The 288,358-nt window shown below is 43.2% G+C and overlaps 1 protein-coding gene and 2 long non-coding RNA genes across 5 annotated transcripts; 1 reads left to right on the top strand and 2 right to left on the bottom strand.

Moving 5' to 3' along the window:
- The first annotated feature begins 82,566 nt into the window (after positions 1-82,566).
- Positions 82,567-282,933, top strand: FUT8 (fucosyltransferase 8). Of its 3 annotated transcripts, none has more exons than XM_053257103.1 (10): positions 82,567-82,704; positions 141,090-141,522; positions 162,271-162,386; positions 162,497-162,662; positions 187,409-187,523; positions 201,080-201,317; positions 252,152-252,398; positions 268,013-268,189; positions 270,619-270,769; positions 281,456-282,933. In XM_053257103.1, the coding sequence occupies exons 2-10, from the start codon at positions 141,320-141,322 to the stop codon at positions 281,771-281,773; spliced, it is 1,731 nt and encodes a 576-aa protein (XP_053113078.1). In that variant the 5' UTR covers positions 82,567-82,704; positions 141,090-141,319; the 3' UTR covers positions 281,774-282,933. The 3 variants fall into 3 exon arrangements, with proteins under 3 accessions (XP_053113078.1, XP_053113084.1, XP_053113092.1); XM_053257109.1 differs by lacking the exon at positions 82,567-82,704 and adding an exon at positions 129,830-129,848; XM_053257117.1 differs by lacking the exons at positions 82,567-82,704; positions 141,090-141,522; positions 162,271-162,386; positions 162,497-162,662 and adding an exon at positions 163,417-163,545.
- LOC128327841 (uncharacterized) lies at positions 112,838-116,986 on the bottom strand. The gene is made up of 3 exons (XR_008308830.1): positions 114,903-116,986; positions 114,275-114,508; positions 112,838-114,159 (listed from the first exon to the last, which is right to left on the bottom strand). It is a non-coding gene; the product is annotated as an uncharacterized LOC128327841 (long non-coding RNA).
- LOC128327848 (uncharacterized) lies at positions 245,939-272,374 on the bottom strand. The gene is made up of 5 exons (XR_008308833.1): positions 272,121-272,374; positions 271,124-271,204; positions 267,302-267,393; positions 254,577-254,638; positions 245,939-246,048 (listed from the first exon to the last, which is right to left on the bottom strand). It is a non-coding gene; the product is annotated as an uncharacterized LOC128327848 (long non-coding RNA).
- Positions 282,934-288,358: the final 5,425 nt, after the last annotated feature.

Raw genomic sequence — 288,358 nt, 5'->3', positions numbered from 1 at the left:
CGCAGCTGTCGAATCAGCCGGAGCTGATAGAAAGCACTCCTGGCCATGGCCTCCACCTGAGATACCAGGGTGAGGCCTGGGTCCAGGAGTACTCCCAAGCTACGCACCTGCTCCTTCTGGGGGAGTGTAACCCCATCCAGCACAGGAAGGTCTAACTCACCCCTCAGATTCTGAGCCCCCACAATGAGCATCTCCGTCTTGCTTGGATTCAGCTTCAATTTGTTCTCCCTCATCCAGCCCATTACTGCCTGTAGGCAGGCATTTAGAGAATGAGTGCCATTTCCTGGGGATGAAAAGGAGAAATAGATTTGGGTGTCATCAGCATACTGATAACACCCAGCACCAAATCTCCTGATGACCTCACCCAGCGGTTTCATGTAGATGTTAAAAAGCATTGGTGACAGAATGGAGCCCTGAGGGACTCCATATAACAGCTCCCGTTTTGAGGAGCAACTGTCACCAAGCTCCACCATCTGGAATCTGCCTGAGAGATAGGAACGGAACCACTGCAAAGCAGTGCCCCCTATCCCCAACTCCCCCAGGCGATCCAGAAGGATACCATGGTCGATGGTATTGAACGCCGCCGAGAGATCCAGAAGAACGAGCAGAGTCACACTCCCTCTGTCGATTCCCCGGTAAAGGTCATCCATCAGGCCGACCAAGGCTGTCTCAACCCCATAGCCAGCACTAAAGCCAGTCTGAAAAGGGTCTAGATAATCAGTTTCCTCCAAGACTGCCTGGAGCTGGTCAGCCACCACCCTCTCAATCACCTTGCCCAACCAAGGGAGATTGGAGATTGGCCCGTAGCTGTCCATCGCTAAGGGGTCCAGGGAAGGCTTCTTTAAGAGAGGTCTAATCATTGCCTCCTTCAGGCAGGGGGGCACCCTACCCTCCCTCAGCGATGCATTTATGATATTAATTAGGCCATCTCCAACAATCTCCCTGCTAGATAGAAGCAGCCAAGTCGGGCAAGGATCCAGAGAACAGGTGGTAGGCCGCACCGCCCCAAGCAGCTTGTCCACAGTCTCAGGAGTCACAGATTGAAACTGATCCAATCTAATACTGCAAGAAGGATCGCTGGACACCTCCTCCATAGACCTTGCAGAAATAGTGGAGTCCAAGTCAGCCCGAATACAGGAGATCTTATTCGCAAAGAACCCATTAAAGGCATCACAGCAGAGCAACCCCGGGGAATGATTGGAAGTAGAAGGAGGAGAAACCAAACTCCTCACAACCCGGGATAGCTCCGCCGAGCGTGAACCTGCAGCTGCAATGCGCGCAGACCAGAATCTCTTTTTTGCTGCGCGCACTGCCACCACATAAGCCTTCAAATGGGTCACGTGCTGAATCCTGTCAGATTCGAACCGCGTTCTCCTCCACTTGTGCTCTAGTTGCCTACCCAACCGCTTCAGCCCCCTCAGCTCCTCAGTATACTAAGAGGCCCTTTTTGCAGCAGGTCAGAAGGGACGCTTAGGAGCAATCATGCCTACTGCCCTGTTGAGTTCCCTGTTCCAGGTTCCCACCAGGGCATCGACAGAATCACCGGCCGCACCAATGTCAAAATCCTCCAAGGCCTTTTGAGATCCCACAGCAGCCTTTTCAGACGGACCATCCTAATAGGTCTACCACCCCTGCAGGGGTGGATTGCGGCTGTGAGACCAACCTTAACCAGGTAGTGGTCCGTCCATGACAATGGGGAAACCACTGGATTCCCCACCCACGGAACACCCCCCTGATCTGAACAGAAGACCAAATCGAGTGCATGGCCGGCAACGTGAGTCGGTTCAGAAACTATTTGAGATAGGCCCATAGTTGTCATGGCTGCTATGAACTCCTGAGCCGCACCAGACAAGCCAGCCCCAAAGTGGATATTGAAGTCCCCCAGCACCAAAAGTCTAGGAGACTCCAACACCAACTCCGCGACCAGCTCCGTCAGCTCAGTTAGGGAGTCAGTTGGGCAGCGGGGTGGACGGTACACCAACAGAATCCCCAATCTATCCCTAGATCCCAGCCTCAAAAATATGCACTCAATATAAGTCAACTGTCTCACAGGGGCCCTGGTAAGGGAAATAGTATTCTTATGGACCACAGCCACTCCACCCCCCCCCGCCCACTTCCCCTGGCCTGTTCCACGACAGAGTAACCTGGTGGGAGAAGCTGAGCCCACACTGGACCACTCGCCTCCCCCAACCAGGTCTCTGTTATACATGCCAGGTCAGCTCCCTCATCCACGATCAGATCGTGGACAATTTCGGTCTTATTCTGAACTGACCTGGCATTGCAAAGGAGCAAGGCCAGATTCTGTGGGTCGTTGGAGCTGCTCCCCAAGGCCGAAGAGTTGACAGAACAGTTGGAAGTGGAAACAGTTATTAAATTACTGACTTCCCTTCCCCTGTAACGGCCAACTGCTCTGCCAGCGCCAATTCTTCTATTCCCTACCACTACAGTAATAACCGCCCCTGAACTGCTAGGCACACCCCCAGCACAATCCCCCCCAAGAGAGCCCAAACACATGTCTGCAAGAGGCCTGGCCCAACCCAACCCCCCAGCCCTCAGTCCCACCCCCGAAGGCCCGGCCCCAAGGACAGGCCCCCTTTGGCGGCCGGCTTTGGCGGCCGCCTACAGGCGGCCTGACGGCCATGCCAACGGCTACGCCTATGGCGAGCCTCCTTGCTTTTGAGCCTGCAAGCCCCAGAAGCCACTCCTCACACAAGCAGCTCCCAGGACAGGCGGCAGGTGATGGAGCTTCAGCAATCTTCAGCAAGCTGGGAGGTTGGCAACCAGCCAGCTGGAACTTGGCAGCCAACAAGCAGGCTGCACTCCGTCTGAACTGGAATGTCCACAGGAGGCAAAGGGGCTAGATGGTAGGTCCCAGCAAGGTAGATGGAATAACCCTGCTCCCCTGTTACCTTAACGGTAACACACTCATCCATGCAAAATCTGGCTGTTTAAACAAGGCAATGGACTTTCTTCCACTCAAGATTTATATCGTGTTCTTCCTCCAAGGAGCCCAGAGCGGTGTACTACATACTTAAGTTTCTCCTCACAACAACCCTGTGAAGTAGGTTAGACTGTTAGAGAAGTGACTGGCCCAGAGTCACCCAGCTAGTCTCATGGCTGAATGGGGATTTGAACTCGGGTCTCCCCAGTCCTAGTCCAGCACTCTAACCACTACACCAGCAGGGATTCGAACTGGCAGCCTTCTGCTTGTTAGTCAAGTATTTCCCCACTGTGCCACTTAAGGTGGTCTAAAGCATGGATTCTCAACACTGGGTCCTCAGATGTTACTGGACTTCAACTCCCATAATTCCCAACCAAAGGCCACTGGGGCTGGGTTATTATGGGAGCTGAAGTCCAATAACATCTGGGGACCCAACGTTGAGAATCCCTGGTCTAAACAACTATTATCCAGGGCAATCACAGGGGAGAAGCATCTGAAACATTATTAAGGAGTGCTTAACACCACTTAAACTGTGGCAAAGAATTTGGGGGGTTGTCTTCCTGGTAACTAATGCCGCCAGACACACTCATCCATGCAAAATCTGGCTGTTTAAACAAGGCAATGGACTTTCTTGTACTCAACATTATACTTGTACAGATATAGCTTCTTTTCATCATTGGGGCCATGGCTCTCTAAAACATGGGGTGTGTTTAAAATAACCAAGACGCTCTATATTAATTTCTTTCAGGATGAAGTCAAATTTTAGCTTATTGGAAGAGCTAATTGTGAATTTGTGAATTTTTGTAATCATAGAATTGCTAGACTATTCAGTGTAGAGTTAACAACTAACTTTATTGATTAAAGGCTCATTTGCATATCGGCTAGGTAAGGTTTCCTTTATAATTATGTTTGATATTCAAGCTTCATAACTTAATCTCTCTGACTTGTGTTGATGTAGCAACAGGAAGGAAAAACAGCTCACATGCTAATACTTGCACTTCTAAGAACATGAAAAAGAAAGTCCCTTCAAAATGAAATGTGGCGGTGTCAGTGACAACTTATTTCAGCCATACTTCTAAGAAGGTAGGATTAGAGTTGAAGAACGGAAGGACAAAGGGAAGTTTACTTATCACAGGAGCAATACAATCTATTCCCAACTTAAGCATGTTTTCTCAGACATAGTCCCACTAACTTGGGTGGAACTCACCCCACTTAGTAAGTATAAATAAACAAACAAATATATCTATCCAACCATCAAAGGTGGCTGACCTGAGACTCTCCAGCTGCTGCTGAACTACAACCCCATCATCTCCAGTTTTAGTCCAACATCAGCTAGCGAGCCTCAGGCTGGCCACCCCTGATGCATAGGATTGGCAGCCTTAGGCAGCTTGGTGTAAGTCAGGGATCCTCAACGTTGGGCCCCCAGATGTTTGTGGACTTCAACTCCCATAATCCCAAGCCCCAGTGGCCTTTGGTTGGGGATTATGGGAATTGAAGTCCAATAACATCTGGGGGCCCAACGTTGAGGATCCCTGGTGTAAGTTATCTCTGGTGACGCTCTACTACCCTGTTTCCCCGAAAGTAAGACCTACCCCGAAAGTAAGACCTAGCAGTAATTTCTGATGTACCACTAATTGCCCTAGTGCATTTTTGGGGCTAAAATTAATATAAGACACTGTCTTATTTTCGGGGAAACACGGTAAGCATCTGCTCCAAGGTTCTCAACAAGAGTATTCTGAGGAACTTCAAGAGACCATTCAGTAAAACTACCTCTTGAAATTTTCCTCAAGACTGTGAGGCTGTTCCCACCAGCAGCCCTGCCCGGGATAATCTCAGGGTTCGGGGGGGGGGGAGTAAGTGCAATCTTGCCTCCTCCCTGCCCTGCTCACAGATTGTGTGAATGACCTTTGTTTGTCTTTAGGAACCATTTTGCACAGTCTTTGCTCTAGTGACTTTAGAGGTGACATTGTCTGACTCTGGCTTAAAATTTCCTGCCAGGCCAGGGGCCAATAACTGCTCAGCTCCCATCCTGCCACAGGATCTGACACTGAAGGAAGGACAAAACAAAGTGGCCTTCACCTTGGATGGTGACACTTCTACACCTTTGTCCCCCACCCCCCGCCAATGTCTCATTTAAAAAACACTCCCTTTCAAAGAAATTATTTTTATTCCACTACTACTAAATGTTTGTCTCGGTAAGAAAGCGTTACAGTACTTTTGGAAGATACTTAGGCTTTTAAGTCTAAAAGATCTCTTGTTGCCCATTTAATACCAGGCAGTATTCCAGAAAATAAAGGAATTTTTCCTTTGCTGAGGTATCTTAGGTGCAACTTAATAAAGGGGAAATTCATATTACTTTGACCCTGGGTCTGTCTATATTGAATAGTTCATGAAAATAATCTAAGGCATGCAAGCAGCATAATGTATGAGGGAAAACATAGGCAGTCCTGCTTGGTTGCCAGGTTTGCAGAGTGTCCCCCTCCCCAGTGATGCCTGCAGCTGTGACTCTTGGCCTGCTTGCTTCTCCACCAGGCCCTTTGCTCCTTTCCCACTGATTGCCCCAAGCAGCACTCCAGTTATATCCAGGCTCAGACTGACTCACTGAGCAGCTGGGCATTTTCCCAGTGCACCCTCACCTGGTGCGCCCTGCTGCACTCGCTGGGCTCTCCCCGTGCCAGCTGCCCAGCTCCCCTTTCCCCCTCTCCCTGTCCGGAGACCCCCACCTCCTCTCCTTCCGATTGGTCGTGAGAAGTAGGCTCAGACTGCCCTTAGGGCAACGGGGCACATTTCCAGTGTACCCCACCCACCCCACCCCACCTGGTGCACCCCACCCCACCTGGTGTGCCCCACTCCACCCCTGCGCCCCAACTCCCACCTTGAACTACCCATTCTGCTCAAAACCTGGCCCCTCCCCACAAACATTCCACCACCCTCTCAATGCCCCCAGTCTGGCCCTGGTTATATCCCACAGCAGTGGAGGTCTGGAGGAGGTTGCTGGGTGAAGGACCAGTGGAAGACCATAGTGGGAGGCACACCAGTGGCTACATCCCACCCCCCTCATAATATTAGATGTTGGGGCCAACGGCTGAAGTTGACTGGCAAGAGATTGAGGAGAGGCAAGAGGAAGTGCCATTGTCATAGCAAGGCTGTTGGTGACCAATGTCCAAGCTTTTTAGCCGGCTGCCGCTGTGCTATCCCCACAGGCATCCAATAACCTCGGCTCACCTGCTGCTGCCTGCCACTGCTACAGGTTGGCTGCCCGCCTAGCCTCCATGGCCCTTGCCAAATGCTGCTGCTGCTACTACCTTTCTGTACGATTATGTAATATGCCAGATTCGATACACCCTGAGCTAATTTTATGTGCTCATGTTGCAGTTCTATTATGCTACCCCGCATTTTGAAAGCAACGGAGAACCATCTATCTTTCCATAGCCTTTAGAGTACAGGGAGAAGTGCCCTGAGTGTTTTTGTCTCAGTGCCTCAGGGCATTTAAACATAACTGCAATGCTCATTGCCACAGAGCAGTTTCCATGAGCAGGCTGAGTGTGCTCCACAGAGGGAATTCTTGCCCAGGGAAGTTAAGCAGCAATATTGTTTGAATTTGTTCTTCACATTTTACATTGCACAAATTTTATTTTATTTTATTTTAACATATTTTTATACCGCTCAAAACTTACGTCTCTGAGTGGTTTACAACAAAAAATAACAAAAAAGTTAAAACATTAGTTAAAACAGATAAATGACAACAGAGAAATTAAAACATTGGTTAAAACAAATGACAGCAAAAAGTTAAAACATACAATTTAAAAACGTATTTTTTTAAAAAAATAATAATGTTAAAACGATTAAAATGGTATTTAATTAAAAGCCTGGGTGAACAGATGTGTCTTTAAAGATTTTTTTTTAAATTGTCAGGGATGGGGAGGCACTTATTTCAGCAGGGAGCAGCAGCGGAGAAGGTCCGTGCCACCAGACGAGGCAGTAGCAACTGCAGACGGACCTCTCCTGATTATTTCGATGGGTGGTGGGGTTCATGATGAAGAAGACGTTATCTTAAATACCCAGGGCCCGAGCTGTTTAGGGCTTTATAGGTTATAACCAGTATTTTGGTAGGTTATAACCAGTATAACTAGTATTTTGCCCGGAAACTTATCGGCAGCCTGTGTAGCTCTTTCAATACGGGAGTAATATGGTCTCTCTAAGATGAACCAGAGATTAACCTTGCTGCTGCATTCTGAACCAGCTGTAGTTTCCAGACTACATACGAAGGCAGGCCCATATACAGCACATTGCAGTAATCCATTCTGTTGGTTACCAGCATATGTACCACTGTTCTGAGGTCATTTATCCCAAGAAATGAACACAGCTGGCGTATCAGCCGAAGCTGATAGAAGGCACCACCTCAACCAGGAACACCAGGGAGTCGCTTGGATCCAGAAACACCTCCAGACTGTAGCCCTCCAGCTGTTTTTGGACTAGAATTCCCATCATCCCCAGCCACAATGGCCAATAGTTGGGTATGATGGGATTTGTAGTTCAGCATCTTCAGGAGGGCCAACGTTTTACAGCCTTGGGATAGAGAATAGACCCTTCATGTGATCTGCTGCATGCATTAATATGAAGAGGCATTCAATCCTACCATATTTTAGGGGCATGCATGGAACCGTCTGGTCTGGTTTGGTTCGAGTCTGGGCTGGACCCGAACTAGACTGGGCCAGTTTGGTTTGGCACTCCCTTAAACCCCGCCGCCAGTTTGGTTCAGTCCGGGGGTGGGGTTCCATGAACATTTTTTAAAATGAACACACACACACACTTATTTATATTTATTTATATTTATATATTACTTACCCCCTTCGGGAGAGTTGTTGGAGGTGCCGGGTGTGTGTGTGTTTCCGCCAAGGTTCCCCCTCCCCCTGCCAGCCTCCATTCATGCCTACTGGCTGTAGGCTCAGCGCTCCTCCAATTGAAGGCCCAAACAGGGTGAAGAGCTGGCCAAAAGTGAAGCCGGCGGGGTCGGACTGAACAGGGGATGGTTTGGTTTGACCCTAAACGGTCAAACTGAACGAGTTCGACATCGAACACGTTCAATGTCAAACCGGTTTGCACATCCCTGCCATATATAGTATGTATCTGTTATGATTCTTTGAAAGGAAGAACTAAGAATTAGCATCCAAATGGCAGTTCTTGCTTCTGACATGGGATATCTCAAGATGGGCAATTGTTCTTTAGGAAGAAGGAAAGGATCGATGTGGTATCTTAATTATTTGGCTAGTAATGCAGGAGCTGTGCTGACAGATTAACATTAGAGAACCAGAAAGCAGCCGAAAGCCAATTTCTTTTTGGAAATCTGGGTGTCTAACGATAGCCTCCTAAATCCTTAATTAGGCTCCATGGTGCCTCGACAAATCACATCGTTTATACTTAATTAGGAGACTCACAATGCAGGTTTAAAAGACTAATTACCTGGATTTAAATTTTTTGCCCCAAATGTATTTTCATTGTTTCTTCTAATTTATTAGAGAAGAGAGGAGGCCCAGAGGCAGAACTGCCACTGATGACAGTCAGGTAAGCTGAATGCTGCTCTGCTTGTGGAGGAATGCTTCCCAGATTTGGCCCAAATCACAAAAGGAAACAAAGAGCACGTCAGGCTTTTCGCACTACCCCTCAGGCAACTGACAGTTTGGGGAAAGAATGAAAGCAGTTTGCTTGGGGTGCTGAGGCACTGAAAACATCATGAGGGTACAGCTCAGAGAGAGAACATCGAAGCCTTCTGAAGAGAAAGAGGGAAAACCATTTATCATTGTTAAGCTGGCATCCCCATTTCTCTCTCTTTTTAAACATGCATCTTGCTCTCCTCATCCATCTGGGTGTCTCCTGTTCCTTCAGGGCCCTCTCTTTGAAGATGTATTAAAAGAACCAGAGCTCCCCATTGCACTTTTGCTATGCCCAAGTAATATATCATTGGATGATGGCCTTCAGTGCTCCCAGGGGACTGGAGAGCTTTTATTTCCTCAGTGTTTGTGTATTTGATTGTGCCCATTTGTGAAGAGGAAAAAGAGATTTAAAAAATGACCCATCTCCTTGTGCTTGAGCCCAGCTCTCTGCAGACTCTTCAGGAAAAGATTCCTCTTTTCTTTTCTTTTTTACAGTCTGTATTGCTCAGCTGATTCATTCCTCTTCCTAAGTATTGAAAAGCTGGAAAAGAGTTGCAACACGTTTGGAAAAACATACAAGCTATTTTCCCAGTGGGGGTCATTTTTTCCTTCTAGCAAGCATGTCAGCACTTCTTTAAGATGTATTTTAGGGGTGGCCAGCCTGAGGGTATACAGCTGCTGTTAGACTACAATTCCCATCACTCCCAGCTGCACATGATTGATTGATGTATTGGTTGATAACAAGTCTAGCCCTGTTGAAGTGTTGAGAATTGCTACATTTTTCTCCCCCTCTCATAATATTCAGAGGCGTATCTAGGGAAAACAGCGCCGAGGGCAAGCACTGAAATTGAGCCCCCTGTCCAAACATCTGACACCCATCTTTCAGATAACTTTACTATAATATCAGCTGAAAAATACAAGTCAAGCTCGTTAATCTTTTAATATTTCAAAAACTATTTAGCAGTGGACATAGCCAGACCAAAACATGCTGGAAAACTACAAATTTCAGTATGCTGGGGCTCATGAAATACCCAAATACTATGTGAAGGTGTGTTTGGAAAACTAAACAGAAGTGCCTGTCTAATTCTCTACTATGCATTGTAGCATCACTATTATATAAGTTTTAAAAAGAAATGGAGAATTTGACTTTTCCCAGATACTCTGCAAATAATTAATGGATATGCAGAGTAAACTGTGTCACTGCTTAGAATATATTCTAGTATTTCAGAAAGACAGTTAAAATGAGAGACAGAGAACAAGAAACTCCCAGTGGGCCTTAATACTAAGGATTTCACACTGATTCAAAGACAAACTCACCATTAATAGCCATATTAGCAAGACATCACATTTAACTCACTTATCACAAGAAGCAAAGTAAGATCAAATGAATACAATCCTAGCTCATAAGCTTCAGCTCAGTATTCACAAGCCCTGATTCTCTGTACTTAGTGCCAAACTTAATATGTGTACAGTGACATATTATTTTTATTTTTTATATATTTTTTCACCTGTAGCACCTTCGGGGGGCTTCCTAAAGGCTGGGGGGTATGCAAAGGTTCTCCCTCCCCCCACTGGCCTCTAGGGCCTCGCAGGGACCATTTGAGCATGTGTCATGGCCATTTTTAAAAATAATTTTTTTTAAAAAAATGGCCGCTAAAAACAAAATGGCCGCTTCACATTCTCAAATGGCCTCTGTGAGGCCTGGCCTGGCCTAGGGCCTCACAGAGGCCATTTGAGCATGTGCGGTGGCCATTGTGTTTTTGGTGGCCATTTTATATATTTTTTAATTTTAGAAAATGGCGCCCCCCCTTCAAGTGGCACCCGGGGCACGTGCCCTGCCTGCCGTACCATAGATACGCCCCTAATAATATTAGAGCTTGGGGCCCATGGCTGAAATTGATTGGCAAGAGATTGAAGAGAGGCAAGAGGAAGTACTATTGGCATAGCAAGGCTGGCGGCGGCCCATGCCCAAGTTTTTTGGCAGGCTGCCACTGATCCACCCCCACAGCCGGGCATCCACTAGACGCAGTTCACTTGCTGCTGCCACAGGGCACTTTCCATACTGCAAGCTTGAGCGAGGGAGGAAGTGGTATAAAATCCTACACTAACCCTAGCTGGCTTCAAAATGATAAACTGATTGGCTTTGAGGGGAAAGGAGGATGGGAGGAAACAACCCCTAAATGAGCTGGCAAACTGGGGAGGGAGATTGCTGGCAAAGTTGGGGAGTTGTGGATGGTGTGGTGGTGGTGGGAGAGAAGAGAACAAGAGAGAGAGAAAGAGAGAAGAGGAGTAGGTAACTGTTTTCCTTCTCCTCCTCTTTTGTTTTTAAGTGTCTGTGACTTTGCGCAAGAGAGGCTCCCTCTGTACCTCCCTGGCTGCCACATACTTCTCCTGAAAAAGATATCCACCTTGGAACCATCGACTGCCCCTTCAGCAGGGTTCATGGCTGGGCTCAGGCTGAAGGAGGAGGCAGCTCAGCAGTGGTTGGGTCGCATCCAGAGAGTGTTGGGGAGGAGGTGGAGGAAGAGTGTGAGAGGAGACACACACACATACACACCACAAGGAGGGAGAGGGAGACAGCAGAGGTCAAGAAAAACAAAGCAAGCCTGCAAAGAAACAGCTAGGATGTTCTCACCCATATACAACGATGTAAGCCTGAAATGTCAGGATAAGGTCTGATTCAGGCTCTTGGTGTGCGGATGTTTCCATATTCAAGACAGTGTCAAAGCCCAGATCATACGAATGCACATCAAGCCTATGCGTTGTGAAGCAAAATTAAGCTGTCATCTGGATCCTGGAAAGCACCCAGGTCTCTTCAGGTTAATGTTCATGGAGGCAGCTTTGGGGACAGCCACCGCTCTTCTAGAGCTAGGTGCTTCTTTTCAGTGTTGGCCTTGGTGGTTTTTTCATGGAGCCCAACATGCGAGGGCCTACCAGAGCAACTCCCATGCTTGAGCTGGGAGCAGTTGTCTCTAAAGTGGTAGCGTGCCTGTTTTGCATGCAGAAGGTCCCAGGCTCATTCCCTAACACCTCCTGGAAGTTGTTCACACGGGGCTTTTAAAGCCCTTTAACTTGCATCTGCTCCAGAATGGAGGGAGGTGCATTCACATATCGGCCAGCTTTACCCCAAAGCCCTTGGAAGTTATCGGGGAGCAGTTCACACACAGTTTGGGTTTTTCACTGCATGTTAGAGCATAGCCCGATTATATCCAGGGTTAAAAAAAACTTCACTATTTGTGTTGGTTTTTTGAGACAACTTCGGATTCGCAATAAAGCCTCCCCGGTAAAGCCTGCTGTGTGTAAAAGTCCCTGGTATGACTGGTAAAGATTAATCTGAAGCTCTGGCTGCCAGCCAGTACAGACAATACTAAACTAATTAGACCAGTGGTCTGACTTAGGGTAAGGCATTTCATCTGTTCAGTCCAGAGACACCCACTGAAGTCCTTCTGTTTGATCTGTGTTTTTCAGCTTTAGCAGGGTGATGGAAGCAGCTGCCTTCATAAAGTCAGGAAGTGTGGGTCAGTGGGAAAGGGAAGTAAAAGGAGGATGCACTTCATCCTTTTTACCTGTCCCTGTTCTTAGCTCTCTGTGTACATTATTTTGTAGGTCTACACTTAAAAGTTGAAAAGTAATATTTTAAATTAAAAGAACATTGCATTCTATCTATCTATCTATCTATCTATCTATCTATCTATCTATCTATCTATCTATCTATCTATCTATAAGGTGGGCATAAAATAAAAGGTAAAATAATCCAAGAAAACTGGGCTGTACTTCCAGAGTTTTATAGAGTAATAAGAACTAAGATGGACCTTTCCCCCGCAAAATACCTGTCGACTATCACTTTCTCTAAGTTTCGATGGATATTTACGAGAGTAAGGGTTAACTCCTTTCCATCTGCACTTCTAGCTGGGAGGTTTCACGGTGTGCCTTCAGAAAAACGACGCTGTAGTTGTGGGTCAGGAGATACAGAAACTGTTGCACACATTCTTCTCCATTGTAAATTCCATTTATATCCTAGGGAACGTCTTATTGCTCCTTTAATATGTAAACTGGTAGATCAATCCGATGATAATCTTGTAAAACATCTGCTTTCAGATAAAGATGCTTCAATCTCTGTTTCTGTAGCTATGTTTAGTTATATTGCTTTTAAGAGGTATAATGGGACATCATCCTAATTCTAAACTCTGTGTGTGTGTGTGTTCTGTTTGGTCAATGACTGTAACTAAAATTACAATTACAATTACAAAAGGTAAAATAAGAGCAAATGAACACAATAAAAATCCAAACAATATCAAAATACATGTAAATAAATTGGATACATCCAGTTACAAATTCCAGAGGGATTTTAAACTTAACTTTCAGAATCCTCCCCCCAACAAAATAGGTTTTCTTCCAGGCATTTTCTTTTGACGCTGATCGTAGCAGCTAAAAATTGAGCAGTTTTTAGAAAACCTCAGCTTAATAGAGGATGTCAGTTTGGAAAGCCTGTGGTGTTCTACATGATGGTATGGACAAATAAAAATGTGTTTCACTAGATCTATGCTGCTTGTTCTATGGGACCAGATAGTGATAAAACAAAGGGTACGTGTACATGTTTGCTGAATGTGCCCTCAGACTGTTTTCTTTTTGACAAACTGGTGTGGCAGCACTGAGCTGTCATATCACATACATCTTCTGCTTTCATTTGGGTGGTGGAAAGTAATCAAGAGCAGTCAAGCAGCATGAGAAGTGTTCAAATTGACAATCTGCCCACTTTCATGGCACTAGTGTGCTGGAATGGAACTGCATCAAAGCCAGCTCTGGTGGAGAGCAAAACAAGTGTTGTGCTGAATGTTCACAAGTCAACTTTTTGACTGTGAAAATAAGCCCTTTGTACCACTCCAAATGTTTCCTGAACCCCAACCCCTTGCCTGCCTTTTCTGGTGCCTTTTGCAGCCCTGATTGGCTGTGCTTTCAGCCGTACCTTTTCCCAGGCTGCACACTTTTCTTGCTGGCTCTGTGATCTCAGCCAATCAGGGATCATGCAACCCGTGTGATTACATTGTTATACTGGAGTCAACACCGACTCAGCGGCACACTTTACTTACTTTACTGTTTAGCTAATATCATGGAGCCAATTTAAAGTTAGGGCAATTGTAGCTGGGCCACAGCATTATAGACTTGCCACTTACTAATATGGACAGTCATAAATACTTGGTTGGCATTATTACAGTGCATTTTGAGGGTGAAAAGCACTTCATATATATTCTCTTGTAATTCTTATTGTAAGAATTACAGGATAATATAAGTGAAGTGCTTTGAACACTCAAAAAGTGCAATACAAATGCCAAGTGTTATGATTGCTTCTGAGTGAACACTCTGAGGATGGCCCTGTGAGGTCTCTTCCTGGAAAACAGGATTGCCAACTGACTGTGCTTTGGGTGACTCAGAAGTTAAGCACATGAAATCCACCACCTTGTTTTGGCACTGGCATGGAGCCAGGGAGCAAACTCCTGACTGGGATTTTTGCTCTGACTTGCTGGGTGCTAGAACCTGGATTCCTCTGCTACAAGAGCTCTACCACCAGACATGGCAACAGCTGCTTATCTGTCCCTGTGGTACACACAGGTATCTACAAATCCACTTGCTGGCTCACCAGTGACAATTGAGCAGGACACCCAGCACCACACAGATCAACTCACCAAAGATCCCACTTTAATCTACTTTCCAGTAGGCTTGTGAGATCACCCGGCATTCTCTGTGTGTGTGTCTGTGCTTTTCTGTCTGTGTCTCCCCACCATCAACTTCACAATGCCTGGACCAATATGAAACAAATCGGGTACAGTTGTAGGGATACATAGGGACACCTCAACAGAGTAGTTTGTGATGATGTCATTCACCCCAATCCAAGATGGCGGATCTGTAAACACAAGTGGGCTAACTTGTGAACCGCCTAACCAATTTGGACCAAATTTGCTACAGCTGTAGGGACACATAGGGATGCCCTAAAGGCATGGTGTGTGATGATGTCATCCACTCCAATTCAAGATGGCTGCCATGTGAACCTCTGAGGTGCAAGCGGGCTAATTTGTGGACTGCCTAATCCATTTGAACCAAATTGGGTACAGTTGCAGTGAGTGACACACAGGGATACCTCAATGGCATAGCCTGTGATGATGTAATCCACCCTGATTGAAGATGGCGGACACGTAAACCTTTGATGCGCAAGGGGCTAAATTGTGAACCGCCTAACTGATCGTAACCAAATTTGCTTCAGTTGTAGGGGTACCTGGGGAAATCTCAATGGCATAGTTTGTGGTGGTGTCATCTGCCCCAATCCAAGATGGTGCACATGTGAATGTTTGAGGTACAAGTGGGCTAACTTGTGGACTGTCTAATTGATTTGAACCAAATTAGGTACAGTTGTAGTGAGTGACATACAGGGACACCTTGATGGCATAGTGTCTGATGATGTCATCCATCCTGATTCAAGATGGCAGACGCATAAACCTTTGAGGTGCAAGTGGGCTAACTTATGGACCACTTAACCAATTTGAACCACATTTGCTACAGCTGTAGGGGCACATGGGGAAACCTCAATGTTGTAGTTTGTGATGCTGTCAACCACCCCAATCCAAGATGGCATACGTGTGAATTTTTGAGGTGCAAATGCACTAACTTGAGGACTGTCTAACTGATTTGGACTAAATTTGGTGCAGTTGTAGTGAGTGACACACAGGGACACCTCAATGGTGTAGTTTGTAATGATGTCATCCACCCTGATCCAAGATGGCAGACACGTGAACATTTGAGGTGCAAGAGATCTAGCTTGAGGACCTCAGTTTGAACCAAGTTGTAGAGTCCAGTTGTAGAGACAGAGAAAGGAAAGCAGGCTGATTAGTTCTTACTAGAACAACTTGTTGAGAAAGTCATAACCAGCAGGGATCTTTTCTGAGCAGTAGGAGAGGATCCCACCATTTCTTACAGTCTCCATATCCCAGTGTAAATGACAGAAGACTCACTTCTCTCCTAAGACTTCTGCCTGTGTGCTAGAAAAGGATCTGAGAGGATTGGTGGTGACCACACATAATGGCTGGCTAGTGAATTCAGCCTAGATTTGTGGATCCCTGGACAATGAAATTGTTTTCTCTCTCCCTACTTTCTCCTTTCAGGAGGATGGGAGGAAGATGTCAAAGAAAGAACAAGGATGATGGTTCTTAAACCAGATGTTCTCTCAGTGTGGACATCTATCACCCCTGTATGTGAAGGAAGATGAGGAGGAGGAGGAAGAGTATAGCCCCAGCTGTGAATGCAGGGCCCCAGAGCTTGTGCCTCACTCTGCCATGCTTGCAGAGATCTCTCTGTGCAGCTCCTTCCCTTGGCTGCTTGCCTTCTCTGCTCTGCAGCCTACAAACCTCTGACAGCCTACAGGGGCTGCATGAGGCTAGCCAAGGTGAGCCTAACAGCACTTTTCCAAAGTTCCCTCCAGATGATTGGTGGTAGGTGGGCAGGCAGACACATGAGATGGTGGCACTCCCCTGACTGGATCCCCTGTAGCCCCTGGGCCTGGGATAGGAGATTTGTCTGTGCTTCCTTCTCAACATCCCTGTTTTTGCCCTTTATATCTTATGCAATAAATGTGCATTTTGTACTCTGATACTCATGTTGATTACAAAACACAACATAAGAAGCGCTCTTAGGTACTGTCAGTCATGGAACTTCTACAGGCAGACATTACATGTCAACTGCAGATTCTACTGAGTCCTAGAAGTGGCATAATCTCTCTCACATTCCAACAAAGGTGGCAGGGGATGTCTGGAGGCTTTAAAAAAATGATTGTTGCTATAGGGCTGCCTTCTCCTGCATGTGCAGTCTCATCTGCTCTGATTGTCATTGGAAGTCCTGCTGCTAGTGCCTTTGCCATCAGAAGTACAGTGGGAGGCTCCTAGCAACGGCACCTTTGTGGTGGCGGCACCAACCTTGTGGAGTCCCTCTCCCTTTGGAGGCTCACTTGGCCCCTACATTATGCTCAGGGGCCAAGCTAAAACATGGATAGACTTTTCTGTGTATTGCTTGTTGAGTGGTTTCTGTGATTATGTACTTTAAAAATATCACTTTATTGTAAGCTGCTTTAGGTATTACAGTGGCGGAGCCTGCTCACCTCGCCCCCTGTGTCTGACTTCAGACGCCAGATGCGGGGGGGGGGGGGCGTGGCCTGGCTCCCGAACTGACCTGTGAGGCTTCGTTTGGGAGGGAGGGAGTCTGCGCAGGGCTGGCCGTTTAACTGCTGAAGGGGCCGTGTGGCCCCTTTGGGAGCTAGAGGGGCCCCGTGCGGCCCCTTTGGGAGCTAGACTTGGGCTGGCACTACGTAAGGAAGAGCCGCTCCTGGCCGCGCCATGAACGCAGTGGCCCTTTAACTCCTGAACGGGGGCCATGAACCAGCACCCCTGCGTCTGATGTCAGACGCGGGGGGCATGTCGGGGCCGCGAAGCACGGCACCTGACTGGGCATGGCCCAGGTTCTTTGAACCCGTTGGCCTAATGGTGGCTCTGCCCCTGAGGTATTAAATATTGTTTTATTGTAAGCTCATCTCCTTCTGATGAGAAAGATGAGATAGAAATGTTAAAAAATAAATGCTGTTCACATGTGACAGGCACCTGTAAACACAACTCTCCCCCTCTCTCTCTTACTTTTTTTCTTAATAAATAAATTGTTGAGAAAGCAGCTGTTGTTCTTCAGTGGAACTACATGTCGAGCCAAAGGCTTTCAACAGGTAAATAGCCTATTGTGTGTTGGAGTGCTTTTTGATACTGCCCAGCAAACTCGCACTAACCCACAGAGGGACAGCAAACTATCAAGCGATGGAAATTTTCCCAAGATATCACATTAGCCGTTAACACCTGTGCCAATGCTATTATGTCATGCCACGGGGGCGGGGGGGGGGGGGAGAGAAAGTAAGCTGCTCCCAGCAGTACTCTGTTAACATGATTCCATCCCTCTCTTCCCCCCCTGCTTTCTGCACCTACATTGTGTTTTACAACAGTAGCAGAAGCTCACATGCTTGTACAGGTCTTGTTTTGGCACTGGAGGAAAGAACACTTGGTACCCTTGTGGATCAGTGGATAATTCATAGCCTGTTCCCCCTGAGTGTCAAGCGCATGCCAAACATAGCAGTTGCTATCATCATTTGTACTGCAAAACAAACTGCAACTGGGTACTCAAGATAACAAGGTAGATAATATATTATTTAATATTATCTTGTCTGGCTAGTTTTTTAGCATGAGCAGAATATATTCTTCTTTCAGGCAGTGCCCAGGTTAAGATCTGTTGTAGCATTTTGCTAGCAAACAGATCTTCCATTAGCAAAACTTGTGAGTCACCAAATCGAATGTAGTTTACTACCTACATACAGTGGCTTGTTTGGTGCTTGTTCTTGCAGTCCCAGGAGGCAGCAAAAACAGGAGGGTTATTGAGCCCCTGGTGGACCATAATACAGGCATGGTGAAATGCATCTAGTCTGGCAGATCACTCATTGCATAGGCCTGGATTAATCCCTCTGGATAACGGGTGCAGCATCTAGAAGCCTTATTAGGCATTTTAAATTACATATAGACTATACTTTACCAAACCTCCTCCTCATATAACAATGGACTGTGTCATATTTGCAGTTCATTTGTAACCTAAAACAGTATAGCATTTTCAGCCCATAAACACTGCTAATGGGAAATAATGAGAGATGAGATATTGGACAGAAGCAGCCAGCTAACAGTTTTTGTTTGTTTGGGTCTGTAGTATTGGGCTGGAGAGACCAGGATATAAGCATTTCAAATAAATAGCAGCTTTTAATAGGCGCAGGCTGTACAGTAAGAACATGCACGCATAAGAAAAATCCTGCTGGATGAGGCCACGGCTCATCCAGTCCAGCATCCTGCTTCACAAGATGCATCCAGGAAGCCTGCATGTGTAGGAAAAGAGGGCAACTGCACCCTCCTGTTAGTGTTCCCTGGTCTTCATGGGCATGCTACTTCTGATCCTGATGGACATGTACAGGTGAAACTCGGAAAATTAGAATATCGTGCAAAAGTCCATAAATTTCAGTAATGCAAATTAAAAGGTGAAACTGATATATGAGACAGACGCATTACATGCAAAGCGAGATAAGTCAAGCCTTAATTTGTTATAATTGTGATGATCATGGCGTACAGCTCATGAAAACCCCAAATCCACAATCCCAGAAAATTAGAATATTACATGGAACCAAGAAGACAAGGATTGTAGAATAGAACAATATCGGACCTCTGAAAAGTATAAGCATGCATATGTATTCAGTACTTGGTTTGGGCCCCTTTTGCAGCAATTACTGCCTCAATGCGGCGTGGCATGGATGCTATCAGCCTGTGGCACTGATGAGGTGTTATGGAAGACCAGGATGCTTCATTAGCGGCCTTCAGCTCTTCTGCATTGTTTGGTCTCATGTCTCTCATCCTTCTCTCAGCAATGCCCCATAGATTCTCTATGGGGTCAGGTCAGGCGAGTTTGCTGGCCAATCAAGCACAGTACACTGTATACTTTTCAGAGGTCCGATATTGTTCTATTCTACAATCCTTGTCTTCTTGGTTCCATGTAATATTCTAATTTTCTGGGATTGTGGATTTGGGGTTTTCATGAGCTGTACGCCATGATCATCACAATTATAACAAATTAAGGCTTGACTTATCTCGCTTTGCATGTAATGCGTCTGTCTCATATATCAGTTTCACCTTTTAATTTGCATTACTGAAATTTATGGACTTTTGCACGATACTCTAATTTTCCGAGTTTCACCTGTATAACTATGAGGGCTGGTAGCCATTGAAAGCCCTCTCCCTCATGCATTGGTCTGATCCCTTTAAAAAACCATCTAGGATGGTGGCCATCACCACATCCAGTGGCAGCAAATTCAGCAGCATAAACTTTAAAAGTCCCCAGCCATTCTTAACTGTCACCTGTTCTCGAAGCAGGAGATAATAACATGGAAAGCCTGCCCTGGCTTTAGAAGTGATTAGTCACGACACTGATGAGGAACTTGACCCTTCATCACCCAGACAAGTGGCCACATCTCATGCTAATTAATTTGTGCCTGCAACCAGATTATTGCAAGTGCAATTATTTCTATATGAAATTAAAACAGAAGCTTCAGGAGCAAGGACTACCCTTTTTAAAATGATCCCTGGGTCCAGAGACAAAGTGAGGCCACTGCCAGAGGCAGAGAGAGTGCCACAGAGCAGTGAGTACAGGCCCTCGGCCGCCCGTGTCACCCCACCTGTCTGCTGCTGGATCTTGCTGCTGCTGCTGCTCCTCTTTGCTGCCACTCCTCCTAGATCTTTGGTGTTGCTGGCCCCACATTCTGCCTCATCATCAGCCTCAACCTCAGGCTTTCTTCCTTCCCCCCTTTCTCCTCCTGGTGCTGCCCTTCTTCTCTCTTTCCCCTCACTGGCATTCCCCTCCCAGGCTGTGCTTTGCCTAACTGCTGTAGGGGAAGAATGGCAGTTCAACTCCCATTAGCCGAGCAAAACCAGTTTGGTGAGAAAGCAGCCAAGCAAGAGGTCTGGAGACAGTTCTTTAGGTTTGAAGAACAATAAGGATTTATTTAGAAGTTACAAAAGGATAGGAAAGCTGAGCTTAAGGCTGAAAGGGAAGAGAGACAAAAACAAACAGCCATCTCTGTAGAGACAAAATGGAGACTGAGACTGGGAGAACAGAAAGGGGAGGAGTCCAGCATTTTTATCCATGACCCTAAAATCCCCCAGTGGTCACTATGAGACATTGCAGCTGAGAGCTGATGCTGCCAGGGTCCTAGCTCCAACAACCGTTATACCCAGCCTTGTCCACCAATCCCTCGGCAAGCACCACGGCCACTGCTCCCAGCAGCAGGGACAGGCTTGCTATCTCCCCAGCACCACTTCACGCATCTGATCCCACAGAAGAGTTCTTTCCTTGTATCTCCCTTCCCAGAACAAAAAATGGGGTAGATGAAGGCGGCGGACAACTGTAGTACTGGGGAGATAGCAAGCAATCAGTGGGCAAACACAGTGGTGGCCCAAGGCCTCTGTATACCTGGAGTAGGGTGCCAAATGGCTCTCTCCTTGTGTGCATCCTCCTTTTTTTTTTAAAGCAAGGGGCAGAAGGACATCTTGCTATCTTGCTGCTGTCCCAATAAACTGCAATCTGAGGTGACTGCCTCACCTCGCATCGTGGCATGGCCACCTCTGAGCAAGCAAGCCTACGCCTGCTGGTGGTGCAGCAGTGGGGCTACCACTACTGCCAACAGAGGGTCTGACAAGTGAGGCCAGGTGCAGCAGGCAGGCAGAGCACACCCTGGGAGGGGGATGTCAGTGAAGGGCAAGAAGGAAGAGGGATGATGCCATGGGGTGAGGTGAGGGGAGCATGCACTCCAGGAGAGTGAACTGAGGGGGGGGGAGAAGAAGGGTGGCGCCAGCTGGTTCCAGGGCAGGACTGGTGAGGCAGCACTTTGCACCTTGCCTCCAGTGATGAAAGGCTGTAAGCTGCCACTGCCTAGATCAACAGGATTGTCCAACCCAAGGAGTAATGCTGATTGGCTTGAGTGCTAGAAAGGAATAACTGGAACTTGAATGATTTAAGAAAAATAAAATGAAGGTCAAGCACTGAAGTGTGGTATAAGAGATAATGTTCACCACTCCTACAGGTATACTTCTGCATATAAACTGTATCTGGAAATATCTGTAACCTAAATGGGAAAAAAGAGAGTTTTCCACTGATGACTAATCACAGATGGAGTCTCAATAAGGCTGAAAGATACTTGATGCCACTGCATTTACAAGCACTGTAGAGAAAAATGCTTACTCTGGCACTATTAGATGGAGGAAGACTTGTATGAGAAACCAAGAAAAAGAGTTCAGTTGTATATCTACAGCATCAAAATATTGAAAACTGTGTACTTACTGCAATAACGATCTGATAAGCCTTGGGTTTGAATTAAAGGATTTCTAAGTGAAACTAGAGGGTCTCCTTTATTAGAATGAAACTATATAGGCCACCATAATTATCTCCACAAATTATTTGTGATAGGAGGATGTTAGCACTTCGCTTCTATAAGAATATGGAAGATGTCTAGACTGGAAAAGAGTTCTCGATGTATATGTCACACTGGAAAAGGAAGTTTTTCAGCTGTAATAGATGCTGTGAATTATTGCTGAAGCAGTATCTCATGAGCCGTGTTTCAAAAAGGCCACCAAAAGCAGGTATCTATGAGGTCGAAATGAGAAGCCCCAGCATTAATCAGCAATAATGACAGAAGGTTAGATATTATTCTTTCCCAAAGAGACAGTTATGTAGATCAGGGGCAAATATCTGCCAATTGAGATGATGATGATGTTGGCTAATTACCCTTCATTCAGTGAAGGCTCTGTCCAGTAAAGGCTTGTCACAGTTCATTTTATATTAACTTGCCTTCACCTGGTCAGGGCAACTGTGGAAGGAACTTTGCTTCAGTTAATCTGACACCATTTCAGATTAGAGCTGCAGGCATCCCCATAGTGTATTTTCTGGTTTGTCAGTCAACTGCTGCCCAATACCCTTGAACATTTCAACCGTGAAGCATATACTACATAGGAAATAGAGATCAACACCAGGATTCAGTAGAAGATTTTCCTGTGCGTACCTTATCAAAACAAATGGTAGCCGCCGGTTCCTGCTCTTAAGCAGCTCCATCCATTTTGATTGAGTTTTCACAGGAAAACTCAAAACTTCTGGATTGAGCCCTAAATTCCACAACCTTGGGATATCCATTGCCACACTCAGCTCTCAGTGCTGATGAGTGATCTGGCATGAAATAAAATGTAGATTCTGGTCCTGAATGTTAAGAAAAGCTCTGAAGGCTGAGGGAGTTTTACTCTGTTTTTCAAAAAAGTAAAAAACCAAAATAAAACATTGATTTCAGGGTTTGAAATATATTTGAAGTTTCCAAATGCCTTCAAAATAACCAGTTGGACTTTTAATAGAATTAATGCAAATGTGTTTATAATGGAAAAGCCAGAAGACATTGATCCCATTCAAACAACCATTTTACTACAAATTCAAGTTCACACAGTTATTACTTTTTAGCAGCTGACAAATCATAACGTTTTCTGTATCTCTTGGTAGGATGATCCAAAGAACAAAGCGCTAGTATAAGGGAATTCACTCCAGAGTTAATTTGGTTGTCTGTATGGCTCAATTTTCTAGAACGGATGCGGCTTTTGAACATTGGCTGTCTGTGTTTCAAGGTGTCTTATGTAATATATCCCAATGCACAATATTACTTTTGTCAGAGATCTGGAATACCTTGAAGATTTTGGTTAAGGCGAGTCTATAATAATAGCCACAGGAATACTATAGTTACATTTTAGCTGCAATCCAAAGCAAATATTATAACACAACATCCCCCTGTGAACTGCTTTGTTTAGAAAAGCTTGAGTGAATGGGAAAATAAAACTCAGATATCAAGCCCAATCCCATAATCTCACTATGATAAAGCTACTATACCACTGCTGCTCCAGGGAAATTTAAGCCCTGTTCATAAATTATAGTGTACCTACATCCAGATGTCTAAACAAATGTACATGTTTTTGTATGAATGACTGCACCTGCATTCATTTTAAAAGTAAACCTGGGTACAGGTCCCTCAAATATACGGTACAGACAGGAAGTGTACTGTTGAAACTGTTTTCAAATAATATGTGAATAATAACCTGTGTATAGATCTGTACCTGTGTACACTGTACACAGTTAGTATGACTGTGAATACAATGCATATACAGGGCTTTAGTTATGATCCTATACAGTCCTAGGCTGCATTCGGACGTAACGCGAAATCAGAGTTAAATGGGGCAGAGTTTGGAACTCCATTATATCCAAATGCATGCAACCGCAGTTTCGAGGCAAAAGTGATCTGTGGTTTGCCTTGCCAAACTTCACTTTGAATGTTTGGTTTGCACAAAGATTCACTGCTGAAACCAGAAGTTTAGCTGCAGCAGCATTACATCCGAATATGGATAGTGCCATAACTGCAGTTCCATGGAGTTTTTGGAACAACAATCATAGAGACAGCAACACAGGACCAGCCCAGGATCGCGCCCATTCCATGCCTGTGGTGCCTGTCACTGGTCACCTCTCTGAGCACTTGCCCCAGCCCTCCTGTCTGAGATCCAACAAAACATCTGGGAATCCCTGTTACAGGCAACAGGGTGGAGGAAGCTGACTCAGCCTCTGGCAAGTCTACCTGCTTCAGCATTGCACAGGGTTGAAGCTGTCAGCCTCTTTATGAAGCCAGCAAGGAAGCAGCAGGCATAGCCTGAATGGTAGGGGTGCTGGTGCTGGCGGGGGTTAGTGGTTACCAGCTGTGAGTGGGAGGTTGAGCAGGGATATAACTCCAGCTGTCCTTTACCTCTCAGGAAGTATATGGCTGGAGAAAAGACAGACCAGAGCTTAACTGTTCCCTGCCCAAGTCAACTGTGAAGGTAAAGCACAGCCATTTCTCTCTCCCTTTTTGCACCAGGAAGAGCCAAACTGCCTGGGGCCCCTATCAGAGCTAGAGTGGCAGAACCTCTGGCTTCCTGCTGATACTTAAGCTAGGCAGCACTTAATGGTTTTTCTTCTTTCTTTATTAAATTGATGGGATTCGCTAGGTTTTGTGTGGAGGAAAAGCAAAGTGCTCCTGACTAGGACTGTGCATAGAACTGGGTTTTCTAGTTTGGTTTGAATCTGAACTGAATTCAAACTAAACCTACCCAGTTCAGTCTAATTCTGGTTGAATGAGACCTGGTCCAGTTTGACCACTGGACTGGTCTGAACCAAACCCACAAATCTTAAAGAGAATTCCCCTTTAAGTAACAAAGCAGGGGTGCTTCTCAGCGGTGGCCACAGGAAGGGGTGGGAGGTGGTGGGGTGGTGAGGGATCCTCTCACCCCACCAGCCTCCCTGAGAGTAGCCCGGGGTGCTGGCGGCCCCGGCTACTCTGGGGGAGGCCAGCAGGGGTGAGGGAGCCTCTGCTTACCACTGACCCCGCCATGGCTGCTGATCCTATTTGTGAATACTACTGACTCTCTTCCCACCCCCGAACTTAGGGAAGCCCCCTGCCCCTTTACTGGTAAAGGGAAATCTTCACCAGATTCCCCTTTACCAGTAGATCCCCGAAAAGATCCAAATTGGTCCACTTTGAACCGGGGCTGGTCTGGTTTGAACTCAGATAACCCACTTTGCAGGGGTGAGTCCAGTTCGGACAGGCCGAACCGGTCTGGTTCTATTCAAATTGAGCCAGCTCGCATATCCCTACACCTGACCAATGAAAGAGGTCCCAACATGTTGCCTGACTCCAACGAATACTGAAGGATCATCTCCATGCTCTGGCTATTCTGTGCCTTGAGCTTGACATGTCCTTGTAACAGTGATTGTCTGAGGAGAGCAAGTTTTGGGTCCCCCCCCCCTTTTTTGCAAGGAAGAGGGAGAAGGGACATGTGGACAAAGACCCTGTTGTATATACTTCTGAAAGGTGCAGGGAGGAAAATAATGGGAAGTCCACATTTCCTTGGGAGGAAAATAATGGGAAGTCCACAAACAAACAAATGTCTTTTCTCTGGTAGCTGCAGGCCTCACTTATGGTTTGTACGGCTCCAGGAAGGCAGCATCCAGCATCTTTTGAGTATTGGATGACTGTGGAGACACAAGAAAAACATGGATATAATGAAACATAATGACTAATGGCTGCAACAGTCATTATCTGTGGCAGAGTGCTTCCATCTTGGTGGCTTTTCATTCTGAGTGCATAAGCCAGGCTTCTGTTGGATGCCCCCCATTGGGGACGCCGCCCCCCCCCCAAATTAGGCCCAGAGATACCAACCCAGAATTATATGGAATTCAGGCCTGTGTCTGATTCCATTTTATAAGAGTTCAATTAAATGCCTGAACTCAAGGTGAACTGACACCCAGGTCTCTTGCCTGCCTCGTGTACTGCTCTGTGAAAGAGGAGGCAATCCAGCATTGTATTGTGAAATGGGCACTCACAGAAACACAAGGGCTAGGCCTGAGCTAATCAATATGCTAAAATGTAACTCACTATCAGATAATGTCTGTGGAAGAGGCCAGGGGCTGATCTCCCCTTTCCTGTTGCAAGAAGTCTATGTTAATCTTTGTCAATGATTGCTCTGCTATGCCCAAAGGGGATTACTCAGTTGATGTCTATAGAAATTCCACCCTAGGAGAACACCTGTAGATTTCGTCCTTTTACTAACACCTTCTGGGACCAGGCCCAAATCTGGGGACAAGAGAAGAGGCCCATTTGCAGCTCAGAGATGCAGATTTGCTTTGGGCAATGTCCCCTCCTCAAGATAGCAGCTAACTGAAGATGGGATTAAGTATCTCCCTGGACTGGGCTAATATCCTGACTAATTAAAAGACATTATACATAAGGTAACAGCATTGTCACCTTTCTGGGGACCCAAGAAGGGTGAGGATTTTTCAGATAGACTCTGTGAGGATCAAAGGAAGATACAACTATCAAGAATGAGGCTTACTGGACAGAGAACGAGCGATCTTGTGCCTACAAGCAAGATCTGCTCATGAGCAATCCAAGGGTTTGCTGCTAAGCTGCGGGGCAACAAGCAGGAACTCTGTCCATGGTCAGGAACTGTCTGTGACTTCCACTGCGCAGTGAGAAGTCAAGACTTCCCCAGCCATGGTACCTTCACTCTCTGCCTCGCTCTGAGCAAACTGTCTGCTTGACCAGCCTGCCTGACCACCAGAAGCCAGACCACCGCTCCCAAGTTGCTGTTCCCAGCTACAGCCTCTCTCCTTCAGCTGAAAGATCCACCATTCTCAAGCCACTTAACCACTATGAGTGGTTAACTTGGCTGGCACAGTAGCATGATTTGTTCACCAGAAAAAGTGGCTGTGCTACCGACTGCCTTTCTCAGCATGTTTTGGCAGCTCACCTGGATTTGTGGTAACACCCTGTCATGACACTGGCCTCTCCACGGCTGTTCTCTTGTCTTACCTCTCCCTCTCACCTCCCCCAGGCAGGGTCTCGGAGTTTTTGAGGGGAGGGGGTTTGGTTCACCCAAGTCCTACTCCTCCAGGCTCCTTGGGGTCACTGTGGCAGTCTCTTTCTGGAGGCCTCATCACTGGCCGAGCCTGCCTTAAATAATAATAATAATAATAATAATAATAATAATTATTATTATAATTATAATTATTATTATTATTATTATTATTTTACATTTCTATCCCGCTCTTCCTCCAAGGAGCCCAGAGCGGTGTACTACATACTTGAGTTTATCTTTCACAACAACCCTGTGAAGTAGGTTAGGCTGAGAGAGAAGTGACTGGCCCAGAGTCACCCAGCTAGTTTCATGGCTGAATGGGGATTTGAACTCGGGTCTCCCCGGTCTTAGTCCAGCACTCTAACCACTATACCACACTATCCCTCCTGGCAACTGATGTATCCCACACATCCGCTAATTGGACCTCTGCCCTGCCATATCAGGCTGCTCTCACCCTTATCCCATTCAGCTGTGCCCCTGCCTGCTGCTGCCTCCTCCCTCCCTTGCCCCTGCCTTTCCCCTGGCCCCCTTTCCCCAGGCTGCCTTTCCCCTGGCCCCTCCTTGGTCTTGCAGCGTCTCGGCTGGCTGCTTGTCGGGGTGCTCTGTTTGACCGACCACCCCGCCTGGGGCCTCTCTGGTCTTGGCTGCCAACAGAACATGGGAGCCAGGAAGGCTGGCAGGGGCCCCTACCGGACACCAGCCGGCATGTTTACTGCAAACAGTAGTAAACTGCTTACTCATTTACCCTGTTTTATGATCCCTGCTAAATGAGCAGAGGCACCTTTTAAAGTGATGATTCTCTGTTTTTAGCAGGGAAAGAGAATCTGTCCCAATCCAACCCCAGCTCAGCAACCCTTCAGTGGTTTTTGCTGGTGTCCATCTTTTGTTTCTTTTTAGATTGTGAACCCTTTTAGGACAAGGAACCATCTTACTTACTTACACACTTATTTCCTATGTGAACAGCTTTTAAAACTTTGGTTGAACAGCCGTATATAAATATTCATGGTAGTAGCAGTTTATACTGCTACAATTTCTTGAGCAAGGTACGCTTGTTAAGCCAGTACCCAGTTTTTCCTGCAGGTAGGAGGGGAAGGAGGAGACTCTCTGGGACCATGGGTGTTCGACTGGTTGGGTATTTAGGGGCTGAATGGAAGATATTCAGGAGACCTAATATGGGACATGGGCTCCTCCTTCCTGCTGGGTCCTTTCTTACCTGGGGTGCCTTGTCTCTGCTGTTGGGGTTTGTGAATATTTAGCAAAGCAACAAGGAAGCTACCACTCCAGTTACAGAGTGCAGAGTTTAGTTGTTGCAGCTATTTAAGTAACATGCATGGAGATCACTGTAGGGTCTAAACTAAATTGATTTATTGGTGAAATACATTTGAGATAGGAAAGACCTATCCTATCTATCAGCTACATAATGAAAAGGTAGGGAGAGAGAGAGAGATGTTTCCATCTTCTCTCTAGGAGGGAAGGAAAAGGACTGACTCACTACAGAAAGTACCTGAGGAGTCAAAGCAGGGGTCATAGAGCAGAGGCAAGCAGGGGCAGGCAAGGAGACCCTCACTAGCTACCTCTGCTCCCAATGCCCCTAGTGATCATTAGGTTAGTTGGTGCGAAAAGTTGATGCACTGGACCTCCAACATCTGCAGCCCCAGTTCTAGGAGTAAAGCTAAGCCTCCTGGTGGGAGCTTAACTCTGGAGCCTTGAAGCAGAGTACTCAAAGGAGATCTTAAAACACAAATGCTATCCAGTGACTCCAGTGGGAATGTTGCAAAGAATGCCCTTCTTTTGCATAAGTAATATTGTGCAAGTGTTGAGACCAAGACCAACTTTTGAGTGAACATATAGTTCGGACAAAATCCTACCCCCCCCCCACCCGCTTATCATTCTCTGACCTTTTTCTCTCTGTGTGTAGGCAGTATTCTGCCACCATAGGGGTTATGCCAACAGTGTACAGCTGGCAGCATAGTATGCCTATACCAGCACAAATCCACTTGTAAAGTTCCTCTGTGTTACTGTATCAGAAGCTTCCTACTTGAATTAATAACGGTGACCACATAGCTGTCTACTTGGAAAGGTCAAGTGCTTAATTAAGACAAAAAGAACATTAGTCTTTCAGAAAATGCCAGTATCAATTGTGGGGTAGTTTGTTCTCTGGAGAGTGATTGTGTCTCTTCACTGAGACTACTCTGCACCTGAATTTCAGTATAGTGTATCACCTGAGGGCTGATTCATATGTCACATTTTCTTTTAAGATACTTCCTGAGAGGAAGTATTGGTATCTAAAGTCAATTGCAGGTTGGACTATTGATCAGTAAGGTTCTTTGCATAGTTGAGAGTAAGCCACATTTGATGCAGTTAGACTTTCTTATGAGCAAGCATGTACATTCTTATTATTATTAAAAATGTTTATACACTGCTTTCCAACAGATTCTCAAAATGGTCTACATAGCAAAGTTATAAGAAAATGGCTCTCTGTCCCCAAAGAGCTCACAACAAAACACAAGTTAGACACCAGCAATAGCTACTTGTTCTCTGAAAGAGACAGGGACGCTGTGCTGAGGATGAATAGGGACAGTTACTCTCTCCCTGTAAATATAAGAGAACCACCAGTTTAAAAGGCAAGTCTTTGCACAGTTAGCAGGAAGTTGTACTGTGTAGTGCAGGACTGGACTATAAGGCTATTGAAATATTCTTATTTTCTTGATGTAGATAGTAATCTAGAAAGAGTTCTTATGAAACTGATTTTTCAATTTTTTTTGACATCACGAGCTTGCAACAATCTCAACTGCGCAGGTGCGCCTCGCAGTTTGTTAGAGACACTGGCCCAAACGGATGGGACCAGCGTTGCTCCAGTCTCTCTGATGCTGTGATGCAATATCCCCCGCAAGAATCAATGGAATAAACCACTATGTAGAAGAGCTGGTTGGCAGATCATGCAGCTTCATGCCTTTGACAGAATGGGCTCTAGTTTATAAAAGCTTATGCTACAATTAGTCTTAAAGATGCCACGAGAAGACTTTTGGCTGTTTTCACTGTGACTGGCTAACATGATACACCTCTGGCATTTGTCACTTGAAACTGTGTTATCCATTATTTTATTCGTGACTTTTGATACCTTTAAAAACAGAGCAAGTGGCTCATGTCTCTGTCTTTGGATCTCTGACTGTGCCAGTTACTGAAAGACGGGGAGATATGATCACTGCATTCAGATCTTAGAAGTGCACTTGGCTTTTCTAGTCAGGAATTCAGTACTTTGGCTATATATATTATTAAACATGATAACATGTTTCAAGTACCTTTGCTCACCTTGATGTGGCCAGGCTAAAGTTAAATATTAGATTATCTATAAATATATCATTATCTTAGGTGTACCCATGGCTAATCCCGTGTGTGGCAGCTCTCGTGAGAGTTCATGAGCAGAAGCACTGTAGTAATTGGGCAGTGGAGATTCCATATGCAGATAAGGAGGAGGAGCCTGTGAGAGCAGAAGCACCATGGTGATTGGGCAGTGGGGATTCCATATGCAGATAGGGAGGAGGAGCCTGTGATGCTTAAGGTCAGTTGGAATGCAACTGTTACTGGTTGGAAGACGTTCTTGATTGTAGCTAACAGATCTTGTTAACAGATCTGTTCATCTTGTTTCCTCATCTAATTCACACAACGGCAGCCTCCTTCTCCAGCTTCTCATCTCGCGAGAGCTGCCATGCACAGGAGGTTGCTGGTTCAAATCCCAGCTGCTACCTATATTGGGCAGCTCTGTGGTCGCCAGGAGTCGACACCGACTCAGCGGCACACTTTACTTTAGAGGAGAGCTGGTCTTGTGCTAGCAAGCATGATGTCCCCTTAGCAAGCAGGGTCTGCCCTGGTTGCATATGAATGGGAGACTAGAAGTGTGAGCACTGCAAGATATTCCCCACAGGGGATGGAGCCGCTCTGGGAAGAGCAGAAGGTTCCAAGTTCCCTCCCAGGCCTCTCCCAGATAGGGCTGAGAGAGATTCCTGCCTGCAACCTTGGAGAAGCCGCTGCCAGTCTGTGTAGACAATAGTGAGCTAGATGGACCAATGGTCTGATTTGGTATATGGCAGCTTCCTATGTTCCTATGTATCCAGTTTGCCACCATTTCAGGCAGTGAGCTGGAGGAAAGAGCAGCTGCACCGAGCATGCTAATGAGAGCAGCCACCGCACTTGTGCAGGACTCTCTGGGATGCGGGAGGGAGAAGTTCTCGCACTCCCAGCTTTTGTCTTCTCTCTTTGTCTTCTCTCTTCCACTTGTGTGGGCACTCGATGAAGGCAAAAAGAACAATGCTCATCTGCCAGGGAAGACAGTCAAGCTCCTGCCTTCCCCGCAGACCTCCCCAGCAGTGGCATGAAGTTGTGAGAATGACCTCAGTGTGTCCAGTAAGGAGCTTGAAGAGCCAATGATCTGACACTGCATAAGGCAGCTACCGATAAGAAGAAGAGCAGCACTGGGTTTGGAGCTCCCTGTGTGGTCCTTTAGATCTCAGCTCATGTCATTTACATATGTGCAGGAACAGAGTTCTTCATTGTGACTGTTCACAGCTTGAATACTTGATGTATGAAAGGTGTTAGGAGAGTCATGTAAACTAAATATGTCAATGCAGGTTGAAAGAGTTCTGAGAGCTGCTAGCTAATTGCTACTTCTCTCTGTTATGGCACTGTGCTGAGAAGCCTCCAACATACAATCATATCTGTTTACTTTTGAACTAATGTAAGTCAGCTGGAAAATGGAGGAAAGCATCTTTGGCAATTGCAGGTAACAGACATTTCTCATTTAGATGCATCCATAATGTTATTTCACAACAAATTGCTTGTCAAGTTCCCTTCACCATAATTAAGCTAAGCTAGTCAGACAAAGTTAGTGTTATTTTTCAAAGAGCCGTTGCTGGTTGCCAACTCCTTGACTTAATTTTGCAGGACTGTTAATCACAGTTGCCTCTGGCTTCTCCCAGAAGGAGTTTAACCCTGCTTGTCAAAACCTCTAAATTGTTCAGCTTTTTTTCTTCTGAAGACATGATGCTGCTTATCCTTCCTAATAGATTTTTCCTTCATACCTTCTCTTTCTTTGACCAGGAAGAGTTGGTGGAATATCTTGATCAATAGTTCAAAGGAATTCATTGGAAATGCCTACTACAGAAGCTTTCCAACTGCGTTACCCTTTAAAGGATAATGATGTGATCAGTGGGATCTTTCACTTCTCATAGAGGGAGCTTAAAACAAGAGCCTTTGTTGAAGCAGTTATTTAATTTGTCTGTGCTCTTTTTGCTTCCTACTGTTGCAGCCACACAATGCATTTCTCTGTTCCTGCCAGTCTATGTAGGTGGGTTGAATATAATTACCCATACTGGAATTTGGCCAGGACACTGGTTTGAACATTCCTATTTCCACAAAATGTACAGAGAAAGCTTGAATAAGTAAAGGCTGTCAGGGACTCACTTTCATGGTTTATTCAAAACAGCCCCACCAACAGTAAACCTTCCATGTCACCAAGATGCTGCATTGACTGAGATGAAAAGGTGCTGTCTCCTGAATTGCCAAGATGATTTTCAGCTTTAAAGTTCAACACGTGGTTTGCTCCGTATACCATCTATTTTATGCCACTTATAAGACTTGATGTGATCAGCTCTAAAGCTGGCTCTTTTCTTAACAGCTCAGTCTCTAGAAAATAGGGTAATTTTCTGAAGAACAGTTTGTTACCATCCTTGGTATGTTGGTTAGCCATGGTTGGTTAGAGTCCCCATTTGCTACTGTTCTTGAGATAAAAAGCAGAAGGCTGGAAAGAGATGAATTGATGTATCTTATACTTCAGTCTTAAATTAGTTCACGTGGAAATAAGCCTCTTTGGTTTCACTGGAATTTATTTTTATGTAAGCATGGTTAAGATCACAGCCAACATGAGCAATAGGGAGACTCTAGTGTGTTTACATTTTGTCATAGGTCAATTTGGTTAAAAAATTCAGGTACTTTCATTTAAGTATCTACAGTTGAGATAATTTAATATAGATTAGTTACTTATTAACATCTTAAAGCCACCCTGTCATAGTCAAAAATAATAATAATTCAGGTACCTCTCATGCACATTAGCAGACAGTGTACCTGCTGATCTATTTATGGAGTCTCTCCTACTGGTAAAGGAGAATAAAATCAAGATACCTACATCAATCATTCTTTTGCTTGGGGGGCAACAGGCCTGTTCACATGCTATGTCTGCATCCATACAATCTGCATACAGTATACACAAGTATAGGTCTGTAGAATAATTCATATGGCAATCCCCTGCTAACTGGGCAAAGAGGCACCTTTTACCATGGTGATTCTCTTTATTTAGCAGGGGGAGAGTAACTGGCCCTATCCACCCCCCAGCACAGTACCTCCAGTGACTGTTGCTGGTGTCTATCTTGTGTTTTTTTTTAAGAATGTGAGCCCTTTGGGGACAGGGAGCCATCTTATTTATTTATTATTTCTCTGTGTAAACCGCCCTGAGCCATTTTTGGAAAGGCGGTATAGAAATCGAATGATGATGATGATGATGATGATGATGATGATGATGATGATTTGCATCCACACAAGCAGAAAAGCAAGGCAAGTTTGCACTCTCCTCATCCTAACATGGTTAAGAGCAGGGTACAAAAGCTGGGCTACCCTGCTTGGAGCAATCTGGGTTGGAGGGATTTTCATGAGTTCACACAATCATGCAAACCAAAGTAGAATACCTGCAACCCTGATGTTGATGACTGTGTGAACAGGCCTGTAATGTTGAACTTGGGTACAGCAGTATACCTCATATCTAAGTATGCATTTGAGGGACCTGTATCCAGGTTCACTTTAAAATGAATGCAGTCATTCACACAAAAATATGTTCAAGTATACAGCATAATGTCTGAATAGGAATCAGGGTGACAGGATACAAGGGTCTGAACTTAGGTGCTGTAACACATAGCCTTTTGCTTGCTTGCTTGCTTATTTATTTATTTATTTTCTCAAATTTAGGATCTCCACTGGCACCCTCCCATGAACAGAGAAATTTGATTGTAATCTCCCCCTTGTTTAAAATGCCATTTGAGACTTGGCAGGGGTATGTAGCATTTGAGCTTAAGCAAAAGCACCCAGCTGCACATGTGGACATCTGGGTTTCAGTCTTTGTGCAGGTCTGTTGAAATAAATTGGCCTTCCTTCCATGTAATGTGTTTAGGATTAGAATGCCAGACTTTAAATATACCTCCTTTGCATCTGCTGGAAGAAGAAATTGACTCAGTAATTTTAAATCATTTGTGATTTCAGTGTTATGCTGGTGGTTTTTATATAGACATTAATCTGACTCCCCACCCCTCCACTCCATTCATTGTGTCAGTGCCAGTAGTCTTGCAGTGGCTAACCATACAATGTGTCATAAAAATCAAATATGCCAATAACCTCAGGACATGGTTCCCTCTCATTGTGGCTAATGAAACAGCTGGACGAAGGACAGCAAAACTGAATCAGAACAGCTTGGTTGAAATAGCAGTTGAACCAGAAGAGATGGAGGGGGCAGAAGAAAGGGTCTGGGTTTTTTTTTAGTGCTTTTATCTTATAAAATATTCAGAATACAATGGTTGAATGGACGTCATAGCACCAAGTTTACCTTCAGAAATGATGCTTTTTGCCTTGTGCTCAGTTTTCAAGAAAAGTGTTGTTGTTGTTGTTGTTGTTTTGCTTTAACAGATAATGTAACAGAACAGTACAGGAAAATCACTTTTCACCATCTGCTACACAGTGTCTGAAGAAGGCAGGTCTGGGTCCTGGGCTCCCAAGTGGCTCAAGGGGATTTCTCTCATCTGATTCTGAGAGCTGCCGGTCCCCTTCCCCCTTCCCCCAGCAATTCTCAGCAAGGGTATCTGTAGCCCTAGTATTTTATCCCAAAGAGCTGTGCAAAAAGCTCTGTCCTTCAAGCACTGATGCAAACGTGGCCAGCAAATGAGTGTAACGAAGGGGCAAGATAGGCAACCAACAGCACTATTCAAGCTGGCCCTGTAGTAAAGGTTAAAGGTTGTGCCATCCAGTTGGTGTCAAGTCCTGGCGACCATAGAGTCATGTGGTTTTCTTTGGTAGAATACAGGAGGGGTTTACCATTGCCATCTCCCTCATAGGAGGCAATTAACAGACCACTTCTGAAGAAGTCTACCTTGGATCCCTCAGAACTGAGTAACTATAGGCCTGTCTCCAACCTTCCGTGGTTGGGCAAGGTAATTGAGAGGGTGGTGGCCTCCCAGCTCCAGACAGTCTTGGAGGAAACTGACTATCTTGACCCATTTCAAACTGGCTTCCGGGCTGGCTATGGCTTGACTTGAGTTCCACCAACTCCTCCCTCACCTTTTAATGTCTTTACATATAAAACTTGCCATTTGATAGTTACCTCCATAACAGCCTATTTATTCTACTTTAAAGTCTTACCACTGAACTTTCAGGTTATGGTTTCAGATTACTGAGATGTGCAGCTTTCTCACTACTGTACTGTGGTATCTTGTGTTGCCACACCTCACATCCTTTCGTCTTAGTTATTACTTTGAGCTCCTTTCACTTCAACCTTCTCTATAGCATTTATCTTCTACCATTTCTGGCTTACACCCTTGACAGAATTCTTACTTGGACATGTGATTCAGCTAATTTCTTTTCCGAATGATTGCAGATTTATATCTTTTGTTTATTTGACATATTTGTATACCACCCAAAACTTACGTCTCTGGGTGGTTTACAATAAAACAATGCAAACAAAACAAAAAGGTCAAAGAATTACAATAATTTAAAATTTAAAACAATGTTAAAAACTATTAAATTTTTAGATTCCAGATAAAGACTCTTCTTGTCACTTTCTAAGGAAAGTCTAGCTATAATATGAAATTGGGTCTGTGCCAGCGCATTGGCCTTTGCCACTTGAGGGAGAAAGCAATGTTCCAGCTCTTTCCCTTTACTGCCCCAAACTCCACCCCTCTTTGCCCTTGCTACTGGCCTCAGTTTCTGGGGTGTACCCCTGCTTTGCTTGCCATGAGGCAGCATGAAGCGTGGCTCCAGGAGTGCTGGTGGCATGCTTTATGCTCCCTTGTACTGGTATGCAAATAGCAAGTGTGGTGTTTTTGGTTAATCCATTCCTTGATCCAGGCCAGCTTTTGAATGGGGCTTTAGACTACTCCAGTCCTGAAGTAGAGGCCGGGCAACAAACAGCCAGCAGCAAGAGCACAGAAAAGCAGTCTGTACTTGCCTCTCTGTGCACACTATCTATTTCATTAAACTGTTAATGTTCCTGATTCCACTCCACTGCATTGCCCTTGCATACCAAAACTCTTTCCCTTGGATTCTACAGCAAGCAGTGGTGGTGTACCTCAGAAGCAGAGCCTAGCAGCAAGGATGGGCAGAGCCTGGGCCAATGAGGAAGGGGTGGAGGAGGAGGAGGAAAGTTCAGAGGGGTGGCAGCAGTGCAGATGTAATGGGGTGGCGGCAGGAGGCAGGTGGGTGGCATGGGGGCCAGGGTGCTCACACTCACCACCTGATGCAGTCACCTCATGTGCCCTCATGATAGAACTTCCCCTGAATTTGATCCTTACAACCACTAAAAACTCAGCTGTCTTCTCTGCCTCAGGTGGGCAAGTCTTCATTCAAGACCCATTGTGTGTGGTGTGGATGTATTTTGCAGTTGTTGATTAGCCATGATTCCTGATATCCAAGGAAGTTTTGACATGCTGAGATATCAGAACTTGTTTCTGAACCGTAACGTATGATGTGATATCAAAGTTTACGCTCTGAAATGAGTGTGATCTATTCGCAATAAAATTCTTATTTTGTTACTGTATCTGCAACAAATGGTAATTAGTTTCCCTAATACATGATTTTAAAATGCTTGCTGATGTTAACAGGATTGTGTGATTTTTATAGATAAATAAGCACTCCCTGCGAAAAGAGCCAGCTAGAAAAGTAAGGAGAAATATATTCATAATAAAGAATGGAATTGATTGATGTGTATGAGAATCTCTCTATCAGCAAGAGAGAAATTGGAACAATCCTTTTATGTCTTTGATTGAAAAGAAAAGTGATTCAGAAATCATGGAGGCAAATAGTTTGTTACTGAGTAGCTTATAAGAGCAAGGAACCAAGAAAAAACTCCTCCCTAATGGATATGAGGAATTATCTTCAGCTTAAAATCAAATCCAACAGAGTGAAGATGAATTTCTTCCAACACCTTTAGATCACTGAGTCTCAGGCATAAGCTTTGCTGGCTCAACCTACACAATTGTCTGTTTAATGTTTATTAGCAGATAAGCACTGATGCAGTAGTACAATGTCATGGGGCACAATCCAGAGAAAGTCAAATCTGTTTAAGACTTCAGTCTGTGCAAACTTACTTTGGAGTAAGCCTAGCTGATCTCAGTGGAACCTCCTGCTGAGTAAACATGCATGGGATTGACTGCATGTTCTACTGAAGAATGAAGAGCCTAGCATTCTCTGGAATGTGACCATGACCTGTAGCATTGTGCAGATATTTCAGACTGATCTAAGATAGCATGTTGGTTCAGCAGTGTGGGTGTCAGACCCAGCTCCTGCCAAGTAACGCTGCGTGTGCTGAGTTTGCTCAGACAAGAACAAATGTTATCTAGAAGTCAGGCCTTATTTGCATGACCTGCTTTAACGGGTCCCATTCAAGAAGGGACTCTTTACTAGTCTGGTAGGTTACCATTGAGTCCTTATTTTGGTCAGAGTGGTGGTGGTGCATAGCATAGACTGAATTCTCCCCAGCCCCATTATCCCTTAAGCTCCAAGTCAGGAGGGTAACTATCTCTTAAGGGACCTGTGTTCAAGAGTTGAGCTGTGTCCCCCTTTTCTTTTGAAGTGCCGAATTTTTGTGGGGGACTTTTTCAAGCCCTGGCTCCACCACTGCCACAGCCCGCATGCTCACCTGTCCTGCCGTCTGGCCCTGCCATTTGCTGCCATACTTGCTACTGCTGCTTCCACCCACCTGCCCACTCGCCTTACCTGCCAGCCTCTCCAAAGCCCCCACTAAATGCTAGTGCCGGCCACCTGCCTTTGCCCTTTTTCCAGCTGGCCACACTATATAATGATGTCATTGCCTGACACACTGGTTGGTGGCAGCATTATATCGTATAGGCCAGCTGGCCCTGGGGCAAAGGCAGGTGGCCAGTGCTGATGGTTCCTGGGGGCTATGGAGCAGGTGGCAAGTGGGCTGGTTGGCAGGTAGGTGGCAGAGGTGAATGATGGGGCCTGTGGTGCCACCCCTCAGCATCTGAAATGTTCTGCAGAGAGATCCCTACTACTAGTTCTTCTCAAAGAAGTGAATTCTGTTTTTACCTTTGCTAGGTTACAAACATTCCCTTCTGCCTACTTGGGTCCAAGTGGGTTCAGCATAGAAACTTGTTAGTATATATAAGCTGCATTACGTTTAGTTCAAAGAAAGGTATGATAAGGCAGACAACAATAAACTTGATCAATAATCACTTGAATCCTCAGGAGATGGAGCCATAGCTCAGTGATAAGAGCATCTGCTTTGCATGCAGAGGGTCCCAGGTTCAATTTCTGACATCTCCAGGGAGGGCTGGTAAACAGTGGTGTAGGGAGGCCTGTAGCCAGCCTCAGAATTTTGGGGGCGGGATTGCAGATGTCAGGGGAGGCAGGTTATAACATGTTCAGTGAAAACAGTCAGCGAGGCTGGGGAGGACAGAGAATTTTTTGGTGTGGCAGGTACACACCATGTCCCCAGCAGGCTGTCGGCCTGGTTAGGTGTCCCATGTTCAGGCCACCCACCCCACAACCCGACGGCACCCCTTATGTCTTGCTGCACATGCACGATGGCAACCTCCTTGACAGAACAGCTCAGGGTAGGATGCCTTGACCCCACCATTCAGCTGGCTGCACACATGCATAGAGGCCATTTGAATAGTCAGCAAGGCAGCCAAGAGGTGTGTGGGCAACTTAGCTGGCTGCTGTGCATGCACAGTAGCCCACTGAGCAATGGAGGAAGGGCTTCCTTCCCTGCGGTGTTCTGTCAAGGAGGCTGCTGCCGCCACATGGAGGCAGGGGCACCACCAGGTGCCTGCAGTGGTGGTGGGGGAGAAGGGGTGCCACACGGTGGCCCCAGAAAGAGCCTGGAGGCAGCCCCACTGGCAGCTGTGCACAGGTTCTTCAAACCTGTGCACACAATTACTGCTCTGGCCCTGCTGGAAAAGACTCCTGTCTGAAATCATGGAGAGGTGCTGCCAGTCAGAGTGGAAAATACTGAGCAAGATGGTCCAGCTGCCAGACAGCGTAGACCAGGGATCCTCAACGCTGGGCCCCCAGATGTTCTTGGACTTCAACTCCCATAATCCCCAGGCCCAGTGGCCTTTGGCTGGGGATTATGGGAGTTGAAGTCCAAGAACATCTGGGGGCCCAACGTTGAGGATCCCTGGTGTAGACAATAGTGAGCTACATGGAGCAATGGTCTGTCTCAATAAAAGGCAGATTTCTATGTTCCAGTTCATTATCCATTTTTGAAACAACTGTCAAAAGTTAGATCCTTCACATTTTATAAGGCAGCCTAGGTACTGCAGTAACCCACTGGAACCTGCAGATATGAAACAATATGCATATATGAAACGTAATATGCATATCCCCCAAACTTGGATACAGTCACCAACGTGGACTATAATGGTCTGCCATGGCTCCTCTGTGTGTGCCTACAGCAAACCTAGAGTTTTGTGTCTTCATGTTTACCTGAATATTGCAACAGACGCTGGTGGAATACAGGTGCACTCAGGCAACTGCTCAGTGTGAAAGGGCTCAGCAGCATCTCACTCAATGACATATTAATAATATTTTGAGTCATCCATGTCTGAGTGAGTGTTGGGACTGCCAATTTCAGCAGACTGTTTTTCCAAGCTCTAGATAAAATAGCAGCAATACAGGTACAGTCTATTCTTCAGGAGGAAAACATGGTTTCCCACAGTTACAATTATGTGCCACCCCCATAGCCTTGACATTTGATAAAATGCTGGAAACCTTTCCCCTTCCTCTCTCTCGATCTTTCCAGATGCTGTCCTTTTCCTCAGGCAGGCTGCACAGCCTTCACTAATTTGTTCAGAAGATGCTAGCCTAGCACGTACTCCTAAAATAGGTGAATCAGTGATTCTCCACTCTGATGTCAGGAAATGCAGTCACTAGGAAGCAATGGTTCATGCCTTAGTGACTACTGAGTGACTATCTCACATGATGATGATGATTTAAATGAGAATGAAATTGCACTAGCATCATGACTGCCTATTGGATTGTAATGGACTTGCCAAGCTTTGAATGAAAATATTCCAGTACTTGAGTGGGACAGGGGCACACAGGGGTGTGAGAGAAATCCTCACAGCAGTCAGTGCCCTATTTAGCGGCTTCTGTGCCACAACACACTGCTCTTTCCTCTCTAAAGGACCCATACACATGCACTCTGCAATCTCACACAAAGCAGCATGTAATGGTGTACTGGGACAGTGTACTTGGTGCCTCTGTCTGTTTCCATTGGCTACACAGTTTAGGCAAGCACACAGAGAAAGTGATGCTGCTGACTTTTCCTTTAAAAACTCTGGTACCTTAGTCACAGCTCTGGCTTTGACTTAAACAAACTAGCAACTGGCTCAGAGGTTAAAAACAAACAGCTGGGCCATTTCCCCTTCTCTGATTGGCTGGTGGAGGTAGCTGTTGCCCATGACATCACTGTGACAACTGAAAGCTTCAATGGAACAGCACCAGCGATGCAATGTGTAGGGTTCTGAAGGGAAGACAAGCGAACGGAGTTGTCAGCCTCTATGCCACAGAAGAGATCCTGTGTCTTTTGATAGTTGCATAACAGACAGCTGCCATATTGACCCAAATAGAAGATGACTCTGAATATAAGACAACCCTCTTTAAAAAGAGAGGTTAAATATTATATATGTAATGCAATGTGAATTACCTGAATTATTTTGTGTGTGTGTGTGTGTGATGTAATGTAAATTATACCTGAATTTAAGGACTGCCCAATCTCTAACATCAAAGAATTTGGGGGGAAACTAATCTAATTTTTAATTAGATTAATTGAATTAATTTCACCTAAATTTATTTTTAAACTTTTAATTTTAAATTAACTTTAACCTAAATTAATTTTAATTTTAACCTAAATTTAATTTAATTTAATTTAATTTAATTTAATTTAACCTAAATTCAAGTAAATATGGTAAGTAACAGGCATGATGACTCTTATGTCTCCCTCCGATGCTTGGTATTACTTCACTTGTTACATATAAACCTGTCATGGAATATGCAAAGGGTTAGGTGTCTGTCTGAAATAAGAAGGTTGGCAGCCCCCAAGAGGAACAGCAGGAAGCACTGGTCTTGCTGTGGGCTTTCCTTGTACTCTGCATGGCACTGAGCATGTGGAAGGTCCTCTGAACCTGTTGAGAGCAAGTTGGGGGAGAGCCTGAGAGAGAGAGAACCAAACAAAAGTCAGTAGCTGCAACACACGGGACCTATTTGCATGTAACAGCAAACTGCAGCTAGATCAACCTGAGATTAATTTTTGTAACCATGAATTGCATCACAGATGTTGGTTCAACCATAGCCCAGGAACCTCTGGTTTCAGGGTCGGGGAGCCACTCCCTCTTCCCGGTCTGCTGAGTCCACATCCCAACAAGCTCCAAAGTGCTTCTATCGCCAGACTGTGGACAAGTCATCAGAACGTCTGCAGGATGGCAGTCATTGGCCACGATCTTCAAGGGGGCATACTGAGCACGATCGTGGCTTTTCAGAATGGACCGCCCACCCTTGGCAGGGAAAGGGCATTTATCTCCTTTTAAATGCATGCATGCAAGCCCTTATATTGACAGCAATTGCATTGCCTCCCTCATAAGAGCCCCACAGCAAAACAGTCCTACACAAGCACAATATCTGGTACCTGGGGGTGTGGGGTGTGGGGATGCTGAGGGGGGCACTATTTTTCTTTTACTTTGGGAAGGGATCATGATGACTTCCCAGGAGGGCAAGGGATCCTGGGGTCTGGTCCATTGTCACCAAGGATGCTCTTCCAATGGCAGAACCTGGCAAAACAATCCAGGAACACCCAAGCACACACTTGCCCCATGCCAGCTTGCCAGCCAGGGATTGGACCTCTTATGAAAGGACCAGTCCACTGGAAGGACCAGAGGCTCCAAGACCTTCAGTCCTCCATCAGACTGCGCTCTCATGAGTTAGGCCATCCAAATCAAGGGGCCCCTGTTCTCTCTGGTAAATAAAACTTGTACACCACGCAACCCTTTGATACTCCCGAGGAGTAGTGGCCGCTCCATGTGTCCGGACGGTAACAGGTGGGCAGACTAGGGAAACTCTGGGACTGGGGGTAGATCTTTACTCTCATTCAAATTGGACCGGCATTTCAGTGTGTGCAGATTAGCTGCCGTGGGGCAGAATTGGAGAGGGGAGCCCCAATTATCAATGATCCCAGGGTTGCCGTACCAGGCAAAAACAAACATGGATGTGTGCCAATGGATGACCAGACTGGCAAATGGCGTGCTTGGCTGGTTCTTTGCAGCAGGCACCAAGACAGGGAAATGTGTTGATGGGGTATCTGTCCCTACAGCTTGCTTGTGTCGAGCAACCAGACTGGGCGGCATCTGCTGTCTGGCCCACATGCGTGTCTCCATGGCCTTTCTCTCTCATGAGATAGTGGTCCTTGGGAGGAGGGGTATCATCACACATTCACAACAATTCTGCCGGATCCCTGTAAACCCCAGGATGGTTCTTCTCATGAGTAATGCATGGGTGTCTCCATGGCCTTTTACTCTCATGAAAGAGTGGTGCGCTCTGGAGCAGCATCCGCCATCATCACACAGAAGGAATCTCTTGTGTGACTGAAGGCAATATGAGCCCTTAAAAGAAGGAGGGCTGCGATGGGGGCTGCTGGAGGCACTTTGCAGGAGAAACTGGGAGGTAAGTGTGGATTCCATGTCCCTTTCCTCCCCTTTGTCCCTATTTGGGGTGGGCAGGCCAGCCAAAGTCTTTGCTGCAGGCTGCCTCCCCGACCCCTCTCCCCTCAGCTGCATGCCTTTCTAACTGCTCCAACACCGAGCAGCTAGGCCAACTCTGCCCCACTGAGTGAGTGAGATTCATCTAGTTGGGCTTTTCCAACTCCTTGTCCCTGAAAAGAAGGAGGGCTGTGCTGGGGCTGCAGCCTCCAGTGTGGCGGTCTTCAGGGGTGGGGCTGAGAGGTTGGGCCAATGTATTATTTTAGACTCCTAAAAGGGAGACTCCTGCTTACTACACTGTTGTTGCCTTGTAATTGACCGAGCCTGGTTCAAGTATGTGTCTTGGGTTATGAAGAGATGGGGAGGACTCTGAGGCAGCTATTCCAGTGGTGGTGGAGGATCAATGAAGATATGGTGCTGGTAGGTCAGTAGGTCATTACTGGGAAAGGAAATCCAGTAATTTAATTACTGTTTTCCCTTCCAGCAGGCCTACCATCTCTTTCTTTGGAGAGCAGTGCCAATAACCCACAGAACCTCACTTTATTACTTTGTAATGTGAAGTCAGCCCAAAATAAGTTCAAGATAATCTATGACTTGATCATGGATGAAGGAGCTGACCTGGTGTACAGTATAGCTATCTGATCGAGAGAGGCTAATGGCCCAGTTTGGTCCCAGCTTCTTCGGATGGGTTATTCCGTGGTGGAGCAGGTGAGAGGATGTGGGCAGGGAGGTGGGGGTGGCTGTGGTCTATAAGAATATTTTATTTATTTGATTTGATTTGATTTGATTTGTATACCGCTCTTCCAAAATGGCCCAGGGAAGTTTACAATTAAAACTCAGGGTGGTTTACAATTAAATACCATCTCCCTTACCAGGATCCCTGTCAGGGAACTTGCCTATATCAAAAGTATAGGGATAGACTGGGACTTCTGTTTGTGTACCTATCACCCCACTGCCCAACGGAGTCCCTAACTGAGCTGACAGACCTGGTTGCGGAGCTGGCATCGGAGTGGCCCAGGTTGTTGTTGCTGGGGAACTTCAATGTCCATTTTGGAACCGGGTTGTTGGGAGAGGCTCAGGAGTTCATAGCAGCCATGATGATTGTCCCAAGTGGTTTCTGAACCAATGCATGATACTAGTCACAGGCTCGATTTGGTCTTGTGCTCTGATTGAGGTGATGTTCCATGGGTTGGAGCTCCTGTCATCTCCCCATTGTCATGGACGGAACACAATCCAGTTAAGGTAGGACTTGCAACCACTACCCACCTGTGCAGGGGTGAAGGACCAATTAGGATGGTCCACCCAAGAAGGTTATTGGATCCAACAGGATTCCAAGAAGCCTTCGAACGGTTTCAAATTAGCTATGCTAGTGATTCTGTCGATGCTCTGGTGTAAATATGGAATAATGAACTCACTGGAGTGGTTGACACAATCACTCCTAAGTGTCCTCTCCGACCTGCCTCAAAATCAGCCCTGTGGCACTTAGAAGAACTATGGGAGTTGAAGTGGCAAGGTAGATGACTAGAGTGCAAGTGGAAGGAGGCTCTGTGTGATATTTGTTCTGGCCGTGCAGGCAGTAAAGAAGCAGTTCTTTTCTGCCTGCATTGCTTCTGCAAGTTCATGTCCAGCTGAGTTATCTATGGTTGTGAAGGGGCTAGTTTATGCCCACTCTCCTTGAATTTGAACTTGGACCTGTCACTCGCTGTGATGACTCTCATATTCATGCCAAACTAGACTCCACAGTTATTGCAGTCTATTGTAGAGGTGTTCAGCAACTCCTCTTATAGGATTGGATTGGATGACTTTTGTTTTGTAACTTCTGAGGAAGTGGACAAACTGCTTCGGACTGTACACCCTACAACCTGTTTTCCTGATCCTTGCCCAACTTGGCTACTTTCATATTGTAATCATATTATCAGAGATGGTTTGGTAAATAGTATAAATGCTTCTCTGAGGGAGGGCAGGATGCCTCCTTGTCTTAAGGAGGCTATTATTAGACCTTATCTGAAGAAACTTTCATCCTTTTCTAATCTTTCATGGTTGGTCAAGATGATAGAGCAGGTGGTGGCCTCTCAGCTTCAGGAGGTTTTGGATGATACAGATTATCTAGACCCATTCCAAACTGGCTTTTGAGTAGGCTATGGGGTTGAAACATCAGGTCAGCCTGATAGATGACCTCCAATTGGCTATTGACAGAGGGAGTGTAACTCTGCTGATCCTTTTGGATCTTTCTGAGGCTTTCGATACTATCTACCATAGTATCCTTCTGGGCCGCTTGAGGAAAGTGGGATTGGGTGGCACTGTTTTGCAGTGGTTCCATTCCTACCTTTCTAGCAAATTCCAGATGGTGTTGCTTGGAGACTGTTACTCTGCAAAGTGAAAGCCAAAGTGTGGAGTTCCACAAGGCTCCGTACTGTTTCCAGTGCTTTTTAACATCTACATGAAACTGCTGGGAGAGATCATCAGGAGGTTTGGTGCAGGGTTTAATTAACATGCTGATCACTCAGATCTATTTCTCCATACCAACTTTATCAGGAAATGGCATAATCCTCATAAATGCCTGCCTGTAGGCTATTATTTATTTATCATATCATATAATGGGCTGAATGAGGGATAACAAACTGAAGTTGAATCTAAATAAGATGGAGGTACTGATTGTGGGTGGTCAAGACCCAAGAGCTGGTTTAGATCTGCCTGTTCTGGAACGGGGTTACACTCCCCCTGGAAGATCAGGTACATAGTCTGGGAGTGCTCCTGGATCCCAAACTCTCCCTGGTTTTTCAGGTTGAAGCAGTGGCCAGGAGCACCTTTTATCAGCTGTGGCTGATATGCCAGCTAATTCCATTTCTGGAGGGAAATAACCTTAAACCAGTGGTACATATGCTGGTAACTTGCTGGCTCGACTACTGTAATGCACTCTATGTGGGGCTGCCTTTATATGTGGTCTGGAAACTACAACTGGTACAGAATGCAGCAACCAGATTGGTCTCTGGGTCAAACCAAAGGGATCATATAACACCAATTTTTAAAGAATTGCACTGGCTGTCAATATATTTCTGAATGAAATACAACGTGCTGGTTATTACCTATAAAGCCCTCAACGGCTTGGGTCCAGGACACTTAAGAGAACACCTTCTCTGTCATGAACCCTATTGCCTATTAAGATAATCCAGTTATGACTGCTGTTGGCTTGTTCGGTGGCAACTCATGACCAGGCCTTCTCTGTGGCTGCCCTGGGACTCTGGAATATGTTTCCTCTTGAAATAAGAGAATATTCTTCTCTGCTTGCTTTTAGGAAGAACCTCAAGGCCTACCTGTTTTCCCAGGCTTTTAACTGAAATTGAAAAAATTTTTTTAATGTCTTTATCTTTTTAGATTGTTTTTACTTTTGGGGTGTGTGTGTGAATTTTAACTGTGTTATATTGTTTTACATTAACTATGCTTTGTATACTGCCTAGAGATGTCTATATCGGGCAGTATAGAAATATGATAAAATAAATAAATAAATAAATAAATAAATAAATAAATAAATAGTTGCTGGGTGGGTCTTCTTATGAGTAACACTAGAGACTGCATGTTTTTACCCAAGGGGAAGGGGCTTGGCCCAACTTCTCCAACACAAATTAGAGCAGAGCCATCCACAAATTTCTGGGTGGCCTTTTAAAGTCAACCCAGAGTATTGCTGCCCTGCCATATGTTATCTTTGTAGCGATCTCATTGGGTTGCCCAGTTTATGGTGCCATCGAAATTGCATGTGCTTGTGAATATACTTTCCTATTGATTCATTTTTGGAGACCAAAGCACATAGTGCCAATCTTTCCTTCCCACTCCCTTTCTCTTCTGAGTGCTAGAGGGGGGAATCAAGACACACTGAAAAGTGGGAATCCCCCAATGTGAATTCTCCCTTTGACAAGTTTAGATGCTTGAGATGGGACAAGGTGACATTCCTGTTTATTTATTGTTTATTTATTATTAAAATGTTTATACCGCCCTTCCAGAAGGCTCAGGGCGGTTTACATTAAAACACCATTAAAATCAATTAACAATTAAAACAGAGATTGTAAAACTACATAAAATAATTAACAATTAAAACATCATAAAACACCAATTAAATAGCCAAACAATTTAAAAACAAATTTAAAAAGCTGAGAAAGCTTGGTTGAAGAGATGTGTTTTCAGAAGTTTCTTAAAAATTGCCAGAGATGGGGAGGCTCGTATCTTAGTAGGGAGTGCATTCCACAATCTTGGGGCAGCAGCTGAGAAGGCCCGTCTCTGTGTAGCCACCAAACGAGTTGGCGGCAGCTGGAGACGGACCTCTTCAAGTGACCTTAATGGGCGGTGGGGCACATAGTGAAGAAGACGTTCTCTTAAATACCCAGGGCCTAAGCCGTTTAGGGCTTTGTAAGTTATAACTAGCACTTTGTATTTTGTCCGGAAACCTATTGGCAGCCAGTGTAGCTCCATCAATAGAGAAGTAACATGGTCTCACCGAGATGATCCAGAGACCAACCTGGCTGCCGCATTCTGAACCAACTGAAGTTTCCGGACTACGTACAAAGGCAGCCCCACGTAGAGCGCATTACAGAAGTCCAGTCTGGAGGTTACCAACAAATGTACCACCGTTTTGAGGTCATTGATCTCGAGAAATGGGTGCAGCTGGCATATCAGCCGAAGCTGATAGAAAGCACCCCTGGCCACCGCCTCAACCTGAGAAACCAGGGAGAGGTGTGAATCCAGAAGTACTCCCAGACTGCGGACCTGTTCCTTTTGGGGAAGTGTGACCCCATCTAGAACAGGTCGATCAAGATCGTCTTTGGAGTTCTGACCCCACACAATAAGTACCTCCGCCTTATCTGGATTCAGCTTCAGTTTATTCTCCCTCATCCAGCCCATTACTGCTTCCAGGCAGGCATTTAGGGAGGCTATGCCAGCTCCTGAAGAGGTTAACATGGAGAAGTAGATCTGGGTGTCATCAGAGTACTGGTAACACCCAGCTCCAAATCCCCTGATGATCTCTCCAAGCGATTTCATGTAGATGTTAAAAAGCATTGGAGAAAGTATGGAGCCTTGAGGGACACCATACTTAAGCTCAGATTTTGAAGAGCAAAATCTCCAATGGACACCATCTGGAATCTGTCTAAGAGGTAGGAGCGGAGCCACTGTAAAACAGTGCCTCCCCCCCCCCAACACTTTCAGACGTTCCAGAAGGATACTATGGTTGATAGTATTGAAAGCTACTGAGAGATTCAAAAGGACCAACAGAGTCACACTTCCTCTCTAAATTCCCAATTGGAGATCATCCATCAGGCTTACCAAGGCAGTATCCACCCCATAGCCCACCTCAAAACCAGTTTGAAATGGGTCCAGATAATCAGTTTCCTCCAAGACCGACTGGAGCTGAGAGTCCACAACCCTCTCAATTACCTTGCCCAACCATGGGAGATTGGAAACAGGCCTATAATTGCTCAACTCTGAGGGATCTAATGCAGGCTTCTTTAGAAGAGGTCTTATAATTGCCTCCTTAAGACAAGGAGGCATTCTGCCCTCCCTCAGAGAAGCATTTCCACCAGGCCTCCTACAACAGCCTCCCTGCTAGATTGAACAAGCCATGTTGGACAAGGGTCCAACTTTTGCTGGGCATTGGCTTGAGAAGTGTGGAGACCAGGGGCGGGGCCAGCGCTTGGAGAGGCATCCATCAAGAAGCACAGCAGGCATGGAAGGGGCATGTTCCTAGGCAAGTCTGAACCACCCTCTCTATTATTTCTGTTCCACAAACAGCACAAAACTGCAGTTATGGTGGTGTCTGCATTCGAACATAGCACTGCTGCCTGCATACCTCAGGTTGGAGCAGTGAAACTTACTACAAACCAAAGGTTCAAATTGGAGTTTGGTGAGGGAAACCACCAGTCGCTTTTGCCACAAACCACAGTCGCTCTGTTCCTGAGCAAGTGACTGAGTGAGAGTGGTGCTACTGGAATGATCTTCCAGTGCCTTGCCTCTGCCTAAGCCTCCCTCCCTCCAGATAGGGAAGAGGGAGTAGTGACTGAGAGAATATCTCCCCCTCCCATGAAGGGAGTTTCAGTGGAATTGTGGGCAGTGACTGTTTTGTTAGATGTAGGAAAGCAAAAGTGCTCATGAATCTTTGGCCAGCAGTAGCAATGGCTAGAGTGGAGTGCATTCACCAGCAAAGAGCTTATCTCCATGAGTGATGGTTACCAGCCCCACCCTTTTCTGAGCGTACTGACCAACCCTGAGCCTCCTGTATGGGAAGCACAGTTGCTGAGGGAGAGAAGAATGGTTAACCAATGCAGTTTTGTCATAACACAGTTATCACTACTGACGGTGAAAGGTGTGGGTGGTGGTGGTGGGGGAGGTAGAGGGAAGAGACCTGGGAAACCTTTGCAGCACTCATACGTTGAGCCATGATCCCTCATCTTGATCGCATACATATTGCCCCGGTAACCTCAGTTGGCGTAGAAGTTGATACTGGCGTGTGGAAGAGGGGCATAGCTATAAAGGGGACAGGTGTTGCAGGGGCCTGGGGCTGCCAGTCACCCCTGCCCCTCCAGTGGGGACTCAGCCCAGATGCTCTCCCTAACAGTTGTGCCAGTCCCCCCCCCCCACTCTCACTGTGGAGTTGGAGAACTGAGCCAGAGCACATAATCAGGCTGTGTCGACTTAGCTGCTCTCTGGCTCTGCAGTGACAGGCAGGGGGTTGGTAAAGGCAGACGGCAGTGGGGAGGGTGGCGATGAAGGCAGGCGGTGGTGGGTGGGGTGCCCATCCTCAAATCTTGCCCCGGGGCCACCTCCAACCTTGCTTGTGGAGTCCTAAGGCAGAGTTCCTGTAAAGATTCTGATGACGTAAGTGGAGGCTGTCTGTTCTTATATGTATTCTGAGGCCAGAGTGTTTGTGCAAAGTGCCCTTTTTGTATAGTTGCCAATCTCATGCATACTGAGAGTACTTATGGAAGCATCTTGGGGGAAGGCTGGTTGAACTCACCTTCCCTGGCACTTACTGTTGCTGGGATCTCGCACCGTACTCCCAGACGATCCACACTGCGTGGCCCAGTGCAGAGCTCTGGATGCCAGTGAAACACCTCACTGGCATAACTGCAGCAATGTGGTTATGGGAGAGGCATATTCCAGAGATATGCCAGCACTGAAGAAGGGGCTTTCGTCAAATTCAGTGCTGTTCAGACTGTATAAGATGCTGTTCAGGCACGTGTAGAAGGCATAGTTGGAGCACAGCATTTTGCCCTGTGCGATTTTTGTCATCAGTGTTATCATGCCCTGTGTCAGCCCATGACACAGGGGTGTAACTATAATAGGGCAAGGGAGACAGTTGTCTGGGGGCCCACTGCCTTGCCTCCCCCCCCCCGAGGCAAATCACATGGCTGACTCCCCCAGCCACACACCCGCCCGGGCTTCTGTCAGTTGTATTCATCCTCCAAAATTGAAGTGAGTGTTAAGACCTGGAGCTATCAGAACAGCTATCAGAACAGCACAGCTAGGTATTGGCCCACCTGTGACAATGGGGAAATCAAAGGAGTCACTATCCACAGAACAGCTCCCTGATCAGAGCAAAAGACCAAATCCAGTGCATGACTAGCAAAATCCATTGGTCAATCCTGAAACCCCTTGGAGTAGGCCCGTAGTTGTCAAGGTCACCATGAACTTCTGAGCTCCATCAGATACATTGGTCCAGAACTTCTAGAACTTCTCTAGTACCATTAAATGACTTGCATCGTCCACAATTTACAAAACCTTTTAAAAAGTAATTTAGGATGATATTCTATTGTGGCACATAGGAGATAGATAGATAGATAGATAGATAGATAGATAGATAGATAGATAGATAGATAGATAGATAGATGTAAAATTTTACTATGCTTTTTGTTACCACTATTAGCCTCATTTAAGATTTCTTTACTTGATGAGCTGAGCTTCAGTGAGGGGGAGCATTTTAAAATCTTATCTCTGGGCCCACTCCAACCATGCTACGCCCCTGCCATGACATTTGGAATGACCTGCTACTTTGTAACTGCTTTTTTATCTCCTCTCTTTCCCCCACTTCCCTCTACAATATTATTAGTTAATTAATTGTTTATTATTCCAGTTCGTTACATGTCCTCTGTAGCTGGGCAGAATTTTTCAATAAATGATCAGAAGAAACCCAGTCGAAAGTGAGATCATTTAGTTGGGCAATTTCCCTTCAATTCTGCAACACTGGAAAAGAAAAACAATGTAGTAGCCTGCTTTTATCTCATTAAAATGTTTCTACTTTTGGCTAATTGCAACAGTTAATGAACCTTCAAGTTAGAACCTTTTATCTTAGATACATTACCGGTTTCTTTCAAAATAACAAGTTGTGTTTTAGTGTTCTCTTGTTGATTGTTCATCCGAAAATGATGAGAAACATCGAAATGGCAAAATTAAAGGGGATCAGAAGCAATTTATGTTGGATTTAAACATGTTGCAAATGGAAATAGCATTCCATTAGCATTTTGAAAAAGATAGTATTACAGATTTCAAAATATAGCAAGGCAAGTAATGAACTGACAACTCATCTACTATATAAATACTATAGAGGACAGGGAATCACTTGATATTTCATATTAAAGTGTTTTGAAGAAGGTGGGTAAATACACAGGTGCTCAGTACATGTACAGTTATCTATTTACACAGTTAATTTTAGAATTCCAGTCTTTGCATTGCTTACATAATTATAAGATTAACAAAAGGTTGCAGGGAGTTGAAACCAAGGGCATGAGCCCCTCAGTATTTGGGGTCACACACAGCTTATCTAGCTAGCTGTAATATAAATTACTACGTTATCAACAGTATCTTCATTATACTGGGGAGGATGGAGTTCACAATTATCTGTTAGGAACCATCCGAGATAACAGGTTTTGCTTTCTATCTCCATTCTCTACTCCAAGATTAATTTATCCATGTTTCTGGGAATTGTTGATTCTGTATAAAAACAATGAATGAATAACTTCAGTTTGGTCAGGCAAAAAACAAATACAAACATTTTTGTCATCATGAGTTCCTGTATTCTAAAGTATTTCTATTTGATAGCTAGCCTACATAAACATTAGACCTGGTACACTGAATTAATGATTCAGCACATATAATATCAACTGAAGATCTGAATTGTGGCTTTAAATGTATTATTGTTATTGACAGAAGAATAGAACTTGCTCAGCATTTTTATAAAGCTGCTCAATTTCCATGTAAGTATAAGCTGCAATTCTTAAAAATCACAGAAAGGTCATTACCTTGCAATTTAGTTTCTAAAAATAAAATATGTCAGCTTGTATTTGCTCTTTTTTATTGATCTTAAAACAGGTTGGGTGATGTCCTCCGAATGGCACACAAGCACTTGCATTAAGAATATTTAGTACATGGCACTTTTTTAAATACCACAGACAGGAAGCAATATAAGACATAGGTTTGGCTTATTTTCGTAAATGACAGTGTTAAGAAAATTAACATTGTTCTTTCAATTTAAGTCACAGTGGTCTTTTGTATAATGCAACAAACCAAGCCAGATAACCAATGAAATACTGAAGTAGCACTTCACTTGTCAATTGCATTCCAGCTGCTTGCTGCCTGACAGTGTGGCCTGTATGCCCCTAGGTGGCACATTTGAACCTGCCTGAGGGTGTGGCTGATTTGCCCCATAGGTCTGGGGCCCATTTGCCCCAGCCCACTTGCAAGAAGACACGAGGCAAGCTAAAAGCCTATTGGCTCAAGGGGGAAAGGAGAGCGGAGCAACCAACACTCTTTGGATATAGGCCAAAGGCTATAGGCTGGAGGGCTATAGGCCACCTCCAGCCTCAAAGGCAGGATGCCTCTGAGTACCAGTTGCAGGGGAGTAACAGCAGGAGAGAGGGCATGCCCTCAACTCCTGCCTGTAGGCTTCCTGTGGTATCTGGTGGGCCACTGTGTGAAACAGGATGTTGGACTAGATGGACCTTGCGCCTGATCCAGCAGGGCTGTTCTTATGTCCTTCCTGCTCAGTCCATTCTCAACAAGTGAGGAGGAAGGACGTGTTTATTGGGGCTTTGAAGTGAAGAAGCTACCCACTCCAGTTACAGAGTAGTTTGCAGAGTTTAGTTGTTGCAGCAACTTAGAAAAGACACATGGAAATTCTTGTGGAACTAAATACTGAGGCTATTCTCATGATGGGTGAAAACCGGACTACAGAAGCCCATCCAGGTTCTTCTCCATCATGAGAACCAGCGGGCTTGGGGGAGATCCCGGTGGTTCTCTGGCAGCTAGCCTACCAAAGTAGCCCTCCCCTTAGCCCAGGTTAGTGGAGCGAGCTCTCCGCTAACCCGGGTTTTTCTGATCATGTGCCACCACGGCACAGCACTGCACCATGATGACACATAAGGAGACCCCTGCCAGGAAGCTGCAAGCAGCCTCCCAGGTTCGAAGATTTCTCCAGGATGCCCTGAGTGCTTGCGCGGGGCATCCTGAAACTTCTGGGGGTCACGCGACCCCTGATCCCTGCCACCCGTCGGCTCCATGACGAAGCCAGCAGTCATGTGGGCGGCCAATCTGGCTGCCCAGCTACGAGCGGCTGCTCGTCTGCGGAGAGTCGGCTAAGCCCACTCTCCCCGCAGAACCTCCTCTGGCGCTTCACACCGATTGTGTGAAGCGCCTCACTAAGTGTTTATTGGTGAAGTACACTTTGGATGGGAAAGACCTAATCCTAATCTATAGAACTACATAATGAATAGGTAGGGAGAGAGAGATATGTTTCCATTGGTTCTCTAAGAGGAAAGGAAGGAATTATGACTCAACACAGGAAATACCTGTAGAGTCATATCAGGAGTCATAGAGCAGAGACAGGTAGAACAGCTAGGGAGACCCTTACTCACTATCTCTACTCCCAGTGCCCCTAGTGGTCATTAGGATAGTTGGTGCAAAAGGTAATGTACTGGAAATCCAACAAGTTAAGCATCATTTTTTAACATGTAGGTCCTTGAGGGCACAAACCACACCTCCCAGGACAGACTAAAGTCAATTTGGGACCGCCAGGGGGTGTGGAGGCCTGGACTTCGCCCCCAAGGTCCAGGGGTAAGAGTGCCCCTGAGAGTGAGTGCCTCTCCTGTCCGCAGTTTGGAGTGGCAGATGGGGGGAGGTTTTGAATGGCTTGATAGGTTCCTCAGGGGGCCGTGGGCTTGCTGGGCAGCATCAGGTCTCTTTTGGGGGCACTTCCCCCAAAAGTATTTGGGTTCTTTCAGGGCCTGGCCCAGCGTTTTTAGCTCTCTTAATCTCCTCTCGTTTAGGCCTAGGCAGGGATTAGACAGGCTTGAAAATCCTTGTACCTTGTGGGCACAGCTCAGGGGTTGGTGCAGCTGGTGTTTTTGTGGCAACAAATTAATATGGGCCCTAAGAAGGCCAAAGACAAAAAAGGTGGCAGGCCCATAAGGCTACTTAGAAGGCCAGCTCCAGAGTCGTCTTCTTCTGAAGATAAACATGATATGGGTACCATAAAAGTCCTCATAGCCCATTTGGAGGCTGTGGAGAAGGAGAAATGTGCACAGCCAGATGGCAAGCACAAGGGTGGGCCCTCAGGAGTTCCACCTGGGCCCCAAATGTTGACTGGGCGGCTAAACAGGCTAGACTCATGCAAACTCTGTCCAACAGATTAGCTGCTTTGGAAGTTAACAAGCCAGGACCCAAGCCTGCTCCAGTGGACTTGACACATGAAAAAGGAGAAATGGTGCCCAAGCCTGACCCAACCTCAGGGGAAGGCCAAGAGCTGCTGGTGCTGGATCTGCTGAGTCATCACAGGGGTTCTGGCCTTGGGGCATGGCCCCATTTGGGTGGTACCTGGCACATTTGGCCAGCTGTCTCCATATGGCATAGGGTGAATGCTTCAGGCTTGGCTGGCTGGCCTGTCGCTAACACTGCAGAGCCTGCAGTACCTGTTCCTTCACAGGAGCACAACCCACCCTGGGATACTTCCCTGGCACTAGGGGATCACCTTATGTCAGCTGTTAAAGAGCGGATTTTGATGGGACAGTTTGTGAATGTTTTTCAGCTCTGTTTCAGAGAACCTGAGCCTGTTCCCAAGGAAGGGGAGCAAAACAGGGATCAGGAAAAGACCAAAAGGAAACCCATTGAACACAACTGGACCAACTGGTTGTCTGCCTTCATGGTTTACAAGGTAGTTGTCCTGCAGGTGCAGCCTGCTAAGGGCCCTGTGTTGGTCAAATACTTTGATATTATGCATAGGAGGTATATGGATTTTGTAAGAAACGCATGGGAGTGCTATGACCAATGGTTCAGGAAGCGTGCAGCCCAAGACCCCACAATTCCCTGGAACAAACAGCGTCAGGAATTGTGGCTTCAGATCATGACTCCATCTAGGCCCATGTAAGGCGACTGTTCTAACAGCATACATATCATTTCTAAGACCCTGCCTGATACTTCACAGGCCACTACACAGGGTGTTCAAAGCCCCCTGCTGTGTTGGGAGTTTAACAACATCGGCAAGTACACACATACGCTATGCAGGTTCCATCACAACTATGGTTTCTGCATGGGGCGGCACGCTGGCAACAATTGCTTGCTCACCAGAGGCTTCAAAGGTGGGTTCAGAGATCAGGCCTCTGCGAACAAGAGAGAGGGCGGGATGCCACCCACCAGTGGCAATGGTAAAGGGTCCCAGCCCAATTAAGCTGCATGTTCTTGCCTGCCTGTTGAGGGATTACCTACACCCAGAGAGGGCTGCATATTTGCTCTCAGGTTTTGGTTTTGGAATTCCATGCACATTCCCAAGAGTTCAAAAGGAGGCCCCGAATCTGAAGACAGTTCAAGGTATGGAGGCAGTGGTTGAGAGGAAGATTCAGAAAGAGGTCAAAATGGGGTGGGTGTTAGGTCCATTTGACTCACTCCCACTGCCCATGCTATGGATCTTGTCCTTGAGTATTGTTCCCAAGATGGTGCTGGGGGAATTCTGTTGAAGGTACACCTCCTTCAATGAGGCAGTCCAGATGGTTTGCTCTTGTGGACGGGGGATATAGTTGGCAAAATGTAACATGGAATCCCCTTTTTGCCTTCTCCTGGTGCACCCCATCGATTTTGATCTGCTCAGTTTTGCATTCCAGGGTATTACATCTACATTCCAGTATTACAGGGCTGCTCAACTTCAGCCCTCCTGCAGATGTTGCTCTACAACTCCCATAATTCCTGGCTATTGGCCACTGTGGCTGGGGATTGTGGGAGTTGTAGTCCAAAAACAGCAGAGGGGCCTAAGTTGAGCAGGCCTGCTATTACATCAGTACTGAAATACTGTGTGCCAGTGTTACATTGACCAGGTGCTACTGATAGTCTGTTCAGTGTCCTGAGCTGCATTCGAGTCATTCAGCTCCATGCTGGAATGGGTGCTTTAGCACAGGGTGGGGCTCAGGTCATCCACCCATTGTCTTGATGACTTCATTTTCACAGGGTGCATCTAGTGCATCCACAGTTCTGGAGATTGACCCCTGTGACCTTGGCCAGCCACCTCATGGCATTCGCCCTCTATTCAAAATAGAGGGTTTGCAGGACTACAAGGGAGACCTCAGGATTTGGTGCATGCTGGAGGGATGGGCACAAGAGCAGCCGGCCCAGCCAGGTATGTGGAGCCTTTGACCCCTGGAGTGCTGGAAAGTCCTATTGAACAGTTCCAGGCCAACTGCTTATCCTCCTATGAGGCTGCACTCATCCAAACTGCCACTGTAGTTGCCTTTTTTTGGTCTTTTAGGGCAAGGGAGCTTTTTACAAAAGGAAGGGGCAGTCCCTCTTCCCATGTGCTTCAATGGAGGAACTTAGCCTTCCAGCTTGGGTCAGTAGTGCTGATCTTGAGATTTTAAAAAACTGATCAAAGGGGTAGGGGGTAGGTTATTCTCCATAGGGCCGAAGGTCCTGCCTGCTGGGGGCTTTGGAATGCTATGCAGCCCTGTGAGGGTCTGCTAAAGGGTGCCTGTTCATTCAAGCTGATGGACGGCCACCCTCCCAATTTCAGTTCTGGGCAATGATTTGGAAGATCCTGTTGGCAGCCAGGGATTCCACAGCCCACCTTTCTCTGCATTCCTTTTACTTAGGTGTAGCCTCTACGCATTCCACCTGGGTTATCCAGCTCCAGCCATTCAGAGGATTGGCCAGTGGTGTTTGAGCATTTGCCAGCATTATGTGTGTTAGATTCCACTGAGTGGTTACTGGCATTCATTTTCTCCTTACAGGGCCTGGGATGCTGATGAAGTGGGCTAGGGTCCTCATCCTTGGGTACTCCCATTGTCTTCTGGGCCCACAAGAAGGCTCTTGGGGCCGAACCAGGAATACAGCTGGAACTTGGGGACTGGGCATCTGTCTCATGGTTCGGTCGGTGGGGTATGTTGTATGCCCAATTCTAGCCTGTTATGCAGGAATACCTGGACACTAATCTACCTCCTGACATTCTAGTTGTGCATCTGGGGGCAGAAATTACCTGGTAGTTCAGTCAGGGATCTCCCTCATTTGCTGGGCTTGGATGGACATTGAGTTAGTCCAACAATGGCTTCCAGGCCAAATAGTTATTTGATCTGACCTGCTTCAGTGCAGGGTCTGAAGCAGGGCTAGCAGACCAGGTAAAATTGTCAGCACACAGAGGAAGGTTAATGTGGACATAGTCCATTTTGTAAATACTCTTTTGTGGGGAGGTCTGGTGCACCCTAATATTGTTTTTTCAGCTTCCAATTTATTTAGGGGTGATAAGGTCCATCTCTTGCCTCAAGGCACTGTGGTCTTTTTAGAGAACCTGCAGAGGGGATTGGCTGCTGTTCTTACATAGGAAGCTGCCATGTATTGAGTCAGACCATTGGTCCATCTAGCTCAGTATGGTCTACACAGAATGACAGTGGCTTCTCCAAGGTTGCAGGCAAGCATCTATCTCAGCCCTATCTTGGAGATGCCAGGGAGGGAACTTGGAACCTAGATGCTCTTCCCAGAATGGCTCCATCCCTTAATGGGAATATCTTGCAGTGCTCACACATGTAGTCTCCCATTCATATGCAACTAGGACAGACTCTGCTTAGCTAAGGAGACCACACATGCTTACTGCCACAAGACCAGTTCTCCTCCAGTTCTTCATGGTTGGTGGGTGGTACAGGGAGTCAAGCTAGGCTAACCCCCACTGTGGCAGGTACAGTGGGGTGGGGATTAACATCATAGGTTTGGTGGGCACCTTTAGGTATATGATTGGCAAGAGAGTGGACTGGTCAACTCTCTAGAGGCTTAGTGGCTCAGGAAAGATCAGGCCTGCTCTACTCTGTCAAGCGACACCTCCTTAAAAGACTTGGCAGCTTCAGGGGTGGGAGTGCTGCTATGGACAGAGACCTGACCTTAGGTCAGCTGAAATGGGCAGCTTCTGCCTTAGGGCAATGGGGCTGCCTGAAGCCAAGGTGCCTCACCTGTGGGAAATCAGGTGAGGCTTGCACTAAAGTGGCAAGCCTTTAGCTATCGCACTGCAGGAGTGGAGAGCCAATTCCTATTTCCGTTCAAATTACCATTTAAGTGATTAAATAAAATTGTAGCCCTTTTCACCATTAACTGGTGTTTCGTGTCTTTTTTGGGGTGTGGGTGCAATGCCTTTTATCAGTACTTACAAGCAAAATGCAAGAAGAGAGAGCTGTTATCGTATTGCAATAATAATTTAAGATCCACCCAACAAGTCTTTGGACTGAGTTGGTTTGCTTGATTGTGTCACACCCTTATTGCTTGTAAGTGTAAATCATGAACCAACAGTTAGTTTTATGTTCATCAGCTCTAATCAACATTGATGACTCATCCAGGGCAATAACATATACACACATCAGCCTTGTTCTCAAACACAAGAAAATGGGAGATAAAAACAGAAAGATAGTCATTTGTAGTTGATCAGTGTGGAGATTTGTAAAACTCTCTTTCTCTAGGCAGCAACTCAAAAAGCAGAACCTGATTAAAATACCTGAAAGAGTTGAATGCAAAATATATGCATGATTTTTTTTGGTTACATCAGATGGATTTTAATGGAAAGGCTAAAAAAGGAATATTGACAATAGATTTTATCAAGAAGCAAACTATACACACATTGATAATGGCTCTGCTCTGCAACTCTGCATGGGTAATATTTACTTAATTTGTTTTAAAAATGTGAACTACAAGCAATCTCAAGTAGCTTACAATAAATGAATTTTTAAAAAAAAGAACAAAAAAAGAAACCAAAGCAGTAAAACACATAAGTAGTGATAGAAGCCCCATTCAGATTTCCCCACCCCCTGGCAAAGCCCTCACACTTAGGGCTCTGAAAGCAGGTAGGAAGTCCTGACTCTAAAGCTGCCACTTACACTCTCTCTCCCTCTCCAGCTGCTCATGCTTACAGTGGTGGTTGTCTACAGAGGGACCCGCTGTAACTATCAGGGAAGGCAGTTCTATGCTCGGCCGCACCATGGAAGTGCCTTGTGTCACAGTTACAGTGGGTCCCTCTGCAGATGACAGCTGCTGTAACCTTAAGTGGCAGGAGAGAGCTAAAAAGCACAAATAAGATCACAAAACACTTGTTGGAACAACAGGAGCCCTATTCAGACAATATGTTGTACAGGTGTTTGGACACATGCACGTTAGTATGAATTACTGTACAAGCATTCAATTTAAAATGTGGATCTGGGTACAGGTGTCCTCAAATGCAGGATACAGATACAACAACAAATATTTATATACCGCTTTTCAACAAAAGTTTCCAAAGCAGTTTACACAAAGAAATAATAAATAAACTAGATGGCTCCCTGTCCCCAAAGGGCTCACAATCTAAAAAGAAACTGGAGGTACTGTGCTGGGGGTGGATAGGGCCAGTTACTTCCCCCTGCTAAATAAAGAGAATCACCACGTTAAAAAAAAGGTGCCTCTTTGCCCAGTTAGCAGGGGTATAGGAAGTGTACTGCTATACATGCATTTAATATAATGTGTGAATAACTACATACTCATACAGATCTATATGTGTATACACATTGTACATTGATTGTATATGCATTGAACATAATGTGTTAACAGGTGTAGGATCTTCTACTTATGCCAAAACACAGGTCGAGAAGGTGCCAGCCACATCTCAAGCAGCAGAACGTTCCACATAGTAGGAGCCACTATGGAGAAGCCCCTCTTGTATGTCATCACCAGCCAAAAGGCAGTGGGACACTCAAGAGACCTCACGTAGAGGGAGGAGATCCTTGAAGTACTTTGTAAGTCATTTAGGGTTTTAAAGATAATGACCAGCACTTTATGAATATGATCAATATTTAGATACCACTTTTCAGCAAAAGTTCACAAAGCAGTTTACATCAATATAAATAAATAAATAAAATGCCTCCCTGTCCCTAAAGGGCTCACAAACTAAAAAAGAAATAAAATGGACACCAGCAACAGCCATGAAGGATGCTGTGCTGGGGATGGATAGGGCCAGTTATTCTCCCCCTGCTAAATAAAGAGAATCATCACTTTAAAGATGTCTCTTTGCTCAGTTAGCAAGGGACACCTTGACTCACGCTCAAACACATACTGATCATCAGTGCAGCTGGAACAGCAATAATGTGGCATGGTCATAGCATCTTAGGTAAAGGTAAAGTGTGCCGTCGAGTTGATGTTGACTCCTGGCAACCACAGAGCCCTGTGGTTTTCTTGGTAGAATACAGGAGGGCTTTACCATTGCCATCTCCAACGCAGTATGAGATTATGCCTTTCAGCATCTTCCTATATCGCTGCTGCCCAATATAGGCATTTCCCATAGTCTTCGAACATAGTTTCCCATAGATTTGAACCGGCAACCTCTGGCTTGATAATCAAGTCATTTCCCACTGCCCCACCACCTAATGGCACAGTGGGGAAATGATTTGACTAGCAAACTAGAGGTTGCCAGTTCGAATCCCCACTGGTATGTTTCCCAGACTATGGGAAATACTTCTATTGGGCAGCAGCGCTACAGGAAGATACTGAAAGGCATCATCTCATACTGTGCGGGAGATGGCAATGGTAAAGCCCTCCTGTATTCTACCAAAGACAACCATATGGTTCTGTGGTAGCCAGGAGACGACACCGACTCAACAGCACACAGCATCTAGTGCCTACTAAAACCTTAGCAACTGCATTTTATTAGCTGAAGTTTCCAAAGTATCTTCTAGGATAGCCCCTTGTAATACACATAGCAGTAATCCAGTCAGAGGTAAGTAAGGCATGGGTAATGTGCATGAGATGGAAACAGATGCAGCTGGCACACCAATCAAACTTGGGCAAAGTACTCTGGGCCACAGCCACCACCTGGGGATCCAGGAATACTCCCAGCCTGTGAATCTGGTCCTCCAAGAGGAGTGCAACCCCATCCAGAGTTCACTGACTCCTACTCTTGCTGATTCAGTAGATCTCCTGACCAGAATAATCTCTGCTCTGCCTGGATTTAACTTCAGCTTGTTAGTTAACAGGCAGTCCTTTGACACCAGACATCAGTTAGACAGAACATCTATGGAGGAGGTCTATGGAGTTCTGAAATTACAAAGATTATGACAGTTATGAAATTATGGAGTTGTGGAGGTCTGAAATTAAATCTGCAATTTAAAAAAACGAACACTAATATCATTGCCATCACAGGCAGTACATCAAATTTGTTATTCATTATTACTATGGATTTACAGCCTAGTTGTGAGAATTGCTTCTTAGGCAAAAAAACAAAAACAAAAAACATTTAGTCTGAAATATTTCCAGTATCAACAGTTTTAATGTAGTATCACAAACTATAGCAACAGGCTATAATGCAGGGACAGTACAACAATGTTTCACACATGTTGAGAGTTATGTCTAATGTGTTCTCTGTGTCAGAACCCAGCCATGCCTGGACCCAAATGAGATTTCCTGACTCCTGCAGGAGCCTCTAGCACCAACCAAGATCCTGAAGTTGACTACAGACCTTGAAGGATAGCTGGAGCTTGCCCCTCCCCTGGATACCAAACACAAAAACAAAGAGAGGACATTCTAAAAACAAATAGAAACAAACTTTAACAATGGGGGTGGGGAATCACGAAAGCAACAAAATATGTTATACCAAATGGTTTTAACAAGTCCTTTCCAACCCTATGTTTCACCTTTCTGCTGCCCATCAAAGCCCTTTTCTGTCCTTTCACCACCAATATAACACAGGAGATTTCAGATCGAACATGACATTATTGTTGCAGGTTCCCCTTGTTAGCTTCCATATTTCTGAAGTCAGGAATCTTAGCCATCCATATAATCTATAGAGATAGTGAGCAGAATAGTTACAACTCTAAATTAATCACTTAAAAAAAACACACAAGTTTTACATACATGACAAGGTGTTTAATTTCACCTGTCATCACCCTGTGGCTTGATAATGCACTCATGTAGAACTATTTTTCAGAAGGCTGGTTTCTATTGGTCAAATTCAGTCATATTCAATTCAATAAATACTATTAACTGAATAGCCATGGCTGTGAACTCCAAAATGCAGAGATTCGGCCATCAGATTTTAGGCGTCCTAACTCCTGTCAGGAAAGTCAATGTATAAGGTGTCTGTCAGGGAAAAGCATGCTGCTCGAGCCTTCTTCAAGTCTACTGTATGTTAGAGTTGCTTGTGATTGTATGCCTCTCCTTCCTGAAGCCTTTCTCTCCAGACTTCTGGGGCTGAAACCAAAATTTCTGCAAAGTGAATGTCAAGGTTCATCCCAAGGAGAAACTGAAATCTGAAGAGAATCAGAGAAATTTTCTGATGCCTTTCTCTACATCTTTTCTTCCTGCCACTGTTAACTCCAGCTCTTGTCTAGGAGTATGTATGTCTACATTACATACACTGAAGCTATTCACACATGCAGGCAAAACCGGACTGAGGAAGCCCAGCCCAGTCTTGCCTGTGCATGTGTACCACCGGGATCAGGCCCGATCCTGGCGTCACCTTGGTAGCAAACCCACCTCTGCAGCCACCGTATAAAACGAGGTTAGGAGAGCGAGATGATCATTTCTCTGATCATCTGCCAGTTGGCAGAATGTGGGGATCCTGGTCAGCGGAGGAAAGGGAGGATCCCCATAGTGTACTGCACACTCATGCAGTGCCTTATGCGTGCTCCCGGGGTGGGGGCAGGGTGAGGCAACCCAACCCCCAAGCTACCAGCAGTAGCTGGTAATCATCTGGGCAGGTGCGCCAGACAACGAAGACAGTGCTCTCAGTCATCTGCAGGGAGATACACTTTTTAAGGCTTCCTCCCTGATAACCTTCTTTCCATTTCTCACTGCTCACTGAGAAAAGGCTCACTGTCTTATATTGAGGAATGCAGGCATCCACGGTTGCCCTGTGGATTCATCTGCCTATATGTGGAGCCATCTACAGTTGTACCATATAAGTGCAGGTTTCACAAATGGAGATATTCAGCATCCTGGTTTAAAAATAAGTGTATAAGCCTCTGGCTCTCATGGTTGCACACTTAAGTTTGAATAACATTTTATTGTTCAATTTATTTGATTTTTATACTGCCTTTCATAATGCATCTCAAGGCGGTTTACAAAAGTTAAAACATAAAAGTTACATTTAAAACCTTAAAATCAGTTAAACATTAAAAACCATAAACCAACACACCAATAGAACCAATTAAAAAAAGATAAACAGAAGCAACAAAGCCGAGAAACCTGGCAACCCCTAAGCGGTAAAAGCCTGAATAAAGAGGCATTTAGCTGTGTGTTTTTTGTTTTTTTTAAACAGCCACAGCTGTTAGAGCAGACACTCACTGGGAGAGCATTCCAGAGCCTGGGGGCAACAACAGAGAAGGCCCTGTCCCATGTGCATGGCAATTTAACCTCTTTTAATAACGGCACATGGAGCAAAAGCCCCTCTGTTGATCTTGTTGGTCAGGCAGGAACCCTTGGGAGCAGGAAGTCCTTCAGGTATCCAGGGCCCAAACATGTGGACACCTATGAAATCTCAAAAGCCACCCCCAAAACCACTGAATTCTGAAAAAATAAGAAGGGTCCAAAATAAAAAAAAAGATATACATTATTGCATAGTTCGCATTATTGCAGGATTTGGGTTTCTTGGGTACTGAGCATATACTAGGGCTGTACAGTCATACCTTCTGTTGGATGTTGTTGAAGGGAATTCTGTCTTGACAGCAGGGAACATCCTGCCAGTAACAACCATCAGAAATCCCCATTGCTGCAGTGCTGGAAGTCTGTGGGCATCCAACATATCTGTCAGACCAGACCTGCCCTGTCCTCTCCACCCCCTCCTTTACCCAGGACTAGGTGGGGGCAGGAGACAGGTTGCATGATGTCTTCCTTGCTCCATAGTTCCCTGTGGCATGGGTAGCCTTGGGATTCATAGGTTTTTCTGAAGCTATAGAAAACAACAATAAATCCCAGAGCCACCTGCAACCACCTGGTCAGGAACCCACAAAGAAATTTTGAGGGAGGGGTGAGATGCATTTTAAAAAGAAGCCACAGAAGGCAGAGTGGCTGGTTGACTGCTCCCTACAGAGTGATGTCACTCAACCTATCTCCTGCCCCACCTAATCTCAAATGAAGGAAGAGTCAGAGGAGAGAGAAGGTTGGGATGGGGGTCCAACAGACGTGTTGGGTCTGACCAGTCCCAACCTGTCACATGACATGACGGGAAAGGCTGAGATGACAGTCTCACTGTTGGGTCAGGTCAGTTTGAGTTGGGATTCAACATTTTTGGCTGTGCATAGGCCCAGCATATACACCCATGTATATGTAGGAAAGTACATGTATATGTATGAAAGTTGGACTTTGAAGAAGCAAGATAGAAAAAGCATTGATGCTTTTGAACTTTGGTGCTGGAGAAGACTTTTAAGGATACCATGGGCAGCCAGGAAAACAAACAAATGGATCATAGAACAAATCAATCCAGAATTTTCACTCAAGGCACAAATAACCAGGCTCAAACGATCATACTTTGGACACATTATGCAAAGATCCAGCTCCCTTGAGAAGTCCATAATGCTGGGGAAAGTTGAAGGAAAGAGAAGAAGAGGACGACCAGCAGCAAGGTGGATGGACTCGATCACAACAACAATGAATGCACCACTGAGAGACCTTAAAGGCCAAGTTGAAGACAAATCATCCTGGAGAGAATCTATGTGGTTGCTAAGAGTCAACACTGACTTGATGGCACTCACTCACTCAATCAGTCAATCAGTAGGACATACCCAAGTATGTCCTACCTACATACTTTAGATGGGTTCTTTCTTTGGATTTGTCCTCTTACTACTAACTCTTCTGACAGTATATGTAAGCTTAGTACCCAGTATTCTTGGTATGTTGCTTGGCATGTCTTGCAGGAGCAGAAGGGCTTATGAGTCTAGCTATGGTATAAAGTCAGGTTTACAGTTCTGCCGCATTGTGCTGCTGCCTCCTTACCATCTCAGTTGAATAGTGACAAGAGCAACACAAGCATGGGAAGGGATGGGGACAGAACGTTTATAGTAATGCACACTAGGGTGGCACTGTATCTTATTTTGGACTTGACTGACAGCACACTTGCCAAAGATGTTGGTCACCACTGTTCACATTTCATCCCAAATGGAGAAAGACTGATGAAAGAAAAAGAATGACGTGAACATTAAGGACAACTTTCACAGGAGAGATGTAAAAAGGTTAGCTTTGTCTAGAATGTGCAGGCTTCTACAAAAAGTATAAACAAGCCTTAGATTTCATTGATAGAAGCTATTTCTCTTGGCATCCATCCTAGGTATTATCTCTCGACCGTTTCCTTCTTCTGTAGGCATAACATTCAATGTGGGTCTTGCAGAACAATCTGTAACAGGAGAGCTGAGTGCTGTTAAGAGGAACAGGTTCTTTCTTGTATGGTAACAGAAGCTAAAGTATTTGGGAGATAGGGCTGCTATTATGTAAGTTTGCCTAAACAAAAGACAAAGAGTTGTATTTAAGAAATAATCTGCCTTTTAAAATTAAACAGGCAACTTGAGTGTTGGCAAGGCCTGATTTTCACATCCCCTAAACCATCTGGAATCAAGATCTGTGACACTTGAGTATCTTTGAAATTTAAGTTCCCAGAATCATGAAATCATTTTAAGCATAGAGATTTCCAGACATAAGATGGTTACTATATTTGTACTTTTTGTTTTGTTTTTCTAACTTGTAGGTTCTGTTATGTCCAAGCTATTAGCTTCTAATCCTGAGGGTCATTTACACCCAGAAGTATGGCTCTACCGTATTCAATGAAGCTTCTCCCAGGGAAGTGTGAATAGGATTGCAGCATTAAGGTGGAATCCTGTCAATATTTTTGCACGGAGAAGCCAAGTTGACTTTAATGGGAATCAAGCGCATATAACATATAACAAACTTTATTTGTTAGCCGGCCCATAACAAATTGTTCTCTGGGTGGCTCACAACAGAGGATTAAAATACAAGTTGTTCTAGTAAGAACTAATCAGCCTTCTTTCCTTTCACTGTCTCTACAACTGGACTAAATTTGGTTCAAATTGAGGTCCACAAGTTAGATTTCTTTCCTCTCAAATATTCATGCATCTGCCATTTGGATTGGGGTGGATGACATCATTACAAACTGCACCATTGAGGTATCCCTGTGTGTCACTCACTACAACTGTACCAAATTTGGTTCAAATTGGTTAGACAGTCCTCAAGTTAGCCTACTTCACCTCAAAGGTTTACGTGTCTGCCATCTTGAATTGGTGGGGAAGACATCATCACACACCATGCCATTTGGGCATCCCTATGTGTCTCTACAGCTGTAGCAAGTTTGGTTCAAAATCAGTTAGGCAGTTCACAAGTTCACTTGTACCTCAAAAGTTTACATGTCTGCCATCTTGGATCGGGGTGCGTGACATCATCACAAACTATGCCATTGTGTCCCTACAACTGTACCCGACTTTGTTCATATTGTTCCAGGTGTTGCAAAGTTGACGGGGTGGGGGACACACAGACGGACACACACACACACAAAATGTCTCATAAGCCTACTGGGAAGTAGGCTAAAAACACATAACACAAATGATGACCAAAAAAAAGAGGTGAAAATAAAATAGAAGATACAATACAGAGCAGCTAATAAACTCATTTTAAATTTAGTTAGAAATCAGATCTAATTAGGCATGTAACTGCAGCCTTTGTGGGGACTTCATACATGCAGTGGGGTACTGAATGTAATGAGTTATGGATAACAACATGTCTCACAAGATTGAGATTACCCTGCTTGCTTGCCTACAGATGTGTAGTGTGCTTACATTCACTGAGAGAGGCAACCTGAGTGCTTTTCTCACATGCAAATGTAATGGGAAAAGGTAGAATTATGTAATTATTGTAGTTTCTCTACTTTAATAAGAGTGCAAAACTGAAATCCCTGCTTTTGTAAATATACTTAGGACCTCTACGATTATGTTTCTAGGCATATGGTTGTTGAACAGAAAAATAAGCTATTGATCACTGAAGAATACGTTGATGTGCTGCAGAAAGTCTTTGAATCAGTCTCTATTAAGCAGGTGCTGAAGACACTTGGCTAACATCCAGACTAAATTACTCATGAGTATTGGAACAAATTAGTCATGACTACCTTGTTCCATTAATTTCAGTGGGATTACTCATGTATAATTTAGTTTGGATGTTAGCCACTGCATAGTCTAATTTTCACATGCATTCTGTTTTATATTAAATATGTATGGCTGTAATGGATGTATACTGTGGAAAATTCTAACAGGAAGCTTAGCTCTGAGTATTCAGAGTCCCCAGCAGGACTGGAGTCAAGAACCTATTTCTCCTTTGCACAATAAGAAGATGCATGTTTAGCGACCAGCTTGCTGGATTCCCATGTAGGATTGGAGTTAAGCATTTGCTTTCCTCCATCCTTCTTGGGACTAATATTAGCTAGAACTCACTGTATCAGCCCTTAAATGCTGCTGCTGGTATACTAACAATTGTCCCAGATCAGATGTCATACAACATGTTATGGCACATTGTAGTAATATCAGTACCATAAGCACATATTTTGCACTAATATTTGAGATCAGAGTGTGGTTTTAAATGTAGAACATGTGGCTACTTCCATTACCTTATTTTCAAATAAACTTTCCCCAAACACATAGAGCAGTTCAATTTATTTGTTAAAGTTATACCTGTTAAAAAGTTAACTGAATTATATTTCAGTTATATCAAATGTAACAGAATTATTTCTGTACTAGCAGAACCCGCACAGAGCAGCTGTGCAACAGTACACTCCTGCTCCAGTCCCCGCTGCCCTCCGTCCGGGCCCCGCTGCCGCACCTCCTCCTTACCGGGGTGGGGGGTCATTTTCTCTCCCTCTGTGTGGCGATGGGCCATTTTCAGCCTGGCCCTGCCACCACCAGGCCTCTTCCTCACCGGGTGGTGGGCTGCCATTTTCAGCTGCACCCACCCATCTCCCCTCCGGGCGATGAGGCTTTGCACACCACCCGGCTCCCTCCTTCCCTGCCAGCCATTTTGGGGCAGCTGTGCCATCACAGTGTTGCCTCCTAAGCCCATTGTCCGGGTGGCGGGCCACCATTTTCGGCTGGGCCTCGCCGCCACTGTGCCTCCTCCTGAGCCCACCAGTGACCTTCTCCGGGTGGCGGGGCTTTGCCCACCACCCGGCTTCCTTCCTCCCTGCCAGCCATTTTCGAGTGGTCTTGCTGCCGCTGCTTCACCTCCTAAGCATGTTGTCTGTCCCGGCGCTGAGCAGCAGCTCCGCCCCCACCTTTTCATTGGTCATGGCTTCAGCAGGGGCGGGGCCTGCCAAACATCCCCACACAGTTCTCTACTCAGTCAGTCATAAGAGAACTAAATATACAGATCACTACAATACATTACTAGGAAGTGCCTGTCAGGAATGCTTTTCAGAGAATCTACACTGAAAAGTAGGTCTACTCTGGAGTAACATGCCTCAAGGGAAAGTGTCCCCCTGCTCTCAGAGTGACATTTCCCTACTTCTCTGTTGTGCCCTCATTGCATGCCAGGGTCTCACCTCCCTCCATCTGCCTTGCTACAGATGGCAGAAGCACATGGGCCACAGAGGTCTGGTGTGCTGAAGCGGCGGGGTGTCTCTCAACCTGCTTGGGCAGCCTGTGCTGCAGCAACTTGAGCTCCTCTTGGGCCACGACTATGTGGACTTGGTGATGTTGTAGCAATGGATTAGCTGCTTGAATTCACAGGAGATGCTGATGGCCAGGCCAAAGACATGTTCTAATATGAAAGAGCCCAACCAGTAGCCATAAACTGGGTATTCCCTGAAGCTGCCACTGTCCAGCTGGGTCTCCAACATCTGTGTGTGCTGTCAATTGGCTCCCCATCATCACTGACTAATGTGCTTCCAGTAGGGATGTGCACGAACTGGTTCAGAGGCCCTTTTACAAACCTCTGAACCAGTTCAAAAGTCTGGCGGTTTGAAGGTGGTGGTGGGGGATAGCTGTAAGTATCAGGGAAGGTGCTTTTACACCCCCACTGGCCACATTTTCCCTGCTGGCACTGTGCTTTAAGATGGTCCTATGGGGCGGCAGCTTGCTGCCCCAGTGCATGGCGGACTGGAAGTACCTGTAAGTGCCCAGTGTGTGCGCGTGTTGCACTTGCGTGCACCAGGCACTTCTGGTCCACCACACACCAGGGCAGCAAGGAGGTATGCTGCAGCCCCACTAGACCATTTTAAAGCACAGTGCCAGTGGGAGAAATGCAGCCGGGGTGGGTAGGTAAGTGCACCCTCCCTGGGCCTTAAAGCTATCCCCCCCGCCTTCGAACTGGAAGTTGGTTCCATGCATATCCCTAGCTTTCACAGCAGCACTTGCTTCTTCAGCTTGCAGAAAACAGAGTGGGGAGTGTGGTGACATCAAACATAGGAAAATTAATGTGTGAACATTCAGGGAAGGGAGCAGAGTGATAGGGCAAGCCCAGAGAGGAAGGGGGTATACACCACTAAAAGCAGCGCATGATGTAATTAAAGCTATTTAAACATCTGAGATTGTTGATTTATGTGCAAATGCCTGACAGTCCCAAATTTCGTTAATCCTTCACTGTCCCAGGAAGTGAGAGGAAGTAGGGATTTCACAGTGTGAGTGACCAAGAAAGCCACAAACGCACACTTAGGCATATACATTAAAGATGTACAAAGCAGCTGAGAATACGATCAAAATAACAATACCAAAAACCCAATATGCTACAGATAAACCAACAAAAGAAGCAGTGAAACAGAGACCAATAAAATCATTACCAATAAGTTAAAATGCCTGGGCAAACAAGAAGGTCTACTTGCTGCTGAAGCTCATCAAAATAGATGAGGTGGGCAATCCTGGCAAGAAATATCCATAGTTGGGCACCACTGCAGAGAAGATCTTATCTCCAGGTCTTCAGGTCCCCCAACTAATAATGGACCTTGGGAGCACCCGGAGAGGATGATCTTAATAAAAGGACATGTTTAATTACCTTCTTGATGGGATTGGCATAGATTGTTCACAGTGGTTTGGAATGAAGTTTATGGGCCAGATCAATCAACGACGATCACCCATTTTGTATGAACATGGTATTCTGTTTGTTTTAAATTACTGCATCTTTTATGGCAATGCTATTTGTTATGCGATTTTCACCAAATGAGTACTGTACAACTTATAAATATGTAATGAAAATCTACCCTGTATTTAGTTTTGCATTTCCATTAACAAATACATTCCCAAGTCTAAACACATAATATACTGTGTGCTGTGAATTGAGTAAAGCCAATTTGTTATACAATTGCCACATTTCCCCTATTTTATTTGTTTGGAAAGGGGAAAAGGCCACTTGATTGAATGACCTTTCTTAAAAGCAAAACCAGAATGCTAAAGTTTGCACATGTCTAGGTGGTGATAATTTCTGGTCCACTCCTCCATTGTTAAACTCATATTAACAAAATCATACTTTTTGGACCCCACTTATCCCCCCATCCCCTTTAGGGTTCTTTCCCACTTTTTCCTCACAGTTGATTATCTAGGATTTGTGATGAGGTTTGTTCTATTGACTTGTGATTTAAATTTATACGATCTGAAAAGAAACCAGAGTATATTGACTTGTGAGATACAACCATACTGTAGTTATGCTTGCAAATTCATATATATTCTATGGCTTTCACTACAGCAAAAGGGAAGCCTGAGAACAACTGCTCTATCTTGTGTGCAGTCAAGTGGGATTGTTCATATGTACAACATTTAGTACTATGTGTATGAAAAGTTTAAACAAGGAACAGAATTGGGCTGACTTTTCAAATGCTTCAGATATGGATGAACAACCCCTTCTGTTTCTGGTTTCCCCTTTCCTGCTTTAAACTAGAGGCAAGCATATTAATAAATGCGAGTGAGAAGTTTGTCTATTTCCATTTTTATAGTCTCTTTCCACACTTATATTTTCCAAAAGTAATGCTCAGAAAATGAAAACAATTTCCTTGCATTTTCCAGTGAGGAGAAACTAGCAGTTGTTTCTTCTTCATACTGATGAGTATCAATTTGGAGATGAATCAATCTAAATAACAATTTTTTAAAACTGTAAAGTTTACTAGAAAAGTAAGTATTTCCTTTACAGAAGATACCACATGCTGAATAATATATGGGAATGAAAGCTAAACAGACTTTTAAAAAGTTAAGCAACAAATGTTACAATGCTTATATTATGGATACTCAGTTGCATTTAAATTAATATGAAAATACACTAAGTGCATTAACTGCGAATTAAGATACTTGGCATCTGTGAGTGAAATACCTACAGCTGCTAGTGGACTGGTGAAGGTTAGTGCTTTAACTTGTGGGGATGCATTTGTGTAGCACCTCAGGGAACTGAGGGCACTAAACACATTGGTACATTATGTGTGCACATATATAAGCCTAACTACCAATGTGTCTATTGAGAAATTTTGAGGATTGCCTAATCTATTTTGCAGTGCTACTCAAATTAAATGAGAATATAGAATGCCCTGTCTGACTCAGTTGTTTGGCAAAACTGCTCCCTGTTTGTTCACTGAGTGGCACAAGTCATTGTCCCTACTTGTGAACTGTGAAAAGAACTTCATGATGCTGCCTTTGGCACATGATATTATAGATCTACATCACATTGTTGTATATTGTAAATCTCCTTTGAGGAGATTGGTAGGGTTGAAATTAATTTCACATGAAAAAATTGCCTTGGGGCTTGCCTGAGCAGATTTTGATGCTTGACATTCCAGTGTGAATATTTGGGGCTTACATTTCAAAACAAAATCTGCATACTGATTTGGAGACCAGAGTTTGGACCTCAAAATCTGCATTTGACTTTCAGGACTGATACCTGTGATTTCAATAAAATAGCAGGGGATAGCTGTGCAGTTGCTGTGAAGCTGCCACTCAGAATGCTCTGTGTTAGTTATATGACCCAAAACCCAAACTGTCCCCTTAGGACAGGCAAGCAGGCAGATTAATCTCTTTTTGTGATACAGTAATCTGCTAGTTTATTATTTATTACATTTATATTCCACACATCCTCCATGGGATTCAAGAGTGGCATAAATTCTTCCTTCTCTTTACTCTCACTACAACAGTGTGATGCAGATTAACTGAGAGATAGTGACTGGCTCAAAGTAACACAGGAAGCTTCCAAAGCATACCAGCCCATACTACTTTCAGATCCATTTGCCAAATTATAGCATTCATGGAAACTGATAAACAATCCAGTTTGCACAGTATGGATCTAACACTGTACCAAAATCTCCAATACTGCGAGCAAAATGCAATGGCAACAATTTTGTTTAATTGTGCTAATGTTTTGGATTGGCTCCAGACATTCATGAGGATGAAACGGTTTAGCTGTTGAACAAATCTGAATATGTAGTCAGATATATACCTTTGGTGGAGTAATCCATTTACTGAAAAACCTGCTCAATTATGAATATCTCTTTTATTTGTGCCGAACTAAATGCCACAGTTATTGCAGAGTTTACTGTAGAGGTGTTCAGCAACACCTCTTGTAGGATAGAATTGGATCACCTTCAGTTTGTTACTCCTGAAGATGTGGACAAATTGCTCTGGACTGTATGTCCCCCAGTGTTCCTTCTAAGGCATGCGCATGCACTCACACATTTTTAAATGTACGCTCAGTTGATTTTAGATCCCACTCAGATTGAATCAGGAAAGCCCCACTCTGAATACACATGTGCACATACTGTCTTGATACTGCCACCCAGAACAAAACTCATTCTGCACATAGGTGAAAAAAATGAGAGAGAACACTGCATCCCACCACCTGCTTTCTTGACCCTTGCCAACTTGGCTTATTTCATCTGGCAGTCACATTATTAGAGATAGTCTGGTAAATATAAACGCTTCTCTGAGGGAGGGCAGGATGCCTTGTTGTTTTAAGGAGGTTATTATTAGACCTTAACTGAAGAAACCTGCATTGGACCCCTCAGAGTTGCCCAATTACAGACCTGTTTCTAATCTTCCTTGGCTGGACAAGGTGATTGCTTCTCAGTTCCAGGCAGTTTTGGATGACACACATTATCTAGACCCATTCCAAACTGGCTTTCGAGTGGGCTATGGGTTGAGACTCCCTTGACATCAGCCTGATGGGTGATCTCCAATTGGCTATCGACAGACAGAGCATGATTCTGCAGATCTTTTTGGATCTCTCGGCAGCTTTCGACACCATTGACCATGGTATGCTGCTGGGTCACTTGGAGGAGGTAGGATTGGGTGGCACTGTTTTACAATGGTTCTGTTCCTACCTCTCTGGCAGATTCCAGATACTTGGAGACTTATTTTGCAAAGCGAGAGCTAACGTGGAGGTTCCATTCTATTACCAATGCTTTTTAACTATGTGAAACTGAGGGGAGAGATCACCAGGAGGTTTGGTCTGGGATGTTATCAATATGCTGATGACACCTAGATCTACCTTTCCATACCAACTTCATCAGGAAATGGCATGACTCCCCTAAATGCCTGCCTGGAGGTGATAATGGGCTGGATGAGGGATAACAGGCTGAAGTTAAATCAAAATAAGATGGAGGTACTGTCTGTAGGGGTCTGGGACCTGAGAAAGGGTCTAGATCTGCTTGTTCTGGATGGGGTTACACTCCCCCTAAAAGATCAGGTTCTTAATCTGGGAGTGCTCCTGGATCCTAAACACTCCCTGGTTTCTCAGGTTGAGGCAGTGGCTAGGAGTGCTTTTTATCAGCTTTGGCCAATACACCAAGTACGTATATTTCTGGAGACAAATGACCTTAAAACAGTGGTACATATGCTGATAAATGTAATGCACTCTACATGGGGCTGCCTTTATATGTAGTTCAGAAACTACAATTGGTACAGAATGTGGCAGCCATATTGTTCTCTGGGTTTACCTGAAGGAACCATATAACACTGATTTTGAAAGAACTGTACTGGCTGCTAATAGGTTTCCACGTGAAATAAAAAGTGCTGGTTATTACCATAAAACTCTCAACGGCTTGGGTCCAGGATATTTAAGAGAGTGCCTTCTCTGTCATGAACCCTGTCCCTATTAATACCATCTGGAGAGGTCCAGTTATGGCTGCCACCGGCTCGTTTGGTGGCAACTTGGGGCCGGGCCTTCTCTGTGGCTGTCCCAGGGGTTTGGAATGCATTCCCTGCTAAAGTAGGAGCATCTCTTTCTCCATTTGCTTTTAGGAGGACCGTGAAGACGTACCTGTTTCCCCAGGCTTTTAATTGAAATCTACATTTTAATGTGTTTTTATTTATTGAGATTTTATCTGTTTTATGAATTTTAACTGTTTTATATTATTTTTTAATTTAATTTGCACCTGGAGATTTCTATATCAGATGGTACAAAAATACAATAAATAAATAAATTTTACATAGGGAAAGTTGCTAGTTTTATCAGTCAATACCTTCCAACTAAGGATGAAAACATGTACTTTCACATGATACTTCCAAACAACTTTATTTCTCATTATAAGGCAATTCCAGGCTCCTTGCCATGAACTTAGTGCCTTTAAATAAGTAGTAACTAAGGACAGAAGCATTTCCCTTCAGGCCACAACATTTCTCCACAGATCCTTTACTATAATTATAGGCAGAACACTTAGTGATGTATATAGCTGAGATTATAAGTTACTTTCAGCCCTTACAAGTCTGCCAAACTTTCAATATTTGGTTTAAACCTCTAAATGCAGCCTCAGGGAGAAGCATCAATTTTATTTCTGAATATTGGGAACAAACCAGAAAGCTTTAAAATGGGACTAGAAAAGAACTATTTATTTATTCATAATATTTGTATACCACCCACCACCGAAGTATCTAGGTGGTTTACAGCAATAAAAACAAAAACACAAAACAATTAAAACACAAAAAGACCAAATTAAAATACCCATTAAAAAACTACCAGATAGCTAAAAAGCTTGGCTGAAGTGATATGTCTTTAGCTGTTGTTTCTTAAAAAGCCAACAGGGATGGAGCAGCTCTAATCTCAGCAGGAAGTGCATTCCACAGTTCTGGGGCAACCACAGAGAAGGCTCGCCTTTGAGTTGTCACCAGACAAGCTGGCGGCACCCTCAGATGAACCTTCCCATAAACATCTTAATAGGCTGTGGGGTTCATAAAAAATAAGGCCTCTTAAATTCCCTGGGTCCAAGCCATTAATAGCTTTACAGGTAACTTTGTATTTTGTCTGGAAACCTATGGGTAGCTAGTGTAGTTCTTTTAAAACTGGAGTGATATGGTCTATTCAGGGTGTCCCAGAGACCAATCTGGCAGCAGCATTTTGCACTAATTGCAGTTTTTCTTCTATGTACAAAGGCAGTCACACGTAGAGTGCATTGCAGTAGTCAAGCCTGGAGGTTACCAGCATGTGCACCACTGTCTTAAGGCCACTAACTTCCAGGAAAGCGTGCACCTAGTGAATCAGCCAAAGCTGACAGAAAGCACTACTGGCCACTGGTTCTACCTGAGGTACTGGAGAGAGGACTGGGACCAGAAGTACTCCAACATTCTGAACCTGTTCCTTCTGGGGGAGTGTAACCCCATCCAGAACTGGCAGATCTATTCCATTTCCTGAACTGCAGCTTCCTACAATGAACACCACCATCTTGTTTGGATTCAGTCTCAGTTTGTTGTATCTCATCCAGTTTGTTATATCTCATCAGTTTGTTATATCCCATCCCATTACTGCCTTGAGGCAGGCATTTAGGAAAGTTATGTCATTGCCTGACTTGCATTACCATTGCCTTCAGTGTACTGAAGCAGACATGGAGAAATATATTTGGGTGTCATCAGTGTACTAAAAACACTGCCAACCTTGAGGTACCAGGTGCATGGCTGCTATGAAGCTTACTGCATAGATTTGGGCAAGTGGCTATCTCTCTGCCCAGCCTAGCTACAGGGTTGTTGGAAGGCTGAAATTCTGCTCTGAGTACTGCAGAGGGTAGGTTACAAATTCAACAAGTAAATAAGGTACCGGTAGCTGGGTGGGCTCCATGTGGCAAAAGCCCAACAGTAGTCTCACTTAACAGAAGGCCCCCATCACTGCAATTCTCCAGATTTTCCTATACATTACAGAAGGCTTGGGAGCAGTACCACCTTTCAGTTAGTCCTGGGAAGATTCAGAGTACCATGAATATTTCCAACTTTCTGAATAGGGAACACCACAGAGTAAGAAATCTGACCCCCTGTAGTCTCCTCACCCTCTAAAGAACTAACAGGGCTCTTGATTGACATGCTGGTGAACTCCATGGCAGCCAGTCAGGTGGATGGGAACTAGAGAGCGGTTACTGGGAATTCTGTGAACATGAAGGGCAGTCTTTGTTGGAGAGAAGTGCGTGCAGAAAGACTTCGTGAGTGGCAATGGAGTTTGTTCCCTCATGGTCGAAGCCAGCATGGAGGTTTCTCTCATGGAATAACCCTGAAGATCCTTAAAAGAAAGGATTGCAGGAAGCTTGATTCTCTGCAGGAATTAGGTGAGTTCAAGGAAAAGGGAATTCAGCACAGGGAACAGTTTGTTAGTCAGATTGCATGTTAGAAACTTATATTTATTTGGTGTGCGTGCTTTTGCATATTCCTGATACTGTCCTATTATTGTTTACCTGTAACATAATTAAAAAAACCCACAAACCTATGCTCATCCTACCTAGAGCATTGCAAAAGACTCTATAAACATTTAAGAGTGCATTAAGACAATCTATTTTTGTAACCTATTAAGTATTTTTGAGTGTATTTAAGAAGCTAGAAGCCTCAGATGGAAGCAGTCTGTAGTAATTGAATAAAACTTTTTTAAAAAGTTCTCTTTATACGAGCCTCTCCAAGTTGGTTTTTAACTCAGGAAAAGGGGAGGGGCGAAGGGGAATTTCTCTCGTACAAACACATCCTCAACGTTCAGCAACTATCAGTTTTCTCACCATGTGTAGGCTTGCATGTGGAAGATTTTTGTACTTGTCCAAGAGCCAAATTAAGAGTTTTTCCCCTCTGGGTTATCCCACCCCAAGCCCAGAGATTTTCTGTAGACAAAAGGGGTGGCGGCGGCAGCATTTTTAACCTACGGATAACACAAGACAGATTTAGGAAAAGCCTAGCCAAGCAGCTCAGCAGGGATGATTTGCATTTCTTTCCCTCAAGTGAGCTGCTCTGAGACAAAGGCTTTAATCTGCTACAATTCCCACAATTCTTTGCTCTTCATATAGGACCTAGAAAGATCACTGATTTTTCAAGTGTGATTGGCATGGGAGCAGCATGAGAGAAGACTGGAGATAACAAAACCTTCCCAGTTACCTACTGGGGTGATTTTATTAGATTTTACCAGTTACCTACTGGGGTGATTTTATTATTGTATCTAGGCTATTTGCCAGATACAATAATAATTAGACAGATGAGGCACTTCCAGTGAGAAAAGCCACAACCCTCTCTCTGCACTGTTCAGAGGAATGGCAGAACAACAGGAAGATGGATTAGGGGTTACAGGTCTATGCTCAGCCCACTAGGGCCCCACCCAAGACTCTGAGGCCTCAGCTGGGGCCCACCCTACCTTAATACTGCCAAGGAGTTTGTCAAGTATATTGTCAAAATCTTTAATATAAAATTGCCAAAAGTACCAGCTGTCAAGCATGCTAAGAGTACCACAGCTATATGCAATTTAAGACAATAAGCCTACAGTATAACATAGCCATGACACTAAGCTATGTTTTTGGTTGCAGCACAAATGGACACACCACAAGCATCCTATGCTTATTTTAGCCCACACATTTCTGTGGGCTGAGACCACTTGTCTGACGAATGCCTGTGCGGAAGCTATTCAGATGTCTTCCCATGTAACTGGTGGCCTGACGTCTCTCTCTTTGCAGTGACATTTAAACATTCTACAATGCTGTTCTTCTTAGCTTATTCAGAGGAACCATATGGAGAAATAAAAGCAGGATAAAAACCTGACTTGGCTAAACTCAATGGGAGTGTATTGCTTTAACTTCTATAGAGATACAATTTCATCTCAAGTGCTAGAAAAGCATTCTTTATCTTTTTGAAACTGTCCTTAAAATGATTTAATCCAAAGCTAAAGCTACCTACTGTACATTATGCAGTGTAACTGAATTTGTCTTCATGATTATGACTAACCTTATACCAGAGATGGCTGCTGCCTCTAAAAAGTGGGGGTGCTACATGGGCCAATGACTCCACTGAACCACTTGTACCACACTTTCCCTGGGCTCCACACATCCAAAGCTCCTCAAACCTGCTTTACTCCAGCTCTACTCATAGATGCCCCTTCTATCAGCCATGACAGCCACATGGAGCTTCCATGTTCAGAGACAGGATACCTCTGAATATCAGATGCTGGGGACAAGCAAGGGAGGAATGCTTCATGCTCTACTCGTAAGCCATCATTAGCAACAGAGTGCTGGACTAGATGGAGGCAGGTGACTTGCCAAAGGCCACCAGCTCGAATAAAAGGCCAGTGGTGAGGTTGAGCCCCAAACACCAAACAACTTGTCTGATCTCACATTGCCACTGCAACATCTATTTTAAAGAAGGCAAACTAGTGAATCTGAGAGCCAATGACTTGCCTGGTGTCACAAACTGAGTACAAGATGCAGCCTCAAGCACCAACCCCATCAATAATTTTGCCTTTTAAAAATGTCTTGTCCTTTGATGCAATGCCATGCCATGGCATGTTCTGGATCGCTTCTCCTGCCCTCTCACTTCCCATGTTTACAGAGACAAAAGAGGGACAAAACCAGGGAGGGGAGCTGGTAAAGCAATGGAGAATCAACTCTGGGAATTCACAGTCTAAAGGTATGCTGCTGGTTACTAGCTTACATGGTTTTTTTGGTTTTTTTTTTAGGGATTAGATACAATTCACAGAGGATAGGTCTATCAACAGCTATTAGCCAGGATAATTAAAAGGAACCACCATGTTCCAAAGCAGGGTACCTCTAAATGCAAGAGGATTTTGGTGTCAAACAAAAGGAACATCATGCTGTTTATTTACTGAGGGTGGGGGTTGCCCCTAAGATAGCAATTTGGTTCTCTGTATGCAATAAATGAAGCAGCACATTGTCTTAGACTCCTCCCATTCATTTTCATATTGTCATATATCACTATGGCAAATAACACAAGGGGTTGGAAGAACCCTTGAAAAGTGTACATGGTACTCCAATCATGCAGCAGGGCTTTGCTATCTTTTCCCTCCTCCTGCAGTCCTTGTACCATCAAAGAAGCTGCTTCTGGGGATCAGGAGATCCTCTGGAGTGGTACAGGGCAAAATAAGTGTGTTTATTGTTTTATGCCTCAGTTGCTACGTAGAGTGACTGCATCATCTCTTTGCTCTGTATTAGCGACTGGGGTATTTCAACACTAATGAACACCACTTGTCTATAACAGCATTTCCAAAGAGGCTGACAAGGCACTCTGACTTTCTACAGATGGGAAGAGGACTAGGAGGAATAGGTTCCAGTTGTCATTCCAGCATCATAGCTCCCTCTTCCTCTATTCCTTCAGCCAGTCATCCCCACACCTTCATATTAACTGTCTCTTACTCTCTCACAAGTTAGGATAAGAGGGAAGGAACTTATTAACACCTTGCTTTAATCTCACTAGAATGGCCTGTAGATCCTAGGCAGCTGGTCCCCCTCACAGACCAGTAGCCTTCAAAGAAAAAAATCATTAAAAGTCTGCAAAGATACCAACAGAGAATTAGGCCCCAATCTTTCCTTGCTCTTGTGCCATCCCCCACTAGTGTCAACTCTTAGCATTGCTCTGCCCAACAGTGTTGTTGAACTATTAGCATTTTTGCCTCACACCAGAAGTTGCCTTGTAGAAAAAAACCAGTTCAGTTAAGAGCACTGCTGCTCTGGGTCAGAGGAAAGGGCCTTTCCTCCAATAAGCTGGCAGAAGCAACTGCTTGGCAGAGGTTATGGAACGCTTGGCTCCAGGATGGAGAGAAAAGCATGATGTTTCAGGTCACCCTTGTCCCCACTCTTCCTTTTGGTGCTTAGAGCTATTAATCATATTAAAGGCTGCAGACAATTCTAACAGGATCAAGAGGATGCAATTGCCCCATTAATCTTAAACAAAGATCATCAACCAAAGCCACAAGTGCAGTCCTAGATGCTTGCCCTGGTTGAAAGGCAGAGCAACAAGGAAAAAGGGGTGGTTGGAGATGGGCTAGCAGTTTACTTGGAAATCCACATGCAGAAAAATGCACTGAAGTTAAAATTGATTAAAATATATTTCAGATAAGAAGCTATCACAGTACTTCCACAAAATACTCTGGTTTACACTCCAGAGGAAGAGCCATTCACAGTTGTGAGCCAGCAACAAAACTCTCTTTCTATGTACCTTAACCTTTTGGAATTGGATGAACAGTTTCGTCAATAGGATGCTCTTGATTAAGTTGGAAGATAATCACGGAACCTAGCAACAGGTGATATCCGAGAAGGTTTCTGAGCAGAGACATTTGAGGTCTAAAGGTTAGTGCATCAGCACTGGCCTTAGACATGTTTTTGTCTGAAACAAAAACTGAAAATGGCCATGGCCTTGCGCTCCACTGAAGCATTTTTAAAGCAACACTGCTTTTCTGAAATCAGCTGCACAAAGTGACTGCTTTATGTGACTTCATGATGAAGTCAGCTCTCAGAACATGTTCTCTACTGTTGGCTTATGTACCTGTAGTGTCCCCTCTTCCTTGGCAAGGCAAGGTTGTTTCAGTATGTGTAGTGCTGCAACTTGTCTCTGCAACAATCTTGTGGGAAGGGAAATAATTAGACCCAGTTAATATTTGCAGGGGTGTGGCAGCCACTTGCCCAGGAGTGAACCACGTCTCTAGGGAAACATCTTGATGAAGGCACCACGTAGTTGGGCCCTGTGATTGGTTTCTTCCTATTGCTGTTTTTCACAACTGTAGGAAAGAGGATGCTGGACTAGATAGGTCTCTGGTCTGGATAGCATGGCTGGATGCCATGGGATCAAAGATGGCATCCAGCCATGCTAGATCAGACCAGAGACCTATCTAGTCCAGCATCCTCTTTCCTACAGTTGTGAAAAACAGCAATAGGAAGAAACCAATCACAGGGCCCAACTACGTGGTGCCTTCATCAAGATGTTTCCCTAGAGACGTGGTTCACTCCTGGGCAAGTGGCTGCCACACCCCTGCAAATATTAACTGGGTCTAATTATTTCCCTTCCCACAAGATTGTTGCAGAGACAAGTTGCAGCACTACACATACTGAAACAACCTTGCCTTGCCAAGGAAGAGGGGACACCACAGGCACATACAAAGCAGCAATTCTTACTTCACATGTAACACCAGGAAACTGAGCTTATTAATAGTGAGAATGAAAGTGTAGTTTCTATTGTTTAAATACGGATGTAAATGATGCTTGCATTTAAAATCACCACTATTTTTCTGAATGAGCGTTCCTAAGCTGTGAAACCTGTTCCCTGCTGGAGTAAGAAGCTATGTTTTATGGCTTTTAGGAAAGTCTTAAAGACACAACTGTTTAATAAGTGACAACATAAAAATGCAGCAAATAAATAGATACACTTGGGAAAGCCTGTAAAACAAATTCTTGCTTTCCCATGAAAATGTATTTGCTTACTTTTTTAAAAGTATGAAGACTGCTTGGTCCCTCATTCCTATCCATTATTTTCGTGTCATCCTTGCAGTTGTGACTTTGGACCGCTAGGTTTAAACAAACAAAACCACCCCAAAATTCAAAAGACAATAAAAGTACAGAAATCCTCGCGTCTTGAGAAGTCGGGCGCCGGTTACTTCATGGCCCGTGTAAGAGTAAACTGACCAGAAAGCTTACTTACGCAACTAGAAGAGAGAGTTGAATGCGCCATCCCACCTTTTTTGCCCTGACCGGACACATTCAGTTTCAGCAACCAAGACGGCGGTGGGCCACCAAACAGCAGCAACTATGCAACACGCATGCGTCTTACCGGCATTTTACCGTCGCTGCCTCCCTCAGTGGAAGACTATCGTTCCGCCCGCACGGGAGTTTCACAGGATCCTCCTCTCATTGGCTGGCTGCCTTCCAACTCACGCTTCGACGCCACACCCTCTTGGCTCCTTTCTCTCCCTTTCAGCCACTGAAGGCCAATGTCTCGCTTGCGCTCCTCCCTAGTCAGCGCGCCCTCGTTTTCTCGCAGTTCCTCTGCTCGGATTACTTTTTCCTCCTCCCCTCAGCCTGTGGTGCGCGTGAGAGCAAGCGCGCGAGTGCGCGCTCTCTTTCCTCCTCTGTCAGTGTCTCGCGCTCCTTCAGTCTGTTGGAGGCTCCGTTAAACGGCGGCGGTGACGGCGGGTTCCTGTTTCCGTCCTTAAACTCAACGCCCCCCCCACCGCCTGCTTCCCTTCTGCCGCCTGCTTCTCCGCGCGCCGGCGCCTCCCCAGACCCGGCACCGCCGACGCTGAGACAGACTGAGGGGTGGCCAGAAACCAAACCAAGCCGAGCCGGCGGGCGGGCGCCACCACTGTCACAGAATCGGGTAAGGCGAGGCGGGATCCGCGGGGGACGCTTCGGGAACTTGAGGGGATGCTGAGCTCGGAGCTGAGGGGAGCTCCTTTCGCCTCTGCCCATACTTGCTTACGGGCCTGGAGCAGCAGTCTCGGGGGAGGCAGGCAGGCAGGCAGGCAAGCGGCGTGGGGGTGGGGGGGACCCCGCTTGGCGGACGAGGGGAGGGAGAAGAGGGACCTTTCTCCACCGACACTCCTGGCTCCTCGTCGGGTTCCTCAGACAGAATCCTCAGGGAGGGGGAGATCATGTCACCCCGAGCAGGGCCTGGGCTCCCCGGGAAGGAAGCGAGGAGGATGCCTCAGGCCGGGCGGCGGGGGAGGTGGCTCGCTAGTAGGGGCAGCATCAGCATCGCCGTTGCTATGTGGGTGCTGGGTAAGAGGAGAGCGGCGGCAGCGAGGCTGATGCGGAGAGGAAAAGGACGGGCACAAGCCAAAGCTCCTCCGAGCATCGTGCACGGAGGAGGCGCCTCGAGAACCACGGCGAGCTGTACGAATGCTGCAGGAGCAGCCAGCCGCCAGTGTGCAGAAGCGGGGAGGCTGTAATATGGAAGATAGGCGGGTGTGGTGATGAAGGGAGGGGGGTTGGCTGTGCAGAAAGGTCCATTAGGGGGAAGAGTGCGGTCGTAGCCTCCGCAACCGCTTCCCCGGGTGGTTCAGAAGTGATGCCTTTAAACTTTACTTCTGAATCGGGTGGTGCCTCTGGGTTCTGGTTGTACATGCTGTTTCAGGATGATATGCTCAGCAAATGATAGTTGTCACAAGGTCTTGCACTTCCATGGGCCCCATTAATAAATATGACCACTTATTTACCATTCAGAGAAATTATTGCTTTGATTTAACTATTATGTATGTGCATGTGTTGGTCAACATGCTAACAAAAACAGTATGGTATATAATTGGTGGTGTTTGTCATTGAGTACTTTTTAAACACTTAGTTGACTTTTTAAAGCTCATGCTTCCCTGTCAGGATGGGTGATACAGAATCAAAACACGTTGAATAATGAAATAATGACTATTCCAATAGCAGCTTCTGTGTGTGATATGCTTTCCAAGTTGTTTGATGAGGATTCCCAGGAAACCATTCAGAAGACATGGAAGTATAGACTGGCAAACTGATGACCTCTAACATACAAGTCATTACACTGTTTCTTTCTACTCTTCCTATCTTGGTGGCCTGTGGACACAATGTCACTTACTTCAAAAGCACATATGATATTATACAACTTCTCTAACTTGCTCTAGGTCTTAAGTCTGCAAATATTTACCTGCATTCTAAACTTGACCATTGACAGTTTAACTGTTGGGAGTGGTCCCTTCAGTAGTTGGCAGTAATACAACGGATCATATGTGTTTGAGGATCAGTTCCTAACCTATTAAAGTTCTTCTATGATTCAATTTGAAGAGTCATCCTTTTAAACAGTCTAAAGCAGGAAAAAGCTGCAAATATTGATCAAGAATGTGTCTTAAAGAGTTTCCTCTTGTAACATTCCAAAACTTCAATGTATTTAGAAATTAAAAGCTAAGAAAGAGGCTCCTAAAGTCTAAGTAGTATATACTTGCAAATCACTTATATGATTCCTTATTAAAACATCCTAGAAATTATTTATAGGAATAAACCTCATAACAATATTTCAGTGGTATTGTAATTTATATAATTTCATTTTTGTACTCTTAAAAATGTACTGATGTGGTGCTGCAGATATATATGTTATGTAAGGCAAAAGAAGAAAAACCTACTTAGATTTCTATCATGTGAACGTTTTATTGTCTAATATTTAATTGCGGAGACCTGTTTCATATGTGTGTTTGAAAATCTATAGAATAAGAAACTAAATGTAACACTTTGTTAATGTAGATTTCTGGGTGCAATGGCCTCTAAGATGCTAAAAGCAGAATCTTCATCTTTGGGCAGATGCTTCTTATAGCCTCTATTAGACTGTTGCTTCAATGAGATGAGGGGAAATACAGTCTTGGCTGCATGATAGGCTAGTATTGACTCAGCTCAGCAGCCGAGTAGGCTGCTTAATAATATCCGGGGAGTAGTAAACAATGTAGAATATTTCTTGATTCTTTAATCTCACTTTAATGGGTTATGTTACGTTAAGTCTACAAACAAGCAGATTAGCATATGTGCAGTAGAATGGAGTAGGCATTTATTCAGTCTGAAAGCAGAGTGTTAAAGCAAATCTATAAAGAGTGACAGTACTGTTCTAAATAGAATAGGTTTTAAAGTTCTGTAGATGTGGACAATACAAATAACTTCCTTCTTAAATTTTCTCCCCCCCCCATAATAACCTGGCAGTATAATTTGGAGATTTGAAAGAATATCTAGTATATATAGCTGGCTATTTATAATGAGAAATGTAATTACAGTGTTAAGTTGGTCTGGAGGGGGAGCTAGTGCCAAAGCAAAACAAAATTTAATTTATGCTAGTATCTTTCAAAGTCTACAGACCGTCTCCAGTTTAATTGTGTTAGAAATATTATCATTTATGTTTGAGAGGAAAATAAGTTAGTTTCATGTTCTACTGTATACTTTTAATACCTGTATACACTTTGAGCTAAATATGTTTATAAAGTTTACAGATGAATGTCTTAACAAATACTGTGTAAATTGTATGCCAGACACATGTCTGTGGATATGTCTTAAAATTATTCTACTTATTTTAAACATTGTGTTAATGACTGGCTTAAAAGTTCTTGGTGTAGATGTGGTTTAGTTGTGTTGATTTTGCAGCCTGATTCTTAACCTGGTTCTTATAGTTTAGTATCATTGAACTCAATGGAACAAACCTGCTTACATTCAAGTTCTTATGGACTAGGTTTATAGCATCGTGATTCATCATTATAAACCTGTTGAAAGAGGTGATACAAGAACCCTGAAGAGGGGGTACCATTTAGGCCTTACTTATTGCTATTTGTTCTTGTTTGCCTCAGATCAGTTTTTTTCCTTCTCTCTCTCTTTTGCTCTCCTGTCAGTGTATGTGTTCATTTGGAGTTGAATCCTTTAGGTATTTCACTGAGGCACAGTGGTATTCTATAATAAAATGTTCATACAGTGGCACGTCTATATTAGTGACTGTGCCACTCCATGTAAGTAGGTTGCAACACTCAGGGTCATCAGCACCTTGTGTGTCATTGCACAACATTGTTCATTTCCTAAATGTTATTGTATGCATTGTGTTGAGCAGTTCCATATTACTTATGGGAATACTTGTTGAAAATGGAGTTGGCAGTAGACTCTCCCTGACTAGCAGCTGCATTGGTGCTGGTTTTGACTGCTCATCAGTATCCAGGACACTTCACAACTACATGCCTGTTAAATGCAGAGAAATGCTGCACCAAAAGTGGAACCAAAATATTGTTAAACAAAAATATGTTGTTAATAATCCAGTCAGTGTTTTTTGGCAAGTAAAGATGTCCCTTTGAAAGGGCATTTGTCAAAGAAATGGAACAGTTGTCAACATTTGGTTCAGCTTAGTACTTGCCATGAGTTGGATTGTAAAAAGAAGAAAAACTTTTTGCATGTAATGCTAACTTCTCAGATCACAGGTGTACCTCAGATCACAGGTGTACTTCAGATCCGGCTATTAAAATAACTATTCTGCTCTCGGCAGAAATACTAGACCAGAGATAGGCAATGTAAGACCTGTGGCTTGTAACCAGCTTGCCAAAGCATTTTCCGGTGGTGCTGGTGCTGTGTGATGACTTGTTCCATGGGGATAGCCTTTCTAGGTTGTATTGGGGGTGGCCCAGTACCTTTGGGTGCCTGAGATGAACAAAAGATGCCACCTCTGTCACCCTCACTGACATCTTCATTGTCCTCTGTCATTGCTGCTCACCTTGGCAGCAGAACACACAAAGTTGTTACGTCATTCTCCCTGTGGTGTGGTTTGAAAAGAAGGTGGAGTGGAAGAAAGTGTAATGAAGAGAGGAGGGTACTAGTAGTGTGATGCTGCTGAGGAAGGTCAGGTGCACTGGGGGAGGCAGGGAGTAACAGACTAGGGATGTGCATGAACCACGGGTATGCGAACTGGTCCATTTGAACTGATCAGCAGGGCTGGTTGGTTCAGTGAACCAACCCGAAGCAGTTTGAAGCGGTTCATGATCTCTGCCCCCTTCTTCATTTGCTCACAGTTCCCTGATACAGTTCCCCAGGATACCAAGCATTATGTGATGCATTCTATCAAGGCTCAATATTGTGTGTTGAGCCAGAGAAGATGATGGCTGCAGAGTAGTTTTATCATGCAGTTGGTTTCTCAGTGCTCAACAGAAAGCAAAGAGCAAAATTTACTTTTATATTTGTATATGCAGCATGGTAAACAGCCTGAAAGCATTTAGGAATATTTTTTTAAAAATTTGTCTAGCTGTAGTAGTGCTATTGCTGAAGCTGATCAGAGATCTTTAAATGCCTTCATTCATGGAATAGTAATAGAACCATCTTATTTATGTATTTTTCTATGTAAATTGCTTTGTAAACTTTGGTTGGAGAGCGGTATATAAATATTTGTTGTCATCGTAGTAGTAGCAGTAGTAGTAATGCTGCTAAAATGTAAGCCTAGAAATACGGGTCACCTTCATGTTGGTGTGATCCTAGTAACTCAAAATTGGAAATGATATATCTTACTGTGCTGTTCTCCAAACTGTGCCATTGTGATACCATAAGTCAGGCTTCCCCAAACTGCGGCCCTCCAGATGTTGCCTAACTACAATTCCCATCACCCCCAGCTACAATGTATTGTGGCTGGGATGATGGGAATTGTAGTTCAGCAACATCTGGAGGGCCACAGTTTGGGGAAGCCTGCCGTAAGTCAAGTCATCCCTCAAGGTTTAGCGAAGCAAATGACCAATAGTCAACGTATTAAAAAAAATTATTATATGACATGGGATTCCTTCTTGTTAGCAAGCTGGCTTACTTCTATCTCTCCAGTAACAAAGGAAGGTAGTTATGGTAGGGGAAGTGGAAATGCATTTAAACTTAAAAGGAATAGGTAGTGCTTTCTTTAATTTTACTGCTAAATTTAGTGACTACATCATGAGGAAGACAGTAAGTAGTGTGTATATATCTTATTTTGATTGTTCTTGATTCTCTCCATTTTGTTATATACCCTGGGTCCTTGGAATGGGTCTGATTAAAAATGTACATAACAGTCTCTTCTGTTGTTCCTTCTGATAGGGATGTGCAAGATGTTTCAACATTGAAATGGGCTGTTTCAGGCTCAAAACAAAACACCCTTTTAATAAAGGGCCTATTTCGAGCTTGGAACAAAACAACCCCATTTTTATTGAAACGTTTCAAGCACCATTTTAGATGCCTATTTTCCCCTTGCGGGTTGGTTTTCTGGCACTGGCTTCCGATTGGCTTGCAATCTCCTTTCTTCTTGGTTGGCTTGTCATCATACAGATCAAATCTTGTCATGGACAATTGTGCCCCCATTGGCAGCGGAGAGGGAGGGGGAACACAAAAGGAGGGAGTTTTGAAATGTATTCAAAGGGACTCGGAGGCAGAGATAGCTTGCCTCTTTTGAAGAAGAAACATATCAGGAGAGGAGGAAGGAATCAAGAAAGGCTCTCTTGCACACTCTCTCATGCCTTGGTGAGCTGTGATGAGCTCCATGTCTTGCTATGAGACGAACTTGTGCGTCATGGTCTTCTCTGCTCTGCAATCTGCATTGCAAGGTGTACTCAGTCAAAATGTGGTTGGAGTTGCTCTAGTTGAGCTTATGGCTATGCGTGCAGCCAAGGTTGTGGCTGTGGCAGTGGTTGCAATGGTAGGAAGTAAGGATTCATAATTGTGTGTGAGAACACAACTTGTGCTAGTGATGTTACCACAGTTCAGGCACTGTGGCTGGTAGTAGATTCTGGGTCAGTGGTTCCTTTTGGGGGGGCCATTTTTTGAGTGTTTGAAATGTATGTTCTGTGTTGGGAGGTTCAGATTTCCTTTTATTGTGCCCTTTTGCAGTGTTTTTCAAGGCAGTGTTGCAAAATGCATTACAAATTGCAATGCAAAACTTGTATGCACACACTCGGAATGCAGCTTGTTCCGGCCATAGGGAACAATGGGGAAACTCGGAAACCTCATTGTTCCCCATGGGTAGCTTTTAGGGACATCAAAGTGGGCATGATGGGTGCTGCTGCCTACCATCCAACCCACAAAAGAAATGGGCAAGTGGGCAATTTTAAACAAATTCTTAACCTTCCTCCACGACCCCCATCTGACCAACCTTCTGACCAGCCATTTTGGCAGCTAGCAAGTAGATCCTCTGCGCCCTCTTGCCTCATCACCAGATGGAGAAACCTCAAGGTCTTTACCTTTTTGAGGATATTTGTTTCTTAGGTAGTAGAGCAGATAATATTGTTTTTAAAAAGAGAAAATAAGAATAGAACTAATTTGTGCCACTATATGTTGGTTCTCTGCTCCCTCATACATACAAAGTTTTGGGAGCTCTTGTGCAACATGTCAACATCTTCTGTTAGTGCAATAACTAGTTCTTCCTTTGTAGAAGTCATTCACTAGCACAACACTAGTCTGGTTGGATAGTTGCTGTGTCTCATGCCTCCAGGCCAATATTCTGAGGATAGTTGCTGTGTCTCATGCCTCCTTGGGAATCAACTTCCATTCAGAAGGGGTTCTGATGTCCTTTTCTGTGAGCTGGAAATGTCTAATTTTCTGAAGCAACGGTTTTCCCCTTTTCTGGGAGAACATTTTAAATGGGTTCTAGTCATTTTAATGTTTGTGGAATGTTGCAAATTATAAATGAATTGGTAGCTTTGATTTGGGGAAAGTATTGGCTCTCTGGGCTTTGTAGTCAAACATTTGTTCATGTAAAGGTGTCATGTTGAAATGTGGTTGAGAATTTAATTTAGGGGAAATCTTGTGTATGCCTTCCTGGAAATAAGTCTCATTGACCTCATTGGGGCTTACTTCCAAGCAAATAAGCATAGGATGAGGCTGCACATACTGTACCTGAGGAAGGCATTTTGTCTTTTTTCCTTTGAAGTACTTGATTTTTATCGTTTGCAATTTGTTTTCCCCCCTCCTTCCCACGCTTAAAAAAACCCCACGGAATCTGGCATTTCTTGACATAAAACATAATGCAGCCAAAGGTTTAGAAACCAGAGATTCATATTCTGGTTTCTTTAAAAGTTATTTTAAATTGCAGCATCCAAGTGCAGCTAGTTTCTGGCTTTGTCTTGATCTCTAGAATATAGTAGTTGGAATGTCAGAGATCAAGGATAGAAACACCACCCTTGGGTCTAAACATTTGCTCAGCAGGGAAATGCTTGACTAACAAGCAGAAGGTTGCCAGTTTGAATCCCCACTGGTATGTTTCCCAGACTATGGGAAACACCTATATTGGGCAGCAGCTATATAGGAAGATGCTGAAAGGTATCATCTCATACTGTGCGGGAGGAGGCAATTGTAAACCCTTCCTGTATTCTGCCAAAGAGAACCACAGGGCTCTGTGGGTACCAAGAGTCGAAATTGACTTAATGGCATACTTTACCCTGGAGTTCAAAATATTTCTTAGACTGTTTCCCATCAAAATCATTGAAAACTTTGCAGATACTATTTTATCTGAACATGAAATACATGAAATTTATACATGAAATTAGGAGGACAGAAGGATTTTAATCTCTGTCTGACCTTAGTAATAGGGATGTGCACGGTCTGGCGGTCCGGCACTGCTGTGGGGGGCTCTTTAAGGGCGGGGGAGGGTGTACTTACCCCCCTGCCGCATTTCCCCCGCTGGCGCCTTCGTTCAGTAAAGCTTTTGGGGCGGCAGGATACCTCCCTGACGCCCCTTCCCCCAGTCGTCATCAAAAGGCTTCACAAAGCCTTTTGCGCGTGCGCACATCGCGCGCACACGTCACATCTCCGTGTCGCGTGCGCATTGCAGTAACGTGATGTGCGCGTGCAACGTGCACACACACAAAAGGCTTTGTGAAGCCTTTTGACGACGACTGGGGGAAGGGGCGGCAGGGAAGTATCCTGCTGCCCCAAAAGCTTTACTGAACGAAGGCACTGGTGGGGGAAGTGCGGTGGGGGGTGGTGTAAGTACACCCTCCCCCACCCTTAAAGAGCCCCCCACAGCAGTTCCGGACCGTCGGACCGCCCTCAAGTCCGGATCGGTTCGGAGGCCTTCAAAATGGCCTCCGGACTGGTCCGGGCTCATTCTTACTTAGTAATAGCCTTGAAAAGGGCTGCTTGTGTTTAAGCATAAAATCCAAATTGAAGGAAGTGCATATGAGCATTTCCTGTGAACATTTTGGTGGAGTCACAAAAAATTAAAGGTTGCAAGGGAAATTGTCACTATTGAAATGACAAAAGACCAAACAATGGCCAGAAACCTTGACTCCAACAAGAGCAGCAAAATCAAAGTGTCATCCTTCTGCATGTATGAAGTTTATGAAAAGGTTCCTGACTGCTACTAGAAGCTGTGGATCCAAAAGGTTGTGGATATGAGTGACCATATGAGTGACCAAAGAGGCTGAAATCCTTTAGTGACCAGGTTGTCTGTCCTCTTGGGTCAAAAAGCATGCTCACCATTACTAACTTAATTTTATTTAACTTTTATTTTTTTTATATGGTACTATTGTGGAAGGTTTTTTGGGACTGGGTGTGAATGATTTTATTCAAGGTTTTGTTTATTTTTAGTGAAAGATTTTTGTTTATGCATGGAGCAGGATGTTGAACACAGAAGATAAGATGAAGTGACACATGATAACCTCTTTGCTTCTGTAACTAGATTTTGCAAACCAAGATGTATGTTTAAAAACACATTACGATTTTTTGAGTTCCAAGGCATCATCATTTTTTAGAAGCCTTTATTTATTCAATTTCAATTTCTATGGGTACTAAGCACATGAAATTCTTCTGGCCTTTCAGGTGTCTATACAGTATGTTTTGACAATGCAGGTTGTCTTTTTTCCTTAGCTGTGAGAGAATTCATCATTTGTTTTCCTATTGGATTAGTTCAACTGTTTGGGTAGATCATTATTACAATATGCCCTCTGAAGATGTGGTGGAGGAGAAGCATGAAGGAACACATAGGGGAGTGGCTTTGCTACCCCCTGCATTTTCTGCTATGAGAAACTTGATTGAAAGGCTGCAGTTTGGGGATCTGGATAGAGCTGTCCTCTATTTCTTATCTTTTGGCCAAAATCTGGTGGTGGTGCATAGATTGAATTTTCCCTTGTCCCAATATCCCTTGGGCTCCAATTCAGCTATGTAACTACCTCTTAAGGGGCCCATTTTCAAGAGTTGTGGTGCTGAATTTTTGAGGGGACTTTTTCAAGCCTCTGCCATAGCACCTCACTCATCCACTCATCCGATTGCCTGCCCCGCCATCTGGGCCTCCTATTTGCTGCCACTAATTGTCACCTGGAGAAGCTCAAGGAGGCAGAGATGTGTGTGTATGAGACCCACAGGGATGTGGTAGAGACATCCCACTCCCATGCTGATGGTGCTTCTGCTGTCATGGAGAATGAGGATCTCAGGGAAGGAGGACATCGGTCTGAGGAAGAGGAAAACACTCCCTTAGCAGGGACCCCTTTCTTGGGTGATGCGCCCATATTCTCTTGCACAGAGGATACTCCTCCAGGGGGTGGGGGCCTCTTAGTAGTGGGTGATTCAGTCATTAGGGGCATAGAGAGATGGGTCTGTGACCCGCATGTAGACCTCATGGTTACTTGCCTGTCTGGTGTGAAGGTTGTGGACGTCACACTGCATCTAGGTAGTCTGTAGGGCAGTGCTGGGGAGGAGTCAGCTGTTGTGGTACACATCGGCACCAACAATGTTGGGAAATGCAGTCAGAAGGTCCTGGAAGCCAAAATTAGGTTATTAGTTAGCATACTGAAGTCTAGGACCCCCAGGGTAGCATTCTTGAGGTGCTACCTGTTCCACGCGCAAGGATAGCAAGACAGGCGGATCTGAGGGGTCTCAATGTGTGGATGAGACAGTGGTGCTGGGAAGAGGAGTTTAGATTTGTTAGGCACTAGGACACATTTTGGGGAAAGTGAATCCTGTACAAAAGGGATGGGCTCCACTTGAACCAAAATTGAACCAGACTCCTGGCATTAAAAATCAAGAAGGTCACAGAGCAGCTTTTAAAATGACGCCTGGGAGATTGCTGGTGGGAACAGGGTGGTATCTGCTTCGCCTGGCGAAATCCCCTAAGGTGTGAGGGTGAACATGTTTTGGATAAACCAGAAGGGGACAGAGTAGAGCCAGGAGTTGAGCAGAAGGAAACACAGGGCAGCTTGCCAAATAGGTCAGATGATGGTAAGGGGGATAGCACACACCAACACCAGGTGAGGGACCAATGCCAGAAGACTCCGAGCTAAGATGGGTGAGCTGGAGTACTTGGTTACTAATGAAAACATAGATATAGTGGGTGTAACAGAAACCTAGTGGAATGGTGTGAACCACGGGGACACAATTATTCCTGGATATAAACTCTATAGAAGGGACAGGGAGGGTAGAGATGGGGGAGGAATGGCGATGTATATCAAAGAAGGGATAGATTCCAATAAGCTAGAAAACCTAGGTGGACCAGAGTCCTCCACAGAATCATTATAGGTAACATTACGAGGACTGAAAGGAAATGTGTTACTAGGGATGTGCTATCGCCCTCCTGATCAAAGTGCTGATAGTGACCTGGAGTTGGAGAAACAAATGAGAGGCATCAAAGAGACACAGGGCAGTAATAATGGGTGACTTCAACTATCCTCACATAGACTGGGTAAATTCATATTCAGGTAATGAAAGAGAGTCCAAATTTCTAGATGTGCTAAATGACTGTGCCTCATGGAACCAACCAGAGGGATGGCGACCTTGGACTTAATCCTGAGTGGTGCCCAGGACCTGGTGCAAAATGTCAGAATTGCAGAACCATTGGGTGGCAGTGACCATAGCGTGATCCAATTCAGAATATATTTGAGTGGAGAATTGTCAAGCAAGTCCAACACAGATGCGATGGACCTCAGAAGAGAAAACTTCTAAAAAATGAAGGGACTGGTAATAAGGAAGTTGAAAGTGAAAGTCAGCAGGGTTAGATCACTCCCGAAAGCATGGAACTTATTAAAAACCACAGTACTAGAAGCACAGTTGAAATGTATACCTAGAAGGAAAAAAGGTACCACCAAGTTCAAGAGGACGCCTGCGTGGCTACCAAGTAGAGTCAGGGAAGCTATAAAAGGGAAAAAGACTTCCTTTAGAAAATGGAAGTCCTGCCCAAATGAAGAGAACAAGAAGGATCATAAACTCTGGCAAAAGAAATGCAAGGACACAATAAGGGATGCAAAGAGAGAGTTTGAGGAGCATTTAGCTAGAAGTGTCAATGGGAGTAACAAAAACATCTTTAAATATATCAGAAGTAGAAAACCTGCCAGGGAGGCGGTTGGACCCGTAGATGATGAGGGTGTGAAAGGGATTATTAAAAAGCATAAGAATATTGCAGAGAAGCTGAATGAGTTCTTTGCATCTGTCTTCATGACCATATACCCTCTCCAGAACTGAGATTTTCAGGTTTAGCAGCTGAAGAACTGGGCCAATTTGAGGAGACAAGGGAAGATAGTCTTGAAAAGTTAAAAAATTAGCAAATCACCAGGGCCAGATGGTATCCACCCAAGAGTTCTGAAGGAACTGAAATGTGAAATTGCCTATCTCCTAGCAAAAATATATAACTTGTCCCTACAATCAGGCTCTGTACCAGAGGACTGGAAAGTAGCCAATGTGACTCGAATTTTAAAGAAGGAATCCAGGGGGGTTCCGGAAAATTACAGGCTGGTCAGCTTAACTTCGGTGCCAGGTAAATTGATGGAAAGCAGACTTAAGGACAAAATTGTTAAGCATATAGAAGAACAGGCGTTGTTGAAGGAGAACCAGCATGGTTTCTGCAATGGCAAGTCTTACCTCACTAACCTTTGGGAGTTCTTTGAGAGTGTCAAAAGACATGTGGATAAAGGTGATCTAGTTGACAAAGTATACTTGGACTTCCAAAAAGCTTTTGATAAAGTTCCCCACCAAAGGCTCTTGAGTAAACTTAGCAGTCATGGAACAAGGGGACAGGTGCATATGTGGATCGGTAACTGGTTGGAAACAGCGAGTAGGAATAAATTGACAGTTTTCACGATGGAGGTAGGTAGGAAGTGGGGTCTCCCAGGGATCGGTACTGGGACCAGTGTTCTTTAATTTGTTCATAAATGATCTAGAAGTTGGAGTGACCAGCAAAGTGGCCAAATTTGCAGATGACACTAAACTATTAGGGTAGTGAAATCCACAATGGATTGTGAGGAACTCCAAAAAGATCTCTCCAACCTGGGGGAGTGGGCAACAAAATGGCAAATGCGGTTCAGTGTAAGCAAGTGTAAAGTGATGCACACTGAGGCAAAAAACAGCAACTTCACATATATGCTGATCGGATCTAAGCTGTTGGTGAATGACCAGGAGAGAGATCTTGGGGTTGTGGTGGACAGCTAATTGAAAGTGTTGTCTCAGTGCACAGCAACTGTGAAAAAAGCTAATTTAATGCTAGGAATGATTAGGAAGGGGATTGAAAATAAAAATGCTAATATTATAATGCCCTTATACAAATCTATGGTGCGGCCACATCTGGAGTACTGCGTACAGCTTTGGTTACCGTATCTTAAGTAGGATTGTAGAACTGGAAAAGGTGCAGAAGAGGGCAACCAAAATGATCAGGGGCCTGGAGCACCTTCCTTATGAGGCTAGGCTACTCTTTTACCTTGGAAAAGAGGTGACTAAGGGGAGACATGATCGAAGTGTATAAAATTATGCATGTTGTGGAGAGGGTGGACAGAGAGAAATTTTTCTCCCTCTTTCACAACACCAGAATCAGGGGTCACCCCATGAAACTGAAGTTTCGTAAATGTAGGACCGACAAGCGGAAGTACTTGTTCACACTGTGCATAATTAATCTATGGAATTCTTTGCCATGGGATGTGGTGATGGCCACGAGCTTGGATGGCTTTAAAAGGGGTTTAGGCAGATTCATGGAGGACAGGTCTATCAATGGCTACTATTCTGATGGCTGTGGGCCATCCTCAGAGGCACGATGCCTCTCAATACCAGTTGCAGGGGAGCAACAACAGGAGAGAGGGCATGCACATACCTCTTGCCTGTGGGCTCCCCAGAGGCATCTGGTGGGCCACTGTGTGAAACAGGATGCTGGACTAGATGGGCTTCGTGCATGATCCAGCAGGGCTGTTCTTATGTTCTAAGTGATAATGATCAAAATTGTAAAATCCCTTTTTAAGCTAAGTTCAAGAGAGAATTCCATGTTAAAGGTTATTATTGTGGCCAACATCCTAACTTTATGTGCGTGTAGTGAAAGGATGCCTGCCTGCAGCAATAGTGTTCCTTTGGGTGCTTTCACATGGGGGTGGGGGAATTTTGCTGATCTCCCCTTCTTCTGGAAGACTGTGAGCAACATGCAGTTATGTCCCTAAGGGCTGAAGGAAGAAGAAACCCGCAAAATCTCCCTCCTCCCGGTGTTTGGGTGCCTGCACTTCAGAAGCAGGGATGTTAATGCTGCAGGTGTGCATCCTTTCCCCCAAAGTATAGGGAAGTCATAATTGAGCATGGGTTATCAGTCTCTGCATGCTCATTCGAGACAGGAACTAATCAAAAACAAGGAAGGCTAGTACTAGTAGGCACTTAAAGTAAAGTGTGCCATCAAGTTGACTCCAGGCACCCACAGAACCCTGTGGTTTTCTTTGGTAGAATACAGGAGTGGTTTACCATTGCCGCCTCCTGCACCATATGAGATGATGCCTTTCAGCATTATCTCATATGAGATGATAGAGAGAGAGCCAGCTTGGTGTAGTGGTTAGAGTGCTGGACTAGGACCGGGGAGACCCGAGTTCAAATCCCCATTCAGCCATGAAAACTAGCTGGGTGACCCTGGGCCAGTCACTTCTCTCTCAGCCTAACCTACTTCACAGGGTTGTTGTGAAAGAGAAACTCAAGTATGTAGTACACCGCTCTGGGCTCCTTGGAGGAAAGCGGGATATAAATGTAGCAATAATAATAATAATAATAATAATATATTGCTGCTGCCCCATATAGGTGTTTTCCATAGTCTGGGAAACATACCAGCGGGGATTCGAATTGGCAACCTTCTGTTTGTTAGTCAAGCATTTCCCCACTGCGCCCCCAGGTCTTTTCTTGTCTTGCTCTGAGAGACAGCGTTGGAAAGTGCTACCTCTTGACTGTGTTTTCAGGCTATTTTGTTCTGTCTTTCCCTTCTCTCTCTACCTCAGTATGCCTGCGTGGGCATATTGCGTACAAAGAGTCATAAAAGATTTAGAATTTAGCAAAATCAAAAATAAATCAGTTGATATATTTGGCTAATTGGACCTTTGATTTCAGTTATTATTTTTTTAATCTCAGTTTGTTTCCAGGCTTTCCTTTTCCTTGCAGTATGGAAGCCTCTCATATGTTGGTGGGTTCTCTTTCTGAGGGCCCACAGTCTGAAGCTAGGGGCAGGAAAGTTTCAAATAAGCCTCCAGGCTCTAAATGCCATGTCCCATCAACAGCTAGCTCAACCACCCTCCCCTCTGGAGGCATCTCCTGGGCTTGCTCTCAAGTTGCACAAAAAGGTGGCTAAGAAGACCAAGCACCTCAAGGATGGTGATCGCTCCCAAAAGTGCTCCAAAACCAAAGTGGCTTCTGCTGGGCTGCGCCTGAGTGAGCTGCTGCTTGTGCAAGCTGTTTGTAAGCAGCATACTCATCTCCACTTGCTGCCTGACTTGCCCAAAAACTCTCCTGCTGCAGCTGTGGTTGTTCAGCTGAGTGCCTCCAGTAACACAGCAACGATGGGTGGCACCATTACTATTGCTGCTTCTGTTGTGGTTGCGGACCCAGAGGGCACCATTTTGGAATCCACTCAGGCAATACTGCCTTTGATATGGGGGAGGGATCTGACTGGTGGAATCGGCGCAGGCAAGGACATAACAGATGTGGTTGGTGCAGGGGTCTACAATAGCCCTACATTGCTTAGCGATAAAGCCCATTAGCAACTGGGAAACATCTGTTGGGAATGGACCAATGGGACCCTGAGGAGGACCTTGATGGGTGCCTCTAGTAGGAGGCACGGTCAGTGAGGTTAACGTAGAGCCCAGTGGTGGATCTTGAGGAGAAACGGGCTTGACAGTAATCAGAGCTGGCAGTGATGGCAAAGCATCAGGGGCTAGCAAACTAGATCCCTGATCAGTTAACGTAGGCCCCACAGCCATTCCACTGGTAGCATTGCTAAGAGATGCAGGGGGAAGATATGGCCTGCCAGTTCCCCCACAGTCAATCCATCACAGCGGAACGAGTGGCTTAGCTACAGGCCAACTGACTGAGTCATCAGAGGATCGATCCAGCTGAATGGGCTCTCCATCCTGAGGTCTTTCTTAAGCTGACATCCATGTTCAGCTGCCCAGTCGTGGATCTGTTTGCATCTCTGCTCAACAGCCAGTTACCACGATTCTTCATTCGGTACTACTGTCATCGAACAGAGCAGATGGATGTTTTCGTATCCCCATGGTCCCCAGGCCTCCTAAATGTCTTCTCGCCACTGACCATCATTCGCTAGGTTGTTTGGAAGGTCCTCTTGGAAAAGGCTGAAATCATCCTAGTGGCTTCTCATTGGCTTTAGAAACCGTAGTTCTCCAACCTCCAAGCATTGTCGGTCCGTCAGCCATGGCCGCTTCCTCTCCACCATGACCTGCTAGTGCAGGGTCCCCTCCTTATTTGTGTGGAGATTGAGCGCTTGGCCTTAGAGCAGAAAGCGTATTCCATTCAGGTTCAAAAATAGAATTTTGGCTTTGAGGTGGTCTTCCACCAACTGGCTCTATCAAGAGTTGCTTTTTCCCATTGGGGACACAGAAAATGTTTCTCACCATCAGCTGCTGGAGTACCAGAGGTCTTGTTCTTTGTACAATTGGCCCTTGACATGGGTCTTCATCCTAGTACCCTGAAGAGGCAGATTTCCGCCTTGGCTTCTGTGTTGGACATAACAGTACGGGGATCATCGATTCTTCACTCCCACATCCAATGTTGCTTCAGGTGGGCCACAAATCTTGTTCCTCTTCCAGTCCACAGGTTATTTATTATTATTTATTTACACAGTCAGACAGGTGTTACTGACTGGTTTGTTTTATCCAGACATCGAGTCCTTCCCAAGGACCTGGGATGGCTGAATTTTATTGTCAATGTTGTTGCTGTTGTTATAGATATCGTCGCAGAATATAGGCTGTTCCCAGTAAGGTTGCTTTTTATAATTGGCTGATGGTGATTTCTGTGGCCCATTATTATTATTATTATTATTATTATTATTATTAATAAACAAATTTGTATACCACCCACTACTGAAATCTCTAGGTGGTTTACAGCATAAAACAAACCAAGAATTTACCAGTTAAAACATAAAACCAGATTAAAGTATCCATTAAAAAATGAACTAACTAAAAAGCTTGGCTGAAGTAATGACTTCAGTTTCCTAAAAGTCAACAGGGATGGAGCAGTTCTAATCTCAGCAGGAAGTGCATTCCACGGTCCCAGGGCAACCACAGAGAAGGCACGCCTTCGAGTTGCCACCAGACGAGCTAGTGACACCCTCAGACAAACTTCCCCTGAAGATCTTAATAGAGGGGAGGGGTTCATAATGAAGGGGAGGGGTTCATAATGAGGGAGGCATTCTCTTAATTACTGTGGGCCCAAGCCGTTAAGAGCTTTATAGGTAATAATAACCAGCTCTTTGAATTTTGCCTCAAAACCTATGGGTAGCCAGTGTAGATCTTATAGAATCAGAATAATATGGTCTCTACGGGATGTCCTGGAGACCAATCTGGTGGCAGAAGCATTCCTCAGCAATCGCAGCTTCCAGATGGTGTACAAAGGCAGCCCCATGTAGAGTGCATTGCAGTAATCAAGCCTGAAGGTTACAAGCATGTGCACAACTGTCTTAAGGTCACTCACTTCCAGGAAAGGGCGCATTGGCGAACCAGCCAAAGATGACAGAAAGCACTCCTGGCCACTGCCTCCACCTGAGGTATTGGAGAGAGGTTTGGGTCCAGAAGTACTCCCAAACTGTGAACCTGTTCCTTCTGGGGGAGTGTAACCCCATCCAGAACTGGCAGATCTATCCCATTTTATGAATTGCAGCTTCCTACTATGAGCGCCTCCATCTTGTTTGGATGCAGTCGCAGTTTATCCCTCATCCAGCCCATTACTGCCTCAAGGCAGGCATTTAGGGAAGTTATGCTATTGCCTGACTTGCATTACCATTGCCTTCAGTGTTCTGAAGCGGAAATGGAGAAATATATTTGGGTGTCATCAGTGTACTGATAACACCCTGCACCAGATCTCCTGATGATCTCTCCCAGTGGTTTCAAGTAGGATGTTAAAAAGCATTGGAGACAAAATGGAGCCCTGAGGGACACCATACAAAAGCTCTCGTTTTGTAGAGCAGCAGTCTCCAAGTAACACTTTTTGAAATCTGCCCAAGAGGTATGAGTGGAACCACTCTAAAGCAGTGCCCCCTACACCTAGTCCCTGTAGGCAATCAGGATGGTATCAAAAGCCACTGAGAGATCCAGAAGGACCAACAGTCACACTCCCTCTGTCAATTCCCCTTTGGAGATCCTCCATCAGGCTGATCAAAGGAGTCGCCACCTCATAACCTGCCTGAAAGCCAGTTTGAAATGGGTCTAGATAATCTGCTTCATCCAAGACTGCCTAGAGTTGAGAGATCCCTTCTTGGGATCTGAACAGGGTTCTTACCACCCTCACAAGGGCTCCCTTTGAACATCTACGGCCCATTTCCTTAAAGCTTCTGTCCTACAGAGTATTATTTTTGGTGCCAATTACCCCTGCACGAAGGGTGTCAGAGAACTACGGCTGGTATGCCAGCTGCAATGCGATCCTATTTGGAGAAGTCGGATCTGACCTCAGTCACTTATGCGTTGGTAACATCCAGATTTGACTACTGCAGTACGCTCTACATGGGGCTACTCTTGAAGACTATTTGGAAGCTTCAGCTGATCCAGAATGCTGCTGCAAGGATGCTTGTGGGCGCAAGTTACTTCATGATATAGCACCCATCCTGCAGCAGCTTCATTGGTTACCCGTCTGCTTCTGGGCTAGATTAAAGGTGCTGGTCTTGATCTTTAAAGCTCTACACAGCTTGGGTCCGGGGTACCTGTCGGACCACATTCGTCCATATGAACCTGCCAGGGCTCCCCATTCATCGTCTCAGGCCCTGCTCATGGCTCCACCACTAACAGAGATTCAGTTGGCGGGGACTAGAGACAGGGCCTTTTCAGTTGCCACCCCTCGGCTTTGGAACACCTTCCTTGAAGAGCTTAGCCACTCTCCCTCCCTCAGTGTTTTTAAAAAACAACCTAAAATACATCTTTTTAAAGAGGCTTTTTAATGCCCCTTCTGTGGTTATGTTTGGTAGGTTCTTTAGTTCTTAGTTTTTATAATTCTCAATTTTTAGCTTTTAGAATTTTTAATCAGCAGTTTAATACTGATTGTGGTTTTTTTAACCTGACTTTTAACTTGTTCACTTAGTTTGGTTAATTTTATTGCTTTTATTATATATTGTGTCTGTTTTATTGTTGTGACCTGCCCCGAGCAGTAGTGTACTGGAGGGGCGGGGTATAAATATTTTAACTTGAAGCTCTGTCCATCCACAAGGAGTTATGTGCTTTTCAGCAAGACTCAGTGATTTTGAAACTTCTCTTTACCTTCTTGGCTAAGGTGAATCCCATCTTTCACAGTTGTCAGGAGGTTCCCCCCCTTCTTTTTGTTGATCACCTTTTCACCCCAAGGAGAAGACTTGGTACACGCTTGATGTGCACAGAGCCTTATGTATCAGGCATACAAAGCTTATGCCAGTCTTATTCACTTTTTGTGTCTTTCCATCTATGCTCCTTGGGTGGCAAGGTTTCCAAAGCAATGTTGGTCCAGTGTATTAAGGCCACTATTACTCTTGTGTACGAAGCCCTTCATCTCCCTGTTCTATCTGGAATAAATGTCCACCCTACATAAAGCACCTCCACTTTGACTGCCTCCTCGGCCAATGTTTCCCTAGCCAAGATTTGTAAAGCGGCCACCTGGGCTTCTATTTCTCCTTTCATTAAGCAGTACAAAATTTCCTCACTGTTCAAGCAGCTCTTGGCTGCACAGTCCTGCAGCAGGTTATGTAGGCCATCTGCTTCCCTCCTGATACACACTGGCTTGGGCATGTCCCATGCTCGAGGATGACCTCCCTATACCTTGGGAAAAAGAAACCTTGGACTTACTGTGTAGAGTTCTTTTTCCAGGTATAGGGAGGTCATCCAGCCCTCCCGTGGATCGCTTCTTTCATGGGATGCCTGTTTGGGCAGAGGGGTAGACTCCCAGGGTGTCTTAGTTTCTTTGCTGTCTTGTTCTTATGACTCTCTGTTTCTTTCTATTATTAACCTGTTTCTTTTTCAAGATGTTTTTTCCAGTCCTGGAATTGGGAATTAAGCACCACCTAGCTGCATACTAGTACTAGCTTTCCTTGTTTTTGACTGGTTCCTGTCTTGAATGAGCACACAGAGGCTGATAACCCATGCTTGAGGATAGCTCCCTATACCTGGAAAAAGAACTCTTCACAGTAAGTCAAATGTTTCTTTCACTGTATGCACACAGTTTGAGTTAGAACGTCAGCTATTACTAATTACTTGTATACCAGTGATTTGAGAACAAAAAAGTTCTCAAATCACATAGAAAAAAAATGAGAAAATCGTTCCATGTTCTAAAAGCACTTTCAATCTAAAAAGGAAACACAAAGGAGACACCAGCAACAGCCACTTGAAAGATGCTATGCTGGGCTGAACAGGAACAATTGTTCTCTCTCTGCCCCGTAAACATGAGAGGCACTGCTTTAAAATGCTCCATCTCTTTACTCAGCCACTTGTTTTTCAAAGAATATAAGTCTCGAGAAACATTTGTTATACAACAAACAGAAATGTTGTCCCTCCTCTCTCTCTGCTTTGCTTGATGAGGAGTTCTGGCAAACTCAAAAGCATGTTTTTCAAAATCTTGTGTCCAGTCATAAGTTCCTCCTCCTTCCAATTTTAAGTTAGTCATATGGAGCAGACGGGGCTATCACACCATGCCATGCTCCCCTCACCCATGGCTTTTGTTTTGCTTCACAGCCAGCCTGATGAAGAGTTATGGAAAACTCAATAGCTTCCTCGCATCCTTACAGCAGCAGATTTCCTTACAGCCGAGGAATCATAAAGTATCATAGTCATAATTGTACATTTGGCTTGCACTCATTTTCTTGTCATTTTGTGCCTCACGCTTTCAGATTCGTTCACTCCTCCTCAGTGCACTAACACTGTGCACAGGTGCATGAAAGTCTCATCTTGCCCCCCCTTCACCTCTTCTAGCACTCACAGGCGTGATCACTGTGGCAGCTATTTGCACGTGTCTTGAAAAATATTTTCTCAGATCCCCCTCCTCTTCTTTTTGTGTTACCCCCCCCTTGTTCTATTCCCAGAATGCAAATCCTTCCCTCTCAGCTCAGCATTTCCTCTGCTCACATAGTCCTTCTCTTGCTAGGATGACGAAGGTAGAAGTGGGGAGGGGTTGCTTCTTTTTCTTTGTGAGAATTTATTGGAGAAAAGGGAAGGGAAGCATCCTCTCCAAGAAGAAATGGAGAACCCCCCTTTCCCCCTCTGTCAGACAGCCATCTCACTTGAAGATGAACTGAGTTCTGCAGATGGCCCCTTCAAACCATTTCTTCCTCAGGCATAGCCAGCCACTGGCCAGCTATTTATCCTCCCCCACCCCCAGTCCTAGTCACTTCTCACCTCAGCAGGGCAGATGCAAGACAGGTAAGCAATGTAGCACAGCATGAGACTAGACTGAACAAGTATTTGAGTGGAGGAAGCAAGAAGGCCAGCTGGCTGGACAGCCAGACACCGGCTTTAGCATTACTCTAAGGCAGGCCTGCTCAACTTTGGCCCCCCAGCTGTTTTTGGATTACAACTCCCATAATCCCCAGTCACAGTGGCCAATAGCCAGGATTATGAGAATTGTAGGCCAACATCTGCAGGAGGGCTGAAGTTGAGCAGGCCTGCTCTAAGGGGTCCTGGGTGCCCACCCAAAATGTTTTGGTGGACTGCATGCAGCCTCCTCCACTAAGCAGTATGTTTTGTACTCCAGAGTTTGAGGCTTAGTATTTTATTTCTGTATAATTAAATGGAGGTAATTCTGGAGAGTGGGAAAGTGGGGTAGAAGGGAGAATGTTTTCTTATTTTTCTCTTCTCTTCTCCTGAAACAGATTTGTATAGTGAAGGAAGAGGACTGTTGTCGTTTCACCATATCAATCCCTCATAAACCTAATCTCTTCAGTACTTACTGTAAGAAGTTAAAAAACCCAAACCAGCCAATTCCCCTTTCTTCCAGTTTGTGTTTTTTCCTGCTTGACTTCTGGTTCTTTTCAATCTTTTTTCCTTCCCCTTGGAAGAAGTAGGAGGTCATGTAGATGGAGAAATCTAGGATTTTAGCATGGTTGTGACTGTGTGACAGTAGTATGATCCTCCTGCCACAAAAGTAAATGAAAAGGCGAAGCCACTCCCCTGTATGAGGGGAGAGCATATTTTTATATCCGCAAGATATTTGATACTTCCATAAGATTGAACAGGGCCAAGTATTGGTTTAAAAAACACATTTTTCCCTTAATTTATACACACTTTTGTGTACCTAGAGAATCTCCTATGTAATAACTACTACTTATTGTTTTTTTCTGGGTCCATTTTGCTTCATATAGGCATGTGACCACCTGAATTCATACTGTTATATATGATAGTGAGCTATAGTCCCCCAGTTCTTCAATGTGGTCTTTGGGCATTCCACATAATGGGCTTTGTGCCTGCACAGAGACCTAAGGCAGAATCTTCCAAAACTTTACTTCAAAGAATCATTTTGACAGTAGCCCAGCCCCTAATACTCCCATCAGTGCATGCTCCACTATCTCCCTAGTCTTTTGCTGCAGTGTGGGAGTGCCTTGAGAGAGACACTTCCATTGTGATTATTATCTGTCTCCACCTTTTTTTTAAAAAAAAAGGAAAGAAGAAGAAAAAATCAAATCCCTTACCCTATTTTGTTTAGTTTACTCTTACTATCCACCCTTTAGTTAAATCCATCTTTTCTTTTGCACTTTAGTTTGACCCACCCCTCCTTTCCCTTGTTTTCTTTCCCCTCATGTTACATGGCAGTGAGGATGATCACCTGAGTTCATATTACTATATATGATAGATTGAGCTCTAACCCAGGACTCAATCTTTGCAGGTTCTCCCTCTGCTTAACTTGCTACTTTGAGGGAACAGTGAAGATGCTACTTGGCTGACATTTGTTAATTTTCAGCTTTGCCAGAGTGTGAATGGTCCTCTGCAGCAAAAGATATTATCAGTACAATCCTAAAGTGAACCTTGACAGTATCCTTTATTTTGAAGGTTGTTTTCACATAAAGTCCCTTTAGCATTGTTGATGCATTGCTCTAACACAGTTGGCTGGAGATGCAATTATAGCTATAACATATACCTATAATTAATATAGTGTATTTCCCATTATAATACCAGGATTCCTATTCTTTTTCCTCCAACAAAAGTGGGCAACATTACTTACTGACTTACAAAGTCTCACTGTAAAGTATGTTTACTCAGAAGTAAGTTCCATTCAGTGCAATACAACAAGAACAACTTTATTACAGCCAACTTTATTACAGTTATAGGCAAATGATATGCTAGGCATCTTCTTGATCGATTCATGGTGTGACTTGGTAACTGTAATAAAGTCACACCATGAATCGATCAAGAAGATGCCTAGCATGTAATTTGCCTATAAATCTTAGAAGGCTAATAGGGCGGAAGTTCCCTGGTTAGTTAAAGATCATATGGGGGTATGGGGGAAAGATTAAAAAATAGTTAAAATATAGTTAAAAGCACTTGCTTGCCCATTTATTTTATGGGTTGTGTAGTAGGTAGCACCCATCATGCGCTATCACACAAACCCATTTTGGTGTCCTTAGGAGCTACTCATGGGGAACAATGGGGTATTTCAAGTTTCCACATTATTCCCTATGGCTGGAACAAGCTGCATTCAGAGTGCACACACAAGTTTTGCATTGCAATTTGCAATGCATTTTGCAACCCTGCCTTAAACACTGCAGAAGCACACAGTAAAAGGGAATCTGAATCTCCCAACATAGAAGAAACTTTTCAAACACAGTCCAAAAATGGCCAAAAAAGAATCACTGACCCAGTATCCACTGCTAGCCACAGTGCCTGCACTGCAGTAACAACATTGGCATAAGCTGCTGTACACACAATTATGACTCCTTACATTCCTAGCATTACAGCAGTGACACAGCCGCACCCTTCGCAGCAAGCAAAACCATAAGCTCAACTGGAGCAACTTCAGTCACATTTTGACTGAGTACACCTTGCAATGCAGATTGCAGAGCAGACCAGAGCAGTGAGCAAAGCACAAGTTAGCCTCAAGACCAGACATCACAGCAATCACAAGAAATACCACACACAGAGCTGCCACTGTTCATTTCTCACCAGAATACTATCTCACAAAAGAAACAGACCACAACTCAAGGAAAGTAGGCACCCAAATTCTGCCTTTGTCAATCTGAGATCCAGAAAAACCAGATAGTTATAGCGCTGCATATTATACTCAATACTGCAAAAACCACAAAATCAAACCTTCCTTGATTCCTTCCTCCTCTCCTGATTCCTTTCTTCTTCAAGAGAAGCATGCTCTCTCTGCCTCCCAGTCCCTTTGAATACATTATGAAACTCATTCCTTTTGTGTCCGCCCTCCCTCCCTCCAGCCAATGGGGGCATCTGATTTGTATGATAACAAGACAACCAAGATTTGATTTGTAAGATAACAAGACAACCAAGAAGCAAGGAGATTGCAAGCCAATCGGGAACCAGTACCAGAAAACTAATCAGCAAGGGAAAAAGTAGCTCCAAAATGGTGTTTGAAACATTTAGACTAAAATGGGGTTATTTTGTTTCGTGCTCAAAACAGGCCATTTTAAAAGAGGGTGTTTTTGTTCTGAGCTCAAAGCAGCCCATTTCGAGGTGAAACATCTTAACATTGAAATGTTTTGCAGATCCCTAGACAGGCTCCAAGAATGCTCCTGATCCAAGGTGCACTGTTTCATATTGTGCTAGTCCCAAACACTGGTCCCCCACTCTTGTAATGGGGTGGGGGAAATAAGATAAGCATTAGAAGTATTAGTGACCAAAGTCATTGGTGCTGGTGGGCAAACAGAGGCGCTCTAACCCCTGGACCTTGGGGACCTGGCCTGTGGCCTCCAAGGTCCTGGGGGGCATCCTGCCACCACCCTGTGCCCATCCTGCTGCTGCCCTGCCCTGCTGTGCCGAACCACAGTTACCTTACTTTACTTTAACTGCTAACGTGTGAGGTGAGCTGAGCAGGCCTCCCCCTGCCTAAAGGCAGCAGTGGTGGTGGCCGGAGTGGCCGCTGGGCCTGCCTGTCTGGCCCAGCCCAGTGGTCCTTGCAAACTGCGAGGCACTCCAGCGCACCTGTACAGAAAGGAGTGCCTCACAGTTTGCAAGGGCATGCAGGCCCAGTGGCTGTTTCAACTTCTGCCACCACCACGGGGCAGGGGGAGTCCTGCTTGCCTCACCCTGCCCCACACATTGGTGGCTAAAGTAAATAAAGTAAGATAACCACGGTTTGGCAGGGTGGGTGTTGTGTGGCGGCAGGAGGCCCCCATGAATGCAGGGGGGCCTCGCAGCAAGGGTGGTCGAGGCACCAGTTTTGCCTAGGTGCGCCCCTGGGCATGCTCTCCTACTCTAGTCTGCAAAAATGCTTCTCTTTTGTAGGTGTTGGGAGTGGTGGGGGATGTCTGTTCATCATCATTCTTCATGGGTTAAAGTGTTCATCTAGAGGGAAATGGTAGGTGTGTGTGAAGCCTAGTCACATACTTTAAATATGTGTTCAATTTATTCCCATTTCCTTTTCTGAAAAAACTTGCTGTATGCCAGGCCCATAGCCAGGGGAAGTCCATGGATGTCCACCCCCCCATACGTTTCTCTCTCCCCACAAAGTTGCTAGTCCACCCCACTCTCAAGTTTCTCTGACCCTCTTGCTGCAATGCAACAACTAGAAACCTGACCTCAATCTCTTCTGCTTCAGTCTCTGTGTAAATTTGCAACTTTTCTAAGGCAGTTTGTTTTACAGATAGGTTACAAATATCTTCCTCTCTGTCCCCTATTGTTTACTGTGGCTGACTAATGGCTGGTAGCTAAAGATTTGGCATTTCTGTCCTCTCTGTGAGACAAAGCATAATAAGCATGCTCTGTCTGAAATTTACCCTCAAAGAACTTTGAGTTCAGATTTCTGGAGGGCATGCAGAGTATTTAGCTTACTTCCTGGGCTGCCTGGCTGGTCACTTGTGGTGGGACACAGAGCCTCGTGCTGCCCAGATCACAGCAAGCAGCCATGCATTTAGAGTGGGTTAAAAGCTTCTAAATATCTGAGAAGCCCATAGCAAGAGATGAGGGCATGCCCTCTCTCTTGCTGTTGCTCCCCTGCAACTGGTATTCAGAGGCATCTTGCCTCCTGAGATTGGAAGTGGCCTATAGCCACCAAACTAATAGCTATTGATAGACTTGTCTTCCATAAATTTGTCTAAGCCCCTTTTAAAGCCATCCAAGCTAGTGGACATAACCACATCCCATGGCAGAGAATTCCGTAGATTAATTATGCACTGTCTGAAAAAGTACTTCCTTTTATTGGTCCTAAATTTCCTGGCCTTCAGTTTCATGTGATGACCCCTGGTTCTAGTCTTGTGAGAGAGGGAAAAACATTTCTCTCTGTCCACTCTGTCTACTCCATTCACAATTTTATACACCTCTATAATGTCTCCCATAGTTGCCTTTTTTCCAGACTAAAAAGCCCCAGATGCTGTAGCCTTGCCTCACAAGGAAAGTGCTCCATTCCCTGATCATCTTAGTTGCCCTCTTCTGCACCTTTTCCAGTTCTACACTGTCCTGCTTAAGATATGGTGACCAGAACTGCACACAGTACTTCAAATGTGGCTGTACCCAGAGGCGTAACTAGGGAAAACGGCGCCCGGGGCAAGCACTGAAATGGCGCCCCCCGCGCCCCCCAACATACTACATTATACTTAGGTTTTTCCTCACAAGCGCCCGCCGCCGCCGCCAAGCCAGGCCACTGACTGGCCGCCAGGTGCCAGCAAAGCAATGGGGGGGGGGCCACAGGTGGCGCGGAAGGGACCACTCATGGGGAAGGGGGCACCGACGCGCTCCCTTGACTGCTGCAGCGCTGCTGCACTGAGCAGGAAACATTTGTATTAACAAAAAATTAAAAAAATTTAAAAAAATTTGGTCATGGCGGCGCCCCCCCACGTGACCAGAAAAGATGGCGCCCGGGGCACGTGCCCCCCTGCCCCCCCTATAGTTACGCCCCTGGCTGTACCTTAGATTTGTGTAAGGGCATTATAATATTGGCATTTTTATTTTCTATCCCCTTCCTAATGATCCCTAGCATGGAATTTGTCCTTTTTTACAGCTGCCACACAGTGAGTTGACACAATGAGCTGTACACCACAACCCCAAGCTCTCTCTCCAGGTCAGTCACTGACATCTCAGACCCCATCAGTGTATATATGAAGCTGGGTTTTATGCCCCAATGTGCACCACTTTACATTTGTTTACATTGAACCGAATTTGCCATTTTGTCTCCCACCCAATCTGGAGGGATCCTTTAGGAGCTCCTCACAATTGGTTTTGGATTACACTACCCTAAATAGTTTAGTGTCATCTGCAAATTTGGCCACTTTACTGTTTGCCCCAACTTCTAGATTACTTCTGAACAAGTTAAAGGGCACTGGTCCCAGTACAGATCCCTGGGGGACCCCACTTCTTGCGTGTCTCTGTTGTGAAAACTGTCCATTTAGTCCTACCCTCTGTTTCTTGTTCTTTAACTAGTAACCAATCCACAACTGAACCTCTCCCCTTTCCCCGTGACTGCTAAGTTTATTCAAGAGTCTTTGGTGTGGGGAACCTTGTCGAAAGCTTTTTGGAAGACCAAGTATTCTATGTCAACCAGTTCACTTTTATCCACATGCCTGTTGATACTCTCAAAGAACTCTAAAAGGTTAGTGAGGCGGACTTGCCCTTGCAGAAGCCATGCTGGCTCTCCTTCAGCCAGGCCTGTTCTTCTATATGTTTTACAATTTTGTTCTTAAGTATGATTCTATCATTTTACCTTGCACAGAAGTTAAGCTAATGGTCCTGACGTTTTCTGGTGTGTGTCCCCCCCCCCCCCCCCCGGATCCCTTTTTGAAAATCGGAGTTACATTAGCTACTTTCCAGTCTTCTAGTACAGAACCTGATTGTAGGGACAAATTTTCTTGGGTGGATGCTGACTGGCCTGGTGCTTTCTACTAATTGTATCCAAGGTGAAATCGATAATCTGAAGCAGTGTTTCTCAAACTTTTTGGAGTCAAGGACCGCTAAATTCTTCGTGCAGAGTTTCAAGGACCGCTACATTCTTCATGCGCAGTTTCCCGGACCAGCAGTTAGTAAAGGGGTTTCAAGTCTGTCTATCTATCTATCTGACTTCTATACTGCCCAAAACTTGCATCTCTGGACAGTTTACAATTAAAATAATATAAGCATTAAAATAATTAAATTTGGAATCTTTTGCAAACATGGAATATTAGGGGTTCTTAACCTTGGGTCCCTCAGTTAAACTCCCATAACCCCCAACAACAATGGCATTTGGCCATTATGGCTGGGGATTATGGGAGTAGAAGTCCACCAACGTCTGGGTACCCAAGGTTGAGAACCCCTGAATCTAAAAGCCTGGGTGAACAAATTTGTCTCCAGTATGTCTTCAGTATGTGCGGGGTGGTGGTGGAGGTGCTTCTGATTACTCAGTGGAGAGGGGATGTTGGGCCATTAGAAAAATTCAAAAGCTACATGGGGCCAATGAAAACAACATACAAGCAAGCCCCACTGATGCAAGAGGGAAACAGTGTTCCCTCTCAAGGCGCCTCGACCACAACATGCAGCTGGGTTTCAATCAACCAACCTTTGGCTGCAAACAATGAGCATGCAAGAACCAGCAGCCCTTCAAGTGGCGCCCACTGCCATACCTTTTCCTCCATGCCCCCGCACCGCATACAGTTTGAAGCTGTAAAGATAGGGAATAAGATAGCTGTAGGAAGATCTCAGCAGCACGTGGAGGCAAGGCACAAGAAGGGTCCCATGCCTCTGTGATACTCTTCCTCTTCCGTGCCATGTGCAAAATTGAGGAAGTGAGTGCCTTGATTTCAGTTGGGGGGGGGGGTTGACTCCCAGTCAGGGACCGGCACTCAACCCTTCGGGGACCGGCAGCGGTCCAGGGACCGGTGGTTGAGAAACACTGATCTGAAGAATAGTATATGAACCAAATTACCTAGTGCTTGATCGGTGGGGGCGTAATCCTTCATTGGAGGTCTTCAAAAAGATGTTGAACAGCCATGTGTTGAGGGTGCTCTAACTCTGGATTTTCTGTGTACAGCACGGAGCAGGAATAGATGGCCTGTAGGACCCTTCTCTGTGACAGCTCAATGCCTCTATGTGCCTGAAACAGGATGCAAAATGCCATTCTCCTTCTGTGCACCCTCCTTTGCTTCCCCCTTCTAAAAGTAGGGGGGGAGAAGAACATTTTGCCAACTTGCTGTTACCCCAATAAGCTACTGCCTGAGGAGACTGTCTCACCTCTTGAAAGAGCCGCTCCAGCCCTTCTCAAGCTCTGTGATTCTGTATTCATTAATATTTATTTTAGGAATTTAAGATGAATACTTTTCTCAAATGAGGCCTGAATAACATTGTGGAACAGTACTGTTAAACTAGCTTCTTTAGCTAGCCAATCTAAAGTCGTTCTGGCTCAAAATGTTTGTGCATCATTGGTTCACATCTAGGTTCCCCACTCTCCATTTTGCAGTTGCTTTTTAAAGTTGTATGCTCTTCTCTTTACTGTAATATTTGCAATATTGCCCACTTTGATATCATTCCTGGATTTTACTTAGATAATGAACATCAGCATTGACGCCCCGAGTATGGTGGTGGTCTATTATTACGCTCCTTTGATACATGATTATTCCAATGAATTACATACATCTTCTAGTTCATTCTGCTGTTAATTCTTTCACAGTAGATTAGAGCCATAATTTGTAGATGTTTACAAATTATTGTTCTAAGATTTTTTCAGGTTCAGACATCAATCAAACTGATAATCCCTTGAAGCTTCTCTCTCTTAATTTTTTTTTTTAATTTAGGCAGTCTTTTGCTTAAAATAAACTGAAAATGAAGAATTGAAAGTCTAGGCAGTCTTTCAGTTCTTAATGTGTTCTCAAACAGGATAATGACCTATTTTAAGATTTGCCCAACTAATGTCTTCAGGACACGTAGATGGATGTTCTGTTAGTGATTTTGTGCTCATTAAGGGAGCAATGCAGGCATGTTTTGTTGGATGAAATACACAAGCTACTCAATATAAATAAGCAGCTGTATTAATAAACAGCTGTACTGAAGTTACACTCAAAATCCAGAGGAAGATGGCAGTGGTATATCTGGACTTCTGGAAGGCTGATACTTTTGCTGTCTTCCTCTAAAGATAAAGACCACACTTCTGCAATTCAGTTTATTTGCAGTTCTGTTGCTTGTTAGAATTTGCTTATGAAGCTATTATGTTAACTAGAAATGAGGGCTAACAAAGATGTCCTTTTTAATTTCAGCAGTAATTAAGCTCAGAGAAACTCTTCAGATACCTTGAATTCTTACTGAGCAGAAAGCACTAGTTCTGTAATGACTGTTCCTTCTCTGAAACTTTATGGTTGGCAAATATCTTCAACTTTTTATGGTTAACCACTTTTAATATTCGTAGTGCGAGTCTTGCTACAAACAATGTTCTTAGAATTTCCCCTTTTATGCTGTTTAATTGTCCCATGTCAATCTTCAGTTGCTACTGCAAATGAAAAAATCTCCATACACTTGCAAAAGAAATCAAACCTTTGCATTTAAGAAAACAAAACTGTAAGTATGGGACAGTGTTTAGTACAGTTAGTGAGTTAAACTTTGGCATGAATTCGGACATATAGTGGATTAAACTTTGGCATGAATTCGGACTTAAAGTGGACATACTCAGCACATGAGTATGACCTGGTGTTCTGGATAAATGGAATACTGTGAAATTCAGCTCTATACATTTTTTTGTGTAGCCTTGAAAATGCTATTCTTGTCTCCATGTTCATGATCTGCAGTTTCCTTCAATGGGGGAAGAATGTAGGATTTCTCATTCTCTCCTGTAAATTCATTCAGATGTCTTGCTGCTTTAATCCAGCCTTGTAGATAGAATGGAAATGTTTACTTAATTCCAGATCAAGTAGACTTTGATTTTTAGGTGTCATTGCATTCTATGCACTGCTTCTCAATATTCACTCTTGCCAGTGGCATGCCCCCTTTGAGTTCTCCTGAATAAGTACTACAGTTTCAAATTTCTCTTCTCTGAATTCTGTAAGTGCACTTTTTGATGTTTTTGCCCATTTGCTCAGTTTTCCCCTCTTGCTTTAACAACTGATTTTCTTGTACCTTTATGGTCTGTCTGTACTCCATGTTTATCTCCCACTTCCCCATGCTTTGGCTTGCCTTTTCACTATTTAATTTGTTTGTTTATTACATTTATATACTCCCTAATGTAAAAACGACAACAACCTCTAGGCAGTTTACAAACCAATTAAATCAAACCCATTAAAAATAGGCATTAAAATGGAACTAATTAATAACAGCCATTAAAACTATCTAGTTAAAAAGGTGTGGCTTTTAAAAGCTTTTTATATTAAAGGCCCAGAAGAGAAGGCAAACCTCATTTTTTGGTTGGGAGCATGTTCCAAAACTTGAGATTGGATACAGAGAAGGCCCGACTCTGCCACCAGATGAGCTGGTGCTAACTACTGGCAGATCTCTCTGGATGACCTTAACAAACAGTGGGGATCATGTAGAAGGCAGCACTCTCTTAAAGAACCTGGACCCAAGCCATTTAGGGCTTCATAGATAATTACCAGCACTTTGTATTTTGCCAGGAGCATGCTGGTTACCAATGCAATGCTTTCAGAACAGGAGTAACATGGTCTTTCCAAGTTGTCCTAGAGACCAACCTGGCTGCCACATTTTGCACTAACTAAAGCTTCTGGGCTAAGTACAAAGGCAGCCCTATGTAGAGTACATTACAGTATGTTACTTCTAGGCAGCCACTTTTTTGCTTGCAGCTTTGATAATGTGGATTCTTCTTTTTCTCCACTTGAAGCAAACTGTTCCTGTGAACATAAGAAAAGTTCTTCTGGATGAGGTCTGTTTTGCTCAACGTTCTGTTCCTCACAGTGGCCAACCAGATGCTTCTGGGAAGCCCATAAGTAGGAGATGAATCTATACCTCTGCAATTGGTAATCCTCGATCTGATCCTGGTTGTATTTACTCAATTTGGTCTGCGCCTGTGCAGTAGCTGCACCGGTAGGACTTTGAAGCTCTGTGTGATGCTTTCATTCCGCCCTGTGCTCATGCCCGTCCATTGGAAAGAACGGCTGGAAAGGCGTTGCCTTCAGTTACTGCTTTAGTTGAATTGGGAGATACTTCCTTTGTTTATTAGAGAGTTTTCATTCGAAGTACCTGTGAGAGAGATTGAACTTATTAGGAGATGGTGACGGAGAGAAGGAATCCTTGGAGGAATCTGAAGGTGAATCAGAATGCTCTGAAACTCCATCTGAGCACTCAACAGATGACAAAGTTCTGAAAAAATCTTCAGACTACCCAAAGGAGGAACATAACAATTCCCTGATTATGGACATGGCAAATACATTGGGTTTGAACCCAAAATGAGCAGCAGAGGAGGTATAGGACTTAGTGTTGAAATTCCTACAAACTGCTATCACAATCTGCAGCCTTACTGATGTTTCTGCTGTTATTGCAAGCCTCTAAACTGGCATGGTGGAAACTGTCCAGTACTGCTTCTATATCCAGGAGATTAACAAATATGTATAAGATAGAGGAGAATTGCACATACCTTTTTAAGCATCCATCTACAAATTTTTTGGTGGTAGATTATGCCTGTTCATCCAGATCCAATAGAAAACATGCTGTTGACAAAGAGGGACAAAAATTAGATTCAACAGGGTGTTTTCCCGATTACAAGATTTCCACTGTTGAAAGTGTTGAAAAGTGCAGTGGTACTAGGCAACAGCTGGAAACCATGAGCATAGCGTTTCTCAATGCATCGTGACAGGGTTTTGGCCGTTCATGTTGCCCACCACTGCAGCGGGTTTTCTGGGCAGGGGCTGTCCATATTCCACTGGAATTACATTCACTCCCCCCCCCATTTTCGGCCAATGGGATCGCAGAGCAGGAATGACATGAGAAAGCCCCCCTCCCCCAATATTTCTGGGCACTTTTGTGCAAACCTGCCACTAGGGGGAGCACTATGGAACAAACTGCAATTCTGCAAAGAAACAGAAAGGGATTTGCACAAGACAACATTTGCAAAAAATAAACAAAAAAATTCATACACAGAGATGGGCTTTAGATAGCAACAAATCCTTGAACTGCAGAATGAGAACTCCACACCACATGACATTGAGAACAGTTAGTAGGCTTGCTGGTGAATGATTCACATTGGGCTTCCTTGCAGTAAACAAGGGGGCGGGTGAAGTCCGTTGCCTTGCAGTAAACAAATGGGATTGCACAGAAGTAAATGATTCAGTTTAATGGACTTCATCTTAAGTGGCTAGATCTGTGCTTGCCCCAAAAGCAGAATGCAAAAGGAAGAAGAGGTGCCGCTGCTGTGCCATGCAAAAGCCGGGCTGGAATGGCAAGGGGGAGAGAACGTGGGAGCACCCTGCCGGGGCCTCACCCTATCTTGGGAGGGTGTACACAGGGCCCCCACCTTGTTCTTCTTTGCCACAAGCCCCAGTGCGCACACACCCACCCACACTGCCAAGCCCATCTAAGAGACCTCTAAGAAGAGAGGCTGCTTTTCTTCCCCCCTCACTTAATGTATGGATTGGGGAAGAGGCAGGCAGGAGGTGGGGCTCTTTCCAGAGGCTAAATACCTCCCCCATTCTGTGGCTCCCCTCTGCCGCAAGCATGTCTCCTTCCTTCCCCCTTCCATCCCTGCCTGCCTGCTCCACTGTCCACACTACACTACGTTGCAATGCACAAACTACGGAACAAGCCTTCTGAAAATGGAAAAATACAGCTACTTACCTTCAAAACATTTACTACATAATAGGGCTGAAACACATCAATAACATTTGAAACAATGCATCAGAAATATGGACGTCACCCTGCTGACAAAGCAGCAACTGCGATGTTGAAACATGAGCCATTTGGAGAGGTACTTAGTGGACATGTTGCCAACCTGTTGTAGGGAGTAATCTAGAAAACGCCCAGGATGTAGATTTTATTCAGCATCTACTTTATCCATGTATATAGCCAGTTACATGGCATGTATATCAAGATACCAGCATGCATTGTGTGAACTGCTAGTATTAAACCAGAAAATTTTGCAACAAAGAGCAAGGAGTTGCAGATTAAATCAGCAGACATGAGGCAGCAGATTAGTCCAGTGAGGCACTTAATGGACTGTGAATCAAAATCTGGCTGGAGCTACTGTACTTTGTTGACATGCATCATGGCTATGTTCTTCAACACTGCAGTATGAAACATGTCAGAAAATAGAGGACCTCCCTTTTGAATGTGAAGGTCTGTTTAGTAAGGGGACAGCTGAAACTCTAGAGAAGCTTAAAAAATCTCAACTGACAGCTAAAATGTTTGCTGTCCTGAATGCAACAAGGCTTTAAAACAGAAACAATCATACATCTCTAACCAACCGTATGGGAGGTACAAACTATTGGGGTTAGTGATTATTTAGCAAAGCACCAAAGAAGCTACCACTCCAGTTAGAGTGCAGGGTTTAGTTGTTGCAGCTATTTAAGTAACACACATGGAGATCACTGTAGAATCTAAACTAAATTGATTTATTGGTGAAGTACATTTGAGATAGGAAAGACCTATCCTATCTATTGGCTACATAATGAATAGACAGGAATAAATAAATAAATAAATAAATAATTCATATTCCTACCTTCTCTCTAGAAGAAAAAGAAGAGGACAGACTCACTACAGGAAGTACCTGAGGAGTCAAGGCAGGGGTCATAGAGCAGAGGCAAATAGGGACAGGTAAGGAGACCCTCACTAGATACATCTGCTCCCAGTGCCCCTAGTGATCATTAGGATAGTTGGTACAAAAGATTGATGCACTGGAACTCCATATCCAACATAAATAGCAATGCAAAAGCAAGACAAAAGAGACTACAGAAAGACAGAGAGAGGAATAATAATTGACCTTACACACCTAAAAGAAAGAATGCATCTTGCAAAAAGCAGGGCAGGATAATAAACAAAGCGTTTGATGTCTCAGAGACTCCCCAACAAACTGTGATATAAGTCACATTAACAGCAAACTACTGCTCAAGGTGGGAACAAATAACATTGGACAATTGGGTACTATGCATCGTACAGAATGGTTGTGCCATAGAATTTTTAATGAGACAATTTTTCAGGGTATAAAATATACCTAACCAACCCCAACTTTATCAGAGATTGTCACAACATAATTTGAAAAGGATGCTATAGAACATGTGCTCCCAAATCAACAGGGAGATTCTATTCAAGGTATTTTTGAACACCAAAAGGGATGGTGGTATCCTCCTGAATATCAGTGACATAGCGTTGTCACTGTTTGCCTTCTTTTTTAACTTCCAACCTTAACTGTAATAGATTAGTAAAATATTTAAAACTCATTGCATAGGTGATTGTATTCTAGGGATGTGCATGAATCGATTTTTGATTTGTACCCAAATAGAATCACCCCTGATTTATTTTGGGTCCAAATCTGCCCCCCCGAATCACACCAGATTTGATTTGTACCAGAATTTTCTGAATCCAAATCGATTCGTGGTAAAAAGGGGGTTTCAGGGGCAAAAGAGTGGGGTGGGTGGTAGTGCCCAATGGGTGGAAGCTACCACCCAAATTTCAAAGAAATTGGGCAAAGAGGTGTTTTTAAAATGTTGGTGAAGTTGGTGCATCTTTAAGCTTCTCCCCATAGGGAATAATGGGGATTTCAGCAGCTTTCGTTATAACTCCCCAGGGGGATGGGCACCAGGGTGGCCCAAAGCAGTTTGTGGTGGGTGGTAGTGCCTAATGGGTGCAAGGAAGCTACCACCTGGATTTCAAAGAAATTGGGGTGTTTTAATCTTTTTTTTTTTAAATGGCATGTCATTGTGGCAGGAAAGGGGTTTTGGGGGCAGAAGAGTGGGTCAGGTAGTAGTGCCCCAATGGGTGCCTGCTACCACCCAGATTTCAAATAAATTGGTGAAATGGGTGATTTTTAATTTTCCCCCTGAAGTTTGCACATCTTTAAGCTTTTCCCCCATAGGGAATAATGGGGAATTTCAGCAGCCCCATAACTCCACTTAGGGGTACCAGGGTGGCCCAGAGTGGGTTGTGGTGTAGTGCACATAGGGTGCCAACTACCCCCAGAATGACAAGCCCATGGGGCACTAGGTTTTGTTGTTTTCAATGTCTGCGGTGTTCTTCTGGGAGTTGATTCTCTGGTAGGAAATGAGAGAATCCTGCCTTCTGTGAGCCAAGACATACTAGATGTGCTATTCGCAACAGGGTCTTTCAATGTTTCTATTTGTAGTTAACAATGGTTATGTCTTCTCCCACATCTAGCTGACAACAGTGGCATGAGGGTGGTATATTCCTTCCCATGCTGTTTTCCTGGTCAAAATTCCCATCCCTGAAGCTACTATCTGCCCCTTGGAGAAAACTTATAAATATCTGTATCTTTGGAATCTCTTTGTTTTGGCCTCATGTTGCAGAAGGGATAAAGTCCTTTTAAGGAGTACTTGACTTGGCCACTAACTGAGAACCTTATTGCAGAGAGGTAAAGAAGCACCTTTTAAAGTGGCATCCCATTATAGTTACCAGGGGGAGAGTAACTGTATCCAACTCCAGCACAACATCCCTCAAGGGATGGTTGCTGGTGTCTACTTCTATGTTTCTTTTTTATTATGATCCCTTTTGGAACAGGGAATCTTTATTGTTTTAAAATGTAAACTATTTTGATAACTTTTGTTGAAAAGCAGTATATTCATATTTGTAGTAGTAACTAGAGTACTATTGTTCCTATTAAATTTCTTAAGGCTGCAATCCTGTGCATACATATACAGGTGAAACTCGAAAAATTAGAATATCGTGCAAAAGTTCATTAATTTCAGTAATGCAAATCAAAAGGTGAAACTGATATATGAGATAGACGCATTACATGCAAAGCGAGATAAGTCAAGCCTTAATTTGTTATAATTGTGATGATCATGGCGTACAGCTCATGAGAACCCCAAATCCACAATCCCAGAAAATTAGAATATTACATGAAACCAATAAAACAAGGATTGTAAATAGAACAATATCGGCCCTCTGAAAAGTATAAGCATGCATATGTATTCAGTACTTGGTTTGGGCCCCTTTTGCAGCAATTACTGCCTCAATGCGGCGTGGCATGGATGCTATCAGCCTGTGGCACTGATGAGGTGTTATGGAAGACCAGGATGCTTCAATAGCGGCCTTCAGCTCTTCTGCATTGTTTGGTCTCATGTCTCTCATCCTTCTCTTGGCAATGCCCCATAGATTCTCTATGGGGTTCAGGTCAGGCGAGTTTGCTGGCCAATCAAGCACAGTAATCCCATGGTCATTGAACCAGGTTTTGGTACTTTTGGCAGTGTGGGCAGGTGCCAAGTCCTGCTGGAAAATGAAGTCAGCATCCCCATACAGCTCGTCTGCGGAAGGAAGCATGAAGTGCTCCAAAATCTTCTGATAGACGGCTGCTTTGACCCTGGACTTAATGAAGCACAGTGGACCAACACCAGCAGATGACATGGCTCCCCAAATCAACACAGACTATGGAAACTTCACACTGGACTTCAAGCATCTTGCATTGTGTGCCTCTCCATTCTTCCTCCAGACTCTGGGTCCTTGGTTTCCAAATGAGATGCAAAAGTTGCTCTCATCAGAAAAGAGGACTTTGGACCACTGAGCAACAGACCAGTTCTTTTTTGCTTGAGCCCAGGTAAGACGCTTCTGACGTTGTTTGTTGTTCAGGAGCGGCTTGACAAGAGGAATACGACATTTGAAGCCCCTGTCCAGGATCCGTCTGTGTGTGGTGGCTCTTGATGCACTAACTCCAGCCTCAGTCCACTCCTTGTGAAAGTCCCCAACACTTTTGAATGGCCTTTTCCTGACAATCCTCTCCAGGCTGCGGTCATCCCTGCTGCTTGTGCACCTTTTTCTTCCACACTTTCCCCTTCCACATAACTTTCTATTAATGTGCTTTGATACAGCACTTTGGGAACATCCAACTTCTTTTGCAATTACCTTTTGAGGCTTTCCCTCCTTATGGAGGGTGTCAATGATGGTTTTCTGCACAACTGTCAAGTCAGCAGTCTTTCCCATGATTGTGTTTCCTAATGAACCAGACTGAGAGACCATTTAAAGGCTCAGGAACCCTTTGCAGGTGTTATGGATTGATTAGCTGATTGGAGTGGGACACCTGGAGCCTAGACTGTTGAACCTTTTCACAATATTCTAATTTTCTGGGATTGTGGATTTGGGGTTCTCATGAGCTGTACGCCATGATAATCACAATTATAACAAATTAAGGCTTGACTTATCTCGCTTTGCATGTAATGCGTCTATCTCATATATCAGTTTCACCTTTTAATTTGCATTACTGAAATTAATGAACTTTTGCACGATATTCTAATTTTTCGAGTTTCACCTGTATGGTAATAAATCACATTAAAAATAGTGGGACTAACTTCTAACCAAACATGCATTACACAGACATGGGAATGCCTGTGTGTTATGGGTGGAGAGTAAAATAACATGTTATTTCACCTGACCCCTTTTGTGTTTTTGGTTAATCCATTTCTCGATCCAGGCCAGCTTTTGAAAGGGCTTTAGTTACTTGTATTCCAGTCCTGGAGTAGAGGTGGGTGTAGCAAACAGCCAGCAGCAAGAGCACTGAAAATCAGACTGCATTTGCCTCTCTGTACATACCTATTACATTAAACATTTAATGTTCCTGATTCCACTCCACTGCTATGTCCTTGCATACCATAACTTGTTCTCTTGGATTCTACAACCCCAAAGTTCATGTGAATTTTCAAAGCTTTTCTTTTGCAGTATTTGTGCTAGATCAGGCATTTTAAAGCTCAGAATTCCTGCTGAACAAGCCTGTCTGTTTTTCAATGAATCGGTGGGAAAATGGCTAAGTTATGAGGAGCAGAAATTGAAAACCACACATGAAACCTCAATATCTTTCCCCCTCCTATATTTTATAATGGGAGATTTTGCTAACTAATAGCAAAGCCCAGACTGACTCAATTTCTTTGAATCTGGAAAAGTCTCATTTGGTAATCTTTCTTCCATATGAGGGCCTTTCATGAGTTTGTTGCTATAAATATATTTTGAATTTCTACAAATTAAGAAAATGACTCTCATTAGGTTCTATGGTTATTGTCAGATAAGCACATGCCCAGTAAGAGCTAGCCACCAGTATTCTATATAATGTTCTTGAGAGAAGGGGAAAACCTCACAGCCTAGCTGACTGGAGGCAGAAGCACATATTGAAACATGTACTCTGTGTGTGTGTGTGTGTGTGTGTGTGTGTGTGTGTGGTGTGTGTGTGTGTGTGTGTGTGTGTGTGTGTTCAGTACAAGGAAAGCGAAAATATTGCTTTAGCATTGGCAGGTGTGATAAAGAGGCAGAAATAAGTGCTTGGGTTTAAAACAGGCTACAACTCTATTTGACCAACATGGTAGTTATAGTAAGTTGCTAAGCCAATGTGGACAGGAGCAAAAATCATTGCTAAATGAGCAATCGCTCAAATACGTTGGTGTAGATGCCTAGCCAAAATGTGCAGGAGGGCACCTCCATATGGGATCCTCCATTTAAAAACAAAGCAATCTAAAACAAAAAACGCAAACCCTTTAATTTACAGGTATAGTTGTGGGTGTGGCAACTCCAACCAAACCCCCCCAAGCCAGGAAATTTAATGTCCTATAATGTTCACATCATGGGGGCATGAGACCTGATGTCCAGTCTGAGATATTGTTCTACCCAACCAATTCATAACCATGGAGACACAATTTGATTAGGTCTTCCATGCTCCATTCTGTTTCCTGTTGTTGGAATATTATTTGCAAATACGGTAGCTCTCAACAGCCAAAAAAGCATGGTTGGTTTGCACAGCACTTAGTTACATGCCTTATCAATGAAGCTTGCAGCTGTTGGTGGATAGTCCCATGCCTTAATGATATTTTATGATGGCACTGCTTAAATGAATGTCTCAACTGGGAGGGGGACATCAAGGCTGCAAGCCAGATGTCTTGAGAGTGTAAATGGGAAATATAATATTTGGAAGCAAATCAGAACCTTTGGGGTTAAAGTAACACTTTATCTTGTATGCGATGTGCAGTTACAAATGTTGTTTACTACAGAGTATAAAAAGATGGATGGCCTGCCAGACTGGGCAGGTGGCCGCACCCAAAGCTTTGCTAGCAATGAAAAAAAGCTTTGTTTGAAACTTTGATACTGGTGTCGATGAAGTATCTAAGAGACGAGTGGATATAGGGGATAATTTCCCTTCTAACACTGTGTAGGCTGGTGGCAACAATAAAAGCTGGGGATTAGTGTTAGAGCAATGTTTGAAAAGAATTTGGTAATGTGCCACTGAGCATATGGTGAATGCTGTTACTTCAGCAGGCAATAAGTACAATCAGCACAATTGTAAAAATGTAAAGCACAATTGTAAAAGTGTAAAAGAACCTTTTAATGATTTTGTAGGGCAGTACAATATCTCAGATTGCACATCAGTTCCCATATCCCCATGGCATGGATATAATGGGCTATCAAATGTCTTTGCTTTCTGGAGTTTGCCACACCCATAACTATTCCCTGTAAATCAAAGGTGGGTGGTGTTTTTTCGTTGTTGCTTTAATTAAATTGTTGAATTGCACTGAAGGTGTCTTGAATACGTGCCATGGTGGTTGTTATGGATCTGTATATTATATATAACAAAAAAGATAAACATTCAAAGGGTATATATGCAGAACTATCCAATCACACAGCTGAGGTCACACAAGCACACATATTGAAAGAGCGAGAAGAAAGAGAGTGGGCATAAAAGGAAAGTTGAGGGGAGAGGGCCTTACTAATCAGTCATTTCCAAAGCACTCAAGGGGAGCTGCTTAGTGTTAGTAAGTAAAGTAATGTGTACTGTGAAGTCGATTTCGACTCCTAGTGCCCACAGAGCCCTGTGGTTTTCTTTGGTAGAATACAGGAGGGGGTTATCAGTGCCGCCTCCTGTGCAGTGTAAGATGATGCCTTTGAGCATCTTCCTATATCGTTGCTGCCCGATATAGATACCACCAGGGATTTGAACCAGCAACCTTCTGCTTGTTAGTCAAGCATTTCCCTGCTGCACCACTTAAAGTGTTATACCCTGTGTGATTGGATGGTTCTGCATTTTTTTTGCTGTAAAGCATTAGTTCTTTCGTATGGGATGTGTGCTGTACTTCAGCCATGGCTGAAGACTGACTGCTGCTCTAGAGCAGGGATGCTCAACATTGGCCCCCAGATGTTATTGGACTTCAACTCCCATAATCTCGAACCAAAGGCTGCTGGGCCAGGGGATTATGGGAGCTGAAGTCTAATAACATCTGGAGACCCAATGTTGAGAACCCCTGATCTAGAGCACAGTTAGTTGGCGGTGGGGCTGTTGTGCTGATTGATTGCATTATATAATCAGTGGTTCTCAAACAGTCTTTAGCTGGGACTACAACACAGCATACAGCCTATGCAAATCAATGGCACGAGTTGAAGACTTGGTAACACATGAGAAACCAGTTTTCTAAAATTGGTTTCAGGGCAGTAATTCAAGTTACACTGAATGCAGTCACATGTAGGGGGATGGGCACTGGCTGTGGGGGAAAATTCTTCTAAAGCACTGTCAAGAACTTTGAGAAGGCCCTTCTATCTGTCAACAGCGCCGACAGGTGAAGAGAGTCTCTGCTTTTTCAGTTGCTGGAATGTTTGGTTGTGTGACTTTAAATATATCTAAAAACCTTCAGTTTAAGATGAGAATTAGAATGCTTACAATTTTCACTCTTGCTCCCAAAAGTGGGAAATTGTAATTAAGGCAGGTCACCTTAACTTCCATGCCATGTAAGCAGTAAAGTGCACAAATGAAACTAACAGGGCCCTCCACTTCTCATCATAGGCCCTGATAATGGCTCTGCCACTAACAGAGATATGCTTGGCAGGGACTAGAGACAGGGCCTCTTAGGTTGTGGCCTCTTGGCTTCAGAACGCGCCCCCAAGAGCTTTGCCATGTCCCCTCCCTCAGTATTTTTTTTAAAAAAATCTAAAAATACATCTTTTTGAAGAGACTTTAAAATGTTTTGTCTGCTTCTTATATCTGGTAGATTATTTAGTTTTTATATTTCTCAATTTTTAGCTTTTAAAATAGCTTTTAATTTGAAGCTTGTAAAAAATTATAATTTTAAATGCCATTTTAGTCTGGTTTTTAACTTGTTTCACTTAACTTGTTTAACTTTATTAGTCTTTTATTTTACATTGTGTTTATTTTATTAATGTTGCGAGTTGCCCCAAGCAGTAGTGTACTGGAGGGGTGCAGTATAAATATTTTAAATATAATAAAATGAATGAATGAATAACAACTTTGTATAGTGTTTCATATTATGCTGACTAAACAAACTATGCTCTGTGCATCCATACTTTGCCTCGACATTTATCTGTGCATCCATACTTTTACCTTGACTCAATGCTGGACTGGGGGGAAATGCATCAAGGCAGAAATTCAACAGGTGCAGCCTGTCCATCACTCGCTAGAGATACACTTGATGAATATCTAAACTAGGGAAACAATGGAAGACCTGTTATGCTTGCCTTTAGTTGCAAACCTGAAATCTTCTTTGGGGTAAACTTTCAAATTGTACCTCATTCATTTTTCTATGAATCTGAACAAAACTTTGTGCAGCTGTTGGCTCCTATTGCCTATTTACTCTTTATCGAATCTCAGGCAGATTGGATTGAATTTTAATACCAATAGAATGTTAGGAGCTTATAATAGTACAACATTGTTTTTACTCCTCTCGCTTTTACAGTCTTTTCCACATATGTATAACCTTTCACATAAGCTACAATGCCATAAATTGTCTTTACATATGTTGCCTCCTTGATCCCAGGCTGCTCCCCAGGGCTCTCCTTGCCTGGGTGTTCGGAGTCTGTTTCCTGTTCCAGTGTCTTTGTAGTGGACGGTTTGTCACTTGTTGTAGTAAGTTTCAACATCACCTTTAATCTGAATCAGAGCTCCTTTAATCTTCAGCTGGAATCATGGGGTAAATTCTGACCCTAGTTGTATAAATGCAGTGTAAACACACAAACCACTGCACTTCCAGCAATGGCTTTTCAGAACATTTCCAACCAACACAGAATTGGGTATTGTTGGATATGGTATGCCCAAGAAGGGTAAGGCTTTACTTCTGTTGTCAACCATACACCATGGTATGATAATGGAAGGAGAGCAAAGCCACACAGTATTTTTCATTACAATGTGGCAGAGTGGGGTTGACAATCTAGACTACCTGGTGAGAATGTACAGCTGCCAATGAAAGACAAACAGGTGGCTTTCGGCACTGTTTTTCAATATGATGATTGTTGCTGCCCTTGCCAGTTTCATTGTCTGGTTGTCTATCCAGGAATCTGAGCTGGGAACAATGGTCTGCAAGGATGAGATGGTGCTTGTTCCTTTTAGTCTTGGATAACAATTCATAGATCCCACATATGATGAAGACTGCTGGATGTCCAGCAAAGTAACTAGAAGATAAAAACAGCATCAACTTGGCAATGCTATCAAGGCAGCTGACAGGAAAACAGAAGATGTCCCCATTGTGGGAGGATGGTTTCTAGATTGCGTTTGATGAGCTACCAGACATGTGGTGACTTTCATTTAGTTGCACTGTGTTCCTTACAGCTGAAGTGTTGAGAACTGAGATTCTAAAGTTTGGATTTTCGTTACTATTGGGTTTGAAATGTTAGTTTTTCTTAGATAGCAACTCATGTTCTCAGTGAGTTATGCATCGGGTGCCATGCTTGGTGTGGGGGTCACCACTGCACTCCCTGAAGTGAAATATACAATTACTGTAGGCTCCGTATCTGATAAGGTTTGGTGAGATCATCTACTTCTACTACTACTACAAATATTTAGATACTGCTCTTCAACAAAATTCTCAAAGTGGTTTACATAGAAAAACAAATACATAAATAAGATGGTCCCCTGTCCCCAAAGGGGGGACAAAAGATTATGTTTATCTAAAAATAAACATAAGGTAGACACCAGCAACAGCCACTGGAGGGATGCTGTGCTGGGGTTGGATAGGGCCAGTTGCTCTCCCCCTGCTAAATATAAGAGAATCACCACTTTAAAAGATGTCTCTTTGCTCAGTTAGCAGGGGTCTAATGTAGTCAGTACGATTGCTCAGCAGTAAGGAGTCCTGCTCATGAATAGGATTTCCTGACTCAGGATGAAGGTTAAGTAGGGATAATGGCTACTTGCCTTGGCTGAGCGTGTGTGCCAGTTGTATATTATTTGCTGCTCTGGTGGTGGAGCACCATGCTGCTCTACCAGCAGAGCAGCAAAAATATATATAATTATTTTTGGAAACACTTTGGAAAGCCAATTGACAGAGTATTCCATGGAAGTGGACGAGGAGGCAGGCAGTAGGGGTGGCCCAGATTTACTTACATTTTTTTCTTATTTACATTTATATGAGACTAAATGCAGCTTATATACTCTTGTGGTGTTAAGCCACTTCCCTCCACAGTAAAGCTGGCAGTCTGGAAAAACTCCTGATGCAGTTTTCTTTGATTGTATTTGGACTGAAGATTACGTGTTTGACTGCTCCTTCAAGAAAGATACTTCTTGCATAAAGAAAACTAGTATGTTTTTGTAAGGAAGATTCTAGGCTAGTCTTCTTATCAATATGCTTGTGCTGGGAGTGTCTCCCCTGAGAAGAGTATTCAGACAGGTTGGTTCCCCTAGGAAAAGCCTCTTTGTGTGATTCTGCTATATGTTTGGATTGACTCTTTCCCCTCTTATTTTGCTTAATAACAAAGCTGCTTATATTTCTAGCCTGTCTCTCTTTCAATGAGCTTGGAGTAGTATATGACCCTCATAGAAACCCTGTCAGTAGGTTAGGATGAGATAATAACTTGTTGAAGGCCACCTGATGAACTTCATCCCTAAGCAGAAGTTTGAACTCTGTCTGCCCTGATGAATGTTTAGTGGTTATATCACAGTTGCCTCTGGAAAACACTTAAGCTTCTGTTTGGGGGGTTTCAAATACTCAGGCTTGAGAGGAAGGGAATTCAAAACCAGAATACAGCTACAGAAAACCTCATGCTTTTTACCATTGCTGTTTCTGACTGATCCAAAGTGGTATGTCAAGGCTGTGCTCGATTGCCTGCCAAGGTACCATTTGTATATATGAAGTGGTAGTCTTCTAAGATACTGTATATAGAAGAAAGATATTTAAAAACAATGGAAAACCCCTGTTTTTAGAGAGGCTTCTTGGTTATTTAGTCTTTGTTTCAGGAAATTTTAAATCTGTAATCTGATTTTAACTAGGTCTAGTTTTTAATTTTGTATTGTTATATCTGTTTTTTTATCTTTGTGAGCCGATGTGAGCAGTATTGTACTGGTGGGATGTTATATATATATTCCAATAAATAATAGAACATAACTATGTAGAGCTTTATAGGTCAAAATCAACAGCTTGAATTGTATCTGAAAGGTAAAGGGGGTGACAGCAAGTTGCCATTTTTTGAGTTTAAAAATGCAGAAGTTGGTAAGTTGCCTTGCATGGAATAGGTGCTGTAATTATAAGCTTGTACTGGTTGATGAAGTGAATCTCTGATGTGGAAGTGAAATCATTGAACATGTGGCATCATTTTCATTTGCTGCATCTTATTCTGGGATAGAACACTGGGTGTTGGTGTATGGAGGCACATGATTGAATATGTGATATCACAGTGGCCCCACGTGGCCAAGCAGCAGAACTGCAAGCTGAATGTGGCTTGATGTAAGATTGTTAAATTCACTGTTGTTAGGTAAGAGCTTCCGGGGGTAGCTGACTGTGGTAGGCTGTGGCAGCAAAAACACTAAAAAGTGTTGTGGCACCCTTAAGACTGGCAAGCTTATTGTTGCAGGAGCTTTTGTGGAATGCAGTTCTCTTGATAAGGTCCATGCATCCTCAGGCCGGTGGAGTGTGAGTGTGTGTGTGTGAGAGAGAGAGTGAGGGGGAGGGTTTTTAAAAACAAAAAAAAACAAACAAACTCAGAGGTATCAAATGGCAGGAAATATAATGGGCTTTGTCTTGTGGCTAATTTAAACGTATGCAAGATGAATATGGTGACAACTTACAATAACTGTAATAGGTGATAACTTATTAGCAATGTGAACTTTGTCTTGGTTAAAACCTGCAGAGATGGTCTCAAGCCTTGTTTAAGTCAAGAGATTCTGACTATAATTTCCCTTTGATTTGTTTTTCTATTGAAGAAATGTCACTTTTATGTCTGTAGCAGAATGTCGTGGAAGAACATTAAAATGCTCTTATATTGGTTTCTGAATTTTGCCAGAGATTAGGAGTATGGTGTACATGATCCCAAGATATGCTCCCCATTGCTTAACTATAGTTCAGTAATCAGCAGTAGAGCATCAGCCTTAGAAACCTATTTCCACATTGTAATTGTTTACCAAAGGAGTAGCTCTTATGTCTGGGAATTAGTTGGGAAATAAATTACTTCCTGCACCTGTTTAGTTTTTGCCTTCTGTATCTTTTTTCTGCATCATGAGTGTGCATGTCAGAGGAACAAATGTGTTTCCTGAAAGATGAGCTCAAGAAGAAACTCAAGAAGTTTATGGTTTCACTATTCCTGTTAAGCAATAAAGTGCTCTAATTTATTGTAGTGAAACAATTTTCAGCTATGGCATAAAGTTAACACTCATGCAGTTCTCATAAGCTGAAATATATAAGGAAAGCAACATTGAAACTGCCAGAAAGACTTGGGGTCTCGAGTAAATATCATTATTTTAGTTGAATCTGTGTATGGCTGTTTTAAAATTAGATTAATTAGATCTTTAAGATGCAGAGGAAGTATTTGTTATGTGTGTCTCATTAAGCAGGTTTTCTAGTATTCTTAAACAGCAGATTTGTAGAGTATTTTGAAAATGAAGTGTAACAATTTTTTAAAATTCAAGTTTAGAAGATAATTGTAATTTTATTGTACCACACCAAACAGTGTAGCTGATTTTAAATCATGTATGACTTTGAGAGTAGGTGGATAAGAAAAATAGGTCAGGTTTGTAAGAGAAAATATTTGAAAATGGCAATAGGGATTTCTCCAAAAACTCATATAGCATTTCAAGCAGTATTACTCAATTTAGCAGCTCACCATTAGATAGTGTGGCAATTTTGGGGGGAAGGGGGGTCCTGCAAGAAGTATGTTCTAAAGATCTATTTAAAGATTCACATTTCCCTGACAGAGCAAGAACGTTTTCCCATTGGTTAAAGTGATTGTGACATTGGTACTGCTCAGCTCCCTGCTCTCTCCTGCAGTGTGTAGAAAGGATTGACTTCCAGGCATGTGTTTGACTTGTTTTGCATTGATTCCTTAACATAACAGAGAGGATTTGTCAAAGGAAATTCAGGAAATCTATCATTTGTAGATCCCTGCTTGATTTGACGTTTCTTTGCTGGCAATGAAGATTACTTAGGAATGGTGATAGAGGATTGAAGATCACAACAAGGTCTGTATTAGAGCTGATTTTACAGCTTTCAAAACCCCCCAATTATCTTCTTATATGGTGTGCCAGTAAAAGGAAAATATTTTTGATCTTTCTTCTTTTTTTAAAAAAGGGAATGACTGTGTGGGGAAGGGATGATCTCCCAGGGAAGTATAAATATTTTGAAAATAAAGGACAAGCATTATACAGGTGAAACTCGGAAAATTAGAATATCGTGCAAAAGTCCATTAATTTCAGTAATGCAAATTAAAAGGTGAAACTGATATATGAGACAGACGCATTACATGCAAAGCGAGATAAGTCAAGCCTTAATTTGTTATAATTGTGATGATCATGGCGTACAGCTCATGAAAACCCCAAATCCACAATCCCAGAAAATTAGAATATTACATGGAACCAAGAAGACAAGGATTGTAGAATAGAATAATATCGGACCTCTGAAAAGTATAAGCATGCATATGTATTCAGTACTTGGTTTGGGCCCCTTTTGCAGCAATTACTGCCTCAATGCGGCGTGGCATGGATGCTATCAGCCTGTGGCACTGATGAGGTGTTATGGAAGACCAGGATGCTTCATTAGCGGCCTTCAGCTCTTCTGCATTGTTTGGTCTCATGTCTCTCATCCTTCTCTTGGCAATGCCCCATAGATTCTCTATGGGGTCAGGTCAGGCGAGTTTGCTGGCCAATCAAGCACAGTACACTGTATACTTTTCAGAGGTCCGATATTGTTCTATTCTACAATCCGTGTCTTCTTGGTTCCATGTAATAATCTAATTTTCTGGGATTGTGGATTTGGGGTTTTCATGAGCTGTACGCCATGATCATCACAATTATAACAAATTAAGGCTTGACTTATCTCGCTTTGCATGTAATGAGTCTGTCTCATATATCAGTTTCACCTTTTAATTTGCATTACTGAAATTAATGGACTTTTGCACGACATTCTAATTTTCCGAGTTTCACCTGTATTTGAATGGTTTAACGTATATCTCTGAGATAAATCGGGTCTGTTCTCATTTCACTTAGGCCTTAGCCTCTAACAGTGGCTACCTCCTTCATTTTGTTTTGTTTTACCTCAAAGCTGTTAGGTTGCACTGCTGCCGTTTCGCTTTCAAAACTCCCCAACCTTGTACCTTATAAGGGGAGGGGGCTGCTGAGTTCCCAGGACTTCTAACAGTTGCATGACAGGCAGGCAATCAATAAATGCAACCTGACCTAGCAAGCAGCACCTCTTTATATTCTGCCTGTACTTCAGCTGTATGACAACCAGAACTTCAGTTTGTGCAGTTCTCAGCTCCAGATGTTTGGAAAAACCCGACCTATTGAGTTTCTGCCTATAATTCAGCTGTTTGACACAGAGCTCCAGGTGTGGTAGAAGCAGGTAAGGTTTCAACTGTAAACATTACGATTCCAAAGAGAGCATTGGTGACATCACTAGACAGAAAAAACAATAATGCTTAAAGGGAAAATACTAGAAGTAGTAACATGTTCACTGTCTTTTAAGGTTGCCAACTTGTCAGCAAAGAGTAATATTAAGGTTTTCATTAATATTTCCACTTCTTAAAACTTCTATATGTAAAACTCATTCCTTGTATGGCAAAGAGATTTCACCAGCCCTGACAGAAGCCCTTCTCAGCTGTTTCTGGGGCTAATGACAAAAAGAGTGGGGAACACCGGCCAGCTGCTGTTTGATCCCTGTCCCTTCTCCTCATAGTTGCTCCCTTAAAAAAAAAAAAAAAAAGCGGGGGGGGGAAAAGAAAAATCAAAGAAAAATATTCATGAAAATAACAATATTGAAGGATAATAAACATAATATAATATACATTATTTGTGCTAACATTAAAATGGTTCTAACACACAAACATGGATTCAATAATCCAAAAAACACTTTGGTTTAAGATGAGAGTTAAGATGCTTGACATTTTCACATGTGCTATTAAAATAATAGAAATTGCAAGTTAAGGTCACCATCTTGACTTTGGCACCATATAAGCTGTGAGACTTTCTACAGTCTGATCTATCTATTTATCTATCTATCTATCTATCAGATTTGTGCACTGCCCCAAACTTTTGTCTTTGGGCAGTTAACAATAGCATAAAACCAGTTAAAAACATATACAAAAAACTTAAACAATTTAACAATTTAAAAATAAACCAGAGATGATGGGGTATGATGATGGTTTTAGAAAGGAGGCTCTATGTACCCATACTTTGCCTTGATCAGAGATGCATCAGGCAGAAATTCATCAGGGGAATCTCTAGGAAGTGATTAGGGAAACTGCACCTGTTAAATGTCTAGATGCATCCCTCCCCAGCCCAATGTCCACCTGAAAGACCAAGGCAAACTGTGGGTGCATGGAGCCTCATTTTAAACTCTCATCTTAAACTGAAGGTTGTTGGAATACTGAATTTCCAGGCATTTAAAAAAAGGAAATTCTGATCTGACACTATGGGGAAGAGCTTACCCAAACCACACGGTGGAACTTCCTGACATTAATCTACAAACCATTTGTAAAACCTTCAACTATGATAGTCATATTCCCCCATCTTAAAAACATAATTAAATTCAGTTAGTGGATTCAGTAATAGTGACTGTGTGATCCCATGTCATGATTATTCAGCAGTGAATGACACAAGAAGCAGCTAATTTGTGTTCACTTTAAATCTGTACTTCATTTTTTCTTTTTCTTAAGCGCATACACAAACATGATGAATAGCAAATGCTTTAACAACTGTGTTCGAAACTACAGATTCTCTTCCCAGAAATTTCCCATACGCCTCACAACTCTCTTGGATCATTTCCATATGGCGATTTTTCTTTGATTAACCACTGAAGGGCAAGAGTGTATTCACATATCGTCCAGCTTTAAGTCGAAGTCCTTGCGAGCTATTGGGGACAGAAGCATTCCATACATCATTCAGGTTTTTCATTGCTCATAATCAAGCTTAGCCCGATTTATGTCTAGGGTTTAAAAAAACCCATTGTTTGTGTTGTTCTTTTAGGCAAATTCAAAATAACTGTAACTCACAGTACTTCACCGTTCTTCATCCCGTGGTAAAGCATGCTGTCTGGGAAAGCTCCTGCTTGATTTAATTTCCTTCAGCAAAATAGTGGTAGGCCTTAAGCCAATCTAACTGAAGTAGTAGGCCTTAACCCTCTTTTACCACATATAATTACTCATACACTGCTTTATGAGCCCCCTAGAGAACAAAAGCCCCCCCCTTCCTGAAACGCAAATTCTTTTAAGGGATGGAAATGTACAGGAGCCCTTATCTTATTTTTCTCCTTCCTTCACTCAGGACATGAGGGCCTTGAGCAGCAGTCCTCCCCACCACCCCACCCTTTCCAGGGCCTGCTATCTGGCTATTGTAGAGCTCTGAGGAGCTGATGTATGAGCTCTTCTGGCCTTGGCTCTTCTTCCTCTTTTAATAAAGTTGTGGCATATTTTAAAGATACTTATTCGTGTCTGTCTCTTTTCTGTCTGTCTAGAAAGTAGTGCATTTTAGAAGTTTTACACAAGTGATGTAGTCTCTGAGCATAGCGTAGATTTCTTCCCTTTAAGCCTGAGGCTCCTGCTTAATGGTTAATGGCTGATAGAATAATGGCTTAGTCAAAGTAGCCTCATTGAGGCATTCCTTAATATGTTCTTTTAATTTCAGTAGAATAACTTAACAAGTAGAAGGTTGCCGGTTCGAATCCTTGCTGGTATGTTTTCCAGACTATGGGAAACACCTATATTGGGCAGCAGTGATATGGGAAGATGCTGATAAGCCATCTCGTACTGCACAGGAGGAGGTAATGGTAAACCCCTCCTGTATTCTACCAAAAAACCCCACAGGGCTCTGTGGACACCAGGAGTAGAAATCAACTTGACGGCACACTTTACCTTTAATGTTCCTCAAGTCAGTCACTGTCTCTTTCTTGCTGTATTCTCTACAGCAAGTAGGAGAGGAGGGATTATTGGCCTTTAAAAGTGCTAACAGATCCTGTGCCCTGCTCTGGCTAATGCTGGATTCTTTGAGAAAAATCTGTGTGCTGGGTGGAGTGCTGGTCAGTTTACCTCACAGGATTTCTACATTATTTTCCACTCACATTTTTAAAAGGACCTTCCCATTATTCACCTTTCCCCCAAGACCATTTTTGAGGCATTGTTTAAACTGTCCCCCCAGCAAGTCCCATTGACTTTGAGTTTTGTTCCTTCTAGGTGTGCACACAGAATTGCAGGTTCAGTTATCAAAATGCTGCTGGAAAAGTTATGTGTACTCCAGTCCTGCACCCTCTTTCTCACAGTGCTAAGCTACATGCTTCCAGAAAGCTCCAAATAAGTATAGCAAGGAAATCCCAGAAACCATTCCTACTCAGTGTCAACAAACTAAAATTGTGATGCAGACTGCTTTTGAACATGGAGGTTCTACACAAGATCCTAACAATTGGTGAATATGGAGGCTTCATTTCTTGTGTATGACCAAGTGCAGTTTGGCTCTGATGTGTAACCTCCATGTTCAAGAGCATTCTACACCAGAATGATGGTTTCTTACTGCTGGGTGGGAATGTTTTTTAGGATTTCCTTGAAGTTTCTTCTTTGGAATTCCTAACATGGGGTCATTGGTCCCAATCTTATACACTTTTACTCAGAAAGCAACCGCCAGAGAAATAAATGGGTTCCCCCTTCTATGGGGAGCTGAAGGGAGAAAAAAAGAGAACCCACATTCTTGTCTAGGATCTCTGCTGGTCCTGATTCCTATGTATGTTTACACAGAAGTAATCTCCAGTTGGATCAATGGACTTACTTTCTAGCAATTTATTCCAAGCTTTGCTGAGGGCCTCTGCTTCCCACTTTTGGTGGAGGTGAAAGAAAGGGGGCAGAGGGGAAAAACAAGTGCCTATGAAAGGAAAAGGGAATGGGAGGAATGCTTTTTTAATTGTACTAGTGCCAGAGTGCTCATAGACTGTCCTTATCAGGCACTTATATTCAGAACTAGGAGGAAGTCACTTGCTAGAAATTGTCAGAACTTGCCCTTCCTATCTTTGGCTTCAGAATTCTCAGTGGGCAAACTCAATTATACTATTAACTAACTTTCCCTTAGTTATGTTCCCTGTTATTATGGGGATTTTGAACAATAATTACTCAAAAATCACTAGACTGATGTTTTTTAAACCAGCAAAAGGCACCAGTCCTATATGGACATGATTTTGGGGGGAATGTTAAAAAGACATCAGACATTTAAAATATACATTATCCTTGGTGAAACAAGGTCACCAAAACTTTGAAACTTCTTTTTGAGAGTTATAAACTTAAATTGCTGTGACTGCCATTTGTCATTTTATAACTGATTTGCACCAAATTTAGAGGGGTGGTGTTTCTTGTCCCCTAGTTGATGTGTGCACAGTTTCAGAGGGATTGGGTTGATACTTTTGACTTTAAGCAATAGAAGGTTCAGGGCTTATAATGGCGGAACACCTCATCTCATCTATACAGGCACAACTGTGCCAGTATAATCTCTCACTGAACAACCTTTCTCTCCTCATAGCATCTACCCAAGCTTTCTTTCACTCCCCCCGCCCCCGTAGATACATAAATTTTCCAGTGTACTCTTTGTTTTGCTCTTGTACAATCCAGAGGGTACCATTTGACCCTTCTGAGGTTTCTTGAAATAATGGTTGTTTCTGGTCAAATTATTATAGGAAACATCACTTTCCATGCTCACTAACCAGGCTTCAAAGAAAGATAGTTGTAATGTCAAAGTGCAGCTGATATTTCTGCTTCTTGTTTACGGGGGCTAGGCCAAATTGGAACAGGAAGCCTTGATTTCACCTGTGTATGAGCAGGGGAGAGAGAGAGAGGCCAAGTGACTTGGAATTGCTTTCTGACAAGAATGGAACAATAAAACCTTTGAGCATGATGGCTAATTTTGTTGTGAAAGGAGATGGATGTGGGACCCTCCCTCAGTTTTCAGACAGATTGGGGGTTGTTAGGTGTAGAGGCTGATGAATTGTTACAATTGCATTCACCCTTCGAAGGAGCTCAGAAAAACAATTTATTTATAAAATTACCCTGCCTTATAACTTAAATCAGGGCAATTTTACACTAGAAAAAGCTTCAGCACTCTTTGAACATCATTAAAAACATGCCTGAAAGGAACACAAGTGGCATTGGGCAATATTTGGATGAGTTAGTCATGACCAAGCACCATTTAAATCAATGAAACTATTCCAAGTTAGTGATGACTAACTTGAATCACAATTTCAATGGGTCTTTGTCATGCCTAACTTAATCTGGATGTTGTCCAGTAAAAATATAAGAATTTTAAGCAGCAGTATAGACCAATTAATCTATTTCTCCTCACAACTTATAAGGTAGATTAGGCTGAGACTTGCTCAAGTGTGCCCAATGACCAAGCAGGGCAGGAATAACCAATGACCAGTCAGGGCTTGAATGTGATCTGCGGTTATCATATTCAAACCAAACACTCTAGCTTTGGCAAACAGAATGTGAATAAAATATTCAGCCAGTGTATTAAACACTTCATCAATTGACTTTTAGCAAACAAATTTAATCTGTTACTGCAAAATGGCATGTTTGGCAACTTTGGTTTTGTTTGTAGAACTGTGCTTCACAGAATACTTTTAATTAGGTCACAATTATTCACTACTTTCTGAAGCTGATATTTACTCATGCCTCTAACCAGTTAGTTTTTCCTTCTGTGTTTTTAGTAGCTTGCAAAGTACAGTATACATCTTCGTTTCAAAACTCAGTTTCTCAGGAAGAAAAATCTCTTTAAATGGTATTGGAATTCCTAAAAGAAAAAAAATTAAGCTTAATCATGAATCTTTAGGCTACAAATACTTGACATTGTCTAGGAAAAATATGTTTATCAGTATAATCTGTTGTTTACAGTTGTCTTCTTGAATTAGAGCCAGCATAGTTGTCTTTATAAGTGCTTCGTGCTGATCTGGGCCCACTGTGGAACATAGGTCCATCTTGCTCAGTATTGTCTACACAGACTGGCAGCGGCTTCTCCAAGGTTGCAGGCAGGAATCTCTCTCTCAGCCCTATCTTGAAGATGCCAGGGAGGAAACTTGGAACCCTCTGCTCTTCCCAGAGTGGCTCCATTCCGAGGGGGAATATCTTACAGTGCTCACACTTCTAGTCTCTCTTTCATATGCAACCAGGGCGGACCCTGCTTAGCTAAGGGGACAAGTCATACTTGCTACCACAAGATCAGCTCTATTCCTCAGAGAAATACTAGCTATCCCTTCTTTATTAATTTATTTAGATTTTGATCCCAAAAAACATTGAGTAGAAGGAAAACAGCTGCTGGTGAAAGAGTTTTACAGTGACAGAGAATTGTGGTACAGTACAATAACATGAGGGAAGAGACAGAGAAAAGTGGGAACTCGGAGGTTGGGTGGGGAAAAGTGGTAAAGAGATGGGGATTTAGAGCGACCTTTGGGGCGGGGAGAGGGATGGATGGATAAAGAGCATGAAAGTAACAGTCTTCTATTCTGAACATGAAAGTTCTATGTCACTAGTATACTGAAATGCTGTTGATGGAAGGAGGATGGATCAAAAAAGGAAACACCTAGTCAGAATTGGAACAGAAATGCCTTTCCATAATTGTTGTCACGTGCTTTACTTTATAGATTATCTATTATATTAATTATCTTAGCTGGTGCGTGTCCTGAGGAATTTGGTGGCAGAACTCTCGCGACACATTGCGAGAGTTCCTGGGCCCGCCCAGCTGCGAGAGTTGAGAGGGGGAAGAAAAAATGGCAGCGGTGTGAGCGGTTCGCAAAACGGCCAGAGGTGGCAGCCTCAGCTCGGCTGACTGCTGGGTGGCGGCGGCAGTGGGACGGCCTGTCCTGTCCAGGCCAGGCTGTCCCAGGTATGGAAGAGGCGGTGGCAGTGGCCCGACCTGGCGGTGGGAGGTGGCGGGGCAGCCTGGCCTGGCCAGGCCGTCCCAGGTATGAGAGGTGGCGGCGTGACCGAGCGGGTATGAGAGGTGGTGGTGGTGGTGGTGGCAGCGGCGGCGTGACCGAGGCGGGATGGCCTGGCCTGGTGGTCCCAAGTATGAGTGGCGGTGGTGGCGGCAGCCCAACCAAGCGGGGGACGGCCTGACCTGGCCGTCCCAGATATGGAAGAGCCGCCGGAGGCAGGAGGCATCAGAGGCCGGGATGAGAGGGAAACCTTTCGGCCCGCCGCTGCCCAGGTAAGAAGAGGGTGGGGGAGGGGACCGGAGGGAGGGGGAGGGGGGCAAGAGAGAGTGGGGCAGGAGGGGGGAGGGGGCAAGAGAGTGGGGCAGGAGGGAGGGGAAGGGGGTGAGAGGGTGGGGCAGGAGGGAGGGGGTGGGGGGCAAGAGAGGGTGGGGCAGGAGGGAGTGCGGCTGGAGTGGAGGAACAGCATGAGGGGGCAAGAGAGAGTGGGGCAGTGGGAGGGGAGGGGTGGGGGCAAGAGAGAGTGGGGCAGGGGTGAAAGGGATGGGGCAAGAGAGAGTGCGGCTGGAGTGGGGGAACAGCACGCCCCCAAAGAGCGCACAGATGCTCTGTGCGGGTTGGCTAGTCTATATTTATTTCTCTAAGGTGTATTCATCATGAATCCCATGTGTGGAAGCTCTTGTGAGAGTTTGTGAGCAGCTGAGGTGACCAGCGAGGGAGAGGAGGGAAAAATGAGAGGGAATACCAGCTGGCCGGTGAATTTACAGAGTTTACTTTAAACAGGGAAGAGAGGCATCGGGGATAAAATCAGAGGGCATCTATGAACAATTGGCCAAGGGCCATGTAAACACAGAGCTCCGAGTACAAATAGCACCCTCCTCCACTATGAAGTTCAAAGGGACATCTCTTCTTTATCAGCAGCCAGAGACTATGCTCTTAAAGACTTTAAACAAACAAACAAACCCAAGCAAAGCCAACTTTTATTTCTAAAGTCAGTCTGCTCTTTACAGGCCGACAATTGAGACACTGGAGGCAGTATGATAAATGCCTGAATCAAAGGGGGGGGAGGGACGGCAAGCAGCGGGAGGGAGGAATGGACGGCCGGTGAGCGGGTGCGGGGAGAGAAGGAAAGGCAGACAAGTCCTCCCCAGGGGAGGCCGAGTGAGGGGGCCTTCCATCACCTGCCAAAGGCTGAGTGCACTTGCACTAGCGCACAGATGCTCTGTTCGGGTTCAGCTTGTTTTTATTAATGGCCCTTGTTATATTATGCACCCTTGAGTCATTACTGTACATATGGGAACTTACTATGCACACCTCCCATTATTTTAAAACATTAATTATGTAATCCTAAAGTGTAATATGAAGAGAAGAGTTACTGAGAGAGCTCCACTGAGTATCTCTACAGAATACTACCGTATGTGTTGGTTCATTTGTTACAAAACAATGTGGAACATGCAAGCTAGCAATATGAAACACATTATGACTCCTTCACTACCACCACCATTCCCTGTGCTCTTGCTTCCTTGATCTTCCTTTCCCATGACATCTCTACTGCACAGGCTTTAGTGCTCTGGAAGTTCATCGCTTGGAAGACCCCCAAGGAATTTCTTGTGAACATGCACACCTTATTTTCACTTGGATGACCTGATACCTTTGCTTCCCCTAGCTGTCCTGATAGGAAGCCTGACAATATCTTCTTTGCTTCTGCTTGCTCTGCTGGGCCCTGAATCCACAAGTGTGGGTATCTGCAGCCATTGGGGTCCCAAAAGTAATGAAATGGGAAGCCAAAGCATACTTAATGGACTGTGCTCAATACATGCAGGAGCTGTTGATTCCTGTGGATCTTCCTTTGTCAGAATCTGCTTCTTGTTCTGATGTATATGAATGCTTCTTTGCAGTAATGTCCTTGGGACCTTGGCCACAGGAGTAAGAGTTGAAATCCTATCAACTGGCAAGTCATACTTCATCTGCTGGGTGTGCATGGGAGCATAGTTTCTACATGTTGCTTCATGAGAGCAAAATGAAGACTACAGACAAATTTGGAAAGTACCATACTTGCTACATCCACCAACTGGTGTTGAGCAGAGTTGGTTGGCTTTCATGTCCCAAACAAACTTGCTCTTTCATATACCTCTATAACTGATTATCCTGCACATCAGCTTTAATACACACAATGTTCCTGTCAAGTATAGTTGCTGGAGAGTAGGCATTCCTCTGCTGAAGTGCTATCGGTGCCAAATGTGGCTTCTGTTGATGTTCTGGCATCCTCACACACATGTTTTAAGGCTGCTATTATGGTTAAGACATTGTTTTTATGTTAACGATAAATTCTATCTTGAAACAAAATTCTATTTTTGTCAAAAACTTTACTTATATGTCAAAAACAAATTGCTTTTATTTTAAAAACTCTTTAAATACTCTTGTGTTAATTTTATTGTTGGTTCAAAACACAGCAGTTTTGTTTGAATATTCCAAACTCTGCCACACATGGATGGAGACCACTGCTGTTATGCTACAGCACTAGCACATTTACTTAGAATTAAGTGTGGTGTAAATGCAGTTTGACTCTCATCAGAGTGAGCATACACATGATCAAGGTGTCAGTTCTGTTTGGCCATATGTTGCAGCATACTGTCTTAATGTGGTTCATCTTGGGCATACTTCTGGAAAAAGGAGTGGGAGAGTAATCAGGAATAGTAGTTATGCTTCTGTGATCTCCAGCTCTTGTGCAAGGGAAATAACTTCACTGAATTTGATAGTTTTTGCTTGTGGTACTCTAATTTTATTTATTTATTTATATTTATTACATTTATTTACTGTCCCATCCAAACGGCTCTGGGTGGTAATTTTAAGAGCACTTCTGCAAGCAGATGATAGCTTCTGTATATAAATGGAATGTTGGGATCCATGAATGACTCTCTCAAGGTTAGTGTTAAGAGAACCTTTGGAACTGCTGCTAAGTTTGAGCAGAGAGGTGAATATATTTAGTTATAAGGGGCATGTTCTGTTTGCAGTTATCCTGCCCTGCAAGTAAGGATAAATCGATATTTACTCCTTTCTGATTTGCTATCAACTGGAATAGAAAACAGCACTGCTGTGAGTGAATACTCTAAATGTATAGTTTTGAGATTTTTGTGTCATTCATATACATATAGTGAATGTAGAGATTTAGTTATTCTTCTGTGAGTTTCTTTAAAAGTGTATGCTATTAGCTGATTTATGGTTCAACACCAAATTTAAATTGTCCCTCAATATATTTTACTATGTTAAATCACAGAATTTAACTTAATTTTGTTTCTTTCCCACAGACTATAAAAACAAAACACCTGTGACATTTAAAAATTGGATTACTCATCCTCAAGGATAACTGTTGTATCCTACAAGGAGATCCTACAAGGATCTGCTGTAGGACAAATGCTGTGAGAAACACAATGTGGTGAATCAAAGCCTCAAACCTTGGCATCTTTGTACTGACTGAGGAGTTACAATGCCTATTTTGTGAACACAAACAATTTAATAGTGGACAGAACATCTGAAAATGCGGCCATGGACTGGCTCCTGGCGTTGGATTATGCTCATCCTTTTTGCTTGGGGGACCTTGCTTTTTTACATAGGTGGACACTTGGTGCGAGACAATGAACATCCAGATCACTCTAGTCGTGAACTATCAAAGATACTTGCAAAACTTGAACGGTTAAAACAGCAAAATGAAGATTTAAGGCGGATGGCAGAGTCTCTCAGGTAAGTTTTAAAAATCCCCCTCTCAAAATGTAGGTATGCTTCTGAAGTTTTTATTCTCTCTATGAGAGCACACAGGGCAAAACCAAATTCATACGAACAATCAGATTGTCAGAGAGGGTCTGGTAAACATCATAAATGCTTCTCTGAGGGAGGGTAGGATGCCTCTTTTTCTTAAGGAGGCTATCATTAGACCATACTTGGAAAAAAACCTACATCGGACACCCCAGGCAATTATAGGCCCATTTCTAATCTCCTGTGGTTGAGCAAGGTGATTGAGAGGGTGGTGGCTGCTCAGCTCCAGGCAGTCCTGAAGGAATCTGATGATCTGGACCCATTTCAAACTGGCTTTTGGGCAGACTATAGGGAGACTGTCTTGGTCGGCTTGATGGATGATCTCCAATTAGGTACTGACAGGGAGTGTGACTCTGCTGATCCTTTTGTATCTCAGGGTAGCGTTTGATGCCGTCGACCATGTAGTTGTTCTGGGTTGTCTGAGCGAGGTGTGGTTAGGTGGCACTGTTCTACCGTGGTTCTGTCCCTACATCTTAGATAGACTCCAGATGGTGTCAGTAGGAGACTGTTGCTCTGCAAAGTGAGAGTTACTGTATGGAGTCCAACAAGGCTCCATACTGTCTCCAGTGCTCTTTAATGTCTACATGAAACCATTGGGAGAGATCATCCGGAGATTTGGTGCAGGGTGTTATCAATATGCTGATGGACCCCCAAATATATTTCTATCCCTATCAACTTCATCAGGAAATGACAAAACATCCCTGAATGCCTGCCTCGAAGAGGTAATGGGCTGGATGAGGGATAACAAACTGAAGTTGAATCCAAATAAGATGGAGTTACTGATTGTGGGCTGGAGCCAAGACTTTAGAGATGGTTTGGATCTGCCTGTTCTGGATGGGTTTACACTTGGGAGTACTCCTGGATCCAAAACTATCTCTGGTTTCTCAGGCTGAGGCAGTGGCCAGGAGAGCTTTTTATCAACTTTGACTGCTAGTCAGCTTTGCCCATTTCTGGAGGCACATGACCTAAAAATGGTAGTGCTTGTGCTAGTGACCTACAGGCCTGATTACTGTAATGCACTCTACATGTGGCTGTACATAGTTCGGAAATGACATCTGGTACAGAATGTGGCAGCCAGGTTGGTCACTGGGGCAACATGAAGGGGTCATTAAACACAGATTCTGAAAGAATTGCACTGGCTGCCAATATGTTTCTGAGCGAAATACAAAGTCCTGGTCATTACCTATAAAGCTCTGAACATCTTAGGTCCAGGGTATTTAAGAGATCGCCTTCTTTGCCATGAAACCTATTAAGATCATCCAGGGAGGTCTGGTTAAGGTTGCCACCGACTCATATGGAGGCGACTCGGGGCGGGCCTTCTTTGTGGCTGCCCTTGTCAAATAAAAGCTTCTCCATCTCTGATTGCTTTTTAAAAAGACCCTTAAGACATACTGTTTTCTCAGGCTTTTAATTAATTTTAAACTGTGTATTTGTTTTTATCCTGTGAAATTATTTTAATTGCTTCACTCTGATTTGTGTTTAATTGTTTTTATTCTGTGAAAGTGTGTTAATTGTTCTTTTTAAATTGTAATTTGGATTATATACACTGCCTAGAGAAGTATTTATCAGGCGGTATATAAATACGATAAATAAATACTGCAATAATTTCTTGGCAACTCATACAGGCACCATATTTGGAGTACACAAATGTGGCTTTGTGTAAAGCACAAAGAAGCACAGTTGGAATGTATACCAAGGAGGAGGAAAGGTACCACCAAGTCCAGGAGGATGCCAGTGTGGCTAACAAGTAGAGTCAGGGAAACTCTAAAAAGGAAGAAGACTTCCTTCAGAAAACGGAAGTCCTCCCCAAATGAAGAAAACAGGAAGGAACGTAAACTCTGGCAAAAGAAGTGCAAGGACACAATAAGGGGGATGCAAAGAGAGTTTGAGGAGCATATAGCTAGAAGTGTTAAGGGGAATAACAAAAACGTCTTTAAATATATCAGAAGTAGAAAACCAGCCAGGGAGGCGGTTGCCCCTTAGATGATGAGGGTGTGAAAGGGATTATTAAGGAGGATAAGGAGATTGCAGAGAAGCTGAATGAGTTCTTCACGGCGGAGGATACTGACCATATACCCTCTCTAGAATTGAGCTTTTCAGGTTTAGCAGTTGAGGAACTGGGTCAAGTTGAGGTGACAAGGGAAGATGTTCTAAACTGTCTTGAAAAACTAAAAATTAACAAATCGCCAGGGCCAGATAGCATCCACCCAAGAGTTCTGAAGGAACTCAAATGTGAAATTGCCATCTCCTAGCAAAAATATATAACTTGTCCCTGCAATTAGGCTCTGTAGTAGTAAGTTTATTTACGGTCCATGACCAAATTAGAACACAGAAAAAGTTAAAATTTTAATAAAAATGTTAAATACAGAGTAACATTATAAAACATTATGATATAAAAAGGGGGGGAATAGGCACATAAATATACATATAAAAAGAGATGTTTAAAAACTAATTTGTTCATTCCTTATCTTTATAGCTGCTACACAGAATCTTGCCATGGACCCAGTGAGTCCCTTATACCAATCTTTTTTTTTTTTTTTTTTAAAGGCAACATAATACTCATCAGAATGACCTGGATATTTTCTAAGATGAGGCTCAATCCAGTTGGAGTGAATAGATTTGTAGAAAGGGCAATAGAGGAAAACATGAGCGATTGTCTCAATGACTCCTGCGCCACAAGGGCATAGGGAATTATCTTATATCTTCCCTCAAAAACCGCAGAGGGCAGAACATTAAACTGAGCTTGCGAAAAAGCTCTCCTGTGACTTAGGACCGACAAGTATGTAAGATAAGCTGCCGGCATAGGGTAATTAAAAAATTATCACAGTTAGTTCCAAGGGAGGCCCCACTTTGTTTCTCTAGGTCTAAAATCCTTTGTTTCAAGATCTTTTTAGCAACATCAGGACCTAGGGAACATAAAAACTGATCTGAAAAGCCACAATTACCCAAGATGGCCTGGACATTCTTGGTCCAAGACGACTGAAATCCATCTTTTAAAACCTATGGGACAAGGCCTAAGCCATGAATATAGATTTTGAGCCAATAATTAATTGTACGTAGCCAAGCCAGGGCCACAATCTTAATTAGTCCTGCTTCCAAACGTGGGGCCACATTCAAGACACAGCGCGGGAGCAGGAAAATGGCTCATAGAAATTTCGACTATACCACCTCAAGCAGTTGTAAATTACCTGTCAAAAAGATCTGAATTGCATACAATACCTGGGCTAAAATTTTGGCTTTAAAAATCTAAGTGTGGCATTATGCACCACTGGTATGAAATTTTTTTAACATTGCTGTAACCATGTTCTGCGCACTTATGGCCACATAATCACAATGGGATCTCTATGAATTACATTCATGAAACAAAAGACCTAGATATTTTAACGTTTTGACCTGTTGGATGCTATTGCCATTAATAACCCATTTATGTTTTTTTGATCTTTTACTAAATACCATCACCTTTGATTTCTAGGTATTAATAGCCAGAGACTCATCAGCGCAAAATTGGAAGAGAGTTCTCAGGGCTCTCCTCATGCTGACCAGTGTGGTAGATATTATAGCCGCGTCATTGGCATACAATAAAATAGAAATAGCTCTCCTGCTAATTTGGGCTGATGAAAGGCGAGATCATCCAAAAGAGGGATTAAAAAGTTGATATAAAAATTAAATAAGGTGCCAAAATGCACCTGTTTAACCCCTTTCTGTACTAAGACAGGGTCCAATAAATGCCCGTCATTATCACACTTAACCCTCAATAATGTATTTTCGTACAGTATACAGATAAGGAAGAGTAACGGGGATCTATGGAGGTTCTTGCAAGTTTATTCCAAAGGCATGTCCTAGAAATTGAATCAAAAGTGGCCTTAAGGTCAACGAAGGCCACATATAATGAAGAGTTTTTAGTGGAGTATTTTTCCATAAGATGAGATAAAACCAAGGCCTGATCCAATGTGGAGCGGCCAGAGTGGAAACTGGCCTGTTCCTCTCTAAGAATGAAGTCCTGTTCATCCCAGTCAATAAGTCTATGGCACAAGTGCCTTGCATACAATTTACTAATTATGCACAATAGACTTATTGGGCGGTAATTGGGGGGATTAGAATGTTGTCCGCCCTTAAAAATTGGTACAATAATGGCCGTGTTCAAATCCTCAGGAATACGTCCCATCCTATCAATATAAGTGAAGAGCTTGGCTAAAACAGGGGCCCACCAATCTATTTCCACCTTCAAAACCTCCGCTTGGAACATATCTTTACTGGAAGCCAATCAGGCTCTGTACCAGAGGACTGGAAAGTAGCCAATGCGACTCCAATTTTCAAAAAGGGATCCCGGGGGGATTTGGTAAATTACAGGCTGGTCAGCTTAACTATGGTGCCGGGTAAATTGATGGAATGCATACTTAAGGACAAAATTGTTAAGCATATATAAAAACAGGCCTTGATATAACTTTTGTTAAAGTTCCCCACCAAAGGATCTTGAGTAAACTTAGCAGTCGTGGAATAAGGGGACAGGTTCATGTGTGGATCGGTAACTTGTTGAAGGACAGGAAAGAGAGTATAGGAATAAACTATTAGGCCCGGGCGCAGAACATCTGTGCCTCTAGTTGAGCCCAGCCATCCCCCTGCATGTCGCCACCTCACCCCGGGGGGCCAGGGCCAGGTTGTCCCACTGCCTCCTCCCTCTGCCTCACCCATCCTCCTCCTGCCGCCCGTTGTCCTCTTGCCCACCTTCTCAGGGCAGCGCTGCCGCCTCCCTCTGCCTCGCCGTTGTCCTCGTCGGGGCAGCGGGGCTTCGCCTGCTGCTCGTCCTCCTCCCGCAGCCCATCATCTTCTCGCCCTTCTCCTCAGGGCGGCAGGGCTTCGCCCACTGCCCCAACAGCCTCCTGGCGCACGCCACATCCCCTCTACAGGAATTAATTATATAGATGGACAATTTTCACAATGGATGATGATGATGATGATTATTATTATTATTACATTTATATCCCGCTCTTCCTCCAAGGAGCCCAGAGCGGTGTACTACATACTTGAGTTTCTCTTTCTCAACAACCCTGTGAAGTAGGTTAGGCTGAGAGAGAAGTGACTGGCCCAGAGTCACCCAGCTAGTTTTATGGCTGAATGGGGATTTGAACTCGGGTCTCCCCGGTCCTAGTCCAGCACTCTAACCACTAAACCACGCTGGCAGGAAGTGGGGCCCCCCAGGGATAGGTGCTCTTTAACATGCTCATAAACTATCTAGAAGTTGTGGTTACCAGTGAAGTGGTCAAATTTGCAGATGACACTTAACTATTTAGGGTAGCAAAATCCACAATGGATTATGAGGAGCTCCAAAAAGATCTCTCAAAAATGAGTGAGTGAGCAACAAAATGGCAAATGCGGTTCAATGTAAGCAAGTGTAAAGTGATGCACATGGGGGGCGGGGGAACACCAACTTCACATATACACTAATTGGATCTGAGCTTTCAGTGACTGACCAGGAGAGAGATCTTGGGGTCGTGGTGGACAGCTCATTGAAAGTGTTGTCTCAGTGCGCAGCAACTGTGAAAAAAGCGAATTCTGTGCTAGGAATCATTAGGAAGGGGGTTGAAAATAAAAACGCTAATATTATAATGCCCTTGTACAAATCTATGGTGCGGCTGCATCTGGAGTACTGCGTACAGCTTTGGTCACCGTATGGTAGAATATTGTAGAACTGGAAAAGGTGCAGAAGAGGGCAACCAAAATGATCAGGGGCCTGGAGCACCTTCCTTATGAGGCTAGGCTACAGCATCTGGGGCTCTTTAGCATGGAAAAGAGGCAATTAAGGGGAGACATGATATGTGTATGTGTATAAAATTATGCATGTTGTGGAGAGAGAGAAATTGTTCTTCCTCTCTAACAACACTAGAACCAGGGGTCACCGCATTAAACCGAAGGCTGGGAAATATGGGACCAACAAGAGGAGTTACTTTTTCACACAGTGCATAATTGATCTGTGGAATTCTTTGCCATGGGATGTGGTGGTGGCCACCAGCTTGGATGGCTTTAAAAGGGGTTTAGACACATTCATGGTGGGCAGGTCTATCAATGGCTACTAGTTTGGTGGCTGTAGGCCATCTCCAGCCTCAGAGGCACGGTACTTCTCAATACCAGTTGCAGGGGAGCAACAGCAATAGAGAGGGCATGCCCTCAGCTCTTGCCTGTGGGCTCCCCAGAGGCATCTGGTGGGCCACTGTGTGAAACAGGATGCTGGACTAGATGGGCCTTGTGCCTTAATCAGCAGGACTGTTCTTATGTTCTTGTGGCTTAGCATCTATTCTGAAATAGACTTATTTCTTTTTTGTCATGTGCTTTTTCAGGGGCAGAAACATAGGGGTGCTGTGGAGGCAATGGTAAACCCCTCCTGTATTCTACTAAAGAAAACCACAGGGCTCTGTGGGTGCCCGGAGTCGAAATCGACTTGACAGCACACTTTACCTTTACTATATTATACCATACTATATATGTCACCTGCTAAATGAGCAAAGTCACCTTCTTAAAGTGGTGATTTTCTTTATTTAGTACGGAGAAAGCAACTGGCCCTATCTAGCCCCAGTACAGCATCACTCCAGTGGCTGTTGCTAGTGTCCATCTTATGTTTCTTTTTTAGTTTGTGAGCCCTTTGGGGACAGGGGGCCTATAGAGTACACGTGTGTGTGTAAACCACTTTGGGAACTTCTGTTTAAAAGCAGTATATAAATATTTGTCAGGAAACCACCTTAAGTGGCACAGCAGGGAAATGCTTGACTAACAAGCAGAAGGTTGCCTGTTTGAATCCCCACTGGTATGTTTCTTAGACTATGGGAAACACCTATATCAGGCAGCAGCAATATAGGAAGATGCTGAAAGGCATCATCTCATACTGTGCAGGAGGAGGTAATGGTAAACCCTTCCTGTATTCTACCAAGAAAACCACAGGGCTCTGTGGGCACCAGGAGTTGAAATCGAGTGGATGGCACACTTTACCTTTAAATATTTGTTATATTCATATATTTGTGACTGTTCATATTTGAAGGCTTGGAGATCGTGAAAATTAATGTAGCCTTATAAAATTTAGTAATAACCGTGAAAAATGAAAGATTGACCCTCTTTTTTTTAATCTTGCTCATACTTGGTACTTTATCTCCCACCAGCAAACAACTTAAGATACACAGTTTGTTTTCCCAACTCACTGGCTTTCCCTTTCTCTCCCTAAAGGAAAGGAATGGCCAGCGATAATAATTTTGCTGGTTCAGTGTTTTATTTTGTTTTGATCACTGTTATACAAAGACCTGTGTCTTTGGGCAGTTTTCCCCAGCTTAATGCCTCAACTACCCTGAGAGAAACTGAGGACAGCATCACAGTTTTTCTTGACTAACACTTGTTTCCACAGTGGTGTGGGAGAGATTCCATTATCTACTTGATACAACTGGTGGATAACTTGAAAGCAGAAAGGGCCACATATTATATAGTTATGGGATAAGATAACATGCTCTCATGTAGACTTGTACCCTGTAGTGATAGTAAGGATTGGAGGGAGGACTAGGCCTCACTCAGAGCAACTGTTGGGAGTATGGGCCTTTTTTTAAAAAGGAAAAAAAAGCTTGAGAAGTCCAAATTAAAAGGACCAATCCAGAGGACTGGGTGGGAATTTCTGGCTCAGCCACCAGCAGATGCTTTGGTTTGTTAGTCTGTCCCAGAAGGTCTCTGAAGAAGCAGTGGGCTGGGCTGCTGGGGACATGAGAAAGCTGCAACCTGTAAGTAATAAGTTAGGACCAAGTCAGTTAAACGTAACAGAGAAGTCATTTTACTTTGCGGATTGCTTGAAATCTGTGTTGCCAGTTTAATGAACTCTTTCTCTCACAAACTGCTATATGAAAAGACATTGCATCTGCTTTTCTTTTAATCTGATAATAAATCCTTGTTGTTGAAGTGTGCTACCCTTCATTTTGGGTCTGTCTTAGTCACACACCTTTGTAGGCCAAGGACTGCTCAGCCTTTTTTGGGAGGGTTTTGCCACTTTCCCCCCACCCCCGGAACCTTATATAGAGTGTGGGTTTTCCCACATCAGAACAAAGTGGGTGGTGACAGCCAACTGTGAATCCTTTACAGACAAGGATTCAACCCCAGTGAACTCTGCCCCCACCCTGTCTCTGGTTGGAGTCATGATATACCTGGATAGCAAACAGAGTAAAAAAGTTAAGGATCAATAAGTTCTTATTGTGCACCCACACCAGACATGTATTAGACTCTGAATATATTGTTAAATGTAGGGGTGTGCACGGAACCGCCAACTGTGGTCCGGCACTGGGGTGGGGGGTAGCTTTAAGAGCAGTGGGAGGGTTTACTTACCCCTCCCGCTGCTTTCCCGCTCTGGCACCATAATGCTAAGAGTAATTGGGGCGGCAGGATACCTCCCTCCCGCCCCTTCCCCGATGTTGCTGGAAAAAACTCCCAGCAGTCCTTTGCGCTAGCGCACGTCACAGAGACCTGACTGGACTGCTGGGAGTTTTTTCCAGCAACATCGGGGAAGGGGCGGTAGGGAGGTATCCTGCCGCCCCAATTACTCTTATCATTACGGTGCCAGAGCGGGAAAGCGGCAGGAGGGGTAAGTAAACCCTCCCGCCGCTCTTAAAGCTACCCCCCCCCACCCGAACAGGACCGCCCAGGTCCAGACCGGTGTGGACCGGTCCGGAGGCTTTTTCAATGACCGGTCCGGGCCCATCCCTAGTTAAATGGGTTGAAGTCAGAGAGAATAGTGAGGTAACCTAGTATACACATGACACCAAATTCTTCAGACTGGAAAAATCCTAGGCAGGGCGGAAGGTGCTCTAAACTTTATCACTGTAGAATGAATGACAGAAATGCTACATGAGATTTATCTATATGTGAATGTGTTGACATTTTGCATACTTAAATCTGGGAGTGCTGAGTAGCAGAGGGGTCATTAAATGTAGCAACTCCTTACCATTGCAGGAAACCTTCAGGGTGGTGCATGTGTGCACCCCCTCCCCCAAGTAGCAGTAGATATCCATCATCTGAAGGCTGAATGGGTTAGGAAGTAATGGTGTTCCATGAGATACACTGGTATGCTGTATGGGATCAACTAGCTGTGTTGGGAGAATGGATTTAAATTAACTGTCCTTCTCCAGGAAAGGGGTCCATATCTACTGCCTCATCTGCTACCTCTGAGGCATGTTTGAGGAACCTGTTGATCTTTTCAAGGGTCAACTTTGCTGTGGCCCTGCAGTCTTCCTCTTCTTCACCAGCTTCTTCCTGATCACTTCAGGACTTGATCAGGACCTCCAGGTATTGTTCTGTGTGCTCCTCAGAGTATGACTCCAGGAGCTCAGCAACTTCAGTCAGCTGGTTATCCTCGAAGCTCTTGCCACCAAGTCATCTGGTAGAAGCCACTATCCTCCCAACTTCTTTCTCCACAGCTGGCACAGTAGTGTTTTCTCTCACAGCCTCCTTCCACAGCTTCCTCCAACAGGCATTCAGGATGCTGCTCCTGAGCTCATCCATGTCCTCCTTGGTGATGGTCAACATGGGCAATGTTGTTGCCCTTCCAGGCTTCCTTCAGGGTCATGTCAGAGTTGCCATCCATCAGGTCAGCAATGTGTTGTTACACCAGGTATAGTAGCTCTTGAAAGCCTAGATGATGCCTTGGTCCATTGGCTGGATGAGCGATGTGGTGTTTGCATGCACGAACACCACTTTCACATTGAGGTGGGCAAGCAGCGGCCCTAGGTTATTGTCCAGCAGCAGCACCTTAAAAGCCAGGTTCTTCTCTCTCAGGTAGCGCACTCATGCATAAAGTAGTTATTGAACCAGGACATGAAGATGGCCTTCGTGTTCACTTCCCAGAACACAGGGAAGTGGTTCATGTTCTTCCCCTTCAGTGCCCATGGATTCAGGGACCTGTAGACCAGCATGGGCTTTTGACTATCGGGCCACCTGAGGCATTGGCACAGACCAGAAGGGTCAGCCTGTCCTTTGCAGCCTTGAATCCTGGAGCCCTTCTCTTCTCCTTGACAATGAAGGTGCGGTTAGGCATTCTCTTCCAGAAGAGTCCAGTCTTGTCCACATTGAAGATCTGGTCAGGCACATAGTCCTTCTCCTCAATCAGGCTCTTTGCTCGGCAGGAAAAGTGGCTGCAGCCTCCTGGTCTGCAGAGGCATTATTCCCAACTAGCTTCACATTGGGAAGGCTGAAGTGATTCTTGAAGTTCTCAAGCCAGCCCTTGCTAACTCCTATATTGAAGGAGCTACACTGGCTGCTGATATGTTTCCGGGCAAAATACAAGGTGCTGGTTATAACCTATAAAGCCCTAAACAGTCTGGGCCCTGGGTATTTAAGAGAACGCCTTCTTCGTCATGAACCCCACCTCCCACTCTGCTGGAGAGGTCTGTCTGCAGCTGCCACCAGCTTGTCTTTGGGTGGTTTACAACAGAATGAAAACAAAGTAAAACATTAGTTAAGACAAAAATAAAAAAATTAACACATTACAACAATTTAAAAATTTTAGAAATATTTTAAAACAGGATTAAAACCATATTAATTATAAGCCTAGGTGAAGAGATGCATCTTTAAAGACTTTTTAAAAGCTGTCAAGAGATGGGGAGGCTCTTATTTCACTAGGGAGCACATTCCAAAGCCTTGGGGCAGCAGCGGAGAAGGCCTGTCCCTGAGTGGCCACCAGACAAGCTGGTGGCAGCTGCAGACAGACCTCTCCAGCAGAGTGGGAGGTGGGGTTCATGACGAAGAAGGCGTTCTCTTAAATACCCAGGGCCCAGACTGTTTAGGGCTTTATAGGTTATAACCAGCACCTTGTATTTTGCCCGGAAACATATCAGCAGCCAGTGTAGCTCCTTCAATATAGGAGTTATATGGTCTCTCCAAGATGACCCAGAGACCATCCCGGCTGCTGCATTCTGGACCAACTGTAGTTTCCGGACTATGTACAAGGGCAGCCCCACAGAGAGCACATTACAGTAATCCAGTCTGGAGGTTACCAGCAGATGTACCACTGTTTTGAGGTCATTCATCTCAAGAAACGGACGCAGCTGGTGTATCAGCTGAAGCTGATAGAAAGCACTTCTGGCCACCGCCTCAACCTGGGAGACCAGGGAGAGGCTCGGATCCAGAAGCACCCCTAGACTGCATACCTGTTCCTTCTGGGGAAGTGTGACCCCATCCAGAACAGGCAGATCAAAATCATCTCTTGAGTTCTGACCCCGCACAATGAGTACCTCCATCTTAGCCGGATTCAGTCTCAGCTTGTTATCCCTCATCCAGCCCATCACTGACTCTAGACAGGCATTTAGGGAGGTTATGTCCTCTTCCAATGATGCTGACATGGAGAAATAGATTTGGGTGTTATCAGCATACTGATAGCACTCTACACCAAATCTCCTGATGATCTCTCCCAGTGGTTTCATGTAGATATTAAACAACATTGGAGACAATATGGAGCCCTGAGGGACACCACACAAGAGTTCAGATTTTGAAGAACAGCAGTCTCCAACCGCAAAGCAGTGCCTCCAACTCCCAACCCCCTCAGATGCTCCAGAAGGATACTATGGTTGATAGTATCAAAAGCTGCCGAGAGATCCAAAAGGACCAACAGAGTCACACTTCCTCTGTCCATTCTGAATTGGAGATCATTCATCAGGCCGACCAAGGTAGTCTCCACCCCATAGCCAGCCCGAAAGCCAGTTTGAAATGGGTCAAGATAATCAATTTCATCTGTCTGGAGCTGGGAGGTGACCACCCTCTCAATTATCTCAATCAAGATCATGTGGGTGCTGAGAGGGACCTTTTTCTATGCCTGGTACTCCATCTAGATGTTCAAGGCCTTCACCATCTTCTCAACGTTGGGGTCTCATGGCATGTATGAAACCTTGACTGGGTCCCACTGGCAACACTGCCTCTGATGGCATCCTCATTCTTCTTGATGCTGCGGATGGTTGATTCATTGACCCCGAACAATCTTCCAACTGCACTGTTGCTTTGGTCCTCCTTCAGGCAGTCCAGGACTTTGATTTTGTACTCCAGGGACATGACATTCCTTGGCCACAATATCTTCCTTTCCCTTGCCTGCATGCTTTAGGCCCATTTTCTGAGCGTGCATTCGCACACGCACCACCTCTCTCTCTCACCTCTGCTTCTCTACCTCTCCCTAAAAAGCAGTGAAGACAGCAGCTATTACAGCCCCCTAGCACATGCAGGTTCTCCCCAGCAGCAGACAATGAAATTCAGGCTCCTCCAGCAGCAGTGAAAGCACAACAGCCATTAGTCTACAGCCCCCAACATATACAGCTCCCAATATTTGTACAGTTTCAAATTTTTCAGTTTCCCTGTGCACAAACTGCACATCTCACCTCCACCTCTCTCAATCTCTCCTTCCTCTGCTCTTCTGTCTCTCTTTCTTCTCCGACTTTCTCTCTGTCTTTACTCCAGCTCTCCTTCACTCTTTCCCACCTCTTGCCCTCGGAAAATCACACCTCTCACCAATGAAATCCCACAAGAATCGTGTATACTCAAGTTGCGGTTGATGAGACCAGTAGCAATTTTCCAGTCGTAGATACTCAAAACCATAATTGGGGAAACTGTGGTTGGCAAGGGATGACTGTACAGGGATAGCTATGGGTGTGGCACCTTCAACAAAATCCCATAAAGCTAGGAAATTCAATGGTTCATGATGTTCATGCCATAGGGGAATGAGACCTGATCATTCTGAGATATTGTACTGCTTTTCAAAATCTTAACCCGAAAGACACAATTTGACTAGCTTCTCCATGCTCCAATCTACTACCTGTGCAGGCTGGTGGCAATAGTAAAAGCTGGGATTAGCGTTGCTGCAGTGTTTGAGAAGGATTTGGTAACATGCCACTGAGCATAGGGTATGTGTTACCTCATCAGGCAACAACTGCAATCAGAACAGCAAAAGAGAACTAATAGAGGAGATTAATGAGATTATTTGGTCTTGACAGAGGCCTTTCTTAGCTTAAAAACAAGAACAGGACACTGAGTAACCATTGTTTACTCCTCCTTTCTCTACCAAGTCATTCCCCCACCAAAATTCTATACAGTTGACAGACTGCTACTGGGCGTGTGCAAATATGACATTATCGTAGAACCTAATGAGAGCCACTTGCTTAATGTGTAGAAATTCAAAACATACGGTACTTATTTTGAAAGGTGGCCATGAAGGTCATTGTATGAAAGACTGACCTTCGTAAGACAACTTTTCTGAAGAAATTGAATCTGGCTAGGCTTCAGTATTAGTTAGCAAAATGTCTCATTGTAAATATAGTGGCTAGGGGTGTGGGGAAGACCCAAATATGATGTGATTTTGAGTGCTATTCCACGGATTGGTTAGAAAAGTGACACCTTTGTTGAGCTGGTGATTCAGATCTTTAAAATGCGTATTCCTAGTACAAAGGTGAAAGCTCTGAGAAACCACAGGAGGTCAGGGAAGGGAGTGGAGTGAAATAATGATTGAATGCTGTTTTACATCTCCACCCATAATATACAGGCACTCCTGTGTCTGTGTAATGAGAGCCACCATTTAAAAAGGTATCTCTTTGCCCGCTAGCAGGGCTACATAGACCATACAAAACTTGGACCTAAAATGAAATCTTTAAGACTTTTCAAAGAAAGATGTTCATTTTAACAAAACTCATATCACAAGGATTTTCTTGTGATATATGGAAAATATGATTGATAAATGTATTGTTATTATATGATAGTGTTCTATGTCATTATGTGAATACTGTTCTAATAAAATAATTTTTTAAACAAAACTTTATTTCTGATCACAATCCAGTGTTTCTCTCTACATGAAAGAACACCCTTTAAAATAAGAGTAGATCTCTGCCTCTCACCAATAGCCTGCACAAGAATCTAAGGGTAAAGTTGTGCTGTCAAGTCGGTGTCGCCTCCTGGCAACCACAGAGCCTTGTGGTTTTCTTTGGTAGAATACAGGAGGAGTTTACCATTGCCATCTCCCACACAGTATGAGAAGATGCCTTTCAGCATCTTCCAATAGAAGATGCTGAAATATATCGCTGCTGTCCAATATAGGTATTTCCTATATTATAGGTCTGGGAAACAAACCAGTGGGGATTCAAACCAGCAACCTTGATGAAACGTTAAATACAAATACATAGGATTACTTAAATGAAAAATGCACATGCAGACAGGATTTCTTGAGTGAAAGTGACTCATATTGGTCAGCAGTTCCAAAATGGAAAATATGTGCAACTGAATTCCTCAGCTTGATACTGCAATCAGTCAAGGACTGAAAAGTTTCCAGTGAGAATTTGGCATAAGAGTGATTTGGTTGATTTTGGTTCAGTTCTATTACTCCCAAGCTCAGAGAGGGTGTCTTATCTTGTACCTCTTAGTGAGTTTATGACTGTGGGGAACTTTGAACTATGGACTCTCCAGCTTAAATTCTTAGCCACTAGGCTACATCTCATTGCTAGCACTTAGATGTAGTAGTTGGTCGACTTCTTTACCACAGTTCAGTACTTAAGAAGAATTGTGTTTTAGGGAATAAGAGGAATGCAGTAGTGTATTGAAAAAACTGCAGTATGTATGGCTTTTCCTCTCTAACTGGGGAATTCTTAAGTCCAGTTGAGCCATGTGCAGTTCCCACCTGCAGTTTTGTCCTTAGTACATGCTGATAATATCACATCACTAGGTAGAACTTGCAGCTCAAAATCCAGGCAGCTACATTCTCAAGGCATAACCTGGTCCACACAAAACTTTGGATCTCTCCATGCTACTCCATGGTGTTGAGGTTGACAGCTTTAAAAAAACCCCAAATGTTTAGATAATATTTCCTTTTTGTATGAAACTTCATTTGATTGAGCTATTCTGTATTACTAGTAATCTTTTCTTACTTGTTTCTGTTGGTGAGGAATGACTTATATCATAAACAGGATTCAGTATTTCTGCTTGCCAGAAGCGAATGCTCTGAAGCTCTGTGGAGGAGACCCCCAGAAATTTGTGTTGCAGTTAAAAGCAGCGGTGGGGTGGGGGTGGGGATCTGGGCTTTTCCACTGCATTGCAAATAAGAGTAAGCTCTACCTTTCTGAAGCCCTTAGGCAAGCAAAAGGTTTGGAAGAGAATTAGTCCTGCAGCATGTGCATGGAGCTTTGGGTAAGAAACACTTTCACTGTTTGTTCTTCTTTAATTCAAATGTTTGCTCAAGTCAGAAAAAATACCCCTGAGAGAAGACTTTGCCTATTATTATTATTATTATTATTATTATTATTATTATTATTATTATTATTATTATTATTATTATTATTATTTTATTTGATTTCTATACCACCCTTCCAAAAATGGCTCAGGGTGGTTCACACAGAGAAATAACAAATAAATAAGATACACCAAATGGCTCCCTGTCCCCAAAAGGCTCACATTCTAACAATGTGAGCCCTTCCTGCAACCCTTTGACAAGCATAAGAGAGGTGGGCATTTTTCTTTCTTAATTTGAATAAGAAATCAAATGAAAGGTATGTGAATAAGACAATAAATACTAGAAGTCTGTCTTATCCAAGGTTCTGTGCACATGAGACAAACCTGCCTCTTTTCCAAACCCTGCTTGAGGGATTGTTTGAGCTGGAGGACTTGGGAGAGAAACAGAGTTTCTTTTTACATTGCTACTATGTGTGGTGCTGAGGGGAGGTTAAAACAGCAGAAGGGATTCCTGCTCAGAGGTACACGCTATTGATATATTACATGTGTGCCTTGTCTGAGTTGTAGCATTATTAGCAACTTTCAAGCAGGGTCGTGACACAAATTAATATCTGCTTTCTTCTGAGTAAACATGTTTAGGAGTGAGTTGTCATGCTGCAAAGCACATTTTGCCTGCTTTGGAGGTCTTGCACATTGCAGAAGATTCTGGGGCACGTATAGGGTGCTCCCTCTGTTTACATAATGCACCATTGCCCACTGAGCGTGTACATAGCATATACCCTGCATTCCTTAGTGTCTACTCAATGCAGAGGAATATTAGTAGGATAAGCAAGCTGTCTTTCAGAAAAGCTTGTGTGCCATTATTGATCTTCTCACTGAAGACTCTCTGATAAGCTTCCAAAAAACTCAGGCTGTGGGAAAAGGTTTGAAAATGAGCTATCTTTGTTTTGGGATCATAGCTCTGTGGTGGAGCACATGCTTTGCATTCAGAAGGACCCAGGTTCCATCCTTGGCATCTCCAGATAGGGCTGGAAAAGATTTCTGTCTGAAACCCTGGAAGAACTACAACCAGTCAGTGTAGACAATACTGAACTGGATGGACTCTGTATAAGGCAGCTTCATATGTTTAATATATGAAACCATGGTAGATTGTATTTTGAGGCAGGCGTGGTATTTAAGATTCAATACTGGGTATTCTTTTACCTTCATAATTTTTTACAATGTGCTATGATGATTAATATTTGACAATTGCCATTATATGGAACTTGTCAAAATTCATCAAGAAAACAAAAAGTGTTCACATTTTTGAGGTAAACATTTCTCATCCAAAATTTAAATTGTAACTTTGGAAATCTTGGCAAACTTTGAATAAGTCCTGGCTAATATGCTAAAGAATTTGAAATCTGACATTTTAATCCTACCAGCAAATATCAGCATCCAATCTTTTTTAAATTACTGCTGGCACATCATACAAGAATTTTAGCAATAATCAGTTATTAGTGATAAGCTTCAGTAAATGACAGATATTCTGACAGACAGGAACCCTAGTCCCTTAATATGCAAACATTCTCAGGCTCTGAGTGAAGGAATCAAGTTCTTGATCTGGAATGTTCTGTTTGGTACACGTGGCACACAAACATGAATTAATAGCATGTGGTGGCAAGCTAGTGGGTGTCTTCACATGTTACACAGAGCCAAGGCTTATAATTCAGGTTTCTTTAACAAACTAAATTGGTAGAGCAGACTATTGCCAAAATTTGGTTTGTTTAGCTGTATCGTGGCTTTAGGACCTGGCCTCTACCAAAACCCCCGGATTTTGTCCCAGCCTGCTTTGCATTGCTCTGCTGCTGGCAGGGCGTCCACTCATGAGCAGCTACTCTGACCATCAGTCCTGATTAGAAAGGTTAGTGTTGACTTCAAGCAGGAGCTCCTTTGGAAACACAAACTTCTATCACTCTCCCCCCTCTGCACAGATGCTGACCAGGCATAGTTGACCATTTGATATCCACTGCAGTGCAGAGTCGATTCTGCTAATTAAACTATTAAGTAGCAATTTTTAAACAACCACCTCCTTCCCGCCCCAGGAATCATTCCACACGGCTTGTCTCTTGAAAAATAGTGAGCAAGATCCAGACAAATGCCTGAAGAAAATATTGTTTCAGTCATGCCTAGACGGCATGACTGGACTCATGCCATCCAGTCCCAGCACAGCATCCCATCAGTAGCTGTTCCTGGTATCTATCATGTTTCTTTTTAGATTGTGACCCCTTTGGGAACAGGGAACCATTATTGTCTGTCTATTAAAAAAAATGCTTAGGCCATACATGGCAAGCCCTGTTCTCTCCCTGCTCTCGCAGTGCTAAACCAATCATGGCACTGCTGAGGTGGTGGTGACGCTCCTAGGGGCCGGAGGAGCAAGCAGTGATGGTGGTGCCTGGTCAGCCCAGCACCAGCAACCACAGCATGGCCAGCCTCCACAGCAGAGAGGGGAGACCGAGGTGGGGATGGTGGCAGAAGCAGTACAAGCTCCTTCTGTGAGTTCTTCTGCCACCCAAATGACAGGTGGAGCTGTTTTCGGCTCATTTCAGGGCTCTGAAATGTGAGAGACATGAGGGCTCTTTGCATATTTGGATGGCAGGAGGGCTCATGGAAGGAGCTTTCACTGCCTCCACTGCCATCCGGGATAGCAGGGGGCAGCTTAAGGCGTGTGCGTGGGGGGTGTCAGCCGGAGAACTAGCGTGCAGATACTCTGCACCAGCCCAGCTAGTTGTTGTTAGTTGCTATTACTATTTTCTTTCTATATAATTCTCTAAGGTGTACCCGTGGCTAATCCTGCGTGTGGCAGCTCTTGTGAGAGTTTGCGAGCAGAAGCACCTGATTCCATATGCAGATAGGGAGGAGGAACCTGTGAGAGCAAAAGCTCCATGGTGGTTGGGCAGTAGGGATTCTATATGCAGATAGGGAGGAGGAGCCTGAGATGGTTAAGGTCAGTTGGAATGCAACTGTTACTGGTCAGATGATGATCTTGATTGTAGAGGAGAGGAAAATCTCTTTCTCTCTCCCTCTCTCCCTCCATATATGTGTGTGTGTGTGTGTGTAGGATAGTGGGCAGAGGTCTGTGAAGAGAAGGGTTTGTGAGGGAAAGAGCCCCTTCAGGAGAAGGAGGCTGCTGTTGTGTGAATTAGATGAGGAAACAAGATGCACAAGATCTGTTAACTCAAGAAGGGAGAGAGAGGAAGATAGACAGAGGGGAAGAGCAAGTGGAGGAGAGAGAAAGAGAGAAAGAAGGAAGGTTGAGGGATGGGCCTGAGCCTGTCTGCAGCCTGAGGGGAACAAGTGGCAATGGTGGCAGCAGTGGCAAGGAAGGACCCAGTCCATCATTGCTGCTGTTTGGGACTACCGAGGCCATTGGCGGAGGAAGGCAAACAGGCAAGAGAAGGGCCTGGGTCTGTCAGCGGCCTGAGGGAAACAAGTGGCTATGGCAGTAGTGGCAGCAAGGAAGGGCCTGGTCAACCGCTGCTACTGCTACTCCTGTGGGGAGGAGCAGGTGCGGGGCTTGGGTGAGGGGGGAGGTCTCTGGGGATAGGGGGCTGCAGCTTGGCTAATAGGCACCACCAGCGCTGCAGCTGCGACCAAGAGGGGTGTGGGATTGGAGTAAAGGGATGGAGGAGTGACCAAGAGGGGTGAGGGAGATGGAAGCAACGGGATGGAGGAGGAGGAACAGGAGTGTGGCTGAGATGAAGGGAGCAATCAAGTACTAGTGTGCAGTTGTTCTGCGCAGGTTAAGCTAGTTACTATTATTTCTGTGTAAACCATATTGAGAGCTTTTCATTCATGCAATGGGAGGGGGGATTTTTATTGATTCTCCTTTCTTTCTACTGCCTCCAATACCCTGTCCCAAAAGTGTCCATGAGTGTTTCTCTAACTCTCAAGGGCATTATTTTTGGCAGCAGCAGAGGGAAGAGCAGTACAGTATTGGTGAAAATCACTCCTCTCCCATTGTGAGTGAAACACTCGTCCCTTTAAGCAGCATTAGTCTGGACCCTGCTTGGAGTACGTGGATTTAGTAAAAAAACAAACAAACCAATCACAAACCCCCAACAAATCTTTTGTTTAATATTCCTCTCTTAATCTCTTTTATACCTTCAGTGATTCCCCCCACCCACACAAGACTAAATGCCTTTGATCAGTTTGCATGGGAGCATTGAGTGAGTGAGATAAGTAAGGAAAAAGAAACTGGGTTGGGTTGGTAGCAGAGACTGGACAAAGTGATTTCATCTGTAGCTAGACAGATGAGAAAGGAGAGAAGTTTATAGAAAGCAGCAGTGAGAGGTGCTTGTTTTCCTGTGCACCCCGCCCCCCCAGGCTGCTCTAGGTTTTCATCTCTGTACATGATAAACCTGCATGAACAGTGCTACTGAAGCAAACTTAGTATAAACTTAAATTATTGGTTTGGGTGTCACACAAAGCCAAGGGAATTACAAACAGAGAATCAGAAAAGAATTTCAAACTTAGGGGTCAAAAAATGGTTTGGTGGCCTGAAATAAAGCTAAGCCTGTTGCTGGTGGTGTGGGTCTGGATAAGTAAGCAGAGGTTGAACAAATTATTTCTAGGTTCCATGTGATGTGTGGACCCGACTGATGAGTTAGCCTCTGGAAAAGCTGTTTTGCATGTGGGTAAAAGCAAAATTTTGGAAATTAAACTTTGCCCCACAAAAGAGACATTGCTGCTTATCATTAATCATGTCTTGTATTTATAGCTGGACATTTTAAGTCATAGATGCTGCATAGCCATTACAAGGCCAAGGATGGCAGTCCTGTGAATACCAGCTTTCATTTTTTTAAAGTGAAGACTGGGATCCGAATAACACTTGCTGCTTATGATAACTATCTGCCTCTTGCAGAAATCCTTTTTTCTTTGCACAAATAGGCTATGGAGCCTTGTGCAAGGAAATACTACTAGTCCAGTATGATTCCTTGTGCATACTTTCTTGATCAAAAGAGACATCTGTTCATATTCCACAGCTAGTCTCTAGTGCATCCAGATCTATGATTATACAAGTAATGATTTCTTTTTCAGTCTTGAGCCTTTGGATTCAGTTCCAAAACTCTAATTAATAGTTATATATATATATGTGTGTGTGTGTGTGTGTGTGTGTGTGTGTGTGTGTGTGTGTATATATGTATATATATATATATATATATATATATATATATATATATATATATATATGAATGATACTAAACAACTGGATGTCTGAACAGTTCTCAGTAATGTACCGAACATATTTTTCACTTGTGTGACAATGCTTGCTACACTGTGACTTACTATTACACAATTTTTAAAAATGGGTAGACATTTAAGTTGGTGCTTTTATATTTCCCAATGTTGTAATGGCAATAAGAGTTATCAATATCACCTGAAGTAAGATAGCTAATAATGTATTGAATTTCTCTATTATTTCTATAGGATACCAGAAGGTCCTATTGATCAGGGTCCTGCTGCAGGAAGATTACATGCTTTAGAAGAACAGCTAATAAAGGCCAAAGAACAGATAGAAAACTATAAACGACAAACAGGAGATGGTATATGAATAGTTTATTTTACGTTAGAATGGATAAACGATACCTCAAATACATTTTCTGTGTAGAGATTCAAATTAATGTTGACACTTCTTTCCCCCCTGTTTTTTTAGTAGGTTTAGGAAAAGACCATGAAATATTGAGGAGGAGGATTGAAAATGGAGCTAAGGAGCTTTGGTTTTTTCTCCAAAGTGAACTGAAGAAACTAAAAAACTTGGAAGGAAGAGAATTCCAAAGGCACATTGATGAACTTTTATCTGACTTGGGTGATCATGAAAGGTACTAGAAAACTATTACTACTGAATGTTTGCTATGCTAAATATTGCTGGCTGGGTAGTGGGGAGTAATATGATTGTCTTGCTTTTTAGGTATTCTTATTTGCATTATTAATGATAGCATTAACCATGACACACTTAAACTCAGACATGAATTAGTTTGTCCCCTGTCTTGCTTCTGGATGGATGTCTATCATTTTTTAGTCTCTGCAGCATTTACTTGCACATGGAGTTTTTTTGCATGCAGATCTGCTCCCACTGGATCTGATGCTATTTAAATGATTTGTCTTCATGATTGTTTTTAATTTAGCATGAACAATCTTGCAGCAATGGTTGTCTTCTCACTAATTCTATATAGTTGTACAGCCAACATTAATTCATTGTGTACATTTTTATTTTACCATACTTTACAAATTCCAGAAGAGTAGCCATATTGCCCTCTTGTAGAAAATGCAATCATGCATGACATCAACCCCCGCACCCAAAGAAAAATGTTTGAGTCCTAATATTTCATGAACTAGAGCCTATTTTATCATTCTTTCCCACTGCATCCATCAGTATGATACAACTCTGTGGAGGCCTGGAGGTTTCTGCACTTGCAGCTTGGAATACTTGTGTATAAGATCAATCCACTGTCTTATAGTTTTAGATGTATTTTATGGTGGTTTTTATTTGATTTTAATGTATGTTTGTTTTGTTTTACTGTTCAGTTTTTCTAAGCCACCCAAAGAACAATTTGTTATGGAGCAGCTATATAAAGATGATGATGATAATCAGGGCTCAGGAAATCTACTAGTCTGTGATGAGTGAAAAATGATGCCTGATGAGTGAAAAATTGTCCTGAGCAGTAGTAATGTACCGACATAGGTCGAGGAACCATCTGACAGGTCAATATTTTGTCTGGTTGGTGAGCTGAGCCAACATTAATTGACCCTTGATATTAATATAATTATAACCTCCACCTTCTTCATTACAAACAGGTTTTTGTCTTTTGTTTTGCATGATTCCCTCCTGAATCACACTAGCTGTTTACATAGATTGCATTTTTTTGTGCCCAGGCACAAATGGTAAACATCATTGTTACTTCTCAGTAATGCAAAACTGTGGAAAGGATTGGATTGGACCCTCTTGTGCTCCTAATGACATAATCAAAGGGCTAACAGTCATTTAACATGCTCTGAACTGGGTTTGTGGCCAGGGGACTAGAATTCTTTTCTGAGTAGAATGGGAAAGGTTTGTTTTTTTATGACCAAGATTTTCAGCTGGAATGGGAGGGCTTTGCTATATATTACAGTGGCCAGCTTTTTAAAATAAGGGTTGTTTCATGCTCTTTCCACACACACACACCTTCAATTAATTTGTATTAGAGAAAAGTGTGTAATTTTGTAACATGGATGCTGGTGCTCTTCTTGAATTATTTCATAACTAAAAGCTGTGAGTGGCCAATCTGCAACATACAGTGTTACAGCATTGGAGGTATGTGGCACTTGTGAACAGGAACAGGAGTGCTAAAGTCATCTGCTACTCCTGCACTGTGTTGATGCCTGCTTTCCAAAAGCTATCCTGAAGGTATGCCTGGGTACAGACAGCCCACGGTAATGAGGGTTTGGCGTGAGCCCCCCTTGTATTCTGAAGGGCGACCGCATTGCCGCTTGCTGCATTGTTCCCAACAGGATCGAGCTGGCCATGGTGAGGTGCTTCTCATCATCAAGATATCGTACCAACCCGGGGGTTGTCGTCGGATCCCCCAGCTTCGGTACCGGATAATTCCAGTGACACACCAGACTCTCCTTCAGGTTCTATGCCTGCAACTCAGGACCTGTCTGTCCCTCTGGATCCTGTGTCTGACAACGATTATAACTCTCAGGACTCTGTATCCTTGGGGTCGTTCTCACTTGATATCTAATCGGATTCTAAACTGGTCTCCCCATCAGAGGCTCTCAAGCTGTACACAGCCTATGTGGCCCGTATGGCTTCAGCCTTTGGGGGTTAATTTGGGTAACCAGCAGAAAAGTGAGCTGGACCCCTTGTTCAGCTTGATTGACTCGGGAGGCCAAGGTGCCTGCTGCCTTGCCCATCAATCCAGCTTTATTAAAGGTTCTGAAAGTCCACTGGAAGAAGCCTAATACGCTATCTCAACCAAATAGGCTTCTAGAGAACTTCTACAGAGTGCAGTTCCAGGATGACACAGACTTTTGACACAGTCTTTTTGAAAAGCCACCCCACTCCAAACTCTATCATTGTGGAGGAGTCCTTACAGAGGACCAGGGGTCATAGTCAGTCGACACTGAGCAATAAAGAAGGCAAGAAATTGGACTCCTTCGGGAAAAGACTATTTGGCTGCAGCCTTACATTTGCATGTGGCCAATTATTAGGCCTATAACACCCAATATAACCACTTTCTGTGGGGGAAAAATGGATTCTTTCCTGGATCTCCTCCCGCAGACAAAAGGGATTCTGCAAAGGCTTTTTTCAAGGAAGCTATTCAAGTGTCTAAGCAAGAACTTTACTTAGCCCAACACTCAGTGGAGTGTGCTGCAAAAGTGATGGCCACATCTGTGGCACTTAGACGCCACGCTTGGCTTCGATCATCCGGCCTGCACTATGAGGCTCGTGCCAGGGTGGAGGACCTGCCCTTTGAGGGCTCTAGCCTCTTCTCTGAACAAACTGATGACATGCTTCAGAAAGTTCCTAAGCTGCAGAGCACTGCATGTTCCAGGTCATACGTTTCGCCGACTTCAACACCACAGAAAACTGCCCGGTGGCCGCCTCATTGGGGTCAGAGGGCCCCAGCCTACCATCAGTCGCTTTTGGAATGGTCCTTTTGGGGCAACAAGTTCCCACTCAGATTCAAGTCGGGAGGCCAGCCCAATAAGTCGGCTTTCCAGAAACAGTGCCCGAGTGTTCCCCAGAAGGAACAATCACTTGGGATGTGCCTGGCTGCTTTTGCGGAAAGTTGGGACTAGGTGACTGTGGACCAGTGGGTCCTTACAGTTATCAGTTTGGGCTATGCCCTGGAGTTTTACAGGTCACGTTCGGTGTCCAGGATTGTGGTGACTCCCTGCACCCTGGAGTTGGATCTGGAGGTTGCCGTTCTCCTGGAAAAGGATGCGATTGAGAGAATCGCCAACCCTGACAGCCCCGGGTTCTATTCCTGGTACTTTCTTGTGCCAAAGCCGGACGGCGGTCAGCGCCCTATTCTAGACCTCAGAACTCTAAACAAACATTTGGCATACAAACGGTTCCAAATGCTTTTGGTACCGACCATTATGGCCATTCTGGACAGAAACATGTGGATGGTCTCACTGGACCTCAAGGATGCATACTATCATGTTTCAATCTGCCTGCAACATCGGTGATTCCTGAGGTTCCAGATAGGGGGGATCCCCTATCAATTTAAGGCCTTGCCCTTTGGCCTCACCACCGCGCCAAAAGCTTTTACAAAGTGCCTGGACCTGGTGGTGGTTGTCCTGCAAGAGCAAGGTATACAGGTGCTGCCATAACTGGACGATTAGCTGATAGTGGCGAGTACCAGATAGGCAGTTCTAGACACCCTCGTTATCTGACTGATACTTTGGAGGACTTTGGTTTCCAGATAAACTTCAAAAAATCTCAACTGGAACCCATTCAATCAATTAAGTTCATTGGGCTGATATTTGACATGACCTTGGAGAAGGTTTTCCTCCCAGTGGGCCACATGGTGACTCTCCAGCACTGGCTGCCGCTGTCTTTGCTGGGTGCCCACAGACCATGTGTTCCATACAATGCCTGTTGGGCCACATAGCATCAAGCATGTATGTCCTCCCTCAAGCATGTCTTCAGATGCTCGTTATTCAAAGATGGTTTTTGGATATGTTCGATCCTCTTCGGGATCTGGGCCATCTAGAACACTCGCCCCCTCCTTGGGTACGGGTGACGGCGCAGTGGTGGATGGAGTTTCGGCACCTAAGTGTTGGTAGTCCTTTCCATACAGCTCAAGTCAGCAGGATTGTTATAATGGATGCATCGGAGCTCAGCTGGGGAGCTCACTTGGACAGGTTTAGTCTGAATGGATATTGGTCCCCCATGGAGCGGACTCGGCACATAAACTGCTTGGAGCTGTTGGCCATTTTCAACACTCTAAAAGTCTTCCTGCCCCTACTAGGGGGTCGTTTGGTGATGATACAGACAGACAATACGACAGCGAAAGCCTTTACCAATCGCCAGGGAGGCATGTCCTCAAGGAGCCTCCTGTTTCTGGCTCTGGACCTGTGGTATTGGTGCCTGGCACACGGGGTATCGCCTCAGGTGGTACATATCCAAGGCATGCTGAATGTTCAGGCAGACGCTTGAGCAGGATGACTGTGGTCTCTCATGAGTGAGAGCTATATCAGGGTGTTCTGAGGGACATATTTGTGAACTGGGGGTTCCAACTCTGGACCTCTTTGCTTCCCAAGACAATACTGTGTGGCCTCTACTGCTCCAGGGGAGGAGAGGGCGAGGGTTCTCTGGGGGATGCCTTTGTCTGGTCTTGGACAGGCCCTCTTCTATATGTGTTCCCTCAGTTTCCTCTCCTTCTGAAGGTCTTGAGCAAACTGAGGGTAAATTGCACCAGGGCAATCCTGGTAGTCCTGTGGTGGTCCCTAGAGGCCTTGGTTTCTGACCCTGAAGCATATGACGCTGGACTGGCGACATTTACCTGTCCTGCCGAACCTGTTGTCTCAGGAACAGGGACGGGTGCTACACCCGGGTGTTCAGTCCCTTCACTTGACTGCATGGCAGGTCCTGCCGATCTCCCTTTGAAACTGAAGAAGGTTTTGGTGGCTGCCAGGAAGCAATCCACAAGAAAGTTGTATGGACTCGCTTCATGTCCTTTGCTTCCCTGAATGGGTTTGATCCATTTAATCTGTCTGTACAAGACATTTGTACCTATCTACTGTCCCTTAAGGAGTCTGAGTGAAACTTGCTTCCTTTGAGGTATATTTGGTTGCCATCGTGGCACGTTCTCCCTCTGATCGGCCTTCTTGGTTTAAAAGTCCAGTGGTTAAAAGTTTCCTGAAGAGTCTGTCAAACTTTTTCCCAGATGATCCACTCATGTTGCTGGCCTGGGACCTATCCGTGGTATTGGCTGGTCTTCTGCGGCTGCCCTTTGAGCATTTGGCATCTATTGATCCTCTGTCTCTTGACCTGGAAGGTCACCTTTTTGGTGGCCATCACCTCTGCCAGGAGGGTGAGTGAACTAAGGGGCCTTCAGGGCTGACCAACCCTACCTGCAGTTCCATAAAGACAAGGCTGTACTCAGGACGGATGTCAAATTCCTTCCAAAGGTGGTGTCCATGTTTTACCACTCGTCCCCATTCACTTTACCTGTGTTCTTTCCAAATCCTTAATCGGATGTGGAGAAACGGCTACATCGTTTGGATGTTTGAAGGGCCCTGTCCTACATTCAGAGATCTGCTGAGTGGAGGAAGTCTCCCTCCTTGTTTGTTCTAAACAATGGGCTGTGTAAAGGGCTCCAAGTCTCTGCCCAATCTATGTCCAGGTGAATAGTCTCCACTATTGAACTTGGTTATCACTAGGCCCATAAGCAGTTGCCTGCTACTGTGAAGGCACATTCTGTTAGGTCTGTGGAGGCCTCTGTGGCCTTTGATTATGCGGTCCCATTGGACCACTATATGTCAGGCAGCTACTTGGGTTTCACCCCATTCATTCATTCAGTATTATGCTATTGATGTTAGAGCACGTAATGATGCTGTATTTGGCAGGACTGTCCTGCAATCTATTTTCAGTTGGTTTCGCTTGTCCTGAAATAAATTCTTTCTGGCTGTTTACATGTTGCCTTTGTTTCTTTCCTCCTCCTTGGGTGCTTGCTTGTTATGCGCCTATATGTGTAGAAGACAGAGACCACATTGAAGAACTACTGGTTACTCACCTGTAATGTTGATTCTTCTAGTAGTGATCTGTACTTCTACATGCCCTCCCATCCTCCCCGCAGGTTTCACTGAAGCTGGACTCTGTGACTGAGGGGATGAGAAGTGGCGCAGCCGCACATAGCAGCTGGGGGTGGAGTTCCCGCCCCAAACAGGAGAAATCGAGCTTGTTAGAATCCATTGAGGTCCCTGCGCAGGCACATAGCCCATATGTGTAGAAGTACAGACCACTAGAAGAACCAACGTTACAGGTGAGTAATCTGTAGTTCTTATATTAGATTCTTATTTGGCTCAGTTTTCAAAAATATTTAGCTGCCGCTGTATTATACACATGAATGTGATTATTTATGGATATTTCATGCATGGATATATAATTCAAAATGGCATATCCTACTACTAGTTACTTCCTTTCCTGTGGGCTACTGAGTAGGTTGCTTGCTTCAAGAAGTATTAATAGGGATATACAGATGATAGAACTCCTTCATGTTGGCCCAATCAGTTTATGGGAAGAAGGTGTATGATCTGAATTTAACTCTGGGATTTATTTTTTAATTCTCTTTTATATACCACCCCATATACAAATGTCTGTAATTTACAGACTAAAACACAAACAACAATTAAAACACTATATCATATAAAACAATTTAAAATAGCCATCAATCAACTTTAAAACGTTAATTAAAAAGCCTGATAAAATAGGTGTGTTTTCAGATGTTGTTTTAAAATAGCCAGAGTTGAGGAGATTTTTATTTTGTTTGAGTTCCAGGGTGGGGAAACCCTGGAGAAGGCCTGATTTTGGGTTGCCCCCAAACAAGCTGATGGTATCTGCAACCGGGCCTCTCCTGATCTTAATAGGCAGCAGGTTCATGAAGAAGAGGGCGCTCTCCTAAATATCCTGGGTCCAAGCCGTTCAGGGCTTTACCACAGGATTATAAACTGCAGCTACTCTGTATCATTTATCTAGCATAGGGATGTGCACAGAACTGGTCTGGCGCTCCTTTCCTGGAGTGCCAAACTGGTTCCATGGACTGGCGTCTGAGCCAGTTTGACTGTCGGGGGGGGGGGGGTCCTTAAGAGGCTAGGAAGGCATTGCCTACCTGCCAGCCCCTGCCCCACTGCTCTTCCACCCCGCTCTTCTCCCACCCCGCTCTTCTCCCAGCAGTGCACTCCAAACGCAGGCGTGAGGGACAGTAGCATCCTTCTCTGAGCCCCATTCTGCATCGTTATTGTTGACTTTTAGCCACATACTCTACAATCCTAAATATGTAAACTCAGAAGCAAGTTCAAATAGCATTTCCCCCCACCTATCACAGTAGCAAGTAGCCCGTGTGTGTCTATACACTGCAGAAGGAAAAGCCACCAATTTGATTTCAAACAGGACAGCAGAAAAAAACAATATGTATGTTATTTATATATGAGTTACTGTTAAAAGCACAAAGCAAATAAATAGTAAGTATTATAAGTAGAAACGTTGAGAAAGAACAGTTTCCCCATATATTTTACTATTTAAGCCATTTTGAGAACTTTGTTGCAAAAACAAGAAACATTTTAATAAGGAAAAAAACTAAACAAACCACACACAGAGACCAGATTAGAGCTATAAGCAACACAACAGCCAGCAAGTAAATCAATCCAAAAAGAATATAAAAGGGTGGTACTAAACATGAACAATGCAAAACAAAATACCACTAAATACACATAGTATGAACTATTTAAATATGAAATATACCAATTTAGTACAATGTAAATAATACATAACCAATACATCACAGTTAGTATATATTACATATTATGACAAGGTTTCGCAATAAGTCCTTGTTTCACTAATGCTTCATCAGAAATCCATTACTTTCAATCATAAAGATCTAAACAGTTTCACAAAGTTAGCGTCTTCACCCTGGTGACTAAGAAGATTCTTTGTTGCTTCCTCCCAAATCATTGCTTAAATTCATCCAGGAAAGTGTGAGTTGTTTCACCAGATCTTTTCAGTTGCTAATTATTTTTCTTGTTTACACAGTCAGACAGGTGTTATTGACTGGTTTGTTTTATCCAGACATCGAGTCCTTCCCAAGGACCTGGGATGCCAGAATTTTATTGTCAATTGTTCTAGATATCGTCGCAGAATATAGGCTGTTCCCAGTAAAGCTGCTTTTTGTAATTGGCTGATGTTGATTTCTGTGGCCCCTATGGTGTTGAGGTGCTCTTCAAGGTATTTTGGAACTGCACCCAGGGTGCCAATTACCACTGGGATTATTTTGGTCTTTTTCTGCCGCAGCCTTTCAATTTCAATTTGTAGATCTTTGTATTTGGTGATTTTTTCTATTTCTTTTTCTTCTATTCTGCTATCCCCTGGTATTGCTGTGTCGATTATTTTGACTTGTTTTTCTTTCTTCTTGACTACAGTGATATCTGGTGTATTGTGTGGCAGATGTTTGTCTGTTTGTAGTTGGAAGTCCCATAATAATTTTACATCTTCATTTTCTTCAACTTCTTCAATTTTATGGTCCCACCAATGTTTGGCTACAGGTAGCTTGTATTTTTTGCAGATGTTCCAGTGTATCATCCCTGCCACTTTGTCATGCCTTTGTTTGTAGTCAGTCTGTGAGATCTTTTTGCAACAGCTGATTAGGTGGTCCACGGTTTCATCTGCTTCTTTACAAAGGCGGCACTTGCTGTTTGTTGCTGATTTTTATACTTTTGTTCTTATTGCATCTTAGTGCCTGTTCTTGTGCAGCCAGTATTAAACCCTCTGTTTCTTTCTTCAAGTTGCCATTCTTAAGCCATTGCCAGGTCTTGGTGATGTCTGATTTTCCACTTATATTGTGCAAATATTGACCATGCAGGGGCTTATTTTTCCATTTTTCTGCTCAGTTCTTGACTTGTTCTTTCTTGTAGGCCTGCTTTGTTTCATTGGTGTTGAATAGTTTCGCATTATTGACCATTTGAAGTGCATCTTCTTCACTGTCCTTGATATATTCTTCAAGGCTTCTTTTCTCCTCCTCTACTGTTTGATGGACTTGCAGCATTCCTCTTCCACCTGAGCTGCGAGGGAGGTATAGTCTATCGACATCACTTTGGGGGTGCAGAGCATGATTGATGGTCATGATTTTCCTGGTCTTACGATCTAGCGTCTCTAGCTCTGCCTGGGTCCAGTCTATTATTCCTGCAGTGTATCTGATAACAGGTATAGCCCAGGTGTTTATGGCTTGTATGGTGTTCCCGCCATTGAATTTGGACTTGAGGATTTTCCTAACTCTCCTGATGTATTCACTTCCCATTTTTCTTTTAACTTCAGTGTGTGCGATGTTATCAGCCTGGAGAATGCCCAAGTATTTGTAAGGTTCTTCCTCTTCCAGGTTCTTGATCTTGCTTCCATTAGGCAGTTCTATTCCTTCTGTTTTTGTTATTTTTCCTCTGTTCATTATTAATGCAGCACACTTGTCTAGTCCAAACTCCATTGCTATATCGCTACTGAATATACGGACAGTGTTTAGCAGTGATTCGATTTCTGACTGGGGCTTTCCATACAACTTCAGATCCTCCATGTACAGCAGATGGTTGATTTGACTTGATGTTTTAGATGTTTGGTATCCGAGGCCTGTTTTGTTTAGTATTTGTGAAAGTGGGGTCATGGCAATTACAAACAACAGAGGGGATAGTGAGTCCCCTTGGAAAATGCGTCTTCTAATGCTAACCTGTCCAAGTGTCTCACCATTGATTGTTAACTGTGTACTCCACATGCTCATTGCTTTTTTAAATAAATATCTGAATGTTTTTGCTGACACCAGTTGTTTCTAAACATTTTAGTATCCATGTGTGAGGCAATGAATCGAAGGCTTTCTTGTAGTCAATCCATGCAACACCTAGATTTGTTTTTCTTCTCTTGCAATTTTCTAAAATGATTTTGTCAATCATCAGCTGGTCTTTTGTGCCTCTGGTGTTGGGGCAATTTCCTTTCTGTTCAACTGGAAGCTGTTGGTTAGTTAATAAGTGTTGCATCACTTCATCTGCTATTATTCCAGTTAATAATTTGAACATGGTTAGCAGGCAGGTGATCGGTCTATAATTACTTGGAACTGCACCTTTTGCTGGGTCTTTCATGATGAGATGAGTTTTCCCAGCTGTTAGCCATTGTTCAATATCACCTCCTTGCAAAATGTGATTGAACTGTTTTGATAGTTGTTTATGAAGGCTTGTTAGGTATTTAAGCCAAAAGCCATGCAGTTCATCGTCGCCTGGAGCAGTCCAATTTTTAATTTTCCTTGCTCTTTCACTTATTAATTCTGGTGTTATTATTGGTTACATTTTCGACCTCTTTCATCCAGCCTGCTTTTTTATTATAATCTATTGGATTGTCCCATAATTTCCCCCAGAATTGCACTGTTTCTTCTTTATTTGGCGTTTCTACGTTTCTTGCAGTTTCTCCTTCTATGCTTTGGTAGAAACGTCTCTGATTCGACTGGAATTGGAGATTCTGCCTGTGTTGTGTAGTTCTGGCTTCATATCTGCTAATCTTCTTTGACACTGCTGTTATTTGCTGCTTTATTATTTCCAGGACTTCTCTAATTTTCCTTGAATCTAGGTGGTATTTTTGGATCAGATACTGTTTGGTGTTTTCATTCTTCAGCTTCTTGTCTTTCATATCTTTCAGTTTACTAGCATCTGATCTAAGCCTGGAGATTTTATTTTCTAATCGAATCTTCCATTTAGGTGATGTACTACTTTCTTTTTTGACAGGTCTATTGATCTTATATCCGAGCTCTTGTGTTGTTATTGTTGCTGCACTGTACATTAGTTGGTTTGTTTCTTGCAAATTATTGATTGTTATTTCTGCAAGTGCAGCATTTATATCTTTTAATACCTGAGCAAGTTGTTTTTTGGCAACTGTTTTTAGAGCTGGAAGTCAAACCCTGGTGGTTGTTTGGTTCATGTGCTCAGTTATTTTTTGCTTTAGTTCTTGTTTAGAACAGTTTTGGCTTATACTTTGAAAATGATTTTAAAAAAAAAGTTTAAATCTCTCTCGCTCATGCTCACGCACACACATGAAACAAGCACATGCACACAAATTGAGATTTTCAAATGAGGTTGGGGCTTCTCTCACATGTGCACACATGCTGGGGAGCGTTGGAGAGAAACAGTGGCTTAAGCAGGGGAAACAAATTGCACACGAACAAAACTTCAGATAAGGGTTGGGTTTTTAAATATTTTAGTTCCATGGAGACTAGTCCATGGCCAGCTTCTGTTCCTTCCAGTACTTCCCATTGCCATTCAACTGTTAGTCCTAGTGGCTTTCTCCGCTGTGCTCTAAAATTGCAAATGCCAGCAGGGCGGGGGAGGAGCACAAAACGCCAGTAGAACTGCAGCTGCTCCTGCAGGGGGAGGACAGGACTTGCAGCAGGAAGGGAAGTTAAGCCCTTTCTGTCTCTGCTATTGTTGAGGAACTGCCTGTTGCTCTGGATACAAATTTACAGGGGGTGCTGCAGCTGAACCATGTGTGTGTGTGCATGCACACACACACATACACACACACCCCCCTACCTGCATCGGCCCCTGCTGCTTTCTCTGTGTTTGCTGGGGCTGCTGTGGGATGGTGAGACAAGGCGGTGCAGGGAACTCCTGGGTGAAACACCTAGAGTTGCTGTTCCTGCAGTCTGGAGGTGTAGTGACTGAGCAGCGGCAGGCTGCTGAGCGGTACAGGACTTGTCCCGGTGTGGGATGATCACCCTGGTCAACCCGCCCTAAAGACGGCCCTGCTTAAAGGCAAGAACCAAATATTTATTGGATGCTAATCCTTAATTATTGCATGTCTGCATATCTGTGCTATATTTTCTGTCTTTCATTTCCCTCTAAAATAATAAAATTCATCATCTTATTCATTTTTGTATTTCTGAAATGGCCAATGCACTAAGGTTGTTAAAAGTGTAACCAAGAGCTTTAGAAAAATTTTGCTTTTATTTTTCACTTCACTTATTAGTTGGTGGATGTGGTTCCAAAGACCAGCTGTGGCATCAATTGCTGAAGTTGTTCATAAAGACTTAGATAGTTTCCTCCCTGAAGAGGAAGCACTAAGCTTTGGAAAACTTCCAGCTACTGATCAAGGAAAAAATATAACAAAGCTATTGTGTTTAAAAGATGTACTTGATAATAGAAGTTTGAGCTAAGGTAGATCTTTGATCACTTCTTCTGAGACAGGACCCCACTCTACTTTGAAGTACATGACTGATGACTGATGGGTGAAACCTGTGTGGAAGCCCATTGCTCAGAGAGATTGTTCACTGGAACAAAATCAACTGTGACCCCATCTCTGCAGCATAATGTGCAACACGAATTGGAACCTGTATTGACTTTGACCAATGATGGTCTAATTACTACTGAAACACTGGCTGGGATTCAGCTCAGGACCTCTTCCTTTTCAACTGAGGCCAACTGACTTGAATTGGCCAATGAAGGCCTGAGTTTTTTTTATCTTGGAATGTTGCTGGCCTTAAAACTCGCACTGGGAAGCGTTGTTATTTATGTTAATAGTTTTCATATATTAGCGTTTCAGGAAACCTGGGTGGCCCAGGAATCGTCCCTGGAGAATTATGTTTTGTTCCCCTTGATAGCAACTAAGGGGAATACAAAAGAGGTAGGCTGATAGGGGGTCTAGCTGTTTTTATAAAAACAACTATTCAGGTTGGAATCCATTGTCTTCCATCTCTTGATCAACTTGTAATGGCAGTTGTGCTTAAATTCAGAAAAGCTAGCTTATTAATAATCAGTGTATACATTCTTCCCTTTATATCAATGAGAACAAATTAAGAGTATCTGGTCTAAGGTGAAGACGTATATAAGAGAATGTCAAAATGCTTTCCCTATGGCTAATGTAATTGTCGCTGGTTATTTTAATGCCAGGATAGAGCCTAATGATCTGAAGCTTTTTGATAAATATCATCAGTGCCCATCTGACACTGAAGTGATTGCTCCCCTCCTACAACAATCATCTAAGGATATGGGTTGCAGTTTTCAGGGATTTACTCACAAGTTGACTTTTGATATAGTGGGTCTTTTTATTCTTAATTGAGCTTCAGAGGAAGATGACCCAGTGGAATATTCCCATTGGGCAGGGAGCAGACCATCACTGATTGACTATATAGCTATCTCTCGATCTTTAATACCTCTGTTGGATAAATTTAAAATAAAAAATCACTTGGAAAGTGATAATCTCCCTAATGCCCTTTATTTGAGAGTCTTTGACTGACATACTATGGGACCCCTTGATATTGATCTTAGGCTAACTGATGAATCTCGCCCCAGGCATCTTAAATGGTCTCCTCAGCTGGATGAATGTGTCTCTAAACATTTAAACTCTGAGCTCTGTATGCAGATTCATACCAGGATAATAGGTTGTGTAGATAATGATTCCTCGCTGGAAAATTATAATAGTTTAATATGGTCTTTTATAAGATTTTAACCAACTAATTCAAAAAATACTAAGCTCCATGCCAGATCTTCCCAAGTCTGGCTTGATCGGGAATGTCATAGGACAAAGATTGATCTTGTTAATTCTTATAACTTATACAGGTGTAACTCTGAGCAGCATACCTCTCAGGAACTAATCGGGGGGGGGGGGGAATCTTATAAAACTTTGCCTGCAACGGGAGAAAAAGGGAGGCTAATAGGCTAAATTGGCAGTGGCTTATTTTCACAGCACAGGCCAAAAACCCATCTATGTTTTGATCTTTAGTAACTTCCTATCTCACTTTCAGACCTTCTCCACCATCTTTTCTTATTTCTGCTGGTGAATGGATTGGTTATTTCTACACTATATATGCTAGGGAGGGATTGGTTTTGGTATCTACACAAATAGAACTGGAGCTGGATCCTAACACACTACCCAAATGGGCTTCAATTATGTGTACAGAAATTGCTATGATAGTTGATCAGTCTAAAACTGGAAAGGTGCCTGGCTCTGATAATCTACTAGTAGAAGCCTTCAAGAATAACTTGGTTTGGTGGCTACCTGTACTAGCCTCTCTTTTTACAACCATTGATCAGATGGCTTCGCCCCCAAATGATTGGGGAATGGCGATTGTTATCCCTATATATAAGAGAGGCAAAAGGCATTTGCCGTCAAATTATTGTCCCATCAGTCTTCTCAATGTTATTGGTAAGATGTACGCATTTCATCTGCTTACCAAACTTCAAGATTAGATGGACAAAGAAAATATATTACCTGATGAGCAGGCAGGTTTCATGGCCAGTTATTCTACTCCTGATCATGCATTAGTTTTACAGCACCTAGCCGGGATATACTCTAATCAATCTCACTCTACTCTTTATGCTGCCTTTATTGATTTTAAATCGGCTTTTGACTCAATATCAAGAGATAAGTTATGGGAGAGGTTAGTAAATTCTACAATTGACAGTCGTTTGCTTCTTTTGATTTATAAACTACATAGGAATTCATATCTGAAAGTCCGCTGTAGCTCTGCTGGAAATCTCACTAAAGAAATCCCCACCTATTGGGGAGTGAGGCAAGGCTGTGTTCTGGCTCCAGCTCTCTTCAATTATTATATCAATCCTATTGTAGATTATATAGCTAATTTGTCCTTCCATCCACCAAAGCTAGCCGATAGGCAGGTTAACATCTTGCTATATGCGGATGCTGCTGCGATTCTTTCTCAGACCCTGTAGGCCTTCACAGAGCGCTTCACTCCTTGGCTCTTTTTTGCCATGAATACGCCCTAGAAATTAATTATAGTAAGATTAAAACCCGAGCTTTTACAAAACATTGAAAGATCTTGAATTGGTCTTTGGATGACCATATGTTGGAACAAGTTAAGACCTTTAAATACCTAGGTGTTGTTTTCCAGGCCTCTACGAGATGTAGTGTACATCTGCAGTATGTCACTCAAAGTGCACGAAAATTGTCAGCAGCTATTCAATCCTATTTTTTCATCAGTGGGGTGCTCAATTTTGTCCCAGCAGTACTTAAATTATTTTTAGCTAAATCCTCCTCTCAGATGTTCTACGGATCACAAATGGGTCCATATGCTAATTTTGCAGCTTTGGAGGTCATTCAGACAAAGTTTTTAAGATCTATTTTGCAGATCCCTAGATGCGTCCCAAACGTGATCCTGAGGCTGAAAGTTGGTATTCCTAGAGTGGAGGCCCAGGTGTGGTTTTCCATTTTAGGTTACTGGCTGAAGTTACATTTCTTTTCTTCAGGCCTTGCTCATCTTACCCTTATGGATAGTTTTAACTCCTGTTGGAAATCGTCAATTTGTTATAAACTTAGCCTTTATGGCTTTAGCTTAGATGTCCTGCTGAAGATGGGATTCAGCCATGCGAGATTGGCACTAAAACAACGGATCTATGATATGGAGGTGCAAACTGATTGGTCTTTAATCCCCAAGGAAGTTTTTTTGGGGGACTACAGCCCTATAACAACAAACCTGCGAGTTATTTAGATAAACTTACAATTGCTAATTACCGCAGGATGTTCATGTTGGCCCGATCTAATGTATTACCTTCGGCTGATTTGGAGGGTAGGTTCAGAAGGATTCCTAAAGAACAGAGACAGTACCTGTGTGATTCTGGAGAGCAGGAATCAATTTTTCACATTTTACTTTACTTTACAGGGACTTTCGTCAATGTTTTATTGCTCCGCTATTGGTCAATTATCCAGGGCATACAGACATATTTTGTTTATTATTTGCTTTCTGATCAGAAGAAGGAGATAACGACTAATGTCACAAAGTTCTGTGTGGTGGCTAGGCAAGTTAGGCATCAGATAGTAGATCAGCTCGTGTAACTTGGGATTTATTTGTTATGCTGAGACACTATACCAAACTACTGTAAGCACTGTTGATTCTTATTTGTACATATGTTTTGAATTCTGGTCTTCGACTGTAAATAAACTTGACTTGTCTTGGTTCCAAAGTCATTTGTGATATAATGTAAAAATGCCTTTAAGGTTTTCCCATTTAGAAAATGCTATTAACCTATTTCCTTCCTTTTTATTACAATAAGATTACAAAAGTGCACATAACGTAATCAAGTATAGCAGCAATTATATATGTAAGTATAACTGGAAAAGAGAAGAGAAAGGGTGGGGGGAGATCCCTTAAACATAGCTTTAACATAATAAGATACAACTTACCTAGAAAAAAGAAGAGAAGAGGGGCCTCCACCTTCTTCTAAGGAGATATATATCTAAATAAATAAATAATATATATGTCTTCTATTAACCTATGAATATAATTTATTTATTGTTAACTCTGTAGGTTTTACTAAACTAATCTAGAATCATGTAGTATCTTATGTAGTTTGATGGTACTACTTTATTTCTGTAATTCCAGTAAAAATACAATGAACTCCTGAGACAAGGGCAATTCAAAAGCACTCCCTCATTGCTTCAGACTTTAATTATAAAAGTCAAAATCAAAACCATTATTAGCTGATTTTAAGAACTTGAGCATAAAGCTGAAAAGAATTGTGAATAGAGATTAAGGCATTTCATAAACTGCCTTGAATTTCTTTGAAATAATAAAATAGTTAAGCAAAAAGCTTGAAGTCCCTATTTGATCAGACATCCAAGTTGACTGTTCAAATTTAGGAGACTCCAAAATGTTTATGTTCAAGAGGAAACTTAAAACTATTTATATATTTGTAAAATGGTTATAGCTGTTTTCAAGGCAAGATTATTAATGTTGGCAAATTGCCTGTTGGAGCAACTTGTCATGTTTTGTACAAAACAAAACAATGAAAATACGTTTTGGCACTTGTGTGGCTTATCATACCTTTCTGTGTTGTAAATTCCAAGCATCATGGTTCAGAGAAGCTTGATTCAACAGAGAACAGTTAGGTAGCTTTTCATTGTGTTCCATCCATCTAGTCATTCATTCATGTTTCCATTCCAAAGGGGCTGATGCAATCTGATATCTTTGTATATGTGATTGTGCTTGGAAGCTTGCATTTTGTATATGATTTCACAACAGGGTCACCAGCCATGCCATGGGGAGGGATGTAGAGTGAAAGCTTCAGTTAGTGATGTACCAGAAAATTATTGTGGCTCAAACGCAATCATTTTGAGATGCTCCAAACATTTCCATCCTTCAAACTGAGAGAACATTGATGGACTGCTGATGCATCATTCTCGCTATATGAACTTTATTTCCCTTTTCTTATTACTTATAAAGACATTTGAACTTTGATGCTCTCTTGAAGCAATATCTTTACTGGCTTATATTCTGTACAGTGAAATGTGGATGGTTCAGCACTGCCTACACTGTTGTGTGCGTCTTAAACACTGCCTACACTGAAAACTGAACAATCGCAGTTGTGTGACACTATGTCCATTATTTTACAAGATGTTTAGTGTTGTGCAACTGTGATTGTGCAATTTTAAGCTGTAGCGAAGCAGGGTTGTTTGCAACAGCGTAGGCAGTCAAAATGTCTGACTGTGCATGGTTTTTGCAGGTGACACTGTGTAAGCCAGGGGTGGCCAAACTGTTGGCCCTCCAGCTGTTGTTGAACTGCAACTCCCATCATCCCCAACCACAGTGGCCAATAGTGAGGGATGGTGGGAGTTGCTGTTTGTTTACCCACCCCTGGTGTAAGCAAACAGGAGACAGGAGGACTGGAGTATAGTGCAGCTATGATTGATTGATTAAGTGCCGTCAAGTTGGTGTCGACTTTTAGCAACCACATAGATAGATTCTCTTCAGGATGATCAACTTGGCCTTTAAGGTCTTTCAGTGATGCATTCATTGTTGTTGTAATCGAGTCCATCCACCTAGCTAATCATAATGTGCCTTAAATATGATAGTTTGAGCCTGGTCATTTGTGGCTTGAGTGAAAATTCTGGATTGATTTGTTCTATGATCCATTTGTTTGCAAGATAGAAAAAGCATTGACACCTTTGAACTATGGTGCTGCAGAAGACTTTTGAGGATACCATGGACAGCCAGAAATACAAAAAACCAGCTTTGGTAGTGCACCCATGAACTAAAAGGTTGAGGTTGGTAGTGTACAAAGGGGGTGAGTCACTTTGAAGGAGAGATTTGGGATGATGAGACCAGTTACATTATCTTCGTTAATCAGAAACAGCAGGAACTTCAGATTAAAAGCAAGAGGGAGAGCGCACTTCTTTTTCTAAAGCTTGCAGAATAGAGAGACAAAAACACAGGGTTGGAAGGAGAGACATAAATCATATAGGACAGGGCTAGATATTTCTCTCTTAATTTTTGCTGGAGCTCCTTAGCTCCAATTAGCCATTTGAAACTAGAAGAAAATAAACATTTTGAAATGGTAACAGTTGTTTGAACGTTTAGCAGCTTGTTTAGAAATGATAAGGTTGCATTTCATCTGGCAGAAAAGCCTTTGTTAAGCAGATAACATATTTCACAGTCTGAACCTATGTATGTTTACTCAGAAGTAAATCCCACTGAGTTCAGTGGAACTTGCTCTGAGATTAGTATGCATAGAATTATAATAGGGTAATATAAGGACTCAGTCTGTTGCTACGAACAAACACATGGAATACAGTGTGGAGGCTTTTAAATGGAGGCCTTTACTCACATTTTTAATGGTACTATGGTCCATTCAAAAAGCCCTAAATGAAGCATTGTATGCTAGAAATCTGACTTTGTCATAAATTCTGAATGAAAAATAAAGCCCAGAATATAGCTTTTCCAAATCCTGTGGCTGGACAGCTTTGAAAAACTGCATCTAAAAAATAAGATTTTAGTGTATGAAAACTCATGTCATTAAAAAGTTAGTCTTTAAGTTGCCATAGGCTTCTTGCTTTTTGAAAAACTTATTCCTCACTTTTTTATTTTTAGTCTTAGGTAGGGAATTAACAAAGGCACTTTCCCCCACCTTCTCCCAAACCATACTTTCTACTCATTTTGAGGTATTGTAATAGGAAATATAAATGTTTAAACAATTTGAGATTGTAATCAAATTACAATCTATATTAATTGTATTATAAATCTACAATTTATTGTATTATAAATCTACAATTTATATTAATATATCTGTGGGGGGTAGGAAGATCAGCCTGAAAAACTAGAGTGGGGGTAGGGGATGTTCACAAGCCATGAAATCACAGATTTTAAAAAGAAAATTAATTGTGCATAGATAAATAGGCTAAATACAAAACCTGAGTTCTGTATAGATAACTCAAACATTATCTAGACCTGCTTATCAAATTATCATTCCATTTCATTAAACTAGCTGCTTTGAATGTTTTTAATATTGTTGCAGTTTTCATGGTTGCACAGATTTCACAACTGACTGGTGGGGGGAAGAAAAATTGGCTACTAAGGTCAGCCAGAATTTGTGAACCCTTGATCTTGGATAATGTCTTAACTTTTACTCCTAAGATCTTCTGTTATTTTACTGGCTTGAGCTGTTGGTCTTTTCAAGGAGAAAAAATAAGTTTTAAAAATGAAATTTGGTTTGTTTTTTCCGGAAAGAGTATGCTTATGAACAATAAATGGTAGTGATATTTGTGGTCGCACCTTAAACATTTTTCTAATTAGAAGTCTGGGAGACTTCATGGAAAACACTTTGAGGAACTTTCTCTCTGGTCTGTTATGTATGAAATAAGTCTGCAGGTAAACAAGACATGCTGCACAGGAGTATGCAAACATACACATCTTGTCAGTGGTGCATGTTTTTAATTGATTGCATTTTAAAATTTAAGCAAAATGAAGTTAGATATTCTCTTGTCCTAAACTAAATAAGATGCGAACTGCTAAAGAGGATGGTTTGTGAGTATATTTCATCACGAGAATAACTGCCATGATGCAAACATTTCGTAAGCTATAGAAGCCAAATATAAGACTGCTGTAATGCTCAAGATTTATTTTTTGTCAGTTTGAGTTCTAACTGGATTAATTTGTTTGCTTGGATGTTCAATAACTGTACATTTTCTTACTTTGACAACTGGAACAAATTAAATTTGCTTTTATCTAGGCTTTGCATTAAAGTTAATGACATGTGAATTATTTATGTCTCTTTTCATTTATGTAAAACTGATACTCCAGGTACTATTGGCAAAATAATATTTTACAAGATGTTTTGTAGATGTGATTGCCTTAAGAGGTAGATTAGGTTTTTGAGTTATTGGAAATACTTGTTAATGTTGCTGACCATATTAGATATTAAATGCAGTAATCATAAAGGGTCTCTACTGAAAATATCAAATTATTTCAATTTCACCTTATATAACTTGAAAGAAAGCACAGTTGGAAATGAAGGGCACAATCCATCCCCACACAGATCAGTTGCTTGTGCATTAGAGGGTTATGCATAAAGAGAGTCCCATTTGTTCCCCACATCCCTGCAAGTGTGATTTCCACTGAGGAGGGACAGGGAGGGCTGGACAGGGAATGAGCCCTGTGTATCTTAAAGACCGCTGGTTTTCATATGAATTTATCTGTCAAAAGGATCTGGAGAGCGTCTGCTGTGTGCTTGGAGAAGTTTGGTTGGTGAGCATGTAAGGCATGGCTCTGGAACTCTCCCTCCTACTACCTCATCCCTTCCAAGCTTTCGGTGTCAGGTGAAAACCAGTCTGTTCTACCTGGTATTTTCAGTTGGTTGAGGCTAAGGAGATTTTTAGATTAGGTGTTTTCCTCCTGCAATTTTATTGTGTATTGTTCTATTAAGTGAGTTCTACTGTTTTGTTTTGTTATTTAGTTGTTATATATGCCACTTGGAGGCTTTTCAGCCAAAAGCAATTTAAAATATAATAAACAAAACATGGTCAACTTGTTTCTAGAAATGACCTGGTATGTAGTAGTAAATTTTATTACGGTCCTTAGACCAGCGACCTGGTATGTTGACCTGGTACATTCTCGAAGGGTGGTAGGAGGGAACAAACAAGGCTCTGTTAAGTCCTAGAGTCAATCCTTCCATGTGCAGGTGGCTGTACCTGCTGGAGATGGATTGTGCCTTAAGGTTATCATTTGGCAAATTTTGGGGTCCTAGACCTATTTAATAGCTTTATTAGAATAAACTGAGATTTTCCGGTAAATGAGTGTATGGATAACATCTAAACTGAAATTATATGTCGTTAAGTTATATGTATTGTCATCTAAGTTGCACATTAAAAGTAACAGATATGAAGCTTGTGGCTAGGGTGTAGCTAGGGGAGAGGGGGCCTGTGTTCTCCCCTCTCTCCGGCAGCCCCTCGGAGTGAAAGAGATAATGAAGAAAGTAAAGGGGGGTGGAGCTTGGGACTCTCAGGAGCTGGGGGCCTGGGTTCTTTGAAACCATTCATTCAATTATAGCTACATCCCAGCAGTGTTCTCTACAATTTTTTCATCTGTGTGCAGAATGAGTTTTGTTCCGGGTGGCAGTATCAAGGCAGTGTGTGCACATGTGCATTCAGAATGAGGCCTTATTGATTCAGCCTTAGCAGGATCTAAAATTAACTGAGCGGACATCAAAAAACGTGTGAGTGCACACATGTGCACATGCCGGCTTAGAAGGAACACTGCATCCTAGGCTTGTGGACTGCTTGAGACCTTCACAAAACTTAGCACTAATGGATTCCTACCAGGCGCATAGCTAGATGGTGGGCTCAGGTAAACTCCTCTCCCAGTGGCCATTCGTGCGTGCCAGCCATGTCCCCTGTGTGTGACATCACATGCAGGGTGCATGGCTTGGCCTACTGGAATGGCCCTTGTGACCCTTTGGAACTCATTTCCCAGCCAGCTTCATTGTCAGCTGCTTGTTTTCTTCATTCCTTGCTTGGAGCAAAGAAAACATGCAGCCGACAACGAGGCTGACCAGAGGTCAGGAGGAAGGGCTGCGTGTTTAATTTGCTCCAAGCAAGGAATGAAGAAAATGAGCAGCTGACAATTGCCCAGAAGGCCAAGCCATGCCCACCCTCCTCTAGTTATGGTTAGTTTATCTCCCTTAAGAAGTTGATAGGGGACATTACAACTGTTCCTCTTGTTAGATCATTTGGCACATTTTGCTGTGGGATACTATGAGCAATTAGTAATATAGGACATGGAAATGATTTGAACAATTCTAGGCATTCTTTGTCAGGAAATTCCAAAGTAGTGTTTTGCAATTGTTTGCCATCTTATGGGATTCCCACCAGCTCTTGTTTCTGTACCTCCTCCTGCATTAACATCCCCAGTCAAGGAAGTATTGATTAGGCATGTGCCTGAAACATTTCGGAAGCCATTGCAAAGGCCTCCGAAACGTTTCGGCGCTGGGGCGGTATTCAGCATTTCGGCACCGGCGGGGGTAGTACTTTAAGGGTGAGGGAGGGTGTACTCACCCCCCCCACCACATTTCCCCCACTGGCGCTCTGTAAACTTTAAGCCCCTTGGGGCGGCAGCGTTCCTCCCTGCCACCCCGTTCCCCCTGTCGGCCAGAAGTGGCCGGAAGTTGCGAGCGTGCGTGCGCCTGTCGTGCGTGCATGTGCGCGCCTGTCTGCTGTGCGCGCATGATGGGCGCACACGCGCTTGCAACTTCCGGCTGATGGGCAGAACGGGGCGGCAGGGAGGAACGCTGCTGCCCCAAGGGGCTTAAAGTTTACAGAGCGCCAGCGGGGGAAATGCCGCGGTGGTGGTGGTGGTGAGTGCCGAAAACCATTTGTGTACATCCCTAATATTGATAGACCCCTGAAATGATTTTCTGGCAGTTTGTTAGTGTGCCTGTGATTCCCAGTTCTCTCTTATTTCTTACTCCTCAAACCAAGAATCCTGCAATAGAGCATGCCCCTTACAAGGGCTTGAACTTAAGAGAAATGCATATCAGGTATTCTTCCACATTTCAACACATAGCAAGGGGTACTTTGTCAAACATTGATTATAGTGCTGCACTGCTATGTTCTGCTCTACCCAGCCAATTTCAAGATGGCTTCTTGAGGGAGGAGAAGTTAACATGTTGGTTTGACCAACTATTATATTTCTGCCAGTACAGTGATTTCTGCCAATAGAGATTTCTCCCCAACTCCCTTTTAGGTGCACCAAATAAATATAACCTAGCTCAGAAATAACAGGCCCATGCCAACCTGGCTTTCCCTGCTCTGCATTCTGCATGAATAAAAGAGCCCTATATTGTTCCCGTAATGCATAGATCAGTATCACCTCTGAATGGTTCAAGGAAGGAAAAAGTGAGAATCTAGACACAATATTACATATTAAATGGTCCACTATGAGCTAACTATGGACATCGAGGCCTAGCTCAGTTAGTCAGGTCCCATAGAATTTCTAAAAGATGTTCAGGCTTAGCCAGCTGTGCCAGAGAATGAAGTTCCATAATTTTGGAACAGCACCTTTAATTGTCCTTTGTCATGCAGATTCAGTGCATTCATACTGTAATTTTTGGTTGATCTTGTGATTTGAAACAGGAGTACATGTTATTAGAGGAGCAGCTCCCCCATGAGGCAAGGTGCTGCCTCATAGCAGTCTCAGGTGGTGAGTGCGCCAAGCAGTGTCGAGTCTGGACACCCTGCCTCCTACCTGCTGCTGCCGCCACTCCTTGTGTGGTTTTCCCCTTGCCCCAGAGCCAGTGCTGACACCATCCTATTTTTCTTGTCAGCCCCACCCTATGCTTGAACATTCCCAGATGCTACCCCTCTTCTCCTTATGCTGGGCTTGCCTTTGGAGTAACCAGTGATGATGAAGTGCGAGCAGCCAGTCTAGTATATTAGTAGCCTAGCATTGTCCCCATCCTTTGTCAAGGATGGACTGAATGGTTTGAGTCTGGTGCTACTTAGGACTAAATGCTTTGTATGTGCTGGTTACCAGTGATGCACCGAGGTCCAAAATCTGCCTGGATCGAGAGGGCTTCAGAGGCCACCCCACTGCAAGGCCCCTCTGCCAAAAGCCCCCACGCCCAATTTTTTCCAAATAAAAGATACCTCGCTCCATCACTGCTCCTGCCTCCTGGGGGCCTCCAAATGATCTGGGGGGCCTCACCAGAGCTGTGCCACCACTGCCCCGTGCCTGCTGCTGTCCCGCTGCACTGATATTTCCTATCTTTACCACCAGGGGCTTGGGGTGAGCCGGCTGGGATGCGGGCCTGCAATTTGAGTATGGAAAGCATTGTGGCACACGACACCTGCGATAATCAAACTGCACATGCATACCGGCCAGTGAGAAGCCCGCATGCAAGCACATGCACCGACACAGTAGAATTTCTGTTAAATCTTTGAGATTTTAAGAGTTTGAAATTAATGTAGATTTTGATATGCTTCCTTCCCCCCGTTTTTGACAGATCAGTCAAGTTGCCCACCTGTGAGTGTATACAGAAAAAATAGGGGCGTTCTTTCATTCCCCCAATCCTCTTGCCATTCTAGCCTATCAAAAGTGCATGTTTTTAGCCCACATCTCAGCTCAGTGTCAGCAAGCTGGTCTCAACATACTTGCAATAGAAGGGAGTTTGGCAAATCCTCCCCCTCCCCCTCCCCCTCCCTTTCTCCTTCTATATAATTGTGTGTGTGTGTATGTTTCTCCCAAATATTATCATAAATACTTTTTGTATTTGCGGGAGTGGAAAATATCAGCTTTGTACATAGTTTGGTGTGTGTGTGCTTACAGTGGGAGACAATGGGTTTTCCCCAACATGCCTTAGCTGCTTAATATTGTAACTTAATTTGCATTTGGGACTGTTGAATATGTTGAGGGGTGCATAATTGCAGGTAGATGAATCTAGTAGTAAAGTGGGAAAATCACTTAAAATTTTTAAAATTTGTGTTCCTATTTGAAGTAATGTTCTACTTTTTTGAGGTTATTTCTGGCTATAAAAAGTTTAGTTTTCCTTTTGTTGCTGATTTTTCTGATTAAGTTTCCCATAAGAGTTTCTGTTGCCTTTTTTTAAAAAACAGGTCAGTAATGACAGATCTGTACTACCTCAGTCAAACAGATGGAGCAGGTGATTGGCGAGAAAAAGAAGCCAAAGATTTGACAGAGTTGGTACAGAGGAGAATAACATATCTTCAGGTAAGAATTCTGCACAGAAAAAGAAATAAATTGAAATTTACAATAAATGGAATTTACTGAAGGAATATTTAATATGGCTAATATAGAGCAATGTGACAAACATAAATTGTCTTTAGAAAAATATAGATGTTTTTGATGAGTAAAGCAACCTCAGGGAATAAAATAATGAAAACATTGCATACAAAATGTGGCTGGATTCCTGTTAAGTGAACTAATATTTAGTAAGCTTTATAAATAGGTTCAGATTAACCAACAACGGGTGATCATTTCATTTTGAAGCTACAGTTTCTATTATCTAGTTATTTAAAATAATTGTGTTTACATATAGTCTACCTTTTTTACTCTGAGTCCTTGTGGTATTGGCTTAAATTAGCCAAAACAAAACACCCCACCATCACAAAAACTGCGACTACTAAATTTACAAAAAGAAAGCTATCTTTCTTTGAATATTTGTTCTTTGGTTTCCCCAATTCTTTAGCTTGGGAAGCAATTGAATGCACATCTGCAGCACAGCCAGTCTCCATAGACCACAAGCTTGTGAGCTTTGAATCTGTGCTAATCCTCCATGCATTTGTGTGACTGAAAGAACTGATATAGGTTCTGTTGTCTACACTGCTCAAAGTGTACTACTGTCCCATGCAAAATATATATTTCAGCAGACATCTTAATGTCTCCTGCTAAAACATCAGGGGGAGAAGTGCTCATTTAGACATTACCAGTGGCAGACTGGGTCTAAAAATATTGGTTGCCAGGAGACAAAGGGGGGGCACCCACAACTATAAGGCTATCATTTACTTTTTATACAAAATAAATAAAATTTTCAAAAATACATAAGTGGAAAAAAGGTACAATTAAAATTTTTGAGAAATAAATGTATATTTTTTAGTAATTACAGTGTACATATATTGTACATATTACTGGCAGTATACAGTACAGATTGTTATAATTGAATTTTTAAATTTTTTAAAAAATTAAATAAATGGTGGATATTTTTTAATAGTTTGCTTGTAGTGAACATCTTACACATTAACAGGTAGTTCAAAAGCATATTTCATGGAGTCCACTATATTAAGAGCAATCGTTTGAGTTCACTAGATGATTGTGCGAATCTGTCAATAATTGCTTCTGCATCCAATTCATCTAACAATTCCTTTTCAATGGATAGCAACATGTATGATTCCAGGTTCTCATCAGACAGTGAATTTCTTAGCCTTGTCTTTATGATCTTTAGCTTTGAAAATGTCCTCTCACATTGGACTTGAGTAACTGATAGTGTGCAGATGACTTTATAAAGTTCATAAAGGTTATCATATGCCTTGTCATGAAGTCTGTTGGATGCCAGAATTTTTAGTACACACGATGGTCAAGTGCTAAAAATTTTACACTTGTTGCAACTGGAATCCATATTCTCACCATCATTAAGCAATAGCTTTAATACATCAAAGTTCGAAGCAAAAGAAAACAATTCCAATATTATTTGATCTTTGCTGATTTGTGGAGACAGCTTAATAATACCTTCCAAAGCTTCATTTTAAAGGCCCTTCTTTGCAATAGTTTTAAACTTTGCTGAGTCCAAGCAGGATAAATCTTTATGCAACTTTTTGTGTTGTACAAAGTGTGAATATGGAACCTGTGGGAGTGAATGATAAGAACATAAGAACAGCCCTGCTGGATCAGGCCCAAGGCCCATCTAGTCCAGCATCCCATTTCACACAGTGGCCCACCAGATGCCACTGGAAGCCACAGGCAGGAGTTGAGGGCATGCCCTCTCTCTTGCTGTTACTCCCCCGCAACTGGTACCCAGAGGCACCCCGCCTTCAGGCTGAAGGTGGCCTACAGCCCTCCGACTAGTAGCCGTCAATAGACCTCTCCTCCATGAAGTTATCCAAACCCTTCTTAAAGCCATCCAGGTTGTTGGCTGTCACCACATCTCGTGGCAGAGAATTCCACAAGTTGATTATGTGTTGTGTGAAAAAGTACTTCCATTTGCTGGTCCTAGATTTCCTGGCAATCAATTTCATGGGATGACCCCTGGTTCTAGTGTTATGTGAGAGGGAGAAGAATTTCTCTCCATCTACTTTCTCCACATCATGCAAGATTTTATAGACCTCTATCATGTCTCCCTGCAGTTGTCTTTTTTCCAAACTAAATAGCCCCAGGTGTTGTAGCCTAGCCTCATAAGAAAGGTGCTCTAGGCCCTTGATCATCTTGGTCGCCTCTATTCCAAGTTAAAGAGCCCCAGATGCTGTAGCTCAAGCCCCCTGATCATTTTGGTTACCCTCTTCTGCACCTTTCCCAGTTCTACAATATCCTTCTTAAGATACTGTGACCAAAGCTGTACATAGTACTCCAGATGTGGCCGTACCATAGATTTGTATAAGGGCATTATAATATTAGCATTTTTATTTTCAATCCCCTTCCTAATGATTCCTAGCATGGAATTAGCCTTTTTCACAGCTGCCACTCAGAGTTGACACTTTCAACGATCTGTCCACCACGACCCCAAGATCCCTCTCCTGGTCAGTCACCAACAGCTCACATCCCATCAGCATATACTTGGGGTTCTTCGTCCCAATGTGCATCACTTTACACTTGCCAACATTGAACCACATTTACCACTTGGTTGCCCATTCATCCAGTTTGGAGAGATCCTTTTGGAGCTCTTCACAATCAGTTATGGATTTCACTACCCGAAAGAATTTGGTATCATCTGCAAATTTGGCCACCTCGCTGCTTAACCCTGCTTCTAGATCATTTATGAATTAATTAAAAAGCACTGATCCCAGTACAGATCCCTGGGGGACCCCACTTCTTACTTCCCTCCATTGCGAAAACTCTCCATTTATACCTACCTTCTGTTTCCTGTCTTTCAATCAGTTAGCAATCCACACATGTACTGGTCCCTTTATCCCATGACCGCTAAGTTTCCCCAGGAGTTGTTGATGAGGAACTTTGTCAAAAGCTTTTTTGGAAGTCCAGGTACAGTATGTCAACTGGATCACCTTGATCCACACACTTGTTGACACTCTCAAAGAACTCCAAAAGGTTGGTCAGGCAAGATTTACCTTTGCGGAACCCATGCTGGTTCACTTCCAGCAGGGCCTGTTGTACTATGTGCTTTACAATTTTATCCTTGAGGATGCTTTCCATCAATTTGCCTGGAACAGATGTTAAGCTAACCAGTCTGTAATTTCCCAGATCACCCCTGGATCCCTTCTTGAAAATCGGTGTTACATTTGCTACTCTCCAGTCCTCTGGTATAGAACCTGATTGCAGGGATAAGTTATATATTTTAGCAAGGAGATCAGCCTTCACCTGATGAAGAGGTGGTGGGCTGAGGGGCAGAAGTCACCCTTATTAAGCCTGATCTGGTGCAAAAGAAGCACTACTTGCCAGGCAGGACTTATAATATCAAGGGATAAGAAGTAGGCTTCAGGCTTCTGAAGAGTAGACTGCACCTATAGAGCCCCAGCCCAGAGCAAATGATCCCAGAGACATCAATGCAGACAGTTTACTGCAAGGGGAGCATGCTGGGCGTAATATTCTTAAATATAAAGTATCCTCGAAAAATGATTTTATTATTATTTTTATTAAAATAGTAATACGACATAAATTTTAGTTGCATACAGTAATAATATTGGAACTTCTATTATATTTTCAAACCACTAAAAGGTCATTAACATTTTTAACATATTGTCTAATGTTTAAGGGGGCCTACTTCATCAGGGGCCCACAGGGCCCACTTGCCATCAGATAAGCTGACACCCTGGCCAGTCCGCCACTGGACATTACCATAGGGACTCCTTATACAGTGGGTATAGGAAAGAATCACCCCCTTTGATAGACCTTAAATTCTGGTTCCCTTACATCCTGAAATGAAAACACAAAGAAAATTCCCTTCACCAGCTGTACTTATCCAATGCAACCTATAACGTCCAACTGAAAAACATCACAATTACAGTCCAGAAAAAGTGTCAGAAATAAAAAACCAAGAATTACTGAGATTGAAAAAGGATCACGCCCCAATGTCAATATTTTGTTGAACCACCTTTTGCTTTAATAACAGCCTTGAGTCTGTTGGGATACTTCTCTATCAACCTTGCACATCTAGACGGAGCAATATTTGCCCACTCCTCCATACAGAACTGTTCAAGTTCGGTCACATTGGATGGTAGGTGTTGGTGGACTGCTATCCTCCCTGGATCTGGTCGGCCCTCCAAACTGGATGGAAGAGCAAGGAGGAAACTGGTAAGAGAGGTTACCAAGAGGCCAATGGCCACTCTGAAGGAGTTAAAGGACTTCATGGCAAAGAGTGGTTGTTCTGTGCATGTGACAACAATTTCACGAGCGCTCCACAGATGTGGCTTGTTCGGGAGGGTCGCAAGGAGAAAGCCACTTCTCAAGAAAGGCCACATTAAAGCTCGTTTGAGCTTTGCCAGAAGGCACCTTGAAGATTCTGATGCCAAATGGAAAAAGGTCTTATGGTCAGATGAGACCAAGATTGAACTATTTGGCCTCAACACCAAACAGTACACCTGGCGTAAATCCAACGCAGCTCACCATCCACAACACACCATACCTACAGTGAAGCATGGAGGTGGCAGCATCCTGTTGTGGGGGTGTTTCTCTGGCTCAAGGACTGGGGCTCTCGTTAGGGTAGAAGGAAAAATGGATGGGGCAAAATACCATCAGATTCTGGAAGAAAACCTGCTACCCTCTGCCAGACAGTTGAGGATGGGCAGAAGATTCACCTTTCAACATGACAACAATCCGAAGCACACAGCAAAATTGACCACACAGTGGCTGAAGGAGAAGAAAGTGAACGTCCTCATGTGGCCCAGTCAGAGCCCAGACCTAAATCCCATAAAAAATCTGTGGGGAGATTTGAAGATAGCAGTCCACCAACACCTACCATCCAATGTGACCGAACTTGAACAGTTCTGTATGGAGGAGTGGGCAAATATTGCTCCGTCTAGATGTGCAAGGTTGATAGAGAAGTATCCCAACAGACTCAAGGCTGTTATTAAAGCAAAAGGTGGTTCAACAAAATATTGACATTAGGGGGTGATCCTTTTTCAATCTCAGTAATTCTTGTTTTTTATTTCTGACACTTTTTCTGGACTGTAATTGTGATGTTTTTCAGTTGGATGTTATAGGTTGCATTGGATAAGTACAGCTGGTGAAGGGAATTTTCTTTGTGTTTTCATTTCAGGATGTAAGGGAACCAGAATTTAAGGTCTATCAAAGGGGGTGATTCTTTCCTATACCCACTGTATGTTCTGTTTGAGAGATTAGTTCTTGGTGTTAGGAAACATATGTATAAGATGACATATGGATAGGCAAATGTGAGTATGCACAACAGGAATCCAGTGGCTTTCTAAAGTAAAAGGGGATACTTGGACAGTTCTTCACTTTTTATGTGGTGTATGTTTCCTAATATGGAAAAGTAATCTTAGAAAATAATGTAGGAAGCAGCCCTTTCATGCTTTCCCCCCTACTCTGAGGTGGTAACTCATGATTTCCCCCTTACTCTGTTGTTACTGTCTGACTTTTCTGAAAACGAGTTCATAGAAAGAGAGCACTGTGTGGCCAAGATTTTATGTCTGCAATAGTCTGAGCCAGGAAAACATTTTACCATTTATTTACATCCCACTTAATGTGGCTTCTGAATTCTGTGAAAACACACAAAATCATCATAAAACTCGGTGAATAGAGATTTAGAGCCAACTATTTCTCCAAGTAGTGGCTCTCTTATTATTCAGCAGGGGAGATTAGTTGTCCCTATTCAGCTCGGTTGTCTCTATTCAGCATCGGTAACCCTTGCTAAATGGGCAAAGAGACAATTTTTTACTGTGGTGATTTTCTTTATTTAGCAGGGGGAGCGTAACTGGCTCTATTCACCTCCAGTACAGTACCTCCAGTGACTGTTGCTGGCATCCAGTGTTTCTTTTTAGATTGTGAGCCCTTTGGGGACAGGGAGCCATCTTTATTTATTTGTTTCTCGCTTTGGAAACATTTGTTGAAAAGCAGTATATAAATATTTGTTGTTGTTGTTGTTGTTGTATAGCATCTTTCCAGTAGCTGTTGCTGGTCTCTCTCTCTCTTTTTAAAGATTGTGAGCCCTTTTGGGACAAGGAATCATTTTTATACCCTTTTGGTGTATAAACTGCACTGAGAACCCTTTTTTTCGGTTGAAAAGGTTTCAAGGTTTCAGTACGTTTAATACTGAATAGAAAGGAAAGGTTGTGCTGTTGTGTTGTTGCCAACTCCTGGTGACTACAGAGCCATGTGGTTTACCATGGCTAACACAACAGGAGGGATTTACCATTGCCTTTTCCCTCGCAGTATGAGATGGTGCTTTTCAGCACCTTCCTATATCACTGCTACCAGATATAGAAGTTTCCCATATTCTGGAAAACACACCAGTGGAGATTTGAACCAACAGCCTCCTGCTCTCTAGGCAGTTTGCTCCCCTGCTGCGCCATTAGGTGGCTAGTTTAATACTGAATATTTATAGTAAATATTCATATATAAAGAGTAGTAATTTTGATCCAGAGAAAATAGAGTAAGTTTGAGCCAGAGAACCACAAGTTGTGTTATATAGGCAGGACAGGTCTTTCCTACCATGTTGTACCCTTCTCCATTTTGTAGATTTCAGTGTCCCCTGAAAAGCCAATCTCTAGTGTCAGGGACATACAGGAATAGTGTGAGATATGGCATGTGGGCTTGGGGAGACTGCTGATGGAAGGGAGAGTTGGCAGAAATTGCTCCATCTTATGTGAGCAGAAGTCTACACGATGCTCCTCTGTATACAACCCAGTATTAAAATCAGTAAAATGTTAAAACAGAAAAGCTGGTACTGTAATGCAAGAATACACATAGCCTCTTTTTTAAAAAACAAATCTATGGACCATTTCATTGCCTGTCCTGATGACATGTTTGATTCAGATCTTGTGTTTCCCCCCAAGACACTTTGAAAGTTGTAAGATTCGCTCATTTAAGGAGATTTTAAATGTCAAGATTGAACTATTGGAATAGGCTTTGGAATAGGCTCCCTGTTGAAATAAGAGCATCTCCTTCTCTGTTTGCTTTTAGGAAGACTCTCAAGATGCACCTGTTTTGTAGGCTTTTAATTGAAATTTTAATAACTTGTTTTATGAGTGGTTTTATTGCGTATTATGGAATTTTAACTGTTTGTACTCTCTGATATTGTGTGATAAATTTTGTACACCACCTAGAGATGTACATATCACGTGGTATAAATATATGATAAATAAATAATGGGGGAAATGGTCTCCTGAAAGAGCTTGTTTTCTGAAATATTGATGCTCAGTAAGTTAAATGGGGCTGCTATGTACATGTGCAAAAGAGGAAAATGTTCTGGTGCTCAAGGTTCAACAGAGATGGTCAGGGTTGCCCTTTGAGGAGAGGTTGAAGGAACTGTGTATGTTTAGCCTGAGAAGACTGAAATGAGATGTGGCACATGACAGCACTCTTCAAATACTTGTTGGGCTGCCATATAAATGAGGGCAAAGGCTTGTTCTCTATTGCCTCAAAAGGCACGACTAGATCTAATGGTGTTAAGTTACAGGAGCATAGATTTTGGTTGAACATTAGGAGAAACTTCTTAATGGCAATGGAACAAATTACTGGAGGTGGACTCTTCCTCACTGGAGGTCTTCAAGCAGAGGTTGGACAGCCATCTGTTCAGGATCTTTAGCTCTGGATTTCTTGCATCAAGGAGGGGGTTGGAATAGATGATGTACAGGACACCCAACTCTATGATTTTTATGAAGATCAGCTATATTTAAATAATCATGGCATATAATAGAAGGAACGCATTTGGATATGAGAGACAACAGCTGAAGACCCGGAAGGGAGCAAGGGGTCTTTTTGAACAGAAAAGGCTGTCAGCTGTTGGTTAATATTGATTAAAATCACTCATGTCTCTGTCTTCAGATTTTTAATATACAGATCTATAATAAACTTCTATCTACTTGTTTCTATTGATGCAACACATTTGGCACCTAATTATAAAAATTCAGAGCAAATAATCGAAAACCAACACCACCCTATCATATGTTTAGAATATTTGCTATTTTTTAGATGCAAGCTATATGGCCTTGGTTTTCCTGTATTCAGGGAAAGTATTTTTCTAAATTTACTATATTTCTAAAGCTCAACTTTCGGTTTTTAAAAATAAGCATTCAATGGCATGGGATTGTGACCATATGCGAACTGGATGTGTTTCCAAATGTGCATAATGGTAGTTGGTAATGATAAACTAACATACTGTTTATTGTAGATGCAAACTACAGAAGGGATTTCTAGTGGTTGGTTGCCTACCCCTACCCCTGCTCCTTGTTGGCAGGACATTCCCTCCATGCTTTTCCCAGCTCTGGAGCAAGAGTGGAAAACACTATGCTTGATGTTGGGCTGCTGCTCTTTGAAGGTTTCCTAGCTGCCACAAACAGTTAGAGACCAAGAAAGCTCTCTGCCTCTCTTTTCTTCTCTAGAGCAGGAAGGAGAGGCTCTCACTTGGTCCTGTACAGCAAAGGTGTTCCATGGGCCATGATATAATGGCTCAATCTATCACAGAGTAGTGATTCTGAGATGGACATTGAGGAGGCAGGACCAGCACTAGCCCCAGCCCTGGGTCATGACACCAGCCTTGAACCTGAGAGAGCCCTGAGGTTGGGCTTCTCTGAGGAAGCACCCTCATGGCCTGGACTCTATGGGGCAGCACTCCTGGGATCTGAGCCCATTACAGAACCAGCCTCTCACACCATCACACTCCCAGATGCCAGCACAGACAAGCTGCTCAGCAGGAGCAGGTATAGCGGAGGAAGAGTGCTGGACTCCAGAAGACTGCCTCTTTAAGGCTTTCCATATCCAAGCATGGAGCCCAGAAGAGTTTTCTGGGCTCAGAAGTAGCTCAGTTTACCTCTAGTGGTGTTGAGTCAACTTGTTCCCTTGGATTGCTCCAAGCTCCTGCAGAGTGACCTTGCACTTGCCTCACCTTGTGGGAAGACAGGATATGCGGCAGTGGCCAAACAACCTTCAGCTTTCCTTGCAACCTTGGAGCTGGAAGAGAAGATGGAGACCACTGTGCACTGCTGGAACAATCCTCACTCACTCCTCAGCTCCAGGTTTGAAAAGAAGGCTTACTAGCTCATCAGAGAACATCACCCTGCTCATGATGGCAAGGTTGAGGACCCAGAATGTGGAAAGCTTTTTTAACACTTAAAAAACTGTTACCCAAAATGTATAATAAACTATACAAAAACAATACTATAAAACAGCTTCAGTATTAACATCTCCAAAATCTAGAAACCTTCAAAACAGTAGCAGCTGTAGTTGCCCTCTAAAGTGGTGACAAAGACATTTTGTTAAAATTTGGAAACTTAAGTGTTCACAGACTCTCAGCTTGAGATGCCAGGTATGAATATGCAACCACTTTTTGCATATAAAGCATACACACTAACAGAACATCACTGTTGGATCAGAGCCAAGGCCTATCTAGTCCAGCATCCTGTTTCACACAGTGGCCCACCAGATGCCTCTGGGAAGCCCATAGGCAAGAGCTCCAACTCTTGCTATATCCACATGTCAGTCTACAACTGACATGTGGGCATTGGCCAGTCTCCAATCTCCCATGGTTGGTAAAAAGATTGAGGGGGTGGTGGCTGACCAACTCCAAGCAGTCTTGGAGGAAACTGATTATCTAGACCCATTTCAAATTGGCTTTAAGACTGGTTATGGGGTTGAGATGGCCTTGGTTGGCCTGACAGATGACCTTTGCCAGAAAATTGACAGAGGGAGTGTGACTCTGCTGGTTTTTTTGGATCTCCTAGTGGCTTTCAGTAGCATCAACCATGGTATCCTTTCTGGATCACCGGAAGGATTTGGGGATAGGAGGCACTGTTTTACAGTGGTTCCATTCCTGCATCTCGGGTAGATTTCAGATAGTGGTACTTAGTGACAGTTGCTCTTCAAAACGGGAGCTGCTGTATGGAGTCCCTCTGGGCTTCATTCTGTCATCAACGCTTTTTAACATCTACATGAAACCACTGGGTGAGGCCATCAGGGGATTTGGTGCTGGGTGGTATAAATATTCTGGCAACACCCAAATCTATTTCTCCTTTTCATCGATATTGGGAAATGACATTATCCCCTTAAATGCCTGCCTACAGGCAGTAATGGGCTGGATGAAGGATAATAAACTGAGGCTGAATCCAAGCAAGATGGGGGTGCTCATTTTTGGGGGTAGTAATCTGCAAGATGGGTTAGAATTTCCTGTTTGGGACAGGTTACACTCCCCCAGAAAAAACAGGTTCACAGATTGGGAGTGGTCTTAGACCCAGGTCTCACCCTAAGGTTGAGTCTGTGGCCAGGAGCACTTTTTACCATCAGCGATTGATTTGACAACTTCACCTGTTCATTGAGGAGAATAACCTGAAAACAGTGCTACACCAGCTGGTAATTTCCAGGATGGACTACTGCAATGCGTTCTCTGTAGGGCTGCCTTCGTGCACTTCACTTGGTTCAAAATGTGGAAACCAAATTGGTCTCTGGGGGACCATATTATGCCAGTTCTTAAACAGTTGCACTGGCTGCCAATATGTTTCTGGGCACTACAAAGTGCTGGTTATTACGTTTCAAGCTCTAAAGGCTTAGGTGTGCATTCCCTGAGGTAGCAGGTTCCCTGAGACAGCACCTTTCTCTACAAGATCACCTTTGCTCATTAACAGGGATGTGCACAAACCATCAGCTGGATGGTTTGGGGGCCGCGGTGGGGTTACCTTTAAGGAGTAGGGAGGGTGCCCTTACCCCCCCCCCCCGCTGCATTTCCTCCGCCAGCGCTGCTGCCAAAATCGCTGGAGAGAGGCTGCTGCGTACCTCCTTTGCAGTCCCAGTGAGCAGTTTTGGCAACATGGCTGGTGGAGGAAACATGGCGGGCGGGGGGAGAGTACCCTCCCTGCTCTTTAACGTTATGCCCCGCTGGACAGGTATGAAAGCCGGACCTCCAAACCAGTTCAGCGATACAGAAAAGGACTGCTGAACTGGTTCGTGCATATCCCTATTCATTAATATCCTCAGGAGGGGTCCCTCTTTGGGTGCCACCAGTTTATATGGTGGCGACCTGGGATCGGGCTGCCTTAGTTGCCACCCCTAGGTTGTGGAACAGGTTCCCCGTGGATATAAGAGGGCTGTCTTCCTTGGAAGCCTTCAGGAGAGCCTTAGACCCATTTTAAGCCTGGCTTTTAATTATATCTAGTTTTAATCTTAATTTTAATTTGATTTAATTTGGTTTAAATTGAAGCCACCCAATAGCACAGTGGGGAAGTAACTTGCTTAAGGAGCAAGTGGTTGCTGGTTTGGATCTCCGCTTGTATTTTTCCCAGGCTATGGGAAACACCTATATTGGGCAGCAGCGATATAAGAAGATGCTGATAGGCATCGTCTCATACTGTGAAGGAGATGGCAATGGCAAAACCCCTCTTGTATTCTGCCAAAGAAAACCCAATGGCTTGTGGTCACCAGGAATCGATACCGACTCGACGGCACAACTTTACAACTTTAATGATATCTAGTTTTAATCTTAATTGTAATTAGATTTAATTTTGTTTAAATGTTTCTTGATTTTAATTGTTTTGTTCTGTGTTTTTTATTTTAATATAAAAAGCCCTGAGCCACTTCAGGAAGAGCTGTATATAAATTGAAATAAATAAATAAATAAATAAATAAAATAATTCCCTCTTTCCTGCTGTTGCTCCTCTGCAACTGGTATTTAGAGGCTTCTTGCCTCTTAGGCTGGAGGGGGCCTATTGACTAGTAGCCATTTATAGACTTCTCCTCCATGAAGTATCTGAACTCTTCTTAAAGCCATCCAGGTTGGTGGCTGTCACCACATCTAGTGGCAGAGAATTCCATGGGTTAATTATGCATTGTGTGAAAAAGTACTTCCTTTTATTGGTCCTAAATTTCTTGGCAATAATCTTCATGGCATGACCCCAAGTTCTAGTGTTACGCAAGAGGGAGAAACATTTTTCTTTATCTACTCTTTCCACACCATTCATAACTTTATAGACCTCTTATCATATTGCCCCCTAGTCATCTTACATTTCTAAACTAAAAAGCCCCAGGTGTTGTAGCCTTACCTCGTAAGGAGGTAATGGCCCCTCAAATCATGTCTTCTTGGAACTAATGGAAACTAGTTGTGTATTTAGAAGCACCACACAAGCCATGAGAATATAGAAGTCAGGAGATATGGGGCCAAAGTCACAGCAAGATGAGAATAGGGACTGAAGATGGACCTAACGGGCAGTGGCAGGAGGATTGTAAAGGCAGTAAGGCATCAGAGGGAGACAAAAGCTGTAGGTGTTCTCTGCAGATGGGGCAGAGAACAGTTTGGTTTGAGAATTTGACCCAGGAAGAGATCTATGTTTAGAACAATCTATCAAAGACTTGATTCTCTTAATGCTGGTTATATTTGTTTTTATATTTATGATTGATATAACATTTTGAATCTCACCCATTTTCCAAAATGCTCAAGGTAGCAAACATCTGGTTATTCACAACAACCCTTTTGAAATAGGCTAAGAACATAAGAAGAGCCCTGCTGGATCAGGCCCAAGGCCCATCTAGTCCAGCATCCTGTTTCACACAGTGGCCCACCAGATGCCACTGGAAGCCTACAGCAGGAGTTGAGGGCATGCCCTTTCTCCTGCTGTTACTCCCCTGCAAGTGGTACTCGGAGACATCCTGCCTTTGAGGCTGGAGGTGGCCTATAGCCCTCTGACAAGTAGCCATTGATAGACCCCTCCTCCAGGCTAGGCTGAGAGATGATGGCTAGTGTAGATGTAGTAGTGAGCTTCATAACTAAATAGGGATTTTAAATAAAGGTCTACCAATCCAAGTCGCACTCTGTTTATTAAGCATACTGTTGATCTTTAAAGTCCATTTGCTCCCCCCACCTTGAAATACCTCTTAGAATCCTTTCAAATTCATTACTTTAATTTATTTTTGGGGGATGTATATTTTTGGTACTCTTGTTAATTTTTAATTTTATTCATACATCTGTTTTATTTGCACACCAGTTATATAAAATTAGTATAGGAAGTAATTTTTTTGCTTAATTTTAATAGACAGGCAGACTTGAAGGGTAGGTGGAGGAAGAAGGTTATAAATGCTCATTGAAGCAAGCTAACGATCTGGAGCATAGCCAATTGAAATGAAGAATATTCCAACACATTCAGAGCAATTTTGGTGGGATGTGAGCTTTGAGATCAAATGTTGTCATTCTGACAGATTCAGAAATAAAATGGTAATGTAAATTCCTAAAGCCTTTTATTTTACATTAGGTTAGTAAAGAATGTGCAATAACATTTTGTATTTACTGCCAGTTATGCTTATAAAAACTTGATGGAGCTGAATCGTGCTTCTTCATTTGCACTGAATTATCAAAATTTCTGTATAACTTATGACAAATCTCAGTTCTGAGAAATATTCTGTTTGTGTTTATATTGTATTCATGTCTACTTTATTGTTCATAGAATCCCAAGGACTGCAGCAAAGCCAAGAAACTGGTCTGCAATATCAACAAAGGTTGTGGTTATGGTTGTCAACTTCATCATGTAGTCTATTGCTTCATGATTGCATATGGCACTCAAAGGACCCTAATTTTGGAGTCGCAGAATTGGCGCTATGCTACTGGTGGCTGGGAGACTGTTTTTAGACCAGTGAGTGAGACATGCACTGACAGATCAGGAAGTAGTACTGGGCACTGGTCAGGTAAGTCTCCATGAGAGATACCATTGTTTTTCTTTAGTTAACAGATTTGTCTTTTAATATGTCTCCTGTGAAATACTAAATGTTCAGTTACAAAGAATATTTAGAGCACAGTGTGCCTTTCCCTTTCTAGAAAGAAGAAAATAAGCAGAGAGTAGGAATAAATGCCCTATAAAGCCCTGAATGGGTTGGGCCAGGGTATTTAAGAGAGCGCTTTCTTCATGAACTCCACCTCCTATTAAGATCATAGGGGGAGGTCTGGTTGCGGTTGCTATCAGCTTCTTTGGTGGCAACCCCAAACCCAAACCTTTCTAGGGTTGCCCCGAGGCTCTGGACAAATGAAATCAGAATCTCCCAATTTCTGGTTGTTTTTAAACAATGTTTAAAAAGCACACCTGTTTATCAGGCTTTTACTTTATGATGTTTAAAAGTTTGATTTATGGTAATTTTAATTTATTCATATGACTCTTAGGTTTTGGTTTGATTAGGTTGTAAACTGCCCTGATATTTGATATAGGGCGGGGTGTGCGCGTATTAGTCATCTTTTTATACCACCTGATATATACATCTCTAGGCGGTGTACAAATTTTAATATTAAAAATCACATATTAAAATACATAAAACACAATTAAAACAATATAAAAAAAGCTATTCAAATTAATTCTAATTAAAAGTTTGCGAGAACAGGAAAGTCTTGAGGGTCTTCCTGAAAACAAACAGAGAAGGAGATGCTCTTATTTCACCAGGGAGCATATTCCAAAGCCCTGGGGCAGCCACAGAGAAAGCCCGGTCCTGAGTCACCACCAGATGAGCTGAGAACAAAAACATATACTGGGTAGTGTATATACCGTGTATAAGAGTCTATTCACACACACAACTTACATAAAACGAGGATAAATTAAACATATATTATGAAACACACAAATTACTAAAGAAATTGCCTGTGTTCTAGACCCCAAAAAAGTGTGGCTGAAGGTCAATTATGCCCATGGTCCTTATACATGTAGATATATATAGTCCTTCCAGATCTTTTCTCTTGCTGGTTCTGTGTTCAAGTTGTTACTCCAAATGTTACTCAAAATTCTTCCAGATCTTTTTCCTTGCAAGTTCTTATTCTAATAGTAGCTCCTTGTACAAATGTTGCTCCTTCTGATAGATGCTCCTTGTCCAAAAAATACCCAACAGGTATCTTAGGTAATTTTTACCTGTTTCCACCTGCTTGAACAGGACTTCATCAGGAGAAGTGAGATTTATTTCTTCCGAAGTGACACTGCACCTACCAGTGGTTTCTAAATTAGAAATCACAATTTAGAAACCACTGGTAGGTGCAGTGTCACTTCGGAAGAAATAAATCTCACTTCTCCTGATGAAGTCCTGTTCAAGCAGGAGGAAACAGGTAAAAATTTGTTTATAACAAATTAAGGCTTGACTTATCTCGCTTTGCATGTAATGCGTCTGTCTCATATATTAGTTTCACCTTTTAATTTGCATTACTGAAATTAATGGACTTTTGCACGATATTCTAATTTTCCGAGTTTCACCTGTATAAGGACCATGGGCATAACTGACCTTCAGCCACACTTTTTGGGGGTTTAGAACACAGGCAATTTCTTTAGTAATTTGTGTGTTTCATAATATTTGTTTAATTTATCCTCGTTTTATGTAAGTTGTGTGTGTGAATAGACTCTTATACACGGTATATATACTACCCAGTATATGTTTTTGTTCTCTGGTCCGTGTATCTTCTATTCTTTCACCAGATGAGCTGGTGGCAACCGTAACCGGACCTCTCCATAAGATCGCAAAAGGCGACAGAATTCATGACAAAGGAGGTTCACTATTAAATAGCGTGACCCAAGCCGTATATGTAAATGTGACAAATGAATGAATGAATAAAAATGGAAATTTTTCACAGTGCAGAGAAGCAAGAAGCAGGCTTCTCCAAATACCTGAACTGAGACTGATACTTTTTAATATGTTCATAAATGATCTGGAGTAAGCAGTGAAATGACCAGGTCTGCAATTGACACCAAATTATTCAAGGTAGTGAAAATCAAAAGTGATTGCAAAGATTCCCAAAAGGACCTCTCAGTGGCAAATGTAACACTGTAACAATGTAAGTGTAAAGTAATGCACGTTGGGTCAGAAAATTCTAATGTTACACAAACACTGATGTGGTCTGAGCTGGTAGTGACTAATGAAGAAAGAGATCTTGTAGAGAATAGCTCAGTGAAATGCTGACTCAGTGTGGGGCAACTTTGAAAAAAGACACATTCCATGCAATGTTTCTTAAGAATCCATAGATCCATGAGTGAGAGCCAGCATGGTGTAGTGTGGTTAGAGTGCTGGACTAGGACCGGGGAGACCCAAGTTCAAATCCCCATTCAGCCATGAAACTAGCTGAGTAACTCTGGGCCAGTCACTTCTCTCTCAGCCTAACCTACTTCACAGGGTTGTTGTGAAAGAGAAACTCAAGTATGTAGTACACCGCTCTGGGCTCCTTGGAGGAAAAGCAGGATATAAATGTAATAATAACAATAACAACAACAACAACAACAACAACAATAATAATAATAATAATAATAATGGGGGAAATCGTAAATAAAACAGCTAATATAATGCCCTTTACAAATCTAAGGTACAGTTGCATTTTGAATTCTGTACAGTTCTGGTAGCCACATCTCAAAAAGAATATTGAAGAGCTGGAAAAGGTGCAGAAGAGGGCAACCAAAATGATCAGGGGTCTGTAGTACCTTCTCTGTGAGGAAAGGCTACAGCATCTGAGGCTTTTAAGTTTAGAATAAAGGCGACTAAGGAGAGGCATTATAGAGGTTTATAAAATTATGCATAGTGTGGAGAGTAGTCACCTGCTTTTTCACAACACTAGAACCAGAGGCTATCCAATGAAACTTATTTGCAGGAAATTTAGGATAGATAAAAGGAAGTACTACTTCACACAGCACTTAATTAATCTATGGAATTCTCTGCAACAAAATATGGTGATAGCCACTAGCTTTGATGGCTTTAAAATTAGACAAAATTTAAAATTAATTAGACAAATTCAATGGAGGAGGAGGTTTGATGATTATATCGTAACTCCAGGTTCAGAATCAGTATGCCTCTAAATACCAGTTGTTGGGGAGCAACTGCAGGAGCGAGAGAGGGGGGTATGTCTTTATCTCCTGCTTGTGGACTTCCAAGAGGCATTTTGACTGGTCACTGTGTTTCAAGTTTCACTGTGGAAAGCAGGATGCAGGGGCCGACACACATTGCTGGTAACACGCTTGATTTGGTCTTTCACTCTGATCAGGGTGGTGTTCTGTGGGTGGGGAATCCTGCAATTTCCCCATTGTCATGGACAGACCACCATGTGGTTAAGGTTGGACTCACAATCACTTCCCAACTTCGCAGGGGCAAGGGACCTATTTGGATGGTCCGCCTGAGAAGGTTATTGGATCCAGTAGGATTTCAAGAAGCCTTGGAGGGATTTAGTGTCCGCTCTGCTAGTGATCCTTTTGATGCACTGGTGGAGAATTGGAACAGCAACTCACTGGGGTAGTAGACATGATTGCTCCTAAGCGTCCTCTCCGACCCGCTTCAAAACTGGCCCCTTGGTATACGGAAGAACTATGGGGGCTGAAGTGGCAAGGTAGACGATGGGAGTGCAAGTGGAGAAAGACTCAGCTTGAATCCGACAGATTGCAACATAGAGCTCATTTGAAGACCTATGCTCAGGCGATACATGTGGCAAAGAAGTGATTCTTTTCTGTCCGTATTGCATTCGCAATTTCACATCCGGCAGAGTTGGGGTTGTGAGAGGGCTAGTATGTGCCTCTTCTCCCTTGAATCAGAATCTGAAACCATCGATTACCCACTGTGATGTGTTTAACGAATTCTTTGTGGGAAAAATCTCGTGTCTGGGAATACACTAAGCCTCACCTATTTTTTCCAATTCCTGTGGGTAGGCTTCCTGCCTGCGCAATTTAGTATGAATCTCGTGTACTTGAGAACGGGGGAGTTGGGCATAAGTAGTATCTGTTTTCATCAGGTAGTGCACACAACATTTCACTAACATTATTCCAACATATAAAATTACGATGCAAATTAAGATAATGAAACAAACTGCCAATATTCTCCCCACCCACCCACCCCGGCTCCCAAATTAGGCAGCCAGGAAGTTAACCAAGACCAGGTTTCTCTTGAGTGATCTGGAGGTACCACCTGCTGAATCATTTGGACATGGTCAAAAGTCTCATCAAAATTATCAGGAATATACACACAGCATTCCTGACCAATAAGGGCACAGACACCCCCTTTAGAAGTTAAAACATAATCCAAGGACAGCCTATTTTGGAGGGTCATTTGCCGGATCTTCTTTTGTTCCCTTGCCAGAGAAAGAGGGCCTCTCCGGTCTTGTTGGCTAGAATCTCCATTACTGCCTGAAGCCTAATAAGAGCACCTCCAACTCTGGCCAATCCTACAGATGGGAGGAAAGACCATCCTATTGCGTCAGCTACCATCAAGGGGGTCCTGCTGTCCACTATATCTTGGGCAACGCTTAAATCCCGCTTATTCTGGATATTTCCTTTGGGACAGTGTTGAGTAACTCTAACAGCAGGCCACAACTGGGCCACATATAATCTTCCAGACCACTTTGGGGGCAAAGCCCTATAGGCTCTATTTCCACACACAAAATAATGTCCTGCCAGAGCAATAAATCCTATGTTACATGATCTGATGTATCAGGATACCTGTTCATAATAGCCTCAGATAGAGTAATCGGAGGGAATTACATCTGGTTTATAGAAGTCACCTATGCTAGCCCCAGTCTTTACAAAGGTGACTTTACAGGAGCTATTTCCCACTGGTTAACCTGTGCCATTATATTGGAAACAAAACTCTGCTCTCTTAGTCTGCACATATAGGAAAGAAGGAGTTTCATCCTGCATATCTGCCCAGGTATTTGGCTTAGTTCCCCATGTAGCATAATCATGGTCAGACAACTCAGTAGCATTTAAAGGGATAGGAACCATGGGCAACCCTCCTTTGGCATGGGTAGGCATATGATGACATACCCTACAATCATTTACAGCTTTGGCTGCCTGATAAGACAATTTAACAATTAAATTTTCTCTGTACATTGAAAAATCAAAGAATAGAAAATTAAACAGTCCCAAATTTTTCAGAGTCATTTTCATTTTGATGGTTATTCTGGACGCATAGTTGCCAGTCCTCCTTCGGATCTGAATTCTCCTGTATTGGTGGGGATACCTTTCTACAATGAGAAGCGTGAATCCAGGTTGCTTTCTCCCTCACACTTGATGGCCGTTGGGGTGACCAAACAGCACTTGGAAAGGACCAGTCCACCTAGGTGCCAGGCAATGCTTGCGCTTGAAATCATTCACTAAGAACCAGTCCCCAGGCTGTAGTGAATGACAGACTTCAGAACTCAGTGGGATATGAGCTTCTTTCATCTGTGAGTGTAAAGATTTGAACACTTTAGTCAAACTTACACAATACTGCACAATTTCATGGTCCAGTTGGGCCAAACTATCCTGTAGTGGTTTCACCGTGGGTTTGATTCCCGCTCTTAAAGGCCTTCCCATTACAATCTCATGAGGTGTCAACCCATGCTTTCTGTTGGGAGTATTTCTGATAGACGGGAGTACATAAGGCAGGGCATCTGGCCATGGCTAACCCATGTCCTTTGTTGTCTTTGCCAGTTTGGTCTTGATATCCAGGTTCCTCTTTCCATATAGGCAGAACTCTGAGGATAAGGGGTGTGAAACTGCAATTAGCACTTAGCCTAGAAACCCCTGCTAACTTGGCAAAGAGGCACATTTTAATGTGGTGATTCTCTTCATTCAGTAGGAGGAGAGTTAACTGGCCCTATCCACTCCCAGCACAGTATCTCCAGTGACTGTTGCTGGTATCTATCTTATGTTTCTTTTTAGACTGTGAACCCTTTGGGGACAGGGTTCCATCTTATTTGTTTATTTCTCTGTGTAAACCACCCTGAGCCATTTTTGGAAGGGCGGTATAGAAATCAAACAAACAAATTTCACCCCAAGAGCTTTACAAACCATCTGGATCAGTGATTCTCAACGTGTGGGTCCCCAGATGTAATTGGACTTCAACTCCCATAATTCCCATCCAAAGGCCACTGAGGCTGGGGATCATGGGAGTTGAAGTCCAATAACATCTGGGGACCCACACGTTGAGAAACCCTGATCTGGATGACCTTATTGGTGAAATGTGTCCCTATATCACAGTCCAGAGAGAGAAGCAGACCAAATTTTGGAATAAAGTCAGTCAGCAATTTCTTTGCTACCATGGTTGCATCAGCCTTTTGGCAGAGGTAGGCTTCAGTCCACCCCGAGTACACACATTACAACCAACATGTACTTGAATCCTTTTGAGGAAGGTAGATTGGCGAAATCCATCTGCAAATTCTGGAAGGGGCCATTGGACCACTGCCTAGATCAGGGGTGCACAACTCAAATGTCCCAGAGGGCTCAAAACAACCATAATGATGTATGTGGGGGCCAAAGTAAATTTTCAGTGCATTGATTATTGCAGTGAAATTAATTATAACAATAAATGTTAAAGCAATTGCTAGTTATTTGTGGGTCCTTCCTTCTCCCCAGGGGCCCTCAATTTTAACCAAGGATAGTGGCCAGAAAATAAGCCTTGTCAGGTGTCAGTAGGCACCTGAATGTTCCAGCCCCACACAAATGCCAAATTATGGGGCTCCTGCTGTTGCTGGCTTCCTGGACCATCAAAAATGTCCCCATGGGGCAGATCTGGCCTCTGGGCCCTATGTTGTGCAGGGCTGGCCTAGATGATGGCTTGGTTTTAGTTGCTTTGGCAGTATTGTAGGCTTGGCAGGTGGCACAGGCGCTGAGCCTCAGTGCTAGCATAGGGGGCAAACCAAAATTTTGTTAGATTACACAAAATCCCCCCTTTGTTCACATGGGACCATTGGTGTGTCACATGAATAAGATGCCGGACCAAGGGACGCAGAGTTACAGATTGGCATCAGGGTGATACAAAGTACCATCGGGGCAAGTGTACAACCTGCTCGCTCCCATAAATATTGTTCACCTAGGGAGGCAGCCTGCTGGATGTAAGATAACTCAGAGAGGGAGGGAAGTTCTAAATGTTGTGCAGCCAATATGATTTGAGATGGAGGGCCCTTCAAGGCGGCAGACCTGGCTGCTTGGTCAGCAGGACCATTTCCTTTCACAACAGGAAAATAGAAGAAGCATGAGTACAACAGCGAACAATAGTAAGAGCAGAAGGGAGGAACATAAGAACAGCCCTGCTGGATCAGGCCCAAGGCCCATCTAGTCCAGCATCCTGTTTCACACAGTGGCTCACCAGATGCCACAGGGAACCTACAGGCAGGAGTTGAGGGCATGCCCTTTCTCTTGCTGTTCCTCCCCTGCAACTGGCATTCGGAGGCATCCTGCTTCTGAGGTTGGAGGTGGCCTATAGCCCTCTCCAGCTGATAGACCTCTCCTCCATCAAGTTATCCAAGCCCCTCTTAAAGCCATCCAGGTTATTGGCTGTCACCACATCTTGTGGCAGAGAATTCCACAAGTTTTTTGCATTGTGTGAAAAGTTACTTCTGTTGTTGGTCCTAAATTTCCTGGCAATCAATTTCATGAGATGACCTCTGGTTCTAGTGTTACGTGTGCGAGAGAAAGGTTTCTCTCTATCCACTTTCTCCACACCATGCATGATTTTATAGATTTCTATCATGTCTCCCCACAGTTGCCTTTTTCTAAACTAAAAAGCCCCAAGCATTGTAGCCTTGCCTCATAAGGAAGGTGCTCGAGGCCCCTGATCATCTTGGTTGCCCTCTTCTGCACCTTTTCCAGTTCTACAATGTCCTTCTTTACATGTGGTAACCAGAATTGTATGCAGTATAATTGTACTGCAATACAATTGTACAGTTGTACACAGTATGCAATACTCCAAGTGTGGCTGCACCATAGTTTTGTACAAGGGCATTATAATATTAGCAGTTTTATTTGCAATCCCCTTCCTAATGATCCCTAGCATGGAATTGGCCTTTTTCACATCTGCTGCACATTGAATCGACCCTTTCAATGACCTGTCTACCACATCCAAGATCCTTCTCCTGGTCAGTCACTGACAGCTCAGATCCCATCAACGTATACTTGAAGTTAGGGTTTTTCATTCCAATGTGCATCACTTTACACTTGCTAACACTGAACTACATTTGCCATTTTGTTGCCCACTCACCCAGTTTGGAGAGAAACTTTTGGAGCTCCTCACAATCCATTTTGGATTTCACTACCCTAAATAGTTTGGTATCATCTGCAAATGTGGCCACCTTGCTGCTTATCCCAACTTCTAGATCATTTATGAATAAATTAAAAAGCACCAGTCCAAGTACAGATCCCTGGGGGACCTCAGTTCTTACTTCCCTCCATTGTGAAACCTCTCCATTTATCACTACCCTCTGTTTCCTGTCCTTCAACCAGTTAGCAATTCACAGATGTACTTGTCCCCTTACCCCGTGACTGATAAGTTTTCTCAAGAGTCTTTGATGAGGAACTTTGTCGAAAGTCCAGGTATACTATGTCAACTGGGTCACCTTCATCCACAGACTTGTTGACAGCCTCAAGAAGTGCTGCAACTAGTGGCGCATGGGAGATGGGTGACCCCAATGAGGTGAGAAAACCTTGCTCTTTTCACAGAGCCCCGAAAGAATGACAGACCCCAAAGGCATAACTTGAGTCAGAATATATCATAGCTCTGACACCAGTAGCACGGTGCAGGCATGGGTCAGTGCCACCAACTCAGTCGGCTGTGTACTAGATAAGGCAGGAAGGGCAAAAGCTTCAGAAACAGCAAATTCAGTAACAGTCGCATAACCGGTACACAGTTTGCCTGGCTGATTTTGGAGGCAGGAGCCATCTACAAACAGCACAAGGTTTGCATTAGCCAAAGGCTGATAAATGAGGTCTGGACAAAGGGTGAGGTGATCCTCAACCACAGCTAATATGTGAGCTCCCCATCATCCAGGATAGAAAGAAGAGAAGCTGGGTTTAAAGGAGAACAATGAGTAATGTGGACATCAGCTGCCAATAATGTGAGCTCATATTTAGTTTGTTGCCCTAGGGGGAAAAATGTTGGTTCTTACCTGCATTGAAGAGAGCAGAAACTGCATGTGGAACAGCAACTATGAGGGCATGGCCCAGCACCAATTCTTGGGCCTTTTCCAACAGTAAAGCAGCAGCAGCAGCAGCATGGAGGCAAGGGGGAAAACCTCAAGCGACTGGATCAAGTTCAGTGCTGTAGTATGCTATTGCTTGGTGACTGGACCCAAAAAGCTGAGTGAGCACTCCAGATGCAAAACCCCTAGACTCATGACAATACAAAGTGAATGGTTTTTCATAATCAGGGTGGCCGAGGGCAGGTCTGGATGCCAACTGAAGTCTGAGCTGCTGTAATTGATCTTCATAAGTATTATCCCATTGCAAAGGGTCTAAAATAGAATCAGAAACTAAATAATATAGGGTTTTGTTAACTCTGCATAATTTGACAACCACCGTCAGCAATAATTTGCTGCCTCTGATACAACTTTGAAGCTGCCTCTTAGTGGTGGGTCAAGGTAGCTGTAGGATGCCTTCTACCCTAGTGGATTTAAGGCACTGTTCAGTGCCAGATGACATGGCTTATGTATTGGACCTGGGGAAGACAGAATTGTAATTTAACTAAGGTGGCTTTATGACCTCTTGCTGCTAAATGACACTGTTTTCTGGTTTCCAAAGCCACGAGCAGATCGTCAGCATACAGAACAAGTATAGATCCCTGAGATAGGTGGAGGGGCTCCAGGTCTTCCCTTAACAGCTGTCCAAACAGGCTTGGTGAATCGCGATATCCCTGAAACAATCTCATGAAGGTTAGCTGTTTTTGTTTATGGGTGAAAGCATACAAGTGCTGGGAGGAGTGATTAACAGGAATTGGAAAAAAATAATGCAGAGCTTAAATCAACAACAGAGAACCACTTTACAGAGGCAGGGATACAAGTCAATACAGCCATAGGGTTAGGGACCACCAGATGCAAGGGAATAACAAAATGATTGATAGCACATAAATCCTGAACAAACCTATATTCTTGTTTCCCATCTGGAGTGAACCTCCCTTCCTTTTTGACAGGTAAAATAGATGTATTACACGGTGAGGTGCAGGGGACATGAACCCCTTGAGCAAGAAGGGAGCTGATGACAGGTTGGATTCCCACCTCAGCTTCAGCTGAGAGGGGATATTGACGAATGGAGGGTAAGGGCTTACCAATTTTTACCTCAGTCTTTACAGTTAGCAGCTTCCCAACCTTGAGGGGATGAGAAGCCCACAAAGAGGCTGGCACATGACACAGCACCTCTGGTTGGCCACCCAGAGGTTCAGCGAGGGGTTCCTCTGTTGCTAGTGCCATAATAAGCTGTGGGGCTGAATCAGTGGGAATATCCACATATACTCCATCTGGAATGTTATCAATAGTTGCCCTTAATTTACATAGCAAGTCCCTTCCCAAGAAATCAATCAGGGTGGTGTCACTCAACAAAAAAGCATGATCACAGGTAAGGGGCCCCACTTGCACAGAAGTGAAATGTGAGACTCCACCCATTCCCACAGCATTTACAACATGTCCAGATGCAGACAGGGCAGCCACATCTTCCATATGCAGGGTAGACAGGGTTACACCTGTATCCACCAACAAAAGTACTTCTTTCCCCCCTACTTCACAAGACACAAAGGGACCAGATTAGTCAACAGTTAGAAAAGTAGCAGAAACAGAAAGTTCATTGTGAAAATCAGGCCCCCAGCACACCTAATCAAACATCACGGGCCATAGTTGTCTAAGGGATTGGCCCGTGGCTGTCCTCTATCCCTCATTCGGCCAGTTATTCCTGAAAGTTGTTGAGCTTGAGAAGGGCGTCTGACTTGTTGCCAAGAAAGATTGGATGCTGGGTAGGGATGAGATGCTGGGCGATTAGGGCATTCCACCTTCCAGTGTCCTGATTGTTTACAATAATGGCAGGTATTGGCATCATCTAGTGACCCTGGGTTGAAATATCATCTCGTGCCTCTGGTTAGGCCTCTCCCACATACTGCAGGTGGCTGCATCAGTTGTATTTGAAGTGCCATTAACTTTTCTTTAGTTTGCCTAACCTTTTCCTTGCCCATATCTTGATCAGCTAAAACTTTTTCCCAAATTTGGGTATAAGCTTCCACAACTTGTAGCATTGTATAAGTTTTCCATCCTATAACTGCATCCTCTAACTGTTGATGGATCACTGGGTGAAGGTTACGGACATAAGTGCCTACTTCTAAACCACAGGTAACATCAGCAGCTAGATCAATACCAGAATAGCGGTGCAGGGCTGAGAAGAAGAGAGCCTGATAATCAGCAGGGTGTTCTTTGCGGCCTTGTTTGGTCTGCTCAATCTTTCCCCAGTCATGATGAGTGGGGGCAACCTGGTTAATAGCTTCTAAAAGTCTAGTATGGTATTGAGCTAGCCTTTAGTGCTGCACAGCAGTCTCATGGCCTGGATCATCTTCAGGCCAGCTGTCCTGAAGACTGTTCAAACTGGTTTGAGTCAGTAGGTTCGCTTTCTGCTCAGGGGTGAGCAGTCCTGATGATAGCATTTCAGTATCCCCCCAAGTAAGATTATAAACTGAAAACGACTGGCTGAGTTTCAGGTGGAATTCCCCTGGGGACTTCCAAAATTTAGGGAAGGTGGAGGCCCAATTCATAACATCCCCAGGGCTCCACGGTACGTGGATCACTGTGACTTGGCCATCTGCTGTAGTTGGTGGGTAAGCTCTCAGTGAGGGTTGCACTGCAGGTGGTTGTTTCGTAGAGTCCGGGGAAAATATTGGTATTAGGAAGTACTTTAATGAGTTTTCCTCTTTGTGGTAACGGAACCACCACTTTCCCATTAGCTTCTTTGCATGGAGACCCCTGGGGCTGATAGATAATTCCCAAATCCAGATTGCCTGGCACAGGGCTTCTTGGGTGATCCCTGTAATGGCAGCGTTGTTAACCATTCCTCTTCACTCCTGTTTTCTTTGCCGGGCGCTTCAGCAGCTAAGGGCATTAAGTGGTGCTGTCTCGAGGCTTCCTCAAGATGTTGGCCCTTCCTCAGGTCACCTGCGCAGGGCCCACTGGAATTGGGCATCTGTGACAGCCACAGTGTTCTGCTGTGGCAGGAGCTGCTGGCGGAGGCAGAAACCATCCTCCTACCAAATCATCTTCTGCATCAGGGTGTATTTTCGAGGCATGCGCAGATTGGAGGGATGGGTATAAAGCAGCTGTATAAGGTGGGGCTGATGCAGGGAGAAACGGATTGCTGGCCGTGGCCCCCGGCCTTCTTGACTGCTTGGACAGCACCTGCCTTGCTGACTCATCATCCCATAAATACCATGCCTCCATCTGGCCCGGGTGATTGTCCTCTAACTTGCTCTGAAGATACATTAATATCTCTCGGTCAAAACTGCCTTCCTTTGGGAATTGCAACTGAGGACTGTCTTTCGTATAAAAGATCCATTAAAAATACTTTTAACTTACCATACCCATAATTTCAACACATAAATGCTACCGATGTGTCACCTGAAGGGCCATTTGGACTGACCTGAACCTCCCATCTCTACTACCCAAACCTAGGTGTCTTTTTCCTGAGACAGACAGGGTAGGGGTGGGGTAGTATGCAGGGCTTCCCCTGCCCAGAGACACAGAAGGTAAGAGACAAGATAGTGGTTTGCCATCCCAACTACCTACCCAGAGTAGAGACAGCATCTTACTGACCTGATCCTGATGCTGGTGCACAGTTGGATCCTCCATGGATGGCGAGAACGGCTCTTAAACTAAAGGGGTGGCTCCCTCCCAAAAGGCAAGCACACACTTGAAACACTGGCAAGGCTTTTTTATACTGTTACAGATAACATATGCAAAAACATAGGATCGTAAAGCCCCCCAATCAAGAGTTTAGAACTCAACTAGTAACCCAATTACAGTAAAGGTCAAACATCAGAGTATGCAAATCATAGGATTGAGAAGACACACTAATCACCAGATATTTTTCTCTGCAAAGCACCAATCAATTCCTAACTCTAGTTTTCCCCATTCACCTTCTGTCAGCATATTAATGTAGGCTTATATCACCCTATGTAGGCCTGCACTAGGCCCAAATAAATTTTTTCTTCCTCAGAGCTCACTATAGCGATAGACTTGATTGCTCATAAACATCCTCTCCGACCCACTTCTAAAGTAGCTCCATGGTATATGGAAGAAGTGGCTAGGAAGATGACTAGAGTGCAGGTGGAGAAGTACTTGGCTTGAATCCGACTGATTACAGCACGGAGCAGAATTGAAGATCTATGCTCTGGCAATATGTGCGGCAATGAAGCAATTCTTTGCTGTGTGTATTGTGTCTGCAGGTTCATATCCAGCAGAATTGTCGAGGATGGCAAGGGAACATATACAGGCCCCTTCTGCTCCAGTTTTGGAACCATCAGTCAGCCGCTGTGAATCTTTTAATGAGTTTTTTGTGGACAAAATCTCTTGTATTCAAGGTGACGTGGATTCCATTATTGGTGCAGTCTTTAGCAGGGGTATCCAGTAACTCCTCTTGTGTGGTTATATTGGGTCAGTTTCAGTTTGTGATTCCTGAGGACATGGACGAACTGCTTGGAAGTGTGCATACTACCACATGTTTTCTTAACCCTTGTCCAACATGGCTTATATTATCAAGCAGGAGATTGTTGGAGAGAGTCTGGTTGAGACCATAAATACTTCTCTGAAAGAAGGTAGGATGCCTTATTATTTAAAGGAGGCAATTATTAGACCTATTTTAAAGAAGCCTTCACTGGATCCTTCAGAGTTGGGAAATTATAGGCCTGTCTCCAATCTCTCTTGGTTGGCCAAGGGGATTTAGAGGGTGGTGGCCTCTCAACTCCAGGCAGTCTTGGATGAAACAGATTATCTAGACACATTTCAAACTGGCTTTTGAGCAGGTTATGGGGTGGAAACTGTTTTGGTCGGCTTGATGGATGATCTCCAAAGGGCAATTGACGGAGTGTGACTGGTGTTTTTGTGTGGTTTTTAAAATTGTTATACCATAGTATCTTTCTAGATCCACTGCGGGGACTGGGTGTAGGGGGGACTACATTGCAGCGGTTCCATTCATACCTCAGGCAGATTTCAGAAGGTGTTACTTGGAGATTGTTGCACTACAAAGTGAGACCTTTTGTATGGTGTCCCTCAGGGCTCCATTTTGTTTTCAGTGCTTTTTAACATCTACATGAAACCACTGGGAGAGATAATCAGTGCAGGTTGTTATCAGTACGTGGATGACACCCAAATCTACTTCACCATGTCAGCTTCATCAGGCAGTGGCATAACTTCCCTAAATGCTTGCCTTGAGGCAGTAATTGGATGGATGAGGGATAACAAACAGACTGAACCCAAACAAGATGGAAGTGCTTACTGTAGAACACCACAGTTCAGGAAATGGGATAGATCTGCCTGATCTGGATGGGGTTACGCTCCCTCAGAAGGAACGTTTGGGAGTACTTCTGAACCCAACCCTCTCCCTGATACCTCAGGTGGAGGCAGTGTTCAGGAGTGTGTGTTATCAGTTTTGACTGGTTTGCCAATTGCACCATTTCCTGGAAGTGAGTGATCTTAAGATAGTGGTGCACATGCTTGTAACCTCCAGACTTGAGTACTGCAATGCACTATAGGTGGGGCTGCCTTTGTACATGGAAGGAAAACTGCAATTGGTGCCAAATGCTGTTGCCATATTGGTCTCCAGGGCATCCTGAAGAGATGTATAGTCAGTAATAAATGGAAAAACTGGATGTAAGAACAGAACTGGATGTAAGAACAGCAGCACCCTGGTGATAACGCTGTTTGGAACTCCTTTTTCAAGTGTTAGTTTATGTATTCTCCCATAAATGTTCATACGGTATTTATTAATAAGAACTTCAAGGTTGTGAAATCTTACTAGGGGGGCTGCAGGTCTTCTCCTATGATGCAATACATGCTATGAAATATGCATCCAATCAAATTAGTGGCATCATCATGATCTACTCACATTAGAACAGATGGATTTTTCTCTAATCCTTAACATAATAATACTCAATGCTATCCACAAAACTGGACTACTGGACTACTGGACTGGACTACTCATTTACAAGATGTTTTGTAATCATCAGTTTGAAGGAATGTGAATCATATTTCTCAACATTAGCCATTCAGGGACTTTCAATATTTTTTGAGGATTGTCATCTATCTATATATTTAATTCTCTTAGCCGGCATGCGTGTCCTGGATTTGGTGGTGGAACTCTCATGACACATTGCGAGAATTCTGGCCTTGGGGGCAAGAGTTGTGGGCAAGAGAAAATGGTGGCGGCTGCGGGCCGCCGCCTGGCCTGAGGAGGTGGTGGCAGGACGGCCGTCCTAGCCTGGGTGAGGAGGAGGAAGTGGCCTCAGCTGGCCTCTGGGAGGCGAAAGTGGCAGGACGGCCTAGCCTGGGCAGGCCGTCCCAGATAAGGAGAAGGCGGTGGCCTCAGCTAGCCACTGGGAGGCAGAGGCAGCGGCAGGTGAGGAGGAGGAGGCAGCCTCAGCTGGCCAGGCTGTCCTGGGTAAGGAGGCAGCAGTGGCCTCAGCTGGCCGCTGGGAAGTGGAGGCAGCGGGATGGCCTGGCCAGGCTGTCCCGTCCCGCGTGAGGAGGAGGTGGAGGAAGAGGCTGAGAGTGTTCCCGGCTGGCGAGAGTAGCTGTTGCCGCTGGGCCGAGGAGAGAAGGAAAGTGACCAAGGGGAAAGCTGTGGTGGGTGGTTAGGAGGCGGCGCCAGTGGTGGGCCTGGCCCGGCCCACACAAAAGCAGCTGTTGCTGGGTTGAGGAGAGAAGTAAAGCAGCAGCTGAGGGGAAAACATGGGGCGAGTGGTTGGTTAGGAGGTGGCAGCGGCAAGCCTGGCTGCTGAAATGAGGTGGCGGCAGGCCCTGCGGGCCCGCTGGGGTCAGGTCAGGAGGCGACGGTTCTTGACTTTGGGCAGGCGGTGAGGAGGTGGAGGGGAGAAGCAGGATTGCTGTGGGGGGGAGTGGGCTGGGTAGACATCAGAGACGCCCAGGGGAAGAGTCAGGGTGAAGGGGGGGAAGAGTCAGGGAGAACTAGGGGTGGATGGTGGGCAAAGCCGCCGTGGGGGTGGGCACGGCTCGCCCCAGCTAGAGCACAGTTGCTCTGTGCAGGGTCAGCTAGTTGAGTATTATTACGTTAAGGAGTAGAGATAAAATGTGAGTAGATCACATTATCACTGTTCTAAATGTGGGTAGATCACATTATGATGATGGCACTAATTTGATTTGTATAGGTGAATGTATGTATATATATATTTTTACAACGTATTTATATTACCATGTTTAGATGATTTCATCACTTTCACTATAGTTCACATTTATATTAATTTTTGTACCTCTTTTCTTATATATTATTGGATCTGTTAGTTTGTATTTTGGATGTATATTGAGTCAGACCACTGGTCCATCTAGCTCAGTATTATCTGCAGTCTGTTCACCATGAACTGAGGCCAGTTGAGATTCAATCGCAGACCAAACTGGGGGTGCTTCAGCCTGTGATTGAACCGAACCAGACCCAGTTTGGGCAAACCGGTTCAGCACGGTTCAGCACGGTGGCCAGGCAGGTGCGGCGAGAGAGGTAATAAACTGCTTACCCAGCCTGTGCAGCTACCCTCCCTGGTGCGGATGCACCCTCCTCCTTTACCAAGCTGCTGGCCCAGCAGCAGCTTGGTTCTGGGTTCCACGCATGTGCAATTGCTATGCAAATGGCCTCTGCCCATGTGCGGAGGCCAGAACAGAGTCCCTGCTGAGCTGGCATCTTGGTAAAAGTGGAGTGGGGGAGTGCACTTGGGGCTGTACCGAAAAGGTGAGCAGTGGCACTGGCAGTTTTGCCGGCCAGGTAAGTAGCTTTTTACCTTTCTCGCCACCACTGCCCACCTACCCCCCGTTGTACTTGGAAAGGGGGATCTTCACTGCATTCCTCTTTACAAGTATATTGGACGCCCGAACTGATTCGATCTAACTGACCGGATGGTCAGTTTGACCGAATTGATTTGGAGCAATGCAGTTCAGTTCAGTTCAGTTTGAATTCGAACCAAACCACATTTTTTGGTTCGTGCACACCCCACGCCAAGGTTGCACAGGATTCTCTATCAGCCCTATCTGGAGATGCCAGGGAGGGAACAATGAACCTTCTTGCTCTTCCCAGAGTGGCCCCATCCTAAGGGGAATCTTGCAGTGCTCACATTGTCTCCAATTCAAATGCAAGCCAGGCCGCACCTTGCTTAGCAAAGAGGACAATTTGTGCTTGCTACCACAAGACAAGCTGATTATGTTCAGAAATGATTCTAAAAATAAAAAATCAAATCTTTTCCCCAGAATATGTTCCAGTGTAAATCAGTGCATTCAGCTAATTTCTGTGTCAGGATTGTTTATGCAAAACTTGGTATCTGTCAGTAATTGAGACGTGTGATATTCAGAATTTCCCTATATATATCTATATATCTATATCTATAATCAAACACATTCTGGTGTGTGGGGGGGGAATAGTTCATTCAGCTAATTTCAGTGGCAGGGATTGTATATGCAAAATTTGGTATGTATAGATCATTGGGAAGTATGACTTTCTTTTGCACATATTCTTCAAAATATTTAATACATACTGTACAACACAAAATATAAACATTGAAAATGGAAAACAAATCCCAAATCAATTTACTCTTAGAGATGTGTATTATGGATCTATAACCTATATATGAATGGATAATTCTTCTCATACTATTTACTAACTCAGCAGCAAAAAGAGATGTACATGAGTCAATCCATTCCATAGTAAGAGCTCATATTGTATAAAAGGTTTCCAAGTCTGGTTAAATATTACCAGTTGTGTGTTACAATTGCTTAGCTGAATATAGGTCTTTCCCTGCCCCCCCTTAATGCTAATATACCAAGTTTTTCACAACCATTCATCAAGTTTTGGTGATTTAAGATTAAGCTATGAGGAGGCAATTATGATCTTAGGTAACGCTAAAAGATTCCACACCAAATCAAATGTTCACAGTGTACAGAATCTGTCAGTTATTCTAAGAGGTTATGCAATGGGTTAAGCTGGAGTAAATAAGCAATTATATGATTTATTTTAACAACATTTCCAAAACTCTCAATCAATGTACAGGCATTTTGAATCATTTGGCCAGGTATTGAGAAAATTACTGTTGAAGTTGTTCTGCTGGGTATGAATTATATGTTATGTCTTTATGTTAAAAGAAAATGGAGTAAGAAAAGAATGTTTAGGGTTTATGGGTCAGACTGAAGGTCCATATAGTCCCATGCTCTGATACTGGCTCATCAGATGAATCTGGCTCACAAACTGGGCATATTAGAGAGAGTTCTCTTTCATTGCTCATGCCATCTGAAAATCAAATGTGTCCAGCCTACAAACATTGCAGCTCAGTTTTTTCCCCATGCCATGTCCTACAGTATCTGTGTGTTGTTGTGTAGAATATAGTTTTCATTCTCCGTCCAGGTATGTGTGTATATGTAGTGTGTGAATAACGGGTGTGCACGGAACGGGTTTTGTGTTCCATTCTGAGCTTGGAATGCAAAATGGTCCAAACATTCCAACCAAAACACCGGGGCAACCCAGTGTTTCAATGGAACGAGCCTGTTCCATTCAGAATGTTCCGAGTGTTCTGGCTTTTTTTTTTAACATATTGAGGGCAGCACTAGAGGTGGGGGCTGTGAGAGGTACCTTTAACATCAAATTAATCCAAACTCTTATCAATGATACTGCAAGGCACCACCACTGTGGTGCTTTATACTGCATCTCATGAAGCAATGGCACATCTCCGGAGCTCACGTGGCCTCTGCGCATGCTCCAGTGAGCTCTGGAGATGCACTGCTGCCATGTGGGATGCAGGCTGGAGCACCATGGTGGTGGTGCCTTGCAGTGCTGACAGTACTCCTGGCAAGAGTTTGGATTAATTTGATGTTTAAAGTACCTCTCGCCACCCCCACCCCCAGCACTACCTTCTCTATGTTAATTTTGTTTTAAAGCCAGAACACTCAGAACCTTCAGAACGGGCTTGTTCCATTACGAGCTCAGAACAGGACCCCCTTTTTAGGGGTGTTCTGTTCCGAGCTCTGAACACTCAAAATGGCTGATTATGAGTCAGAACGTTCCAAGCTTGTAAAGTTCTGCACATCCCTAGTGTGAGTGTGTGTATAGTCTATATGTTTATGGACAGAGCGAGAGTGGAAGAAACGGAGATCATTGTCCAGAGGGCCATATAGAGAGCCTCATGCATGTGTATGATAACAAGGTTCACTGATTGAAGAAATAATGCAAACTATTTTGGAGCTGTTTAGGTATCAGCTTTTAAAGTGATATAAGTAGGAATAACAAGGCATAATGGATATCTCTAAACATAATATACTGGAAACACAAATCTTAGTTACCTTAGTCTCATTATCTTTTTGTCTTGCCTGGTAATGAATAATGTTTTTATTTCTGTGGTGATAAGGCTTGTTGATAAATTAATCTGGAAAGGATGCAATATACTTGCAGACCTAATTGTGGACATGTTTTGCTTCTTGAAATTCTCAACTATTTGAAAAGTAGCTCAGTTACAATTTTAACTAGATAGAAGACTGACCTAAAATTAATTGCCTATTTTGTTATATAAGATTTTGGAGGTCCAAATACTCTAATTTTAGTTAGACATGTACTAACTAACTAGTGAAGAACAAAGACAATGCAAGGAGAAGCAGGTAAATACCTCTTCTAGAACCCATTCTTCTAGCTCCATCCTTCTGCAAAACTTTCCTGTACAACCATAGTCTTTTTATCACTCTCTGAAAGGTGGTACCATATAAGCATCCAATATTGAACCACATAACAGGTGCTGCTTGTTTTTCATGAGGGTTCCGTTCTTGTCTATAGGCGCTAATATGGAAACTGCAAATAATGAAACCTTAACCCTTTGGGAATCTAGGGATTAGGTACACACACACGCACGCATAAATAAGATAAAGTACTCTACCTTGCTCTTCAGGTCTCTGGCAATGCCCCTTAAAACTCCCAATTATAGTAAAAAAAACACAACAAGATGTTTTTTTTAAGAGCCACAAAATGGCTCCATGTTGTCTCCAGACCAGAAATGACAACAGAAGTCATTTATGGTAGCCCTGAAACTGCAGATAGGCAAAAATTGTGTATCTTTGCACTTGTGGATATGGAAACCAGGTCTCCAGGACCTCACTGTGGATATGTGAAATTGTGGTTGCTGGAACCATGGATAACGAGGGCCACTTGTACTTTAAATCAGTTACTGGGTAATTGATTAAAATTTTTCCAAAATTTTGGCTTGAGCTCAAGGCATCTGAGAGATTATAGATTTGGGTTCTTTTCAGGTTCTCTGAAACAACATTCTTTGAACTGGTTTTCAGGTTTGTTTTCAGCGTCAGTACAACTCCCTGAATTAGACTGCAGGATCCTCCAGTTGAAAAGCATCGTCACATGCAAAGGTAGTTAATATAGAGATAAAATTCTGAAGATGACTCGAGTGGGAGGACATACAAAAAGCAACTCTAATGATTCATATTTCCAAAATAACATTTTTCTCTTGTTAGTGATTTGCCATCAAATATTTGTTTCATTTTCTGTTTGTTTCAAATATCCCACTTCTGTCCATCAGATACTCTGTAGGTTTCTAAAAATATTTTTAAAATTCAGTAAAAATTAAACTATTACAGTCATAGATAATAGTACAGGTAATAAACATCAGACAGGAAAAATGTGTGCCGAGTCTTATGACCTACTATGGCTAGAAAAGTTAGAGGTTTCTGGAATTCTTCAAATATTTGATCTCATTCTGCTTGCTCTTTGATTTGCATATTAAGCTGGTGGGCCGGGGGATTCATGGGAAAGCTTGGACACTATTCCCTCTTACAGGAATTCCCAGATGTTGTTGACTACGACTCCCATAATCCCCAAGCAAAAGCCATTGCAGCTGGGGAATCTGGAAGCAATTGTCAACAACATCTGGGAATCCCTGTTAGAGGGAACACTGCTTGGACACCTCAAAGCGATTGCTAGGGGGAGAGAAGTGTTGGTGGGGAGGACAGTGGGTGCAGCCTGAGTAGTTTTGTAGCAGACCACAAACCTTTGTCTCAGAGCAAGCCAACATGAGGGGAATAAACATGCTGAATCATTCCCCCCAGCTTTCTGAGCAATGGCTTCTTCTCAAAATTTCCTGAACTCTTGTTAGGATCAAGGCTGCCACACCCACCCACCCCAAATTATTGACAGAGCTCAAATCCCCCCCCACCAATCTTGGGTGGAATCCCAGGGAAGATCTCCTTTTTCTACTGTAAAAGTATACAAAAACCTTCCACATGCAAACCTACACATGGTGAGAAAACTGGTAGTTGCTGAACATATGAGGCGTGTTGCACCAGAGAAACCCCCTTCAGCCCCCGCTTTCCTGAGTAAAAAATCCAATCAGAGAGGCTTTTTAAAATTACAAAGAAAAAAAAGAAAAAAAACTTTATTCAAATGCAACAGACTGCTTTGGTCTAAGGCTCCTTCAGCTTTTAGTTACAGGTAAAAATACTCAGTGGTTACAAGAATACTTCAAAAAGTACTCCAGATGATATTGGGGCAGCACACTTTCAAAATTGTGGTTACCCAGTTGCAAAGAACATGGATGTAAGAAAATACAAAAGCACCTTTAAATGCTTACAGATAGACCATCCTGGAACAGTATCAGGGATTTACAAAGCACACAAAAGCAATGTAGGCTTCTATAGCAAAATCTGACTAAAGAACTATTCCCTAGGCTAAACTTCCAGAAGCCAAAGTCCTGGCGTCCTTTGTCTTGAACTCACCAATTCCTGGATGAGGATTCAGGTTTCCTGTCCTCCTGTCTTTCAAGGAGCTGCATGGGTCCTTCCATGAGAGAAATCTCCAGGTTAGCTTTTGACTATGAGAGAGCAAAACTCCATTGCTGCTCACTAAGCCTTTCCGCTCATGCTTCCCTCACCTCCAGCCTAGTTTCTTCTAACAAAGAACCCTTCTCTTCCTCCTCATGGCTCTCTTAAGTCCCATCCACCTGGTGTATTGGCTGATCCCTGGAGTTCACCAGCCTGTCAGTAAGGACAGCATTCATTTCTGGTTAGCTCGTTAAGGGAGAGGAGGGACTGATCAGAGGCTGATCACTACAAGTGCAAAAAGGGAACTTCTCCATGCTGCATTACTAGCTCTGATCCTGAAGTCTGTAGTGCTCTACAGAGGTGGTGGCTTTGAGCTGCTCAACCAGCTTCTTACATGTACAGCTGGGGAAGGGAGGAAATCTTCTCCCTGTTGTTGTTTAGCATGGTTCCTTGTTTGCTTGTTGAAGGGGAAATGAAGTCCCCTTTCTGGGGCCAATCCCCCACAACCTTTTATGGTTGATTATTGTGTTTATGAGCTGCCTCTACACTTTATGCCCAAAGCAATGTACAATAAAAACACTAGAGTCCAAATATTTTATTGAGCAGTTATTGCCTTCGGTGTGTGTCACAGGCTAGTAAACGGCTGTTAGTATATGCTCATGCCGTACCTCCCATGCTTTCTTCAGTCAAGTAAACTAACAGACTCTTCTGTCTTCTCTTTCCTCCCCTTGGAGAAAGAAGCTTGTTAGTCCTACGGTGGCATTAGGCAAGATTGTTAAAGTAGCCTGGGGAAAGAGGGGCATTTCAGCTGGAATCACCAAGAATTTCATATCGGGTAGCTCACCAGGCTCTTTGTGTTCTTTTGTGTTCCCTTAGGGCAAAATGGTTTTTCAGATAGTCAGCTACTTACTACTGTCAGGGTTTTTAAGAACAAAAAACAAAACAAAAACAATTTCCAACATTCTGTTCCTATGGGGAGAGCTTTGTATATGAATAGCATTCATTGGAAGGGTTTTTGGCTTCTTTAAAAAATGTTTGCATCCCTAGGAAATCTCCTCACTGTACAGAAGCCTTTTATCTTGTCTGTGATAGCCCTATTTAATTGACCCACAGGTTGTTATGGAGCCACAGAGTTTGCTATCCAAGTGGAGACTTGCAACATGTTGCAATGTATTGTCTTCTGACAGGAGTGTTCCTATTCTGGCCTTAAGCCAGTTTATAACCAGGAGCCAAGTAGTATAGTAGGTATGTCTCAGAATTGGGGGGAAGGTAAAAAAGGACATTTTTCTTTCTTTCCCACTCTCCTAAAACCTGCTCCTGTGAAGGGTTGCTCTTCTTCCCCCCGTCCCAATTACTATAGTGCTTTTGTGCTGGTCAACGACCGTAATAAAGATTATATATATATAGTGCTACTCTTCAAAAGGAGTCCAGGAGCTGAGTAGCAGGAAAAATCTCAACTCCTAGGCTTGAAGTAGATCTGAAGTGGGGTTGAACTTCAGGCAACTTTTACTTCAACCTGCTTGAACAGATGTCTGAAGCACATTGCTTCTCTTTGGATCCATCCAAAGTGAGGCACAGACCTATTTATAGCAGTTAACATGAATCTCTTGTCTACGCTGTGATAGCTATGTAAAACAAAAATCTCCACGACTCCAAGAGTACATTTTCTTAGCATTTATACCACTTGTGGTTCTCCTTTATTGTAATAAGTTGCAATCAGTGACATTAAATAGTAGTTAAATTATTTGTTCCTTTCAAGCAATGTGCTGTTTAAAGTTGTGCATTTATCTTCATACGAATGAATGGAATTGTCCCTTTTGTAAAACTTTAATTAATTTTGATTCATAATTATTTTAATACGTTCAAAGCCTACAATGGATGAAACCTATTATATAGCTACCTAGTGTGAAAATAATTAGAGATTTATCTGTGAATTAAGAGGATTTTTATTTTTAAGCACTATTGTCACTGCCTTTTCTATTTATTTACACTAACCATTTGTGTGTATTTTAGAGACTAATTAAATCACTGCTGTGTTAAAGGAAATAGCATGAATTATAAAAAGGTATTTGACAGTAATCCTCCAGCCTTTAATAAATTAACACCTTTCTGGCAAAGAATCTTGGGACTGTTCATGTAAATTTCATATGATATGTCTATAGCTAAGGCTGGATATGCCTGTGTGTTACAAGGATAATGTTGATATCAGTCTGTTGACCACCTTTTAGATGATATAACAGCTGATGAGACACGTGTTCCTATGAGTATCTAGGAGCATTTCTTAAAGTGGGAATGAAATTAAAACTGTATCAGGGATCTGTTCCCAGGCTTCTGCCAGGGCTTAATCTTTTTCTTGTTTTCCCCAAGTGCTGCAGTTATGTGCGGGAAGGGGTTGCTGAGCACCCATGTCTGACTCCTTCACCACCTCGTCTTCCGGTTCTCACTTCCTCAATAGCTGGCTCCTCTTCTGGGACACCTAGTCTTGCCTTCAGACCTTCCTTCCTCCTTGTCGCTATCCTTGACTACTTTGAAGAGCTTTGCACAATGTCAGCAGTCTCATAAGAACACAAAAAGTTCTTGTAAGAAGTTGAGAGCCCCATGAAATCCCGTCAGGTCTGAAGATTGCTCCTGCTGCATTCTGTGACTCTTCTGCCTGTCTCACACACTTATCTCTAACACAGATGGGTATGGTGGGAACTTCTGGAGTCATCGGGCTAGCCTTGTCCTGGTGAGACAGGGCTCCTTCAGACAAATATGTCTGAAGGTTAATTTTAGAGATTATATTAGGAAAAGGTCAGAAAACCGAAATGTATATTGGTCCTGTATAAATCAGCAGTGCATTCCCATTTTGACTTTTATGCACAGCATTTAGGCACCATATCTTAAAAATAATAATATTGCAACTGTTTATGGCAAAGGGCAGCAAGATAGGTCAAGGTTACTGAACATCCTCAGTTGAAGTAAAAGGTACAAAAATGTGCATTCTTCTACACAGAGAAGTCAGCTAATGGTGAATAGCAATTCATAAGAAACCTTGGATACACATTGTCACAGTGATCTGACAAAATCAGTTTTCTACCCCATTTGTTCTTTAATTCCAGATTGCTGTCCCTCATGGGAAGGGGACATAGTTCAGTGATAAAGCACATGGTTTACATGGAAGGGTCCCTGGTTCCAACCCTGTCATCTCCAAGCATCCTGAAAGGATTGCCCTTGCATTGGTATTGGGTCATGTTGCCTTTCCATTCCTACTTGTTTTCTGCTAGATGTTGCATTGTTCAAGAATATTGTACTACCAGGAGAGCTGGTCTTGTGGTAGCAAGCCTTAGCTATGCAGCATCCACCCTGGTTGCATATGAAAGGGAGACTAGAAGTGTGAGCACTGTAAGATATTCCCCTCAAGGAATGGAGCCACTCTGGGAAGAGCAGAAGGTTCCAAGTTCCCTCCCTGGCTTCTCCAAGATAGGGCTGAGAGAGACTCCAGCCTGCAACCTTGGAGAAGCCACTACCAGTCTGTGTAGACAGCACTGAGCTAGATAGACCAATGGTCTGACTCAGTATATGGTAGCTTCCTATGTTCCTACTTCCTTTTACTTTTATTCTGAGTCTGTTGTCCATAATCAAATAAAAGTTGTCAAATCCTTCAAGAACTTTTCATAGACATAAAGATCTCATTCTAATAGGGCACATCCATTGAGCTAGTATCTGGTAAACATAACAACATTTGCTATCTAAGCTGCCGCCGCCCCCCCCCCCCCCGACCAAAATGATGGACTCCTTTCGCTTTGATCTGTTTATTGATATCATCAAGTGTCGGACTGAACTTTTTTGGACTCTAAAGGCCAGATAGGCTTTTCTGTATCTAATGTTAGATGTTGGATATTATACACATTGATGGATAGGAAAAGCACATAAATACTGACTGACACCCAGATGAACAATGAGGGGGTGCTACAGGGCAGAGATTATTTTTCACTTATCCTCCTTAAGTCTGCCGCTCTCTGTGTCTATTCGTGGAAGTATGTCCCTGAGGCCCCTGCAATTGCCAGGGACATATTTTCAGTAAGCACAGAGGGCTGCAGAGGAAAGGAAGGATTATTGAAAATCTCCCCTCTCCCATTGCACATGAACAGTGTTCGTCTGGATGTCTTCCATTAAATTCTTAAAGTACTTCACATAGGTTTATTGTGTGTATAGATAGCTTAAATATTCTTTTTTATATTCTAATAGAAAGGAGGAATGAGGGTCTTGCAGTTGGTTTTGAAGCTTCTATAGAGTACGTCCCTTGTAGATTAACAATAATTTTTTGTTTACCTCATGAGGCCAATTATTTTTGTAAAATGGAGAAGAGTATCTATGCATATTTAATAGTTAAAAGAAAAATCTTCAGGTAATTTTTATGATGGAAATTTGAAACATCATAAGTACACAGTGAACTGCCTAACAACCATTTTAACTGTGAGATAAACTGAACTTCAAGAGTGAAGGCAGACAATAGTTTATAAGAGGATTGAAACTGGTTTGGCTGAGGCAGTCCACCCTTATTCATTTCTTTTGTACCACTGCTGCCTCTTTATGCAAGTTTTTAATTTGACACATTCCCAAAAAATCTGCAAAGCATGTTTTCTCAAAGATTATTGTTGTATGTGTGCACTTTACAGACAATGATGTTTCTATCATACCATGTCACTTTTGTCTCTCTGAAGACAACTGTTGTTTGTCTCCAGCCCAAGTCACAGGAGAATAGAATTTATATATTTCTGTTCTGCAACAGTGGTGCTCTGAATTGATGATGTTTGGAGAAATGCTGGGAATCTATTTTTAATTTACAGCATAAGTCAAAGGCATTCCTATTAAAGGACAGGGTTGGTAGTAAAACACCCCCCCCCCTTTGGAGGAATACTTGAAACACATACGCTTTGCTGAAAAAAACAAATGTTTAGAATAGTCTGCCAGACAGGGGTAATGAAGCAAAGAATTGAGTGCATTCCAAAAGCAATTATGTTCTACTCTGGTGGAAATCATATGTTATAAGAGATAAGCCTTGGTACAGCAAATACTTTTTTCTCACTTTGATGTACCTGTGTCTTCAGCAGTGGATTAGAGAAACATATTGTGTTTCCTTTTTAAAATTGTAGCGTGCTGTACTTTAAGAATAGGAATACAGGAGAACTTCAGTATACGCAGATTCTATATCCACGGTTTTGCGTATTCATGGGTGTCTAATGGACACCCGATTTCAATATCTGTGGATACTAAAAGGTTAAAACACTTGTATCTGTGGTTCTTAGAGGGCCAGAAGCGATTGCGGAGGTTACTTCCAGCCGTTATTTTGTCCACGGGAGCCATTTTGTGGCTCATTTCAGCCAAAAATTTAAAAAATGTTATTTTGGGGACCGTTTTGGACTTGCTGGATGCCACAAGACCCATGAAACATGGTAGGACACTTTATTTGTCCTATTTTAAGTTTGTTTTGTTTTTAGTCTGGGAAACTAATCCCTGCGTTCCCATAGATTCAATTACTCTTTATCCATGGCTTTGTTGCCCATTGTAATCTGCGGAAATGGAATCCTGATGGACAATAAGGTCCACCTGTACAATAAAACTGAGATGAGCATAATGGTAAGAGTTCTTGTCAGGGATTCTGCTTAATTGTCACGGATACATACAAATTTTTGAAACTTACACATGTGGACAAATTTGTTGGTACCCTTACAGCTCATTGAAAAAGTGTTTTATGCCTCCTGAAAAGCAATTAAATGAAAAGCAATTGTCCCATGTATACCTACATGCCTTTGATATGTCATCGAGTAAAGCAAAGCAAGTGTGAAAAGAAATAAAGTATTGCTTATTCTACAAAGATATTCTAAAGTGGCCTGGATACATTTGTTGTTACCCCTAGAAAAGTTCATGAATAATTGGATTAGAGTGATTTTTGAAATTAGCTGTTTTCTTTCATTAGTATCACACACGTCTCCAATCATGCAATCAGTCATTCAGCCTATTTAAATGGAAAAAGTAGTCACTCTGCTGTTTGGTATCATCCTGCGTCCCACAATGAACATTGACCAGAGAAAGCAAACGAGAGAGTTGTCTGAGGAGATGAGAAAGAAAATTATAGACAAGCATATTAAAGGCAAAGGCTAGAAGACCATCTCCAAGCAGTTTGATGTTCCTGTGACAACAGTTGCAAATATTATTAAGAAGTTCAAGGTCAATGGGACTGTAGCCAACCTCCCTGGATGCGGCCGTAAGAGGAAAATCGACCCCAGAATGGGCAGAAGGATAGTGAGAATGGTAGACAAAAAGCCAAGGACAACTTCCAAAGAGATACAAACTGAACTCCAAGGTTAAGATCCATCAGTGTCTGATCACACCATCTGTCGCTTTTGGAGTGACAGTGGGCTCAATGGAGAAGACCCAGGAGGACTCCACTGTTGAAAGAAAAACATAAAAAAGCCAGACTGGAATTTGCTAAAATGCATATTGACAAGCCACAATGCTTCTGGGAGAATGTCCTTTGGACAGACGAGACAAAACTGGAGCTTTTGGGCAAGTCACATCAGTCACATACCTACTGTAAAACATGGAGGAGGCTGGGTTATGTTTTGGGGCTGTTTTGCTGCATCTGGCATGGGGTGCTTTGAGTCTGTGCAGGGAACAATGAAATCTCAAGACTATCAGAACATTCTGGAGCGAAACATACTACCCAGTGTCAGAAAGCTCTGTCTCAGTTGCAGGTCATGGATCCTCCCACAGGAAAATGACCCAAAACACACAGCTAAAAGCACCCAAGAATGGCTACAGACAAAACATTGGAATATTCTGAAGTGGCCTTTTATGAGCCCTGATTTGAATCCTATCGAACATGTATGGAAATAACTGAAACATGCAGTCTGGAGAAGGCACCCTTCAAACCTGACACAGCTGGAGCAGTTTGCTCAGGAGGAGTGGGCCAAACTACCTGTTGACAGGTGCAGAAGTCTCATTGAGAGCTACAGGAATCGCTTGTTTGCAGTGATTGCCTCTAAAGGTTGTGCAACAAAATATTAGGATAATATTTTTGTCCATGCCATTTTCATTTTTGTTATTATTTGAAATATTCTGTTGCATCAAAACTCCAAAGCAAAGTCTGATTTTTGTTAAATGTGGAATAAACAATGATGGGTGCCAATTACTTTTGTCAGTTTCAAGTTATTTCAGAGACAATTGTGAGTTCTTCTTTTTTCATGGAGGGGGTACCAACACATTTGTCCATGTGTGTATTTTTCTCTAGTTCAGTTTAAAATTAGTTAAACTTTCTTTTGTTCATTATCAATGATCTAGATTTGACATTGTTACGACTGCAGTTCTAGCAACAAACATGTATGAACTTTAAAATGAAAATCTTCACCCATCCTGGGAGATAGGCATTTACCACAAATCTGCCTCTCTTTAGTGAATTTGTAAGCTACATTTGTCCAGTTCTGATTTTCAGTGAAGACCTGATTCTGAGTTTCGAGTTGCTAGTAAGTAAGTTGTCCAGTTTGACCATGGCAACGTCTCTGTTGATGTAACACTCCAGCACGGTGGACAGCACTGTGAACAAATGCAGGGTGTCTGGGGCAAAATAACAGTGTGAATTAGTGCTACTATACTTGTATTGGACTGGTGCACATAGCTGTTATGTGGTACAGAAAGGATGGAAATGGGCTATCATAGTGAACAACTCCCCTATAATGTTCGACGGGGGGGAAATCCAGCTGCCAAGGACCTGGTTACCTCAGCACAAATGTAATTGGCTAAAAGGTGTTAAGATTACTGCATTATAACTGGATAGAACACTGTAGTGCAGAATACTGCCTTGGCTACATGCAAGTGTAGTTGCCATTACAGCAATCCTACATGCATATTTAAGATGCATGTATTAATTCAGAAGTTTAAGAAAAAATTGAACCCCTTCTGTGATTGTAAAACAGTATAATGAATATGTGAATAGGGTTTCAATAGGCAGTAATTCATGATGTAATTTTTTCTAAAATGTATTTTCATGCAGTAAAGGCCTTTTCTACATTTTAATGAGATTAACATCACAATTCCCTCTATTAAAACACTGTTTGATATGTCAGCTAAAGTTTTTTTTTTTTTTAATCGTTTTAGGTATATAACTAGAAATGGAATAAACTGCACCTCTTAAACAACTTGCTAGTGCTGGTGATACAGATATGGTTGGAAAGCTGAGAGTGGGGGTGGAGTATAATAGGCTATGTTTGAGTAAATTTGCAGCTTTTCACTTAGTGAAAGAGTCCACCAAAAGCCTCTTTCTCCTAGAAACTACAGGAAAGAGCCCCTTCATCAGCCAATAAATTAATCCTACCTACCTTCTCCAAAAAATAAAATGAAATTGCATTCGTCAATTCCATACACTGAAACTCCTTCAGAAAGTGCTGAGTCAAAAGATCTAGCAACTAATAGGCTTATTTACACATGCCGAGGGGAAGAAGTATTGTAGGAAACATCTGTGTGGTGGGAGCTCACAACTGGATCACAAGTGTGATCCAATTCAGCATATATGAAAGTGGAGAATTGTCACCGAAGTCCAACACAGGTGCATTGGACTTCAGAAGAGGAAACTTTTAAAAAATGAGGGAACTGGTAAGAAGGAAGTTGAAAGGGAAAGTCAGGAGGGCCAAATCACTCCAGAAAGCATGGAACTTATTTAAATACCACAGTACTAGAAGCACAGTTGGAATGTATACCAAAAAGGAGGAAAAGGACCACCAAGTCCAGGAGGATGCAAATGTGGCTAACAAGCAGAGTCAGAGAAGGTATAAAAGGGAAGAAGACTTCCTTTAGAAAATGGAAGTCCTGCCAAAATGAAGAGAATATGAAGGAGCATAAGCTCTGGCAAAAGAAATGCAAGGAGACAATAAAGGATACCAAGAGAAAGTCTGAGTAGCATATAGCTTGAAGTGTTAAGGGAAATAACAAAAACTTCTTTAAATATATCAGAAGTAGAAAACCAGCCTGGGAGGCAGTTGCCCCTTAGATGATGAGAGAGTGAAAGGGATCATTAAGGAGGATATGGAGGTTGCAGAGAAACTAAATGAGTTCTTTGCATCTGTCTTCATGGCGGAGGATACTGACCATATACCCTCTCCAGAATTGAGCTTTTCAGGTTTTGCAGCTGAAGAACTGGGCCAATTTGAGGTGACAAGGGAAAATGTTCTAAACTGTCTTGAAAAACTAAAAATTAAAATTGCCACGGCTAGATGGCATCCACCCAAGAGTTCTCAAGGATCTGAAATGTGAAATTGCCGATCTCCTAGCAAAAATATATAATTTGTCCCTACAATCCAGCTCTGTGTCAGAGGACTGGAAAGTGTCACATTTGTGACTCCAATTTTCAAAAAAGGATCCAGTGGCCATCCGGGAAATTACAGGCTGGTCAGCTTAACTTTGGTGCTAGGTAAATGGATGGAAAGCATACTCAAGGACAAAATTGTTAAGCATATAGAAGAACAGGCCTTGTTGAAGGAGAACCAGCATGGCTTCTGCAGAGGAAGGTCTTGCCTCACTAAACATTTGGAGTTATTTGAGAGTGTCAGCAGTTATGTAGATAAGGGTGATCTGGTTGACTTGGTATACTTAGACTTCCAAAGAGCTTTTGATAAACTTCCCTATCAAAGGATTTTGAGTAAACTTAGCAGTAATGGAATAACGGGACAGGTTCATGTGTGGATCAGTAACTACTTGAAGAACAGGAAACAGAGTAAAGGAATAAATGGACAGTTTTCACAGTGGAGGGAGGTAAGAAGTGGGGTCCCCCAGGCAACAATACTGGGACCAGTGCTGGTTAACATGTTCATAAATAATCTAGAAGTTGGGGTGACCAGTGAAGTGGCCAAATTTGCAGATGACACTAAACTCTTAGGGTAGTAAAATCCACAACGGATTGTGAGGAGCTCAAAAAAGATCTCTCCAACCTGGGGGAGTGGGCAACAAAATGGCAAATGCGGTTCAATGTAAGCAAGTGTCAAGTGATGCACATTGGGGCAAAAAACCAACTTCACGTATACAGTGATGGGATCTGAGCTGTTGGTGACTGAGCAGGAGAGAGATCTTGGGGTTGTGGTGGACAGCTCGTTGAAAGTGTCAACTCAGTGAGTGGCATCTGTGAAAAAGGCTAATTCCATGCTAGGAATCATTAGGAAGGGGATTGAAAATAAAAATGTTAATATTATAATGCCCTTATACAAATCTATGGTACGGCCACATCTGGAGTACTGTGTACAGCCTTGGTCACAGTATCTTGAGAAGGATATTGTAGAACTGGGAAACGTGCAGAAGAGGGTAACCAAAATGATCAGGGGGCTTTAGCTACAGCATCTTGGGGCTCTTTAACTTGGAATAGAGGCGACTAAGGGGAGACATGATCAAAGTGTATAAAATTATGCATGGAGTGTTGAAGGTAGACAGAGAGAAATTGTTCTCCCTCTCTAACAACACTAGAACCAGGGATCACCTGATCATGAAACTGAAGGTTGGAAAATTTAGGACCGACAAGAGGAGGTACTCGTTCACACAGCACATAATTAATCTATAGAATTCCTTGCCCTCGGATGTGGTGATGTCCACCAGCTTGGATGTCTTTAAAAGGGGCTTAGACGGATTCATGGTGGACAGGTCTATCAATGGCTACTAGTCTAGTGGCTGTGTGCCATATCCAGCCTCAGAGGTACAGTGCTTCTCAATACCAGTTGCAGGGGAGCAATAGGAGGAGAGAGGGCATGAACATACCTCTTGCCTGTGGGCTCTGCAGAGGCATCTGGTGGGCCATTGTGTGAAACAGGATGCTGGACTAGATCGGCCTTGTGCCTATTCCAGCAGGGCTGTTCTTCTGTTCTTAAGGAAAGCTGGGTTCCCAATGGCATCTCTCATTTTGGGCACTTGTGCATAATTCATTGGTAACTATGTGGATAAATTTGGGCATGATTTACCCCATTCTGGTGAATTTGAGGTATTCACAGATTAGCAGATTATGCTAAAAAGAAAGGCAATATCAAAACTTAACGAAGATTAAATCTTTAAACTCATTTTTACTTAACCTCCATGCTTTGAGGCCATCAGAAACAGTAACAAAAGGAGAACTTATTCCGAATGTATAACAGTGACAAAAGGCGAATGTATAACTGTGTACTATTTGAAAGGTCCAGTAGCCCAGTCTTTAGAAATTATTTATTTATTTATTTATTTATTTATTTATTTATTTATCAGAAACATTTAATATACCACCCACTCCGAAGACTCTGGGCGGTGTACAAAAACATGCAAAGCAAGACAGCATTAAAATTACATTCTAAATTAAAAACTAAAGTAACTAACAAAAAAGAAAAAAAACAAAATAGATAAACTACAGGGCAAAAGCCTGGCAAAAAAGAAAAATCTTCAATAGAGATTTAAAAATCAATAAGGAAGGAGCTAAATGAATCTGAAGAGGAAGGGAGTTCCAGAGAAGTGGGGCAGCAACAGAAAAGGCCCTTTCACGGGTCCTAAAGCCCCGAACCTTTTGGAAATCAGGGACCAACAGAAGGGCCATCAGAGAAGATATGACTGGATGTGATGTAACTGGATGGGAGAGGCGGGTCTGTAGATAGACAGGTGCCAAACCCCGCAAGGCTTTGAAGGTCAAAACCAGGACCTTAAATTGAACTCAGAAGCGAATAGGCAACCTGTGCAATGACTGCAGGAGAGGTGTTACCCTGTCATATTTTCTGGCACCCATGAGTAGGCGAGCTGCTGCATTCTGGACCTGTTGTAGCTTTCCGATTGTCCTCAAAAGTAACCCTAGATAGAGAGCATTATAATAATCTAAGTGGGAGATAACAAGGGCATGGGCCACTGTCATTAATGCCTGCCGATCAAGGTATGGATGTAATTGGCGAATCAGATGAAGCTGGACAAAAGCACTTCTGGCCGCAGCCTCCACCTGCTGTTCAAGCAGGAGGCACAAGTCCAAAAGGACCCCCAAATCATGAACAAGCTCCTTTGGGGGCAGCGCCACCCCATCTAGAACAAGGTTCACATCCAGCTGTTGGCCGGTATGAGGGCTGAGTAAAAGTAATTCAGTCTTAGTGGGATTCAGACTAAGCTTATTTTGATTCATCCAGACCTTAACAGCTTCCGGCATTGAGTAAGCACAGAAACTGCATCCCCAGAATGGTCTGGGATAGCAATATGCAGCTGAGTATCATCAACGTATTGATGAAATCTCACCCGAAACTGGGAAATGACCTGACCCAGCAGCTCCATATAGATGTAAAAGAGGACAGGGGCAAGAACTGAACCTTGGGGAACTCCATAAAGGAGTAGCCATGGGTCAGAGCATGCATACCAACAGGACCCGCCTGCTAAGGTAAGAACGGAACCACTGCAGGACAGTGTCCCCGATACCCAACCCACGCAGGCGGTCAAGGATAGCATGATCGATAGTGTCAAAAGCCGCTGAGACCAAGGACCAAGAGAGGGACACTACCCTCGTCAAGGTCCCGAAGAAGGTCATCTACCAGAGCAACCAGTGCTGTTTCTGTGCTATGCCAAGGCCCAAAACCTGTTTGAATTTCTTAGTTCATGGGGTGGACCAAATTTTAGAAGAAGGGTTTGTAGATTTTTTTCCCCTTATGTAGTCACAGAAGACTCATTTAAAAAAAAAAAAAGTATCAGCTTTTCCCCCTCTTAGCATAATGTGAACTACCCCACATCTGTTTCAGTTGCAAGATATAATCAGCATATGTAATTAGGTCTAGAAAAGTGTTTATGTGGATGTTGATTCATCAGTCAAAGGTGCACATAATATCTTCTTCAGCATAGTGAATATGTTCATCTTGGGGTTCTTGTTGGTAAATTAAATACCTATTGATAGCTTTGCTTTAAATGTAAAAAAAAATTTCTTTATATCAAATCTGTCAGGATCAACAATTTTATTTAGTTATTACATGGAATAAAAAGTTCAGAAGTATTGCATCTTTTAACTATTTTGCAAACATGTTAAATCATTCCATTTAGCTAGTCTTTTACATCTGTTCTCCAAAAAATTTATCAGAATCAGGGTTGTAGTTAGGGGAGAGGGGGCCCGTGTTCACCCCTCACCCGTGCAGCCCCTCGGAGTGAGGGAGATAATAAAGAAAATAGGGAGGGGTGGAGCTGGGGGACCTTATCCGCTCAATTATAGCTACACCCCTGATCAGAATATTACTTTGAGCTTCCCAGAGAACAATGCTTATGGGGTGGCTATATACATTATTATTGTTGTTTTATTTTAAAGTACTGGTAAACAATTGTCAATAGACTATATTAGCAAGATGGAAGCAACTCCTACTTGGCTGAATTCCTCACACTGTGATGGTATTCTTAGCACAAAGGTTATGTCTTCATTACTGCATCTTCAGTTTCAGTGTAACAGGAAGCAGCAGATAGCAGACTTGTGCAAAACCGTTCTGATTGGATTTGGAGCCCACTTCAGTGCTTTCAAGGGGCCCCAGTTCAAATAAGCACTTCAAAGGGATTCCGCCCAGCCCCATTCAAAGGAATGTCTTCAAATTCTGCTTAAGGCTTTGGATAGATCTTAACACTCCCCTGACTCCTGGAATGTACTGGACAGGCAGGAGCATTGTCTTTCTTCATTTCCCCCCTGCAGTGGTGAGGGAATAGCAGCTGCAGCGGAGGCTATCCTTAAAAAATAAATTAATTAAAAAATCTAGGAGGTATTTTTGCAGCAGCCCTGAAAAGACTACAGTTCCCAAGAATACCCTGCACCTTGTCTAGGACTGCAGAGGAAGAAGAAAATCTTCTGGGAGGTTTTTTAAAAAGTCAAACCTTGATGCAGCTGCTGCTCCCTCCTGGCTAAGAGCAAAATGAAGTTACAACAGGCAGTGCTTCTCCTTTCCAGGTAAGTATGTGGGAGGGGACTGTGAGTTCAGGGGACCTTGAAGGCTCAAACGTGCAAACAAAATGTGCTCAAATTAGACCCTGTTTGTCCGGCTTCAATTCAAAATGGACATCAGGTTGAATAGTGCTGATCTGCATACTCCTAGGAGACAGGCCTCAAGGTTATATACAGTGTGATGCAGGCATTGTATGGTATGAGCAGAACCTATGCAGATTGTAGTAGTGTGATCTTGTCCTAATGCCACTGCAGTGGCAGCTTAGAAATAGGTTATCTAATAATCCACTGGGTTAGTTGGAAACCTGGTATGCAAATATCCCAGGAAGCATTTTAAGTGTACTGGATTCAAGTTTGCTTAAGGCTTCAAGAAACAATTTCATTAGATACAGTGACCAAAAAGCGTTTAAGTTCATACTCTAGGAGCAACAATTGCATTAATGTTTGTATTAAGAGGAATCCATAGTACAAGAGAACTTGCAGAAGAGAAGTGAAACAAGTAGTATTCTTTTTTTCTTTTAAAATAACTTTTTATTCAGTTTTTCACAACATAAGATACACACACATACAAACAAAAAGAAAAAAGGAAAAAAAGAAAGAAAGAAACACAAAAAAAGACAAGAGGACTTCAATCTCATCGTTAGAACAAGTATCAGTTACAATACCCAAGTCTTGCCTATACTTTAATCGTTCTCCCCCCATTAAACCGCACGAAAGTCAGCTAACAAGTAGTATTCAATTAGTATTCAGTAGTGGTACAGTGATTGCTTCTTGAAAGGAATAAATGTATTGCATGACAGCTAATGAATACTAATTTATTGGAATATATATATATATATTTCCTGGATTGATTATTTTGTGTGTGTGTATGAATGAAATGATTATTTTAAAAAACATTGCTCACTTTGCCACCTCTACAGTGCAAAATTGTCTGCCTTTATAACAATTTCAGTGTTATTTTTTTAAATTACATTAATTAAATCATCACATTCTAATTACCTCTGTTGTTTTTGTAACAAAGTTATTTGTTACTGTAAAGATAAAATGTGCCATCAAGTTGATTTCGACTCCTGGCGCCCACAGAGCCCTGTGATTTTCTTTGGTAGAATACAGGAGGGGTTTACCATTGCTTCCTCCTGCGCAGTATGAGAATAATGCCTTTCAGCATCTTCCTATATCATTGCTACTCAATATAGTACCAGTGGGGATTCGAACTGGCAACCTTCTGCTTGTTAGTCAAGCATTTCCCTGCTGCGCCACTTAAAGTAAAAGAGACCATTTTTTTAAAAAGTTTAGGTATTTGGGGTAAAGTGATTCAGTTACTAAAATGTTATGCTTTTATATTCTCAGTAACAAATCTCTCTTGCTATGACTTGTTACATTATGAGCCCAGTCTCACAATTGAGTGAGAGGGGGCTACTGATGGAGAAATTCCAGGAATTCTGGGTTCATTTAATGAGCAGAGGCCCTCACCGTCCATCAAATTCAAGCTTTTATTGATTACGGCATGCCGGGTGTCTCTCTTCCAAGAGCACACACTCAGGCTTTGGGCAAGAGTCTTTTATACTGTACAGAGTACAGAGCCTATCAGAGGCCAAGGTTTCATGGTATACACACCAATCATACTAGTACAAGCAGAATAAAGATTTGTCATTGGTAGATAAGGCGAACCAATTACAAGGCAGAAACCAGCAATAATGCACCAATCGGCTTTAGTTATGCTTATGCCTAATAAAGCAGGGCAAGCTGTGGTCAGCAGGTGACTATCTCTACTCAGGCAGGGCAGAGTATTGTTTCCAAGAAAAGGGGCCCTTGTAACAGCAGGGTGCAGAAACTTGTGACCTTTAGGACTTCTGTAGGTTACACAACTAGGTGAAAGGGGACAGTGGAATTTTCCTTCATCACTACCAGGTGGGAGGCAGGGAAGTCTGCTTAGATTTACCTTCCCCACAGACAATCCTTGGTCCATACTGAGTGTGCAGATTGTACGCCCACACGGACACCGGTTGCCCCCAGTAGCACGGAGGTTTGGGGGCCGGGACACATTGTCCCAGCCCCCAGAACTCCCATAATCCATTGTGTGTACTGTGGGGATTCCCTGGTGCTGCCCGGGAACCTGCTCTTGTGTTGGTGCCAGGCAGTGCCAACACACAAGCACTTAGCCTGGGTTATGGGCACCCATGCACCCTTAACCCTGATTAAGCAGCTGGCTCCATAAGCGGATTTGCTGCTGCACCACTGCCGGGAGCCGCTTGGCTCCCGGAGGTACACATGTGCAGCCAAGAGCAGGCTTGGCTGCCTTATCCAATCTCAGCTGCGTGTGTGAACAGTCTCCTTGTGTTATAGTTAGTGGTTACCCAATAAACTTCTACTACTATTGCTGACTAGTGGTAGAGGTCTGTAGCTGGATTCAGGTAGATTTAAAAATAAAATAAAAATGGGAAGACTAAGCATAAAAGTAGTTATATTCTAGAACATCAGGTATGATTGCTACTGTCGTCATTGCAACCCATAAGAACGGGTACTGCACCTGCACAGGGACCTCAGGGCCGAGTGGTCTAGCTCCATGAATTACTTCCTGAAAAGGTAGTACTGCATGAGACAGTGTTAAGCGTTCCCAAGTCAGGTTGCACCACAGAGTAAGTGTGCACTTGGTGTGGCTTGGCATTTGCCGCACCTGTATCAATTGCATTAAGCTATAATTGAGGATCTTTCTGCTGGGGAGGGCCTTTTGAACAGTCTTACTGATGATACCTTGGAAAGGGTTAAAAAGACTACCAGAACCTTTGGCATCACATGCCGTTCTCCTGGCAACCAAAGACAGGATACCATCAACGTCCAAGATGTCTTCAGAGTGCCAAATTGGCAGATGTTTCTTTAGCTTCCAGGGAAAGAAGACACCTTAATCAAAGTCCTCCTCCTCCTCCTCCTCCTCCTTCTCCAAGTTTACTTCTAAAACTGAATCTTTGATACTTCCTGTTTTCATTTTCACCATGCTGGTTCATTTTTCCAGTCTGCAAACGGCAGCACCATTATACCTCAAACATCTCAACTTATGTTCAGTACTCCATAAAATTTATGTGTGGGTTAGAACCCAGCTTCAAGTCTGTGCATGTGCTTTGGAAGAAACTACAACAGATTAATGGGTACTTGCCATAATAAGAGAGTCACCTTAAGTGGCGAAGCGGGGAAATGCTTGACCAACAAGCAGAAGGTTGCTGGTTTGAATCCCCGCTGGTACTATATTGGGTAGGGATGTGCATGAATCGATATTTTAATTTTGATTTGTACCCAAATCAAATCACCCCCTGACTTGTTTTGGGTCCGAATGCTCTCCCAAATAATCCCAGATTTGATATGTACCTGAATTATCCAAATCAATTTGGAGCAACAAAAAATGTCCAGGGGGCAAGAGAGTGGGATATATAGGAGTGCCCAATGGGTGGAAGCTACCACCCAGATTTCCAAGAAATTTTATTATTTGTTTATTGATTGATTGATTGTTGAATTTAGACCCAGCCTTTCATTAAGAAAATCCTAAGGCAGCTCACAATAAAATTTAAAAACAAGATTATAAAAAGACACATTAAAATATTGAGCTAAAAAATATAAAAACCTGATTTTAAAAAAGTTAAATTTAACACAAGCTTTAAAACAGTACAAAACACAAGAAGCAGCAGCAGAGACAATCATATAAAAGCCTGGGTAAAAAGCCACATTTGACATACTTTCTAAAAACTGTGACTGAGGAGCAGGGCATTTAGGAGCAACCGTGTCAACACCCCAGGCTGGCTCTCCATTCCAGAGATCAACCAAGGCCTCGACAGGGTCACCAGCTCTGGACACTGGAAACTCCCCGAGGGCTGTCTGGGATCCAAGCACATCCATAAGCCTCTGGGGGCAGACCATCCTAATCGGTCCACCACCCCTGCAGATGGCAGACGGAGCAGTCAAACTAAACTGCACCAGATGATGATCTGTCCGTGACAAGGGAGTTGTCTCAAATTCCCCCATCTCCAGATCATTTATTCCCCGGTCAGCAAAAACCAGATCCAGAGTATGTCCCGCTATTTGGGTAGCTATTTGGGTACCAACTGAGACAGGCCTATGTCTGCCATGGAGGCCCTGAAATCCTGAGCTGCACCCACTAGGGGGGCCTCAGCGTGGACATTGAAATCCCCCAGAACAATAAATTTGGGGGAACCCAAGGCCACTTCCGAGACCACCCCCGCCAGCTCAGATAGGGAGACTGAAGTGCAGCGGGGTGGTTGGTACACCAGCAGAATCCCCAGCCTATCTTGGAGGCCCACTCTCAAGGATAGGCACTCGAAATTCTAAGATTGCCTGACCGGGCACCTGGAAATGGGGAGGATCTCTTGCTAGATGACTGCAATGCCCCGTCCCTAACCCTTGAGGTGGGGCTGTTGCATGATCTGGAAACCTGGAGGACAGAGCTGAGAGAGACCAACCCCGCCCAGCTCATCCAACCAGGTCTCTGTCACACATACCAGGTCAGCATGCTTATTCACAATCAAATAGTGGATGAGAGATGTTTTAACACTGACTGACCTGGCATTCAGCAGCAGCACCCTAATCCTCAAGGAAGTGTTCTCAGAGCTCCCTGGGGTCAGAGGGTTGGGAGAAGAGCTGTAAAAAGGAACAGGTCTCAACTGCCTGGACTGTTTTCCCCTGTAACAGCCTGCCCAACTCCCACCACCATACCTCCCTCTGCCTGCTACCTGTGATATTGCTGCCCTCACTCCATCCCTGCTTTTCTGCTCTCTCAGACACATCCCCTCAGCCTAACCAAACACAGCTCCTCCATTTAGTAAAAATGAGGCCCAGAACTCATGCTCTCTTCAAGCTCTCATGCTGGCTTCTTGATGGCAGAATTAGGAAGGTCTTCTGGGCCCCAGGTTGCTTGCCCCATGGCTGAGAGCCACAAGGACGAGAGCCCTTGTGCTCTTGCCCTTGGGCCAGCCTGCCCTATATAGCAGCAGCAGTCACAGTAGCAGCAACCTGGAGGAGGTCACACACACCTAGAGGAAAGGTGGGGCAGAGGCGAAAACAGCACAGTCAATGCCCCACCCAAGCTGTTCCTTCCTTCCTTCCCCCAAGCCCTTGGGCCAGCCTGCCCTATATAGCAGCAGCAAATTGATTGATTGATTGATTGATTGGTTGATTGATATTGTTAAATTTATATCCCGCCTTTCATTAAAGCAATTCCAAGGCCGTTTACAGCAAAAATTTAAACACAAGATGGTAAAAAAGACAATTAAAATATTAAGTGAAAAAATATTAAACAAATCAGATTAAAAATTTAAAACAAAAGCATAAAAGCAATACAGACTATAAAGAGCAACAGCAGAGAATCAAATAAATGCCTGGGCAAAAAGCCCAGATTTTACACTTTTTCTAAAAGCTGTGATGGAGACCGAGGAGCGAATAGCCACCGGGAGAGCATTCCAGAGTCTGAGGGCAGCAACAGAGAAGGCCATGTCCCACATGCTCGACAACCGAGCCTCCCTCATTGTCGGCACCCGGAGCAGAGCCGTCTCAGATGACCTTGTCAAGCGGGCAGCAACCCTTGGGAGCAGGCGGTTCATCAGGTATCCCGGGCCCAAATTAGGCAAAGGGATGATTTTTAAAGAATTGTTGCAGTTGAAGCTTTTAAGCTTTTTCTCATAGGGAATAATGGGGATTTCAGCAGCCTTATAGCTCCATGCGGGGGGAACCAGGGTGGCCCAGAGAGGGTTATAGTGGGTGGTATTTATTATTTATTTATTTAGCACAGTTTTATACCGCCCTAACCCAAAGTCTCAGGGCAGTTCACAACAAACAAATACTAAAAACAATTTAAAACAAATAATAAACAATCAAAAGTTTAAGAGATTAAAAGTTAAAAAGCTTAAAAGTTAAAAGTTAAAAAGCTAAAAAGCTTGGGTAAAAAGATAAGTCTTTAGACCCCTTTTAAAAACCACTAGAGATGGGGGGACTCTTATTCCCACGGGAAGTGCGTTCCAAAGTCTCGGGGCAACAACAGAGAAGGCCCGTCCCTGGGTGGCCACCAAATGACATGAAGGTAGCCACAGACGAGCCTCCCCTGATGAACGTAGTGGACGATGGGGATCATGCAGAAGAAGACGCTCTCTTAAGTACTGTGGGCCTAAGCTGTTTAGGGCTTTATAGGTTATAACCAGCACTTTGTATTTTGCCCGGAAACCTATCGGCAGCCAGTGCAACTCCTGTAATATAGGAGTAATATGGTCTCTTCGAGATGGTAGTATCTAATGGGTGCAAGGAAGCTACCACCCAGATTTCAAAGGAATTCAATGTTTGTCATTGAATCCACTGTTATTTCCTACCAGAGAATCTACTCTCAGAACACCTCAGAACAACAAAGCCCAGTGCCCAGGCTTGTGGATTTGGGGGTGGTTGGCACCCTATGTGCACTACACCACCACTCGCTCTGGGCCTCCCTGGTGCCCCCCCCAAATGGAGTTATGGGGCTGCTGAAATTCCCCATTATTCCCGATGGAGAAAATGCTTAAACATGAGCAAACTTTAGAAATTCTTTAAAAACTACCCCTTTCGCCAATTTCTTTGAAATCTGGGTGGTAGCAGGCACCCATTGGAGCACTACTACCTGGCCCACTCTTCTGCCCCCGGAACCTTTTTTCTGCCCTGAATCTGCCCCAAAGACATGCCAACTTCAAAAATCTTTTAAAAGTCACCCCTTTGTCCAATTCCTTTGAAATCTGGGTGGTAGCTTCCTTGAACCCATTGGATACTACCACCCACCACAACCCACTCTGGGCTACGCTGGTGCCCCACACATGGAGCTATAAGGCTGCTGAAATCCCCATTATTCCCTATGACAGAAAGCTTAAAGATGTGCCAACTTCAAAAATTCTTTTAAAATCACCCATTTGACCAATTTCTTTGAAATTTGGGTGGTAGCTTGGGCTCAACCACCCAACCCATTGGGCTCAACCACCCAACGCACTTTTGCCACAAAATGGAGTTCCGAATCTCTGAATGTTTCAGGTCAGAATTTGGAGTGATTTGTTTTGTACCCAAAACTCGGCAGTTGAGGACAGGGGTGATTTATTTTATCTACAAATCACCCAAATGACCCAGATTCAGGTACAAATTGTTTTGTACCTGAATTGTTTCGCGCCTCCCTAATATCTGACATTAGTGATATAGGAAGATGCTAAAAGGCATCATCTCATACTGTGCAGGAGGAGGCAATGGCAACCCCCTTCTGTATTCTACCAAAGAAAACCACAGTGGGTGCCAGGAGTCGAAATCTACTTGACGGCACACTTTACCTTGACCATAATAAGAATGGGCTATGCTGTGAAGTTCACCCAACTTCAGGATAGTATTTGCTCACCTAACAGATGTTCTGCTTAAAGAGCTTCAAAGTGGTTCAAACAGTGCTTCAGTTATACACACACACACACACACACACACACACACACACACACACACACCCCGCCCCTCCAGTACACTACTGCTCAGAGCGGCTCACAACATTTATAAAATAGTTACAATGTAAAATCAGACTAATAAAATTAACCAAATTAAGCTAAACAAGGTAAAAATCCAAACTAAAATCACAATCAAAATTACAGATTTTATAATTTCAAATGAAAAAAGTTATTTTAAAAAACTGAAAACTCAGAATTGCTTCAAAAGAGTTCCATCAAGGCTGTGGTGCTTATACACGCTCTCAGATTCTATTAAAGGTATTTCACAATAGCAAAAATTGATGGAGACCTGCACCTCATGTTAGATCTTCAGACAGTGAACAAATGTATAAAGAAGTTTCACATAATCTCTGTACTGGTATTCTACCTCTTCTTGCTCATGGATGTATGGTTTCTTGCTATATATATTTATATTGCTGTTTATATTACCCACAATACCATCCATATCTCTTGCTTTGTGAGCCATGTGTGAGCTCTGTAAGTTATTCCCCTCAGGGGATGAGGCCACTATGGGAAGAGCATCTGTAAGCTTGCATGCAGAACGTTCCAAGTTCCCTCCCTGGCATCTCCAAGATAGGGCTGAGTAAGACTCCTGCCTGCAACCTTGGAAAAGCCACTGCCAGTCTGTGTAGGCAATACTGAGTTAGATGAACCAATGGTCTGAATCTGGATAGGGTAGCTTCCTATGTTTTGCCATAGGTTCCAAACAGTATCAGTCCAGAGTACTTCCCTTCAAGTTTTCAACATCCTCAAGAGTTTTTACAAAATGTATGGCAACAGTAATGATGTTCTCTCTATGTCTAGATTCTCTTATGGACTCAATTGGTTATGAGTGGCATGCATGAAAATACAACCTGCTTGGGATCTAAATTAAACACTCTATCTTATCTTGTTTAATCTTAAGCTGTATGTCAACGAGACAAAGTCTCAACTTAAAACCCAAGCAAATGACTTGGATCATAATGGTTTTGTTAGATTTGTCGAGCATATCTTCCCAGTTACAGAGAACAAGCCATCATTTTTCTCATCAAAATGTTCTGTCTGTTCAGTCTGCCTATCAAATCTTATTAGGCTTCACAGCAGCCACAACTTCTGTAGCACCTTTTCTATTACTTTCATGCTCCCAGATTTGGTTCCTTTCTGAATTCAGGCAAACTTTTATTTACCTACCAGGCTTTTTTTCAGTCCTCACTTGAGTGGACTCAAGCAGACTGTTCAGGGATGTGCCACTTCTCCTTCTTTTGCCATCACCAAAGATGCTTCCATCTAGGGGATAGAATGCACATTGCTGAATCTGTGAGTTTGGGCATCTTGAGTGTAAAGCTCATTTCAACATTCTGGAACTTTTAGTGGTATTCCGAGCACTACAGACCTCTTTGCCATACATGAATCATAGTGCAGGTTGCAACTCACAATATTGTAGCCATGTGCTAGAGTAAGTAGGGAGGTATATGCTCTGGAACTCTATGTGTTCTGGCATGCCCCTTTGGAAATGGTGCATCCAGAATGACACTACACTATTCATGTAGCCAGGGAAACATCCAACAACCTGGTGGACTCCCTCAGCAGAAGAGAAAGTGGTGACTCATGGATGGTGCATCAGTACCCAATACCTTTTGACTATTCAGAATTGGGTTCAACTCATGGTGAATTTCTTCACCACAATAAAAAACCCCAAAGTGCTGCATCTTCTGCAGCAACACAGTCTACAAAAGTCATTGTGATGTGTCCTTTCTCCCATGGATAAAGATAATAATCTACATTTTCTTCTTTTTGACTAATAACTAGAATCCTTCACAGGTAAGGACGTAATATAGAGATTGCATTCTAGTGGCCCGCATGGTGGCCATTGCATGCAGTTCATGCTAGCCCTTGAACTATCTTGGGACTACTTCTACTGCTACTACTAATGTGATGCAGTCATAGAAGGGCGAAAGAAAGGTTGTGCCCTTGCAAGGAGACACTAGAGTAGCTGCCAAAAAGGCATCTTCTGCAGCCGAGTACATTTGGAGGGTGAGGGGGGAGTGATTTTTCACTTCTTTTCCCTCCCTCCCAAAATTATTTTTGACTTTCAGAAATATGTCCCTGCCATATTTCATACCCTGCAGCCCTTATTTTATTTTTATTTTTATTTTATTTTACTGATGATTCCATTATACCACTTTTCAACAACAAAAGTTCTCAAAGCAGTTTACATAGCAAAAGGTATACGAAAATTATTCTCTGTCTTAAAAGGGCTCATATGCTTTAAAGAAAACAAAAACAAAAAGCAGTTACCAGCAACAGCCACTGGAATGATGCTAGGTTGGGATGAATAGGGACAGTTCCTCTCATTCTGCTAAATATAAGAGCCACCATCTTAAAAGATACAACTGCCTCCAAGTGAGTCAGCTTGCTTGTTTTCAAAATTTCTTTTGCAGTCTCTATTCCGTCAGAAAGACAAACTGCTCATCTGTAGCTGACTTCAAGTGGCCATCCATGCAAACACACAACTTGTCTTCCTTCCTTGCTGCAGGCCTAATATAACTTTTAATTTGGTTTGCAGTATTTTTCATGAGGCTGAGAGAGAGATGCAGAATTGTTTCAGTGGGAGCATTCAGATTGAAATGTACCTCATTAAACGAGTCCATTTCTGTGTCAATGCAATCAATTATATTGATAGTGCTTAATAACAACAAAGAGAATATTTAAATTGCAGCTATACACGTTCAAAGCATGATACATTATTTATAGCATCTCCTTCTTGATTTATTTTCGCCTCTTGTGGTAATGTGATATAATGAACACGTTTTATTCCTGAAAGGCCAGTATTTTTCATTATCAGACCAAGAATGAATAAATGATTGTGGAAGCTATTTTTCAGATAATAATTTAGAGTATCTGCTAAGTGAAGAAAACTGAATGGTGCTTGCTGGGCAGTAAATCACCCTTTTTGACTGAGGACTTGTATACCTTTGTACAATAATTACAATGTGTTTACTTTAGTGTAGGGATAACGAGTTGCTATCCCCTTTGCTGATGAAAATGTTTTCACATGTAGCTCTTCAGACCTCTACTTTTCTGATGGATCCAAAGTACAAAGAGGCTGGAGTGAAGTGAAGCGGTTTAGGCAGTGTACAAAAAAACTCAGCATCAAAGTTTTGCTTTAAGTATTGGGGCTGTGCTGTCATGTCAGTTCATTAAGTATGTCCTCTAGTGGGCATTATTGGAGGGAGTTCCACCATTATAGGGAGCCTCCCAGCAGTTTGAACCCGTCATGGCAGAACTCTGTGGACATCCAGCATGTCTGCAGCACAACTGAAGGTGGTTTTTTTTTGGGGGGGGGGTTTGGGGGGGGGAGACTACCAATCCATCCCACTTGCACCATGCAGATAATAAAAGATAGATAGATTTTTTTGAGGGGAGAACACTTTTTAAATGGAAGCTGCTGAAAGTAAAGCAACTGCTTGAGCACTCCCTCCAGAGCAAAGAGGACATCACAGTCTATATCCTGCCTTCGCCTGGTCCCAGATAAAAAAGAGGGCAGGGCAGAGGAGGTCTAACAGACATGTGGAGTCTCCAGCCTAACATGATAGTGGGAGGAGCAGCCAACATAGCTTGTCTCAACAGTTCCACAGTTGGGTAGGGTTGGGATCAGACATTTTGAGTCATGCACAGGCCTAGTAAGTATGGCATAACATCCTCAATTCTGTCTTTTTGCCTAGTGTCCTTTTGCTAGTATGCTGCTTGTATTGCTATTATGTCTCTCATGAGCTGGAAGGCACTCATGTGCCCCCGATGGTCTCACAGAGATTGCTACATCTAAGAATAATCCAGGCAATACTATTGGGTGGCCTTTGGTGTGGTCATTAAGTCTCATTGCATCTCCCAAGGAACCCTGAATCCAGACCTTTCAACTTATTTATATTATTTATATTAGCATTTTTTAAAAATAAGTTCAATAGATTTCTGCCAAGTGTTGTGACAAATTATCTAATTTTCACAATGTTTAACTGGTTCCCAGAATCCAAATTAACAACCCTCCTTTCCTTTAAAGATAAGTTTGGTTGTTTAAGCATATAATACTGGAGATGTGTGAAGAGGTTCGACATCGAACCTGTTCGGTTTGGTGGTCTGGTGTCAAACCGCATCCCCCCTAATTTGGCACTGGACCAAACCCCCATGGTCATTGGTGGTGGGGGTGGGGCTCATGAACAAATGTTTAATTTTGGGGGGTACTTAGAGGTGCTCTTACCTCTGGACTTCGGGGCTGAAGTCCAGGGCCTCCACAGCCCCTGGGGGGCCCCCAAATCATCTTTACTCTGTCCTGGCTGGTGTGGCCACCCAGCGGAGCATGATGATGCTTAAGTTGCAGGGGAGGGGGCCTCCAAAGGCCTTTAGGTCCAGACACCAAAATTAGCTAAGTGCACCTCTGTGGGTACTTATTCCCTCTGAGGGGCTTCTCTGAGGCTGTGGGGGGTCTCCAGAGGTTCCACCTTCCACGCCAGCCTCTGTTATACAGCCAATCGCCCTGTTCGGGCAGTCTTCAGCCCATTTTCGGACTCACCCCCGTCACAGTGACCATTTTGGAGACCTCCCTGAAGCCCCAAGAGCACTCCTCCCCTTCATTACCAAGCTGCTGGCTCGGTTCAGGGGATATACCTGTACAGGAGAATCCAGTGAGGATTCCCTTTTTACAAGGACAGGGGGTACATGTCTGAAGGCCAAGACTGAGGAACCACCGGCTTGGTAATGGAGGAGAGGAGTGCGCTTGGGGTAAGGACCTTATTCCGTCTCTCACCACCCTTGCCCTGCCGCTCCTTATCCCTGGAAGGGTCCCCCACCCCCAACAAAGGGGAATCCTCACCAGATTCCCCTTTACAAGCATATCCCCCAAACTAGTTTGGCCCAGTTCGATTGCTGAACCAGACTGGACCTAATTCAGCCAGAACCAGGCCAAGCCGTTTGTGCCTAATGTGCGGCAGCTGTGAAAAAGGCCAATTCCATGCTAGGGATCATTAGGAAGGGGATTGAAAATAAAACGGCTAATATTATAATGCCCTTATACAAAACTATGGTGCTACAACACTTGGAGTACTGCATACAATTCTGGTCACCACATCTAAAAAAGGACGTTGTAGAAATGGAAAAGGTGCAGAAGAAGGCAACCAAGATGATCAGGGGCCTAGAGCTCCTTTCTTATGAGGCAAGACTACAACACCTGGGGCTTTTTAGTTTATAAAAAAGACGGCTGTGAGGAGACATGATAGAGATCTATCATCATCATGTTTTTTTGCGGTCATAGACCAAAATTTAAAGCATACATAATGATAGAGATCTATAAAATCGTGCATGGTGTGGAGAAAGTAGATAGAGAGAAATTCTTCTCCATCTCCCATAACACTAGAACCAGGAGTCATCCCATGAAATTGATTGCCAGGAAATCTAGGACCAACAAACGGAAGTCCTTTTTTCACACAACGCATAAATCCACTTGTGGAATTCTCTGGCACAAGATGTGGTGACAGCCAACAACCTAGATGGCTTTAAGAAGGGTTTGGATAACTTCATGGAGGAGAGGTCTATCAACGGCTACTAGTCACAGGGCTGTGGGCCACCTCCAGCCTCAAAGGCAGGATGCCTCTGAGTACCAGTTGCGGGGGAGTAACAGCAGGAGAGAGGGCATACCCTCAACTCCTGCCTGTGGCTTCCAGCGGCATCTGGTGGGCCACTCTGCGAAACAGGATGCTGGACTAGATGGGCCTGTTCTTATGTTCTTATGAATCTGGTTTGGACTCGAACCAAACCAGCCACACCGGTTCTGTGCACACCCCTAACCTCAAATAGTGCCACATTCTAGACACGAGAGAAGCAATAGAGGCTTCCAGAAAGGGATGCTGCTGCTCTTGTCCAACTGCCAGGTAAGTTTGAGGAAGAAACAAAGTTATGTGACAGGAAGGAGGTTCTTTGCTTGGGCTGCAATTCATGCTGCAGAGCATCGCTTGGGGTTTACCTTGGATTGAAGATAATCATTAACCAACCACTGGAATTCCAAGTCTGGTAATCACAAACTTTGGCATCACTAAGACTGTGTAACGGTAAAGTGTGCCATCAAGTCAATTTCGACTCCTGGTGCCCAAAAAGCCCTGCTTCTTTATTTTGGTGGAATACAGGAGGGGTATATCATTGTCTCCTCCCACACAGTATGAGATGATGCCTTTCAGCATCTCCTTATATTGCTGCTGTCCTTTATAGGTGTTTCCCAAGGTCTGAGAAACATACCTGGGGGGATTCAAACTGGCAACCTTCTGCTTGTTAGTCAAGCATTTCCCCACTGCGTGATGTTCTTTAAGTCATGTTTGTGTGTGGAGGGAAAGTTTCCATGTGGCTCCTGAAAGGTTTCCCACTGAGGTCGCCTAGAGATTGTCTGGAGAGGTCCATCTCCAGTTGCTGCCAGTTCAGCTGGTGGCCACACAGGGATGGGCCTTCTCGGTTGCTGCCCCGAGACTATGGAATGTGCTCCCTACTGAAATACGATTCTCCCCATCTCTTGACAATTTTTAAAAAGCACTTGAAAATCCCCCTCTTCAGCCAAACTTTTCCAGCTTTTTAAATTTTTGTTTTAATCTACTTTTAATTTTTAGATTACCTAAATTGTTTAAATATTTTTGTGTTTGTTTTAACTTATTTTATGTTATTGTTAACCACCCTGAGATGAAAGTGAGGGCAATGTACAAATTTGACTGATAAATAAATAAATAAATAAAAATAATAAGAATAAAAATTTGGGTATTCTAGCACATGGTATGTCCTAATAAAAATGGATTTTTGTTCTTACCCATGATGTTATTTTGTGATGGGTAAGAACATACTTCTTGATTAGGTTATCTATTTGCTAATCTCAAACAGGCATATTTAACATTCATGAATCATGTGTGATCATCAACTGCAGTCTTGTTCAGACTTTGTAAACTGAATTATGGAGTCTACTCATTGCTTGCCTTTGGCAACTCTGTAAAACCTATTCAAACAATCTTCTTTCATATCACTCTGTACATGGATTGAGTTTTATTTACCCTGCAAAAAAAAAAACCTGTGGTGTGTTTATTTTTTAAAATATAACTCTCTCTTTTCTGAGTTGTAATGTATGTTTGGGTTAGGCTTGCTATTTTAGAGGGCTCTGTTAGAAGAGCTTATTATCTCTTTGTGTTCTAATTTTTCCCCTTGTTTCTCTAAATAGTGATTTGATTATAATTAATGGTTTTGTAATATTTTAATAGTGGCTATTGTTTCTCTTGGGTATAAAGTGCTCTCTTGTTTATATGTATGGAGCATTGTATGCCTACCTTCATGAACTGAAATGTTTGATTAATATGTCATTCTTTTACAGGTGAGGCGAATGATAAAGATGTTCAAGTTATAGAACTACCTATAGTTGACAGTCTACACCCACGACCACCATATTTGCCACTGGCTATTCCAGAAGATCTGGCTGATAGACTAATTCGTGTTCATGGTGATCCTGCAGTGTGGTGGGTTTCGCAATTTGTTAAATATTTGATTCGTCCACAACCTTGGTTAGAAAAGGAAATAGAAGAAGCTACAAGGAAACTTGGCTTTAAACATCCAGTTATTGGGTAAGAATTTTTATTATGCAACTAAAGCAGCAGTCCTATCTGCATTTACTAAATCCCAGTTAAATTAGTAGGTAAACAGAACATTATCCTAAGATTCCATCTAGTCCAGCATTCTGTTTCCAAATACCTCTGAGAAACACATAACTGAAAATGCATTGAGAATAGAGGATGCTGACTTTCTTGCAACTGTATGTGTTACACACTCACAACCAGAACATGAAGGCAGCAGCTCTTGGCTGTTAGTCCCTAGCATCTAGGATTCAGAAGTATACTGCCGTGGATTATACAAGTTCCATTTAGCTGTCATACCTTTGATACTCTTTTCATTCATGAAACTGTCCTGAGCCATTTTTGGAGGGGCGGTATATAAATATAACTAATTAATTAATATTTCTTAATAAATGTGTCTAGTCCTTCTTAAAAGCTCTTTAAGCTAGTGGGTATCACCATATTTTGTGGTAATGAGTTCCACAAGTTATGCATTATGTATGAGGAAGTACTTTCTTTTGCCTCATCCAGAACTTGCTGTTAACCAGTTTCACTTGGTGATCTACTATGTATAACTTTGTGAACTCTTATTGCATATCCCATTGGTCTTTATTTCTAAACTCAAAAGTTCCAAATGCTTTAGCCTTTCCTTGTAAAGGTAAATCATTTTCAATTTTGACTCCTGGCACCCATGGAGCCCTGTGGTTTGCTTTGGTAGAATACAGGAGGGGTTTACCATTGCTTCCTCCTGCAAAGTATGAGATGATGCCTTTCAGCATCTTCCTATATCGCTGCTGGCTGATATAGTGCCAGTGGGGATTCGAACTGGCAACCTTCTGCTTGTTAGTCAAGCATTTCCCCGCTGCGCTACTTAAGGTGAGATTGATCTTGCACCTTTCCTTTTAGGCACAAGATATTGGAAGGATATTTAAAGTCCTTGATCATTTTATTGTTCCTTTTTTCAGGCCCATATCCTAAATACCCCTATATCTAGGTATTTGTGGGGCTCAAGAAATCCTATTGGGGCTGGTTGCTTTGGGACAATATGGGCACTTCCATTTTGTACATATATTCGCTCCTGGACACGTAATATGACTGGAGTCTGATCAGGGTGCAGCCTGCTTTCCCCCATGTCCTTTCAGTGAATAAAGAGTGACAGAAACTCTAACATACCCTCCAGCATTTCACAGATGAAAATAAGCATATGCTTATAATATGCCTGTTCTCTTCTCAAGGATTACTTTGCAAGCCTCTCTCTTTCCATGATTTTATATTGTTGAAAGCTTGCCTGGTTGTTCATTTACCCTGCAATAGCCTATCCCCCACTGATTTAAAACTGATTTAAAGTTGTCCCAAAAGGGCAACTAAGAGACATGCTAGAAAAGTATCATTCTCTTATAAAAGGTATATTTATTAAGGTTCAAAATATACCACAACAGCTGCAGCTGATGAAATAGGGTATAAACTGCATGTGGCCTTAGTGATCATGTATATGCATGCACATGAATGGGCACTAGAGACAGGACGCATTCATTCCCTATTCAGAGGCTTAACTTCTAGAGACCCAGTGTTGGGAGCTGTGTCATAGAGAATAAAACTGTTTTAACAAGACCTCAAAAGGCAAAAATATGGACGAAATGGGGACAGTGATTTTGCAAAGATGGAACCTAGAAAATAGGGACAATTGAAGTGTATGCTCTGAATCTATTATATCTATCTATCTATCTATCTATCTATCTATCTATCTATCTATCTATCTATCTATCATATTCCTATACCACCTGATATGTACATCTCTAGGCGGTGTACAAAATGTAACACATTAAAAATAAAAACAGATTTAAAATCCGTAACACACAATTAAAACACTTCTAAAACACACACACACCCGCCGCCAGTCTCTTCCTGACTTCTTGCCCAGTTCCGCCTTTTCCCTTTCTCCGTAGCCTACAGGGAAGCCTGCTGACTGCTCTCCTGAAGCCCCAGTAATCCCCGTCCCTTGAGTGTGCAGGAGGGCCATGTGCTTTTGTTTTGTTTTGGGACCACAGTGCCACCCAACCTGTCATTTGGGCGGCAGGCAGGCCAACTGAACGAGCTTTTGCTGCCTGTAGTGCTCCCACATTCTGTACACCCCGCCACCACCGCTTTCTGTGCGCCCCCAGCCACCGCTTTCTCTCCCCGCCCACTGACCTGCGGCGTTGCTGTTGAACTCACGCAAGAGTTTCCACGCATGGGATTAGCCACAGGTACACCTTAGTGAAATATATATAAAGAAGATTAATTCCAGTTAAAAGCTTGAGATAATAGGTTCATCTTGAAGGTCTTCCTGAAGATAAAGGAGATGCTCTTATTTCAGCAGGGAGCATATTCCAAAGCCCTGGGGCAGCCACAGAGAGAGCCCAGTCCCAAGTCGCCACCAAACAAGCTGGCAGCAACGATAACCAGATCTCTCCAGAAGATTGTAGTAGGAGGCAGGGTTCATGACAAAGAAGACTTTCCAAGAGGAAAGCTGGTCTAGGAGAGGAGAGCTGGTCTTGTGGTAGCAAGCATGACTTGTCCCCTTAGTTAAGCAGGGTCCGCCCTGGTTGCATATGAATGGGAGACTTGATGTGTGAGCACTGTTAGATATTCCCCTTAGGGGATGGAGCTGCTCTGGGAAGAGCAGAAGATTCCAAGTTCCCTCCCTCGCATCTCCAAGATAGGGCTGAGAGAGATGCCTGCCTGCAATCCTGGAGAAGCCGCTGCCTGTCTGTGTAGACAATATTGAGCTAGATAGACCTATGGTCTGACTCAGTATATGGCAGCTTCCTATGTTCCTAAGGCCCTCTCTTAAATACCCTTGTCCCAGGCCATTAAGGGCTTTATAGGTTATTATTTATTTATTTAATTATTTAATCATATTTTATACTGTCTGATATGTATATCTAGGTGGTGTACAAAATTTAAAATATTTAAAAGTCACAAACTAAAATACATGGCAATAAAAACAATAGAATAAAATTATTAAAACAAGTTTTTAAAAAATTATTAAAATTATTAAAACTAATTCTAATTAGCCTGAGAGAACAGGAGGGTCTTGATAGTCTTTCTGAAAACAGAGAAGGAGATGCTCTTAGTTCAGCAGGAAGCTTATTCCAAATCGCTGGGGCACCCACAGAAAAAGCCCCATCCTGGGTCTAAACCAAATGAGCCTGTGGCAACCATAACCGGACCTCTCCAGAAGATCATAAGAGGCTACAGGGATTATGACAAAGGAGGCACTCTCTCAAATAGCCAGGACCCAAGCCATTAAGGGCTTTATAGGTAACTAGTATGTGTAAGCCTGTTGTAATAACGGGCTCTAGTGGGGGGGGGGTTTTCCCGCTGCCGCCTCACCCACCTTGGGCGCACTCCTTGGGCCGCCACCTTTGGCCGAGGCGGCGGCTCTGCCGCCATCTCGGCCGCACTCTCCGCCTGCCGTTTCTCATGGCGGCGGCCGCCGCCATCGGGGCCACTCGCCCCGCCGCGGCCACCACCTCCTTGGCCCGCACTCCTTTGGCCGAGGCCGCGGCTCCGCCGCCGCCTCGGCCGCACTCTCCGCCCGCCGCTTCTGCTCCTCCCGGTCTCCCGTGGCGGCGAGGACTCCACCTCTGGCCGAGGACTCCACCAGCGGCCGTGTCCAACATGGCCGCCCGTCTCTGGGCAGCCGTATCTTTTTCGCCCGATCTGGGCATGCGCTCCGCTCCGCGCATGCCCAGAACGGGCGAAAAAGACACGGGCAGCACGGCCGCACGTCCAAGGCTTTTATGGTAGAGGATAATCAGCACTTTGTATTTCACCCGGAAACATATTTGCAGCCAGTGCAGTTCTTTTAGAACTGATGAGGTCAGCATGGAAAGTAAATCTGGGTGTCATCAGCATATTGGTAACACCCAGCACCAAACCTCCTGATGATCTCTCCCAGCGGTTTCATGTAGATGTTAAAAAAGCATTTGAGACAGTATGGAGCCCTGTGGGATTCCACACTTTAGTTCTTGCTTTGCAGAATAGCAGTCTCCCAAGTGACACCATCTGGAATCTACCAGAGAGGTAGGAATGGAACCACTGTAAAACAGTGCCACCTTCATCAGGCAGTCCAGAAGGATACCATGGTCGATGGTATCAAAAGCTGTAGAGAGATCCAAAGGATCAGTAAAGTCATACTCCCTCTGTCGATAGCCAATTGGAGATCATCAGTTAGGCTGACCAAGGCAGTCTCAACCCTATAGCCCACACAAAAGCCAGTTTGAAATGGGTCTAGATAATCTGCATCATCCAAAGATGCCTGGAGCTGAGAGGTCACCATCTGCTCAGTCACCTTGCCCAACCATAGAATATTAGAAACAGATCTGTAAGTAGCTAACTCTAAGGGGTCCAATGCAAGTTTCTTCAGAAGTGGTCTTATAATAGTCTCCTTAAGACAAGGAGACATCCTGCTTGCCCTCAGAGAAGCATTTATAATATTTAGGAGACCCTCTCTGATATTATTACCAGATGAGATAAGCCAAGTTGGGCAAGGGTCAGGAGAACAGGTTGTAGGATGCACAGTCCGAGGCAGTTTGTCCACATCCGTAGTCACAAACTGAAAGTGATCCAATCAGTGTTCCTGCTATTTTTTTTCATCTGTGTGTGGAATGAGTATTGTTCTGGATGCCGGTATCAAGGCTGTGTGCGTGTACATGCATTCAGAGTGGGGCCTTTCTGATTCAACCTGAGCAGGATCTAAAGTTAACTAAGCAGACATCAAAAAACCTGTGAGTGCACAGATACACACACATCTTAGGGGGAACTCTGGATCCAATTTAATCTCATGAGAGGATGCTGGACACCTCCACAAAAGACTTTGCAGTAACTGTGGAATCCAGCTGAACCCACATATGAGAGACTTTATTCGCAATAATAGAAAGTCACAGTGAGTGATCGATGGTTCAAAGTTCAAATTCAAGGGGATGGGGGTACGTACTAGCCCCTTCACAACTGTAGACAACTCAGCTGGATGTGAATTTGTGGAAGCAATGTGGGCAGAAAAGATCTGCTTCTTTACTGCCTGCACTAGTGATGTGTGAGTAGGCTTGAAGTTGAGCCGGCTTGAACTGGCCTGGTTTGAGGTCAAGACGAACCTGGGTCGGTCCAGGGCCAGTTCAGGGTTTTGTTTTGTTTTGTTTAAATGCAGACTTACTGCCATTGTGGGGCTTCGTGGGTGCTGCTGCAGCCATAGGGGGTTCTCCTGATGTTCCCCCTCACCCCGCTGGCCTCAACCCCAGTCATTTTCAGCCTGCTTTGGGGCTCTCTGTGGTGCCAACAGCCATTTTGAGGCTACTGTGCATGCCCATTGGCCATCTGCATGGCTGGTCTCTGCAACCACAGCAGCACACCACAAAGCCCCACAATTGTGGTACGTCTGCCTTAAAAAAACAAATTCCGTCCCCACCCAAGCCGGGCCCTAGCCTGCACTGCCAGAGCATAGATCTTCAAATGTGCTGTGTGTTGCAATCTGTTGGGTTCATGCTGAATCTTCCTCCACTTGGACTCCCATATTTCTTCCAGTGGAGGAATCTTTCTCCATGTCAGCTCCCATATGTCTTCTAAGTACTACAGGGCTACTTTTGAAGCAGGTCGTAGAGGAACAATTGTGACTACCACTCCACTGAGTTCGTTATTCCATATTTGCACCATATTTGCTTTGACAGAATCTCTAGCACACTTCTTGGAATCCTATTAGATCCAATAACCTTCTTGTGCGGACCAACCTAATGGGTCCTTCAGCCCTGCAGAGGTGGGTTGTGTCGCGTCGTAACTTAACCAGATGGTGATCTGCCCATGCCAATGGGGAGATGACAGGAGTCCTCACCCACAGAACATCACCCTGTTCCGAGCAAAAGACCAAATTGAGCATGTAGCCAGCATCATGAGTTGGTCTAGAGACCAGTTGGGATAGGTCCATAATGGTCATGGCTGCTATGAACTCCTGAACCGCTCCCAACAACTCAGTCCTGAAATGGACATTGAAGTCCCCCACCAACAACAACTTGGGCCACTCCAGTGCCAACTCCGCAACTAGGTTCATCAGCTCACTTAGGGACTCCATTGGGCAGCAGGGTGATCGATACACCAGCAGAATTCCAAATCTATACTTATTATTATTTTACACAGTCAGACAGGTGTTATTGACTGGTTTCTTTTATCCAGACATCGAGTCCTTCCCAAGGACCTGGGATGCCAGAATTTTATTGTCAATGTTGTTGCTGTTGTAATAGATATCGTCGCAGAATATAGGCTGTTCCCAGTAAAGCTGCTTTTTGTAATTGGCTGATGGTGATTTCTGTGGCCCCTATGGTGTTGAGGTGCTCTTCAAGGTCTTTTGGAACTGCACCCAGGGCGCCAATTACCACTGGGATTATTTTGGTCTTCTTCTGCCACAGCCTTTCAATTTCAATTTGTAGATCTTTGTATTTGGTGATTTTTTCTATTTCTTTTTCTTCTATTCTGCTATCCCCGGTATTGCTATGTCGATTATTTTGACTTGTTTTTCTTTCTTCTTGACTACAGTGATATCTGGTGTATTGTGTGGCAGATGTTTGTCTGTTTGTAGTCGGAAGTCCCATAATATTTTTACATCTTCATTTTCTACCACTTTTTCAATTGTATGGTCCCACCAATGTTTGGCTACAGGTAGCTTGTATTTTTTGCAGATGTTCCAGTGTATCATCCCTGCTACCTTGTCATGCCTTTGTTTGTAGTCAGTCTGTGCGATCTTTTTACAACAGCTGATTAGGTGGTCCACTGTTTCATCTGCTTCTTTACAAAGGCGGCACTTGCTGTTTGTTGTTGAATTTTCTACTTTTGCTCTTATTGCATTTGTTCTTAGTGCCTGTTCTTGTGCAGCCAGTATTAAACCCTCTGTTTCTTTCTTCAAGTTGCCATTCTTAAGCCATTGCCAGGTCTTGGTGATGTCTGATTTTCCACTTATATTGTGCAAATATTGACCATGCAGGGGCTTGTTTTTCCATTTTTCTGCTCGGTTCTTGACTTGTTCTTTCTTGTAGGCCTGCTTTGTTTCATTGGTGTTGAATAGTTTCGCATTATTGACCATTTGAAGTGCATCTTCTTCACTGTCCTTGATATATTCTTCAAGGCCTCTTTTCTCCTCCTCTACTGTTTGATGGACTTGCAGCATTCCTCTTCCACCTGAGCTGCGAGGGAGGTATAGCCTATCGACATCACTGCGGGGGTGCAGAGCATGATTGATGGTCATGATTTTCCTGGTCTTACGATCTAGCATCTCTAGCTCTGCCTGGGTCCAGTCTATTATTCCTGCAGTGTATCTGATAACAAGTATAGCCCAGATGTTTATGGCTTGTATGGTATTCCTGCCATTGAGTTTGGACTTGAGGATTTTTCTAACTCTCCTGATGTATTCACTTTCCAGTTTTCTTTTAACTTCAGTGTGTGCGATGTTATCAGCCTGGAGAATGCCCAAGTATTTGTAAGGTTCTTTCTCTACCAGGTTCTTGATCTTGCTTCCATTGGGCAGTTCTATTCCTTCTGTTTTTGTTGTTTTCCCTCTGTTCATTATTAATGCAGCACACTTGTCTAGTCCAAACTCCACTGCTATATCGCTACTAAATATACGGACAGTGTTTAGCAGTGATTCGATTTCTGACTGGGACTTTCCATACAACTTCAGATCGTCCATGTACAGCAGATGGTTGATTTTACTTGATGTTTTAGATGTTTGGTATCCGAGGCCTGTTTTATTTAGCATTTGTGAAAGTGGGGTCATGGTGATTACAAACAACAGAGGGGATAGTGAGTCCCCTTGTAAAATGCCTCTTCTAATGCTAACCTGTCCAAGTGCCTCGCCATTGATTGTTAACTGTGTACTCCACATGCTCATTGCTTTTTAAATAAATACCTGAATGTTTTTGCTGACACCAGTTGTTTATAAACATTTTAGTATCCATGTGTGAGGCAATGAATCGAAGGCTTTCTTGTAGTCAATCCATGCAACACCTAGATTTGTTTTTCTTCTCTTTCAATTTTCTAAAATGATTTTGTCAATCAGCAGCTGGTCTTTTGTGCCTCTGGTGTTCGGGCAATTTCCTTTCTGTTCAACTGGAAGCTGTTTGTTAGTTAATAAGTGTTGCATCACTTCATCTGCTATTATTCCAGTTAATAATTTGAACATGGTTGGCAGGCAGGTGATCGGTCTATAATTACTTGGAACTGCACCTTTTGCTGGGTCTTTCATGATGAGATGAGTTTTCCCAGTTGTTAGCCATTGTTCAATATCACCTCCTTGCAAAATGTGATTGAACTGTTTTGATAGTTGTTTACGAAGGCTTGTTAGGTGTTTAAGCCAAAAGCCATGCAGTTCATCGTTGCCTGAAGCAGTCCAATTTTTAATTTTCTTTGCTCTTTCACTTATTAATTCTGGTGTTATTATTTGATCTTGCATTTGTTGGTTACATTTTTTTACCTCTTTCATCCGGCTTGCTTTTATATTATAATCTATTGGATTGTCCCATAATTTTCCCCAGAATTGCACTGTCTCTTCTTTATTTGGTGTTTCTATGTTTCTTGCAGTTTCTCCTTCTATGCTTTGGTAGAAACATCTCTGTTTCGACTGGAATTGGAGATTCTGCCTGTGTTGTGTTGTTCTGGCTTCATATCTGCTAATCTTCTTTGACACTGCTGTTATTTGCTGCTTTATTATTTCCAGGACTTCTCTAATTTTCCTTGAATCTAGGTGGTATTTTTGGATCAGATACTGTTTAGTGTTTTCATTCTTCAGCTTCTTGTCTTTCATATCTTTCAATTTACTAGCATCTGATCTAAGCCTGGAGATTTTATTTTCTAATCGAATCTTCCATTTAGGTGATATACTACTTTCTTTTTTGACAGGTCCATTGATCTTATATCCGAGCTCTTGTGTTGTTATTGTTCCTGCACTGTACATTAGTTGGTTTGTTTCTTGCAAATTCTTGGTTGTTATTTCTGCAAGTGCAGCATTGACATCTTTTAATACCTGAGCAAGTTGTTTTTTGGCAACTGTTTTTAGAGCTGGAAGTCAAAGCCTGGTGGTTGTTTGGTTCATGTTTTCAGTTATTTTTGCTTTAGTTCTTGTTGCTTTTCTGTTAAACGGCATTTGGGTTTTTGAGGTGAAGGCAAAGGTGAGGTTGCCTGGTTTTGATTTTGAAACAGTTCAGCAACAGTGGCATCCTCGATTTCCAACACCTCTTCCACCTGCGCCTGAGCAACTGCTTCAGTTGGTGGTAATTCTTCTTCCATGTCTTGAGCCTGTGTTGCTCTTTGCAGTTCTTCCAGCTCAGCTCCTGTGAATACTTTATTTCTTATCATGAATCTTCTCTGGTCTGCTAGCCTTTGTTCTGTTATTTCTGTATCTGGATGCTTCTCTTTCCAAATTTGGTACACTCTTTTTAATAACCTCTTCTAGTTGGACTAGACTTGTAATAGCAGATCATTATTTCCTTGTTGGCATTTTTCGTTTTTTTTTTTTTTCCGGTTAAGCGACGTTTCTTCCAGTAACTTTGCTGTCTTCAGCCCTGGTTGCTCAACTGAAGATCCTGAGTCCTGTAGCCCACTTGCCACCAGATGTCCAGGGACTCCAGCACCTGGCATGGTCCTTGTTGACCCGGGCGACGACCGATCCGGTATTGATTTATTAAAGTTACGTCTCACCATATTGTTGATGGGAGAGGCACTCTTTGTCTGGCTCCTCTGGTGAGACCTGTCCAGTATGGTTGGACCTCTGGCATAGCTTTCACCTTCCTCAGAGCACGCAAGCCCCACAACCACGCCAAGGTATTATTATTTCTTGTTTATACAGTCAGACAGGTGTTATTGACTGGTTTGTTTTATCCAGACATCGAGTCCTTCCCAAGGACCTGGGATGCCAGAATTTTATTGTCCATGGTTATAGATATCGTCGCAGAATATAGGCTGTTCCCAGTAAAGCTGCTTTTTGTAATTGGCTGATGGTGATTTCTGTGGCCCCTATGGTGTTGAGGTGCTCTTCAAGGTCTTTTGGAACTGTACCCAGGGCGCCAATTACCACTGGGATTATTTTGGTCTTCTTCTGCCACAGCCTTTCAATTTCAATTTGTAGATCTTTGTATTTGGTGATTTTTTCTATTTCTTTTTCTTCTATTCTGCTATCCCCGGTATTGCTATGTCGATTATTTTGACTTGTTTTTCTTTCTTCTCGACTACAGTGATATCTGGTGTATTGTGTGGCAGATGTTTGTCTGTTTGTAGTCGGAAGCCCCATAATATTTTTACATCTTCATTTTCTACCACTTTTTCAATTGTATGGTCCCACCAATGTTTGGCTACAGGTAGCTTGTATTTTTTGCAGATGTTCCAGTGTATCATCCCTGCTACCTTGTCATGCCTTTGTTTGTAGTCAGTCTGTGCGATCTTTTTACAACAGCTGATTAGGTGGTCCACTGTTTCATCTGCTTCTTTACAAAGGCGGCACTTGCTGTTTGTTGTTGAATTTTCTACTTTTGCTCTTATTGCATTTGTTCTTAGTGCCTGTTCTTGTGCAGCCAGTGACTTGTTCTTTCTTGTAGGCCTGTTTTGTTTCATTGGTGTTGAATAGTTTTGCGTTCTTGACCATTTGTAGTGCATCTTCTTCACTGTCCCTTATATATTCTTCAAGGCCTCTTTTCTCCTCCTCTACTGTTTGATGGACTTGCAGCATTCCTCTTCCACCTGAGCTGCGAGGGAGGTAGAGCCTATCTACATCACTGCGGGGGTGCAGAGCATGATTGATGGTCATGATTTTCCTGGTCTTACGATCTAGCGTCTCTAGCTCTATTATTCCTGCACTTTATCTAATAACAGGTATAGCCCAGGTGTTTATGGCTTGTATGATGTTCCCGCCATTGAGTTTGGACTTATTATTATTATTAATTTGATTTCTATACCGCCCTTCCAAAAATGTCTCAGGGCAGTTTACACAGAGAAATAATAAATAAATAAGATGGCTCCCTGTCCCCAAAGGGCTCACATTCTAAAAAGAAACACAAGATAGACACCAGCAACAGTCACTAGAGGTACTATGCTGGGGGTGGATAGGGCCAGTTACTCTCCCCCTGCTAAATAAAGGGAATCACCATGTTAAAAGGTGCCTCTTTGCCCAGTTAGCAAGGCAAAATCTAGGTATTTGGTACCTAGACTTAGGTGCACACATTCAATATAGGCCAGTACCCTGACAGAGATCCTGGTAAGGGAGATGGTATTCTTATAGACCATAGGCACTCCACCTCCCTGCCCACATCCTTTCATCTGCTCCACGATGGACCAAACCAGGCCACTAGCTTCTCCCAACTAGATCTCCATGATACATACCAGCTGCTTCATCCATAATCAAATCATGGACAACTTTAGGTTTAGTTTGAACCTATCTGGCATTATAAAGTAATAAGATGAGGTTCTGTTTGTTGTTTGCACTGCTCTCCAAGGTTAAAGAGGTGGTAGGCCTTCTGGAAGGGGAAACAGCAATTAAATTTCTGAATTCCCTTCCCCTGTAATGGCCCGCTGATGTAGCAACGCCATATCTTTGTCAGTTCCCCATACCACTGGAATAGCTGCACCAGAGTTGTTCCCTACCTCCCCATCTCTGGACAACCCAAGACACATACCTGTAGCAGCCTAAATAATTACTAGGCAACAACAGAGTAGTGACAGCAGGAGATTTCCAGGAGTCCAAAACAATAGGTTGGTCTCAGCCACTGTTCCCTCTAAGGTGTGCACACACTCACAAGTTTGGATGTCTGCTCAGTTCATTTTAGATCCCGCTCAGGTTGAATCAGGAAGGACCCATTCTGAATGCAAGTGCACGCACACTGCAGCTTCCTCCTGCAATTCCATATCTAAAATGTGTTGCTTGATCTCACTTCTAGCCCGATCAAAACCCAGCTTAATAATTTCATCCTGGGAGAAGCCATAGTGAGCCAATTTGTTAATGATTACGGACTTCCATTTAAACTTAAAACAATCAGTCATTATAAGCTAGGCCAGGCCCGCACAGGAGAACACTTTTAACCAAAATAAAATAATAGCTCTCCGATAGCAGGTTTCCAGTCTAATTAAACCCACCTCTTGTCTCAATGCAACATTAGGCACGCAATGGGGGACCTGCAAAATGGATCTTAAGAATTTTGATTGAACAGCTTCCAAAGACAAAAAATTACAGACAGGGCCAAGTTGGGCACCATATAATAGTTGAGGGTGAACTTCAGTTACAAATAGTTTTATTGCGGCAGGAATGTAAGAAGCCCCCCTTGAGAAGTGAAAAGCAGTAATAAGATTTGTGAATAATTTGGGCCATCTGAAGAGTAGATTTTAGGTGGGCATTGCGTGACCCAGGTGAGTGAAAAACCACTCCTAGGAATTTGAAGGAATTGACCTGTGTGATCTAATGGCCATTAATGGACCAATTACACTGCCTGGGGCGCTTAGCAAACACTAAAACTTTAGTTTTTTGGTAGTTAATCTCAATAAGTGCAGTAATTTGAGAGAAGGACCAGAGCACGTTTCAGCCCAATCGGGGTTCCACCCAGAACAAAACTCATTCCACACAGAGATGAAAAATATTAGAGGGACCACTGGTCCTAGCCCTCAGTCCCACCCTTGAAGGCTACCACCAAAGGCTGGCCCCCTTTGGTGGCTGGTTTCAGCGACCGCCTGCAGGTGTTCCATGCTGGCAGCTGTGCCCTCGGTGCTGCTTGTTCTAATAAAGGCCAGGGGTTCAAAAGCCCAACCAGTGTGGCTTTCACCACCACAAAGCAGGCCACTCATCCCAAGTGCAAGATATAACAGCACAAGTAAAGTGAGCAGAAACACCAGATAGCAGCCTGCAAAAGGGAGAAGTACACAGGAGCTGCAGCCATAATCACTCTTCCCTGTCTAAAGGGGAGGTGGGGGAGGAAGCCAGTTGAAACAAACCCATTATCCCACAGCGTGTCTTCCTGTCACCATAAGTTTAGTCAATAAACATATGCAAACCTTTCTTTATACAATTCTAGGACCATAAAAGATTTGGAATTGGGAAGAATGGGCACTGGGGGCTAGTAGGAATGAACAAAAAAGTGGGATTGGGGTCAGGAGGATAATGGCAGCACAAGAATCTGTGGTTAGGAGAGAGGGTGAAAATCTGGAGTTTGTATCTACAGACTTCTCTCAGGCACTTGAAAGACTGGACTAACTTGGAGAGTTGCAAGAGGCTTGAGATATTCTTCTTTAAATTAAGAAGCCAGTTAGTGTAGGAAGCATCTGGGCAGAATGCACAAGTTAGTTCAAACTGTCCTATTGCTGCGTCCCCTCAGTGATAGTCCTCAGGAAAGCCAAAGCTGAAAAAAAGGGAAGGTTCAGTGGAGAGGTGAAGAGAAGGTGGGTTCAGAAAGTGTTCCTCTTATTAGTCGTACTATAGTCATACTGTAATATTTAGGCCTGCAGACTGTTTCCATCCTATTTGGAAGCCATGGGGAGGGGTGGAAGGAGGAATGGCAATCTCCCTCAGGAATACTAAAGCAAATAGTTTCTCTAGTATTACTGAAAAAGTAACTTTTAAAAAGTTGTTTTTACAAATGTTAAAGTGCAAGTATCTGCATGCAGGTCAATGGAGCCCAAGACTTCTACATGTAACTCTGAGTGCTAGATTTCACCTGGAAAGGAATGGGGTGCAGACGATTTAAGTAGATTGGCTTTGCTGCAACTCGAAGGGTGTTTTTGTGGGGGAAATGGCTGGAAATTTGAACTGTCTTGCTCCTACCTTTTAACCTAGAAAGTTAACAATTGCAGGGTTGTCATAAGCCACTCTCTCTCAGGGTTGTCATAGGAAGCTGTCATTGGTCCATCCAGCTTAGTATTGTTTACACAGACTGGCAGCGGCTTTTCCAAGGAATCTCTCTCAGCCCTATCTTGGAGATGTCAGGGAGGGAACTTGGAAGCTTCTGCATGCAAGCGTGCAGATGCTCTTCCCAGAGCAGCCTCTATCCCCAAGAGGAATATCTTACAGTGCTCACACATGTATCCCATTCAAATGCAAACCAAGGTGGACCTTACTTAGCAAAGGGGACAATTCAGGCTTGCTAGCACAAGACCAGTTCTTGAATTACAGCTTCCCTGACCAGCAGTGTGGGCATAATGGACTGTATTGGCATTGGCATGTTGTTTAAAATGGTTGAAATCAAAACAAAATCCAATTAAAAATAAAATAAGAACTACTACTATTACTAATGTGTATATAACTCTACTAATATTTATACACCGAACTGAATTGGGAAAGTCTTTGCTGCCAGCTTTCTGAGCAAGGAGAGGACAGACACTGCTTCCCTATTACAGCTATGTGAAAATCCTGGACTTTAGCTTGAAAAACAAACCTGCAAGTTCTATCTTCAGACATCTGCACTGTCATTTTAGTTTCCCCCTGTATCTTTATGAGTCATAGAGAGAGCACAATATCACAGCTTCACTTGTAGATCAGTTTTAGCTCTGCCTTTCCTCCTTGGCTGGAAACACGGAAGGTAGAATTGGACTTTCCTTTCTACCTCAACTTTCAGGGCACCTAGGATCTGGAAATGATGCAGCAACCACTCATTTTTCAGAGGATTGGACTGTAAATGCCAAACCACAGGTGATGTTAATAATGCCACTGCAAGCATGTCAAGATTAAATACTTTTGTAAATAGTACACATGCAGGGACCCATCTGGGGCAGATCAAATTGGCCCCCCGTGAACTTCCCCCTTCTAAAATGACATCCATGGATTGAGTCCACAGTGCAGGCAAAGTGTTTCAGCCCCCCTACCACAAAAGCAAGCTATTTACAAAAGAAAATAGCCCTGGCATATCCTAGCCATATCTTACCATACTAAAAATAACATGCAGTTTTAGTGTGCATTTAGGCCATTTTGAGTGAAAGCATCTCAGTCGCAATCACAGCATCTCAGCTTTCCATTCTGAAAATGAATTGTTAAAGAAAGTTAAACTTGGTGGTTTGTGGTGGCTTTTGAGTAATTTTAAAATTTACAGAAGCAGCTATCTGTCAAATATGTGAATTAAAAATCCAGATACAAATTCCAGCATGTCAGTTGAACCATAATAATTTAAGATAGTTGAAGGGATAAACCCATCTTAGGCTGAATTAAAAAAGCTTCTAATCTTGACAAACATGCACTTATGATATATGAATTTTCTTTTCATGCAAGTTTAAATTCTACAATCAGGTAACTAAATTATGTGAATAAAGGAAGGCCAGGCCGAGTCTGTTCAGCAATAGCAGCTGAAAGGTATTTGCAGCATCATAATGTTGTGATTCTACTGTGACATTCATAGACTATATTAGCATTTGGCCTCCAAAAATGTGTACCAATTATAATTGGTTTTCAAGGGCAGACAAAGTAGGCTTTTCTCCATGGAAGCATATAATCACTTTATGCCCTGTGGTTCCAAGCAATGTATTGCGTTCAGAATCCAGTTGTCTCCTGATGCTCACTTATTTTAAGGTTCATTCTAGTAAAAGTACAAAAAACAGGAAGCAGTACATGAGATCCAGAACAATTTTTTTTAACTTTCTAGTATTCATGTCCGAAGAACAGACAAAGTTGGAACTGAAGCAGCATTTCATCCTATAGAAGAATACATGGTACATGTTGAAGAACGTTTCCAACTTCTGTCCCGCAGAATGCATATTGATAAAAAACGAGTCTATTTGGCTACTGATGATCCTTCATTATTGCAAGAGGCAAAATCCAAGTAAGACTATCTTTGTATATAGTAGGTACAAAAGTGATTTTACGTGAAGCAGGGGTATCAAAACACCACATTTGGTGTAAAGTGAAGTTAAATCTGTACAGCATTTGTAAATGCACCAATTCTTCTATGTTTGTATCTGCCCTGGTCTACAAGAATGAAATATTCTTTAGAGGGCTGACATCCCTCAAATAAAATAAAATAAAATAAAATAAATCCTAACTAATGCTGCAACCAAAGAATGCATGCCCACAGTGGCTCCATTCCCATTTTCACCCCTTCCCTTGGAAGTGCTCTGTGCAACACACAATTATATCCTGAGGGACAACGGGCAGCCCTCAGGGACATAATTGCACATTGCACAGAGCACAGCTGGGGAAGGGGAGATTCATTATAAATCCCCCTCCCCACATGTGAGCACCTGCACTAAAGAAGCGGGAGCAGAGCCACTACAGGCATGCATCCTTGGGTTGCATGCCAGCTGCATTAGTTAGGATGTCAGCCATATAAAGTATATTTTATACTTGTAGCAAAGGGCATGGAGGCTGCCACAGGCATGGAAAACACAAAGCCCATTGGGTCCTTAGAACAGGCTGTGCTATTGAGATCCCAGCCCATATAGTGTCCCCCAGAACAAAAGATTGCAATGCCATATAATAAGATGCGTTTGAAACTTCACTGAGTTTTGAAAGTGTTTAGGTCTGTGGCATGTGGCAGTGATATTTGATCAGTCCCATGGTATGTGGAATTAGTTGCATAGTTGTTTGGGCCCAAGTCCTAGTTTTTGTATCTGTGAAGGTTAAACTAACTTTAAGATAAGAAATAAGAAATGTTTGGTGGTGGTTCTAAGCTCAGAAAATAACTTTTGAGGGTGGTGAGCTGTTTTATCCCATGGAGACAGACATAGTTCAAAGGGTTTTTTTAACATCACCAAGTGGCAGAAAACATTTGTAATCTTAGAAGAAGAGTGCAGCATGTTCTCCTGGTGATATAGTTGAAATGAAATATCCATGTTCTGGCTTTGTTGTGTAGCTCTTCTTCTCCTTTAGTGTGGAAAAGAGTCCTTTAAGGAGAATGTGCCATTTTTTGGTTAGTAAGGAACACTGCCTTACGACTTCCCTTTAAAAAGAAATGCCACTGCTCTTTTAAAAAGAAATATAATAAACTAGCAACAGTAGATGGTCTGGATTGTTTGAAATTCATGATCACCTATTTATTTATTCACTTGCAAGAGAAACTGTTCAAAATATGATTGCTGAAGCAAATGAAAATATAAGAGAACTATTTTTTCTTATAAACAAATTTGTATAAATGATGGAGAAAGTTAAAATTGCTATGGGTAATGAAGCTCAAACTGGTAAGAAGTATAAATGGTTTGTAAATAAGCATAAGCAACATATCCACAGTGGTTGTCACACTGGCATTTGAGCAGGAAAAGCTATTTCTGATTAAGTAAGGTCATGATTTCACTCAGCATATGCATTAAGCCACTAGATAAAACAAACATTTGGTATATTTTCTTGCTATATACAGCAGGATTCAGTATCTCTATAAATGAGGTTTGGTAATTGTTTTAAGTATCTGACTAGTTTATTTTTATTATGTTGAAACCAAACATTTTAGCAGATTGATAGCACAGTGGTGTTCACAAAAATGAATGAGATACTCTGAAGAATAAATCACTTTTAAGAAGAAACTTTGTGCAGTGGTAGCCATCATATATAAAAAATGTCCTGTGAGGGACTTTTCCTTTTAATCTATTCTGATACATGAATTGTGTGTTAGAAAAGATAGGTCTTCCTTCCATCACATATTCCAGTTGTCAAACCCATTTGAAATTGCCAGTTGAGTTTACCATCACTGTGATATCAGCCTTCAGTGTGCCCAGAGAACTGTAAGGACTGCTCCATTCATCTCAGTGTGAAAGGTGGAGTACTGTTAAGAACAGCTATTATGCGGAGATTTCCCTATATTGATTATCTTGCTTGAAGTAATTTGGTGTGCATACTGGAGCTGCTGGATCAGGACTAATGTATTTTGTTTTTAACACTGCAAGTAATATGATTCAGAAGCTTGTGTTTAAAAATGTAATTTGTGAGATTTCAGGATGGTAATTGTTTAAATACACACACAACACACACACACACACAATTTGAGAGGGCATGTAACCTGTATGTCTTACATTGCATATTTCTGAAACACTATGGTATAACAGCACTGCAGTTATAGCAGCACTTTTGAAATGCTGATGAGTTTCCAGTTTACTATTTTTTTGCTCGTTTATAGGAGAGAACCATTGTTATTTATTTCTGTTTAGAATAATAAGATTAAATGCCTCAAAAATTTGATTTCTAATTGAGGCTGCAGATTTTGAAGATTGTGCAGTTAGATTGAAAATCAAGAATATTTAATATTGTGGTGCATTTTTCCAGATATCCAAACTATGAATTTATTAGTGACAATTCCATATCATGGTCAGCGGGTCTTCATAATCGGTACACTGAAAATTCTCTCCGGGGTGTTATTTTGGATATCCACTTTTTGTCTCAGGCAGACTTCCTGGTCTGTACATTTTCATCACAGGTAAGCTGGTTTGCATTATAGTAAATTTCTGTATGTTGGTAGTTCGGGAGCACAAAATCCAAGATGGGCTATATCTCTTCAGCACCAAAGAATCCCAACAGTAAAACAAAAGCTACAGGTACTAGCAGTGGATGATGATTACGTATTATATTTAACATTCCTTCTTATAGATACAGGTGGAGCATGGTAGCCGCGGGGATTCTGTTCTCCTCTACTACTGTGGATAATGAAACCATGGATCCCAAGGCATTAAGTTAATGCGGATGGGGGGTGGGGCATTAGGTTCCTGGAGGCTGGGAAAACATGGTAAAAATAGGAAATAATTGGGGGCCAACACCAAGTAAAGTGCCTTACCATGCTCTGTGGGCTTTCAGCAGTCCAGCAATGCTCCCCAGAAGTCCAAATTGTTCCATTATTCTATGATAATTTTTTTTGCTGAAAAATAAAGGTTTTCTTTTAACTAAAGGAGCCACAAAATGTCGGAGGGCTATAGGCCACCTCCTGCCTCAAAGGCAGGATGCCTCTGAGTACTATTTGCAGGGGAGTAACAGCAGGAGAGAGGGCATGCCCTCAACTCCTGCTTGTGGCTTCCAGCGGCATCTGGTGGGCCACTGTGCGAAACAGGATGCTGGACTAGATGGGCCTTGGGCCTGATCCAGCAGGGCTGTTCTTATGTTCTAATGGCTCCCTTTTACAAAATGGCAGCTGGAAATGACCTCCGAGGTCATTTCCAGCCACCCTATGGGGTATATAAATTTAACCAATTTTTGCCCCCCCCCCCCCGCTGCCATGTATGCTGAGGTCAGGTGTCAATTAACTAGCCACAGATACGCGAAACCATGGATAGTGAATCCACAGATAACTAGGTTTGCCTGTGATATGTAGAGGTGTGTGTGTGTGTGTGTGTGTGTGTGTGTGTGTGTGTGTGTGTCTACTGTGAGGGCTTGGCTGCAGCTAATCCTCATTCTAAACTTCCGCTGCCACCAAAATAAGATTTTTAGCTATTGTGACTGCTTCCACATCTAGTCTCTGAACCCTCCATCTTTCAAAAAACAATATCAAAACTCATTAAAGTGGTAAATAAAATGGGCAGATAGGCATGAGGTGGGATTAAAATAGCAGACAAACACCAGTAAAATAGTATATAAAAACAGGAACCGGTTTACTAAAATAAAAGGTTGCAAAAATTTAAAGAACAGTACAGGAACAAATGATGTAAAGTTCAGTTGGCAAGAGTACAAAGTTCAAAATACAAAATGAACAAGCTTGCTAGCCTTCTCTCCCAAGGCCTATCAGGTTCTAGTAGGACCAGCTCCCTCACTGCTACCTTCCCTAGCAGTTTCAACCTGACCTGGTCCTGCTGGCTTTCCGGCCTTCTGGCTCATACAACTCTCAGCAGCATTCTCTCACAGAACTCTTCTCCCCCAGCCACCCTTCTCCTGCCTGTTCAACTCTCCCTTTTATCCAGTTTCAAAGGGATACATTTGGATACAGAGAACTTGCGTTTTGGGCAGTATAAATATATGTTAAATAAAATAAATAAACCAATCAGGGAGTTTCTTCCCTCAGACAACCAGAACCTTATGTCTCTGCCTGGAGACAACCAATCATAACACTGTAAACCTTCCCTCCAAACCATATCCATGGTTGCATATGAATGGGAGACTAGAAGTGTGAGCACTGGAAGATATTCCCCTCAGGGGATGGAGCCACTCTGGGAAGAGCAGAAGGTTCCAAGTTCCCTCTCTGGCATCTCCAAGATAGGGCTGAGAGAGATTCCTGCCGGCAACCTTGGAGAAGCCGCTGCCTGTCTGTGTAGACAGTACTAAGCTAGATAGACCAGTGGTCTGACTCAGTATATGGCAGCTTCCTATGTTCTTCCTATGTTCCTAAAACTCTGCAGCAGACAACTTTTACTGTTAGAGGTTGCTACCTTTTAACCCCTGCTGAGCCTGGAGGGGACACAGAATAAACTGAAGAAAAACAAACCATAAAACATAATGGGAAGGAGGCATTCCTTCACACCTAGTGATACAGAAAAGCTAAGAAAAATGATTGGGCATCTGAGCATCTTCCCTATGAAGAAAGGTTTATAGGACTATAATTTCATTATTTAGTGCATGATGACTGAGACAGGGAAAAGACTAATTATGAACAGTGTAGAAAGAGCAGAGAAATCAATTTTGTCAAAATATATTAGAACTTGAGGTCATCTAGTGGAATTGATTAGCTATAGATTTAGGAGAAACAAAAGGAAGTATTTCTGGGTATAAAGCATTGCCTCAAGATGTGGAAATGGCCTTAAAAATATCCACAAATATCCATGGATCATTCATAATCAGTGGGGTCTCTCTGAATACTAGATACTAGGGGCAAACATTAGGGGATGATTCTCTCTTGTCCACTGCTTTTGAACTTCTGTGGCATCTTGACGGCCGCTGCTGGAAGCCAATAACTGGATTATATGGATCTTGGTATGATCCAGCAGGGCAATTCTTATGTTCCTATAATAAATCTACCTGTATCAGTCTATGTATATTGTGCTGAACTCTTTCTTGAGGGCAATTTACTTTAGCTTCCAAATGGCAGTGATAAATAGTTTTTAAACAGTTTACAAAGATTGCTTGTGATATTTTAGTGTTTCTTTAGAATAACAGCATTGCACAGGGAATATCACTAGTAGTATTTGCCATGAGAAAATTTAATTTTGACAACAGCCTTCATTATTCTGAGGTGATAGTTCACTTCAGACAATAAATAGCAGAAAAGCTTCTCAGTACAGATAATCAAGCATTCTAGTTCAATTGCCCTAGTAATTATTGAGGAATAGAATGAAAATAATGCCTTTTAGGTTTTTTCTGCTATCTCTGGCATAGCAGGAATTAGAAATACGGTCTACAATCATGTGAAAGTTGGAATTGCTGTGGCAATATTGGAAGAAAATATTACTTTCAGCTCCCAAGTTTTGTGTTGCAGTTCTTCATATGTCACCACAACTGTTAAATCAAGCAATTACTTGGTAGCCATCATAGTCTGTAGCACCAGGGGACAACATATGCCTCTGTATTAGTCCACTGCCATGTTATAGGCAAATAAACTTCTTATGCAAGCTTGTCAATAGTCCATGTGCTACATTGCTTAACAGAATGGAAATACTGATGTAAAAAGATAAAGTTGTCCCTTCAAGTCGGTGTCGACTCCTGGCGACCACATAGCCATGTGATTTTCTTTGGTAGAATACGGGAGGGGTTTACCATTGCCATCTCCCACGCAGTACAAGATGATGCCTTTCAGCATTTTCCTATACTTACCAATTATTGTAGAGTATGAAAGTATGAAATGGAATTTTGCCTGCAGTGCATTTAAGACTGAAGACAGGTATAATATGAAAATAGAGCTTGCAGCATGTTCTTCAGCTACACTATGAGCACACCTTCACAAAGTAACTGTCCATTGGTCCTGCAGTCCTGCCTCTCCCTGCTTCTTGTTCACAACTGCTGCTACTGTCTCGTTCTGTCCACTCCGGCCACCTGCTATGCCTTCCGCTGGAAAAAGCTACTAAAGTGCCTCTGTCATGTGCCTCAGCTTTCCCCAGTCCAAGGAGGAGGAAGCAGTAGCAGTAGACCGATTGCCTCAGAGTCCATTATGAAAGTGGTACTCTTCTGAATGTGCTGTAAGCTCCATTTTTATATTGTGCATCTTCAGCCTGATACACTAAAAGCTGGTAAGTGTAAATCAATATGTAAAATTCACTCCCTTTGCTGCCTGGTTCTTTGGGGGGTGGGGATGGGGCTCATTGCCTCCTTTAGGTTGCCAGGTCACAGTTCTGCAATGGCGGTAAATGCTGCAGCTGGCAGAATTTCCCTGTCAGGGTCCTCAGACCTAGCAACCCTGTCTCCCACTGACTCCCTGGCCTGCTGTTCCTAGGCCTGCAAACTTCCATTGCTTGCCTGCCAATAGTGCACAGCCCCTTCTTTCTCTAGTACCAATAGTTTTGCCTTGGTCCTACTTGTTTCTTGGCTTCTCTTTTCAGCTTCATATCTCCACTACATTGTTTCTTTGGGTTCTGGATTTTCTGTTACTCTTCCTTTAGCTAACCGCTCACATGATCTGTCTTCACAACACTCCTCTCTCCTTCTCATAGAACTTAGCCCCACCCCTGAACTTAAGTACAGTGTTTCCAGCTCTCTCTTTCTCTGATTAGTCATTGCTTGGGGCCATTCACACAACCTACCGGGTGGGCATGGGGAAGGCTTCCCAAATCTTTCCTTTCCCCCAGACAATCATTGTTTAGCTGGTGGGAGCACAGAGTGTGTTCCCACACAATCAGCCGTGCTCTGTATAGGATGGATCTGAGACTGGGACTCATCATTCTGGCCTCTGTGAAGCCCACAATACATTGTGCGACATGCATGCTGCTTTGGGGGATTCCCCCAAGAGAAAGGCACTCTAGGCACCAATCTCTGTTGCGACCAGACTGGGAGCAGCCCATGCTTGCATACAAGCAGGTAGCTGGGGGTAAGGGAGCACTCACTCCCTTAACCTAGGCAAACACCTGGGCTTAAAAGCCGGGCTAGGCATCGCTGTCCTGCCAGGATCGGGCCCAATCCTGGCAGTTCTTAAGCACAGCCTAACCCAGGCTGGGCATCCCTAGCCTGGATTAGGCTGTGTGTGAGTACAGCCTCCTTGTCTTAATTGATTGTCTCCACAGACCCTTTTCTCAAACTGAATTTTCTATCTTCTCTCTTTTTGGGGGACTCTTTATTTCTCTGTCTGTTTTGCAACCTTCTCACCCTCTGAGCTCCTTGTTCTTTGTCTTATCCTGGGACTTCTTTTCAGTGTGTGCCCAACCTGTGTGATCTTTTAATTCCAACCAAACTAGTAATTTCTCCTTTTCATAGGTTGAAAAGGAGGTTGAAAACCTTTTCATAGGTTTTCATAGGCAGAAATGTATTAAAGGACCACTTTTATTCTGAAAATGTTACTTAGTCATTAATTTAGGTACCCAGGCAGCTTTTTGTTGTGTACACATTAGGCCTGTGCATTTTTTAATATCGGATTTTGAAAATGGCCTGATATCAGCCATTTCAGAAGATATCTGAGATAGGGAAGCCTATATCGGACCAGAATTATCCAATATAGTTTCATGAATTTTGGTTAAACATCAAGATGGTAGCAGAAATACAAAATGGAGTTTGCATTCCCCTACCCCACCCCCCAAATCACGGCTGGGAAGAAGCCATCTTCTGCCATGTGCCTGCCTGTGCATTTATTTCTTTAGGTGATTATTTACTTACCAGTTTAAGAATAAAGTGGTAGATTCTCAGATGTTACATCACTTCTCCCATATTTCTTGGATGTTACATCACTTTTTGCCGCAGTTCTCTCACATAAGTACAATTCCTGGGTTACTTAAAAGAATTTTTAATTAAAAATTAAAGTATGCACCAATTTAATTGGAATTAAATACATAGAGCCCCACCATCCTCCACTATATGTGTGCCAAATTTCAGAGCTCCCTGTCCAGACATTTTTTGCCACTTAAAAAAAATTCCCCATAGACATCTATGGGGAATTTTTTACCAAAAATTATTGGATTTCTGAAAGGAAATACAATACTGAAAATGAAAACTGTATTCTGAAGGGTCCAAAGGACCTCAAACCAATATCTGTGGTTTTGGATCAGATTCTAATCCAATCCAACATTTGTGGTCGTGCACAGGCCTAGTATATATGCCTTGTTATTGTTGCTACAGCATTTATTTCCTGAAAGTTGTAACTATCTATTATATCCTGCGTGTGCCTTGGAATGTGCGTCCCAGAGCCCAGCTGATTGGCTGGGTGGCGGACACGCCTGATTGGCTGAGGCGCACCCAGGAGGATTGGTTGCCACCGCCGCGGCCCAGCCATGGAGGCCAGAGGTGGTGGGCCTGGCTGGGCCATGGAGGCAAGGCCCAAGAGTAGGGAAGGAAAGTGGCGGGGGGGGGGCAGAAGTGGCTGTGGGGAGGAGAGGTGGCTGGGCCTGGAAGCAGAAACTGGGGCAGAAGTGGGGGAGGAGAGGTAACCGCCGGCCCCAAAGAGCACACAGATGCTCTGTGTGGAGTCGGCTAGTGTAGTAATAATACTGTTGATTAAGAATGCAATTCATATCTCATGACATTTCAAGATTTTCTTGGACATTGTAATCTTTGATATTTTTTCATAGTTTTTATGTTGAGAACCACCTTGAGGTTTCACCTCTCTTCATTTAAGTTTGGTCTTGAGTACTTGTGATCTGTTGACTGAAATTTCCATTAGTAGTGGTATCCCAGCATTTTTTACTACCTCCTGCTGGTAGAAGGCCATGATTCTTTTGTATGCTGACCTGGTAACCATTTATGAGTTCATTCCTTCAAGGGCAAGACTGTTGTAATATGTTCTATGTCAGGCTATTGCTGGTGCAGAGAATGATGTGCTGCTTTTTAATGCAGGTGGGTGATTTATTGTGAATAGTAAAATTTAAAAAGTCGATGTCTAGAATCTACAGTGACTCCTGGAAGACCACCTGAACACCTCTTCCAGATGCAATGCCAAAAAACTATATGTTTGAGTTGGCAATCACTGTTGTCAGTTAAGTAGTTAGGGCTTTAATTTTCAAACATCCAAAATATAAAAACTTTATTAAGCTGTACTCTCCAAAGCTCAAGATTCCATCATGCTCTAACATCATACTAATTTTTTTAAAAAAATAATCTTATTTGTTACCCTATTCTCAGTCCAGGTTTCAGAGTGGCTTACAAAAATTAAAAACCGCACTAAAAAATAAAACCAATAAAGGTTGTTAAAACCAGCAGAGCAGCTTAATTCATCTTCACCTGGCACTTTCCTATGCAGGTAGAACTGCCTTAGCTCTTGATGGTTCCAGCTGAATTTTGTGAAACAAAATACATCTAGGACACAATCTATGAGGCAAAACCTGCCTTTCACAAAAAGGCTGTTTGCGCTGTGCATTATGGGGGTTCCAGGGGGCGGGGCAATGCCTCCCAGTACCCCGATCTCCACGCTGTCTGAGGAGGCAGCTGCATGTCTGGGCACATGATCCCCACACCCAGACTCCCCATGAGGATCATTTGTGGGGAGGTAAACTTCTTAAGGCTTCCACCCTGTAGCCCTTTCTCACCGTAAAAGAAACCAGAGACAGGTTTAGTCCCTCCCTCAGTAGTATCCCTGAGTGCATCCTTTTCTATTCCCCAGTGATAATGAAGAGCTGCTATTAACTCTTATGGCAAAAGAGAGCAGTCCACTTAGGAGCAAATTTTATTTAAAATATTTCTATATTGCCCAAAACTTGCATCTCTGGTTTACAATTAAAACTATTTAAAACATTAAATCAATTAACAATTAAAATCATTTAAAACATTTAAAACCCAGTATTAAAATTATGTAAAACTATAAATCTAATTAAAAGCCTGGGTGAATAAATGTCTTCAGTGCCTTTTTAAAAGTTGCCAGAAATGGGGAGGCTCTTATTTTCCACAGGGAGCGCATTCCAAAGTGCATGGGCTGCAACAAAGAAAGCCTGTTCTCGAGTAGCCGCCAGATGAGTTGGCGGCATCCACAGGCGAACCTCTCCAGATCTTAGCAGGTGGTGGGGCTCAAGGCGAAGAAGACATTCTCTTAAATACCCAGGGCCTAAGCTGTTTAGGGATTTATAGGTAATGACCAGCACTTTGTATTTTGCCCGGAAGCGTGTTAGTGGCCAGTGCAATTCCTTCAACACAGGAGTAATATGGTCTCTCCTGATGACCCAGAGACCAGCCTGGCTGCTGCATTCTGAACCAACTGCAGTTTCCAGACTACGTACAAAGGCAGCCCCACATAGAGTGCATTGCAGTAATCCAGCCTAGAGGTTACCAGCAGCTGTACCACTGTTTGAGGTCGTTCATCTCAAGAAACGGACACAGCTGGCATATCAGCCAGAGCTGATAAAAAACACTTCTGGCCACCGCCTCAACCTGGAACAGACAGTGTACCTGTTCCTTCTGGGGGAGAGATCATCCCCTAATGATCTCTCCCAGCGGTTTCATGTAGATGTTAAATAACATCGGAGACAATACGGAGCCCTGAGGGACACCATACGAAAGTTCAGATTTTGAAGAACAGTCTCCAAGAGACACCATCTTGAATCTGCCTGTGAGGTAGGAGCTGAACCACTGCAAAGCAGTGCCTCCCACTCCCTATCCCCTTAGATGTTCCAGAAGGATATTATAGTCAATAGTATCAAAAACCGCTGAGAGATCCAAAAGGACCAACAGAGTCACATTTCCTCTGTCAGTTCCCAATTGGAGATCATCCATCAGGCTGACCAAGGCAGTCTCCACCCCATAGCCCTTCTGTCTGGCCTCCTTGGCAGTGAGCCACATGATTGCCAGTGCCAAGGATTCTTTGGGGAACAACATGATTCTGTTTAAACAGTGGCGTGGGGAGGGCATACACAGGCTATGTTCTCACAGGCAGCCCATCCCACCCTACTCGCATGGAGGTAGTGGATTATGTTCCATGTCTTGAGACTTCGAGGGAAAGAATTTCTATTTTAGGCACTTTTTTCAAGGGGGGAAAATATATTCTTCGTAAACTGTGTATTCTTTTTTCAAGGATTTTTGCTCTTGTATAGGTTTAATTGCTTTGGTTATATTTTAGTAGAAATACATTTAGAAATGTAATAAATTAAAATAATCTACATGGAATTTAAATAGTTCTCATATTAAAGAAATGAGAATGTAATATCAAACAAGAAAAGCTGAATAGCTCTGTTTTGTTTACAGCAATGTTTCGATAAGGTTGCACTTATTCTTAATGAAAGGATATACTTCATTTTCAGTAGCAGCAAAAATAATGTTCATTTTCTTAGGAACCCATGTGTGCATTAAAAATAAAATTAAGTTGTATTCTAAGATTTCCTTATTTCAGAGCAAACATTATAAGTGATTGCTGGTTTGTTACAAGAAAGATGAATTATCAAGGAAGGAATGTGTAAAAATCGACTCTTGATAAATGACTGTGTTTTAGGTGTATTAAAGCAGATAAATATTTGATCACTCTAGATCTGAATTTATTTTGTTTATGTATTACTCTTCTGTTTTTTATTACAGCATTCACCACCATTCTTGACCTCTTTCCAAAGTATAAAAATGAAATAAAAAATATCAATTGACCTAATTTTTCTTTCCAGCTTTCACTGGACCTAATTTTTCTTTCCAGCTTTCACTGGGAGTTGTATGCTATTCATTTTTTTAACTTCTTTTCTACTGCTACTCTGTTTTAGCCTTTGTTTTTATTCATATTCATTTTAATCAGTTAGAGGCAACTCTGAAAACCAAGAGATTTTACACATTGCTCTGAAGGTCATGAGATTATTAGTCACTTTAATCGTCTCCAGTTATCCAAAGCCTTGGGCCTGATACCACACTGTTCCTGTCTCTGGTTCTAAAGAGGGTTGTACTCCTCACTGGTGGATATCTTTCTTTAGTAGTTTTTTAAATTTAGTCAAAACTTTTTATTCTGCCAGGTGTTAGGTTGATGCAATTCCTCTTTCGTTCGTGTGTGTGTGTGTGTGAGAGAGAGAGAGAGAGAGAGAGAGAATATGTGGTTGCACTCTTAGTGTGTTAATTGTTTTATTGGTGGTTGTGTGTTAACTGATGTTTTGTAAGTCACTTTGGGGACCAAGAGTTGGAATATACATATTTTAAATAAATAAATACAAATATTGATACATCTAGGTGGAGGAAACTTACAAAACTACAGTCTTGCATATAGTTCTGTGTGCTGTTTTGGGTGGGGGTGTTAAAACAGTGTTTAATGTTTATAGTGTTTAATCTTTACACACATGACCTGGTGCAGCATTGATGCAAGCTAACATCTCTGCCATAGAGGAAGCTTTTGTGCAATATGGCTGTACCACAAAAAAAGAAACTTTGGGGGAATATGGAGGTGGAGGTTGGGCAACCAACATATTTTTGTACTTCTGGCCCAAGAGCTGTCTGAGCTGTTTTTCTCCTAGCATTAGCATATCACTATTACGGGATGGTGATGAAGGGGTTATTGAAAGCAAGTAGGACAGATCTGGATTTGTCACTACATTACTGAACCCCGATAGTTTAAATGGCCATGACCTGATCATTTGGTTGCATTGCTGCAACCAAAATGGGAGAAGACCAGGTTGTAATATTTGAAGGTATTCATAATGGCTAGAAGGCATAATTACAATCTGCAGGACATACATTCATGCTAACAAATTTAGATGGATAAAGCTTACTCGGTACAGCAGTGTTTTAAACAACAAATTATGTGGGGAAAGATGTTTTTCTAATGATTAAAACCAGCAAAATTCTTCAACCACTTTCTACAACAAACAGAATTTCCTTAAATGTAGGGCTTTTCCTTAGCCCTTAGAAATGTATAAAGATTTGATTGATTGATTAAGTGCCATCAAGTTGGTGTTGACTCTTAGCAACCACATTTAGGCTTATTTAAAATGTAATAAAAGGGTCAAAAGAATGGCATTCTGTTACCAGTTTTTTATTATTTGTTTGCTATAAGAATAGTAGGAAATACTGTGTACTTAAGCATTTCTGAAGCAAGTGTGACTGATAGGATGTGCCAAAAACTACTGTTTGTGAATTGCTGCTTTTTTTCTTTTCCATCTAGGTTTGTCGAGTTGCCTATGAAATCATGCAGACGTTGCATCCAGATGCATCAGCATATTTTCACTCTTTAGATGATATCTATTATTTTGGGGGACAAAACGCCCACAACCAGATTGCCATTTATGCTCACCATCCTCGGACTGCTGATGAAATTCCAATGGAGCCTGAGGATATCATCGGTGTTGCTGGAAACCACTGGAATGGTTACTCGAAGGGCATCAATAGAAAATTAGGAAAAACAGGTTTATACCCCTCCTACAAAGTAAAGGAGAAAATTGAGACAGTCAAATACCCTACATATCCAGAGGCTGACAAATAAAGACAAGTAAGACAACTTGAAGCAACTCTCACTTTGAAGTTCTGTCAACCAACCATACCAACTGGCTTCTATGGGATGAGATTTTCCATTTTAACAAACAGTTAAAATGAAAGCCTTTTATCATTCAAACTGGATACACAGCTTGGAATGATTGGATGGGCCATTGTTTGGATTTTTGTTATATGCACTTGCACACATGCACACTGGTACATGTGCAACAGGGCATCTGTTGTTTTATACAGTTTGTCTCTGAGGATATGTCCCTCCCATGAATCATATATGAGCTTTGTGCTCAATTCTTTGCCATTAATAAACTATAACGAGACTTTTAACACTGCTGCATTGTGTAATTTGAGTGACATAAGCATTTTTGGTATGTGCAGAATTTAAAACATGGTGCCTCTCTTTGGAAGATCCAGTGACCTTTTAGAAGAGCCATGCCTAGTTCTATTTACGGGCAAGAGTTTTCTTGACTTTAACTGATGTTGTTATGATCACTGAACACGCTCCAACCAACAGATTAAAAAATCAGACTAGAACTTTCTTTACAGGAGTTTTGTTAGCAATTCCATTGGTTACTTCATGTCATCATTAATGAGGAGTACATACAAGAAAATAATTGTCTGGTAGGAACTTTTGTAAAACAATGCCATGAACTGATTCTTTAGTACTGTTTCTGGACATTGTCTTTGATAACAAAAATAAATTTTAAGAAAAATCAATAGCTGGAGTTCTACAAGTAATTTTTTGATATTATAAAGAATAATCAGAAGGGTTTCCAGACCTTTATTTATTTACTTGGAGAAGTTTTTGGTGACTGCACTTGACAACACATAGAAATTATTTCCAGTGTCCTCAAACCAGAGGGAGATATGTCAATTAGTCTACTGATTCATTGCTAGTTCAAAAGACAAAACTAAGTTGTAGCAGACTCCGCATGAATAATGGCCCCAAAATGCAGCTGTTGCTGAAAAAAACCTCTTAGTACCTCTTGTGGTATTTCTCCCTTTTTTTTCCCTTTAAAGCCATAGCACAAAATCAACCATGAGAGAAGCTGGTTTTGCAAGCCTTTATGAAATTTGCAATTGGATACAGTTAACTTTCTAATGTCATTGCCTAGATATTTAAAATTCTGCTTCAGAATAAAATGATACCACAGAGACATTGATACCATGGTATCCTTTTGGATAGGCTGGTCGAATTGGGTGTGGGGAGGCACTGCTTGGAGGTGGTTCTGCTCCTATCTTGAGGCCCATTTCCAAAAGGTGGTGCTGTGGAATTAGTGCTCAATCTCTTTTCAGTTGTGCTTTGGGGTTCTGCAGGTTCCATTCTTTCCCCTATGCTGTTTAACATCTACATGAACCACTGGGAGATATCATCCAGAGATTTGGCCTGAGGCGTCATCAGTATGCAAATAACACTCCACTATAGCTCTCTTTTTCATCAAGATACAGGTGAGGTGATGACTGTCCTGAATCAGTGCCTGGATACAGTAACGGACTGGATGAGGGTGAACAAGTTGAGACTCAGTCCAGCAAAGACAGAACTACTGTTGGTTGGTGATTCCTCTGCCCAGGTGAATGATGTTCAGCCTGTTCTAGATGGAGTTGCTTTCCCTCTGAAGGACTAGTTTTGCAGTCTGGGGGTGCTCATCGAGACAACACTGTCGCTAGAGACTCAAGTGGCCTCTGTGGCTCAGAGTGCCTTTTATCGGCTTCAGCTGATACACCAACTGCAACCTTACCTGGATAGAGATAGCCTGGTCACAATTACTCATGATCTGGTAACCTCTTGCTTAGATTCCTGCAGTGCGTTGTATGTAGGGCTGCCTTTGAAAATGGTCCGGAAACTGCAGTTGGTACAAAATAGGACTGCAAGATTATTAACTGGGACTGGGCGCTTTGATCATATCACGCCAGTGCTTTGTCAGTTGCACTGGCTCCCAGTCCATTTCTAAGCTCAATTCAAAGTGCTGGTTTTAACCTTTAAAGCCCTAAATGTCTTGGGAATGGGTCACCTGGGAGAGTGCCTTGCTCCATATGTCCCAACTTGGATTTTAAGATCTTTTTCAGAGGCCCTGTTCAGAGTACCCCTGCCAAATGTGGTGAGGCGGGTGGCTACTAGGGAGAGGGCCTTTTTAGTGGTTATACCCCATTTATAGAACAGCTTCCCCAGTGAGATTCACCTGGCACCATCACTTTGTTCTTTTAGGTGCCAGGTGAAGACCTTTCTGTTCACTCAGGCTTTATAAAATTGATTTTTAAAAGGTTTCTAAATTGTTTTGTATTGGGTTTTGGGGAGTTTGTTTTGTGTGTGTGTATTGTGATTTGATGTGTTATGAATTTTAATTGGATGTTTTAATGTTGTGATGTGAGCCACCCAGAGAACAACTTGTTATGGGGCAGCTAACAAACAAAGTTCATGAATTATTCTTAGCTTATGGTATTAAGCTGCGGTAGGAGTGATTTGTTTTCCCTTGAGAAGTTTATAGTTCACTAGCACTCCTAAAAATGTAATTTGTTTCTCATGAGTGATTGTCTCACAGTTAGTTGTTTGACTCATTAATTCTAGGTGCCATGAATTCCATCAGCTCACTTTTAGGGTGAGCTGATGGAATTTATGGCACCTAGAATTAATGACTTGTAAAAATGTAAGCATATGATTCATTAATTTGGGGCAGAAATTTGAGACAACTTTGATTACAAAATGAATATTTCTGTTATCAAAAATACTTTTTAAATTATAAAAATACTTCTATAGATATATAGGAAATGCATGCACTTGAAAAGAGGTACAGCTATCGGGAATGTGACAGTGCTGATGCTAATTCAGTGTTGCTATATGTACAGCTATCTCTCCCTTGGATCCAAATGTCCAAAACATCAGTGAACTTCTTGTTCTGATTACATAAAAACAGCCGTGCTGGATCAGGCCCAAGGCCCATCTAGTCCAGCATCTTGTTTCACACAGTAATCCACGAGATTCCTCTGGGAAGCCTGCAGACAAGAGCTGAGGGCAAGCCCTCTCTCCTGCTGTTGCTCCCCTGCAACAAGTATTTGGAAGTATCTTGCCTCTTAGGCTGGAGGTGCCCTATAGCCCTCAGACTAGAAGTGATTGATAGACTTGTCCTCATAAGAACATAAGAACAGCCCTGCTGGATCAGGCCCAAGGCCCACCTAGTCCAGCATCCTGTTACGCACAGTGGCCCACCGGATGCCGCTGGAAGCCTCAGACAGGAGTTGAGGGCGTGCCCTCTCTCCTGCCATTACTCCCCCGCAACTGGTACTCAGAGGCACCCCGCCCCCGAGGCTGGAGGTGGCCCACAGCCCTCTGAATAGTAGCCATTGATAGACCTCTCCTCCATGAAGTCATCCAAACCCCTCTTAAAGCCATCCAGGTTGTTGGCTGTCACCACATCTCGTGGCAGAGAATTCCACAAGTAGATCACGCGTTGTGTGAAAAAGTACTTCCGTTTGTTGGTCCTAGACCTCCTGGCAATCAATTTCATGGATTGACCCCTGGTTCTAGTGTTGTGTGAGAGGGAAAAGAATCTCTCTCCACTTTCTCCACGCCATGCATGATTTTATAGACCTCTATCATGTCTCCCCGCAGTCGTCTTTTTTCTAAACTAAAAAGCCCCAGGTTTTGTAGTCTTGCCTCATAAGAAAGGTGCTCTAGGGCCCTGATCATCTTGGTTGCTCTCTTCTGTACCTTCTCCAGTTCAACAATGTCCTTTTTAAGATGTGGTGACCAGAATTGTACGCAGTGTGTTCGCACCATAGTTTTCTATAAGGGCATTATAATGTTAGCCGTTTTGTTATCAATCCCCTTTCTAATGATTCCTAGCATGGAATTTGCCTTTTTCACAGCTGCCGCACATTGAGTCAACACTTTCAACGAGCTGTCCACCACAACCCCAAGATCCCTCTCCTGGTCCGTCACCGACAGCTCAGATCCCATCAGCATATACTTGAAGTTGGGGTTTTTCGTCCCAATGTGCATCACTTTACACTTGCTAACACTGAACCGCATTTGCCATTTTGTCTCCCACTCCCCCAGTTTGGAGAGATCCTTTTGGAGCTGCTCACAATCCATTTTGGATTTCACTACCCGGAAGAGTTTGGTATCATCTGCAAATTTGGCCACATCGCTGCTTACCCCTGCTTCTAGATCATTTATGAATAAATTAAAAACCACCGGTCCCAGTACAGATCCCTGGGGGACCCCACTTCTTACTTTCCTCCATTGTGAAAACTCTCCATTTATACCTACCCTCTGTTTCCTGTCTTTCAACCAGTTAGCAATCCACACATGTACTGGTCCCTTTATCCCATGACAGCTAAGTTTCCTCAGGAGTCTTTGATGAGGAATTTATACATGAATTTATCTAAGCCTTTCTTAAAGCCATCCATGCCACATCTTGTGGCAGAGAATTCCATAGGTTAATTACGTGTTGTGTGAAAAAGTATTTTGTTGGTCCTTCATTTCTTTGCAATCAGTTTCATGGGATGACCCCTCGTTCTAGTGTTATGCAAGAGGGAGAAACATTTCTCTATATCCACTCTCTACACCATGCATAATTTTATAGACTTCTATCATGTTGCCCCTCAGTAGTCTTTTTTCTGAACTAAAAAGCCCCAGGTGTTGTAGCCATACCATGTAAGGAATGATCTCTAGGCCCCTGATCATCTTGGTTGCCCTGTTCTGCACCTTCTCTAGTTATATAATGTCCTTTTTGAGGTTTGGAGACCAGAACTGTACACAGTACTCCAAATGTGACCACACCATTGGTTTGCATAAGGGCATTATGATATTATCAGTTTATTTTCAGTCCCCTACCTAATGAGCTCTATCATGGAACTGGCTTTTTTCACAGCTGCCATGCACTGAGTTGACACTTTCAACGAGCTGTCCAGCACAAGTCAAGATCTCTCTCCTGGTCAGTCGCTGACAGCCCAGATCCCATCAGTATATATGTGTAAATGGGGGGGGGGGGTTTACCCCAATATGCATCACTATACACTTGCTAACACTGAACCACATCTGCCATTTTGTTGCCCATTCCCCCAGTTTGGAGATATCCTTTTGGAGATCTTCCTAATCAGTTTTGGATTTCACTACCCTAAATAGTTTGGTGCCGTCTGCAAATCTGGCCACCTAACTGCTTACCTCAACTTCTAGATCATTTATGAATAAGATCAACCTTTACCAGATATGAAAATTCAAATGTTGTTGTTTTGGGGTAACTCTGTACTTCATGTTGGCCAGCCTTGGCAATCATGGCAAAGAAGTACACAGAAGTACTTACTGTTGAAAGAGTATTATGCCTTAATCTCCTCCCACTCCTCCTCCTCCTCCTTCTCCTCCTGTTGTTGTTGTTGTTGTTGTTGTTGCTGCTGCTGCTGCTGCTGCTGCTGCTCTCTTGCTTGATCTTCAAGCTTACTTGCTTTTCTGTCCTTGCTGGTAAGAAAGGGGCATTATAGGTAATAACTGGCTGTCATGGGACTTGTTATTTTGAAAAGTCAAAACTGCAATAACTTGGCATTCTTGAGACAGAAGGTCAAGTAGAGGTTCCTTCCTCTTGAGAACAGATGATAATGACCTTTTCCTATGTCCAAAGGTGACGCAGGGGCCAGATAACCTTGTTAGGTGTTAAGGGGTAGTCATTGTTAGGTGAAATTGTTCCAAAGTTGCCATTATGGTGAATGCATTGACCCTGATGAATAGAGAATCTACAAAACATTTAGGGGTTACACAAGGGGCAGTGTAACCCCTTCCCTCCATTTAGTCTATTTATGCCTACCCTCTGTTTCCTGGTGTTCAACCAGTTACCAATCCACACATGAATGTCTCCTTATCCTATGATTACTAAGTTTTCTCAAGAGTCTTTGATGAGGAACTTTGTTGAAAGCTTTTTGCAAGTCCAAGTATATTCTGTCAACTGGATCGCCTTTATCCACATGATTGTTGACACTCTCAAATAACTCCAAAAGGTTCGTGAGGCAAGATTTACCTTTGCAGAAGCCATGCTAGTTCTCCTTCATCAGGGCCTGTTCTTCTATCTGCTTAACGATTTTTTCTTTCAGAATGCTTTCCATCTATTTGCCTGGCACAGATGTTAAGCTAACCAGCCTGTAATTTCCTGGATCCCCCCTGGATCCCTTTTTGAAAATCAGTATTACATTGGCTACTTTCCAGTCCTCTGGTACAGAACCTGATTGTAGGGATAAGTTACATATTTTTGCAAGGAGGCTGGCAATTCCACATTTGAGTTTTTAAAGGAATGTTGTGTGGATGCCATCTGGCCCTGGCAACTTGTTAATATTTTATTTTTCCAGACAGCTTAGAACATCATCTCTTGTCACTTCTATCTGACTCAGTTTTTTAGCCTCTGTCCTGAGAAGTTTGGTTCAAGCAGACGTATACGCTCAATATCCTCTGCCATAAAGACAGATGCAAATAACTCATTCAGTTTCTCTGCAGTCTCCATATCCTCCTTAATGTTGTGAGCCACCCAGGGAACAATTTTTTATGGGGCAGCTAACAAATACAGTTTATTTTATTATTTATTATTATGATTAATCC

Source organism: Hemicordylus capensis, chromosome 1 (assembly GCF_027244095.1).
Source record: "Hemicordylus capensis ecotype Gifberg chromosome 1, rHemCap1.1.pri, whole genome shotgun sequence".
NCBI lineage: Eukaryota > Metazoa > Chordata > Lepidosauria > Squamata > Cordylidae > Hemicordylus > Hemicordylus capensis.
Note: the sequence above shows the minus strand (reverse complement) of the source record. Positions and strands in the feature narration are given on the sequence as shown.

Bases quoted from the DNA above. Each gene is read 5' to 3' on its own strand.
- FUT8 (XM_053257103.1), top strand. From the start codon at position 141,320: ATGCGGCCATGGACTGGCTCCTGGCGTTGGATTATGCTCATCCTTTTT. The intron at 187,524-201,079 runs GTAAGAATTCTG...TATTGTTCATAG, and splicing joins GGAGAATAACATATCTTCAG to AATCCCAAGGACTGCAGCAA. The intron at 268,190-270,618 runs GTAAGACTATCT...GCATTTTTCCAG, and splicing joins TTGCAAGAGGCAAAATCCAA to ATATCCAAACTATGAATTTA.